The sequence below is a fragment of the Vipera berus genome, assembly GCF_964194415.1.
Source record: "Vipera berus genome assembly, chromosome: 16".
NCBI classification, from domain to species: Eukaryota; Metazoa; Chordata; class Lepidosauria; order Squamata; family Viperidae; genus Vipera; species Vipera berus.
Genome location: NC_138219.1, coordinates 9,589,704 through 9,809,190, shown reverse-complemented (window position 1 = coordinate 9,809,190; position 219,487 = coordinate 9,589,704). Strand labels below are relative to the sequence as shown.

The 219,487-nt window shown below is 51.2% G+C and overlaps 17 protein-coding genes and 2 long non-coding RNA genes across 42 annotated transcripts; 10 read left to right on the top strand and 9 right to left on the bottom strand.

Annotated features, from left to right (window-relative positions):
* Positions 1-7,932: 7,932 nt before the first annotated feature.
* Positions 7,933-41,687, top strand: SEMA6C (semaphorin 6C). Of its 3 annotated transcripts, XM_081340596.1 has the most exons (19): positions 7,933-8,141; positions 25,788-25,954; positions 26,228-26,342; positions 27,014-27,071; positions 27,538-27,594; positions 27,683-27,784; positions 27,937-28,027; positions 28,485-28,607; positions 28,756-28,844; positions 29,293-29,510; positions 29,718-29,849; positions 30,281-30,436; positions 30,530-30,703; positions 31,011-31,148; positions 31,496-31,573; positions 32,093-32,148; positions 32,495-32,548; positions 33,766-33,912; positions 38,874-41,687. In XM_081340596.1, the coding sequence occupies exons 2-19, from the start codon at positions 25,855-25,857 to the stop codon at positions 40,079-40,081; spliced, it is 3,096 nt and encodes a 1,031-aa protein (XP_081196722.1). In that variant the 5' UTR covers positions 7,933-8,141; positions 25,788-25,854; the 3' UTR covers positions 40,082-41,687. The 3 variants fall into 3 exon arrangements, with proteins under 3 accessions (XP_081196722.1, XP_081196724.1, XP_081196723.1); XM_081340598.1 differs by lacking the exon at positions 30,281-30,436; XM_081340597.1 differs by lacking the exon at positions 33,766-33,912.
* A 3,932-nt stretch (positions 41,688-45,619) lies between these two features.
* LOC308675435 (cortexin-3-like) lies at positions 45,620-46,046 on the top strand. The gene has a single exon (XM_081340778.1). It carries the CDS (start codon positions 45,737-45,739, stop codon positions 45,968-45,970), a length of 234 nt encoding a protein of 77 aa, XP_081196904.1. The 5' UTR covers positions 45,620-45,736; the 3' UTR covers positions 45,971-46,046.
* Positions 46,047-46,134: 88 nt separating this feature from the next.
* LOC308675440 lies at positions 46,135-48,728 on the bottom strand. The gene is made up of 3 exons (XR_014028120.1): positions 48,558-48,728; positions 47,712-47,819; positions 46,135-46,607 (listed from the first exon to the last, which is right to left on the bottom strand). It is a non-coding gene; the product is annotated as an uncharacterized lncRNA (long non-coding RNA).
* A 1,553-nt stretch (positions 48,729-50,281) lies between these two features.
* MLLT11 (MLLT11 transcription factor 7 cofactor) lies at positions 50,282-53,007 on the bottom strand. 2 transcript variants are annotated; one of them, XM_081340775.1, is made up of 3 exons: positions 52,915-52,957; positions 52,132-52,237; positions 50,282-50,736 (listed from the first exon to the last, which is right to left on the bottom strand). In XM_081340775.1, exons 2-3 carry the CDS (start codon positions 52,138-52,140, stop codon positions 50,452-50,454), a joined length of 294 nt encoding a protein of 97 aa, XP_081196901.1. In that variant the 5' UTR covers positions 52,141-52,237; positions 52,915-52,957; the 3' UTR covers positions 50,282-50,451. The 2 variants fall into 2 exon arrangements, with proteins under 2 accessions (XP_081196901.1, XP_081196902.1); XM_081340776.1 differs by lacking the exon at positions 52,132-52,237 and having other exon boundaries at positions 52,915-53,007.
* A 1,535-nt stretch (positions 53,008-54,542) lies between these two features.
* On the top strand, positions 54,543-64,221 carry CDC42SE1 (CDC42 small effector 1). Of its 5 annotated transcripts, none has more exons than XM_081340768.1 (5): positions 54,543-54,694; positions 61,395-61,607; positions 61,742-61,852; positions 63,397-63,501; positions 64,005-64,221. In XM_081340768.1, the coding sequence occupies exons 2-4, from the start codon at positions 61,554-61,556 to the stop codon at positions 63,466-63,468; spliced, it is 237 nt and encodes a 78-aa protein (XP_081196894.1). In that variant the 5' UTR covers positions 54,543-54,694; positions 61,395-61,553; the 3' UTR covers positions 63,469-63,501; positions 64,005-64,221. The 5 variants fall into 5 exon arrangements, 4 of the variants coding, with proteins under 4 accessions (XP_081196894.1, XP_081196893.1, XP_081196892.1 ...); XM_081340767.1 differs by having other exon boundaries at positions 61,739-61,852; XR_014028115.1 differs by lacking the exon at positions 54,543-54,694 and adding an exon at positions 60,980-61,134 and having other exon boundaries at positions 61,739-61,852; positions 63,397-63,612; positions 64,005-64,166.
* A 2,729-nt stretch (positions 64,222-66,950) lies between these two features.
* On the bottom strand, positions 66,951-69,847 carry LOC308675143 (protein MENT; the record flags this gene model as incomplete). The annotated part of the gene is given in 5 exon segments (XM_081340153.1): positions 66,951-67,191; positions 68,696-69,321; positions 69,324-69,371; positions 69,374-69,580; positions 69,745-69,847. Coding segments are annotated over 5 exon segments (1,017 nt in total). The 3' UTR covers positions 66,951-67,158.
* BNIPL (BCL2 interacting protein like) lies at positions 69,541-76,342 on the bottom strand. The gene is made up of 10 exons (XM_081340728.1): positions 76,205-76,342; positions 74,019-74,111; positions 73,443-73,504; positions 73,124-73,333; positions 72,816-72,995; positions 72,585-72,687; positions 71,784-71,915; positions 70,508-70,594; positions 70,277-70,375; positions 69,541-69,901 (listed from the first exon to the last, which is right to left on the bottom strand). Exons 1-10 carry the CDS (start codon positions 76,246-76,248, stop codon positions 69,874-69,876), a joined length of 1,038 nt encoding a protein of 345 aa, XP_081196854.1. The 5' UTR covers positions 76,249-76,342; the 3' UTR covers positions 69,541-69,873.
* Positions 76,343-77,399: 1,057 nt separating this feature from the next.
* On the bottom strand, positions 77,400-87,549 carry PRUNE1 (prune exopolyphosphatase 1). 4 transcript variants are annotated; one of them, XM_081340657.1, is made up of 8 exons: positions 87,414-87,549; positions 85,402-85,506; positions 84,733-84,938; positions 83,744-83,928; positions 83,476-83,634; positions 83,138-83,328; positions 82,693-82,851; positions 77,400-78,892 (listed from the first exon to the last, which is right to left on the bottom strand). In XM_081340657.1, exons 1-8 carry the CDS (start codon positions 87,450-87,452, stop codon positions 78,449-78,451), a joined length of 1,488 nt encoding a protein of 495 aa, XP_081196783.1. In that variant the 5' UTR covers positions 87,453-87,549; the 3' UTR covers positions 77,400-78,448. The 4 variants fall into 4 exon arrangements, with proteins under 4 accessions (XP_081196783.1, XP_081196784.1, XP_081196782.1 ...); XM_081340658.1 differs by having other exon boundaries at positions 83,138-83,232; XM_081340656.1 differs by having other exon boundaries at positions 83,138-83,232; positions 85,402-85,825; positions 87,414-87,500.
* Positions 87,550-87,758: 209 nt separating this feature from the next.
* On the top strand, positions 87,759-96,349 carry MINDY1 (MINDY lysine 48 deubiquitinase 1). Of its 2 annotated transcripts, none has more exons than XM_081340673.1 (10): positions 87,759-88,095; positions 90,224-91,713; positions 91,825-91,882; positions 92,158-92,222; positions 92,336-92,494; positions 93,146-93,248; positions 93,610-93,752; positions 94,713-94,892; positions 95,324-95,458; positions 95,547-96,349. In XM_081340673.1, the coding sequence occupies exons 2-10, from the start codon at positions 91,219-91,221 to the stop codon at positions 95,625-95,627; spliced, it is 1,419 nt and encodes a 472-aa protein (XP_081196799.1). In that variant the 5' UTR covers positions 87,759-88,095; positions 90,224-91,218; the 3' UTR covers positions 95,628-96,349. The 2 variants fall into 2 exon arrangements, with proteins under 2 accessions (XP_081196799.1, XP_081196798.1); XM_081340672.1 differs by lacking the exon at positions 87,759-88,095 and adding an exon at positions 88,644-88,746.
* A 39-nt stretch (positions 96,350-96,388) lies between these two features.
* On the bottom strand, positions 96,389-102,333 carry ANXA9 (annexin A9). The gene is made up of 13 exons (XM_081340779.1): positions 102,025-102,333; positions 101,568-101,728; positions 101,317-101,413; positions 100,815-101,008; positions 100,403-100,516; positions 100,180-100,264; positions 99,480-99,559; positions 99,152-99,211; positions 98,920-99,019; positions 98,583-98,678; positions 97,922-97,980; positions 97,567-97,689; positions 96,389-97,123 (listed from the first exon to the last, which is right to left on the bottom strand). Exons 2-13 carry the CDS (start codon positions 101,607-101,609, stop codon positions 97,061-97,063), a joined length of 1,113 nt encoding a protein of 370 aa, XP_081196905.1. The 5' UTR covers positions 101,610-101,728; positions 102,025-102,333; the 3' UTR covers positions 96,389-97,060.
* Positions 102,334-105,867: 3,534 nt separating this feature from the next.
* On the top strand, positions 105,868-121,685 carry CERS2 (ceramide synthase 2). 3 transcript variants are annotated; one of them, XM_081340700.1, is made up of 11 exons: positions 105,868-106,114; positions 115,697-115,870; positions 116,025-116,142; positions 116,326-116,444; positions 116,844-116,901; positions 117,023-117,073; positions 117,872-117,964; positions 118,280-118,408; positions 119,084-119,190; positions 119,741-119,894; positions 120,506-121,685. In XM_081340700.1, exons 2-11 carry the CDS (start codon positions 115,698-115,700, stop codon positions 120,662-120,664), a joined length of 1,161 nt encoding a protein of 386 aa, XP_081196826.1. In that variant the 5' UTR covers positions 105,868-106,114; position 115,697; the 3' UTR covers positions 120,665-121,685. The 3 variants fall into 3 exon arrangements, with proteins under 3 accessions (XP_081196826.1, XP_081196824.1, XP_081196825.1); XM_081340698.1 differs by lacking the exon at positions 105,868-106,114 and adding an exon at positions 106,527-106,684; XM_081340699.1 differs by lacking the exon at positions 105,868-106,114 and adding an exon at positions 111,769-115,418.
* On the bottom strand, positions 115,976-118,289 carry LOC308675439. Its single transcript, XR_014028119.1, has 4 exons — positions 118,047-118,289; positions 117,696-117,782; positions 117,327-117,448; positions 115,976-116,052 (listed from the first exon to the last, which is right to left on the bottom strand). It is a non-coding gene; the product is annotated as an uncharacterized lncRNA (long non-coding RNA).
* A 1,149-nt stretch (positions 121,686-122,834) lies between the features above and the next one.
* SETDB1 (SET domain bifurcated histone lysine methyltransferase 1) lies at positions 122,835-136,204 on the bottom strand. Of its 5 annotated transcripts, none has more exons than XM_081340591.1 (22): positions 136,093-136,204; positions 135,270-135,506; positions 134,279-134,439; positions 134,105-134,139; positions 133,560-133,659; positions 132,888-133,016; positions 131,687-131,888; positions 131,306-131,379; positions 130,952-131,142; positions 130,626-130,755; positions 130,357-130,498; positions 129,694-129,852; positions 128,492-129,100; positions 127,864-127,980; positions 127,366-127,535; positions 126,466-127,079; positions 126,090-126,115; positions 125,654-125,780; positions 125,257-125,419; positions 124,769-124,971; positions 124,520-124,608; positions 122,835-123,894 (listed from the first exon to the last, which is right to left on the bottom strand). In XM_081340591.1, exons 2-22 carry the CDS (start codon positions 135,482-135,484, stop codon positions 123,777-123,779), a joined length of 3,774 nt encoding a protein of 1,257 aa, XP_081196717.1. In that variant the 5' UTR covers positions 135,485-135,506; positions 136,093-136,204; the 3' UTR covers positions 122,835-123,776. The 5 variants fall into 5 exon arrangements, 4 of the variants coding, with proteins under 4 accessions (XP_081196717.1, XP_081196718.1, XP_081196720.1 ...); XM_081340592.1 differs by having other exon boundaries at positions 135,270-135,495; positions 136,093-136,108; XM_081340594.1 differs by having other exon boundaries at positions 128,492-129,097; positions 135,270-135,495; positions 136,093-136,107.
* A 2,642-nt stretch (positions 136,205-138,846) lies between these two features.
* ARNT (aryl hydrocarbon receptor nuclear translocator) lies at positions 138,847-152,096 on the top strand. Of its 2 annotated transcripts, XM_081340607.1 has the most exons (22): positions 138,847-138,984; positions 141,676-141,769; positions 141,900-141,944; positions 142,257-142,301; positions 143,210-143,254; positions 144,679-144,892; positions 145,345-145,558; positions 145,680-145,779; positions 146,157-146,222; positions 146,344-146,429; positions 146,620-146,696; positions 146,835-146,969; positions 147,147-147,221; positions 147,825-147,976; positions 148,615-148,725; positions 148,803-148,878; positions 148,970-149,093; positions 149,190-149,289; positions 149,440-149,599; positions 149,863-150,013; positions 150,307-150,440; positions 150,946-152,096. In XM_081340607.1, exons 1-22 carry the CDS (start codon positions 138,960-138,962, stop codon positions 151,033-151,035), a joined length of 2,319 nt encoding a protein of 772 aa, XP_081196733.1. In that variant the 5' UTR covers positions 138,847-138,959; the 3' UTR covers positions 151,036-152,096. The 2 variants fall into 2 exon arrangements, with proteins under 2 accessions (XP_081196733.1, XP_081196734.1); XM_081340608.1 differs by lacking the exon at positions 143,210-143,254.
* Positions 152,097-157,499: 5,403 nt separating this feature from the next.
* Positions 157,500-163,167, top strand: CTSK (cathepsin K). 2 transcript variants are annotated; one of them, XM_081340738.1, is made up of 8 exons: positions 157,500-157,672; positions 158,920-159,046; positions 159,676-159,798; positions 160,633-160,788; positions 161,364-161,582; positions 161,951-162,116; positions 162,451-162,556; positions 162,857-163,167. In XM_081340738.1, the coding sequence occupies exons 2-8, from the start codon at positions 158,921-158,923 to the stop codon at positions 162,954-162,956; spliced, it is 996 nt and encodes a 331-aa protein (XP_081196864.1). In that variant the 5' UTR covers positions 157,500-157,672; position 158,920; the 3' UTR covers positions 162,957-163,167. The 2 variants fall into 2 exon arrangements, with proteins under 2 accessions (XP_081196864.1, XP_081196863.1); XM_081340737.1 differs by having other exon boundaries at positions 157,501-157,667.
* A 2,255-nt stretch (positions 163,168-165,422) lies between these two features.
* Positions 165,423-171,654, top strand: CTSS (cathepsin S). 2 transcript variants are annotated; one of them, XM_081340729.1, is made up of 8 exons: positions 165,423-165,557; positions 166,712-166,844; positions 166,954-167,076; positions 168,180-168,332; positions 168,412-168,636; positions 169,594-169,759; positions 169,919-170,024; positions 170,694-171,654. In XM_081340729.1, the coding sequence occupies exons 1-8, from the start codon at positions 165,532-165,534 to the stop codon at positions 170,791-170,793; spliced, it is 1,032 nt and encodes a 343-aa protein (XP_081196855.1). In that variant the 5' UTR covers positions 165,423-165,531; the 3' UTR covers positions 170,794-171,654. The 2 variants fall into 2 exon arrangements, with proteins under 2 accessions (XP_081196855.1, XP_081196856.1); XM_081340730.1 differs by having other exon boundaries at positions 165,436-165,604.
* A 981-nt stretch (positions 171,655-172,635) lies between these two features.
* Positions 172,636-180,196, top strand: HORMAD1 (HORMA domain containing 1). The gene is made up of 14 exons (XM_081340697.1): positions 172,636-172,958; positions 173,051-173,195; positions 174,134-174,197; positions 174,442-174,478; positions 174,571-174,591; positions 174,684-174,710; positions 175,251-175,318; positions 176,228-176,373; positions 176,461-176,705; positions 176,839-176,905; positions 177,505-177,578; positions 177,835-177,918; positions 178,392-178,472; positions 180,035-180,196. Exons 1-14 carry the CDS (start codon positions 172,926-172,928, stop codon positions 180,113-180,115), a joined length of 1,173 nt encoding a protein of 390 aa, XP_081196823.1. The 5' UTR covers positions 172,636-172,925; the 3' UTR covers positions 180,116-180,196.
* A 1,443-nt stretch (positions 180,197-181,639) lies between these two features.
* Positions 181,640-192,931, top strand: GOLPH3L (golgi phosphoprotein 3 like). Of its 4 annotated transcripts, none has more exons than XM_081340747.1 (7): positions 181,640-181,807; positions 183,141-183,347; positions 186,075-186,206; positions 186,301-186,415; positions 187,179-187,377; positions 188,971-189,050; positions 192,815-192,931. In XM_081340747.1, the coding sequence occupies exons 2-7, from the start codon at positions 183,165-183,167 to the stop codon at positions 192,877-192,879; spliced, it is 774 nt and encodes a 257-aa protein (XP_081196873.1). In that variant the 5' UTR covers positions 181,640-181,807; positions 183,141-183,164; the 3' UTR covers positions 192,880-192,931. The 4 variants fall into 4 exon arrangements, with proteins under 4 accessions (XP_081196873.1, XP_081196870.1, XP_081196871.1 ...); XM_081340744.1 differs by having other exon boundaries at positions 187,179-187,485; XM_081340745.1 differs by lacking the exon at positions 192,815-192,931 and adding an exon at positions 190,814-191,074 and having other exon boundaries at positions 187,179-187,485.
* Positions 192,932-194,054: 1,123 nt separating this feature from the next.
* LOC308675389 (hepatocyte nuclear factor 6-like) lies at positions 194,055-203,111 on the bottom strand (the record flags this gene model as incomplete). The annotated part of the gene is made up of 2 exons (XM_081340687.1): positions 194,055-194,353; positions 202,154-203,111. The coding sequence occupies 2 exons, from the start codon at positions 203,109-203,111 to the stop codon at positions 194,055-194,057; spliced, it is 1,257 nt and encodes a 418-aa protein (XP_081196813.1).
* Positions 203,112-219,487: the final 16,376 nt, after the last annotated feature.

The following is a 219,487-nucleotide window of genomic DNA, read 5'->3' as shown; positions in this document are numbered from 1 at the left end:
TGTGGTGAAAATCTGTTTTTAGAGGAGGGGGCTTCCCCCCCACCTTCTTTCCCAGCTGCCACTGCATTCATCTGCCTCATTTCCACCCCAGCAGCTGGAAGAGGGAATTCTGTTGGGGACTGGATGTTTTTCTGACTGGTTGCCTTGATGGCTTGTGTGTGTGTGTGTGTGTGTGTGTGTGTGTGTGCACGCACACGCTTGTGTGCTTCTGGATCCCACCAAGAAAGGTAAAAATAACGCACCGCCCTTATTCTGGGGCTCGTGTGCAGTGAAAAAAACCTGGAGCCTCTTTACTAAACAGAGCGAAAGTTGAGTTAACTTGTCTTGGGGGAGCAAGCAAGATTTACCCACTTAGTTCAGGGGTCTCCAACCTTGGCCACTTTAAGACCTGTGGACGTCAGCTCCCAGAATTCCATGCATGGCTGGCTGGGGAATTCTGGGAGCTGAAGTCCACAGGTCTTAAAGTGGCCAAGGTTGGAGACCCCTGACTTTGTTCATTTTGGTCAAAGACCTTTGCCAATATTTCAATCAATCAATCAATCAATCAATCAATCAAGCTTGGAGATCTTCTAGTCCAGCTCCCTGTTCAAGCAGAAGACCCTACACCATTCAGTACAGGTGGCTGTCCAGTCTTTCCTTAAAAACCTCCAGTGATGAAGCACCCACAACTTTTGGAGGCAAGCTGTTCCACTGGCTAATTGCTAATTTCATCAGATCCCTCACATTTCTGGAGAAGCAAACTTTGCTTCAGGCCCTGAGCTGTGATTTACAACTGGTGTGGGACTGTTGTCCTTATTTCCAAATGCAATCAGAGCTTATAAAAATGGGCTGTCCGAATCATTGGTTCTCCCCGAATGTGCTGAACAGAGATTGGATCCAACTTGGTGTTGCTAAGATTATGGATTGGTGGGGCTGGATTCCCCCTCTTGTGGGTGCTTGCACTCTGCACATCCTCCGTTACTATTTACGTCTCACGGTGTTGGCCTTTTGTGTTGCCCCCTCCCAACTAAACTCTCTTTTCTCCCTCTTCCAGAGACGCCTACAGCTGGAAGCAGGAAAAGATCCGAAGGGAATTGTAGAAGAGGAAGATTCCTTGATTCCGAGGTGATAAAGTGGATTACTTTTGCTGCACCCTAAAAATAGATCTTAATCTTTGTTTAGGTGCCACGCCTGGGAAGGAGGCCATGGGCCTGCCAGGTGCCCCCTTTGCAGGCCAGCCCCACCCCGAGACCCTGGCAGCCCTGCTAATTGTCGCGGCCTCTAATTATGACCGTGATGGATGGGGAGAGGGACAGAAGGGTGTGGGTTGCAGTGTTGCTGGGTGTGCAGGAAGAACTGCTATTGTTCTGATACACACACACAAGGGGAAGGAAAGTGCCTCCTTCGGCAGCAGAAGGAACTCCGAAGAATTGCGTTGGGGGGGTGATTGTGCAGCCACACCACAACGTGTGTCTGGGGACATTGTTCCTTCCCTAAACCCTTTCCGTGCAATTCTTCTGAAGTTTCCTACAGCGCTGAATGCAGCAGGCTTCCATCTTTGCGGATTTCCACACAGATTTAACCCAAAGTGGAGTTGCTAGTCCTCAAGGCTCCGAGGAAACAAGTCAATGCTCTTACTTAGTATTAATAGCAGTAGCAACGGCAGCAGCTCAGACCTGGTTTGAACCCCACCAGCTATCAACAACAGATGCTCGGCTACGAGGAGTTGGTGACATTCATGAGACTGTAGGAGAACGTGGCTCTCTCTTGGAGCCCCCGCAGGCAGCAAAGATCATGGTTTACAGCTCAGCCCAGAGTGTAAACCTGACTCATTTGGAGCAGGGGGGGGGCAGTCTCTGGGCATCCTGGTCAAAGCAAGCCAGAGGAAGGATGTAAACCAGATTGACACCCACAGAACAAGCAGCTTGAAGCCATCATGGTTTGGAGATTGTGGTTCTGAACAACGGAGGGTGGGTGGGCAGCTGTTCTGCCTGCAGACAACCCACCACCCCCACCCCCACCCCCACTGCCCCTTTGCTTCTGAGTTATTAATTTAGGAGGGCTAATGCCTGCTAATCTTCAAACATGCCACCTTCCAGAAATGAAGGAAGATTATCTACGAACTCCTGCAAACCACCAACCCACCCCCGGCCCCCCCTTTCGCCCCCACTGATGACTCTTGCTATTTCTGATTCCCAAAAAGGGCTGCTGTCACTTTGGGGGCGATTAATTCCAGCAAGGAGATGGCCAACATTTTAATTATCTCCATCCAAGGGTCCCTGTGATAAATAAAGCGGGGCTGTGATCACCAGCTCCTGCCCAAGTCTGGGTTTTGCCCCTTCGTTTCTTCCTGCTTTCCTTTTTTCTTGAAACAGCCAAATATTTAGAGTTGAAAGGTTGGTTTTTTTTCCTTAAAAAAATAGTAGAACATCTATCTGGCTGCTGACTTTAAATGATGTTTTTCTTGCTCAGTGGCTTGTCAGTCCAAAAGGCAAAGAAATTCCTTGTGGCTGGGATAAAAATGAAAATATTACCCAAAATGGCACGGAGAGAGACTTCAAAAGCTGGCATTATTTTGCCAAGCAGAATTAGGTTTAAAAAGATGGCAAAGCTGGTTTTAAAAAAACCAAACAGGTGAATTTAATACTGGGGGGGGAGAAACTGCCCCCGAGCAACCCAGTTGGGTTAGCTCACCCCCTGCATTTTTCCAGGAGGAGGGGGGTGACCCCCTGCTCCTTGGCACAGCTATCGTGCCAGCCTTGGGCAACGCAGCAAAACCTCCCTGACTCACTTCCATTTGCACCCAGTGCAAAGGTGTGCCAGGGACGCTCACCTGTCCGGGGAAATGGAGCCCGGGGTGGCAACAGGTGCTTTTGTGACTTCCTTCTGAGTGGGCTGGAGCCAAACAAGGCGGCACTCTGCCTGTGTGACATGCCCGGGCAGGCTGAGAAGAGGCTGGCAGACACTATGGGGCAAGTTTGGGAGGCCAGATTAAGGAGACAAGGGTGGGGGGAGGAGGATCAGATACCTGCTGGGAAACCTGTTTGGTCTCCAGGGCTGGCTGCCCCCCCCCCCAATCCCTTGCTGGAATTCAACCACAGCCCTCAACCCTGCAATCCCCACACCTCTATTTTGGGGGAGGGGGGGACTTTCCAGAAAGACTCTTCCCAGCCCAATGACACCCCCCCCTCGCCTCACCCTGCCCAGGACCTCCTAAAAATGCGACAAAGCAGCAACCCTTCATGAGATCTGGAAACCTGGCTTGTGCCGCAAGAATCCCAAGCTGGGAGAAACCCTACAAATCATCTCAGAGGACTGTCGAGGGTGTCAAGCAACAGAACTGTTGTTGACTGCACAATTGTGGCTAATCTCGGGCAGGGGGGTGGGGGCAGGAGAGCTGCTCTGCCCCTGTTTTGCGGTGGGGGGGGCCCTCCAGAAGTAATTTATCCTGTCCTTTGCTTCCTGTGAGTTTCCTTTCTGCCCTGTTTCCTCCAGCAAAGGCTGCAGGAAAGAGGGGAGCCCCCTGGGCCTTTTGGAGGAAGCCTCCGACGAACCGGGCGAGGCTGCTCCCCCCGGGTGGGTGCCAAAACAAACCTGTGTAGTTTTCAAGAGGTCGCAACCCTCCTCCTGGGTTTTGCTGTGACAGCAAGAGAGGAGAGTTTGCTTCCCTTTCGGAAAGTACGAGAGCGGAGGGAAAAAAGGGAATGAACAATCAGCGCCCTGCCCTGGCCAAAGTCTGCCGTCCCCTTTGATCCTTCCCTGCGCCTTCTCCGCCCTGCCTTAAGCGGCCCTTTCCTCAATGCGAAGCCAGAGAAACAAAATCTGCTTTTCAAGCTAAAGTCTCCTGCCCCGCAGCCTCCCTTTCCTGCTGGGCCCTGAGCTGCAAACTGCAAGCGGAGCCTTGAGCCTTGGGGTCTGCAGGCCTCTCAGCCTCCCCTGGCCTGGAGTGGGAGGTGTGTGGGGGGGTGTTGCTCTGCTCTGCCAGATTTTGTTCCATTTTATCCCATGCTCCCCCCCCCTTGTTCCAGCGGAGGGGGCCTTCAGCCCAGGGCAACTGAAAGGCACTCATCTGGCATTGTCCAAAGGCCGGCTCTCTCTGCAAAAGATTGGAGTTGGGGGGCTGAGGGATTCATCTGGGATCTGGAAAGCCAGGGGTTGCTCTTCTGAATTCGGGGGGGGGGGGAGGGGAGTGCCAAAAAGCATCCCTGGGCCCCAGGAAGCTCCATAGTGGCCACAAGCCGAGAAGCAATTTCCTGGCGCTGATGGAATTGTGCAGGGCGAGGATTCGGATGGGGGGAAAAGACATTTTACACCCATCCTTTTACCCAGCAGAACTCTTTGCCTTCCCCGGGACGGTGGGTGGCTCCTTTCTGTCCCTTCCTTTGTGTAGAAGGCAGACAAAGCATTTCTCCAAAAATACAAAATACCCGAGACTTTTTTGTTCACGTCCTCCAAACCTCGACCTCCTTGCTGACATTTTTCGTGTGTGTGTGTGTGTGTGTGTGTGTGTGTGTGTGTGTGTGTGTGTGTGTGTGTCTTCCACAGGACCTTGTGTCTCTTTCCCACAACACAGCTCATACAAGGAGGGAAAGCAGAAGAAAATCAGGAGGAAAAAAAACAATTATTACTTTTACAGGAGGGGGGAGAAAATCCAAATTCTGTTTGTTGCACCTCAATCTGGGGAGCGGTGACCTCCCTTTCTGGGCGGAAAAATGCCCCCTTGGTGTGCTCAAAGATGCCCACCCACATCAGTGAGCGTGCAGATTTGCCACCCATTGCCCTTCATTGTTCCTCCCCCTTCCCTCCCCCCCCACAGCCCTGCTCCTTGCAGAGGAACAGCGACTTAGGCAGGCAGGCAGGCAATAAATAAATGGTGAGGCTTAATCCACTTTGCCACAGTTAAATTGATATTCGTGGCATGGCCCTGGATCTATACTTCCTGGGGGGGGGGAGGAAGGAGGAGGGGAAGGAGACCAAGGGGGGTGGGGAGGGGGAAAGTAGTTGTTGTCAACTGGTGCTTTGTGACCGCAACTACCACCTTTTAAAGTTAAGCAACAGTGGTCCTCAACCTTGACATCTTGAGGATGGGTGGACTCAAACTCCCAGAATTCCCCATGTCTAGCTGGGGAATTCTGGCAGTTGAAGTTCAGAGGTTCTGCCTGCAGAATTCTGGGAGTTTGAGTCCACCCATCTTCAAAACACGGGGTTCCTGTGTTGTGTGAACTCAGCCCCAGGGAGCAACTGCAGTTTCTGGGAGAGACATCCTGGTTCCAAGCACAAGGGTTTGGAGAGGAGGCAGCCTTGGGGAGGTGTCCAAATCTGAGCCAGATTTTTCATTGGGGGGGGTGTCCACCACAGGCAAAACCTGTTCCTCCTCTTGTACCTGAAACCCTCCTCCCAACAGCCCTGCTCCACACCTCTGTCATCCCCTGGCTGTTGAAACTGCGGGTGGAGGAGAGGAACTGGGGGTGGCCGAGACACCCCACAAACGGCAACCAGTCCAGGCTTGTCTGTTGATAAGCATTTCCTCTGATTATCATTCTTCTGCAAGTCACAACTTGGGCTTTGCCAGCTGTCAGAGAAGCTGAATAAAATGTCTAGGAAAATAAATCTCCACCTTTGGGGTGCAGAGAGACAGGCCAGGCTGGAAACCACGGGGAAACCCCCAATATCTCACCCCCCCAAAAAAAAACCCAAGGCCAAGAAGAGACCTCGGGGATGACCAAAGCTGATTTGCCTGAATCGTCTTGGTACTTTGGAAGTGACGGACTCCAGGCCCCAGAATTCCTAGCCAATCCCCCCTTCCCCCCCCAACATCAACTCCCAGCATGCCAGCTTGCAATCTTGGGAGTTGAAGTCCGACACATCTGCAAAGGTGCAGCATCTGGGCTTGGGGCCTTCGATGGCTATTGGGTATATTCTTGGAGCCCACCAACCCAGGTGCCTTGGCCGAGTGCAACAATGGACGGATTGCAGAATCCAGCCATTTTATGGCGTGTCCCCTCCTTTTATCAATCTCTCTTTTCTTTTGTTTTTTGAAATAAAATACTATCTTAGGCGGGGTGGGGGGGCTCCAACCGTCCCTGGGCCCCTTCCAGGCTATTATTTCAAGTCCCTGGAAGCTCTCACACTCTCACACTCTCTTCCTTGCAAAAATTGCCCTGGAAGACTTCTGGGGAGGGGGCTTAGCATTCAGTTCCCCCAGGAGGGGGGAGGAAGGCCCTTTTGGGGAAGGGGAGCCCAACATTCCCCATCCCAAACTGGAACCCCACAAGGATTAATATTGGCAGAGTGGAGTGAACAAAAGTTTGCACAAACCAGGATGGAAAAGTGGTCCTTCCCCCCCCTCCTTGCTAGCCACTGGGGGGGGGGGTCTTCTTTGCAGGCAGAGGGATGCTTGATGGTGCAAATGCCCCCCCCCCAGAGGCTCCCGGGCACTGGCCCCTCCCTGCAGGAAGCAGCTGCTCCCAGGCTCTTCCCGTTGCGCGCTCTTAATTACCCCTCTCGCTAATGGATCCGCTGGCAGCGGCTAATGAGCTCAGGCAAGGGAAGCGGGGGGGGGGAAGGGGCCCGCCCCGCGGGGAGCTTTCTCTCCCCCCCCCCCCGCGTCCTCTTCGCAATCCTGTCCGCTTAGGGACGGCCGGGCGGCGTTTCTGGGCCGCTCGCTTCTAATTTAGGGAAAAGGGGAATATATGGATGGGGTGCTTAAAAAAGAAAGACGTTGAAGGGACAAAACAACACACACAAAACACATACACAAACACGCGCGCGTGCACACACATAAACACACACAGAGACAAATCTTGGCGTTATCCTTCCAGAGACCAAAGTTTTCCTGACACGGAGGCGAATCCAGGGGCCGGGCCGGGCGCGTCCGGGGAAGGCAGATCCCGGGGCCGATTTTCCTGCCGACTGGATCGGGAAGAAGCGCGGACGTGTGTCCGTCACAGCCCAAAGTTTCCTGGGGAGACTTCAGACTTGGCTTGCGGTCTCCTCCTTTCGCGTCAGGCTCTTAGAAATCGCTTTGTGCCGCCGCGGTTCCCTGGGCAGGCCCCCAATTCAAGCCCCCCCCCAAGCCTTCCGGCTTCAGATGGCCCTGGGGAGGGCTCTGGAGCCGCCGCTCCCTTTCCCCGAAGCGCTTCCTTTGAAATAGCCCCGATCCGTCTAGGATCCGGAGCCCAAGGCCTGGGGGGGGAGGCGGGGATGATGGGGGCGGTGGGGCAAAGCAGCCAGCAGGTGACAGCTCCGGTTGAGCCCTCGGGCGTCTCTGCCGCTGTCAGCTGCTTCCGAGCCCCCCCCCGCCCGCATGTTGACCCCGTTTCTGGCCAGATGTTGAGCCACGGAGCCAGCCTCCCCCCTCCCGCTGCGGTCCAGCTGCAAGGCCGCCCCCCGTCCCCCGCCTTCCCATCGCCTCCTTGGACCCGGCAGGCCGAGGATGATGGACAGGGAGTCCCCAACCTCGCAAACAGATCAAGACCGGCAACAGTTCAGGCTCAGTCCTGGCACAGCCCCCTCCCCTCCTTTCGCCGCGACCCCCCGGCTGGCCATCTCTGCAGGGCCGTCCTCTGCCCGGTCTCTTTACGGGCAGCGGGGATGCTGCTCTTCAGAGGACGCCCCCACCCCGACGGCTCCCGAGGAAGACTCGGCTCCCCCCAGCCTGGCCTGGGGGGCGAACTTTCTTCCGCGCCCCCGCCTTCCTCGCCTGGGGGGGCGGGCAGAGCCTCCCCCGACTGGCCCTTCGCGCGCGGGGCGCCCGGGGGGGGGAGCACTCTGGAGGGGCGGCGGGGGGGGCGCGAGGGGAGGCGGGGCCGGCGGGGAGGGGGCGGAGCCGCGCGCCCCGATTGGAGCAGGGCTGCCGGGGCTCGGCGCTGAGTTGCGAGGCTCGGCGAGGCTCGGCTCGGCCGCCGCGGCTTTGTTCCGGAGCCTTTCCCCGCCGCGGGCGGGCTGGCTGGCTGGCCCCCTGCCCGCCCCTCCCTCCCTCCCGACCTGTCCGCAGCCCGCAGCCCCTTGCCCGGCGCCCTCCGGGAAGCCGGGCTGCTCCGACTGGGCAGGGGAGGCTCTCCTCGGAGCGGGGCTGGCGGCCGCTGCTGCCCCCTCCGGACCGGACAGCCCTGCAGGGGACGGGCGGGGTCTTCCTCCGCAGAGACGAGCCGAGCGCCCAGGTGAGCGATCGCGCCGGGCGTCGCGGCTGCGCTTTGTGTCTGGCGGGGGCGTCGGGCGCGGGGGGCGGACAGTGCTGGGGTGTGTGTGTGTGTGTGTGTGTGTGTTTGCCGTCCTCCCCCTCCCCTGCCCCCGGCGCCCAGCCCGGCTTCTCCGCATCCGTCGCCTGCCCCCCAGGGCGCCCCCATCGCCGCGGGCATTCTCTGCCAGGCTCTTCCGTGCCAGGCCCCCTCCGAAGCCCCTCTTTGCCCCCCCAGGTGGGCGAGCGCTTCCCGACCCCCTTGGAAGTTCGGCGCTGCCCCCGCGAAGCGAGCAACGAAGCCCCGTTGCGGGAAGCGAAAGACGCTCGCCTCCTTCCTCCTTCTCCAAGCGGGCGCCCTTCACAGACGCGGGGTTACACGCCCAGCATCCCCCGGGAAGCGCAGAGCTAGGTTAGCTGAGGGGCGATGGTTGTCGTCGTCCCCCCTTTGGGAAGCTGACCTCGCTCTTTCGCTCCTTCGCATTTTGCAAGGCGGGAGGGGGGTCTCCTCGCCGCAAAGAACGGCCTTTGGAAAGCATTTTCCCCTTTTCTTCCATCCCCCCACCCGTTGATCAAATTGTTCTGCGCTCATCCCCATAAAGTCGACTCCTATGTGGTTGAATCCTTTTCAAAAAAGAAAAAAAGTCTAAACTTTAAAAACCCTCAAGAACAGGAGGGGCGAAAAAAAACGTCTCTCCCCCAAACCAACAAAAGCAGAGTTGATGAATCCCCGCCAAGCCTTTTTTTTAAGGGGGGGGCTGTCAGTGTGTGGAAACACCAGGAGGCAGGGGGGGGGGCAGGGAGCCTCTCTGCTGCTTATGGGAATCTGCTGGGTGGGAAAGGGCCCCCCCTGGGAACGCTGACGTCCACCACCGCCGCCTTTTGCAGAATCATTAAAAAGAAAAAAGAGGAAATGTTCCCCAAACGTCTTTGACTTGGCTTGGCAAATATAATTAGGCACAGTCCTGACGCCAACAGCTGGAATATAGTAACCCAGCTTGGACTGGAGCTCAGCTGACTGCTTAGATTAGCCAAATCCTGTTAATATTCCTCTTTTGACTCCTGATCCACGTTGCAGAGAGAAAGCTGCATTAAAAGTGGGGGGAGGGGGGTTTCCCCTGGAGAAGATCTCTGTCCCGCTGGAGCTGGACAAGGATCTGGAGAGACCGGATCGCCGAATGCCTGTTTTCTCTCTCTCTTTCTCTCTCTCCTTCTCTTTAGCTCTCGCCTTCCCTGGAAATAAATGAAGAAATATTGAGATAGTTAGCAGGGCCCAACCTGGAATTAGGTTAATGCAGAGATTTGGATGAGGATCAAGAAAGCAGATCCCAGGCAGCAGTTAAAGCTTTGCAGAATAAGCCCAATTTAAACCAATCGGCTCAAGGCTGTGCGGAAGGGGTGTTTGGAGACCAGTTGTGTGTTTGCTTCACACCAGGGCTGTGACCTTTTCCTCCTACAATATCTGGGCCTTGGCCTGCCCAGGAGGAGTTATCCTTGGCTACGTTGTGTAGTTCTTGGAAAGTTTGAGGGTTTTTTTTATCAGTTAAGGCTGGGAGATTATGGAACCTCGTGGGGTCGCCGTTTCCAAGTTGTGCGGTCTTATAGGAGTGCTTCCTCTGAGCATGGACAGAGTGTGCTTCATCTCTGTTATTCGTTGCTAAATCTTTGGCTTAATTTTGCCTCTGGGAAATACTCTACTTACGACTGTCTGTTTAGTGACCGTTCAAAGCTACAGTGGCACTGAAAAATGGATTTAGGACTGTTTTTCCACACTTTCGGCCGTTGCAGCTTCCCCACGGTCAAGCGATCAAAATTTGGACGCTCGGCAACTGATTCGTATTTACGACGGTTGCGGTGTCCCGGCATCACGTGATCCCCTTTTGTGAACCTCTGACGAGCAAAGTCAGTGGGGGAAAGCCAGATTTGCTTAACAACCGTGGCAAAAAAAGTTCGTAAAATGGGGCAAAACTCAACACTGTCTTCCTCAGCGATGGAAATTTTGGGCTCCGTTACCATCGTAAGTCGAGGAAAGTCTGTATAGCTTTGCTTGGTCTCCTTATCACTTTGCACACAGAGCACGTTTTGCCCCGGGTGAGGTGCTCAAGGCAACTCCATCTTGGCCCCCTCCCCTGCTGGGGGTGCGGGGGGGGGGGGTGGGGAAGCCCGGCAAAGCTCCTGCTGACCGGAGCTGCTGCGACACCACAAACATTGTAGTCTTTGGCTCATTCTCTCCCTTCCCTGCTAAAAACAAAAGAGAGGAGAGTTTGTGAAAACACATCTGTCTCCTCTGCATGGAAAAACTGGCAGGGGAAGACTCTCCCCCCCCTTACTGGAGCTTGTGTCCCTCCAGAATCGCACACTCAGCAAACGTGGGGAGACCCAGCAGGGTTGAACTCTTTAAAAGGTTATTTGAGGAAGCTGCTCGAACCTTTAAAGGGGTCGGAAAAAGCCAGGGGGGGACCCCTTTGCTGTGTAGAGGGAGGGGGTCTTTCACACTCTCTCAGCAGTTTTCAAACAAGCACTGACGTTCAGCCATGACACACAATGACACAACCATGAGCTGCCCTAATTCCTATAGCTCAAACAGGGATGGGGTTCCAGTTCACATCCACTTATTTTTAAGAGGCATGGCGTCTTGCCTTGCTGGCATAGAAAAGCACTTTGAACATGCTCAGGGACCCTCCGTCCTTAAGTGTTGCAGGACAGAAGCTGGCCTTTGCGCTCAGAATCCTGGAATCTTTTCAGAATCCTGGATTTTTTTGTTGTGTTGACAAAAGAGTGGGTTGCTATTGCTGATAAGCCATCCTTTCTGCAGTAACTATCCTGGCTTAATTTTGGCTGGGCCGCTTACTAGCATTTGGAGGTGGTGAAATCGATCGGTGTCTTGGGAAACAGGCCAGGTTGTGCTCCTTGCAAAGGCAGTAGTAAACAAACCACACCAGGAATTCACGCCCAGGGGAGGATCGCCTTGGCACTAACCCAGATAACGCTTCCTTGCTCGGGTCTGAGCGTGCAGCGCGAAGCCGATTGTGAAGTTGCTGTCGCTGGTCGCACAGCCTTTTGCAATTTGTGTACCCCACAAAGTTTGTTTAAACAAACCATAGTGCCATCCAGATCACCGTCCTTTGTCCAGGACAGAAAACAAGCCATGGTTTAGCTTGATGTGCAGAAGCCTGTTTGTTCGGCAAGGCTGGTATTTTGCAATCTTTGTATTTTCCAGGTTGACAAAGCACAGATTCTCCTGCTCCTCTAAGAGGATCTTTGCACCCAGGGTGCCACTGGGGGTCTAGGTGGGGTCCCCCAGCCCTCCAGAGACATCCTGCAACCAGGTGGGAGTCTCACCTGGTAGCCAAGGAGAGGAAACCTGGTGGGGGTCTCTCCTGGCAGCCAAGGAAAGGGAAGTGGGTGGGGGTCTCAGGGGCAGAAGGTGACAAGCTGAGCCTTGCCAGCCCCTCCCTCCATTTGCAAATGGGGGGGGGATTTCTGCATTGTTGATTGCTAATCAAGCCAGATGCTTCTCCCACCAGGAAGCAGGGAGGGGGCTGGGAGGGGGCTCAGCTTTCTGCCGGCTTGAAGGGAGGGGCCTCTTCCCTTCTAGTCCCCCCAAAGGTGAATCCACCAATAATAAAAAAGGGGGACCCGTCTGGCTTTACTTTCGGTCTGGAATTCTATTTTGGGGGGTGGGGGTGGGGTGCAGAGACGAATGGCCACAGCCAGGCTCCTTCCAATTGTTTCTTGGAAATGATTTCTGATTATTTCCTTAATTCTCGTTTTTTTCCTCCAATTTTCTCCCAGCCACCCAGGGCTCTCTACGGACCAGCCCAAATAGCAAACATCTCATTAGGGAAAAGAGGCCATCAAGAGATTTGTCTGCCCTCCCCAGCGCTTCTCTTGAGCAAATGGCCTCCCAGAGGCTTCCTGGCTTTGAGGAAAATTTCCAGGCCTTCTTGTGCTGACTCAGCTCTGGACAAAAAACAATAACAAACAAAACCCAAACTTTTCTTTGCCCAGAAATCCAAACTGGGGAGGGGTCTCAGTCCCTCCATTCAGACGTGCATTTGGCCCTCATTGGGCCTGGCTGGGGGCAGTGGGGGAGAGCGGCCCAAGCATCTAGAGGAGAAAAATTTAGGGAAAGGAGGCTACCAGGTGATGATCAGGTGAGGAGATCAAGGAGTGACTTTCAATGTTGCTTTTTTTAAAAAAAATCCCATTTATATCCCGCCCTTCTCCGAAGACTCAGGGTGGCTTACAATTTAAAGCACAAATCGATGTGCTTAGCTTTTCCCTACAAAGGGCGCACACTATCTTTCCTACCTCTTTATCTTCACAAGAGCCTTGCGAGGTAGACCAGGCCAGCTGAATCAAGGGGGGTTGCACTCCAATCCCCTTAAATTTTGGGTGATATTGAGGACCCTCTAGAAGCCCCCCCAAATAAGAAACTCTGCCTCTGGTGAGCATTCGGAACAGACTCGGGGCCCTTTGCATTTCACCTACCCCCTCCCTGGGCTCTGCCCCGCCCCCCCATTCTGCTGCCTCTGTCCCCCACAGCTGGGAATTGGGGGTACATTGGGGAAAGGGGGCGCCTTCCAGCTGGGCGTCTCCAGTCCAGCAAGCGGCCCGAGGGAGCCCTGCCTTGCGTGCGAGTCCTCCAGATCCGCCGTTCCCACACTCGGAAGCTGCTGGCACGTCGGATGTCAAGCCTCGGGTGCGAAGCTTCCCAGAGAGACTGTCACAGGGACGGCAGTTCCCAGAACGGCCCTTTGCCTGCTCAGCCGAGGGAGGCCCGGGGTCAGCGCAGCTGTGGGTGGAAGGGTAGCCGGGCAGTCACTGACCGCCAAAATGCAGCTCTTCCCACGACTCCGGGGGCAGGTTGACCCCTGGGATTTGCATAGCTTTGCCAGCGGCCAAAGCTGGACGACCGGCTGCAATTCCCAAAAAAGAACCCTGGCTGAGGCCGGCCGGCCCTTTGCTCGAACCCAGGGGCTACGCAAACAAGCTGCATGGCGAGTCTGTATTATTATGATGTGAAAATAAAAAGGCGAGGTTCTATGTTGTTGTTGCACTGGGCTAAAAAGGAATCGGAAATCATTGCTTTCTCTTTTTCCCCCTCCGCTTTCCCCTTTCCTCCCCGGTTTTCCCGCTGCTTTTATTTTTCTCGATTTACAGCCGTAGCCGAGCCCAAAATTTATGTTGCTAAGCCAGACGTTTCTTCAGCGAGTTTTGCCCCATTTTACGACCTTTCTCGCACAGTTGTTAAGGGAATCCCTGCAGCTGATAACTTAGTAACGCGGTCGTTAAGCGAACCTGGCTTCCCACATTGACTTTTCTTGTCAGAAGGTCGCAAAAGGGGATCACGTGATCCCGAGACCCTGCGACCGGCATAAATACGAGTCAGTTGCCAAGCACCTGAATTCTGATCAGGCGACCCTTGGGAATGCTGCAACGGTCGTAAGTGTGAAAAACGGCCACTTTCTTCAGGGCTGTTGTAACATTGAATGGTCACTCGATGAACCGTTGTTAAGTCAAGGACAACCTGTGTGTCTGTATTATATATTTTTTAAATACTACTGAAAATATTTAAAGGCAAAAGCGTTGCAGAGGTTTTGGGCAACCGGGCCTGTACGATGCCCACCATTTGCAGCGGCAAACCAACATTCCTGGCTTTGTGGTTGAGTAAAACAGCCAAAGTAGCTGGTCCTGGAGCCAAACCAGCGGCCACCCTGTAGCTTAGCCAGGCAGTTGAAAAGCTGGTTTGTGGGGAGGAGGTTTAGGCCCCTCTCTCAGAGGTTGGGGAATGCTTGTGATTTTGGGGGGGCAACCCACAAAATCCAGTTCTTTCTTTTGGGTAATCTTGCAAAAGCGCACCCTCGGCCATCCTGCTAAGCTACTTGCCCTTGAAAGAAGAAGTCAAGGTTCTAGTTCTCATGATTTGCACTGAAGCCGCAATATGGGAAGCATCAAATCATTTCCCGCAGGGGGATCTAAACTGGAGCACTGCAGATGCGGAGAGAAACGGAGCTTTTTAGGGGAGCTGTGGGCTGTTCTCCCGAGTCCTTGATTTCACTTTTCATATTGTTTTGTTTATGTTGCCCTGGCTGGCCTTCCTGTCCCAAAGCGCTGCTTTGTCTCTCTTATCTGCTGTTTCTGCAAACAAAAAGGGAATCTGTTGCAGCAAAGGCTTCCTCCCTCTTCCGGGCTGGTCAGCAGGCACGAAAAGACGGGGCTTGCGAGGGGCTCGCAAGGGGAATTAAAAGGGATTAGCTGAGGTGCTAAAAATGGACACAGGCTGGACACCTGAGGCTGCTTTTCCAAAGAGGTCAGCTCTGGCGAAAACGTGGCCGTCTCTTCCCGCTTCGGGCTGGATTCAGATCACACACTCAGCCCAATTGTGGCTTGCTGGCTCCCGTGCGGCAAGAAAGCGAGTTTATTTGACAAACTGAGATTGAGGAGGTTGATGGTGCCAACACAGCATTAGGTCTGCCAAAAGTTCTTTCCAAAAATTTGGGATCAGAGGAGTTTTGCAAACTGCTTGGCTTCTGATGGATTTCCGTCTCCAAGGTTAAGCCTTCCCCAAAAATGATTGCTTTGCCATCAGTTCGTCTGGAACTTTAACTTTGGCAGAATAGCAGAATAACAGAGTCGGAAGGGACCTTGGAGGTCCTCTAGTCCAACCCCCTGCTCAAAGCAAAAAACCCTATCCCATTTCAGACAGAGGCTTATCCACTCTCTCTTCTTAAAAACCTCCCATGATGAGCAGCTTCTGGAGGCAGCCCGTTCCACTGATTAATTGTTCTCACTGTCGGGAAATTTCTCCTTATTTCTAGGTTGCTCCTCTCCTTGATTAGTTTCCATCCATTTGGGCATCTCTATTTTTTTTTAAAGAAAAGACTAATAATACATCTCCATCAGGCTGCTGTTAGGGAAAGGGTGAATTTGGAAAATGATTTTTTTTAAAAAAGTCAGAGTAAGAAGGCTGAGCAGGTGGATTCAAGGACGGCTTTCACAGAACGCAGAATCACAGCTTGGAAGAGACCTCGGAGGTCTTCTTGGAGATCCTTGGTTTGGACTCCAGTGCCCATAATCCTTAGCAAGACCTTTGCTGCAGGCAACCTCCTTTCCTCTCTTTCTCCCTCTCCCATTTTCTGCAGGGGATCTTTGTGGAGTTGCTGGTTGCCCTTGCTTTCCCTCAGCCTGGTCCGTAGAACCGAGGTCTCCTTGTGGTCTCCTTTCTGAGAGCTAGCAGCTGAAGATCTAGACGAGTCACGGCGGGGTGTGTGACTGGCTAGCTTTTGAAGAGAGAACTTTTCCTTCTGCTTCTGCGGAGAGCTGAGCTGTCTGCTTCGGAAAGGAGACCACAAGTGGATCCACAGGCAAAGCTGGACCTTTATGCACACCAGGACGGAGGACATAAAGACACACACACACACAGACACACAGAGACACACGCACAGCCCAAGCATTGCCAAAGGAGTTTATTGAACCGTAGCCCATATTCAAAGAGAATCGAATTAAAGTCTGGCGGCACATAAATCACCGTGGCTGCTTCCCAGCAACCCCCCCCCCCCCGACGCCATTTGCCAAGCGAACAGACAAATCGATGCCGGGCTTGGGGTGACGCAAGCCAGCCGGCCGCTGCACAGCTTAAGTGGTCAGGGGGCTTAAACTCCGGGGTGTCAGGCATCGCTGCACCTCCTTTCCTGCATTTGGACATGTAACCTCTCAAGGTGAGACCCCCCCCAGCTTTTTGGCAAATGTTTGGGGTCTGCAATTCCCAGGATGTGGGCACCACACGGCTGGGAATTTTAGCACACCTGGGAACGTGGAGATTTGGAGAGTTTCAGTATGAAGCCAGGAGCCAGGGGGAGGCCCGAATACGAGCAACAAACGCTGTGCTGCTCCTCGCCTGCTTTTTCATCACACGAAGAGGACTAGCAGCTTGAGTCTGTTTTTAAGGAAAGGCTCATCCCTGTGCATTGCAGAGGTTCTTGGGAGATGGGCATTGTAGTCCAACACAACTGGCGCCAAAGTAAGGGAGATCTTGAAACAGGGAAATCAAAAGGGCCTTTGTTTAATCTCCTCTGTGATGGTTTTCAAGATGGGGTTAACAAAATTCATTTAAGTTCAAAGAAAGGATTGGGGGCAGGTCTGTTAGGGGAAAATTTGAAAGTGGGTCTGGGAATTTGTGTTGTGGTGACTCGAAAACCTCGTCTCCAAACCAGGTCAAAGAGAAACCTGGATCAAACTGGGTTTTGGGGCCTCGGAACAAAGCAGCTCTTCTTTTGAAAACAGCCGTGTCTCTTCCGCTCCCGAGTCTTATTTTCATCAAAAGATCTGCAGGCGGAGAAGAGACGGGGCCGCCCACCCGTTGGAGGAACCGGGAGCCAGCGGGTGGCCTCGTGGTGTGTGGAAATGGACGGCAAGTGTTTAATCGTGTGATGCGCTGTTTTATCTTGTGATATTAGAGGGAGAGTCGGCGATTTTGTCGTCACCCCGGAGTGTTTCTGAGCAGCGGTTAGGAAGAGTGTGTTGAACACTGTTGGGGGTCTTCCCCCTGGGGCTCTGAGAGGCAGGAGGATTTAGATGAGATAGGAAGGAAGGGAGGGAGGGAGGGAGGGAGCAAAGGAGGGAAGGAAAAGGCAAAAAGGACTCATGGAAAAGTCTACGTCCTCAATAAAAGATTCCCCAGCCTTTTTGTGATCTGGCAGCTTCCTGATCCTTCCTAGTCAGGGGCTTCTGAGCAGATACAACGGCCTGTTTGTCTTCACCAGGGCCGTTTCTGTCTGTGTTTTCTTAACCTCTGGATTGTTCCACCCGGCTGCCTCCCATTTGGACGGTCGAGCTCCTAATGGGGGGATCACTTGCCAAAAACAGCCGAGCTTTCCTGGAGGAGCAGAGCGGAGTGCTCAATCCAGAGGCCCCCGTGAAGCCCCTCCACATCACCTGGGACATTTGCAAAACTAGCCCCGTGTCAGATAAATGGCAAAGTCTCCGCTGTCTTTGTCATCTGCTGGAGAGCAATTCCATCCAGCACTGGGCTCTCCAAACTTGGCAACTTTAAAACTCCCAGTTTGCTGGCTGGGGAATTCTGGGAGTTAAAGTCCACAAGTCTTAAACTTGCCAAGTTTGGAGACGGTCTTCTTTCTTCCTCTTTTGGACCCCTTTGGGGGCCTATTTTGGCTCCTGGAATCTCTCTTTATGCTTCCAATAATGGAAAATCCAGTTTTACTGGCCCCAGCCAAATGTTTTGACTGATGGAGCGATTTCCTTCTGCTGCGCCTCTTCCTGGCGTCCTTCAAAGCCAGCAGGCATGGGGAACTTGATTCCCAACTGGAGCCTGGCCTGTTTGTCACAGCTTTGTGGCATAATTGTCCGGCTCATTTGTCCTCTTCGTCTAGCAGGCTGCCTTGGCCCCGGGTGCCGCCTGGAGAGTTGACTCCAATTCCTTTGGGTGCCGCGTTTTCACGGGGCGAAGCATCTTTCAGTCGAATTGCTTCCGGACGGTTGAAGATGTGCACAGAAAGCCCTGGGAGGGAATGGGAGGAAAACAAAATAACAGGCATCCGCACTCGCTCCCAAAGGCGTGGCATAAGAGGAAGGAGGAGCAGGAGGGTAGAGGAAACAATAAAACTCGTGTCCCAAAGCACAGAAGGATAAAACAGGCAGCCAGCCACTCCCTGAACAGGCAAGGAAAGGGGTGAGAGAGGTAATTGCAAATTTCCTAGGAGAAAGCGCCCTTGGCACCCCCATCTGGGGGGGGGGTGTTCTCAGAGCCTGCCAAAATTTTTGCTTTCTCTGGTTTTTCATTCAGACAAGCTTTTGGCACGGAAACTGGTTTAACTTGTAGGGCAGGCGGATGGATTTTATAGAGGCAGAGTGACTGACGGCATTTATATCTGTGAAGTGGAACCCGAAGTCTTCAGATATGGTTATAAAGTGGACCGTTTGGGGCTGTGCAATCTCTCCAAGTCCCTACCCGCCCCCCCCCCCCCCGGTCTGGAATTTTACAGCTCTCCAAAAACCGGATGACCTTTTTCCCAAGGAGGCATAAAATTGTGGTTATCTATTCAGTGTAGTCCTTCAGTGTCCCCCCACCTTGTTCTTTTGGGGAGAAAGAGGCATGGACACTCGGTGACGGGGTGCACCAAGGCCTGCAGTTTCAAGCTACAAAGCAGGTCACACTTCTGTGGCTGAAGACTGTTTTCCACTTTCTAAATTGCATCTCTCCTCTTTTTATCAAATCAGCCGGCCAGCTTCGGAGGAGGAGGAGAAAAGCAAAATGCTTCCCAGGTTGCTATGCACAAAACGAGTAGGATTCGACTCAGGAGAGATTTTAATTATTTTTCTCTAATGTTCCTATCATTCAAAGCGGTGCCTGGGGTGAACTGCACCAAGGTGTGGGGGGAGGGCTCTGTTCCTGCTGAGCCTGCTAGAGAAGAGTGCCTCTGAGCATGCCTTGAGTGAAGAGGCTCCTTGCTTGCCGTTTTAAAACTTCACCATCTTCTAGCATTGGGGATTTTTTTTTAATTTTTAAGGCTTACCTTTCCCCCTCATTTGTTCCCATCTTCAGTAAGAGGAAAAATAAAAGCTCTGGGTCCTCTTTCCTTCTAACCCCCCCCAAAAAAACCCCTCCCGACACGCTTCTGCCCCCCCCCCCCCCGTCTCGGCTTGCTGCATGGATGACTCCTGCGGGACTCTGAATTTATAACGGCAACAGTCCCTGAATTATTAATAGTTTAATTTCCGACACTGGTGCCAAAGCACAGGAGATCTCAGAGGAGGGGGCGAGGGGGGGCCCTCACCAGCCACTCTTGCACACCCTGCTCTAAATCCCGCCCTTGATCCTTGCAGCCCTCCATTTGCCTGCCCAGAAGTTGGAGTGGGGGAGGGGTCCCAGCTTGCTGCCCTCCATATGATGTTAGTTTTACTTTCTGGATGTCGTCCTTGTGCACTGCATGCAGAAAGTTCTGTGCAATTTAAGGCGTTTCCCCAGTCCAGTTCACGAGGACTAGTGCCTTGATGAGGATTCCAAATGCCCTCCAAGCCTCCCTGGGTCCAGTTCACGAGGACTAGCGCCTTAATGAGGACCCCAAATGCTCTCCAAGCCTTAGCAGAAACTCCAGCGCTGGGTTGTGTTTTTTTTTTGTTTCTTCTTTTAATCGCTCAGATAAAACCCTCTGCCAGTATCTCAGCTGCCGCTTTGCAACTCAATTTTCTGAAATCCTTCCCCCCTTCTTTTCCCCCCCCTTCCCTCCTCTCCCCCTCCCTCCCCCACGCCCCCACCCCCGTTTCCCCCCCTTCTCTCTTTCTGGAGAAGCAGAAGGCAGCTGGAGCAGCTGCTAAAATTAGCCCGCTGCCGTGTGGATCGAACGGAGGAGGGCCTGGAATATAATGTGCAGTTGATGAGAAGTAATATATTAAATTTATATCGAGGTGGCCCCGGGTAAAGAAGGAGATGATGGGGAAGAAGCTGGCTTTGGATTTTAATTGGCATAATATTTCATTTAATTACACCGTCTATTTTTGGAGGGTCCCACGTGGCTGGCTCGGTGCTTCACATTAAGATGGGGTGCGGGGAGAAAATCCTTGTCCATCACTTCTTTGTGATCTCCGGGGAAGGGAGGCCAACTTTCACGTTAACTCCTTCGGCCAAATGCGCCAGGTGGGCATCTGGCATGGCTGACAGACCAAGCGCCGGCTTTGCCTCTTTATTTTGAAATGAAAATTGCCAGTTTTTCCACTTGTCCGGCAGCTTTGCAGTGCCAGGGATTAGCTGTCCAGCCTGTTTCCTCCCCCCCCCAGTGATTTCTGCAATCCGGCACCTTTGAAGCAGAGGACCCAGCCAAGCAGGGATTGGGGGGGGGCGCCTGGCATGTCCAGAGGCCTGGCATTCGACACCCAACTGATCCAGATATTTTTGGCTGTCAGAGGCAGCAGGCATATGGTGACCTTAGATAAGCTCTTGTTAGGCTTGATCCAAAACTCAGCCTGTTTTCTGACCGTTTGGGTCCAAACCTGATGGGCCAAGGTGCCAGCTCCAAACTCATGCACAAGCTTTAAGAGATGCCCAGGCCAAAGGGCACGTTTCCCTTGCAGACCTTCCTTTCAAGGTTCTCGCCAAGACCAGAGAAGGAGGCTTCAATGAAGGATGGATGCCCTTTTTCGCTTGTGGGCAGGTCCAGACCCGGGGTTTCCCATCCACTGCTTTGTTAATGGCTTCAGAGGCAGAATAACTTGGATTTTGTGAAAAAAAGGCCAAGACCCCGTGCCTGGTTGCTTGGCCAGCCTTCCCAGAGCCTTTTTGACAATGAACGTGGGCTCCTCGGTGCTCTCTGAGCTTGGCTGTTTTCTTGCAGACGTTTCATGACCCAACTAGGTGACAACATCAGTGCTTGAAGGAGCGTTTGCAGCAAACCTCACAAGCATTGATGATGTTACTTAGTTGGGCCATGAAACGTCTCCAAGAAAACAACCAAGCTCAGAGAGCACCAAGGACCCTCATTTAACCCCCAGCTACAAATACTCTCCTTCATTGGCAACTTTTAAAGTCACAGCAGGTGCAGCTTTTCAGAAACCATGCCAAAGCCCCCCCCCCCCATCAATTTGCTGCTTCTTAGCTCTGTTAAGGCTGTGGCGAAGCACTCTGAAACGCACCTCCAGCAGGCTGGCATGTAGCCGGGGCTGGGGGCCGGCTGGCTGGTGGGACAAAGACCCCCCCCAGGAAGTCATAAAGCATTTCTGCTGGGCCAGGCAGAGCTGCATCTGTGTTCCAGCCCCCTCCCCTCCTGCAGAAGGGAGCTTCCGGTTGGTCGTGGTGCAGATGGGAAAGGTGCCAGAGGAGGGAGGGGGAGAGACCGGTGTCCCCAGCAGGATCCAAGGCTTTGCAGAACGGCAGCTTGGAATATTCAGAATAAAAAGGAAGGGTCCTCTGTTTCTGCCTCCCCCTCGCCCCTCCCCAAATCCTGGCAGAAGGCCTGTTATTGCCACAGACCCTTGCAGCTGCCCAGGCAGCCATTTCGCTCCCTGTCGGAGTTGGGAAGAAATTCTCTCCGTTTTTCTGTTCTGGTCGGCTGGCAGCCATTGCTAAAGGCGGGAGGCTGTTGTTTTAATGAAGGGGAAGTGAGGGGATAGAAGGGCCGAGGGAGGCCTAGATCTGGCCGGACGGTGAGGACTAGAAACTGGCAAGTGTACAGTATTCTCCTCGGCTAAGTTGTTTGCTGTAAACATCAGCAAGCCGTTAACCTGATGGGCTTTGCCCCAAGGAGAAAAGGCAGATTCATCTAGAATTTTTTTTATTTATTATTCTATTGGCTAAGTAAGTCAGATAGAGACGAAGATACAATTGATTTTAGGCTCTTTGCTCTAAGAATACAAGACCTCCTTTAATTCAGCCTGACCTCTATTTATTAGGCCTTTCTAAATCTAATTAGAAAGTCAAAGAGGGGAGAGGGGGGAAGAAAACCCCGATTATTGTGCAAGATATCCATCCGGGGTAGCTGCCCTTCTCCTTCATGAGGACTAGAATGCTTCTCAGCTCCCAAACGCCCAGCATCAGCACCAGACGTTTTTTTCCTGAAACATCTCTAGTTCTCGGGCAGGTGGGGGCCGTTACCTTCATCTCTGGCGGTGGAAGAAAGCCAGCCGCCCCCCTTCCAAAGCCGGAGCAGGAAAGACGGATGGCTTTGGTCATAAGCAGACAGGAGTCCCTCAAAGACTCCAGTAATGAGATTTCGATACCCGGATTTGGCTAGGCGGATGGCGCTGATCCCTTCTCTGCTTGTGCATCCATCATCCTTTGGGGAGGACACCCAGACACCCCCCCATCCCCCAGTTTTCTCTCACCCCACCCCACCCCACCTGCAATTAGTGCAGGTTCGCATCCCACCAGGCTCAAGGTTGACTCAGCCTTCCATCCTTCCGAGGTAGGTAAAATGAGGACCCAGACTGTTGGGGGCAATAAGCTGACTTTGTAATAATGCCGCTTGCGGTGTGTGTGAAAGCCCTAATAAGCAGGCATATACATAGAATGAAGGCTACTGCTAAGTTTGTAAGCCGCCCTGAGTCTTCGGAGAAGGGCGGGATATAAATGGAATTAAAATAAAAAATAAATAAATAAATTTCAATAGGTCTGTGCTGCTTTTCCCTACCCCAGGTGAACATTTTCATTCTTTTTTTAGAAAATCCAATTCAGTGGAATGCATTTGTGATGGCTAGGAATGCTTTGATGTGAGTTCCCAGACCTCAGAATGGAACCTCCATGTCCAGGCAAAGTCTATCTGAGGGCAAAATAAAAAAATTAAGGAGCCTCCCCCTCTTTCTCTTCTCTCTCCCCACCCCAATGTAAGTGCTGAGTTTGGAGAGCTTCAAATCACTCCAGTCTTTCCTCTTCAGCCAATGACTTTTGGGGCACCCCTGTTTTGTAGCTTGGGAGACGTTTTAAAAATGCATGTCTGGAACTGACTGAGGTGGGCTTGGACTGTTATTAGAATTATTTTCCCCTTGGAGGTGTCGCTCTCCTTGCAAAGTGGGGGGGAGGAGACAATCCTGCAAAAAAAGTCACCGCCTTGATGCAATATTCTAGTGCCGGACGAGCCTGGATGAGTGTCCTTGGAAGGAAAGTTTAAGATGGGTGGAGTTCAACTCTCAGAGTTCCCCAGCCAGCAGGCATCACCAAACTGATTTTTTTTGCAACCTCCCCCTGCATTAAGGTGCTGAAAAGGTAATTTTACTGCAACATCTGCCCATGCATAAAGGCCACTGCAAATATCCAACAACATCCTCATTTTTCTCTCCCATTGGAAAAAAAATATATATCCGTATCATAAATTCAACGCCTGGGGATTCTCATTAAGTGAAGTGAAGTGATTCTGGCTCAGCCACTTAAAATGATGAGAAAGGCGAGATATTTTTCTGCTAGCCAGAAGGCAAGGTTTTTAAAAAAAGACAAGACAGACAGACAGACACATTTCCCTGCTGTGTGTGTTGTTTTTCACATGATTCAGCTATTTCCATCTCGGGGGGGGGGGGAAGAGGCCAGATTTGACCCTCGCACAAACTGGTTGCCATGAGGACTAGCCTCTTGGAGGGGGCGTCCTGCCTGCTACAAGCCTGGCAGCTCAGGGAGGATGGCTGGGAAGGGCAGACCTGGGGCTCCGATCCCCGGGGTGCGATCTGGCAGATCTCTCTCGAAATCTTCCCAGCAGTGGCTGTTGGCTGGTGCTGAGATGCCGGGATGAGCACCTGCGGCGGCGGCGTTGGAGTTGTATTTATAGTGGCAAAGTTGTGCCTGGCAGATGGTTCAGGGAAGTGCTGACACAGTGGCAGCTTCACGCTGTAACACGGGTCCCTCCTCCCTTTCGCGCAATTTCCGGATCTGGGCTTGACACGTATCTCTCTCTCCCCCGTCCCCTCCATCCCTGGTCTCGAATCACAAAAAAGTGACTGGAGTTTTTAAAAAGAGAACAAAAGCTGAGAGGGGGTCCCGCGGCCACCCCGCCTTTTCTTCCAGCTTCCCCAGGAAGAAAGCAGGTCCAGACCCCACTAGGACTGCCCCCCCCATCTGCTGCAAACCGCTCCCTCCCCTTGGCAGGCTTCCCCCCCCTGCACTTTCAAGAGGCTGGGTTGATTTTATGCCCTGGTTTCTAAGAACACCCCCATCCCCATTTGGGTGGGCTTTAACCCATCCCAAATGTTAGATGGAGGCACAGAGCAGGCCCTTCAACTCCCAGAATCCCCCAGTCAGTGTGCTTTAAGGGGATTGGACTTCAACTCCCAGAATGCTCTAACCGGCATGCTGATCATGGAATTCCGGGAGTTGGAAGTCCATGCCAGCCAAGGAATTCTGGGAGTAGAAGTCCACCCATCTTAAAGTTGCCGAGGTTGAAAAACACAGCTGTAGCGGGATGCCTGAGCCCTGCCCTCCTTGCAATCTAATCCCCAAGACCCACTCTGGAATGGAAAGTGGAAAAGCATCCATTTCTTCCAACGAAGGTGGGGGGGGAGAGACACACACAATGCTCCAGGCCAATACCAGCCCATTCCGCCCCCCCAGCCTTTTCCCGCAACTTCTGCAGATGAGATAAAAATATAAATATAAATATGGAATTATTATGAAAGCAATTCCCCCGCCCAGTTTTTGCTTCTAATTATACACCTGCTGGAAAGTTCAGCTTCACAAGTGTAAACAAATCCAGGCCTGGATTTTTTTCTCACCTTCTGGGCTCACTTGGGGAAGAAGAGTCTGAAGAGAAAGAGAAAGGGGGGGGGAGAGAGCAAGACCTATCAAAATGCTAGTCTACCCGTGCAGATGTGCGGGTGACATGCGGAAAGCAGATGGCGAGGAAGGCAGCCTGGCACTTGGGACTTGCTAAACCGCTTCTTTGCACAACCTGCAACTGTGCAGTTTGTGTGTGTGTGTGAATCTGGCTAGGAGAGATGACTTGCCAGCTTGAAAGCCGCTCCATCATGAGGACTAGAAACCCATCTGGATCTGGTTTTTGCTCAGCCTCATCTCTTCTTAGGGATTGGTTTGCCCTCTTCTTTCGGGAAAGCTCCTGGCAGCTCGGCTGGCCCTTTCCTGCACAACTTGAGTGTCCCTCCATAAATATCGCACCGTCTTCTCTCCTGTGGCCATCCGTGGCCAAAGCGGTGTCTCCTTTCCTGCTATTTATAGAGCCTGGCATGGCCTGCCCGCCCAGGCCCCAGTCAGGATACTACAAATCCTGTTTCACTTCCTTCCCGGCATCACATGCTGCCCCACCGGGGTTCCTCCTGGCACACCTGGCAGCTCATCTGGGGTTTCTCTCGCCCGCTGCTGCCCAAAGGACCCTGCACACGTCAAGAGTGCCCTGCCCTTCCTCCTTTGTGACGTTGGTGCCTCTGTCCCCCCCCCTTTGCCCACCCCGAGAAGGGAGGCTGGCTAATTGCAGGGCGGGGGGGGGGAGAAATCCTTGTGGGAAAAACTTCCCTTGGAGACGCACAGAGGCTCTTCTTGTAAAGCTCTCTCCTAGCAAGTGCGTTTTGGACACAGGGCTCTTTGCAGCCAATGGGGAGGGGGGCTGGAAGGAATGGAGACCCCAAGGAGAGTTTTCTGGAGGGTAGAAGTGGGAGGCCGAGGCCAGGAACTGGACTTGGCTGTCTTTGGCCTTCAGTTAATCCCTGCTTTGTCCGGAGAGCAGGTGGAAATGTGGTGCTACGTGGCTTTTCTGCAAAGCCTGGACTGAACCCTCCGGCCAGGCTGACTGTGGAGGATGGGAACTATAGTCCGAAGACTCTGGAGCAGGGGTAGGCAACCTTGGCTCTTTTAGGACTCACGGACTTCAACTCCTAGAATTCCTGAGCCAGCATAGCTGAAGTCTGTGAGTCCTAAAAGAGCCAAGGTTGCCTACCCCTGTTCTGGAGTGTCTAGGAGGGAGAAAGTTGCCTGTTGTTTCAGATGGGAGGTGTGGCTGTGGAGATCTAATTGAGCAGTTCTTGAGTGAAAAAAAAAGTTCCCATTTCGGGAGCCACCACCGAGAAGGCCCCGTGCCGAAGAAAGGACCCGGTGCAAGAGGTCATTTCTTGGCCAGCCTTTTTTTTTTTAATGCCAGCCTGGATGTTGAACTGCAGCCCTCCTCTGGGGTCTCTCTTCCAGGGCGGGAGCATGCTGGACTCCTAGGCTCCCACCGCCCCCCCGGATCCTCTCTGCCCCCCCGGAAAGGATGGTCCTGACCTCTGCCCTGCCTGCTCTGTTTCTCTTCCTGGCATCTGCAGCTTCCTTCCCCAAAGACCTGGCTCCTGTCCACGTGGTCAGCGAGGCAGGTGAGGACAGCCCCTCCCCCGCAAACCTTTGGGGTCTCTGGCAAAGAGCTCCCCCCTCCCGTCTCCCTTGGGTGCCCCTGGATAAAGGGCTTGCTTCCCTTCCTCATGCCCCCCTGGACTGTAAACCCCAAACCTGCTTGTTTACAATCCTTTCTTCCTTTTTTCATAAAAACCTGGGCTGGAGGAGACCTCAGGGGTCTTCTAGCCCACCCCCTGCCCAAGGCAGGAGTCCGTATCCCATCCGATGCTCTTTATTATGTTTCCCCCTGCCAGGAACCCACCTCTATCCCTCCTTCCGTGGCTTAGGGGGAGAGAATGACTCCGACGCTTTGGGCCTGGACTTCCAAAGCATGTTGCAAATTAACCAGACCCTCTTCGTGGCTGCCCGGTAAGCGAGGGACCGTGGGGGGGGGCGCGTTTGAGGGTCTGGCCCCGCCATCTGAATCTTCCTTCCCCGCAGCTCAGATCCCATTAGAAATAAGCATCCGAGAGCACTTTTTGGAGAGGAGAGCTGCCACCCGAGTTCGGCGCTCTATTTTCTATCCTTTCCCGTCGCCGATGCCAGAGACGTGCGCCATGTGCACTGGAGAAGAAAAAGTGGGGGGGGGAAGGAAAGCTTTATTTTCAAAGAACAACCCCTTTATTCAAGGAGGGCGGGCTGGCAACGGAGGGGTGGGTGTTGCACCCTGTTTCTGGGGTAGAAAGCTGTGCCAAAAGGTGAATTTGTCAGTTGCAAGTCCATAAATTCAGGCACGATTGAAAATTTTAGGACAAGCATGAATTCCCTGCCCAGGATGGGCAGAACCCACCACCCAAAAGGCTGAAGAGTTGGGCAAAGCTTTAGAAAATGGAAATTAGCACCCAGAGCTGGGGGGGTTCTCTCCTTTTCTTCTCCTCTCCCACCAAATTTGGATGCCGAGATTAAAAATTGGGGGCTCCTCCCGGCTCAAAAGCATAAGTCAAAACTGTCGCCTCCGGCCATTTTAAGATGTAAACCAAGACTTGTTTCTCTCTTTCTCTTCCTTCCCTCTTTCTCTCCTGCCCCTTCCTGGGTTTTAGGGACCACGTCTTCGCTTTTGACCTCGGACAGACCACAGGCAGCTTCTCTCTCAAGAGGGTGAGCTGGATGTCCTTGCTGGTGCCCAGATCCCAAGGCTGGCCCCCTTTCACTTCCTCCCAGCCTGTAAACGTTTTTCTTGAAAGTTTTATATTGTTTTTTTTTGTGGTTATTATTGTTTGACCTCCAGTGAGAAAGTTTGTTTCAAAGTCCACCGGGGGGAAAATTGGCCTGTCGGGGCGTGTTTTTTTTTTCTTTCCTGAGCACCATTTTCCTTCGCTTGTGCCCCCATATCAACTTTTTAGATATTTTTTTCCCACATTCCTTTCTTCGTTTGTGTTTTTTGGGGGGACGGTCGCTAAACGAACTGTCGCAAGTCAAGGACCTGCCTTCATTGGGGGCTGCTGGGATCCTTTATGGGGCAACCTAGAGATCCTTTGCATTAAATCTCTTCCCCAAACGGGTCCCTGCTGCTCTCTGCAATCTAAGCCCGGCTCCTTTGCCTCTTTCTGCCTTCCGTCCTCAGCATCTGACCTGGAAGACCCAAGACGTGGAGAACTGTGCCGTCCGCGGGAAGCTTCGGGTAAGAGCGGTCCGTTCGGCGAGCACCACCTCTGCACCCCCGCCACCCCTGCTGGGCACCGGGACTGACCTTTCTCTTCCCACCGCAGGACGAGTGTTACAACTACATCAAAGTTTTGGTGCCCAAGAACGACCGAAGTCTCTTGGCTTGTGGCACCAACGCCTTCCATCCGGTGTGCCGGACATACAAGGTAGAAGCGAGTGAGGCTGTCCTGGCAATGCCAGGGGGGATTTTGTGTCCCCATCAAGACTCTGGGGGGGGGTTTGCTCTGGGCATTAGAGGCGGGGCTTCCCCCCTGGAGGAGGAGCCTTCATTGACCCCAACCTTCCCCTTGGCCGCTAGATCAGCGACTTTCAACAGGAAGGCGAGGAGCTGAACGGGCAGGCGCGATGCCCGTTTGATACCAAGCAGACCAACGTGGCGATCTTTGCCGGTAGGTTTGCCTCTGGAACACCCCCCTCTCTGTTCCCCCCCTCCCAGGCTGTTTCATGCACCAGGGGAATTAAAGTCGCTTTTCCGTCCTCTTTAAAGCCTTCCTAAGCTCCCCTTCGCTTCAGATTGGTCCAGTGGTTTGAAGCCAGCGCCCCTGGGGCGAGACGGGCAGCCCCAAAAATAATTTAAATATCGAGTTAATTAGGCAGTGATCAATGAACAAGGAAAAGTGTCAGCAGGGTCTACATTTAGCTAAATTCCGGGGCAGGGACTCCAGAAACAATTAGTGGCCTTTGGAAAAGGTGCTGGGAAAAATGGGGAACCAGACCAAGGAAGGATTTGAAAGAGAGGGGGGCCTGCTTCTGTACCCCTGCTGATAAGGAAGTCAGTCCTGGATGCTGTGACCCCCAGACCGGCCAGCCCCACAGATTTCCCCCCCTTTCCCCCCCCCTTTCCAGACGGGAACCTTTATTCTGCCACCGTAGCCGACTTCCAAGCCAGCGACGCGGTTATCTACCGGAGTCTGGGCGAGCGCAACCCCGTTCTGCGGACGGTGAAATACGACTCCAAATGGTTACGAGGTGAGGAAGTCTCGGACGTTCCCGTAAGCTGCCTTCGCCCTCTCTGGCCTTCTGCACATGCTCAGAGACCATTGGGTCCTCCGCTTCCAAAAATGCTCATCCTTGCCCCAAATTTGTCGTGTTTTTCATTGCTGTTTTCTCCCTGCAGAACCTCATTTTATTCACGCTCTGGAATACAAGGAGTACGTATATTTCTTCTTCCGTGAGATCTCCGTGGAATACACCTCGCTGGGCCGGGTGAGCGCCCACCTTGCCCCGCTTCCGGAAGGGCCTGGAGAAGGACTGTGGGGTGGGGATCCCCCGTTTCCCTCTCTCTATTTTTTTTCCCCATTCTCTGGGGAAAAGACAGCTGGTAAATTGGATTCAAGGCACTTGTTCAAATTCACTTGGTCCTCACTCTCCAGAAAGTTCTCTGGTTTTATTTCCGGCATTAAGAGAGACTGCCTCTGTCTGTGGAGGCTCCACCTGGCCCGTGCGTCCTAACAGCCACCAATTGCCCTCTCTTCTTCGTGCCGGAGAGATTGGATTGGGACTCAAAGCACGCTGCTCCTGTACAAGGAGGCTTTGCTTTGTCCACGTTTTATTCTGTGCTAGGTCTGCCGTTGTGGGGTGTAAAGGTCTCCAGGGAAGAGATTCCGAGGGGTTTAACCTCCTGTCTTTGCCTCTCTTCCTCCGAAAATCCCAGGTGATCTTTTCCCGCGTGGGGAGGGTCTGTAAGAACGACATGGGGGGGTCCCCTCGGGTGCTGGAGAAGTACTGGACCTCGTTCCTGAAGGCCCGGCTCAACTGCTCGGTGCCCGGAGATGCCTTCTTCTACTTCGATGTCCTTCAGGCCGTCACCGAGATCACCCTGCTCAACGGCCGGCCGGCCATCTTCGGCATCTTTAGCACCCAGTTCAACAGGTAACCGGCTCGAGGCTTGGAGGTCTTCCCGAACACGGGAAGAATCGGAGCTGCCGGCTGCCCTCTCTGTCCAGGTCTGGAAGCTGGGCTGGGCAGGACCTGAGTGCGGGTCCTGCCGAGGGTTATTTCAGATCGGCTTTGCAGGACCTGAAAGGCAGAGGGCAGAGGTTAGGCTCTGAGGCTCTTTTGGGCTCCTTTTGAACCCAGCATCACCGGCTCAGCTGTCTGCGCCTTCTACATGGAGGAAGTGGAGAGGGTCTTCGGAGGGAGATTCAAAGAGCAGAAAAATGCGGATGCCGGCTGGACCCCCATATCTGAGGACAAAGTCCCCACACCCAGGTATTTTTTTTTCTTCCTTCCCCCAACCAGGCCTGTTTTGATCCAATTGCGTGTTCCCTCCCTACCCTCTCATCTCTCCGAACTAATTTTCCAATCAAGTTTCTAGCCCCTAAGAGAAATTTAAACCTCTTGGAGTTACTGGCTCTTGAAGAGAGGCTTTTAAAAGCCTGGGGGCCAAGTTTGAAAAAATGGAAAACAGAGATTTGGAAGAGGGGTGCAATCCCAAATGAAAATGCCCTGGTCTGGCTTACTTCATCCCCTTTGTGTCTTGTGGACATGGATCATCAGCCGCTTCTTCATAACCAGAACAAAAGTTTCTAGTCCTCAGCGTCTCGAGGCTACGTTTCGGAGCAGGCGGGAAATCTGCCTCTGACAGGCTCTCCCGCCCCCCCCTCCTGCCTCCTGTCACCTTTGGGGTCCCTCTTCTGCAGACCTGGCAGCTGCGCCGGGGTCGGCCAAGCCTCGGGGTACCGCACCTCCAACGACTTTCCCGACGCCACGCTGAGCTTCATCAAGTCCCACCCCCTCCTGGACGAAGCCGTGGCCTCCGTGGCCGAGCAGCCCTGGTTCACCAAGACCTCCAGCAGGTAGAAGACGGGGGTCTCCTAGCCAGCCTTCTTCCTCAGGGTCCCTGGTTATCATTTGGCCACTTATCGCTCACTCCCTCTCTTCCCACGCAGGTACCGCCTGACCCGCCTGGCCGTGGACGCCTCAGCCGGCCCCTCCCGGAACGGCATCGTCCTGTTCCTGGGCTCGGAAGAGGGCACGGTGCTGAAGGTCCTTTCCCGGCCCGCCGGGAACCACACGGTGCAGAGCCTCCTCCTGGAAGAGGTCGCCGTCTACCAGCCCTCCCGGTAGGAGCCCCCAGAGGGCCGCAGGGCCGAGGGAGACGAGGGCGCAGAACTGGGTCCGCCGAATGATTTTAAATTTATTTATCCCGCTTGGCCACTAAAACAAGAGACATAGAGATCGGCGGAGAAGCTCCGTCTTCACTCCCTGTCAGTTCTGCAGCCCCTGGGTGGGTGGATGGATGGATGGAGTTTTCCCACTGCCGTGTGCTGGGCTGATGCACACACACACACCACCATCACAGAACAAACAGTGCAGAGTGTGCCAAGGGCGAGAGGATTCACCCCGCCCTTCTCTGCCTTACCTGCACAGGTGCAGTGTGAAGCGTGAGGATCGGCAGGTCCTGGGGCTGCAGCTGGACAAGGCCAACCACGCCCTCTACGTGGCCTTCTCCGGCTGCGTGGTGCGGATGCCCCTCAGCCGCTGTGGGTCCCACGGCACCTGCCGCAGGTAGGAGAGTTGAGGGGCCCACCATCTCTCCCTGCTGTGGGTGGGAACCTGGGAACGGGGGCTGTTGGTGCTGGGGGGGGATTGTAGTCCAGGGGAGGGATCCGTGGGGGTGTTTCGAGGCTTTGGAGTTTGAAGAAAAAACTTGGTGCTCCAGGACAGACTGCCCCTCTCTCTGGAGGCTCTATTGTGATCGACCCTTCCCCCCCGCTCAGTTGTGCTTCTCCTTTGAGTAAACATGGGGGTTAGTGTGCACAACAACCCCGTGGAGCAGGCTTCTGCCACTCACCCCAGTTCCAAGGGGGGGGGTGTGAGCAAAATTTCCCCCTCCTCTCTTTCTCTCTTTGCAGAAGCTGCCTGGCGTCCGGGGATCCCTATTGCGTCTGGCTGCCCTCCGGGGCTTGTGCAAACTTCGGCAACGAAATCAGGTCATCCAAAGGCGTTGCGTGTATTATTTTTAAGCGTTGCCTATTCTGCTTTTATTATTCCCTTTGAATTTGTGCTGGAAAAAGAACTGGGGGTTTTTTTTTTGTTGTTCTTTTAAAAAAAACTGAAACAAAACAACTACTTCCGTTCCTTATTCTGCCTAAAATTTAGAAACCAAAACTTGAATTTGGGTTGGGGGAGGCTTCTTAGACCGGCTTTGTCCTTTACTTCCTTTCTAGCCATGAGGACTAGAAACGTGTTTTTCGGATAAAAATTGATTTAAAAAAAACAACCCCAGAGAGGTTAGGATTTTAGTATGCATGAAGAGACCTCTGTCTCTCTCCTAGGGCCCCCGTCCCCCCATCTTTGTCCTGTCTTCTCTCCATTTGCCAATCCTGAGAATGGGAGTCACTTCTGGGCCCTTCATGTGAACGTTGCTTGCCTTTCCCTCCTGGATGCCGCCCAACTGACTAATTTGCGGCCCCTAATTTAATGAGAGGTCTCTTCTCGCTTCCCCGCAGAAATGGATTTGAGCAGGATGCGGAGAACGCCGCCAAGCCCTCCGCCAGTTGCCAAGGTGGGTGATTTTTGGAGAAGCAGAAACCGGAGGAAGAACGGCTGACAAACAGCCGAGTTGCCGTGTTTGGCCCGGAGGGGTGACAATCTCAAGAAGAATTGTTTCAAGCATTGGGGGGGAAATTAAAAACGCCAGTTGTATTCCTGGCTAGCGTTGGCTCTTCAGACAAATGAGGGTGTGTTCTTGGGGCCGCAACGTGGTTGCATCCTTCATATAGTGGCTATAAAGGCTGGTGGCCAGCGTGGTGCAACCCGGGGGCTCTGCTCTCTGCTGCTGAGCTGTTCCCCCTTGGTTCAGCCAGATATTCTTGACCGCAGCCCTTCCTTTGCCCCCCTTTCCATTCCAGATGGTGTGACATCCACAGGGGGGGAGCACGAAGGCCTCAGCGACTCGGCGTATGGTCAGTAACCCCCCCCCGTCCTCTTTTCCAGATTTGTTTCTTCACCCTCCATCTCCTTCCTTCCATCTCCCCATTCCTAAATCAGTGTTGGTCAAATTTGGGAGCTTTAAGACGGGTGGATGGACGTCTCTTGGGAGCAAAAGAGGATGGGTGGCCTGTGAATATTTGGGGTGGGGGTGTGCGTGGAGATTCTCAGGGAGGGGGGAAAGAAGATGGGAGTCATTGCTTGCACCTCGAGGATGCCAAGGGACACCCACAGTTTCTTGCTTTTTGACTTTGGTGAACGATTAGCGCCCCACCCTTTGCTTTGCATACTCCCCCCACCAGCCAGGATCACTGGAGGGGTCTCTTCCCTTCCCCCTCCCCTCCCCTCCAGCTTCCTCCCAACTGGGCAACTGTGAAGTTAATCCCTTGGAAGGAAGGCAATTAAATCCCTAAGCAAGTCCATTAATTGCACAGCAGGGGAGCAAATTCTCTTGATTGAATTGTGGGGGGGGGGCTGGGAAGGAGGGAGAGGCTATTGTTATGGGGCTAAATGAAGAGGCTGAGAGTGGGGGCATCTTGGGGGAGGGAAGGAAGAGGAGGGTATTTCTTATCACCCCAAAATGCTCTTTCCGTCTCCATCCTGCGTTTTTTTTTCTTAGCATGAGGTGGATGGGATCTTTGGGCGCATTGGACCCACCCTGAGTTCCTCCTCCCCACAATCCTTGCAAACCTCCCTTGCTTTTTTTATGCACCCTGCAAGGAGATGCCAAAGTTGCTGGCTGGAAAGGATTCTGGGCAGGGGGTGGGCATGATGTTGGGGGGGGGGAACAGCTGGCATGTGGGGTTGCAAAGCTCAACAGAGAAAACAGGTTTAGGGCAGGCTTTGAACACAGAACAAGCCCCGGTTAAGCCTTTGGGTCCTGGATACCATCGTTCAGGCTGTGCCCCAAAAATGGACTTGTGTATCAGCCAAGTGGGTCTTCATTGACCCATTTGGAGTTCATCTGGACCCTTTATTTAGAAATGGCCTGGGCCCCTCCTCACAAATGATTCTCCCTTCCCAGACTGGGATGGAGCAAAGAGATGAGTTCAAATCTCCTTTAGACCAAGAAAATGTCTCTGCCCTGCAGGGTAATGGTTGAGGTTGTAGGCAGCTTTCTGTGCCATTGGCTCTTTGCTTGGGGATGGGGACAGACTAAATCCTGATGGTGTGTTTGTCACTGCTGACGCAGGAGATGTGCAGACCACCCCAGCATCCTCCGGGCTCTTCTCAGAGGCGCCCCCAGGGTCTCCCTCCACTAGCTTGGCTCCCGGCGCCCACCCAGCCCCTGGTGCGGGGGACCCCCGTTTCACCCTCCATGTGGCTGTGAGCACGCAGGGTAAGGAGGCCCTCCTCTTCTCCCCCCAAAATAACGCTTGCCTGCACGAGGTCACTAACGTGAAGCAGGCGGGTCTAACCTGCAACCTGGAACGTCGGCGCATGCGAGTGAGGCTGTGCACCATTGGACCTGCACACTGCATGTGAAGTGGGGTGGGGACTCCTAGAGTGCCTTCTGACCTCTCTGCAGGCACAAGGATTGGAGGGGGCGATTGTGAGATGCCTCTGCCTGCAAAGAAAGGACCCAGACTGACACTATTTCAGATACAGCTGAGTGGAGAAAACTTGCACGGCCAGACACAATCCAAGTCTTTTCCTCTCTTGGTGGGATTACAGACTCCACCATCCACGAGCAAGGCTAAGAATCAGGAGGGTTGTAATCCAAAGTCATCAGCATGTGGTGGTGGTTGGGCTGTTGTCCTTAGCCTAAGGCTTGAAATTCAAACGTGGGGCTGGAGCAGCTAAATTGTTCTCCTGCTGCAAACCAGCCAATATTGTGGGTTCCTGTTGAGATTGCTTATCGTCTACATTAGTTTCCCGTGGTGACTTCAGCATGGTCCCTATTTTGCTCTGGCCAGGATCTTCCGGTGATGGTTTCCAAAATTTCACTTGCTCAACCACGAAGTGAGGAAGTTTGGGTTGGCGGTGGGCGTACACCCCCCCTTCTACGTATTTGGGGTTATAGTTTCCCTCCTCCACTATTTAGTATGGTCACCTTCTCAGGGCAGGACTTGAAAACCACTTCATTTTCTAGATGGCGCTTGTAGATGTATTGTAGTTAAACTGTCTTCAGGTGTTGAAAAACCTGCAACCACATTCTCTCCAAAATGAGCCATTGCACAGTTTGTGCAGTGGAAATTTGCTGCTTTAGACTCTCTTGGAAAAAATAAAATTTCCCCAGAGTTTGCTTTGTCTAGAGGTGGGGGGGGGGGGGAAGCTGTGGCAGGCAAGATAAAACTGGTGTGTTTCTTTCTTTCCTTCCTGATCTGCACTTCACCCCCCCACCCCCCCCAACTCTGTGATTTCTTTCTGAAGCCCTTTTATTACCTTGGAAAGGAGGAGACAAAACATTCAGCATTCTGCAGAGTTGGGACAAAACTTGCAAGCTGCAAATTTTTTCTGGTCTGGAGCGTAAGAGAAAAGCCCCCACAAACAACACTGAGAATGGAAAATTCTCTTCCTCTCTTCCTTCACTACTACCAAAACACACACACACACACACACACACACACACACACACACACACACAAGCTGTCTTGAAAAAGCCTTGTGAAAAAGTTCTGGTGTAATGAAAATACATTTAACAGTTGACATTTTTAAAAAGCAAAACACTTCTCTTTGCCTTTTGTCGGATTCCAGATGTATAAATCAAACTTAACCCTTCGGTGGGTTGAGAACGGAGGCATGCGCAGATTGCTATCCATAACGGAAGTGTCCTGAAAGGCACAAACAAAACATTTCTGAAAATCTTGAAAAACAAAACACCCCCAGAAAGCCAGTTTCCAGACAGATTGTGGAAATGTTTGCCGTTTGCTGGAAATCTGAGTGGGTTCCAAGTCTTGGTTGCAAGTGGGGGAAGACAAAAACAAAACAGCAGGGCCCTTGTTAGGCTAGGAAAGCCGAGAAAGGCATAAATGACCCACAAAACACAGCTTTTTTCCAACTGTGTTTCCAATTCACAGTTGCTCAGAGGATGATGGATATTCCCCCCCCCCCCCGAGATCTCAAAGCATCCCTTTGGGTGCCAACCAGCCAGTCAAGGAACCTCCTGCGCAATGGGGCTGGTGGTGCTGGGCTTCACTTATGTGGTGTCACCTTTGCACACATGCACACAAAGAGGTCCAGCTGTTCTAGGTCCCAATCTTCCTCCTTTTCCTAGTGTTTTGGCTCGCTCCTTTGGCCGCCTCCTTCGCCCCTTCCTCTGTTTTCTTACTTGTCCTGGTCTCCCGTTCACTGTCTCGGCCCCCTCCCCAAACGCCGCCCCTTTTTATTCTTTTTCCACATTGACAAACCAGGCTTGGTGATGCCGAGAGGCAAAGCAGCCGAGCCTCTTTTAATTGAAAACACTTGCCCAAAATGTCATGCTTGCCAAGGCTTTTATGTGGCGTCTCTGGCACACTCCTTCTTGCACGTAAGCTGTCTGTGCAAGCTTCGGCGCTCCCTTTTGTACACGCTAGCTACGTTCACGTGACGCATTTAACTTGCTTTCTGAACTAACCCATTTTCTAGGTTAGTCCAGCAAGCAGGTTTTTGTTTTTTTTTTTTTAATTGAAAAGTTTTAAAATACAGTTTTCCATTAGAAAAAAAAAAAAAAACCCCTTCCCCCTCCCTCTACCCCCCTACCTCCCCCCAACGTCCCTCCCTCCCCTCCTCCCTCCCCCCCCCTCCCCCCCCCCGACTTCCCAGAGCTAAATACAAGGTATATGTATGTAAAAAAGCAATCATAAACTACCATATACTAAAGACTATAGATTCTAAAATCCATCACTCTCTAGCTTATATAGGATAAAACACACCTTAACCATAATAAATGTATATAAAAAAAACTAGCATAAAAGAAAGAAAAAGAAACGAAAGAAGACTCATTCGAATGCTACATAAAACTTCTTAACCCTATACTTGTTCTGGATAAACTCAATCCATTTTCTCCATTCCATAATATAACGTTCTTGCGAATGATCTTTCAAATAGGCCGAAATCTTCGCCATCTCTGCCAGGTCGGAAACCTTTAAAGTCCATTCTTCTATAGTCGGCAGTACCTCTTTCTTCCAATATTGACCTATCAAAAGTCTTGCTGCCGTAACTAAGTTCAACATCAACTTAGAGTCCACAACTGTAGCGTCAACAATTATTCCCAACAAAAAAAATTGCGGACAAAACTTTATCCTCCGTTTAAAAATCTTCTGCATATTCCACCAGACTTTTATCCAAAAAGCCTTAACCTTCTTACATGTCCACCATATATGAAAATATGTTGCATCTTCATCACCACATCTCCAACATTTAGGCTGGTATTTCGGATACATACTTGCAAGCTTTTTGGGATCTAAATGCCATCTATAAAACATTTTGTAAAAGTTCTCTCTTAAATTTTGAGCTTGAGTAAATTTTACATTCCTCACCCAAATCTTCTCCCAGGTGTCCATTGTAATAACTTCCTGAATGTTTTGGGCCCATTTTATCATGCAATCTTTAACAAGCTCCGTTTCTGAATCAATCTCCAGCAATGCAAGATATATCCGTTTAATATGTGCTGGTCCCTGGTTTCTAATTTGCTTTATCAAATTTTCATCAGTCATTATAAATCCATTTTTCTGGTCTTCTTTCCACCTGGCCCGTAACTGAATATATTGAAACCAAGTTTGGACAACCTTCTCTTCTCGCAACAGGCTATATGCTTTCAAGCACCAAATATTCCTTTCCAAACTTAAAATCTCCTTGTACATAGTCACATCATGTTTAAAGCCAGCATGTATATTTTCAGTCCAGCAAGCAGGTTAAATGTGTGATCCAACCATTTTCCGGGTTCAGTCCGTTTAGTCATCCAAAGGAGTTGGATTTTTGCCAGCACACCAAGCCACAAACACATAAGCTTAACTTTAGCCAGGTTTTGTGTGCTGTATGAATGCAATCGCTGCATCTTTACATTTAGCTGATCGTTCTGCAAATACGGCTGTGGGTTTTTATATATATTGCACCATTACTCTTTTTTTCAATCTGGGTGATTCAGAAAGCAGTTTAACAGGGAGAAAGAAGTTTGGTTGCTAGGCTTGTCCTTAAAGGCGCAGATGACAATTAATAGAACGCTGTGAGAGATTTGGGTCCAAGAAACGATGCACAAAAATATCTCACTTTTTTCCCCCCTTCTAAAATTCGATGTAATCAAATTAGTTGTGAAGGAATGACATCCGTGTTAAATCGGTAGATCTTTCCCTGTGAGGACAGGAGAGGGTTACGTCAGCCAGTTTAATTTCACACCCGGGCACAGAGAAAATAAGATTTTTTTTCCTAATGAAACAGGACTGTATTATTCTGGGTCATTAAAAGTGTGGCATAAATGATGGCTGTGTTGACCTGTTTGGCTGCCTTTAATTGAATCTTCTTATGTAATTGTACCATTTGAACGATTTAAAAGAAGCAGGCTCATTAAACTCGGTTGTGCTTTTAAAAGGGGGGGGGAAACACCTCTGTAAGGTATTTTTAATCAACAGCAGAGTTTTATCACCGTTCCACCTTCCCTAAAAACGTGCAGCCCATTTTTATCTTTCTTGGGTGAATTTCTCCTTGGTTCTGGGAACAGAGAACTCTCGATAAGTCGTCGGTCGCCGTTCCTCTTCACGAGTGACCCGGCTTTTAGGCTGAACCTCCCTCTACCTTGCACAGTGTACATACACACGTGTGTGAACACACACCCATTGCAACATTCCACTTTCTCCTCTGCTGCCTGTCCTTTGCAATTACAGATGGATCCAGCAATGTTTCTCCGCACGGTTAGGGTAATAGCCCAGACTTCTCCAGGAGTCGCATCCTTGCAAAGACTGTGCAAGCCAACGTTTGCTTGCTCTCTTCCCCTCGAGAAAGTTTTGGGGTGCAGCAATGGCCTGGGGGGGGACTAGGGGGTCTTCCTGCACCCTCCCAGTTGCCCGTTTCTCCTGCTGGATCTTGGGAGGCTCCTGCCTGCCTTTCCAAACCACCTCGCTTTCTACTAACATCTCCACCTCATCGCCATCCCTCTTCCTCCCTGTGGTCCTTCCGTGCGGGGTCCCCCTGGGCAGTGAAAAGCCGCTGCGCCCCAGCAGTGTCGGGGAGGGTCATCCCTGCATGACTTGGGAAGTTCTGGAGATCCTGGCTCAGCTGGAAGGGAGACCCGGTGGGGACTCGGGTGAGCCGTTCGGTCTTCATAGGAAGGGAACATCCCCCCCTGACCCTCTTTTCCTCTCTCCCCGCCGGCTGCGTCTTTAGGGGTCCGGCAGGAGCCGGAGGCGAAAGACGGCGCCAGGTCGGTCCACTTCACCTTCCTGATCGGCTGCGTCTTCGTGGCCTTCCTCTTGGGCGCCTTCCTCTCCGGCCTGCTGGTCTCCTGCTATTGCAGCCACAGCCTGCAGCGCCCCAAGCTCCCCGGCAAGGACCCCGAGAACGGCATCCAGCGCCCGCTCTCCCTCCGCAGCCTGGCCAAGATGAACACCCTGCTGGAGGGCGGCCAGGCCAAGGATGGGCTGATGGAGACGGCCGCCCCCCAGCTCTACACCACCCTGTTGCCCAGCGAGAAGGAGCTGCCCAGCGCACCGGCCAAGCCCGGGGTCCGTGAGCACCCCGAGCTCTCCGCCTTGCCCACCCCGGAGTCCACGCCAGAGCTGCCGGTCAAGAACATGAAGGCCATCCGGAACCAGTGGGAGAAAAACCAGAACTTCAACAACGCTAAGGATGCCCAGGGGAAGGCCTTGCCCTACCACGGCCCGGTGCCCAACACCTTCTCTTTCTCCGGCCCGGGAGGGGTCCCCGGACACCCACACGGCTACGACGCCCCCCTGGGGGGCTACCTGGACGAGAAGAAGATCCCCAACTCGGAGCGGGTGCTGGTGCGGCCCTCCCCCCTGCCCAAAGGCATGGAGGTCACCACCCTGGAAGACTTGCTCAAACACCTCCACGGGGCTGGGGCCTCCGTGCCCCCCGCCTTCCCGCCTTCGGCCGTGGCCTTTGCCAACCGGGTGCAGCCGAAGGTGCCCAACCTGGAGAGCGCCCCGTATTACAACGCCTCCACGTTGCCTCGGCGGCTGGACATTCCTCCGGACGCACCTTTGCCGGCGGGTCTGGAGAAAGGGAGCCGCTCCGCCGCCCACAGACATTCCCTCTGCGGCGCCCCAAAGCTGGTGAACGTGGGTGGGGGCGGTGGGGGGCTGCTGATGCGCCAGCACAGCCTGGGCCAGGCGGGGAGGCTGCCCCCGGCCCTCCTGACCCGCATGCACTCCACCGGGAGCTCCGTGCCCCACGAGGGCCACCACGCCATCTTCCTGGCCCGGCAACACAGCTACGGCGACCAGGGGCTGCTGCCCAGCCACGGGGGCGGCATCCGGCGGTCCGTCTCACTGATCAAGCCGGGCATGGCCCCCCAGCCTCTCTTCCAGCCTTCCTCTCCGCCCTCCCAGCCCTCCAGCCCTTTCAACTATTGAGCCAGGCGGAAGGAGAAGCGTGTGCGTCACTTGAACCCAGAGCCGGGCCACGTACACCCCCAGGGATTACAAATCCGAGCGTGCCTTGTGAAAAGGAAGGTCCCAGGCGGGTGGCGCAGGTGGGGCTCGGCTGGAGGGACCCTCGTTTCCTCCTCTCTTCCTGCTAGATGCTTCCAGAAGCTTCTTTGGCCTCCGGGGGCCCCAAGGGGCCCCAAAGTAGCAAAGCTGGCCGTTCCTCCCTACCTCACGGGTGAGGCCTTGAAGGCAGCCACCTCGGCAAAGTCCACCCTCACCCATTCCTTATGCAACAAATCTTCGCCCAGGATGCCCGCCCCGGCACACGCCCTGCCAACGGGCACCGAAGTTTGCTTCCAGAGGCTGGCGAAATGCTCGGGCACAGATCCTGCAGGACAGCACAGGCACATTCGAGCAACCGGCCAGGAATGGGGGTCCCAGGGGGCCCCTTTCTCCTCTCTGCCAGGGCCAACCTGAAAACAGTGGTGTTTGGATTGCCCGCCTGACCGAAAGACTCAAAGCTCAACGTTTCTGTTTGCAAAAAACTCGAATAGTCCAAGGAGGGAGTCCCCACTGTGGAGAAAAAGGGGGCAGGGGAGGGGTCCAAGGGCAGGTTTCGGGGTGGGCTCGTCCTTTTCAAACAGGGCGGCTTCCCAGAGTCCGGGCAGTGGGGGGGGGACATTCAGCTGCATTTCCGAAGACCAAGCAGGCTCTTCGAACGATCTGAACTCAGGTCAAGCTGGACCACCCGCCCCTTTCCTGGGGTTAGGGAACCGTGTTCGCTTAGTGGGGAGGGGGGGCTGGCAAGGATGGTCCCCCCAGCCCGTCTTTGTAGCACTTTTGGTATTTGTGCGTGTGTGTTTCTCCCAAGAGGGTAGAGAACAGCGGCACCTGTCGGTTGGGTGGCTTTCTGAGAAACGGAGCTTTTGCAGGACTTGAACTCGCAGCCATCTTCGGCGAGGAAAGGACCTGGTCAGTGTCCTGGCCGTGCCCCCAAACAACCCCTCGTGGCTGGCGTTCTTCCTTGCACCCAGTTTTGACCACTCTCTTTTTCTAAAGACCCTCTCCTTCCATTTGGGGGTGGAGAGAATCCGATGAAGGCCAAATTATCTCCGGGGGGGGGTGTTGTCCCAAAATTTCTTCTCTTCCCCCCCCCCCAATTGGGCAGAGTTTTCGCATGGGCCGGCTTGGTTCATCCTGCTCACCTACACCTCGATTCTTGGCTGGCTGAATTTGGAAGCCGCAGCTTTTCAAACCCAGCCCGTGCAGGGAGCTAGTCCACAAAGAGGTTTGTTTCGAAGATTGCCCCCCCCAGTCTGTCTTCATGAATAGTGAGAATGATGTATAGTTGTTTTCCCACAATGCTCCGAAATCGGAGAGTGGCTTTTGCACAACTGTGGCTTGCAAAACACAAGAAAAAAATGCCTCCTTAAAAAAACACCAGAAAAAGGGGGGGGGATTCTTTTTATGTTGTACTTGCAAGGGTCCCTAAATCTGCTCCTCTCCAAAATGGGGAGTGGGAGCAACCCAAGAGGAGGAGGAGAACCTGCAAACCGACCCATTTTTTTTTTTGCTAAGTGCCGTCCACAGAGAGAACCCACGGGGGGGGGGGCAGGGAGGGCGGGGGGGGGCTGCAAAGCCGTTTTGGTTTTTTTAATCACGTGGGCAGGATATTGGGAGGGGGGTTGGAGTGTGTGTGGAAAGTTCTTCCTTGCAGCACTTTTATTTTCTAAAAAAATGTACATAAAGTATTAATATATGTGTATATTTCATTGTTTTAACTTCGTATAAGAGAAGTAAAAGAAAAAAGAAAAAAACACGCCTAAATCGGTCGCAAAGGATTAATAGATGGTTTAAAATTCACCCCATTCAGAACGGAGACCCAGCACGGAAATTGGCAGCCTGAAAAAGGCGAACGCTGTTCGTGTGAAGCCAAGTCCAGCCGGAGGTATTTATCTGGACTACAGTTCCCATCCCACACGATCAGGCCAACGAGAGCTTGTCCAGAACAGCTGGAGGCTGATTTGCTTATCCCCAGCAGATTCCCTCTGACTAAGTTGCGTTACAACTCCGGGAAGGAGAGCCAGCTGGGGGTCTCCAGGTTGGGGGGGAGGGTCCCCCCAAAGGGTTTCTTTTCTGGAGGGGCCGAATTGGGCTCCGTTTGGCCAGGCTGCCCCTCCAGCTTTCCTGAACATCTGGCTGGTGGCTGCAGCCTTCAGGGCCTCTCTGCTCTTGGCCCTTCCTGTCTCTGCAGCACATCTGGCCATCTCTATCTCTCTCTCTCTCTCTTGGCTCACTTGGAGAATAAAAAGATCTGATTGCTGCAGCAGACTGTCCCCGTCTCTTCCTCCCTGCTTCATCTTGACAAGACACCCCCTCCCCAAATTGGGCAGGTGGCCAGGTAAGGAAAAACAGCCCCCCCCCCAAAAAAAGAAAAAGAAACCCTTGATCCGGGCCAGGGAAAAGCTCAGGTTTTTTTTTTTGAAGTTTCCACGTTGCGGTTAGAGCAAGCCAGGGCCGGGCTGGCGGATCGGCTTCCCCATCTTCCAAAGCTGAGGAAACTGGGGAGTCCATTCTGTGGCTTGGCTGCAACGGCCCTCTCCATCCCCTTCCTCAGCTTTGGGAATTGTAGTCCGGCAGTGCACTATGGGACCTGTCTTTCCAAGAAGCTGCCGAGACAGAGAAACGAGAGCTGGTCCTTAGCCAAGGCAGCTGTTTAAACCGTTTCGATTCGGGCGCCAGCGGCGCAGCACAGCTGGCCCAGCCATTGAGCGCCCCTGCGATGGAGGCAGAGATGGTTGTGTAGCGACTGCAAGCAGAGCCGACTCACAATTCCTGCGTCAAATGGAGGCCCATCAGCCATATCCCAATTTCCATCACCGTTGCAGCACCACCGTGACCAGGTCACCGAAATTGGCTAGTTTCCCACAAACTTTGGAGAAGTTCCCTCCGCGGGCCCCTGGAATGCAGCAGCCAGGACACCCAACGCCGAATCCTCAGCAGAATTCGCCCAAATTTGCAGAAAATTACCGGGATAATTTTTCTTTCCTGGGTGATTACTGTCCAGTGGGGACCATTAAATTGGTCTCTTCTTCTCCCCCCTCCGTGGTTGCAGAGCAAAAGGAAGTTTCGATTAATTTCCAAAGCCGAGACAAGGGGAAGCGGTGCTGTGGGAGGGGGGCCACTCCCCCCCCCGCAGCCTCTCTGCTGGCTGATGTTAAACATCAGCATTCGGCTTTTGGTCCTCTTCTGAATTAATGCAGCGCCGGCTTCTTGCAAAACTGGGAAGACAAGGCCAAGTTAGACCCTGTCTGTGTGTGCGAAGCTGCCAGATGTTTCCTCTCTTTTTATGCCAAGAGGCCTGCAGATGTGGTTGACAACCTGGGAGGTTGCCAGTTGGGGCTGGGCGGAGGAGAGCCTTTCCTAAGAACTTTAAAAACAGTTTCCTGCCTTTCTGCACCTATATTGGCAGCCAGTTGGGCGGTAAAGAGCAAAGAAGGAAAAAAAGCGGGATGCCGGATCAGAGAGGGCTCCAGCCTATCCAAAGATGGGAGAGCCTCCACGTCCAGAAGCAGTCTACCTTTGTGGGTGCAGCCAAAGGAAGCGGCAGGAGCTTTGGGGAGGTTCCCTAAGTCTTCCAGGCTGCTTCGTGGATTCCGGGGCCACCCTGGAAAAAGGTTCGGGGTGCCGAGCGTTTGGAGATGGTAAATGGCTTCTTGGCTTTTTACTGGTTTCTTGGGAGGGATGAAAAGCAGAGCCACCAAATAGCTCTCTTTAAAAAACTCCTGGAAAAGTGTCTGCAGGGAGGCCTTTGGCTGCCTTGGCATCTTGAGCGGCCAGTTTTTTTAAAAAGAAACAAGGATATAAGAGAGGCGCTTTTTGCTGATTTTTTTTTTAAATGAGAAAAACCGTCTCCCTCAACTGCTGAGAAATCCGGGCAGTCCAAATCGCCAAGCCTGGCCTGGCAGCGCCCCCTGGCGGCCCCTTGTGAGCCAGGCACTTCCCTGGCACCTGCAGGCTCCATGGGAGAGTCCAAAAGGGTCTGGGGTCTTCCAGCTGCTTGGCTCCGTCCTGGGGAACGGCCACAAAGGACGTAAACTCAGTGGAGGGGGGAATCGGCCACACAGGCTCCCGTATCCTCGTGACCGGCCTTCGATCGAAGATGCACCAACCTGGGTTGGTCATAGAAAACCAAACCAAACCTGGTTTGTTCTCTGTTCAATGGTTTCTTTCAACCTGCAGAGCGCTTCCTCCTCGTTTGGCTTTTTCGAGACTGGAAGCAGGATTCTCTCTCTCTCTGCAGAAGGAAAATGCCACACCGGAAACCTCCTCCCTGGAGACTTTGGGGAGCTTCTGGGCATTTGGGTGGCCCCACTCAAGTCTGCCAGATTTGGAGGCCAAATCCCACCAAACTATGTCCTCTTTTTTAGGGGTGGCGGCAGATTCCCAATCACATCTCCTTCTCTGGTCTGAATGCCTCCTCCTCTGCCAGGGTTGGCAAATTGTGTCGTGCGAACGCTGCAATTGTGGTTTCTTAATCCAGGGTTAGGATTTAGCCACCATTGGCTTCCTGGGGAGCCCCTCAGAGCAAGGCCGGCTGCTGCTCTTCGCTCGCCCCAAAAGTTTAGCCTCGGATAGGGAACTGAGCATCCAGTGTTTCCGGCACCCTACCTCCTGCCTGGTCCAGAGTTTGCTCGTCATCTCCATAGCAACCGGTTGCCCCTGGCAACAGCTATGAAGCATCTTGGGCGCTTCGGCCCGAGACGCGTGGGCACCAGAGGAAGCTGCCCCCACCGCCGGCAAAGAGGGGACCCCTGCCTTTCCCAGGACTCCCTCCCCAGTCCTGGTCCCACCCAGGGTGAATTCCACCGCTCCCCGCCTCCGTATGCTGCTGTCCATCAGTGAGGAAGATGCAGGAAAGCTCCGGCAACGGCTGCCGTGCTAATCCCACCCAGCCTTGATTTCCTGGAACAGCTGGGCGAAGAAGGGGGCCGCCTACCTGGCTGGCGGCGATGCGTTGCTAGAGAGCGGCTCCGCTTTTCTCCAGGTGAGACCTTCCCCCTTCCATTCCGGAGGGCCAAATCAGTGTGGCTGGCACTCGAACGGGGCAGGTCACAGGGTGGGACGGGAGCTTGGATGGGAAGGGTCCCACATCAGTGATAGTTGTGGGGCTCCCCCTCCCACGGGCATGCCCATCTGCCCCCCCTTCCCCCAGCCTTAAAAATGCCACACTGTTTGCAGTTCAGTGTTGCATTCTCAATACGCTCCTTCTTCAGCCCTTCTGGCAAGAGGATCTTAAAGTACTTTCCCCTGGAGAGGGAAGAAAGCAACGGACAGCCCTTCCCAAACTCTCCCCCTCCCGTTGGGCTGGGGAGCACCCAAGACAGGGGTCCAGCCGCTCGTCCAGCTTAGAGGGTTGCAGGGAAAAGGAGATTTTTTAAAAAGGCTGCCAGGCCAGGGAGAGACCCCACCCTGTGTTGATTTCTTAAAATTTGTTAAATTTAAATTTTGCCGCCTTTCTCGCCGTGGGCTACTCTTATTTCCTGGCGCAGAGACCACCCCCTGCTAACAGGGTCTCTGCCCCCCTTCCAGGTGGTGCTGCGGACAGCCGGCCACTTGCTCGCTGGGGCGCTGGTCCACATGGCCACCAGCCTGGGCAGCTCCTTGCCTGCCCTGGCCAGCGCCCTCCGGCCCGACCCCACCCTCTCCCTGGAGCAGAAGGCCACCTTCCTCTTCCTCTTCTTCCTCTTCGTCTTCCTGGCGGTGCTGATCGTCCGTTGCTTCCGCATCCTCCTGGACCCCTACCGGAGCATGCCCTCCTCCAGCTGGAGCGACTACGTGGAGAAAGACATGCTGGACTACCGCCTGGCCTGAGAGGGGGGAGGGGGAAGGCCGCAGTGGAGATGGCCAGCCCAAGCTGGCTTACGGAGGCCTTGGTGGAAGCTCCACGCACGGGGGCAGTCTGTTCTGAACCAGCCCTCTTCTCGCAACCCCTAATTAAAAGAAGAGTCTGGAAAGCGTCCAAGGCTAAAAGGCTTCTGCCAAGATTTAATTACGCAGTTAACAAAAACACAAGAGCTTGTCTTCTCAAGCGGAAAAGTTGCTTTCAGCAACCAGCCCCTCCCCAAACACTTCTTTTATAGAGAGCTCAGGGCGTGGTCTCCCTGTGCCTCCTCCCGAGGAGTCCCATAGTCTTTCTTTGTTTGTCCCTGCTCGTCTGCCTCCTGCGTCGGGCGTCCTTGAACAGGGCCAGCTGTGGGTCATCATCCTCCGCACTCTCGGGCTCACACAGCTGAGAAGAGGTCCCCGGCTGAGGACTCTGCAAAGCCTCCAAATCATCATCAGCCGGTTCGTTTCCCTCCTCCCCTACATCTGAGTCCTCCGATACATCGGACCCGGCTGTCGGACCCACAGGCTGGCCCTGAGTCACAACACAGTCTACCTGCTTGGGCCCAGCAGAGACGGGAGGTTCTGCCCATCCTGGTTTGAGCTCAGGGCAAAGATTCTGTAGCTTAGGGAGGAACGGAGGCAGGTAAGCGTCTGATTAACCAAGCATGAGTTCCCCCCCCAAAAAAAGCTGGGCGAGAGGAAAGAGAGGTGCGCTTATTCCAACACGAATATTTTAACCTCTAAAAGATCTTTGTGTTTCCTAAACAAACACACCTGTAAATAGACCTATTTGAAAAGCAGAATTTATTGGATGCCTGGGGAATATTTCACCACCATAAAAGAGGGGGAGAAACTTATGGCTGACAAGGGCGTTGTGGGGAAATGCACCCCGTGCGAATCCTGCCTTGTTAAGGACCAACAAGGCACAACTTTTCCTCTGGAGACCCCTGGGCAAAGGTGGACGGGGTCTCTTTGGAGGGTGTTGCGTGCTTCAATAAAACAGGGCGGGCTTTCCAGAGCAGCTGCCTTCTGCCTCTCTCCTTCCCCGCTGGCACGCTCACAATCGTGAATGGGCCGTCCTGGAAGGCTGCAAGGATCCCAGTCTGCATGTCAACTCCCACAATCCCCCAACCGACCACGATAAAATAGTTGCCAAATCCTGAGAAAGATGGAGGCGGACCCCTCCTCTCTGCGCCCCTCTACGCTGGGCTGGGTCTTCAGAGGTGGCTGAACTACAATGCCCAGCCCTCCTTGAGTTGGTCTACCTTGCTGGGGTCCGCAAACAAACGAGACCACAAACTCCGCAATTTGATAGCCAGCAAACAGGGTGTGTTGAGAACAGCGATCTGCCTGGCATAAATCTGGGTTAACGCCGCTCACGCCAGCAAACTGCCCACGAGGGCTTAAGCAGCGGGCAATTTGCACGCAATGTGACGAGGTTCTGCTTTTTTTAAAAAAAAGAAAAGTGTCTTGACCTCTTGGTGGAAATAAAGCACAAGCAATTTGCAAGAAATTTAAGGCCTTGTTTCTTCCCTCATTTACGAAGGTAAAAAGTTGTATTATTCTAAAGCTTATTTATTTAAAGCTTCTTCTTCGTTCTCTTCTTCCATAGAGGGAGCAATCAACTTGAGAGAACTTCTTTCCATCTTATCTCTAAAATGCACCGTCCTGCTGTCCCTGCCTTGCCTTCCTCCCCACTTCCTCAGCTTTTCCACCCTGGACTTACTCAGTCGGTGATGAAGGGGGCTCCGTTGGCCATCAGCAGCCTGATTTCGTCATCCTGGCCTCGGCAGGCTGCTTCTAGGAACTTCTTCCTCGGGTCTATCAGCGACATCTTTATACAAGAGAACAGATGGTTTCAAACATCTGGGGGCAGAGAAATCTCACTGGTTTGGACTGGGGGTCGGGGGAGGAGGTCAGTGCCCGGTCTCTGTGCCTCCTCTGCCTCCCCTACTCACAGGTGGAAAAAGGCATTTAGGCCTGGCATTGTCCTCTCTGCAAAATCTTAGCAAGAAAGACAAGGATGGCTTAAATCTTCGGAAGTGGTGGGTGCTCCATCACTGGAGTTTTTAAGGGGAGACCGGACAGCCATTGGTCTGGAGTGGGATGGGTATCGGACAGGGGTGTCCAGTCTTGGTCATTTTAAGACCTGTGGGCTTCAGCTCCCAGAATTCATTGGCCAGCCATGAATGGCTGCCTGGGGAATTCTGGGAATTGAAGCCCACAAGCCTTAAAGTGACTAAGCTTGGTCAACCCTGCAATAGGGGCTCCTGCTTGAGCAGGGGTTGGGATAGATGACCTCCAGGGCCCCTTCCGACTCTGTTATTCTTTTAATTTCAACCACTCAAAAAGGAGGCCTATCCGGCCCCGACAGAGGGGATGATGGGGGCCGCAGGATTTCTGGTACTGCTGGTCAATGGATGATGGGAAGTGCAGTAGTCCAGGCGTGGGGACGAAAAGCTCTGGAGCCCAGGAAGTGGGGAGGGTGGGCGTTGTAGTCCAACTTTAGCGGGGAAAGGTCCTTTTTTCCCCAGACCCCTTTAATTCTCCCCCCACCCAGGCCCGGACTCACCCTGGGAGGCGGCGGTGGGGGGGAGACCCTCCTCGTGGCCGGAGCAGCCTGTTTCGCGCTCAGGATGATGGGGCTGCGACAAGGGGGGCGTTTTCAAACCGACAAGCCGCTCCCCCAACCGAGAGAAAAACGGTAGACCCAGAAGTATCCCTGATGGGGGAACCTTTAAGGTGTAACACACGCTCTTCCGGCCGCGGAAAGGAAGTCGCTTTGGCTCGGGTGAGGACGCTCTGCCCCTCCTCTCTATGGCAGGGCGAGGCCGACCGCGTTCTAACGTTCCCTAAAAAAGGCGCTCCCTCCCTCGGCATCTCTATGGTCAAGCCAATAAAGCCTACAACTGGGCTTGTGTATGTGTGCATTGATTGTAAGGGGGGGGGAGCACAAAAAGCCTAAAAACCATCATCCTGGTTCCCTCCAAAGAAGCCCCCTTTGCCCCCAAAGCACTGGACTATGACTCCCATCATCCCCAGCCATGGGAACTGCAACCCTAGTTCAGAGACGCCCCACTGGAGGCGAGCCTTTTCAGAGCTGAGCCCTTTTCAAAGGGTTTGGACCACCGCCCCCATGCTCCCCAGCCGCCCCCACCCCACCCGGGAGTGCCCGACGCATCTCCATCTGGTCCTTCCTCCACCCCACCCCCCCCCCCGCCCCAAGCCACACGCTGAAGACGCCGAGCCTGGAGGACGCGAATGCACGGATGAGCCGCGGTGACACGCGTCTGCTTGAGACCCGAAGGACCCTCCTGGAGCCAGATGGTGGGTGTGACCCTGGGGCCTCTTTGCTCCCAGGGGAACCCTACTAACCCTTTGTGGCTGGATCGGCGGCCAGGAGCGTCGCCGTTGCCTCTTTCTGGTGCTCCTGACCCTGGTCTTAAAACGGGGCTCAATTTGCAGGAATGGGGTGCGTGTGAACCGTGTCCGTTTACGGTTCGACTTCCCCTCTCTGGAGAACGGAGCGAATAAAGCACCATGGGTCTCCAACTCAACCCTGCGCCCCGAGCTGGGGCCGCTTCTACAGCCTCTGGATACCTTCGAGCAATTGGACCCGATTGGTTTCACGCCCATCAGCACCTTTTTCATTTCCCCCTTTTGCGGAAGATGTAAAGGGTTCTCCCTTCCAAGACTCACCTTTCAGAAAAGGCCCTTTTCCTCTTGGCTATCCTTCAGATCCTTCTGAAAGGAAGACCAGACACCTCCCCTCTCCCTCCATCCCCCCCCCCACATGAAAAGCTTGCTTTTTTATTTTAATCGGATCTCTTTCTTTGCCCCATCACAGGGACAGCCCAGTTTTCTTCCATGCACTTCCCTCCAATGTTTAATTCCTCTTTTCTCTGCCGTTTCCTTCCTTTTCCAGGAAAAAATAGAGAAGGTTCTACAAAACTTACACCCGCTCGATTAAACAATTTGGGGTTATTTTAAATCAAAACGTATGCTTTTCCTGCTGGCAGGAGATGTCCAATCAAAGGAAAATAATAACTGAATGGGCCAAATCTTTCTTTGCAGGCCGGATTGGGGCACAAAGCGCCAGTTGCTAACCCCAGTGGCTGATCAGCCCTACGTGCACAGAAAGGAGGAATAATTTTTGTTTTTGTGTGTGTGTGTGGGAAATTCCTTCTCCTAGTCCTCCTGGACCTGGACCCTGGCAGATCAGGGAGTGGGGAGGAAACAAGAGGGGGGAGAGATACAGTCTTGGCAAACGCATTCAAACCAAGGTGAAGAGTCAGTTTTGTTTTATGGCAAATGGTTCAGAAACATCAGCTCGGGAAAGCGCAAACACGGCACACAGGAACCACACAGGAGTCTGGGGAGGGAGAAAACCCCACCGGAAACACTGCAGTGTGTGTGTGGGGGGGTATAATAAAAAAAATTAGTGGCTTCCGACCCTCGGCTGGGCTTCAGACGAGGTCAAAGTCCCCCGGGCTGATGCTGGCGATGGGGGCTCTCCAGAAGTTAAAGCTGCTGAAGGGGAGCAGGGCGCTCTCCGCCTCTTCCGGGGGCCCCAGACCGGGCCTGGGGGTCTTCTGCTCGGACACCAGGCTGCCGTAGCCCCGCTTGGGCTTGAAGAGGGCCAGGTCGGCCAGGCCCAGACACTCCAGTTCGGAGACGTCCAGCTCAGGAATGGGCATTCGCCAGTAAAGGAAGGAACCATACTGGGTGTTCACGGTGTCCCTCATTTCTTCCTGGGGGGAGGAAAAGCAGGAAGAAGGCGGCGTTATTGCTTTAAAGTGGGGTTTGGGTTTTTTTTTGAAATTTTAATGCTAATACAGGGAGTCCTCAGCTTAGGACCCCAACCCAGTGAAGGGATTTTTCCCCCTTTTGCGACCTTTCTTCCCACAGTGCTTAAGTGAATCATCGCAGATGTTAAGTCGGTCACATGGTTGTTCACTGAACCTGGTTCCCTCATTGACTTTGCTTGTCAGGAGGTCGCAAAAGGGGGACACTGTGCGACTGTCATAAGTACGGGTCAGTGGCTAAGCCTCTGAATTTCGATCACCTGACCCTGGGGGTGCTGCAATGGCTGTTAAATGTGAGGGTTAGGTCCCCCTGGGAGAAAAAATCACCAGGGAGAGCCAGGTCAGGCTCTCCCCTCAGTTTACTGGCCGAGTGGCCTACCTCGCAGGGTTGCTGTGGAGGCAAAACTATTATGCCCCCTTAGAGGAAAGTCAGGATTGAAATTTGCAGTAAATAAAGCAGTCTTTCTTTTGTTCTCACAGGATCTTAGTCCTTGGTGAGAAAAATATTAAAAAGGATGCTTCCCCCCCTTACAAAAATGGAGCAGCCCTGCCCTGGGTGTTCCTCCTTCCTCACTTTTCTCTTGCTCCCCCCCATCTTTTCCCCCCACCTTCCTCCTTGCATTCTTGTGTATGCAGAGAAAGGTCTCTCTTGTTTGCTGGGTGACACATTTTTCTGCAGTAATTATTTCTCTCTTCCCTTGCACATACATGCACGCACACACACACACACACACACACCCGATACAGGTCTCTTTCTTTGGCCCTCTGGCCCCCCTTTTTTGTGCCAATCCCCCAGGGGACCCCTCCCCACCGCCATCTCTGCCCGCTCCCTCTTCCCTTCCTCAGCAAAAGCCTTTTAAAACGCCCAGCCATCCTCTGGCCTTAAATGAAGCCTTTTCCAAGATGCTCTGAACCATCTGGGCGGGGCTTATTTCACCCAGGATGGTCAGGCTGTGGACGAGGAGCTCGGTGGCGCGTATGAAATTACCCAGACATCTGTCCTCTTTAAATATAGCATCTTTAGCCGCCTGTACAGAGGGGGATATATTTGCATTCCTCTTTTTGTGCGCTGGAAACATTTTTGGAGAATTATGTGACCCCTCCTGGCAGCTGAGAGATGGCTGGATGACTTGGCAATATTAAAAGGAAGACATATGCACCCACCCTGCCCAGTAAACAGGAAAGAGACGGGGAATGGTTAATGTTTTAAATCCCCTCTCCCTTGGGGGAAGGGGGGACGGAGTTCCCCCAACTGATTTGAGAGAGAGAAAAAACAAGACAAGGTGTATGCGAGGCACATGTTAAAAAGACTGAGATTTGGGGTTTTAAAAGGTGCATTACGGGGCTCATGTCTCCATCAGATTTATTTATGTTCCAGCCCTCTGAAATTGCTAAGATGGAAGAAGCTGGCTTTTCTTTTTTCTTTTTTCTACAAGGGCTTCAGCTGCTAAGAAATAGGAAAATGAAATGAAATTATATATTGCATTGTGTCAGGATTTTCTCGATCTATAGTAACTTATTTTTATTTTTATTTTATTTTAATCCCATTTATATCCCGCCCTTCTCCGAAGACTCAGGGCGGCTTACAATCTAAGCACAAATCACTTAGAAAGGAAGATGATGGATAGATAGATAGATAGATAGATAGATAGATAGATAGATAGATAGATAGATAGATAGATAGATATGGACAGACAGACAGATATAGATAGACAGAGACAGGGATGGATAGATAGATAAATGATAGATAGATAGATAGATAGATAGATAGATAGATAGATAGATAGATAGATAGATAGATAGATAGATAGCATCATGTACTGGTATAACAATACAATCTAATATTCAATATTATATCATATAAAATCACATTAGGCCACGGTTTGCTGGCTGGGAATAACCTAGAAATAAATTTAATACAGCATCGCTTGTTCATGTATAGAAATACTACATTACCTGGCAACAGAAATAAGTATAACACAGCATCATGTATCTACATGGTAGAATAAAACAGCTGAAGCCCGGGGCTTTTGAGCAACTCCACCCTTCTAAGGTGGAATAGATAAATGCCCCCCCCCAGCCTCTCATCCAAGCATTTGTGTGTGTGTTGCTCCCCAGTCTTACCTCCTTGTCAGCAGGATTTGGGGAAGAGCCCCAATGATGTTTGTCTGTCTCTGAGGTGCAGAAGATGCTGCCGGGAAGATGCCTCTGTCTGCCTTTGGCTGGGGGGCGGGAGGCGGGGCGGGATGCCAGGCGTGTCCGTCTCCCCTCCTTTCTTGCTGCAATGCAGCCCCTCCTGGAAAGAGATTTCACTGGTGGGTGGGTCCTTCCCCCCCCCCCCATCGGCTGCCGAGCCAATGGATTAGCTAGAAGGGCTATTTCCAGGGAATGGAGGAGGCAGCCAGGAGTCTGGAGGGTGGGCACGGGTGTGTGTGTGTGTGTGTGTGTGTGTGTGTCTTGGAGGGTGGGCACGTCTGAGCTGTGTGTTTTGCATGGGAGGGGCGGTGTGTGTGTGTGAGGTCTCTGGAGAAGGAGGCATTGATTGGTGTGGCTTCCAAGAACAGAGTGGGGGCAGGTTGGGGAAAGGATGGTGGGCAGCTGGTTTGCCCTCTCCCACGAGGGGAGGGGGTCACCTGCCAATCTGAGTGTGAGGCAGCTGAAGTCTGGTCGGTCCTGATTCTCCCAGTGAAAAATTAGCCTGTGGAACTCCCTGTTGTCCAGTTTGTGAGCTCAAAGGCTTTGGGGCAGGGGTGAGGGAAAAGCCTTGTCTAGTCTGAAAACATGGGACAGGTAGTCTGTTTAATAGCTGCAGGGATTCTCTTCACTCCTGTGGTGAGGAAGGTCGTAAAAGGGGGGCAAAACGTGCTTAAGGATCCTCTCACTTAGGGACAGAAATGGGGGGGCTCCGTTGTGGTCGTAAGTCAAGGGCCGCCCCTAGCGAAAGAGGGCAGAGGTGCACAAGGCGTATCTACCTGCACACACCTTGCGTCCATCTCCTCTTCCTTCGGCCTCTCCTGTTTCTTCTTTTTCCCCTTGGGGGTCCTCCCCTCCCCTCTTTCTAAGGGGAAGAGCCCTCAAAAGCCTCTTTTTTAATAGCCCCCCTCCCCAAAGACTCTGGGGATCCTCCGCCTGGCAGGGCCAATTCGGTTCCTAAAAATGTGTCCTGACGCACCAGCCAATCCTTTGGCCGTGGGGTCATCGCGGCTTTCAGGCTGGGCTGCATCAGAAGGATGGACAGACGGCCTCTCAGCTGCCCTCTCCCTTCCCAGGTCTCATCCGTCCACCTGGAATCCAGGTATTAATTTGGGGGACAGAGGGAGAAGAAAACGGGGAGCATCAAAAGCCTCCCCAATTTTGTGGGGTTCAACCCCTGGGTCGAAATTAAAAGAATTACAGAGTCGGAGGGGACCCTGGAGGTCCTCTACTCCAACCCCTTGCTCAAGCAAGAGAGACCAGTGTCTTCTTAAAAACCTCCACCTGGGGCTGGCAGCCGCAGTAGCCCAGCCCATCTGCCCCAAAGCCACCATACCCCCCCCCCCACACACACACACAGCAGCAAGGATGGGCACCCCCAGCCCCCCCCCCCAGCCGGCCACATCTGCGAGGCCTCCGGCCGTGCGGCTGCAATGCCCAGAGCCGGCCAGAGTTGGCAGCAGCCGCTCCGGCGAGTCCGGAGACGCGTGTGGGTTGAATCATCGCGGGGGGGGGGGGCGTTGTTCCTCGGTCTGCCTGTTGAAATCCTCCGGAGCGTTTCCTCCTCCTTCTAGCAGCGGCAGCAGGAGGGCGGAGGAGGCGATCGGAGCCTGGTTTCCCACGGAAAGAGAACTTTCCATGTGGGTTTGCTGTGGCGCTCGGAGGAGGAGGAGGAGGCACGGCCGAGGTCCCGGGACCCCCAGCAGGGCAGGTAAGGGGAGAAGGGCGCTCTGGGCCTGGGGACCGTCCGGGGGCCTGGTGGGGAGGGAGACCCTGGCTGGGTTTTCTAGCCTTCTCGGGGCTTCAAAGCTCTTCGCAACTTTGCGCAAAACTCTTCCGGACCCCCAAAGTTTTCTTTCTCTCTTTCTCTTTCTCTTTAGAAAGTTCAGGTGAGCCCCTCTTTCTTCTTCCGCACCTGAGGTTTCTCCGGACCCTCCTTCCCTTCCCCCCCCCGCCTCTTTGGGCAAACACGTTTTGCGAGAGAGGCGCGCGGGGGGTGGTGGGGGGGAGGCGATTTTAATTCCCTTTAGAAAAACAGTGTCCTTTTTGGCTTTGGAATGGCTTCTTTCTGCAGACTAGCACTTTGGAAGGAAGGAAAGAAAGAAAGGAAAGAAAGAAAGAAAGAAAGAAAGAAAGAAAGAAAGAAAGAAAGAAAGAAAGAAAGAAAGAAAGAAAGAAAGAAAGAAAGAAAGAAAAGAGAGTTCCATTGATTCAGGCCTTTAATTTCTTCTTTGCTTCCTCCAGTGGGGAAGAAAGGCCCTATTCATCTGGGACTCTGTTGCCTTGCAAAGATCTAGGTTTTTTTTTAAAAAAACTGACACCTTGGGGAGGGGAAAACCGGTTCCAATCTCCCAGCTGAAGAAATGGGGAGATAGGAAAAGGCCGGAAATGGGGCTGTTTCTCTCCCCCACAACTTTTTCAAAGCATGCTTGAATTTCCCTCTGGGTGTTGCCCACCAGCTGGGGCCACTGGCACTTTGGCCAAAGGAAAGCCAGCATGGTTTGAGAAATGCTTTCAAGGCCAAAAAAGCTTTCGGTTTCCCAGCCCACTGGCAATGTGAAAATCCAATTAATAGGTGAAAAAACTTATTCCCCCCCCCACACACACACACCAAGGTTAGCTTGTTGAGGGCTGATTTTGTGCCACAGGGAGAGGGATTTCCAAGAGGCTGGCTGAATGTAAAAATCTCATTTTCCCCTCCCTTATGGCTGGTTCTTAACGGCTGGAAAGCACAGGGAGGACTCGGGCCCAACGGGTGGGGAGATGGGCCCTGTGGTCCTTCAGGAGACCCCCACCTTGGGGAAGTCAAGCACCCACCTTGGTGCCCTGGTTTCTTTCTAGTTAGAAAAGTTTGCAGAGTGGCAGAGGTGCGAATGCAACTTCTTGACTGCAATTGCGATTTGTGCATTGCTGTTATTTTAGCAAGGACCTATATTGTATCAGGGGGGTGTATCCAGACCCCCCAGCCCCAGCCTGTCCCCCTCTCCTTCCCCCAAACATCTGTCTTTTCCCCCTCTTGGAAAGAGACTTGCAGAAGTCTCCTAAAGAAGTTTAATGCTTTGCTTAACCCTTATGTTCCCCCCTCCACCCCTCTGCATTTCCTCCCTGACTCGGAAGCAGCCCCATTCAGGTGGCTTCAAGAGAGGGAACTGCTGGGCTGGAGCTCTTCAGGGCCACACAGGCCTCCTTCGGCAGAACTCAACCCCCCACACCCCACACCCCCACCCCCCCCGTTGGCCCCTCAGCCCGGCTTCTCTCCAGCTGCAGCCTCCTTTTGAGGAAGGCTGGACACACCTGCAGAGAAATTAAACTTTGATTTTCGGAAGAATAGATTTTAAAAAGAAACTGTAATGTCTTGGCGCTGGAAAGGAAAACCTTCCTAGTGACAGGTTCAGAGTTGAAAAGGGGGTGATGTGATTTCCCCAAATGCTGTCATTGGAGTTGTGTGTGTGTGTGTGTTGAGGTCTTAATGGATATTTTGCAAGGAAATCTTCCCAAATTGTCCAACTGCCCTGCCTTTCTCTGCATCCAACCTCTGCATGGTCAAACCCACCTCACGCAGGCGTGGAAGTGTCCTCTTTTACATGTGTTTACATGTTTGCGCAAGGGTTCAGGGGTCTCCACTGCAAACTTCATCATATACTCTGCTGCAAGCCAGTCTCAGAGTCCTTCCTTCTTAGACAGGAAGTTTTTGTCCATTGTTGTGACTGGCACAGCTACTAATTTCTTATTTGTGTATTCGAAATTCACTTTGAGCTACAATTTGAAACAGAATTTTTAACAACGTATCCTTGGCATTTCCCAAATCTTGATGAAGTTTGTAAATAACTCAAGCTGGCCAACATATCTAATCCTCCTTCCTCCTCCAATTTGCTACCCCCAACAACAACCTTGACTTACAAACCATGAATTCTAAGCCAAAGTCAGATCTGGTTTGTGCTGGGATGGGGACTCCCAGCAAACCCAACCTTTAGCCAGAAAGCCTCTCGGAGAGCAAAGTGCTTCTCCAGAGCTGCTGAGAAAACATGGCTGCCCCCATGACATAACCAGGGGGCAAAGAGGACTTGGCCGGCCAGCCGCTGGGAGGGCCAGACAGCCGCCAATCCTTTCTTCTCTGCTCGGAGGAAATTCTCCCCCCTCCCCAGATGGGATTCAAGGCCCTTTTCCTTCTAGCCGCAATCTGCAACAAAGGGTCCTTTTATTCTGCACAATGAGGGAGGCTGGGCGCTTCCTGGCTGGAGGAGCTTGCTGGATGCCACCGGCCGGCATTAAAATCAGCCTTGTTTAAATCATTGCACAGAAAAGGGGGGGCATTGGATATGGGACAGTGGCACAGCTTGGTTCTCCACCTGGCAGGAAAGCCCTGGAGAGGAACGGGCCTGAGAGATTTTCCCAGCCGGGACAGAAAATTCCCCTCTTCGGGCCTTGGTTCCCTGCCAGCAAACGAAGAGGCAGAGGCTGGTATTTGCAGGTGGACTCTCTCCTGACATGGAGGTTCTCCGTTTGCACCTCTGTGTGGCGGGAGGCTTCCTGCCACCCTTTGCAGGCCTTGGAATTGGCCTCCGGCCCGTGGGAAAAAAACGGCCTTCGGAAGGGAGCTCGCTGCTCACAATGGGTCTGTGAAAAAAGCCTATAAATCTCAGAGAAACAATAACGCCAGCCAGCCGAGGGAAAAAATAACCCCAGACTTTGCTACCGGGGAAGGAAGCTGCCTCAGGAGCACCAGAAAACCCCCACACTGCCCGTGATATTTTTTTTTTCCGGAGCAAATCCAGAGAAACGTCACTCCGAGCCGTGGTGTTCTCCAGAGCATCTTCTCACGTCGCAAAGGGACTACGTCTCATCCGTCCTGGGCCAGGCTTTGGCGTCTGGCTGCCGCTGCCCATCCCGCAAGCCTGGGTGGCACTGCCAGGCTGAGAGTGGCAGCCCACCAAAGCGACGGCGGATTCGTGGCCTGGAGAAGACACAAAGCCTCACTTCTCGTCCCCGGCTTCCTCTGGCCATCCCGTTTTCTTGGCACCGTTGCTGGGAAGTTGCTTTGTGCCAGCATTCCTAGCGCACTCCAGTTCCCATCATCCCCATCGGTTGTTCGGGAGTACCAGCTTGGAGAAGCGGGGTGAAGGAGAGTCTGTTTTGCAAAACGCCTCTAAGAACCAGTTTTTGAAAAAGGGAAACGGATTTATCAACAGGACGGTTCGGTAGCAACAGCTTTCAAGGAAACGTAACGCACAAATTACGCAGAACGGCGACAGCTGTGGGGAAGAGAAAGTGTGGGGCTGGGTGCTCTGAGCTATCTGGGATGTGGGGGGCAATGATACCACCAAGCCAAAAAAAGACCTTCCTGGTGGAAAATATTCGATGTTTCGCTTAGCTGGGACAGGATTTCCCTTTGGTCTTTTATTACACAAATGCAGGAGAAATGGATTGACACAGGCCTTGTTGAATCGCAAGATTGCTCCAGGAGGAGAGGGTGGAACCTGAACGAGGATGGGAGACCACCAGGGGATGCCAGGGTTGTGGCGTAGACCTGGAAGCTGTAAAAACATCACAAAAGGCAGTTGTGGTCAACTTTTTCTAGGCTGATGTCAAGAATATTCTAAGAACTGGCTCTGGTGAATCACGGTGGTTAGGAAAAACAGGAATTCACCTGGCAGAAATTTTACATTTTCTGGATGTCTGATTGGTAAATAATTAACTCTGATTTTTCTGCCCCTTCAGTTTGGGCATAGTTGCAAGCTGAAAACAGTGGATCAAGAGTGGGGCATGTTATCCCAACGTGATGGGATAAATCATCCTTTCAAAGCGATTTGCAGGCGGCCACTGGTGCCCCAAAACCCCACCTCTTTTAATTTGCCCAGCCAAAAGTCCTTCACGTTTCTAGCCCTCGTGATGTGAAGAGGCCACAGACCCGACTAAAATCACAGCCTTCTCCAGCTGCACACAGGACCCCGTCACTTCCTTTCGAAACGGCGCGCAAATTTTTGCAAGGTTGGCTGGTCACGGCGGCTCCCTTCTCAAACCCGGCTGCTGGCAGGTGTGCACAGAGACACCCCGTGAGTTTGAACACATCCTGTGCTGGCACCTGATTGGCCGCCCTATGCAAAACACTGGGAAGATTTGGCTTGATGGCCTGAGAGCTATTTGGGGACGTGCAAAGTCTAGAGGTTAAATATAACAGGGAAGATGTTTTTATGGAAAAACAAAATTGGTGGGAGAAGATAAAGGCAAGGCTCTGGGGAGCTGCGTCCTGAAGACTTCACGAGTCGGAGCAAAGTTGTAGGTGGAAAGGATACCACCAGGAGAGGCTGGGGCAGGAAAGTAGACCAGGAAGTTGCAAAAACATCCCAGAAAATGAGGGCAAGTCACTTTTCTCACAAAGGCACGACCATCCCGGATCCTCTTCACATCTGGCCCTGCATGGGGAGGATGGGACCTGTAGTCTAAGCCCCCAGCTGCAGGGAGCCACCCTCTTCTTCCATGCTCATCCATTCATTGAAGCCCCCCCCCGTGCACTTTGGGGCCCCAGGTGCTCTTCCCCTCTCCGGCTGGAGGGTGGGAAAGTTCTGGGAATGTCCTCTCCGCTTTTTCCTGCTTTCTCGGCGGTTCTAGCTGGCCCAGGTGGGGGGGGGTGAGTCAGGGTGAGTCAAGCTGCATCGTTCCTCCACTGACGACGTCTGGGGCAGGCTGGGTCTTGCCCCAAATGCTCAGAACGGTTGTTTGGCTCCTGCTGCAACAGGCGGAGAAGAGAGGCTGCAAAGGCACACCAATTTACACAAGCGTGTGCAAGGCCTTCCCTGCCCATCCAGATCCCTTATTTGGCTGGTTTCTTCCAGGCTCCGTGCTTCTTTCTCTCTTACAGTCCTCGACTTACGGAATAGTTCATTTAGTCATCGTTCAAGGTTTAATCACTTTCTCGGTTGCGATTATTTGTTTGATTGACTTAGCCCAGGGCTCTGCCACCTTGACCATAGCTGGCTGAGGAATTCTGGGAGCTGAAGTCCACAAGTCTGAAAGTGGTCAAGGTTGCGGAGCCCTGAGTAGCCCTATGGCAACCCAGTGTCCCCATCGACCTTGTCTGCCAGAAGATGCCTGGGAAGGTCGAAATGACGTGAGAGTCTTTGCACAGCCCTCTTCTGCCCCTCCTCCACCCCAGCTGCCCAGCCCTCCGTCGGTTGCTGAGTCACCTTTTCTGGCCGGGCGGCTGTCTGGCCTGAATCCTTGTGCCCGTCATGCTTCTTGCCTCTGATGGGGGTCTCACCAGCTACTGGTGGGAGCTGGCAGCAGGCCAGCCCACATCAGGAAGATCCCACGTCTCTCCTCTCTTCTGAAAAACCAAATCCCCTTTTTTTTCCTTTTTTTAAAAAAAGATCCCCAAAGGCAGAAAAATCCCAGCATTTGCCCCCCTCCCTTTAGCTCTTGCTTCAAGGGTCTTCCCTTTGGCCCAGGGTGCAGGGCAGGAGGCCAATGTGCTTGGACCCCAAGAAGGATGGCAGCTACTCTTTGGGAAGACCAAGACGGGTTGGACGAGAGACCACCAGGAAACTCAGGGCTGGAAGGTTTTGGGAGAAGGTGTTGACCAGCCAGCTCGGTGTGGCTGCTAGGAAAAGGTGGACGTGTCTTGTATGGTCCCCAAAAGTTTGTTTCTCGAGCAGGGAGGGTCAGTCTTCATGCCCTCCAGGGGCCCCTCCAATCTTAGCAGCGGAAGCAGGCGGGGCCTGTCTTTCCAGATCTCTCGCAACTGAACTTCCCAAAGGGTTGTCGTCACTTTCACACACACGCACGGACACAAAAGTGTGAACAGGTGACCTCCACAAAGACTTTCCGGCAAGGTTAATTCACCAGGAGGAAGTGCAGGCTTTGTGCGTTTGTGTTTGTGCAATTTTTTTTTAAATGCCCCTAGTCTGCTTCTATGGAAACTCCTTGTGGTTTCCTGTTATCTGAAATGATTGTTTAAAAAACCTCCTCCTCTTGAGCCCCCCCCGCCTTGTGAGAGGAAACCGAGGCGCGTCTGCACCACGCAGGGTGACTCCTCAGCTGAGGCCGTCTTTCGAAAGAGAAAAGCTGGGGGGATCCATGGGGCACCTTCCCCGAAGTGGTTTGCAAACTTGGGCAGCAGCATCTCCGGCCTTTGCGGGCTGCGGAGGCCGAACGGTCAGTTCCTGGCTCCTCTGCTTGACCATCCCAGCCCCGCTGAGTCCAGGGGGCCTCGAAAAAAGATCTAGTTATTGATGTAATCATTTTCTTCTTACTCTCCCTCCTTCTTTCCTCCATTTTTTATTTCATGCTGTTTCTTCCTCCTCCTCCTCCTTCCTTCCTTTCCCCTAATTTTCAGTCTTGTCCTCATTATCTTTCCTTCCCCTCCCCCCGCACCCCCCCCCTCCGCTGAGCTTGTTTTTTTCCTTCTTCCGAAGGTGCTTTTCAAGCGTCGCCATCTGAAAGTCTCTTTGGGCTCACAACCCCGCAGGACGCCACAGGGCCGAGCGTCGTCTCCGGCTGGACAAGGGGGTGCTCATTGCCTGTCTGCAGGTCGTTGGCCCCCGCCGGGCAGAAAGCTGGGAGCGACTCTCACCATGAGTGACTTTTGGCACAAACTGGGCTGCTGTGTGGTGGAGAAGGCGCAGCCGGTGAGTTCTCCTTCGGGCCACCTTGGGTTAGGTTTCCCGGCCCAGGGATGGTGCCTGCCGGGCACGGAGGTCCTCGCTGGGGTTGGCGAGGTCTTCCCTTCCTCCCCTCACCACGGTTCCATGTTCCACAGCAGCAAAGGAGAAGACGGCGGATTGACCGCAGCATGATCGGCGAGCCCATGAATTTCGTCCACCTCACACACATCGGTTCCGGCGACATGGTGAACGAGGGCCTCCCCGCCGTGGTACGGCTTTCACCCATTTTTGATTCCGGGGAAGTTGCGGATTCTTCCAGAGCAAAGCTGGGCCAAACAGGGAGGGGGTCCCCTGCTCAATCCTGGGAGCCCACCCAGAGAGGCCATTAAAACAGGGCTCCCAAGCAAGGAAACTTGAGGATCCTTAGAAATCAGTCAGGGGATCGAGTCCTCGTGCTTTGTGGGGAAGGGTCTGAGGCTGAAGTGGTGGGTTGGGACCCCCAGGTTCGGTTATTTCAGCCTGAGTTGTTTAATCCTCAGCAGAGGGGACCGGAGAGTGGTGTGTGCTGGTTCTCCCTGTAAAGTAGAGGAGTCCAACCTTGGCAACTTTTAAGGCTGGTGGACTTCAACTCCCAGAATTCCCCATGGCTGGCTGGGGGATTCTGGGAAGTCCACAGGTCTAAAAGTCTAAAAATCTTCTTTCGGAAAGGATGGCCTCCACTCCAAAGATCCACGCACGATCCTAAACTTGGCATTTGCCCGTCTTGCCCCTGCGTGACGTGGCTGGCTCAAGTTCTCCTGCTTGCTGGGCTCCGTGCAGGATTTGACCCCCGCAGGGAAGTGCTGCCTTTTTAAAATTTAAGCCTTGGAGACTCTCCAGCGGCAGCGTCAACTGGAAAAGGACATGGTGGAGGAGAGGTTTTCCTTCCCTGCCCTGGAATCACCTCCCACACACCAAGAGGTTGCGCAAATTCTCCGTCAGGGCTCTGGAATCCCAGATTCTCAAGAGCCCTCCGCGGGGGAGGTGGAAAAAAGAAAGGGAGGGGGGAGGAATCTCTTTAGGCAGCGGGTTTGCTTATTAAACAGCCGGAAACTCTGGCAAGGGGCCGGAATATTTATAATCCCGGACTTCAGACCTGCTACGAGCTCCGTTTGCCAAGATGCCAGCTTTAATTCTGGCCTTGTGGAATGTACTTTCCAAAGTCCAACGAAGTCCGTTGGGTGGTCTAATCCGGTGGGTCTTTGTGGGGATGTATATCTGGGGGAGTACAGTACAGGTAGTCCTCGACTTACGGCCACAACGTACAGCCCCAAATTTCTGTGGCTAAGTGGGACGTGGGTGAAGTGAATTTTGCTCCCTTTTACGCTCCTCCTTGCCACCGTCGTTAAAAGAATCTCCCAGTTAAGTCAGCCACCCAGTTGTTAAGCGAACCCGGCTTCCGCATTGGCTTTGCTCGTTGGAAGGCCGCAAAAGGGATCGCTTGACCTCCGGGATGCTACGACCGTCGTACGTACGAGTCAGTTGCCAAGCGTCCCAATTTTGATCGCACGGCCACAGGGATGCTGCAAGTGTGAGAAGCAGCCATAAGTCGCTTCTTTCAGTGCGGTTGTAAGTTTGACTGGTCACTAAATGAACTACTGTAAGTCGAAGACAACCTATAATCAGAAATGCCCCGAAGGTAGAAAGCTAGCAGTTGAGACGAAAGTGCTTTTCCCTGACATGCTAGATTTCTAAGTGCAGGGAGCTTAAAGCTATGGTGGAAATTGAGGAAGGGTCTTCACCCTCTTCCTTTTCTCTTCCCCTCTTCCTGCAGTCAGGAGCCGTTCAGGAAATGAGGTCCAAATGTGGGCGAGAAAGACCTTGGAGCAATTCTCATATTTTATAACCTCGCGCGGGGCCTCCCCTCATCCGTTTCCGTGTAAGTGTGGAATGAATTGCAAAAGCCACTCCGAAACGCTCCTCCGTCGGGAACTGCTCAATGAGGACTAGCCACTTTATTTGCAACGATGCCGCAAAAGGTGGCGCCGAGGTTTGCATCCTCTGAAGAATTGGGAGGTTTTTTTTAAATACTGTAACATTTTAATCGGTGTAGTTTTAATGTGTTGATGGTTTAACTGTTTTTACCTGTTTTATAACTTGTACGCTGCCAGAATCACCTTGCGAGCGGTGGCATAAAAATGTAATAAATAAAATAACGAGTGAACATTGACTCACTGGCCCGTGGGGCAGAAAGTTAGATTTCCTGGATCCATTTTGGCTGCGTCCAGCAGGTCTTTTAAGTCCTCAGGACCATCGTGCTCGGGGCATCTCCCTCACAAGGCTTGTTCAATGTTGTTGTTTTCCCCTTTCTTAATTATACCTTATTGCCAACCTAAAGGGAGAAAATCTTTCATGTTTACCCTCCTCTTTTTTTTCTTACAGGCTACTTAATTACAAAAATAACCTTTAGAGATAAAGAAACGCATCTCGGCCTCACTTGAATTTCCTGTTGGGTCTTGTCAAAACGGGTTGCCAAACTCAAAACCGTTGGGTGAATTAGTCACCGCGTAACTTATCCTTTTAAAAAAATTTCGTCAGAAAGAGCAACAGCCCCAACATCCATCACTCTGCACATGCCCAGTTGACTGTTTCTTTCTGGTGTTGTTCGTTCAGCGGCACTCGCCCCCTGGGCGAGCGGAGCAAGGATCATTTTGCACAGACAACCTTGCAAAGAATTGAGGATTCCTTCTCCAGAATTGACCCACGACACCTCCGCGTGTTTCGGCTCCTTTATAAACCTAAGAAACCACCATACAGACTGAATTATTCCTGGTGTTTTTTCAGAAGTTTCTCCACTGGATTTTGTTCTTAAGGACGTATCCTGGCCTCAACGCAAGACATTCTGGATGCTATTAAGGTGTGGGGCCGCCATCTTGCAGAACGAACCCTCCTGATGCTGGCGTATCTCATTCTGGATTCCTTACAGCCCCCCCCCAAGGGCCGAGGCAGGGGGGGCTAAAACACCTTCCTGGTGCCAGCCAGCGACTGCTGATTCTTTCAAGGAAGCAGGATCAAAACCCAACAGCAATTCGGTGCTTGGGATCTTTGTTGTTATTATGATGGTTTCTCGCGTACTCAGCTAGATTGACTCAGGTTGGATTTGGCATTTTTTTTTGTCTACCTGTCAAATCTATTTGCTGCCTATCTCGCAGTTCCAAGTGACTCTGAGTGGCTTTTCTCCTTGCAGACTTTTCTGTCCTAAATCGAACCCCCCCCTCTGCTTTTTGCCCAAGCGGGGGATCCAGAAAAATCTACCCCCTGCAGCTCGCCAAAGACGTTGGGATCCAGAGATGATCCGAGGGGCTCCACTGCTCAAACTCCCACAGCCAGGAAGAATTCGCTCTCGGCCCCCCTTTCCTTCACGGATTGAAGCAAACACACACACCCCAATGCAGATGGAGAGCTGGGAGATGGGGGCAAAATTGCCACCAGGATAAAACCCACACCTCTGCAAGCTTGTAAAAGGCGGCTGGAGAAAGTATCCCACAGAAAGTGTTTTGTCCAGAAGAGGCTCAGTGCGGACCCTTATCCCAAAGTCCCATGACTGTTTGATTATGGCTCCTGTGTCTCTCTCTTCTCCAGCCAGACTTGTATAAGAAAATGCGGAGGCAATGTTGTGGAAATCTTGCCGTTCTGATAATACTTGTTTCCCAGGTTTGATTCTCCTGCGTCCTCATGCTTCCCTTCTCACTCAGGAGGGGCCTGGTTTTTCAAAAGGAGGGGAGAGCCAAAGCAGACTTTTAGAGGATCCAGCCTGGAGGAGAAAAAAATATGTTTCAAATTCCATGTTTTTCAGCATCCTGATATCTGAGGTTGTGGGAGATTTCTCTGTGGCATTTCTTTATTCTCTGTCTGAAACGAGTTGCAGAGTCCGCATGACGCCCCCCCTCCCCCGAGAATCCCGAGTTGATTCCCACTGCAACGAAACCCACACAATTTTCTCTTTGTGTCTCCAGCTCCATCCAGTCGCCCCAAATCTACTCAAATTAAGGGATTACAGGGTCGTAAAAAGGGAGGGTTTTCTATGTGTCTCTTCTGTTCCTTACAAGCAGGGCAATTCCGAAGAGGAAAGCTTTAGAAGCCAAAAAAGTTTGATTTTTTTCCACCTTTTTTTCTCCAGCGGGAAAAAAGCTAGATGTAAGATTAAAGATGTCCATTTTGTCTTCTTCGTGTCCTGTGCTGACCAAGCAAAGTGGAACAGCTGTTTGGCTACCAATTTTTAAAAATCCTTTGGGCTTCCAAAGCCAGAGAATTGCAATGCCCATTATGCCTAGCAAATGTTGGCAGTGGATGAGGGGATCTATAGTTTAACTTACCTGGAAAGCATCTTTTTTCACTCCAAAAATTTAGCTGATGGGTCAATGTTTAAAAAGAAACAACAAAAAAAGAACTTTTGCCATGTTTTATTTTTTTTTTACCCCAGCTGGTCTGGGGTTAAAAAGGATTGCTTTGGGAAAAAGAATAGCTGGGCTGTTCGACTATCTTTTATTAGCTAGAAAGTTATCTTTTTTTCTTTTTGCAAACAAGAAAATTACCATTTGTGTGTATGTGTGAAAGGAGGGAGAAAATATATTATTTGAATATAATGTTGCAATTGAGACACTGAAATCTGGGAGAAAGGGAGAGTTAATGCTGGTTTGGTCTTTTTTTTTAAAAAAAAATCTCTTCTAGGCTGAGTGGAACAGAAGAATTATGCAATCTTTTTCTTTCTCCCTCGTGTTGCACAGAGTGTAATGTATGCTTGGAAAAACAAAATTAAATGGCAAAGGAGAACCGTAATCTGATTTGTTTTTGTTGTTTTTTTTGAGAGGGCATTTTAACAGGAATTCAGACAGCCGGTCCTTCCTAAATTTGCTTCTTGGCCAGGAGAACGTGGGAATGCTAGTTTGTCTGTCTTTCCTGGGATGTGTTTGCAATTTATCAGGGACGGGAACTGCTTTTGAAAAGAAGCAGCCAAGTCGGAGTTGCTGTTCACTGGCTGTAATGCAATAAATCAGATTTGCATCCAAAGGAGATGAATACCAGACAAAGTAAAAAGGCTTCAGGATGAATGCATAGAATATATATAACAAGATAACATGTAGAATAGCAGTTATTCTTTGAAGCAAAAAAGGACATTTTCTGGGATTGGAGGAGAACCCATGATCCTCCACCTGGTGACCATGCAGGCAAGGACAATGGGAAGTGTAGTCCAACGGTATCAGATGCCTCTTTCAATCCAACAGAAGCAAACGCTGTAGGAATCAGAATTTTATTAAGTTTTTATAGCGGAAAATTCTTGCCTGATAAGCTAAAAATCCTTTTTTTTAAAGGGTCACTTGGGGGGGGCGGGGGAAGAGGGAAATGCTATGTGCTAAAAAGCAGCTTTCTTTGCCCAAACCAAGGGTCCTTCCAATTTCTTGCAAATAAACTCATTTGCTTTGTCAGAAGAGGGGGGAGGGGCGGATTCAGGCAGGTGTCTTGTGAACGGTAGGGACTGGTGACTGGCTGTTGCTGCCGCCGGGTTGTTCTGCTCTGGTGTCTTTCGAACATGTGGTCAGTGGCTGTTCTTCACTTGAATTGTTTTTGACTGAAAAGATAAGAAAAAGTATTAAGAAGCAATCAAATCCCACCAGCTTGGATAATGTGACCGAATAACAGAATAACAAGAGTTGGAAGGGACCTTAGAGGTCTTCTAGTCCACCCACCCCCACCCCCGCTCGGGCAGGAAATTGAGGCAGGCTAAGAGAGAAGGCTGAAAAAAATCTCCTTTCTCTTCCTCTGCCTTTTTACTCCAATACAGGCCTCGCTTGAAAGGCTATTCTGACCCAGGAAAAGCGCACGCCTAAAGTATTAAATGCCAATTAAGTGACTGACTTATTTTTCTGGAATGCTGGGGGGGGGAAAACACTTGCAAAGATTAGTGGGGAAAGAGCATTTATTCTGTTCTCAGAAGTCAGCAAGGTTGTTTAAAAATATATATTCAGGCTTTTTGGTCTGAGCAAAACCTCTTCGGTGAAGGAAAAACTCAACAAGTGAACAGGAAAAGCAGGTTGAATACGAAACGACGGGAGTTGACTCAGTGCTTTTTCTGCAGTTCTGCCATTTCTTTTTCATTTTCTTTTCCCTCGGAAAGGCAGAAGGGTATTCAGCATGGATTTCTTGCTCGTTCAGGTTAAACTGCATGTGTGAACGTGGCCGGTGCAATTTGCCATCTGTGATTCATAGCTTGGGTGTTAGGTGTGAACATTTAGGTGTGAACGTGGGCACGTTGACTGAGCCAGAAACCCAGACATAATAAAAGGTGATTTTGTGAAATGAAGGCAGGTCTGAGCTAAGGAGGAGAATGAATATTTTTCCCCTCTTTCACTCTGGAGGGGGTCAGAATTGGAGAAGGAAATGAAATTCTCAGAGTTTGGGGGGGGGGGGAGAAGACTGCGGGATGTTCCTTAAATTAGGAAAATTTGTCTTTTGATTGTAGAGCACTGAGGAAACCCACCAAAATACCACATTAGACTACAGTGTCCAATCTTGGCCACTTTAAGACCTGTGGACTTCAAATCCCAGGATTCCCCAGCCAGCCATGGATTCTTGGCTGGGGAATTCTGGGAGTTGAAATCCAGAAGTCTTTAAGTGGCCAAGATTGGACAGCCTTGCTGTTGTACACTGTTTTGACTGGTCGTTAAGCATAAAAGGGAATTTCAGGGCACCAAAGATTGTCACAATAGCACTTTGGGGTCTTATTTGACACCTCTGTATTTGACTCTCGGTTAGGTTAAACTTCGGTTTGCTTCTTCGTGGTTTCACTCCCTTGGCTTGATCACAATTCTGGCTATCGGAAGAGGTCTTGAGGATGGGCTTAATTCAGTGACCGAGCTATCTGCATTAAGGAAACATCATTTCTGGGTTACAAACCACCGGGGAAAAAATCACCTTGTGGTGGCCTGTCCCACATCAACAGGAAGTGTCTTTCCCCAGATTTTTAAGGCTACTTTTTGATCAGCTCCCCAGTCCAGGGTGGCCCTAGTAGCGGGAGGGGAGCCTGCCTCTGAGCACGTGCCAAGTGCCACCGAGACCGCCGGGGGGGGGCGCACCTTCTTGCCGCGGGGGAAGGCCTCCTTCAGGCTGCGCCAGAGCGCCTTCAGCCCGCCGTTGACCTTCGCCCAGAAGCGCCGCCGCTTCTCGTCCTGGTCGCGCTGGATGTCGCGCAGGGCGCAGAGGTGCGCCTGGCCCAGGTCGCAGCTCGGGGCCAGCAGGTCGCACTGCCGCTTGGGCCGGCTGCAGCCGCAGGCGGCGTAGCTGCAGACCACCCGCTCGAAGCGCAGCAGGTCGTACTGCGCGGGATCCAGGCGCGCGCCCGGCGAGGCGTAGGTGATGTCGCGCACGCGGGCCATGCTGCCGGCCGCGCAGTTGCAGTGCCAGGCGCTCCACTCCTGCCAGGCGTAGCGCGTGTCGCCCACGATCAGCACCGGCTGGCGGGCCGCCGAGGGCAGCGCGGGCAGCTCCTGGGTGGCCGCCGCCTCCGCCCTCTCCGCCTCGGAGGGGTCGAGGTAGCCGGCCGCCACCGTGGCCTTGGCGGCGGCGGGCAAGCGCTCCAGCAGCTCGGGGGGCGCCGAGACCAGCGCCCCCTCCTCGTCCGGCTCCTGCGCCCCGCCGGCCGCGCCCAGCCAGCAGCCCGCCAGCGTCAGCGCCAGCGCCAGCCCGAGGGCCATGGGGCTCCGGGACCCTCCGCCTCGCCCTGCGCTCGGGCTCTCGCTAGGCAACGCGCCGCCGGACAAAGGAGCGGCTGGAACGCGGGGGGGGGGCTTCGACGCCCACTCCTCGCGCTCCCCCCCGCACTGGCCGGGAGGGAGGGGGCTGCCGGGCGCAGGGGGGCTCCGGGCATCCTCGGAGGGGGCGTCCTTCCCAGGCGAGGGGCGGCCGGGGAGCCCCCTGCCCCCCCGCCTCCCTCTCCCCACCCGCCTCTGCCCCTCCGGCCGCTCAGCCTCCAGCCGAGGGGAGCCCTCAGCTCTCCGGGCGGGCCAAAGGGTCTCTCTGGCTTCCGATTAGCCCGGCAGGCCCCGGGGAGATGGGGGGGGGCGCTTTGCTCTGCATCCCGAGGTCCTAATTCCAGTATGGGAAGGATAGGGACGCGGCCCATAACTCTGGGGACGGCAGCGATGCGTGTTGGGTTGCTTTTCGTATCCGTTTAAAAAGAATAGCAAGACAGAGGGGAAGCGTTGAGTGGGAGGGTCTCCAGAGGCCATCCAGCCGGTCTGGTTCTTTGTGGGCCTCAGGAGGTGCTGCTGGGCTGATGTAGCCTGAGAGAGAAAAGGGGAAATGGAAGGAGAAGGTGGGCACTTCATACCCAGAGTCGCTTTATCCCTTATCCTGATAAAGCCTTCGGGGGGGGGGGGGAGGATGAAGGGGCTGGACTCCAGCCTCCATCATCCCCAACCCGGGTGGCTGGACCTGATTGACAGGCCTTTGTGCCTCCCCTTTGCCGTTCGAGTGGCCCCATGCATTGAGGGTTTCTCCCATAGCCGGGCTTTCTGCCCCCAAAGAGGGTATATTCGTAGTTTGCAAAGCTCCCCTGAGCACGTGAAGAGGGCACTCTGGCTGACTTTGCAAGGCAGGGAGTTTTGCACTCCAGGCGGGGGACAAACTGGACAGGCGAAAAACCAGACCGTACTCACTGCTGGACACAGGCCGGGATGTGGATCTGTTGCAGGGGCACGATCTGGGCCAGGTCATCCAGGCTCTCTACAAACCGCACTTTCTGGCTGAATTTGGAACTGGACAAAAAGGACAGCGAGGGTGTGTTTGTGTTGGCATTGCCATCTTTGTGGCTGCAACGAAACTCTTCAAATCAACCTTGGCACCCTTGTAGTGGTTATTGGATGGCAATCACCCCTTTTACAACCCACCTGATGAAAGGCTTAAACACCGTCATCAGGGCTTTGATGTACCATGTGGGATGAACGATGACCAAAGATTTCAAGTTCTTCCGAAGCCTGAAATTAAAAAAAAAGGAACGGTGGAACTCCATGCCACAGGATATCCTGCTTTGTTTCTCCTTTGTTTCTCGGCGGGGGGGGGGGGGAGAGAAGCTTATGTCACCGAGTAGAACTGGAGACAGCGTGCTTTCTAAGTTGCCTCCACAGTGTCTGGTTCTGGGACAGTCTGTTTACAGTATTTACTTATTAAAGTTATATGCCACCTGTCTCACTATGGGAGCAGAATATCAGAATATGGATAGTCCAGCCCCTTCCTCAAGCAGGAGATCCTAGCCTAGACCATTTCAGACAAAGGGCTGTCCAGTCTCCTCTCAAAAGTCTCCAGTGTTGGAGCACCCACAATTTCTGGAGGCAGGCAGTTCCACTGGTTAATTGTCCTCACTGTTAGGAAGTTTCTGCTTAGTTCCAGGTTGCTTCTCTCCTTGATTGTTTTCCATCCATTGTTTCTTCTCCTGCCTTCAGCTGCTTTGGAGAATAATTTGACCACCCCCTCTTCTCTGTGGCAGCCCCTCCAATATTGGAAGTCTGCTATCCTGTCACCCCTGGGTCCTTGGTCTAAAGCCCGCGTGGCCCTGAATCGCTCAGCCTACGTGCCTCACCGTGTTTGGGGCCCTGAATCCTTTGGAGAAAAGGCAGAGGGGGGAAAAACCATTTGAAAAACAGGAATAGTTTCTGCCTGTGTAAAGAAAGAATGCTCCCCCCCCATTTCTATCTTCAAACAGATTCCTTTTGTTGTTTGAGACGGGCGCTGGAGTGCCGTTCAGCGCCCTTGATGACAAAGCAGCTGAATCGGCGCCCACACCCCTTTTTGCAGGCCTCACCTTGAAGAATTCAGAATTAAAAGAGGGAAAAGTGCTGCTCTTTAAGGCCGCTGAGAGAGGCGGGCTCCTTTCAGCCAGGCAGACCTGCTTTGAAATGCTATTTATCCCCAAACCCAGCCCATGTTGCTCTCCACTCCCCATTTTGTGCCGCGCTAAAAAAACCTCCCTTTCTGCAAATGGCCATTAAAAGGCATAAAGCAGGGCTCATCTTTGAAAAGCAGCCTTTTAAAAAAAACCATGCATCTCAGATTGAAGCCAGGTCCGTAGGCAATTCTAGGAAAAAACGGAAATATGGGTGTGTGGGTGTGTCTGTGTGTTCTTCCAATTGCTTTAATTTGGAAGATGCTCACGGCTGGGCCTCTTACCGCCGGTCGATTGTCTGATAGCACTGCTTGATCCAGGCAAAAGATGGAAACCGACTCCGTGAAGTGGCGCCATTCAGACACACCAGCATGTAATTCTCGGCTACCATCAGCTCCAGAGTTCCTATTAGATACCTACAGGGAATGATAAAGTAGGCTGGAGTCCATTTCCTGCGTTTTACCTTGCAGAAAAGCCAAATTGATCCTCTCCCACAGCAACAGAACAATCAGAAGGGAAAGATAATAGCTGGAGACTGTAAAATCTTTCTCTTTCTTTCTTTCTTTCTTTCTTTCTTTCTTTCTTTCTTTCTTTCTTTCTTTCTTTCTTTCTTTCCTTCTTTTTCTTTCTTTCTCCCTCCCTCCCTGATTTATCTATCTATTTATCTTCCTCTCCTTTTTCTTCCCTTCCTTCCCTCCCTCCCTCCCCCCCCCTCTCTCTCTTACTTACTTACTTAATTTCATAAAACAACAGACAGCTCTACCCTAATTTCCTTTTCAAGGTTCAATTCACGGAGAGGAGAGACACACACATGGCAAACCTGTAGTAGCAGGCAGCTGACACACAAACACCCCCCCCCAAATGAGAAGTCTTCACCCTCTGTCGGAATCTCAGCATGATGCGACTTGCATTTTCAGCAGGAAAATCAGCCGTGTTTCCAGATAATCAGCCCGAAGGATTATTTTTACTTTACTTCGCACTAATCCAAGGCCTAGCTACCGCATTTAACACAATAACAACACGGTTTTCTTTTCCAGAGCGTCCCTCCAACTTTTTCCCCCCTCCCCAGCTCAGGTGGAGGTTACCTGAACAGGTTCTCCATGATGTAGGGATAGTTGGGGACGCTGCTTTCTGGTAGGTAGCAAGAAGCAAAAACGAGAACGGCATTCAGGCCTTCGCCGTAATAGCCTGGGAAAAGGAAGGAGGGCAGAGAGGAGATCACCAGGCAGGATCAGAGTCGCCCTTCCCGTTTAACAAACCAGGAATGGTGGTTCCAAAGGTAGGTCGCCGTCCTCTTGCCCAGAGGCTGAGATTACCTCCATGGGAGATCACCCTCGCATAGGGCTCAATGGCGCTCAGATCCACTTTGCGCTCATGTTCGTCTCCCAGGAATATCCGCCAGACCCGTCCGTCGGGATCCTTCGTGTCCACCACGCGGCCAGTGCCAAATTTCTCCAGCAAGTTGGCCTCCACCCGCCTGGCCCGCGGGAGGTCATCTGGGGGCGGGGAGAGGGCAGAAAGCGGGCATCAAGTCCCAGGTTTATTAACTCGGAAGGGACCAAATCTCTGCCAGCTAGGTTCTAACGGCAGGTCAACTCCTTAAGACTCGAACTCGGGACCTCACCTTCCCATTCAAATTCGTGCCCACCCTCTGGGCCCTCCTGAAACTCGCTTTCGGAAGGCGTCTCCAGGTCATCCAGGTTGATGTCCAAACTGCCGTCTGGGGTGCTTTCCGGGAGATCCCCGGATTTTACCGAACCCTCGCTGAGGTCCGGGGCCTGGAGACGCTTCCTCATGTGTCTCCGGCCGCAGAGTTCCAGGGTGTTGGAGGCGACTGCAGGGAAGGGAAGGATTGTAAGGTGGGGTGCTTGGGGTAGAGTGCCTTGAACGATGGAGGCTCTAGGGAAAAAATCTCAAAGGGCAGCATTTTTCCTGAATCTTACCCGGACTCAGTTCTGAACTGGACGGCTCCAGATCTTCCTCCGAGGTCTCCTCCGGCAAAGGGCTGTAAAATCAAAGATATTTTGAATTTTTGGAACGAAGCCCTGATCTCCAAACCCTTCGACTTGGGGGAGGGACCCAGATGTATAAAGAAAGCCTTCAGATTACGACGTTATAGAGCTGTGCAAAGCTATATGGCGAGAGCTATATAAATTCTCCAAATAAATACATATATGAAGCTAGAAAGGCAATTCAATCTACCGAGGGGATTAGAAGGACTTGAACCTTGGGCAGGGGGCTGGACTAGAAGACCTCTAAGGTCCCTTCCAGCCCTAGGATTCTAAGCAGGGCTCCCATGCAAAGGGAACCCGCTAACATTTTTCAGTATAGACGACAATTTGCAAGTAATTTGCTTCAATTTAAGCAATCTGGTTTTATTTATCAAGGACTGGGGGGCGGGGAAACAGCAGGAATTTGGGTGGGGGGAGTGAGATATCTGCCTGAATCCTAGCCAAGGGAACTTTTTTGACCACCGCTGTTCAAGGGTTGACTGCTCTTGAACATGGATTCCCCTTTACCGTGGGAATTCGTCATCCTGCCACTCTTCTCTGAGTTCCAGGTCCCGGATGTTCCCCGCCGGGTCTGACGCCTCCATGGCTTCTTTCTTCAGCCTGCAAAGGCAAGAGAGTGACCGGATTTCCCACCTGCCCTGTAGAATTGCAGGCTGCAATCTCACCGGTACAGAGGCAGTCCCCCATCACCACCCCAGTGTCCTAAAGCAGGCAGGTTGGTTTTCTGCTCGCTTTGAGGGCTGGCAAACTCAGCCTGCTGGGGGTTACGTCCTGGCTCATGCCTGGGGATTAAGACCAGCAGAAGGTGCTCTGAACGAATGCAGTCGGAGGGGTTCCTGAAGGTCATTTAGCCTGACCCTTGCTCAGTGGAAGGAAAGCGTCCCCTTTGTGCTGGCTGGGGAATTCTGGGAGTTGAAGTCGACACTTCTTAAAATGGCCAACTTTGGTGATCCCTGGTTTAGTGCACAGCCAGTCCTGTGGGGCTGCCCATTCGAATCCCGCCATTTGCCTCTGAGAAGCTGCCAAGCAGGACTCTGGGGTGTGGTCATCTCTCCCAGTCTTCTAGGCAGCTGGCACACAGGTAGGATGCCCTTAAACCTGGAGGTTCTATGGCTAGCTCGCTAGTGGCTGCTTATTCCAGGCAGCCAAAAGGTGATTAAACTTTGTTCAACAGCTTCCAGTGGACCAAAAATGTGTTGCCGGGCGCCGAAACCTGTAATTAAGGCGTGACGGAGGGAGCACGGATGTATGCATGTCTGTCCGAAGGGCGTTGCAGAGAAGAAACCACACCCAGAGGGCAATCCATTTGAAGGGAGAGAAACAACCTCAATTTGGGGTAGGCTTGAGGGAAGTGAAATAATAAAAAATGATAAATAAAAAAAGAGAGTCACTGTTTTTCCCCTCAAGAGGTGTAGAGCCTCCAGCTCCATCAGCAGCTGTCCTTCAAAGGCCAGCAAGGAAAGGGCCTTCCTTTCCAGACCTGGGGGCACTGAACAGCTGGAAATAGGTGCCCAGCTACAAAAGAGCCATCTCGAGAAAAATGAATATGGTGTGAATGTGAGCTGGACCACTGTAACGGAACCAAAATCTGGATTTTTCATCTTGTGCACGATGGCTGCATCCACACCATGCTAGTCAATTTGCCGGATGCAGCCCCCTTTCCAGAGAGGCCTCCAGTGTTGCCTGTAACTCAGGGAGAACCCCTTGTAAACAGGATGGCCAAAAGGCCAGAAGGGTTGAAATTAAAAACCCGGGATGATTTAAAGGTGCTTTGCCAGTGGGCAAACATGAATCCAAACGGTGTCAAGTTAATGAACCGGTTCAGAGAGTTTGTGATTGCAGCTCACGCCTGCAGAAGGAGAAGCAGAATTGGTGCCTGCCCCCCCGCCCCCCCGCCTCTTTGGGCCACAATTGGGCTGGACTGGGTGCAATGGCCCAGCAGGCGAAGCCTTCCAAATTTTCTGATCTTTAAACTGGGCGCAAGAATCTATGGCACGACTGGGCGAGATGGTTGCTACCTTTTGAAAATCAACACAAAGTTCTTGGCATTTGTTTTTACACAAAAAGCTTCGCAAAAGGGAGGCAAAGCCACAGCTGAATTGGGAAGGCGAAGAGGGGTGGGCAGGAGACCACCAGGAGATTTTGACTTTAGGGGGAAGGAAGGAAGGAAAGAAGGAAGGAAGGAAGATTCCTTCAAAGCAACAATGTCAACAACTGTTTTCGTGTTCAAGAAAAGTAGAGAAGTCCCTGGCTTGGCTGGAAGGAGATGTTTAATTTAGGCAGTACCCACAATGATAAAAAAACCAGCCTCTTTTTTAAAAATTAATGTTTGCAGAGAAGCTGGATAACTACCTGGGCGCAGGTAGATTTTTACCTTGTTTATTGAGGTAGTGCCTGTTTATATTTCAGGGAGGCTTAACCTTGATAGCGAATTTTTTGTTCTTGTGAAAGGGTGCCAGACGGGGAAACCTGGTTACCTTCCAGGTGCGGCTGAACTACAATTCCCATCAACATCTAAAGGGTCGGGGGGGGGGTCTCCTGGCCAGGCGCCAGCTTAGAGAGGAATTACAACCTTGTAGGGGGGTTGTGAATTCATTTGGCCCTGGGCTGGCCATGGAAAAGAACGAAAACCCTGGTTTATTGGAGATCAGGCCCTCATCCAGAATCCTCACCCTCCCTTTGAAGGGACTCACCTTTCCGAGGCAAGGCTCCTGCCGTCTCCCACGAAGGAACCCATGGAGGGGGGGGGGTTGTCCAGCCAGGTGCGGATCCAGCCTCCCCTACTCCTGACGGACACCCAAACTCGCACCGCAGCCCTGGAGGTGTGGACATGCCAGCGGAAGCAGGGAGATGCATCCCAAACTGGTTTTTCTGCTTGCAGAGCTTGGCAGAAGGGAAGCCGGGTCCTAACGCCGCCGAAGAAGAGCGCCAGGGAGAACGGCCACTGGCCGGCTGGGGATGATGGGAATTTTAGAAGAGTGGGATTTGGGCTCGGCCCCTCTTTGGATGCCATGCAGGGAGAAGGTGCCAACACTGGTAGCCAGGTTAGCTGAGGGGAGTTGAACAGGCGGGTCTAACCTTGGCCATTTTAAGACTTGTGGACTTTTAACTCCCGGAATTGTGGAAGTTAGAAGTCCACAAGTCTTAAAGCAGCCAAGGTTGCACACCCTGGTGCAGTTTGCTGCTTGTGCAAGTATTATTTTGATGGTCCCTAGGAAGTATTATGGGCTTTGTGATCTTAGTGCCATTGTTAGTGTTCATTTGCTAAGGTCGATTGAGGCCAGGCTGGGCCTTATGGGTGGGACCCCTGATTTTTTTCAGCAAATATGTAAACAGGAAGTCAAAATTCGGTGAATCGCATTTCCATCTGATCAGCTTTGTTTGTTGCAAACTTCGCCTAGGTTCGCACGACACACTCAACAAAAAAGGTGTGTCAGTTGGATGGGCCGACTGTGTGTGTGTGTGTGTGTGTGTCTCTCTTTCCTTTTGTGAGCTGCCACCTGGGATTAATGTGCATGCAGGTTGGAGAAAAGAATGCGGATAAATACATCACCAGGATCGACCTGTCGTAAAGGGCCGATGCAGATGTGAACACAGACTTTGCGCTTTACCAGTTGAATTAGGCCTGAGTAGTGGAGGTAGGGAAGGATCTTCCCTTTGAAACAGGAGAAAACCAGCTGTGATATCAGCTGGCGTCGCAAAGAGGAACACCCAGCTTCAGTGGCACTCTACCTTTTAGTGAACACGAGCAAGGCTTTGACTTTTAGGGTGGCAGAAAGAGGGCAAAACAACCACAATTTGCACTGTTTCTAGAAATGATCCAGGATTCCTACACAATGCCAGTTTGTTCCCAGCTGCCAGGAATTCACTCTTTCACTAGTTTGCGTGTCTAAAAGTTCACTTTATTTGAATTTTCTCCATTTTGGGGTCCACACAGCCAAGACGAACGTTTCCACCTGCCTATCCCAGGTGCTGCCGGGGGGGGCAAAATTAAGGCTGGAGTACAGAGGGAAGTGCATGGGTGCTCCAAGAGCCCCTGATTAGGGACCCCCTTAGAAGGTACCTTAATAAAACGCCATATTTGTGCAGCACCTGGACTGCAAAATGCTGTAAAATCTGCACAGGTATAAAAAAGCAGGACCGTTTGCAGCTTTGTAGGAAAATGTTTGAAGGAACAGAAGATGAGGGTTTTTATTCGCTAGTGAGGAATTAGCCCAGGCCTCTCCAAGCTGGGCCACTGTAAGACGGGTGGACTTCAACTCCCAGAATTCCCCAGCCAGCCGTGGGAGTTGGTCCACCCTTCTTAAAGGGGCCCAGTTTGGAGACCCCTATTCGACGGGATTCAACCGAGCAGAAAACGCACAACATGCCTAAGTATTGCCGCAAGAGAATGCAACGTTTTACATTTCATGCACGCACACGGGCGCTAAGTGAGATTTTTGCACTCTCCACTTTTTCTTTTTGCAAAAAAAAAAATTTAAAAATGCAGCTCTGGAACATTTTGAGATGGGCGTCATCTCCCCGTCCCCAGCGTCTGAACTATGTTTCCCCTTCCCCTTCAACAAGCAGCCAGGAAAACATTTCAGAAGAATCTTAATATCCTGTCCGCGCAAATCCATTTTGAAACAATTTGGAAGGGCGTGCTTGGAAAAAAAAAGGATTTGGGGTGCTGGAAAGCCCCGCCCTCCCCATTCACCCCTCCCCCCCAGAATCAGAATTCTGCAATTTTGCAGCAGGCAGCCAGTTTAATCTCCCCCCTCCCTTAGTGGCACCGAATGTTGAGTTCAGCAGCCCCCACCCCTCTTTTCTACTCATTGCAGTGGGGATTAATCACAGATCACGTCCTACAATTAATTAAAGAAACGGCATTCCCGGCACCCAGCGGCGCCCACCTCCCGCTCGCCGGGAGTCTCCCCGGAATTTGCCGGTACCCAGAGTCACTTCTTTTCCGGGCTGCGGCTGCCCGAGGAGCGGTCGGTGGCTATGCGGTTGACCCTCTCAAAGATGGCTTCGGGCGAGACTTCGGGCAGACCCTGGTGCAGGGGACAGTCGTCCACCAGGCTGTTCATGGGGGTGGGGGGCAGCAAGGTGTCTTCATCCGCTGCCTCCTCGCCCAGGCGGAGTGGCTTCGGGGGGTCCTTGGCGGCCCCGCTGGGATCGCGGCTACCGGTGCCCTGGGCATCCACCCTGGTCGGCTGCATGCTGGGTCCGGCAGGGCTGGGTCCGGCCCACTGGGACAGAAATTCTCGGACGATGGGAAGGACCTTCTTGCGGGAGGCGCCGCTGTTGGCCTGCTGGTAGGCGCGGATGGCGGTGCAGGGGCTCTCCAGCCGGGAGAGGCCGAGGGACGGGTTGCTAGAGCGCTCCAAGGCTTGGCACACCTGGAAAAGACGGAAGCTCTCCAAAGGTGGGTGTGATCCACCTTCCCCGCCCTCCCCAAGACCCTGTGGGGATCGGGGAAGCTTTCAGCACAGCTTGGAAACCAGGGTGCTGATGACGTGGCCTAGTTTGGTCGTGAAACGTCTGAAGGAAACAGCCAAGGATCCCACAGACCTCCTCTTCCTTCTCTCCCGTTCTGCAAGCCCCCCTTCGCCCTTCTAGCCCAGATGATGTTACCTGGTTGGGTCCGCAAGAAAGCCACCAAGTTCAGAGACCGCCAAGGACTCCCCATGTCAACATTCTCATCTATTGAAACCAAAGCTTGCTAGTTATCCTCAACCGCCAGGCCAAAGGTAGAGTGACCCTGAACATGGAAGCTCCACTCTGAGAGAGAAGAGCTCCAGAGGACTCGGTCTCAACTAGCCAAACCGGGTCCTCTGTAAATAATCCACAAGTCAACCATGAAAGAACGCCTTCTCTTGTGCCCAGAAAAATCGGTCTGAAGGCGCAAACCTAAAGATGGAGGTTCCATTGTGCTGGAGAGGCTGCTTATTTCCTGCTCCAGAATAAATAAATAAATACTGACCTCCCCTGCAGAGGATTGAAATGTCAGAGCGAATTCTGCCCAAACCTTCACCCCCTGTTCCGTTTTTACCAAACCCTCCATGACCCTTCCATTTAGCAAGCCAGAGGCAGGAGGCTCTCCCCTGCCCCTCTGCCCCCTACCCAACCCCAGCACCCACCTGGGCCAGAGAGCCTGCCGGATGCGATGGCCACAAAGTGAGGCAGGCAGAGGCTGTTGTCAACCACACCGCCCTGAGCTCCAGAGAGTGTTTTCAGCTTTGGCATAAAGGGGGAAGTTGGATGACTCAGGACGGCATCGGGGAGCTGCCGAATCCTGGAGGACTGGGGGGGGGCGGGGGGGGGAGAAGGAGGCTGTTGGGGGCAGAGATGCCGAAAAGGAAGAAAAACGGGCTGAGCCTGCCCAGCCGACTCCCATACCAGCGGGCGATCACCCTGTGCCAGGCTGCACCTCCCCTGCTCCAGAAAGGAAAGTTTTTGGAATGGGGAACACTGAAATCTTTTATACCACGCCTGTTTTGTTTTTTTCTTTTTTTCCTTTACTCCAAGCTGGGCATTCTGCCATTCTACCGTTTTTCATTAAAACCACCCTCCTGCCTTTCTAAAGGCCTGGGACCATTCCAAGTCAGATAGAAAGCTTGCAGAGAAGTTCCAGTTTGAACCTGAAGCTAGAAGTTTGTCCCTGCTGCTTGAAACGAGGCATTGTTGGGGTGATCTCATAAACACACACACACACACACACACACACACACCCCGCCTGATTGATCAACTCGACTCCTTTTTGATAAAGCAAAAAGCGACCCCACCTGAAACCCTCTCCTTTGTCTTGACAAGGCTGAGCCAAACCAACAGACCTTAAAATCACCCTAAAATCAACTTATTGGGGACGGTGGCAACAGGGGGTCTCAGATTCCTGCATCTGATATATTAGAAAACCACTCAGGCGTGCAAAGTGCAAGCTGGCACCACAGATTCACCAATTCATGTTTAGGGAGTCCCACAATCTCTCCAGTCTTTTTGTAAGAGAACACCCGTGGGGCTTAAAATAAATGTTCTTTTTAAGCATCATGACTTTTGAGTCACCCTCATCGGCCAACTCACCGAGAAACTTGCATTAGCTAATATTATGTCAAGCAGGGTGGTGTCCAATTATTTGTCTGCTTGGCAACATGGGTTAAAATGTAAATAAGTGAAGAGGGGGGGAAAAGAGCTGGTTTTGAACAAAAGGGCAAAAAAAACCTGAAGCAGAAGTCTTTGGAGAGTGGTTAGTTTCATTCTTGGAAAAACAATAGCAAATCCAAGATTGGTGTTAGCGAGGTCGGTAGGAAAATAATTCCAAAGTAAACCCAGAGGTTTGGAACAGGGAGACAGTTTGCCTGTCAGCTGAGCAAATAATCCTTCCTGGATGCACTTGGTGTGAAAGTGTTGCAAATTTTGCATTAAAAGGGATTTATTTTTTAATCAGGACAGAACAAGAGAAGCTTGCTTAAAAAGAGAAAAAGAAAAATAAGGAGTTTGGAAACGGGACATTTAACCTTTGACCAAACCCAGATTGGGAGTTTCACTACTGACCATAATTCCAACCGGAACATTTTTTAATTTAGTTTTGCCCTTCACATTGCTGGTGGCAAAGCCTCCGGCACTCGAGGGGCCATTAAAAAGCGACAAAGGCATTGCGTGCTCACACAAGGGCCCCCGTTCCACCTTCCGAGCTTTGCTCCTTCCCATGACAAGGCTGGATTGTTCAAAGAAATCGGCAAACGACTAAGAGGAGGATTAAAATGGATTCCCTCCATCTCTCCACTCCTGAAATCCTTCGCCTTCTGCAAAACCCAGCACTTCTATTGACTGGGGTCCATTCGAGATGGGAAGGGGGGGTGTGACAAAAGGGGGGAGGGTGGGTGTGGCGGTGGGGATACAAAAGACCCCCACCCACCAAATCCTCTGCTTACCTCCCAGCTGCTGCAGCTGCTGCTGTCTAGGGAGGACGATCATGCCTGAGCTCTCCGGGCAGCCCCCCTCCCCTCCACTGCCTCCGCTGCTCCCCCTCCCCACCGGCCCGCTCGGCCAGCCGGCAATCGCAGGGACCTTTGGCTGCGGTTAATGAGTGGCAGAGGCAGCACGAGGCGCCTGCGTGAACATCCCTCCCGCTCTGCCACCTGCCAAACAGGCTCCTTTCCAACAGGGGATGTTGCCCGGTTGCCTCGCACCGGCTGGCGCCAGCGAGGGCAGAATCCGGGCAGGGGAGCAGGGGCTGCCCGCCTGGGACACAAAGCAAGAGCCCAGGCTTAATGGCAGAAGATCGGCTGGAAAATGAAGAAAAAAAATGAAAGCTCAGGTGCAACTTCCTAAAATCACACCGTAAATTGAGATTGGGCAACGGAGGACACTTCCCAGTGGCAGGATCCAATTCCTCCCCCCCACCCATTTTTTACTGGGGCATGTAAACCTCCCTAAGAAGTGTCTTAATTGCACCTCAGCTGTTCATTCCTCCTTTGTGCAACCCGGAAGGACACCCCGATTTTGGTGTCACGAGAGACTGACATGGAAACTGGCTAGAAGGGCCCCTTGACTTACGACGACAATAGCCAAAATTTCTCTTGCTAAGCGAGACATTTGTTGAGTGAATTTTGCCCTGTTTTGCCAACTTCCTTGCCACATTTGTTAAGCGAACCACTGCAATTAAGTTAGCAACATGGTCGTTAAGCGAATCTCATTCCCCCTTTGGCTTGTCAGTAGGTCACAAAAGCGGAGCGCCTGACCCCGGGACACTGCGATTGTCATAAATACGAATCTGCTGCCAAGCACCCTAATGTTGACCATGGGGATGCTACAACGGTCCTACGTGTGAAAAACTATAAGTCGCTTTTCCCAATGCTGTTGTACCTTTGAACGGTCACTAAACTGACTGCTGTAAGTTGAGCATTTCCTGTATTTGCACCAGCCAAGCTTGACTTCCTTAAGCCAAGATAGACATAGATGGTTTTCTTCCTTCCCTCAAACCAGGATTAATTTAGGAAAATCAAATCACCCTGGCACCGTTTCAGCCAAACTAGAAAATCGGAACGATTGAGTTTGGGGAAGGCCAGGCAGGTTAGGGAAGAAAAAACAGTTAAGGTTTAGCGATAATATTGGGGATTTAGCAGTGAAGTCCCCCCCGCTGCCGTAATCCCCAGGTTTGGCTGCCAATTTCAGGGATTCGGGCTGAGATTCCACTCACCGCATCTTGGAGTCCGCCCTGCTGACTGTACACTGCGAGCTGCCGAAATGGCTTCTTCTGGTCCCTGAAGGAGATGGTCATGGCAATGAGCAGGTTGAAGCCTCTTTGGTGACAGAAGGCGGCCAGATCCTGCTCGAGCCCAGGCCGGTGCAAGAAATCCTGAAAAAAAAGGGAGATTTAAAACACAGGTACACCCAACCATGCCAACTTGAAGACTTGTGGACTTCAACTTTCAGAATTCCCCAGCCAGCTATGCTGGCTGGAGAATTCTAGGAATTGAAGTCCACAGGTCATCAAGCTGCCAACTTTGGCCAACCCTGGTATAAAGGAAGCAAACGACAAACAAGGTTGGGGTTCACTTAACAGCTGTGGCAAGACAAATCGCAAAAATGGGGTAAAACTCACTTAAGCCTCGTCTGTCGAGGATTACAGGCTTCACACTCACCTGAAGAGCCACGTAGACGGCGCTAATAGCCACTGTTGCTTTTTTGCTGGCCAGGCTTTTGAGGTCCTTCCGCAGCATCTGCTCGGTGGTGAGGCCTGTGGGAGGGACAGTCCGAATTTTGGGTGTGTGTGTGTGTGTGTGACCTGGCATTCCTCCAAAGGTCCCCTTGGCATTCCTTTTGCTCATCAACTCTAAGGGAAATAGACGGCCTGTCCTTCTTCTGCCTCCTAGCGGATTCCCAAACAGCCCACACCCTGCAACCTTGGCTTGCAGATGACCCTGGCTGGGGGTCTTAAACGGAATGCCCCTTCTGGACCCACCCAGGGATGCCTGCACACCTGAGACGTCAAACTTTGCTTTCTGCAGAGCGTCAAAGACCTGGTTTCTCGGCTGCAGCTCGGGGAACATGGATTCCAACCGAAAAACGCAACGGGCGTCCTTCGGGGTTACTTTGCCGGCTTCGACGGCCATGTTCACACAATCCAGCAAGATGGTTCCTGGCAGGGGAAAAAAACCAAAAAACCTGGGTCCGGTCTTCGCTGCAAATTTCCTGATGGCAAACAGGCAAGATTTGGGGTGAACCCGCGCAAACCGCCTGGCCCTCACCGTGCAGCAGAGCAGCAATTTGGCTGTCCAACGTTGGCGCCCCAACTCGCAGGAGCCTCTCGGCCACCAGGGTGGCACAGGAGCCGACCAGCTCGGCCGTCACTCTGCAGGGAGGGGGCCTCTCCCACTCCAGGGGCCGGTGGTCCAGCACCTCCACCACGGCTGCCTCCAGCCCTGCATCTTTGCTGGGGAAAGAGACAAAGAGGTGGGGGTAAGCACTCCCCATCCCATCAGCCACAGCCAAGAAGGGCTCGCCTGAAGCTGGCAGTCGTTGGAAGATGGAGCACAGCCGCGGGACTTTGGGTATAGGTAGTCCTTGACCTACGACCACAATTTAGCTCAAAGTTTCTGTCGCTAAGCGACACATTTGTTAACTGAGTTTTGGCCCATTTCGCAACCTTTCGGGACTGCAGCCGTTAAGCTAGTCACATGGTTGTTAAGTGAATTTGCTTGTCAGAAGATCGCAAAAGGGGATAATAATAATAATAATAACAATAATAATAATAACAATAACAATAATAATAATAATTTTATTTATATACCGCCCTTCTCCCGAAGGACTCAGGGCGGTGAACAGGGCAATAAATACTAAAATACTAAAATACTAAAATCCTGATCCCAGGATCCTGCAGCTGTCCTAAATATGATCCAGTTACCGAGCATCCAATTTTGATCACGTGACCCTGGGGATGCTGCAATGGTCGTACGTGTGAAAAACGGCCATAACTCACTTTTTCACTGCTGTTGTTAACTCTGAACGGCCACTAAACAAACGGTTGTAAGTCAAGGACGAGGTGTGTTTTGTTTACACTGGTCCCAATGGCCTCTGAAACGGCTTACGAGACCCAAAAACTCAGGAACCGAGTGGGAATCTCGAGGGATCCACCAGCCCAGCTCCCCAGACCTTCAAACACAGGAGGCGGAGGCGCAGTGGATGGGCTGAGGGCCCCCCCGCTTTGCACAGGGGGGCTGCTCCTGCCTCTGCCCACCTGGGCAGGATGTGGTGGTCCACCAGCGTCATGGACAGCAGCCTGGCCTTGTTCAGGCCCGCCAGGTCGATCTCATCCCGAAAAACGAGGACTTTCTCGGGGATACGTTGCTGATGGAGAAGGAAGCTGCTCTCGGTGCGCAGAGGGAAGTCGACCCGAGGGATGTTGAGGACTGGAACGAAGGCCGCTTCAGAGTCCGGAGAGGTCTGGGGGGGGGGGAAACAAAAGGATGGTGGGAATTTGCACTGGGGGGGGACAGCAAGGAACATGCAGAGCATCAAACAAGGTGGAAGTGGGACCTCGGAATTCCCGGTTCTTAATAAGACCAAGACAGGACATTGTGGAGGAGAAGGACACATCCATGAGGTGGCAGCCAAATAAATTGTTTTAAAAACACCCAAAATGCCCAGGGTGCACCTGGAAGGGGGGGAGGGCAGAAATCTCTGTATCCTCCTTGGACCCTTCCCCAGGTCTGAATCCTGCAGACAGACGCAAATCGCCGCCCGGCACCCAGTTTTAATTCTGCGACATGGAACTCAGAGAGGAGAGCGTGCCGTGGTGGCAGGAGGGACCCGGGAGATGCATAAGCAAATTGTGGGAGGGGTCCCGGGCTAGGCCCAAGGCGTCCTAGCGAGTTTAGAACCCGGAGCAGCACATCGAAAGGCTGACCTTTGCCAAAAAGTAGGCGAGGACCAAGGCGGACACCATGGAGTCGAGATCACACGCCTCGTTGCCCAGCACCACGTGAACGGCCCTTTTGCTCTGAACGCGATCCTGCCAGGGGACAAGCAAGGAGATGAAGCCAGGATGGAACAGGGAGTTTCCAGAGACAGGGCGTGTCTGGGGTGGGCACAGCAAAGGAGAACGTTCTTGATGATCGAAAATAAAAGGAAGGGCTGCAAAGTGCACGAGGGCTGGACCGCAGGGCCTGAATTCGAGGGGAAAATTAGCACTCAAGCCCGCTCCCCCTTGTTCAGCCATGGGCAGCGTCTGTAAAGAGGGCGCGATGCCAACTTTCAGAGGGGGATAGATAGGGAAGCAGGGCACCTATTTCTAGGCTCATTCTCCTACTTCGATTCCTTTGCCAACCAAGCTGAAAGAAAGAGAAGAGGATAAATGAAGAAAAATTCAAGTGAAAATGTCTGTAGTTGGCTCACAAGACGGCCAATTTTTCTGAATTAACTCAGTTGACATTAGAACCGCAAATGGACGTGGTTTACTTACTTATTTATTCTTGTTTAAATTAAGAAGGGGTAAAAGGGTTGCTGAGAAGTAGGTGGCACCCCTTTTAAATCCATTTTGCCAGCCATTAGGGGATCCTGAAAAACTTCCCTCCTCCCTCTCTGCAAACAAACCTTGGTTTCCCAGCACCGGCAGAACGTCGGAAGACGTCAGCCGACAAACCACCTCCAGATCACCTGAGGCTGGAAAGGTGGGACGCGGCCAGGGCGGAGGTTTAGCGGCAGAGCAGATGGCTGTGGGGCAGACTGGAAATTAAAATGGGAGGGGGATTAAGAAGCTAAAGAGGCCCGGCGTTCTCACAGAGAGGCCCTCAAGGGTCCAACGGAAAGGGCTGCCTGCGTACAAGCCATCTGGACAAGCCAACTTAATAATGGTGCTGCTTAATGATGAATTTTCCGGTCTGTTGTGGTCGTAACGAGGACGTTGGTACAAAACGTATGTCTAGAGCAGGGGTGTCCAAGCTTGGCCACTTTTTAACACTGGTGGACTTCAACTCCCAGAATCCCCCAGGCAGCCAGGGAATTCTGGGAGTTGAAGTCCACCAGTGTTAAAAAGTGGCCGAAGTGGACACTCCTGGTCCAGAGGGACAACGGGAAGCGCTGTCCAAGGGGGCCTGGAGGGCCAGGGGATCGGAGCCTCTGCCCACCCAGCCACGGGGCCTCTGTGCAGGGAGGCTGCCGGGCAGACGGGCAGCCTGAGTCACCACCTCCAGGCGACACAAGACTGTGAATCACCCACAGACGGGGGTCGAAACAAGGCCGGGAAAAGCTCCCTCCCCAGCCAGGATTCGAATCCTGCCCATGGCCCCAACCTCCGCCATCCCTGAAGGCGGCAGGGTTGGGGGCTGCTCAAGAGAGGGGAAATGCACATTGCAGCCTCTACCTCCTTAGTGGTGGGAGGGGATGATGGGAAGTGGTCTGGTGGCCCCAGGAAGGAGACGGGCTTACATTCCATCAGCAAGTAAAACAAAACTAAATAAGGGAAATGATGGGAGTCGGAGTCGTCTAGCCTTGGCAGGAGTGGTGGGTGGGGATGATGGGTGTCCAATCCTGCCGCTATTGGAGGGGTGGGCGGGGATGATGGGGGTCAGCATCATTTGAACCAAGTGGAGCTGCCAGCAGTGGCTGGGGACGATGGGAGCTAGGATCCAGCATTCTCAAGAAGGGATAGATGGGATGATGGGAGTCAGAATGGTCTCGAGCAGGTGGACGTGCCGAGAGTAGCTGGGGAGGATGGGAGCTGGAGTGGTGGGCGGGGATGATGGGAGTCAGATCCATTGGAGAGTGGGGATGATGGGAGTCGGACTGGCTCAGCCTAGGACAGGGGTGGGCAACCTCGGCCCTTTTATGACTCGTGGACTTCAACTCCCAGAATCCCTTAGCCGGCCGTGGAGGACAGGAGCGGCCGATGGGGCCGGGAGTCCTCCCGGGGGGGGATACCTGAAGGGCGGCCCTGCAGCCTTCCAGGAAGCTCTCCATGGCTCCGCACGTGTGAACGGAGGGCGCGCGGACACGTGTCGAGACTTCCTCCACCTCAGCCGCTTCAGGGCGGCCATCGGGCTCCGCGCCGGCGGGAGGGGCGGGAACAGCCGCGCCTGATTGGCCGGCCCGGAGACGGAAGGGCGCGGTTTCACCCGCCGCACTGCGCAGGCGCGGGCAGCGCCGCCTCCCTCTCCCAGCTGGCGTGAAAAAGGGCGTGGCCGAAGCACGCGCTCTCCCGGTGACGTCACCGCGGCCAGGTTTGGCGGCTTTGCCTACCTTGCAGGGCGGGCGGTAACCGGGGGGGGGGGCGGGAGCCTCTTCCCGGGATCCGGGCGCGTGAAACGAGCCGGCCGTCTGAACGCGGGTTTCTCACGGTGGCTTTTGCAGCGGTTGCACTTTGCTCCGCTTTTGCAAGTTTTTGCCCAGAAATGCCAGCTGGAGCCCCGAAGCAGTGAAGGGCGGGAGGGGCCTCTGAGCCCCCGGGACCCCCCCTCGCTTGGCTTCCTGGCGATCTCGGACTTGTAGAGAGTCCGTTGCCCTCCCGAATCCCTCCTTCGCCCTCTCTCCTGCGCCCGGTTTGCCCAGCAGCTGCTGGGGGGAAGCACCGCCGGCACCCCGACCGCCACCCGAAGCTCAACAGGTAAAGCCTTGCACACACACACACACACACACACACCCCGGGAACCGCGTGGCAGGTTGCAATGCAGCTGCCCGCCTTTGCAACGCGGCCAGGCTGGATCCGGCCCCCGACAAGCTCCGGGCAAGTGGAGCCAGCTTCATTTTCTCCCCTCCCAGGCCGGAACCCCCAACGCGCCTCCCCGCCTCGATCCAGAAAGATTTGCGCGTTTCCCGAACCCCGAATCGGTCCCTTCAAGCGAGTTGCCGAGACTCCCCTCCCTCCTCCTTCCCTGTGTTTAAATTTGCTTTTTCTTGGGTGGCTACAGAGTTTCCTTCCTTCCTTCCTTTGTTTTCTTTCCTTCCTATCCCTCTTTACACCCCCCCCCCGCCTTCCCTACAACGCCCTTGCGCTGCGGTGTATCCTCCTCTCCCATAGATGTCCCTGCAGAAGGGCGAGAGGCAGGGCAGAATAAAGCCCAGCTAGTTTTTTTTAAGAGTTTTTTTTCTCTCTCTGCCAGGCTGGGATCCCCTCCTCCCAGGGTTTGCCTAACGCAGGGGGGGCGGGAGGGTGGGGGGTGGCAGGAGGGAAGGGAGGCAAAGAGCAGGTTGGCTGGCACAAAAATCAGGATTTGTGCGGAGGAGGATCTGAGCGGGGAAATCCTTGTCTAAACAGGTATGGCGCATTTGAGTCCCCCTTCAATCCCTGCCGTGCTGCTGGAGTGGAAGAGGGGGATTCGAATCCAGACCCGAAGCTTTGGTGCCTCCTTTGTGCCTCGGTTTTCCCTCGGCTACCTGGCACCCCTCTTCCCCGATTCTCCTCCTTGGCACCGGCTGGTTTGCTTGGTCTTAAAGAGAGCACCCCTCCGGGAAGGGATTGCAGCGGCTGAGCCTGCCCAGGGACGGAGGGGGTGGGGGGGGAAATGAGGTGCTCTTTCCCACCTCCCCAAAAACAGACCAGGAAACGGTGGAGCTGACCTCTTTGTTTTGCAATCCCGCAAAGCTGTCGACACCTCTGGTGTGCAACAGTTTCCTTCAAAAACAAAGTTTGTAGCAGAACGGGAAGGGGGGGCTGCAAACCTCCACCAGCGGAAGGGAGGAGGGGAAATTTTTTGGAAGGGGGGGTGCCACTTAAGGGAGAGATTTTTGCCTGGGCAGACGGAGAGGGATAAAATTTATGATCCAAGAATGAATTTAATTCTTGATGTTGGTAGTTACGTTTCTTCTCTGGTGAGGAAACCTGGGGCGTATGGGGTTTGAAGTCTCTTATCTGAGGAGTCTCCCCACTCTTAGCGTGTTGCAGACAAGCCATATTTCGGGAGTGGAGGGGGCCCGGCCCTGAGGATGCAGCTCTATGGGGGGGGAAAGCATCCTTGCCTTCTTCTCCCCTTCCCCCCCCACGAGAAGCTTCCAGCTGTTGCTTAAAAGCAGTAAGATGTTTTTGTCAAAACACTGGTTGGGCGGCTTCTGTCTTGCAAAACAAGCCTCTTTGTCAGCAGGTGAGTCCTTGCATGCACGCAGGCACTCACAGTGCAGGCACGTCTGCCGTGGCTTATTTGCTTCCTGGGCGCAGTCGGTTCCTTCCAGATGTTGAAGCACCTCTGCAGCATTTCCTGCTGTGGACCTTGCTGGATGCAGTTGGCCCAGGAACAGCTGGATGACCCCTGGTCAATCCAGGCCTGTCTTTGGGTGCCTCTTTTTGGCTACAGAAGGAAACATCTGGAGATCGTTGCACCCAGATCTCCAGGGCAGGTGTCCAGATGTCCAGGCAGGTCTGCAGGGGTCCCGTACAACTTCAAAATCAGAAGTGTGATCACCCCTTGCAACCTGCCCAGCCAGCTTCTGACAAGAAAAGTCAGTGAGGGAAGCCGAGTCCACTTAATGACTACAGTGACTTGGTGCTTAACAACCGTGGCCAAAAAAAGTTGTAAAATTGGGTGCATGTGACTCACTCAACAGTCGCCTTGCTTAGCAATGGAAATTCACGTGGTCATAAGCCTAGGCCTAACTTTTGCAAAACCCAGACAAAGAGAGAGAGAGATTGCAAGGCAGGGAAGGATTGAAAAAAAACCTGGTTTTCTAACCTTTGTTTCACTGACCCATTTGCTAGGCTCCGGGCTGGATGGAGGTTAAAACCCCTGCATTTTCCACAGATACAAAGAGCGCACTCACCTTTGGGCCATGAAGCTGGAGTGGAGTAGATTTCTGAGACGTCTGTTTGCAGAAGAGAAGATCCAAAGCTGACGAAAACAACGCAGGAGTCGCCTGGACACTCTTTGCTGAGCTTCAAGGACAAAAACAAAAAAACACATAAAGATTTAAGGTCAACGAAACACTGAATTTTCCTTCTACCAACCCCTTAAAAATTGATGCCCTGAAAAAGACACTGGAATTTTGGTGTGTGTGCATGTTTTGCTTTAAAATATCACCCATAGGGAAGACTCATTGCATTTTTAGCGCTTTTTTAAAAAATTCAGGAGCATAAGTTTCTTTTATTGTAAGGATAGCGTCAATATCTTTTTTTCTTTAAAAAAACGTTTTTTGTATTCCTTTTTTCTGGGATAAGAAAGAGATTCCCTTTAAAAAAAAAGGTTTTTGTCTGTTGATCCTTATCCAGATCCGGTGTAGATCAAAGCTTGCAAGCGAAGGTAATGTGAGAGACCCCTGTGTTTTAAATAATTGAGTGTAAAATCGGGGAGAAAAATGGCAGAATTGAAATTTCAATGACTCTCCTAGGAACTGGCAAGTGAGAAAAACCAAATCAGTTAAGGGACAATTTGCATCCAGTGTTCATCAGTGCCTAACCAAAGGAAAAAAGACTCAGGGCCAATAACACCTGGGGCCATTTTTATGAAACGGGGGGGGGGGGGGGTCTCCTTATAGCGAAGATCAGAGGAATCTGTTAAGGGCGAACTCAGACCCAGCTTAAATTTTCTGCAAAGTTTCCCCATTTTTGGCTGCTGGAAAGGAAAAGTTCAATCTTAACGTTCCCACTGTTGATTAAAGAGACTTGTATTTTTTTTTAAGTTGGTGAAGAGATTTTTGGGGGTCGCCCTCCAAAAATACACAACTTAAGCCCTTTTGGAAAAACCTTGAATCTGATTTGAGAAAAGGTCTAATTTAAGAAGCCAAAGGACGATTCTTCTCGATGGAGACCGACGTGCCGGCTGCAGAGGAAGCTCGGCAGGAGACGGAGCCCATCGAATCTGGGGGCCCTGAGCCCGCGGAGGCTGGAGGGTGTGGTGAGGAGGGGGCTGCTGCTGCTCTCCCTGCGGAGGCTGAAGAGAAGACCCCAGCCCGCCTCACCCACGACGGTGCCCAAAGCGTCACGCAGAAAGACAATGGGAGGCTCTCCCCTGTAGAAGCAGCCAAAGGGGGGCAAACGGAGGGACCCCCATCCCCAAAGGAGGAGGCTCCCCCTCTGCCAGCCTCCCAGAGCGCCCCTCCGGTGCCCGCCAGCTGCAGTGCCCCCGAGGATGCCCCCAAGCCGCGCTCGTCTCCAGCCAGCCAGCCCAATCCGCCAGACTTCTACTGCGTGAAATGGATCAGCTGGAAGGGCGAGCGGACGCCGGTCATCATGCAGAGCGAGAACGGCCCCTGCCCGCTGCTGGCCATCATGAACATCCTCTTTCTGCAGTGGAAGGTGAAAGCGGGCACTGGGAAGGGACGGGGGGGGGCACGGGAGGGGTCCACCGCCGGGATGCCCTGGAAGGGGGCTGGGAAACCGTGGCCCTCAATTCTTGCCTTCCCCCAGGTGAAACTGCCTGCCCAGAAGGAAGTGGTCACTTCGGACGAGCTGATGGCTTACCTCGGTAAGGAGCCTCATCGGGGTTGGCACCTTTCCTGTCCCGGGCAGGGCGGCTTCCAGCATTGGCAAGCCTCTCCTGCCATCCCTCCCTTTTCCCCCCCCTCTGCACAACAACCCAGTGAGGTAGGCCAGCTTTCCATCTCCGCCTCCCTAGCGGAAGGTGCTTCCAAACGGACTCCATCAATTGATTCCCTGTCCCCCTCCCCCATGAAGACCCCTGCCCCAAGGCTGCCTACTGAAAAGTCTCTCCCCCCCCCCCCCGCCCTTCTGCCCTTGCAGGGGATTGCATCTTGTCCATCAAGCCGCAGGACCAAGCTGAGGCCGTCCAGCTCAACTTCCAGCAGGTGAGTGGACGTTGCTTGGGCAGCAGGCCTCAAAAGTGGCCTACTGAGGGCCCTTTGGGGCCAATTTTCCTCTTTGCCTCTTTGAGAAAATTCCGGTTTTTCTTCTTGGGCAGAACGTCAATGACGCCATGATGGTCCTTCCCAAGCTCTCCACGGGGCTGGACGTCAACGTGAGATTCACCGGGGTCTCCGACTTTGAATACACGCCCGAGTGCCTCGTGTTTGACCTCCTGAATGTCCCCCTTTATCACGGCTGGCTGGTGGATCCCCAGGTGGGTGGCCTTGCTCCCCAGGCACTGGAGGGGGGGGCGAGCGGCGCGGAGCGGCCAGGTGGAATTGCACCCAGGCGTCTGCACAGCCAGAGATGTTGGTATAAATTAGATTGTCTCGATCTTGGCAACTTTAAGAAGTCTGGGACTTCAACTCCCAGAATTCCCCAGCCAGCAATTCTGGGAGTTGAAGTCCAGACCCGCTGGCTGGGGCATTCTGGGAGTTGAAGTCCAGACCTCTTAAAAGTTGCCAAACATGAGAAAAGTGGCATCTGCTGCTTCAAAAGTGGTCTAGCCGGCTGGGAAGACACACTACCCTCCCCTGATGGATAGACGGGAGGCTTCACTTCAGGCAAGAAAAAGAAATCAAGCTACTAGTCCTCATGGGGAGGAGCAAACATTTGGCACTCTGGATCTTTGGAAGGTTGACCAAAACCAGAAGAGGGAACTGTAAACAACCTGTTTTTAAGGCATTATGTTCCATTCTCTCAAAGCTGTCCTGTAGGCAGTTCCGCTCCCTCCCTCCCTCCCTGTTTGATACCAACGACACCCCTGCAAAGCGGTACTGCAACACAGAAATGTCAACCCAGTTCTTGCCCTGTCCCCTTCTGCCTGCGCCCCAGTTTTAGGGTGGGTATTTCTCCTCCTCCCCAGACTCCTGAGGTGGCCCAAGCCGTCGGCAAGCTGAGCTACAACCAGCTGGTGGAAAAAATTATCACTTGTAAACACTCCAGCGACCCAAACCTGGTGACGGAAGGTAATACAGGGGGCTAGGTCCAAACCACCTTTTCCAAATGGGGAGGGGTCTTTTGGGGAGCATTGCTGGTGGCTGGCAGGCCTGGGAAGATGCCTTAGAAGCCTCTAACGCAGGGGGGGTGGGTTCCAATCTGGCCGACATTAAGACTTCTGTGGACTTGAACTTCCACTCCACAGAAGTCCACAAGTCTTAAAGCTGGCTGGGGAATTCTGGGAGTTGAAGTCCACAAGTCTTAAACCTGGCTGGGGAATTCTGGGAGTTGATGTCCACCAAAGTCTTAACGTTGCCCAGATTGGACACCCCTGATACAACGGGATGAATTGTCTTGTTTCTCTTTCTTCCTCCATCCCCTCCCGTCCAGGCCTGATTGCGGAACAATTTTTGGAGTCCACGGCCTCGCAGCTCAGCTACCACGGGCTGTGTGAGCTGACCTCCACGGTCAAAGAAGGCGAGCTGAGCGTCTTCTTCCGGAACAACCACTTCAGTGCCATGATCAAGCACAAGGTATTTTTCCCTTTTTCCTGGAGAGATTAGCGAGTGGGGAGCGTGTATCGTTCCGGACGAATAAACCCAATTAGGACCCAGCCGAGTTTGTCCTTCTTTGCAGTTTGTGCTTGTAAACAGGAGTCTCCTCTCTCCCTTCGGCTGAAGAAGCTTCGGATCTAGCAGGCTTTTCATATTTTAATTGTTTTATAGGGTCGTTTATGTCGCTTGAGTCGCTTGAAGGCAGGATGGGCGGCATGTAGATTCAGTCAATAAACTCAATTTCTATTTTAAATCTTTTACTCATAGCTCGTATTTGGCAGTCATTTTAATGCGGTGTATGGGTATATGTGTTTGTGTTTGTGTGTGTGTGTGTGTGTGTGTGTGTTTATATATGTTTATATTTTTATTTTAAAGTTGTAAGCAGCCCAGAAGTTCTCCTTAGGGAGAAGGGCGGCATATAAATTTAATAAAATAAATAAATAAATCACCTTGTGGTGAGATGGACAGCAAATAGGTTTACAAATAAAATAAATAAATACAATTAGTCCTCAATTTATGACCACAATTGAGCCCAACATTTCTGTTACTAAATGAGACAGTTATTAAGTGAATTTTGCCCCATGTTGTGATCTCTCTTGCCACAGTTGTTAAGTGAATCACTGCTATTCTTAGTAACATGGCTATTAAGTGAAGCATGCCAGAAGGTTGCAAAAGGGGATAATTGCAACTGTCATAAGTATGAGTCGGTTACCAAGCGTCTGAATTTTGACCATAGGGCCTGCCTTCCTTCTTTCCTTCCTTCCTTCCTTCCTTCCTTCCTTCCTTCCTTCCTTCCTTCCTTCCTTCCTTCCTTCCTTCCTTCCTTCCTTCCTTCTTTCTTTCTTTCTTTCTTTCTTTCTTTCTTTCTTTCTTTCTTTCTTTCTTTCTTTCTTTCTTTCTTTCTTTCTTTCTTTCTTTTTCTTTCCTGCTGGGCTTCAGAGCCACCTCTACCTGCTGGTGACCGACCAGGGTTTCTTGAACGAGGATCAGGTGACCTGGGAGAGCCTGCACAACGTGGATGGCGACAGCTGCTTCTGTGACGCTGAGTTCCGCCTGAGCCACACGCTGGGCAAGGAGGCGGCGGGGGGCTCCCCAGTCGACCAGAGGCAAGTGGATCAGGTATGCCAGGGATGGAGGGGGGGGACTCGTGGCAGAGGGGCCCAGCGGGGAGGCCAGTGGTGCATCCCTTCCCCTGGTGGGATCGCTCCAAGGATGGGACCCCAAGGGGACATTGGTGGCTCTGGTAAAGCAAGCAAGTTTTTTCAACCTGGCTGAGAATTTGCAAGTTAGGAAAAATTCCGCCCCAGTTCCTGGGAACTGGAGTTATGCTGGGGACTTAAAGCCAGCAACTTTAAGACTTACGGATTTCAATTCCCAGAATTCTGGGAGTTGAAGCCCTCAAGTCTTAAATTTGGCTGGGGAATTCTGGGAATTGAAGTCCACAAGGCTTAAAGTTGCCAGGGTTGGAGATCCCTGGTCTGAGGTGTGGATAAGAAACAGAGGCAGCCCTTCTGACCCCCCCTCCCTGTTTTTCTCCTCCCCCTCCCAAGGACTACATGATTGCGCTGTCTCTCCAGCGCCAGCAAGGGGGTCCTGCCCTGAGCGATCTGGAGCTGGCGCAGCAGCTGCAGCAGGAGGAGTATCAGCAGCCCCCACCGCCCGCCCCCTTGCCCTCCCCGGCACAGGTACAGAGAGCCACCTGGCCCCGCTTTGAAGGGAATTCCACCCCCTCCCCAAGTAACCCCCTCCTTGCCTTTGCCGTCCTGCCTTTAGGGGAGAAGCCCACCGGCCCACCGCCCTGCTGGAGAGCGCAGACAAAGGCAGAAGGTGGACACGGACTGCACCGTCCTCTGAGGTCAACCTGTGGGCATCCCATGAGCCCCCCCCTTCCAGGGCCTGCAGCTGAGAAGGACCCCCCCCCTCTGTTACAGGGGCTCTCCTGCAACACCCAAAAATGCTTCAGAAGGGGGGGGTGGATTTGCTTCTCCCACTCGGAGGGGTGAACGTGGGAAGGGGGACAGAGAAGCGAAGAGGGGGGCTCAGCCTGGGCCGATCTCCCCACGGAGGCTGGGCCAATTTGTGGGGGTCTCCCGTGGGAGTTTCCCATCTCTCGGGGGGGGTGTGTGGTGGCAGAAGGCTGCTTCCGTTGGAGGAACTGAGTCCCGAGCCTTCGGGGTGAGGGGGTCACTCCTCGCCGGCGCCCCGGATTGGGCCGTCGCCAAGGCAGAGCCCTCGGGGGCCACCCGTGCACGGAGGAAGGACCGCCTGCAAAGTTAGAACCGGTGCAGTTTCCACCCTACGGAAAAGTGGATTTCTTTGCCAAAAACAGCCTGGCACCCTTTGGGGGGGCTTTAAAACTCTCGTTTTTTCCGCCTTCTCAAAGGCAGCCAAAACCAGGCAGAAACGTCTCCGGTGGTGGATTCCAAACATGGTGTCTGTCTGTCTGTCTCTTTTCCCCCTGGTTTTTGAGGGCTAAGGCCTGGACTAAATTCTAAATCGCTTAGGCCTCCGTTTTGAGTCCATTAATCAATTAAACCTGCCTCTGTTTACATTGGAATAAAGCAAGTCCTTCTGAAGGAGCCTTTTTTTAACCCGTTAATCCACCGAGAGAGATCCCAGAGAGGTTATGGGTTTTATCTGGTTTATTTCTACAAGCAACATTTAACTCCCGGGGAAGTGGAGGACCAGGGTTTTTTGGAGGGGTGGGAAAGAGGAAGGATGTGTGGGTTGTACAGGCATATGGGGTGGGGCTGTGGCTGATGGGTTGGGATCCCTTGCAGCAGGAGAGGGGAGGGAATGGGGCCGGAGGGGTGGGATATACAATTAAGCCTTTTCCCAGAAATCTAACCCCCCTCAAATGCCATCAGACCGAAGCTGTATCTATTCCGAGGGTCCTCTTTCCCAAAACTGGCCAATGAGAAAAGCCTGTTGGCATTTCCCGGCACAGCTAGATTGCTGTTGATGCTGGAGGTTCTATAGGTCTTTGCTACTTCTTATTATCCCCTACTTTTAAACTTTGACCAAAGTTTTGTTGTAAATACCTGATAAATCTCCTTCCACCCCCCACCCCAACTCAGGCCCCTGGAAAGCATCCGAAGAATTTGGGCTGGGAGAGAGGCGGACACCCGTCCAACTGGTCAGGCTGAATTCCGCAGCTGCCTTTTGGGGGGGGGGGGGCTCCTTTGCAACTTCGAGAGGCAGCTCTGCTGGAAGGAAGTGCTGGGGGAGGGTGGTCTCCTAAGGTAGACTGCCTCTGGACGGAGAGGATCCTCGGCCGGGAGCAGGTCTCACAGATCTTCTGCTTTGCACAAGCCGAGCAAAGCCGCCTGGCATTCACCGTGCGTTTCCATCTGGGGGGGAGGGGCAAGGAGGAGAGTTTTGGGGAAGCCCATCTGGAAATAAAGGGGGCGCTCCAGAAAAGATGGGGTGCTTAATTCCTGGGAGGGGGGGAGAAGAGGAAGTTTACTTCCTGCCTGTGTCTTCTAGATACTTTTCAGTAAAGAGCAGGTTGTCCTTCCTGTCTTCTGCTGGCCCCCAAACTCTAACATGCAGATAGACTGCTCCTACAGAAGGAGGTTCTGTTCCCGGTGAGCAGGGGGGGGTGTCAAATAGGCTGCATAAAATTGGGCTGCTTGGCCAAGAAGCCTACCTCGTAAGAGCGTCGTGAGAATAAATTAGAGGGGGCCCTGGCTGGGCGGGAGGGTCCTTCCCACGGTTCCTGGGGGGTCTGCAGGTTCCCCCTGGGGTCTGTAACATGCCTTTGCGCCCCCCCCAATACTACCCGGGGCTTCACCTCAATGAAGGAGTAGAGCGAGACCCCGTAGCGCCTCTTGAACTCGGTGCGGATGCTCAGAAGGTCCGTCTCGCTGCGGGAGACCATGATTCGGACCGCCGTCTGGGGACTCTGCCCTGCTTCCTGGGGGGGGGGGAGAATGACAATCGCCTTGGGAAAGTTGTAAGCCACCCACAGTGGCTTGGAAACGAGACAGGGGGCAAATAAATTTAATAACCCTCACACACCGTCCGGAGCAGCTCAGCCGGCCTCCCGTGCGAATCACGACCCGGAAGCAGAATGTGGCCGCCCGGATAGGGGAAAGGAGGGTAATGGGATTTGGGAAGAGGTGGGCACCAGAAGGGGAGACCCTCACCTTAATGGCTGAGTGGAGCCTGGTGGCAAAATATAGTGGTGTGTTTCTCAGGAGGGAAACTGCAAGAAATTTAGTTTTACAAAATAATTACAATTGTATTTTTGGTCATTCTCCTCATTTCTGGGCTGAAAGTCCTGCAGTGAAGAGAGCTGCGCAAGCTGGATTTCTGCCTGACGAAGCACCCACAGCTGGAGCGGGGAAGGAGAGCCAGTCAGGCAGAACAAAGCTGGTTTGAAACTGGCTAATCCACTTGCAAAGTTCCCAGTTCCTGAGCTTAATTTATGCTAATTGTGCCTTGCTTAGCCAGTCTGGGGAGAAAGAGGAGGAAAAAGGCTGATTTAAGTGGCCTTGCAACTCTTACCTTAACTTAGAGATAAGGTTCCCTAAGGATTGTGCTAAAATAGGACCAAGAGGACTAGCGACCTGCATTTTTAAAAGCAGTGACAAGAAGGAAGAAGATTCTCAGATCTTCTTCCGGGTGTCCTCAGCCCAGGCTGTGCTAAACAAGACACAACTCAGGCGGACAGCGCTTCTGAGCACGTGCAGAAAGCACTGCTGGAACTAGTTTTTTTCCCCCTCCTCAATTTAATCCAGACTAAAACTCGGATCCAGGGTCTCCCTCGGGAGGTCTCTCGTCCTGCGTCTGGGGGGGGGCACCTACCCAGCGCTAAACCCGCTTCCCGGAAGTCTCCCTGGAAGTGTTTCTCCATAGTTCCCTCAACTGAGATTCCTGTCAGCTCTTGGTACCGGCTGAACACTGGAAAAAAAGGCAAGGAAAAAAGGTGGGTTTTTTTTAAATTATTGGAAGAAGGCACACACCCCCTTTTGTGCCCTGAAAGCACCAGTTTTTCTTTAGCTTTTGAACAGGGACTCCATCAGGGTTGCAGCGGGAAGCCTCCCTAGCCCAATCTGGCCTGACAAACGAGCACGTTTGGGGATGCCAGCATGGCGAAACACAACCGCACGGTGTCCTGCCTGAAGCATGGGGCTGGCCTTGCCTCTCCTCAAATGCTCGGGGCTGCGTTGAGCCAGGATCCAGACCCACTCGCTCTGCTCCGGGCATCCAGCATCCCCACCAGTGGCCGCGTCGGCGAGGGCCTGGGGGGGGGAAAGTCCAGGGTTTGGGGGGGGGGATGTTGGAAATGGGCCCTGAGAGGGATCCAAGCCGCTGACCCCATCTGGGCATAGAGGGGACCCCGAAGCGAGGCGCACCCCACATTCCCGTCTCACCTCTGAATCTTGCCGTATCAAGACGTAATCGATCGTCCCCGAGTAGCGTTCCCGCTCACCCTGCGGGGAAGGAAGGGGTGAACAAGTCAGCTGTGAGACTTTGCTGCAAAATAATATACATTATTTTCCTAATAATGGCTGAGTGGGCCCAACATTTTGGACTTAAAAAGGATGAGATGCAGAGCGCTTTGAATTTTAGGAAAGCAAACACCCACCCACCCCATCTCTGGGGTTCTTACAAAGGGGCGTTGCCTTGTCTTGCATTTTTTTTATTTTTTAAAATATTTTTATTTTTATTTATTTTACTTTACCTTAATTTTATTTTTACCTTGATCAAGGCAAGAAGCAGTTCTTGAAAGCCACCGGTGGTGCCACAGGCGATATCCGTTTCCAAGTCTGATTTGAAATCTACGTCAGCGGAAGAAGCGGGGGGGGGGGGAGTTTTGGCCACCTTTACATCAGGAAGGAGAGGAGCATGTCCTTGTTTCCCTTCCTGAGAAAACGGTCGGAGGTAGACTACTCTTGCACAAGGGGGCTCTGCAGTAAGCTCAGGAAAGAGGCGTTCTTAAGCGTCTCAAATAATGTGCTTGATTAACAGAGCTATCCTTTCTGACATTCTAAGGCAGGCATTTTTTTCTGGTAGCCAAATAATACTCTGAGTTTTTCTTAGTCTACATCAGGAGTGTTCAACCTTTGCAACTTTAAGATCTTGGGACTTCCACTCCCAGAATTCCCCACCAGCCATGCCTGGAATTCTGGGATTTGAAGTCCACAGGTCTTAAGCTTGCAAAGGCTGGACCCTCCTCTGGTCTATAGGAATGCTCAACGAAGTAAAATATCACCGCTTTAAAGGTCAAAGCTCACGGTCGCATCATGTTTCAGGGAGTTCCGCAGGCATGAAAAGGAGGGCGGGCCCGTCTTCCCTTGGTTTTTCATGTTTATCAGGCAACTTTCTCTCCCCAGCAACTCCCCTCTCTTATTTCTCTGCTTTTTAAGAAGAAGCAGGTATGTTTAATATTTTTTTTTACCTTGTTTATAATAAGCCAAGGTTTCCTGAAGCTGTTTTGCCCTTCGAGTGGAGACAATTTCAATCAGGCTTTCCACCTCCAGACTCTGCAAAGAAAATGTGGCCCAGGTTAGGAAGCGACAGTTGTCAACTTTGCAGGGTGCGTGTGTTTGTGTGTGTTAAGGACGGGAGGGTCATGGGGCTTCCTTGGCAGAAACGGGGTGCCAGTCTTTGGAAGGGGGTACCTGCAATCCCGCCTGGATCTCGTGGGCATCGTTCTGAGCCGCCGGACGGAGCAGAGCCCTGATGATGGTCTCAAAGTGGCTGGGCACCACCGCCTCCAGGGTTTTCAGCAGGCTCTAAAAGGAGAGAAAGACTAAGAGAAATTTGGGGAGACCCCCACCCCCCCAATGGAGCAGGACCCTCAGCCAGACACATCATGGCCGGGAAAAAGATTGAGATACGTGGCTTTTTAGTGGAACCCACAGTTTTGGTGGCACTGTCCTAAACAAACAAACAAAAAAAAATCAGAACGGTCTCCAAGGGCTGCCCCTACACTGGCACATTGCAGTAGTCCAAGCCAGAGTGACCGCTTTGCTCATTTTTCCTTCCCAGGAAGGGCCACTAATTCCCCCCCCAATGTCTTCCTGGCCCAACCTGTTGGGTGAAGTCAAGGAAGGCTTCAGCAATCTGCTGGCGATGCTCACTGCTCCGGCTGGTCAGCAGGTCAATGACGACTCCGCAATTGACCCCTTTAGGGGGACCCAGTTTCAGCCGAGGCCTCCAAACCAGGAGTTTGCAAACTCTGCTCCTGCCCCTCGAGTTGGACGTACTCCAGGAAGAGTCGAAATCTGCATATGCAAATCACCTACATCAAAAGCCTCATTAGCATAATTATTTTCTCGCGCCTCTGCTGGGGTTAAATTTAGGCCTCCCATCAGCGTATTTCTCTGGACAGATGACCTAAACCCAGCCACCCATCCATCCCTTATCCGGATTTTCCAACTGTACCCTATTGGTTGGATCCGATGGGCATCTGAGTTGTGTCCTGGATTCGAAAGCCTGTTCTGAGTCCAACTTCCCGTCTCTCTGCAGAGCCCACCTCGCAGGGTGGCTGTACGGATGCAGATGAGAGGGAAGGGAAGGGGCAGCGCGTTACCTTCGCCACTGATGGCCTCGAAGAAAATCTGGGCATCTTTTGCTGCATCAAAATTCAGGTGAGGCCGGATGGTCCCCAGGGTGCCCCACACGGCCATCTAGGGCAGAAAGTTGCAAAGAGCCAAATCTGGATGGCCGGCTGAGCCGAGCCTCCACTGGCCCCCACAGTCTACCTGGGCGACCTTTCCATCCATTCCCTCCTCCTTAGGGGGCAGCAGGTAGCGAAGGAAAGAAGATTCGGTGGCCCCTCACCTTTTCGGCCATCGGCAACTGCTCCAAAATTTCGTAGGCCATGGATCCCTGTTCCAGCCGATTCCTTGCACGCTTGCCAAGTCGTGGGGAGGGGGAGGGGGAAGAGCCCCCCCTTAAGCAGCCCTCAAGCAAGCCAGCCCAGCTGCTGCGAAGAAGAGAGCCTGCAAGGGCAGAAACCCCAGGAGGGAGGGGGTTCCAATTGCAGGCAGCTTCCAATTCAAGCTAAAACAATGGGGGGGGGGGAGAAGCAATACAGGCAAGGAGTTAATCTAGATAGTGGCCCCTCCCGCGGGGCAGCAGCAGGAGGGGCTCCGCATTTGAGGAAGTGGGGGCAGAGGGGCGTTCAGGAGGAATTGGAAAGGAGGGGGGGGGAGAAAACAACTCCCCAGTTTTAGGCAGAAAGACCCGACTGAATTTCTAAAAAGCAGAAACTGGAAAGGGATTTGGAGAAACGCACCTTGAGGTCTTCCGAGTCTCAGTGTTGCTTGAAATCGCCCCCCCAGAAGACTCTTCTGACCCCTGGCCTGACCCCCCCCTTTCCCTCCTCCCCAGGAGCAGGAGAGCCCCAAAGCCCCTCTCCAAAAAGGGGGATCTGGCTAGCCGGGCGCTCCAGCGAAGCCGCGCGCAAAGTCGGCTGCTGCTGCTGCTTCCTCCTCCTCCTCGACGGGCCCCGCGTGGTCCCCAAAGGCGGAGGGGCGGGGGCGTCAGCGGCTCCCCCCAGGGCGGCTCCGCAGCCAACCAGCGCCGAGATCTTCGGAAAAACCAGTCCGGGCTGTCGTTCTCCAGCCCGACTGCGAATTGTCGCCGGCTCGGCGGGTCCTTCGCCTGGCGGAGCGCACCTGCCGCCGTGGGGCGTCCGGGAAAACCCGGGCGGCCACTCGGGGACGCCGCCGCCCAGGGCAGAAGCCTCCCCAGGTCGCAAGGGAAAGCCCCGCGGCGCCGGGGGGGGCCCTCTGCACGCAGGGACCCCCGACTCAGGCTGGGTGGTCGTCAGAAGGGAAATTCGCCCGAAGACCCGTGCAGGACGCTTCGCTTTTTCGGGACGTTGACAGGAGCTTCCCTGAAATCGCGTCGCCTTGTCTCGGAACACGTTGCTTCTCTTCCGAGCCTCTTTTGCGGGACTGGAACTCAGCACCTTTGCTCATATGAACTCCTCTGGAAAGGGGGTCTTTTCAGTTCCGAGGGAGGGGGACCAGCTGGGAGAAGGGAAGATGGGCACCCGCCGAATGGGGGACTTGCAGACCTGATTTCCCTGAGAAAGCCTGAATGGTTTCTGGAAGTCTTTCCCACGTGTTCGCTCACAGCCCAGCCTCCCGAGCGCCGTCAGAACGCGAGACAGCGCTGGTTCCAGCCTGCGGCGGGTTAGGGTCTTCAAATTCTCCGGGGCCTCCGGGTACAAAGTTGGAACTCAGACACGCAACTTTGGAGAGTTCTCGCTGCCCGGAGCCTGCGACACTCCCTCGGATGCTCTTTGTAGCTTTCTTTCTTGACGGGTCGTGCTTGCAATCTTTTCCTTCCTTTGGAGGGCTTGGGAGAAATCATGGGAGGACAAATCTCGCTTCTAAAATCTCCTTTTGCAGCGGAGTTCCTAACAATTTAGACTGTTTTGCTCTGGACACTTTTACAAAAAAAAAAGGCGCGGCGGGGGGGGGGAGGCGAGGAAGCCATACCGTTACGACGTTTTCCACCGGGGGCGCTGTGAACTTCCCTTCTGAGGGTGCCATGGCTGGCTGAGCCAACAGAGGGCAGCACCTCCCTGCCTTTCATCCAGGTACCGATAGCGTTCCTGCACTTTGAGCACGCTTCCTACGTGGGAAAGTGTAGAATCCATTCAGGTTTTTCTTTAAAAAGTGTTTTTAATGAAACCAACGTTCGGTGTGTGTGTGTGTAAATCAGCAACTCTCTAAAGCAGAGCCTCCTGTCCAGGAGCAGTCTTCCTCAGATGACTAACCTAGCAAGAACAACAGCCCTGCCCATGGGCCAGCTTGGCAGGAAGATCCCGTTCTCCTCCAGGAAAATGAATGTGAGAGTCAATTGGAGGAAGATCTTGACTGGCCTCTGAGCTCGCCCAGTGGCATTTCTGCCTGGAATTCCTGGACAGAAAATGGAAGAATTCCTACCTGCCACCAGCAAAAATTGGGACTGGCAATTGAGATGTCCCGCAAAAGAGAAGGTGGGTGCTTCTTGCACATCTCAGCCTGTTCCGCATTTTATTTCTGTGCTGCAAATCCCTCCGGACAGAAAATTATGCTCAGAGGACTTCCGTGAGGAAGCAAAACAGCTGCGGTTGCTAGATTTTTTTCCACTGGAATAATTGAAATCTCCCCCTTCCTCCATGGACTCTCCGTCTTCTTTCTTCTCTGCTGCAAGAATTCTGCACATTTTTCCATTAGGGAATTCCTGGGATTTACCATGAAGGATTATTAAGGATTGATCAATTGGAAAAGTGCAGTGTGTGGCATAAATTGGTCAGCTCCTGCGTGTCTTTGTCAGTGTTTCCAAACACAGCCAAATTCATTTTTAATTAATGCAGACGACTAAATAAGTCTGGAGAGAGAACACGATACATTGCTGGGATGGCATCGCTAGGACTGGGATTAAACTTGTTTGTAATCTAGATTGGTTTTGCGGGATCCAATTTCTGACAGAGCTGGAATAAAATTGTTCATCCCAGTTTAACAAGCCATAAAATTATGCCCAGATTCCAGCCTTTCTCTGTTTTCCTCAGCATCTTGATAATTATTGTGCTTTATTTTATGAAGAAGGGACGCGGTGGCTCAGTGGGTTAGGACGCTGAGCTTGTCGATCAGAAGGTTGGCAGTTTGGCGGGTCAAATCCCGAGTGCCGCGTAGCAGAGTGAGCGCCTGTTACTCGTCCCAGCTTCTGCCAACCTAGCAGTTCGAAAGCACGTAAAAAACGCAAGTAGAAAAATAGGGACCGCTCCAGTGGGAAGGTAACAGCGTTCCGTGCGCCTTTGGCGTCTAGTCATGCCAGCCACATGACCACGGAGACGTCCTCGGACAAGCGCTGGCTCTTCGGCTTTGAAACGGAGATGAGCACCGGCCCCTAGAGCCGGAAACGACTAGCACGCATGTGCGGGGGAACCTTTACCTTTACCTTTACCTTTTATTTTATGAAGACACTGCCCTTCTAGATTGACCTATAAAAGAACAAGTAAGACTTTAAAAAAATCCCATTAAAAATAAACTCAAAAAATACAAGTGGGTTTATTTTATTTATAAAGTGTGTTCACTTTATAAATTCAGACTTCAAGTGTGGAAAATGTTCAGATTTCAAGCAGAACCAGCAGGGAGCGAACTGGGCCTATTTTTCCAACAAGAGAGTTTCAAAAACACTGGGAAAACAGGAAAGAAAAAGCAGTGGTTTTTTTTTTAGTTTTTCAGTGGAAAAATAAGCCAATCCCCACCCGAAAGCTCACAAAAGCAACACCCCTCCCTTTGTAAATAGGACAAAAGCTTGCAGGAGCCTGAATGGATACTAGCAGGAGAAAACCGAAATGTCTTTTAAAAAAACTCTGGCTGCAATGTCCACTTATTTCTCCACCCAAACATTTGCACGGATGTTTCTGCTGAAATTTCTTCCCGATTTTATTTGAAACATAGATTTGGGGAACAGAGTAGGGGGTCTGGCGCATTTTGAGGGGTCTCTCCACTTGGCTAAAAGATGCAGCTTCTTCCTGCTTCCCAGATGGATACCCCCCCCTTTTCTGTAGTTTTCAAGGATGGGGTCCAGCGATGGATGCTCAGAGAGGCGGGGGGGGGGGGGGAGTCGGGTCTAATCCCCTCTCCTCTTTCAAAAGGAGACAGGGCTGAAATGGGAGACCCCCACCTGTCAGGTTTTTCCCCAACTCCTGGCCAATTCCAGTTAACTTATTTATAAACAGTAATAAAAGCAGGAGAAGAGTCCCATAAATAAGGAAGTTTTCCCCCTGGCCTCTTTTGCGCACCTTCCTTATTTCCCGCGGGGGGGGGGAATGGAGGCACCCCAATTTCTACCTTGCCCCAAAGCCGCTTTTTGGACGTCTTAGGAAGCATCTCTTTTTCCCGCCCCCTCCCCAAGCCGAAGGCTAAAGAGAGGAGGGGGCTTTCCGCTCCCCTCCCGCCGCCCGGCTCCCCCTTGGCCCCCCTTCTTGGCCCGTTGGCGAGAAGGCACGTCAGAAGGGACGACTAAGGCGGGAGGGGGCGGCCAGCCGCGAGCCCTCCCTTTCGCCCCCCCCCCGGCCGCCGCTCCCTCCGCGCCCTCCCCAGCCGGGCGGCGCTCCCTCCGCGCTCCGCGGTCGATTGCTAAGGCTGGGCCGGGAAGCCGAGGGGGGGCGTCGGAGAAATGGCTCTTTTGGCCCGGGTGGGGCCGCTGCGCCCTTTGCCCCTCTTTTTGCAATTTTAAGAAAGTGGCCCCCGGTCTCTCTCGGCCCCATTCTTTCATCGCGCCGACCCCAACTCTGCAAAAGGGAAGAGGGGCGCGGAGAGCGGCGGCCCCGCCAGGCGAAGGAGGCGAAGCGGCCAAGCCGGGCGCTGCGAGGCCGCCAGGTGAGCGCCAGCCCGGGGAGCGAGGCGGGCCGGCCGCCCTTTCGGGGAGGGGGCGCCCCTCTTTCGGGGCGGGCTGCGCGGCTTCCCCCCTGGCCGTCGGGGGCGGAGGAAGCGGAGGGCGGAGGTCGCTTCGCTCCGGGCAACTTGGCGGCTCTTCCTCGCCGAAGCAGCGCCCCCCCCAGGCTGGCCCGGCGGAGGGTGGGCGGGTGGGCGAGGCGCCCCCGGCGCGGCCGGGAAAGCGGGGGGGTCCCCGGCCCAGAAGGCTGCAGAGGCGCCGTCCGGCCTCCCCCACGAAGCCCCCTCCCCTCCCGGTCTTGGCGGGACCTGCCCCAGCCCCCCCCTCCGTGAGGAGCCCCCGGCGCCCCCCCAGGCCCGGCAGGACCCCCTTTTCCGGGCCGGGCTGCGGGCGCGCGAGGGAGGCGGGCTGACCCCCGGGAGGGGGCGGGGCCTGAGGCCGCCTCCGGCCTGCCCCCGCCCGCAGTGACTAATTTTCACGTGGGGGGCTGCGCTGCTCCGCCCCCCCGCTCCTCCTTCCGCTTCCGAACCTTCCCCGGATCCGCCGCCGACCAGGTAAAAACCCGCCGGGCAGCAGCGGCGCCCCCCCCGCGGCTTTCTGGAGGGGGGGGCTCCTCTTCCCCCCTCCCTCCGAAGCCCCCCCGCCGGGAGCGGAGGGGAGCGCCCGAGGGAAAAGGGACTTCGCGGGGGGGGGGACGGGGAGGCGCTTTCCGGCCCGATGCGGGAGGGCGGCGGCCCTCCCCCCCTCGCCAGGCTGGGATCCCGGGGAGGGGATCTGTTGGGGATCGGAGGGGATCTCACACCCTCCGCCCCCCCCCCCGCCCCTTTGCACGGGCATCGCTGGGCGGCCGCGTCGCCGGGCCGGAATAAAGGAAGTTGGCCGCTCCCCCGTCGGTCCCGGCCGGGCTCCGAGCTTGGGAAACGGGCCGGGCCGGAGGCCGATTGCCGGGGTTCTGGCGGGGGGGCGGTTTAATTTCGGGGGGGGCAGCAAAAGCTTCCCAGCGGCTGCTTTTCTCCTGGACAGAAGGAAAACTCTCCGAAATGGAATCTTTCTTTCTCTTTCTTTCTTTCTTTCTTTCTTTCTTTCTTTCTTTCTTTCTTTCTTTCTTTCTTTCTTTCTTTCTTTCTTCTTTCTTTCTCTTTCTTTCTTCTTTCTTTCTTTCTCTTTCTTTCTTTCTTTCTTTCTTTCTTTCTTTCTTTCTTTCTTTCTTTCTTTCTTTCTTCTTTCTTTCTTTCTCTTTCTTTCTTTCTTTCTTTCTTTCTTTCTTTCTTTCTTTCTTTCTTTCTTTCTTTCTTTCTTTCTCCCTCTGTCTTTTTCTTACTTCCTCCCTTCTTTCCTCCCTCCTTTTCTCTCTCTCTCTCTCTCTCTTTCTCTTGTTTATCGCCTCTCCAGCCAGCCTTGCCCCCCCACCCCTCACCCTGCTGTGCTGGGTGAAATTCCCCTGCCCACAATGGCTGGTTGTTCTCTCCGGTCTGCTGCTCCACCGGGCGAGCAAGTCCCCAGCCTCTGGCCTGAAATACACTGGGGTGAAGGGGGAGAAGAGGAGAGAAATGGAGCCCCCCCTCTGCTCGGAAAGTCACCTTTTACGCCCTCCCTTTCCTGTGTGATCCTCCAGCCCCCTCCCCAACACACACAGCTCTCTCTCCGATCCAGGAAGTGCCCAGCTTTCCCAGCACCCACTTCTGCAAAAGGCTTGTTTTGTTTTGGGCAGAGGCCGTAGGTAGGGAAAATGCTTATTTGGCTGCTAATTACCCGGCTGTCCCTCCCTTCTCTCCCCTTGCGAGGAAGGCAGGCGCTGGGGGGGGCGCTGGAAGCCTCTCCCTCCCTCTCTGCTACCGGTGGAAAACAAACATCCAGAGAGTCAGTTCAGACAACGCAGGGCTCCCCTCCTTCGCCAGGGTCTTCAAGCCTGGCATTGCAAGATTGCATGGGCAGGAACAAACCACCCTCCCGGATTTGGACACACACCCCCACCTCAAATCAGCTCTTGCAGCTCAGGACTGACTGAGTTGTGTGAACCTATCAAACAAAAGTCCTGGGAAACTGGTTAGTTGCGGTGAAGTTTCACGGAGGCTGGAGAGGGCTTTGCTGGGATCTCCTGCTTGAGATAAAAACTTTCCAAGGGGGGTTGGGGCTTGGGAAGAGAGACAGGCTGTGACATCCTCTAATCCTGCATCCAGAAAGAGCCAACACACCCAGCAAGAAGCATGAGAATCACCCTTCAGTGCTTTAGCCTGGATTTTCTGTGGCAAATTGTAGGATAATCTCTTGGTGGGAATCGGGCAGAGGTCCATAAAAGAGGATTGGGAGGCTGTAATTTGTTTTCCAAGCTAGGCTGCCTCTGACGGTGAAGGCGCTGTTGAGTGGTGAAGGCGCTATTGAGTTATCACGATTAACTTCTGCTTAGCAAATTGCCCAGGGCGAAGGCTGTCTCTCACCTGGCACACCAATTTCTAAAACTGTGACTTATCATCCAAATTCTTAGCCATCCATTCCTTCATCTAGTCGTCTCTCTTTCGAAATTTCCACAAAAGTTTATACATTTTAGCAGTTCATCCTAACTGTTCGATTGTACTTTGCGTCCTGTCTGTCCCTCACTCTGGCTGGCCTTTTACTCCATTTTGACCCTTTTTTGATAACTGTAAATCGACAGCTGTCTCCTCCTGTTATTAATGGCTCCTTTGATTGGATTTTAAATTCACCCTGATGGTTTCCCAATAATTCTGGGTGCATCAACCGTTCGGCTTTGCCTGCTCTTTCCCTTCTCTGATCTGCTTCTTGAGCCAGGAGCCATGAAGATATTTCTGGGCATAACCTGAGTTTATATTTCTATTCCAGATTCTCAATTTGGCAGGCCTAATTAAAATGATTTTTAAAGTCCACCTTAATTTCATCGGACCATAAAAATCTGGGCCACCAAAATAGACCTTCAAGCTTTTTTTTTTTTTAAACTGGTGGTGATTCTAAGAATCGAACGCCTTGACGTACCTTTGATTTGACTCTTCCTTCGCTACCTCTTTTTTGGGGATTAAAACCCACACCCTGGTTAGAGAGGGGCCACAGTTTGAGAACTCTGTATGCTCCAAAATCCTGGAGCCGGTAAATATAACCAGGCCTTTATCTCAGGCCCTTTAGTCCTGTTCCCAAATACCTAAAAATAGTTGGAACAAAGTACAGGGAAGAGCTGTTAGCGATGCCTTTGTTGCGAACCACAAATGCAAAAATTCAATGGCAGCACTATAACTTTGTAGACTATAACTGCTTCACTTGGTGTGCATCTCATGATTGATGTTGATTGCTTTGATCACTGAGTGTTCTTTCACGGTTTAGGATGGTTGTACTTAATGGTTATGACAACAATTTATGATTTTTGCTTTTATGTACATGGAGAGCTCATGCACAGGCGACAAATTCCTTGTGTAGAATTCCATTAAAGAACGAGACTGGAAAAGCCATTTGACGGGGATGGTATAAGGCGGGGGTCTGCAACCTTGACCACTTTAAGCATAGCTGTCTGAGGAATTCTGGGAGCTGAAGTCCACAACTCTTAACGTGGTCAAGGTTGCAGACCCCTGGTGCAAGGTCTCCTGCCTTGACAATGACAATTCTCCACACAGCCAGCTCGCCACGGCCGACAACTCATTGTTATTACACTAATCACAAAAGAACGGTGGGATAGAATCATTAAAGAAAGGATGCAAAAGAAGGACGGAATTGAAATGTGACCGACAAAAAATTAACAATAGAATTGTTAAATTGTTCTGCAGTGAGTTGTCCCAGGGTGAGTTGGCTGTGGCATCCGATTCCCTATAGCGGGGGGTTGGACTAGAAGACCTCCGAGGTCCCTTCCAGTCCTGGGATTCTACGTTGAGAGGGTTCTCCTCCGTGGGCAGAGAGAGGCTTGTTTGTGGAAGTGACACCCGGATTCTTAGAGGCTGTGCCCTTTGCAAGGTGATCTGCAGGTCTTGTGAACTCCTGGCGTTTTGCAATCCTCCTTGGGAAAGAGGCTTTTTGTGCAACAAGGAGGACGCTGTGTCCCTTGTAAGGCCTGGTTATTTGCAACCGCCCGCCCCAACCAGGTGTCGGCTGAAGGGTTAGGTTACAATTCCCACATTTCTGTGGTTTCGCCTGGTTTGGGAAAGGCCAACCCACCCTGCATCGCTGCGGCCTTCGCGCAGCCCACGAAGGTGGGCCATGGATCGCTTGTGTGCTGGCCTTGCGGAGGGTTGAGCAAATCTTGTGCAAATGGGGAAAGCGACAGATGTGATTGGGCCGGACAAGCTGTGTCGTGCCCGGGTCTTGTACGCAAGCTGTGTCGTGCCCGGGTCTTGAACGCAGTCAAGGGGAAGTTGAAAGTCCTGGAAGGGAAGTAAAACAAGGAAAGTTGGCTTGTTTCCTGATGGGCCCGAGAGAGGACCAGAATCAGAGGAGCCTCTTGACCCATGGATCTCTCCCTTGGGCATCCGGTCTTTAAACCTTGCCACTGGGCCTCCTCTTCCGATCTTCCCCTCGGGTTGCTTTTCATGTGGCAGGGAGTTCTGTAGTTCAGACTTACACCATGTGAGATTCTCTGTTTTGGGGGAGGGGGCCTGTTGTGAATCCCCCGTCCTTCAGGCTCGCTGGACGGGGCTGAGCTTAGACCAAGGGAAAACAAAACGATTTCTTCGGATCAGTGACCTGCCGCCATCTTCCTGCCCTTCTCCTTCCTGCTCTGGAGTAAGCGCCTATTTGATGCCATGGCTCTGTCCACTGCCAGAGAGGCTCCCTGTTGTGCCTCTGGGTGAGTCCCTGTTCTGGGAGAGAGGGTCTGTTCCGGCCCCCTGATCCAGAGGATTGACCGGCGGTGTCTGTTAAATAACTAACTGCCTTTCTTCTCCTGGACGCAATTCCAGCGTCTGGTTTTCACCTATCCTGAACTTGGACAATTGCCTAGAAATTTAAGACGTTGGGGGCAGAGACTCCCTTCTGGTTGCCTTCAGTGGGGTTTGCAAAGAGCCAGGACTGTCCTGGCTTAACTCACCTCTGCAGACTCTCTCCTCTGGATGGTGGTTCCAGCCGAGCTCCTTTCAACCCTGCCCAGCTCGCTGGAAACCTCACAAGCGGAGCGGCCTGCTCCCGGCAATTGCTCAAGCCTTGCCCAAGCCACAGAGGGGGTGGCTGGGGTGGGAAGCCTCTGCCCTCCTCTTACTTGGAGGGAGTGTGCGATTGAATCAGGCAGCCGTTTGTTGTGATGCTCGCAGCAGAGGCCGGAGTCCGGGGGCGCTCCCTTGGTGGAGCCCCGACCAGCTGACTTGTAAGCAGGGCGAGGATCCTGACGCCCACAGCCTGTCGGGTGCTGGGACAGCCGGTATTCAAGTCAGCGTCTAGGCGCAGCAGGGCTGCCCTGCGTGCTGCGTTTCCTGGCCGGATCCAGGCGTGGAGCAAAATTCAGATCGAGGTGAGAAAGGCTTGAGAAGGGAAAACAAGGGGATGTTTTTCCTCTTGTTTCCGCCCCCAGTTGGCATGTAGCCCCATTTAACCAGGCCAGGCTGCGGGGAGGGGTCCCAGCTTGGAGCTCTGCACTCCCCCAATAGAGAAACTGCGTTGAGCAGGGGGCTGGACTGGAAGACCTCTGAGGTCCCTTCCACCGCTGGGATTCCGTGTTTGCTCCTCCGCCGGGATTGTCTCGCTGCTGGATCTCTTTGCGCAGAGACCCGGGGTTGGCCACCCCTGGAACTCAGATGCTTGATCTGCTCCGGGGAACCCGAAAAACCTGGCCTGCCACTGCCAAGGATTGGGAACGATGATGGTTTTGGAATCCGGTGGAAAAGGAAGCCCGTTTCCTCTAGGGGGCGCTCTGCTGCACTCTCCTTTCAACGAAGAGAGGAAACCTTTTTAAAACAACAATCAGTGCAAAGGTTTGTTTGTTTGTTTTGGAATATATAATTTTATTGAAATCGTCCACAACTACATCATAACAATACATCGCAGTGCTTATTAAAATTCTTTTTAAAAAATACAAAACATAATAATAAATATAGTGCAAAGCTTTGTTTGGAAGATGGGTCTTTCTTGCTTTTTAATGATAGTTTTTGCAGTCTTAACGCTCCTGAAGTGCGCTAAGAGTGAGAGAAGAGAGTTTGAAAAAAGGGGTTTTCCTCTCTCTTCCAGGAGGCCGGAGTGGATTGGCGAACGATGTTGGTGTCTGTTCCTGTTTTTTTGTTCCTTCCTGACCTGCTCCAAGGACGCGGAAGGACGCTTGTGGTTTTGGGCTGGGTTGTTTAAGTGGGGCCGACCCCCCTCACCTGCCCCAACGTTTGGGAAGAAAAAGCCGACAGAGTTTTGCCTTCCTCTGTGCCTCCCACATAATTTTCTAAACAAGTTTGTTTTTCTTTTGGCTCCGGGATAGTTGAAAATGGGTTGTTATGTTGTAAGTTTGTTTCCAGCGCACAGGAGTGGTCTGGACAAAAAGGCATTGTTTGCACCCTGGTGCCTGAAAGATTTTGCAAGGAACAGAACCTTCCATGAATTTTTATGTTCGTTGCCTTTTTTTTTTTGTGCTTCCCTTCCTCTCCTTTTATTTGCAAACTCGCTGGTTTCTTGGTGACAGTTTCAAGCGCCGGGACTCTTAAAGCAGGGCCAAGACTGTTTTATGTGTGTTCAAGAAGCTGCAGGCAGGTTTTTCCAGTAGCAGAAAGTCCCAAAGGCAAGGAGTCACACCTAGCTGGCTAAGGCTTCAGCGATCAATTTTGAGTTGATGAATATTTTCACATCGGTTAATTTTCAGGATGTGACTGCTGGGGGATAAAATCATCTTTGGGAGGTCTAGCCAAAGAAAGGTCTTGCGGAGTGGAATGTATCCCCATCGGATGACGGTTTTAAAGGTTGCCAAAATGAAAGGTTAGCAAGTTTGAATAGTAGCAGCCAAAATTTTTTACAAAAATTTAAAACTGTCTGACCAGTTTCTTAAAAAAAATGAAAGAGTTTCTTTTTTTCATTATCTTTGGTCCCTTAGTTTCCACCAGTTTGGCCTTTCCTTATCTGTCCACATAAGGACTAGGAACTTATCTCTTACTGCCAAAATGCTCAGGAGCGTTTTGACACGTCTTCCGTTAAACCGCAGTTTGCTTGTCCCTTTTTTATGGAATGTTTCTGTAAGCTGTGAGTCACTCTGGAATCAGCCAGCACAAAATGGAAAATATATGTATATGTACAAATAAATAAATATTGTGGAGCCCTTGGTGTCTCTGGGCTGGGCTGTTTGCAGATGTTTCATTACCCAGCAGGATCCGCATCCATGTCAGAATTGGAATAAATATTCTTCAGCAAGACCATGGCTCTTGGTTTTAGGCCTGCTTTGAGAATATGACGACAGTAATATATATAGCTTGCCTCTTATCAAAAACCAGATTGACCTGGAACAGCTCTGGAATTTCATCTCCAGAGTTTGCATTGCAGCTTATAAGTTGGGAGATCCTGGTTTGGTGGTGGTTAGTGGGGAGGCAACCCACAAGCACACGCTGCTTTCAGAACACACTCTCAGCCTGGCAGGTTGCCAAAAAGGAGGAAAGCGAATGAAGGTTGAAAACCAAACGTCTTTATTGTTTCTTTCCTTAAGAGTTCCTAAACCAAGATTCCCGCTTAAGAATACGAGTTCCTTTAAGCTCTGTGTGTGTGTCTGTGTGTGTCCGTCCAAACACCTCACTCCCATCGGCTGTGGCAAGTGGCATCCGAACAATAGCCCATGAATAAAAGGATTGTGTTGTTGGCACAATCACACATTGTACGGATTGTTATTCATGCAGGCCACGCTGCTCACCCAGAGCGGAGATTGTGATGCTGTTTGAGGTGCCCAAATCCCGCAATTTATGTTTACGCCCCCATCAGTCAATTTTGCTTTTCCTTCTTTCCATCCATTGAGCTCCCAATTGGGTGGATAATCCATTTTTTTTATTTCCTGTCTTTCAAGTGACTTGAAACTGTCTTTCCTTTGACAGTAAGGAAAGGGGGGGACTTTGCACCTCAAGGGCCCCAAATGCCAGCTGAAACAGACCTTTAAATTCCTTTTTCAGCTTTGCACATCTTCGGTTTGATTTTAAAAGCTTACCAATGCAACCACTTTGCTGGAATAGGCCGTGAGTCTATTTGCCTGATTTCCCCTCGTAATACGGAGATCAGGCAGTGCCTCTGTACTTAGGAAAGGCTCTGGAATGATGGATGGATGGGTGCTTGTTCTTCCATTTTCGGTTTTCCAGTTTCAAACACCTGCCTCCTTTTTCACAAATGTGCCTTTTTCTGTTTGTTTTTTATTTTCTTTTAGTTTTTTTTTTACTGCCTCCTGTGTGGTTTTATGGCTTTAACCCGAGCTCTTTCTCTCTCCCCACTAAACAGACTGGGGTGAAAATAAAATAATTTTTAAAAAGGCTTTGTCCCCTTTCAGCCTACAGCAGTCGGCAGGTGTGCAAATGCTGCTTTGAGTGCTGGGTTGGATTTGCCGGCTGAAAGGTTTTTATTGACGTATTCTGATGCAAGGTGGCAATGCAAAATTTGCAATGAGCTAATTTTTTTTTTACAAAAGGTTGAGGTTGGTGCCGGCCCTCTGCTCTCCGGGGGGGGGGAACTCAGCCAGGCGGTCATCTTCCTCCACCTGCATCCGGCTGGAGCAGAGTCCATCTCCCAAACCTTTGTCCCTCACGTGGAAGGAAGGCTGCGTTTGGCAATCGTGTCTGGATAAAGCTGCCAGGACAAGCCTGTCATCTGCTCCCTTCCCCAGCCACCCAGAGGGCGCTCTGCATCTCCTGGTGGTCCCCTTTCCAGGACAAACTAGCCTCGGAGAGTCTCCTGCCAGGAAACGCTGCCTAGGCAAAGGGGGAAGCTGGATTTGGAGCAGAATTTGGCGGCTTCTGTTTGAAGAGGAACCCCCCCCCCCCGGCTCACTGCACTCTCTTAGTGGTCTCCTGTCTGGGCACCCGTCAGACCGATGGGATTTTAACTTATTTTGGCAGTCTTTGGATTTGGTTTTGAAGAAAGGAGATAAAATTAAGCCAACTGAGTGCTTATGGAAGAGCCGAAAGGGGAAATTGTTGAAAAAGAAGGTGGTCGGAAGACAGCTATATTTTGACTCGCTTTGTAGTGGAATAACAGGATAGACACCTAATAGAAACTTGGTTTGTTTTTTTTCTTCCCTGGCTTTGATACATTTTGAAAAGCGTGTTCAGCTGTGGGACCTTTGTTAACATGCCAGGAGATGCAACATGTAGCTGGAAAGCATCAATAAACGGATGAAACGTAGTATCCAGGACAGCCGAGGTGAGAGGGTGGCTGGGGCCTGCGTGCCCCTCCATTTTAGAGGCTAATTTGGATTTTAATGGAAGGTGAAACGACTGCATTGTGAAAAGAATTGGAGGCCGTCTCAAACTTGGCGCGAGTCAGGAGAGTGCGTGGAGGCAGCGGTGAATTGCCCAGGCCTTAATTCTGAACCGGGGGTGGGGGGGATATATTGGTGGTCTCCCATCTGGGAATTGGCAAGGGGATTGAAGGGTTCTCTCCCTCCCTCCCCTTCCCCACGGCTTCTCTCCCATCTGCAGGATGTTTCAGACCTTGTACAACTACTTCTGGTGGGACCGGCTTTGGTTGCCGGCCAACCTGACCTGGGATGACGTCCAGGGCCTGGATGACCAAGTCTACAGCAAAGCTGCTCATCTCTACTACACCATTCCTCTGAGCTTCATCTTCCTCATCGTCAGGCACTTCTTCGAAATGTGAGTAGCCCTGGACCACGCAGGAGAAAGATGGCAAATTTCTTTTCCTTCCTTCATCTCTCTTTCTTTTTTCTTTCCTTCTTTCCTTCCTTTTCTCTCTCTCTCCTTCCTTCCTTGTATTTTTTTTTTCAGTCTCTTTTCCTTTCTCCTTCAGCTACATCGCCACTCCCCTGGCTGGGCTCCTGAACATCAAAGAAAAAACCCGATTAAAAGCTACTCCAAATCCGGTGCTAGAGAAGTTCTACTCCACGTCCTGCAAACATCCCAAACAGGTGAGGGGGGGGGCAAGCGAGCTCTGGCAGGGAAGCACTCCCAGCTGCAGAAATGGGGCCTGAAGGAGGGGCAGAAAGCAGGAGACCCACTTCCAGGGCGTGAAGGGGGAGTTGCCAGAATTGTCGCCTGCCTGCACAACCTCCCACGCAACTGACTTCTCAGAGTCTTCTTTCTCCCGGCAGGCGGCTGTTGAGGCGCTGTCTAAAAAAAGTGGCTACACCCCGCGGCAGGTGGAGCGCTGGTTCCGGCGACGACGAAACCAGGATCGTCCCAGTTTGCTCAAGAAATTCCGGGAGGCCAGGTAGCCCCTGTGCCCCCAACAGCCCTTAGCCCTCTCCCCTTAATTTCCTTGTGAGTTACACCATGAGCATAGAGCAGTTCTGTTCTAAAGCCTCTGGGTGGGGTCGGCTACTGCGGCCTGTGGGCCAAACCTTCACGCATCCGACCTGATTTTATGACTTTTTTTGTGGCAGTCGCTAAGTGAACACCAGGGGTGTTAAGCAAATCAGTTGTTTGCTATGAGTGGATTAAATGCCATTTTTTTGGCAAAGATGTCATCAATCAGTCAGGTCCCCTACTGGCACTCTGCACATGGCCTGGGGCAGTCTTGACGCACTTGGTGCATTTTTAAACACAGAATCTGCTCAGAGAGAAAAACGACAGCCCAACCATAACCCCGCTTTCTGCTTCCTTCTTTCAGTTGGAGATTCACGTTTTACTTCATTGCTTTCGTGGCTGGCATGGCCGTCATAGTGGATGTGAGTACGGAGTCCGACAGGCTTAAAACATCTTCCTTGATTTATCACTCTTCATAATTCCCTGGTTCCTTCCTTCTAATGGGCTTGTCTCTTTGTGTGTCTCTCTGTGTGTGTGTTGCAGAAACCTTGGTTTTACAACCTCGAAGAAGTTTGGGACGGGTACCCCAATCAGGTGAGGACGTTTTTCAGCAAGAATTTCCTCTGAAAACATCACGTGCATTTTTAAGGATAAAAGCATAAACCCAAGTCGGGGAAAATCGACATTGCAAAGAAAGGAAGAGCTAAATTCTTCTTCCCGTATTTGTAGCCCTGTCAAAATCTGGAGGATTTTGCACCCGGGACCAAAAAGAGGGACATTCTTATGGAGCATATTATTTTGGGATATTTTTCCCCCCTTTGGAGTTACGAAGAAGAACAAAACTCACGTCTTTCTGGCAGACGCAATAGTTATATAAATGCAGATGCAGGTCATCCTCAGCGATTCAAATAAATGCAGCGAGTCCTTGATTTCACAACCATTTAGAGACCGTTCAAAGTTGCAAAGGCACTGAAAAAGCGAGTTAGGACCGTTTCTCACACCTACGACCGTCACGGCATCCCCAGGGGTCACGTGACGCTGGGCAACTGGCTCGTATTTATGACGGTTGCAGCGTCCCGGGGTGTGTGTGTCACGTGATCCCCTTTTGCGACCTTCTGCCCAACCAAGTCAATGGGGAAAGCCGGATTCACTTAACAATTGTGTTACTAACTGGACAACAGTAGCAAAAAGGTCATAAAAGGAGGTAAAAACTCACTTAACAACTGTCTCGCTTAGCAACGTAAATGTTGGGCTCAGTTGTGATCATAAGTTGAGGACTTCCTGAATGCATGCCAGGTCCCAGCTTGATTTAAAAGAAAAGGAAAAAAACCAGGGCTTGTAAATGCAGTTTCTGGCTGGGCTCACTGTTTTAATCTGCCTTTTCTGCCCCAGCCCTTGCTTCCTTCCCAGTACTGGTACTACATGACCGAGCTGTCGTTTTACTTGTCGCTCTTGTTCAGTGTCGCCTCAGACGTGAAGCGGAAGGTGAGCTGGCCAGGGGGGGACGGGGGGGGGAGCCTTGCAGGGTGGAAAAACGGGCTTTAGGGGTCAAAAAGAGAGATTTTACCTCCGGAAGTCTCGTTAACAGGGGTGGTGGTGGAAGTGCAGGTTGGGATCCTGAGTTCGGGTTGAGCCCCCGCTGATGCCTTCTGAGCAGAAGAGATGGTTTCCTAGAGGGGAGGAAGAGGGGATTCTCCCCCTCCCCCCCCAAAGAACCTCTTCCCAGTTTCCCCCCCCCCGATTGGGTTGGGGGTCTCCCCTTCCTTTTCCATCTCCTCCTTTCCTTCCGTTTGGGGACAGGATTTCAAGGAGCAGGTGATCCATCACGTCGCCACCATCGTCTTGCTGAGCTTCTCCTGGTTCACCAACTATATCCGGGCCGGGACCCTCATCATGGCCCTGCACGACGCCTCCGACTACCTGCTGGAGGTGAGAGAGGAAGCCAGGAGGGTATCCCCGGAGCCCACCTTCTCCTCCCCTTCCTTCCTCCCTTCTCTCCCTCCGTCCCTCTCCTTTTCTTTCTTTTCCTTTCTCTCCCTCCCTCCCTCCCTCCCTCCCTCTTTCATCTTCTTCCCTCACGCCTTCCATTTCCTTCCTTATCTTCCTTCCCTCCCTCCCCATTTTGGTTGGAACCACAAGGACCCCCTTATATCTCTTTGTTTACAACAGGAGTAAAAAGGTAAAGGTAAAGGTTCCCCCGCACATGCGTGCTAGTCGTTTCCGACTCTAGGGGCCGGTGCTCATCTCCGTTTCCAAGCCGAAGAGCCAGCGCTTGTCCGAGGACGTCTCCCTGGTCATGTGGCCGGCATGACTAGACGGCAAAGGCGCACGGAACGCTGTTACCTTCCCACCGTAGTGGTCCCTATTTTTCTACTTGCGTTTTTTACGTGCTTTCGAACTGCTAGGTTGGCAGAAGCTGGGACGAGTAACAGGCGCTCATTCTGTTAACGCGGCACTCGGGATTTGACCCGCCAAACTGCCGACCGTCTGATCGACAAGCTCAGCGTCCTAACCCACTGAGCCACCGCGTCCCTACAACAGGAGTAGAACCGCATAAAAGAAATTAAAAGCGCCAATCTGTCCCTTTTTTCCCCTGCTTTGCAGTCAGCCAAGATGTTCAACTACGCCCGCTGGAAGAACACCTGCAACAATATCTTCATCGTCTTTGCGGTCATCTTCATCATCACCCGTTTGATCATTCTTCCTTTCTGGTGAGCTTTTCATGGGGCCCTTCGGGGGAGGGGGGGACGAAAGGGCACTGATTAAAAAATAAAGGAAAACTTTACGGATTGACAGATAAGGCGTTGAAATTAAAATGATATATAGAAAATTGAATATAGGATCTTTTATTTTTGGTAAAACATGATCCGTTTTGGAATTCACTTTCTCGATAAATGTGTTTTATCCCATTTGGAAATATTTCATCTGTTAGGTTAGATTAGTAAATAGTATGGTTCCCTTTTTTAATAAGTCTTATTAAAAATTACAGAGGTAAAGCTGTACTGATTACAAACTGCGTTAAGCCGCAAACAAATCCAGTTTGGGCATTGAGTTACATGTGAAACTCATCCTACTTTTAAAATTTTTAATTCTCCCTCTGAAACTGGGGTGGCCTTTATCAAAAGTTGCCTTTGCAGAAGTTGGGAGAGTTTCACTCGTTAAAACTCCCTGTGCATCCTCTTTGCAGAGATTAAAGAAAGGGGAGACGCTTTAAAATATGAATATTTAAAATATTAATCCTTTCTCTGGTTCCTCCCCAAGGATTCTGCACTGCACCATGATCTCTCCTTTAAAGATTTACGCTCCCTTCTTCGGCTACTACTTCTTCAACGGCATGATGGTGATCCTCCAATGCCTCCACATATTTTGGGCCTACCTTATCATTCGCATGGCTCAGCGATTCATAACTGGAAAGGTGAGAAGGAATTTTCTTAAATTTACCTAAAGCTCTGAAAAGCTTGGAGGCGGAAAGAGGGCAAACCTGGTGCAAAATTTGGAAAGGGATTCCCCCCCCTCCCGCAAAAAAAAAAAAAGAAACCACACGGAAGGAGAGGACTTTGGTGCTAAAAAGGAACGGCAAATGTCTTTAAGAGCAATCGGATCCTTAATCTCGAACATGTCGTTCATGAGGACTAGAAATTTGATTCTCGTCCTCGAATCTATCAATCGGTCATATTTGACGTTTCATTCTTAAAATGTGGTTTGTTGGCAAGCTTGATCACCTTGGGCTTCTCTGGTTTTATAAGAGCTTTGAACGCTACATTTTTTTAAGAAAATAAAAAATAAAGTCAGCAGAAAATGCCTGGGGCCACCTCAGCTTTTGAGGAGAGCGGGCTGCCCTCTACGGTGGCCCCAAATTAGAAAGCATCTTTGGTGACTATCAAATGTTATTAAAAGCCTCACGAGAGGCTGAAACGGGAGGCAGAAATGTGCTATTTCTCGAGCGGGGAAGGCTGGCCATCCATTCCCAACATCGATTATTAAAACGCGTAAGACTCTCGTCTTTCCTTTCGCTTCTCCCCGCAGATTGTGGAGGACGAACGAAGCGACCGAGACGAAACAGATTACTCCGTGGAGGAGGAAGAAAAAGCTGTTGCTGTGGGCGCCGTGCCCGGCATGGGAACCAAAAACGGCCCTCTCTCCAACGGGCACATCTTGAACAATAACCGCCAGAAAGTAGAGTAATTCCCCACCGGCTACGTTTTTTCCCACAGCCCCCCCCTCTCTCTGGCCCCAGCTCATCCCGAGTCCGAGACTTGGAGGGTGTTTCGTTTCGTGGCCAAGCCAAAAATTGGAGGAAAGACGGCTTAAATTCCGGCACGAGGGTCCTCGGCCTACGATGATCCGGAACAATTCACCCCATTTTTCCCTGTCACTTTTGGGGGCATGGCGTGCTCCTACCACCTGCTAATCTGATTCAGAAGGAATCGTTTCCCCTCGGAAGTCGTCCCCCACGAGACCCCCCCCCCTTTCTCCTCCTGTTTGCTGCCCCAAACTTCACCAAACTGCCTTAAAAATCACATCGGGGAAGCCAAGATGAACGTCAGTCCTTCCCTCTCGTATATTCCCCCCTTTTCCTCCCCACTTCTGGAACCCCCAAATACAAACAAACCCCTAAAGAAGGGCAGGAAGGGGGGGGAAGGCGGCCTCGCTCGCCATCACGGTGATGCCCGCAGCTGCCAGATTTGCACCCATCAAGATGCACCCGAAGTGGAAAGACACCCCCTTCCAAAGTGGAAAGTTTGTCGAAGTTGCCAGTCCTGATGGAGAATTATTCCCTGTGCCAAAAAGGCCAGTGGGTCAGAAAAAGGGGTATTTTTTGATATATATTTGCCTCTCCTGGAGCGAAGCGACATCGGCTGAGAATCTGTGCTGTGCCCATCTGGTTTCTCAGGAGGAGCCTGGATATTTTTTTGGAGGGGGTGGGTGGAAAATGGGCGCTCGGCTACTTTTCCTGCCCTTGTGCACCTTGTCCTGATTGGATTTATTCTGTCCCTTGGATGCTGCAAAATTTGGGGAGGTGGGTTTGGTGTCTCGAGCCAAAATAGGAATTCATGTTTTGGTCTCGCACACGTGGGGTGAGAAGGGAAGACCCCCCCCCCCGCCTGCCTTAATTTTCTTTCTCTGCCAACGTCTTTCGCTTTACATCCTATAAGCCATGTTTCCCCCTTTGGGGGGTGGGGTTTGAGGGTGGGTGGGGGAGAATCTAGCTTTGTCAGCTGCACCAAACCTAAACTGGGGCCAGTTCCTGTCCCCATGATCACTCTTGCACATGGTTTTTGTAGTTGCCAGGAGCAGAAGTGTTGGAGAAGCTACTGCCTTAAACGTGGGGAAGGGGTGGGTTGGGAAGGGGTCTGAAGAGCTGGATAGAGAGGTGGACAGCAGGTACACCTTTTTTGGGGGGGGGGTGGCTAAATTCAACAGCCTTGGGTGTTGCCAGTGCGGGTTTTTGTTTCTGCAAAATGTTAAGTTCTTCTCCCTGCGTCCACAATGTCCCCCCCCCCTCTTGGTCCTCCTGGGATGGGAATCCCACCTCCCCTCTTCCCTTCTTTTCCCCACCCTGACTTTTCAAAGCAAAAAGGTACCGTGAACTCCAGAGATCTTAATTAATGTTTAATTTATTAGGTAGGTTTTTCAACTATAGCCCAGTGGAAAAATGCAAAAGGAAATTATGACGTGGGTTTCAGGCTGGTCTCAGAATGGAGGAAAGGGATTCTGGCCCAGTTGATCAGCTGAAATGGCAGTATTTTTTTTGGGGGGGGGGTGTTAATTTGGGGTGTGGGAGGGACACAAAAGGACAACTCATTATCTTCAGACCAAAATACGTGGTTCTTTTTTAAAAAAAGAAAGTTTAATTATATTAAAACTTCAATTAAACTAATAAACTTTAAAAAAAAATAACCTTGACGTTTATATTGTTATTCCTGGAGGAGGTTGAAAAATAAGTGGGATTATTGTTTTATTTGTTAATTAAATTTATAGGCCACCTGTCTCAGGATCAAGCGATTGTTTTTCCATCGGCTTCAAGGTGCTTCCCCCCCCCTTTATTTTTCCCTCTCTCTCTCCCTCTTTCTTAAATGTGTTTTGCCTTCTAAGGCCCTGGGGATAACGTCTGTGCTTGTTTTGGAAAATAAGGACTCTGCTTTGGAAAATGTTTAAGGCGTTTGCTAGAAGAGGACCGTGCACAGCGTCAGCTTGTTTGATGCTGGTTTGCGGTTGACATAGAGGAGTTTTGCCTTGGGGGGGGAATAATGTGGTCAAAGACGTCCCCCGTTAAATTTCACAAGTTATTGTAAAATCGGGTCAATTCAAAGCAACTGTTAACCGCCTTCACTTTTGCACCGGCAAGAAAAGCTCCCCAATTGCTTCATTTATTGTGGGGATGAGACAGCATACAGGGCGGAGGTACAAAAACTATCCATACGGTGTAGTAACAACAACTTGCACCTAAACATTGGCAAGAGGAAAGAGATGGTGTTAGACTTCCGGAGAAAAAAGGAGGAACCTGCCCCACTTTACATCGGGGAGGACTGTGTGGAGCCCTCGTTTGAACACTGAGCTTCAAATATTCTCCTTTAATTTTGCCCTCCCCTCCCTATCTTGGTATCGAAAATCCGTGCCCAAAGTTTTCCAAGTAAATTCTCCAAAAACATGTGTTGCTAAATGAACTTTTGTTAGGTGAGAGGCGTAACTTTTACAACTTTTCTTGCCACAACTGTGAAGTGAATCTCTGAGGTTGTTAAGTTAGTAAACACGGCCGTTAAGCGAATCCGGCTTCCCCACGGGCACTTTGCTTGTGAGGAGGTCGCAAAAGGGGATCACGTGACCCCGGGACACTGCGACCGTCGTAAACACGAGTCGGTCGCCAAGCGTCCAAATTTTGATCATGCCGAGGCTGCAAGTCCTAAATTTGCAAAGCGGTCACAAGTCCCTTTTTCTAATGCCGTTGTAGCTTTGAGCATTCACTAAATGAACCGTCGTAACTTGAGGACTATATATATATATATATATATATATATAGTGGAATTATGAAAAACGTGTTATTTTAATAAAGACTGGGTTTTCTTTATTGCTTTACAACATCCAACTGGGGGGTGGGGACAAAAAAACAGACGTCAACACGGGGAACACCCCCCCCCAGCCGTGCTCAATGGGACCCACACGTGAAGAGACGTGGACCACGGAAAGATGGGGGTGGGAAGAGTGCTGGCAGGGCAAGTCCCACTTTCACCAGTGGGATGGGGGTGGGTTTGGAAAAGAGAGGTCTCTTTCCCCAGTGGGGAAGAAAACAAACTTTTTACAACAAGCGGCCTCGGCATTCGATGGCACCACAACAACACAACAGTTTTTTGCCTTCGACACTTCCCACTTCGTAGTTGTAATCCCAGGTGAGTTCCGTCCCCGCCCGGATTCTCCTACGAGAAGAAACCGGCAGATTATTATATTTTTAAGCAATGTTTTTGTAGGGATTTTTTTTTAAAAAAATTTGGGGCCGGTAAAAGCCAGACTGAGCAAGGAGACTAAAAAAGGGCGTGCAGGAAAAGGGTGCCCGAGGTTTTCGGAAGGAGGCCGTTGGGATTGCAGGTCTTCCAAAAACGGGGCCTCCGTTCTCCGGCCTGCGAAATGGGTGCAGGAGCCCCTCAAGCTGTGTGCTGACGGAGAAAGAAGCCCTACGCCCCGCTAAGCCATGGACTGGTTAAAGGTGGCCCACATTTCATGCCAGAATCTGATGCTTCGGGCTGTTTTCCTCCTCCCCCTCCCTCCCCTGCCTTTTCCCCTCTGCAGCCAGCCCTCCAAGGGGGCAGGGAATTTACAAACACTCGGCAGAAACCGAGAAATCGCTTGGGGGCAGCTGATTTCCCCCCCCCCATGGAAGGCTCAGAAGTGCCTCTTTTTTTAAGAGAGTTTGGGGAATTTCCTGGGGGGAAGCAGCCTTTGGACAAGCTTCTTAAGCCCCCACCTGGAAAGGAGGGGAACCCCACTTTTGTGTGTGTGTGTGTGTGTGTGTGTGTGTGTGTGTGTGTGTGTGAACTGGCTTACTTGCTGGCGAAGAAGGCCACCCAGGGGAAGCGGAGGTCGTGCGTGTCCACAAAGACGTTCTGGACGAAGAGGTTGGGGCTGCAGCTATGCTGGGGGAGACGGACGGGAAGGAGAAAGGTCAAAGTCTTGGCCGAGAAGCGCTGGGCGATGTCTCCCAGGGACGAACCAGGAGGGATCCGGGGAGGGGAGGGGGAGCCAATCTGGGCCAAGCCCAGGGAGGGGGCACCCCCGGATCTCTCTCTCTCTCACGTTGAGGTAGCGTCCCAGGTTGCCCTCCAGCTTGGCGTCGATGATGTAGCAGGACTCTTCTCCGTCGTAGAACTGGCGCGTGTTCCGGCAGAGGGCCGCGCTCTCCCCGGAGGCCAAGTTGGTGGACTTGATGGCGATGCCGTGCGTGGATTTCAAGGCGAAGCCACGGGTGGACTTCACGGCCACCTGCTTCTTTACCGGCCCTGCAAGAGAAGGGGGGGGGGGCGTCCCGTGAAAACCTCCTGCTCAAGCAGCGGGTTGGGCTAGATGACCTCCAGGATTCCCTTCCACCAGAGGTAGCCGTGGGAAGTCAGGATCCGGCGGCATCTGACAGAGCATACGCAGTCCTCGGCTTACAGCCGCTGGTTTAGTGACCGTTTGAAGCTGGAAATAAGGCCTCTTGTCACGTGAGCAAAACTGCTCGGCAACCGGCTTGGACCAAGGCTAGCCTAAGGGGAACCTCCGCAGCCAGGAGCAGTCTATCTCACCCAGCCGGGAAGACAGGCTCCTCTTCCCCTCAGGGGCGTCCTCCGAGCCGGACGAGATGGTCTGGATGTCGTCGCTGTCGTTGGCGTTGACCTGGATGGGCCCCGGGGTCACACGGGCGTTGTCACCATCGCTGTCGGTGCTGCTGGACAGCATCAGCACGTCCTACCGAGGGGAGAAGAGCCCTTCCCGGTGGTCTCCCTTCCACGGGGGACCCACTTAACCCTGCCTAGGAACCGCCAGCCCCCCTCTTTTTCCTGCCCGTCCCTCAACCTTTGAGCAGCCGAGCTGGGCCCCCTCTTTTTCCTGCCTGTCCCTCAACCTTTGAGCAGCCGAGCTGGGCCCCCCTCCTCCTACGTTCTGGCAAGTCGAGGCTTGCAGGAGAAGCCCCCCACTCACGTCAGGATTCTGCCCCTCGGAGTGCCTCCGGCTCTGATGCGAGGCGGTCTTGCTGGGGGGCCGCCGGGCCCCTTCGGGGATGGGCGGGTTGGGATTGTAGCCGTAGACCCGGCTGGCGTGGCTGGGCCTGAGCAAGAGGGCAGGGAGAAGCGGGGCTGAGCTCCAGAGCCCCGGGGGACCCCTTCCCTGCGGGGGGGGGGGGGTTTGCCAAGAGGCAGGTCTTTGGCAAAGGTTTCCGGAGCCCTTCCCCAAATTACAGAAAAGCGAGGGGGGTTGGGGGGGAAAGGGGCAATTAATTGAAGCCTGAGAGACGCCAAGGGGCAGCGTTTCGAAGGCAAAATAGGTTTATGGGGTGCTTCCAGGAAACGAAACCCCCCCCAGCAGAGACCCCACCCCCACCCCCCAAAGCTGGGCAGAGAATGCCCAAACGTCTTACGTGGGTTTGGCTGCATCGTCCGGTTCCTACAGAAAGAGAGGAGAGAGAAATTCCCTGTTTCCTTTCTTTCCCTCCCCTCCCCTCCCCTCCCCTCCTCCCTCCCTCCCTTCCGCCCATCTCCCCTACAAGCTGATGCTGGGCTGCTTTTCAGCCCCAGATTGTCCCCTTCGGACGCTCTGCCCAATTGCAGGGGGTGTGTGGGGGGGTGCTTTCCCTTCCTGGCCCAGCCGGTGGACATTGGGGAAAAAAAGCCCCCCCCTTGCAGGACCGTGAAAGCAGGAGAGGAATCTGATCACCTGGGCTGCTCCAGGGGGTGGGGACCCTCCGTGTTCCCCCCCACCCCTGCCCCGCTTCTGAGCAGAGACAACCCCCCCACCTCTTTCTTCTTGACCTTCGGCTCCCCCTCCGGGCCCGGCTCGTCCTTGCTGGGGGGGCCCCCGGCCTTCTCGCCCTGGCCAGGTTCCACCCTGGGGGGCTTCGCCTCGGCCGCCTCCTGCGTGCGGAAGGAGGAGCGGCTGTCGCTGTCCTGGTCGGCCAGGGTGTTGGAGCTGAGCCAAGAGGCCACCTTGTTCTTGGGGGTCTCCTCCGAGACGGGGGGCTTGCAGCAGGGCGGGGGGGCCTCCTCGTGACCGGCCGGCCGGCCGGGGCCGGAGTCCTTGGAGGCCGTCTCGCTGAGGCCGTTCTCCCGCTGGCCCCGCGTCTGCCGGCGGGTGGCGTAGCTGCGCCAGACCGAGCTGGTGCTGAAGTCCTCGTCTTTGCAGAAGTTGTCGTCCGAGCTCTCCTCGTTGGACTCCTCGGCTTCCTCCGAGCCGGAGTGGCCGTCCTCGTCGTTCTTCAGGTTGACGCCGCTGCTGTCCGAGGAGCACTTGGCCTCGCTCTCGTAGCCCTCCTTCGAGTTCTCCACGCTCTCGATGTGGTCCAGGTTGGCGAAATACTCGTCCCCCATCTCCAGGCCCTCCTTGTCCGCAAAGTCGTCCGTCAGGATCTTCCCTGCCGGCAAAAAGGGGAGGGGGGCGGCTGAGCGCCAGGACTAGGAACTTGCTCTTCGCAGAGACAGACGGTTGTTTCACAGCAGAGGTGGGGAACCGTGGCCCTTGAAAGACTTGTGGACTTCAACTCCCAAAATTCCTGAGGCAGCACGGCTGGCTGAGGAATTCTGGGAGTTGAAGTCCACAAGCCTTAGAGGTTGCCCAGTTTCACACTTACGATACGTTGCTGAGCACCCTCCCCCCAGCTGCACGGTCCGAGAGCTTCCCCTGTGGAAGCGCAGCCTTACCGGCGTAGATGCAGACGAAGGAGCCCTTGGCGATGTCGTCCAGGCACCGGATGCCCCAGCCTTTGTTCTGCGTCTTGAAGAGCTGCAGCCGGACTTGCAGGCCGTGCTGTACCAGCCGGTTGGTGCACATGTTCAAATTGCACTTGCAGCACTTGTTGCACTCGTACACCCTGGGGGGAGGACACGGGGGGAGGGGAGATGCATTTTTTGAGGTCAGTCGTTAAACGGTCTGTGGTCACGAAGCGAAACAATTGTTTCCTGTGGGTCATTTTTGCCAAAAAGCAGAAATAAACACCGGGGGGGAGGGAAGTCCTGGCCGTTTGAAAATCAGAACGGGATCATGAGTGCCTTTTGGGGGAAAACTTTGGTCACTAAGGGTCCGGTCGCACGTTGAGGACTTTCCGTAATGGAAATCCAGCAGGAGCCAGGCTAAGGGTTGGGGTTGATCCTGGCTCAGGCTCATCTCGGGGGTCCCCTCCCCCCGAAATCCCCACTCACCCCGTGGGAAGACACTCGTCCAGGCGCTTGTGCTGGTAGCCAGAGTTGTGGTTGATCTGCCCGCCGGGGGTGCAAGCCGTGGCCTGGACCGTCAGCTGGTGACAGGCGCATTTCGATCTGGGGAGGGGGGAGACAAACGGGGGATGCTGTGGTAGCTTCCTGGCAGATAAAACCAGATCCCGGGGCTGGATCTGGCTTAAACTCCAAACCGGGATTTGGACCCCTTTGGAGGTGACCAGGCCGAGCCCGAGGAAGGAAGGGAGGGAGGGAGAGGTCAAGCGCGTCACCAGTCTCGACTTCCTTCATGCCCACAAGTGATGTCTAAGTTCGGGCAGGGGGGCAGTGTGATGGATAGATAGATGGATAGATAGGGATGGGGAGAGGTCCTTCAAAGGTCAGAGTGGGGGGGGACTAAATTGATGAATACATAAATAGAAAACTGGGGATAGAAGTGGGGTCCTTCGGAGGAGAGGGCCGGGGGGGGCAATACATGTCATCAATCAATCAATCAATCAAATAGAAGACCAGGGACGGGGGGGGGGGGGTTAGTGTCCTCTGGAGGAGGAAGACTGGGGATGGAGGGGGAGGGTGTCCTTGGGGGGCCGAGATGGGGAGGGGGGGCGCTCACTTGTCCCTGCAGCCGTCCTCGCAGTCGCAGCCCACCAGGAACTCCCGGCCGGTGTTGATGAAGACGCCCTTCCCGGGGAGGCGCTCCTTGCTGTAGGCCACCTGGGGCGGGGGGGTGCTGTCGATCTCATTGACGCAGGAGAGGGGCACGTCCTCCCGGCCTTTGGTGATGTCTGCGATGTAGTAGAAGGGCTTGTAGGGCTGGAAGCGGCGGTCCACCAGCACGTAAGGGTCCAGGCAGAACATCTCCAGGAAGAGGAAGTCGCACTCCGTCTCGAAGAGGTAGCGCTCGATCTCCCCCATGCCGCGCAGGCACAGCCCGCAGGGCGTCTTGTACACCACGTGGAAGCCCGTCTTGCGGTTGATGCGCCGCCGCGCCGTCATGCGCCGGAAGTCGTGCAGCAGCGGGATCAGCAGCGGGTTGCGGCTGCGGTGCAGGTCCGGCCGGGCGGGACGCACTCGGCTCAGGCACCGGAAGCTGCAGACGTGGGGCAGGTAGAAGAGCTTCTCCACGGGCGCCCGGTAGGAGGGCTCGCTGGGCACCCGTTCCAGCATGCTGTGGAAGGAGGGCGCCGTGCCCGCCAGGGGAGCCTGCGCCCCGGAGAACCTGCTGGGTGGAAGGAGAGGAGCGTCGGCGAAAGAGGGACCTTGGAGGTCTTCTAGTCCAACCCCCTGCTCATGGAGGAGACCCTATGCCATTCCAGACAAATGGCTGTCCACTCATAAAAACCTCCAGCGATGGAGCACCCACGGCTTCTGGTGGCAAGCTGTTCCACTGGTTAACTGTCCCCAATGTCGGGAAGTTTCTCCTTAATTCCAGGAATTGCTTCTCTCCCTGGATGAGTTTCTGTCCGTTGCCTTCTGGTGCTTTGGAGAATAGGCTGAGCCCCTCTCTTTATGGCGGCCCCCCAAATACTGGAAGACTGCTATCAGGTCCCCCCCGGGCCTTCCTGTCGCCAGTCTGGCCTCACCCAAACCCTGCAACCGTCCTTCGTTCTGTTTTATCCTCCAGCCCCGTAGTCGTCGTTCTTCGGGGGAGACGTTCCAAGATGGGGCCAACCCCTCTGCCACCCTTTGGGGCAGCCCTTGGGGGCTGGGCCCACTCCCAAATCTTGGCAACACAGTCAAGGGCCTCTCCAGAGTCCCTGAAAAATTGTGACCCTCCTTCCCCCCAGCCTCTTCCAGGCCCCGGCCCCAGCTCACCTGAACTGCTGGGTCACTCCTGTGCGGCCGACGGGCGGCGTTTCGCTGAGGACGGGAGAGGCTGGGGGGGACAGGCCTGATCCGGCCGAGCCGGGCCGTAAGAACGAGGTGCTTTTCTTCGCCACTTGTTTTTTCGCCTGAGCAAGCTGGCTCTCCGAGCTGCAGGAGGTAAAAAAAAAAAAAAAAGGTTTTATAGGCAGTCCTCGGCTTACAGAGGTTCATTTAGTGACCGAAGTGACGGCCCTGAAAAAAGGGACTTAGGGCCGTTTTTCACACCGATGGCCACTGCAGCCTCTTCAAGGTCACGAGGTCGACGGGCAGATGCTAGTCAACCGGCTCGTACTTATGACGGTCGCGGTCGTCCCCTTCTGCGGGACCCGCGTAACTAGCTGAGCAGCTGCAGGGACCGCCTTAACAACCGTGGCAAGAAAGGTCGCAACGTGGGGCAAAGCTCACTTAACGAGTGCCTCACTTAGCAACAATTGTGGTCATAAATAGAGGACTGCCTGCATTTTGCTCCCAAATCGGCCACCGGTTCATATGCAAGTGCGGAAGGAGCTGTGGGTCAAGTAAAAAGGTGAGAGGAAGCTGCTTTACGGGCGGCTTCGCAAGAGCCCCCCCCCCGGAAGCGGGGACTTTGCCCTCCCCCCCCCCGCAGCTTACTCTGTTTCCCCAAAGAAGGCGGGCAGCGGCTGGGCAGTGGTGATGGGAAGCAGGGGCTCTGCGGGCTGGAGCTGCTGCTGAGGGCTGGTTCCAGTCAGGTCGTGGGTGTACTGCACCACCGGGCCCTTGGTCCGCACGGCCCCTGGAGGGGAGGGGCAGGTCAGGGATTTCGCCCCGGTCCCCGCCCAACACTGCGAGTCGGGGGCTGCCTGTCTTTATTCTCCCCTCTGGCTTTCCCTCCCCAGCCCTGTGCTGGCAGAGCGACATACCCACGTTGGGCCTCGTCCTCATTTGCCCGGCCTGCTTCTTGTCGTGGGTGGAAGCTGTGGCCGTCTTCATGCTGAACATGGGCTCCAGGCGGGTGGAACCGCGGTAGATCCACTCGCAACGTTTGTCATCCTGGCCAAGAAAGGGATGAAAAGAGAGAGGCAGAGAGACTAAGAGAAAGGGACAGAGAGAGAAGGGAAAAGAGAGAGAACAGAGAGAAAAAGAGAGGGAGGGAGGGGGAGCGAGGGGACGTTGGGCCATGCTGGAAAGAGAGATCAGCAGGGGAAAGGGAGCAGAGAATCGGGTGGGGGCCCTGAGCCCCGCCTACCAGGAAGAGGATTTTGACCAGGCTTCCGTCCACCTCCTCCACGCGCGATTTCCACCAAGTCCCCTCCCACTCGGTCTTAATCTGCTGCCCGCTCTTGAGCAGCACCATGGGCCGGTTCGGGTAGGCGGTGACGTACTCCTCGATGAAATCCCGGCAGGAAACATCCTCAATGTCCTCCCAGGCCTTTTTCACTGCGCGAAGGAGACGCCGCGCCAGTTACTTCTACAGGGGAGGCTCGACTTGCCAAAGCTCGTTTAGTGACTGAAGAGTAACAAAACACCCCCCCCCACACACCCACACCCAAGCCCAGCTCATCTGCCCAAAGCAGAATCCAGGAGGCAAAGTCCAACTCACGTGATCTGCAGACAAGATAAAGCTCGTGCTGAATGACGTAGGAGGCGTAACCATCGTCGAAGAAGATCAGGAACCTAGAAGAGGCACAGAGAGGAATGGTGAGTTCCGGTTTGCAGCGCATCAAGGAGAATCAATGGGTTGGCGGGGGGAAATAGCAATTTCCCCCACTTCAGAAACAAGCTGAATACAGGCAGGAGCCCTAGTCAGAATACCAGGCAAAAATTAATTTTGCCATTAATTTTTCTTTCCTTGTGACTTTTCCCTGGGTTGATCTCCCGGCTTTACTTAAGGAATCCTAAATAAATACTCATCCTTCCTGATATTTCCCCCCCCCCCCCGCACTCCTTCTGTTTTTGAAACCCAAGAGCGGCTTGCCCTGACCTCATCTTATTCTTGACGTTGGGCATCTCGGCTACGATTCCTGCGTAGAGCCAGACCTGGTTGCCATCTTTGTATTTGGCCACAACCCGGCTGCCAACATTCAGCCTCTCGGGCACCGGGTGGCTGTCGTAAGCAATATGGTTGCCCGACAGCAAACTCTTCCCTTTATTGTCGAATTTTACCTTGTATTTCTTCCCAGGACCTAGGAGAGGAGAGAGAAAGGTTTCGTTTTAATTTAAAGCAAGGCTCTAGTCCTCATGATGATCAGAGACAGCTGGTCAAGAGAAAGAAGTATAACTTGCTGGAGAGAAGGCTGTTCAAAATATACTTTTTTTTTTCACAGAGGCACGGCGATTACATGGGCCGGAGAAAGGATATAATTGTAGATCTCCAGATGTTATAAAATGAAGAGGGTTAAATAAACATACAATACTGATCGAAAAGGGGAAAAAATTACAATTGGTTAATACTAAACTGACTCAAATGTTGTTTCTTTTCTTTTTCTTCTTTCTCTTTATGTCTTTCTTTTCCTTCCTTCCTTCCTTCCTCTCTTTGTAGTTTTTCTTGTCAATGAGTTTCAAGAGGCAGCTTTTTGCATACTTGCCAAATTTAGCAAGCCATCTGGGCGCAAATCTTGCGAAGGCGTTGTCAGGACCCACCCCAATCCACGTCTTAGGAAAACAAAAACTCTTGGAGTCAGTTCCAGTCCAAAAGGAATTTTTACTAGGACATGCTTGGTTGTGGAAATACAAGACAGGACTTAGTATTGTTTTACAAATTGAAACTCTATAAAGGGATCCCGATTCAACCCCCCTTCCCTCAATCCCATTTGGTCAGCCCCCATCCTCCTACTTCGTGTCATCCCTTTCATGGGAAAAAGGGAACTTTGAATCTTTATGGTTATTGCCTTCTTCCTTTACAGATTCAAATGGAGACACAGGCCAGATGCCTTCTTCCCTAACCCTCCCTTTTGTTCCCCCAGTTCAAAAGGTTTCCCTTGGCCTTTGAAATAACCTAAGGCAGGCTGAATCCACATGCGCTCCTCCTTCCTCGGGAGATGGCAGAATCCATGGGGGGGGGGATAAAGTTTTAAACATACATTTATGAATGTGATATAAATGGATGCTGACAGGCGTTTTCACACTGCGCAAGGCTTGGCCAGGCCTGCTAGGATCCCAGGGGCAATTTGAGGGGTCCTTACCCACTGTCTGGATGGCAATCAAGGTGCCCTTATGCCAGGTCTTTGTCCGTTTCTTGCCCAGGACACGGTCCCCAACCGTGAGGTCGCCATCTTGGGTGAGTTCACAGCCAGGGCTGGCTTGCTGTAATCCTGTTGGGAAAAATAAAGGGGGGTTTTGGGCAATATTTCAGAAGTGGCTTGCCACTGCTTGCTTCCCAAGGCTGAAAGAGAATGACTCACCCAACTCGCTCTGTGCCTAAGGAGGACTAGAACTCACGACCGCCTGGTCCCTAGCCTGCCACCTTTATTGCTACGCCTAACTGGCTCTCGCGGATGAGTATCAGATTAAAAAAAAATACAAAGCAATCAACTGCCACATAAGCAGGTAGTGCCACAACAGCCGGCTCAAATTTACATTTTCGTCTCTTTTCTCCACAAAATGAAAGCTAGCTGCTCGTCCTCATGATTTCAAAAATACGTTAGAAAGAAGCGGAGGAGGAAGAGGAGGCAACGCCTGCATTTCAGAATTAGGATTTCCCAGGATGGGGCCTCATCCTGCTGCAGAGTTCACTACGCTTTACCCTACGTCATGTCCATTTATTCTCGGGCTCCATTTTAGACGGCATTCTTTCCCAAGGATATCCGGGTATCGAAGAGACCCCGAAAGACCGCAACTGTCTACAGCGCACACACCTCTCTGGGAATCCAGGCTGCCCGACTTCTTGTTAACCGCGTCCATGAACTTCTGAACGTCTTGAGCCGATTTCCTCATAGCAGCCATGGCTTCTCGGAGCTGCGGGGGCGGGGAGGGGGGGGAAGCAAAGCGCCTGTTTGATTTCCTCATGGAAACAGACAAAAGCCGGGAGGAATTCAGGTAGGGACGGACAGCATCTTAGAAAAAGGAAGACGTTTGGCTCGATGCCGTTTGTGGGTGCCAAGTTAAATCTTTTCGGCAGGGAGAAGATGAGACCGGTGAGCAACCATTGGCCCACCTTGCAAACAAAAGCTGGTTCAAAGCAGGATTTCAGCTTAACAGGCCTCACCTGGTGGCATCCACAGGACCAAAGCAGAGTAATCTAACTTTCCCCCCCCCCCAAAAGGAAGAGCTATTTCATGGCTTCAGTTTACCTGTTGAAAATGCCCACCCACCCACCCTTGGTTTCTAACAAGGTTATTTTTTTTCCTAACTAGGTTAGTGAATTAAGCTGTCGTTTCCCCTTCCAGCCCCACCAACCTACCAGGGTCTGGTCCTTTGCAATTTTGTTACTTGGATCTGGAAAGGAAATAGAAATGAAATGCAGCATTTTCCAGACAAAAAGGATCGAAGCACAATTTTAAACCATCCTGGCTAGGTAACAACAGATGGATATAAAGCTTGAGCAAACGTGGGCGGATCCCACCGGCTCACCAACCTGAGTCTACGCTCATGACGTCGTCGTCATCTTCGTCGGGGATTTCAATCACTTCCATGGGTTTGCTGGAGCTGTTCTCCGAGTCAGAGTCCGTCTCTCGATATTCCATCCCCAGGTTGACGTAAATGTCTTTGACCAGCACCTCGCATTTATCCACCGCCCTGGGAAGGAACCAGAAGTTGATACCGATTGAGGCGGAACCAGCAAATCAGAGCTCCTGGGAGCTTTCGAGGAAATGGGATCAAACACTCAATATACAGGTTTGTTTAGAGCAGCGCTGAAAAAAGGACCATTTTTTCACACAACCGCTGCAGCACCTGACTCGTATTTATGACAGCTGCAGTGTCCTGGGGTAGGAGGGGGGGGGGGTCAGGGGATCCCCTTTTTGTGACTTTCTGACCAGCAAAGTCAGTGGGAGAAGCCTGATCCACTTAACAACCGTGTTACTAACTTAACTGCGGCGATTCCCTTAACGAATTTTGCAAGAAAAGTCGCAAAACGGGGCAAAGCTCCCTTAACATCTGTCTCACTTAGTAACAGAAATTCCGGGCTCCGTTGAGATCGGTAAGTGGAGGACAACCCGCACTTTTGACAGGCCTTGAAATGTTCATCGCATTCCGTGTTATTTCTTGACCATCCCAGCTGTGGTGAAACAGCCCGATTGCTAAATACTCCCCTCTGGCGAGCTAAGGGCTTAGGCAACTAAGGGAAGCAATGCAGATATTTCCTCTCCCTCGGTGTGTTTAGTCCTTGATTTATGACTAGTCACTTAGCAAACCTCTCAAAGTTATGACAGACCTCCCTCGGGTTACTTATGACCCAGTTTTGAAGTTTCAACGGTTGGGCCATTTTACGATTGTCACAACTTAGACCCCCCTACAGGTAGAGTCTCCATGACGGTTATATCCTGAAGACTACCTGTATTTATACTGTGAGCCTCTAGCTTTTCCCAAATGTACAGGTGTGCCAGAGGCCAAGCTGTTTTGCTTACTTCACGGCGTTTTCAAGGAGCTGGTCCACATGGGCCACTTCAGCCTCCTTCTGCTTCACACACTCCTCCAGGCGTTCCAGCTCCTCCTTCCGCTGCTTGACATACTCGGATTTCTCCAGCTCCTCTTCAATCAGCTGCTTCAGCTCTTCCAGGGAGATGCCCATCTCTTCCACCACCTCTCGCTGAAGCTCCAGGATGTCCTCGGACTCCGCCATGGCGGCTGAACCTGAAACAGTTCTGAATAAGAGCAAATGACACCTGGGGGCCAAAAGGCTCTTGTCTCCCAGCTGGGCTGGGTTTCACCCCCCCCCCCCTATTTTCTTCCGGTCTCCGACACGGTACCAATCTCGCCAACGTCTGCGAAGAATATATACGTGCCACAAAAGCTAACAAGTGAAGTCTGTGAGGCGCAGAAATTTAGGAACAGGAAAGTTCAAACTTGGAACTTAACTGCAATATTTCTTTAGCTGGATGCTGTTAGGAAGAAAAATGATGGATAGGGAGAGACTCCATCTTGAGCCCCTACCTTTTGGACTCTAAATACGTCCACCTCTCCCTTGGCTTGGCAGACCCAAACCCACAGCTCGCCTTTAACCCAGACTAAAGGGAACCAGGGTTAGTTATAGGACTGGGATGGCTGTGTCCAGGCAGGCTGAGCCTAATGGACACTGTAGTCCAGGACCAGAGAAACAGGGCCGGGTGGGGCACACCTGAGTCTACTCGCTCCTCCCTGCTCCCCATTCTGCCCCCCCTCCCCGGGGGGCTCCCCTGCGACCCCTCCCCTTCCAGAGCAGCCCCCCAACTCAGCCCCTCCCCAACTCACCTTCTCCCCCCGGGGGGCGGGAGGGGGGGCTTATTTTGCCTGGAACCCAATTAGGCTCCGCTGGGGGGACTGAGGGGGGGCCGTTTAGGCAGGACAGGAAATCCATTCAACGTGCTTCCGGGGGCGGGGCGTCGCTCGTACCCCGGCGAGGGCGGGTGAAGTTGTACGCATGCGCCCTTGGGAGAGCGGGCTGCGCGACGTCGCGGGAGAAACATCGCGCATGTGCCTCGGGGGAGGAGGAGGGTTGGGCCGCGCGCGGCGCGCAGGCGCGCCGAGGAGTCCTTCGTTGAGAAAGAACGAAGAGGGCCCCGCCCTTTACTCAGAGGAAGCAGTGCGCATGCTCCGTCCTCTTGTTTTGTTCATTTTTTAAAAAAAATAACAGCCGCCTGGCTTTTCAGTGAAGGAAAACTTTACATTTTGAGGCCTGCAGAGTAGTTTGGCTTCCCTGGCTAGCTTTGGGGGTTATAGGAGGCCCAAATAGAAGGGAAAGAAAGTCCAGAGGGAGATTCAGTGAATGCTTTTATATGCAGAGCTAATAAATTACAAATAAAATTCCATTTATCAATGAAAAGGGTGTTCAAATAGGAAAAAAGGCAGCTGATGCTGCAGAGGCCGCTTCTCAGAATGAAAGAAGAAATAGAACGCTGGAGAAAAACTAGTTTATTATTTTGCTTTTACATCTTGCAAGCAGAAGTGGTTCTCTCTCCACCCTAAACTTGGACACGTGCAGAGAAAAGATGCCTCGTCTTTGAACCTTTCGCTCCCTGGTGGGTTTTCCCGCCCTACAATTCCCTGCTAATCATCTGCCCCCTTTTGCTCAATCTCCAGCAGCCCCCGGAAAATGGTCAAGACGGTTGAAGCCCTGCTCCCTCCAGTGCTCCTTCCGTGCGGCTCTGAGCAAAGGAAAGAAGGTCGTGCTATTAAATTATGCTGCCCTTGCAAAAGATTACCAAGAGCCTTCTGAGGAGCAAGAAGACCCAGCCAAGCTGTCCTGGACTAAATCATGGCCGAGAAGACAATCAGCAAGCAGAAACTCGTGTACTTTGGGCCTGGGATACAAGCAGATGATGGAGCACAAATGTCTGCCTCCCTTGAGGAAGTCGAAGACAGAAGCGAAAGCAGAATTCTTGGGCAACTCTGGATTATCACAGACAATCCCCACTTCAGTCTTTCAGACGACCAACCTTCCCCATTGGAAAAGGGAGTTGTATGTGAAACACATTCCCCAATCTATAAATTTGGCCCTGCATTTCCTGCAGGCCACGTGGAGCAATGACAAACAAAATAACAGAGTTGGAAGGGACCTTGGAGGTCTTCTAGTCCAACCCCAAAGCCAAGAGAGATTAGGGATGGCAGTTGCTTTTTTGGATGCCACAATTCCTTTCCGTCGCTGTCAGGAGATCAGTCCAGGGGTTCCTCCTCCCAAGTGGAGGTGGGGATGGCCGTGTAGGGGTCCACGATCAGCTTGGCACACCTCACCATCATGACCAGCAGGAAGAGACACATCAGGGAGAGGAAGGCCAGGCAGATGCCTTTGTCCACATCCACAAAGGGCTCCGTCGTGGGACTTTCCATAGCCCGGATACCTTGGTCTGCTTGACACCAACCTGATCAAAAGGTTTCCAGCAGACGGAGGAGAAATCTCAGGATTCAGGGAAGTGCTGCAAGAAACGAGAATGTTCTTGCAAGGAAAAGGAGGGTGCTCCTTGGAAAGAGCAGGGGTCCCCTCTGGTCCACAGGGACTCCACGCCGGGCACCCGAAGGCCGTTCCTTGCCCTTCCGGAAAGCTGGGGGGCTGCTGGCCTCGGCTCCAGGCCACGCTGGTCTGCGCTGCTGAGCTGCTCCGGCTCCTCCGAGCTGCCCCTGGAAATATCATGAATACTTCAGAAGGTGGGGCAGCAATGCAGTATCGCGTTTCCTGCCATCCCAGCGGAAGAGAGAGAAGGAGCCGGAGATTGATGGTCCGTCTGGGGGTGGGAATCTGATTTTTTTTCCCACTGGTGTCCAAGGGAGGACCTGGGCAGCTCTGGTGGGATGAGAAGTTTCAGCTGTGCTCCTGAGCATGTGCAAAAGGCCTTCTGGCAGCGATCCCCTCCACTGTGTCTGGGGGTCTTTTTGGGTCTTGCCATTCGTTTGCTGGTGCAGCTGGACAGGAGGCGAAGGAGGGAGGGCCATCCTGCAGTGCCTTCCGATGCAGCATTTGGCAGCGGCAGCCACAGTCTGAGGACTGGACGAGGTAAAGGTGGAGAGAGGTTTGGGCTGGACTACACCTCCCATCATTCCCAAAGGATCCCTGTCCTTCGGGTTGCACAGGGCTTTTCCTTCCTGTGGGGGCAGCACAGGGAGGTTGCCCCCAAACCTTTCCAAATAAGGAAGCACCAGGTCTATTGGCCCAGGATGATGGGGATTGTGGTCCAAGGGAACAGGAGGGGGATGCATGGTGGTCTTGCGGGACACCAAAGCAAACTGCATTTGAACAGGTCAAGCCAGCCAGTTAGGCTGGGCGGACGGGCTCTGTAGTGATGCGCGTGACGGGCTGGGGACGATGGGAGCTGCCCTTGAAGGACAGCGGCGTGACGCCGGACCTTTAAAGCGACGTCACCAGCTGGCCCGTGACGTCACCTTCGCCCCGCCCCCTTCCCGGCGCTCAAGCCTCCCGCGGCGTCACTTTTCCCCTACTTTTGGGCTACGCCTCCTTCCGCAGCGACGCCGCCGCGGGCCACGCCCACTTGGCGGGACGAGCCAATGGGAGCGGCCGCTGCCTCCAGCAGCCCGCCCCGTCAGGGATCGCCCGCCGCCGCCATCTTGGACCCGGAGCGACCGAGGGGCCGCGAAGTCGGGGCGGGGGGGCGCCCGCCTGTGTAGCCATGGCAACCGCCGCCGCGGGGCAGGGTGAGTGAGGGTCGCTCGGGGGAAAAGGGGGGGTGGTCTCAGGAGGGGGTCGGGGGGTCTTGGCCCTCATTGCCTGCTGGGACTCCCTTTCCCATCTTCCGCAGCCAGCGCCTCCCTGACTCCCCCAGACCCTCCTTCCCATCCTCCCCAGCCCCACCCGGGGAGACCTCCAGCTCCGTCATCCATCCCCTCCAGAAAAGCTGCGGGGGGGGCGCCCAGCTGCTCTGGAAGACAACTCCCATAGTCCCCAGCCGCCGTGTCCAGGCTGGCCGAGCCCCATGGGCCCGGCCAGGCCTTGGCAGGACAGCAGGAGCGGCCACCCGCTGCCCAGGGCCAGAAATAGCCGCCCATTGGGCTAGACTGCCGCCGGGCAGCGCTTGTGGGGCGGCCCTTGGAGACGATGCCAAGGAAGCAGGCCGGGCCTGGAGCCTCTCCTGCCGGGGGCTCCTTCCAGCCGGGGGCCCTGCCTGACGGGGAGCGGCTCTGGCTCTCCGCTGCTCCGGACAGGGGCTGAGGGCCGCAACCCCCCCCCCGGGACCCTCAAGACGAGGCCCCGAGGAGGCCGCTTGGAGCAGGGCGGTCATCCCGCTGCCCTTCCGGATCCAGTTTATCTCTGCACCCCTGGGCAGGATCCCAAGTCCCATCGCTCCCAGCCAAAGCAGCAGTGGCCTCCTGGACTTTCTGGCCTGCCTGCCAGGGAGGGCGGTGCTCGATTAAATCTCTGCTCTCCTCTCAAAGTCTGATTGCAAAATCTGATCTCCCCCCCCCCCCCACACACACACTGTTGGGTTCCAGTTGCAAAATCGTATCCTGCTTTTAGTTCAGGATACGGTGGATAATAACAGAAAGTGTCTTTTAAGAGTTGCGTAGGCAAAGCTGAGTTCGTTTTGGCCCAGAGTTAGAGAAACGAAAGAGCGAGTTGCATCTGGCCTGTACAGGGGGTCCTCGACCACGACTGAACCCAAACTTTCTGCTGCTAAGTGAAACATTGAGTTTTGCCCCCTTTTATGACCCTTCTTGCCACAATTGTTAAGTTAGCAACACGGTTGTTAAGTGAATCTGCCCCCCCCATTTACTTTGCTTATCAGAAGGTCACAAAAGGGGACACTGTGACCGTCATAAATATGAGTCAGTTGCCAGGCATCTGAAATTTGATCACAAGCGCCTGAATTTTGATTACAAGTGTCTGAATTTTGATCACGGAGATAGATGCTGCAACGGTCGTGTGAAAAATGGTCACAAGTCACTTTTTTCAGGTGACTAAACAAACTGTTGTAAGTCAGGAACATATCTGCAAAGGAATCATCCACCCTTTCTGCTTCTCTAATCAGCCTTTTTGTTATCCTGAAAAACGTTTGTGAGAAACTCAAATGGAAGCATAATTCATTGGTACACACACACACACACACACACACACACACACACAGCATGCTCAGCAAAACTTTTATTGGACTTAAATAATTCTTAGTTCTCAGAGTTACCGGAACTCAAGTGTGGCTTTTAAGATAGTGTCAGGTTTGATGCACTTTTTTGTGATGCAGACTTCCTAGAAAGCCCTGTCAGATAACACACACACACACACACACACACACACACACACACACACACACACACACCAGCTGCCTTTGTATACAGAATTATTTTGGAAATTCTTTGGAGGAATACGTCAGTGCTTGGCCAGCCTCAGATGTTTTGTTTCTGGGTTTTGAGACGGACCCCAGGCTCTTTTGCAGAGACACTTTATTCTGGAAAAGAAGCCGGAGCTTCGGATGTTGTCGGCTGTGTATTTAAAGCCCCAGGTTTGACCCAGCATCTGTGGTTTAAAAAATGTCTTTGGGCTTGGTGTAGAGGCTGGAGAGATTGCAGCTGGGAGGACGATAACTACCGTGTTTCATGTTGAAAGGGTTGTGACATCAGGGACTTCTTGTTATTGCAAAATTGCTACTCTAAATGTTTCTGTTTTCATATTCCAATTCAGTTTTGAAACCAAAAGGCCAGTGGAGTCTGCCTGTAAATATTTATTTGTTGTAGGTGTAGCAAGATAGATTTTTTTTTACCAGTTTGGTGTGGTCTGTGCAATTGAGGTATTTTCTTTCAAAAGTCCAAATCTTGAAAAAAAAAATTCTGCCAGGAAATCAACAGTTAAAATTCTTTTCTGGGAAGAAATTGTGTTTTTTTTCTCCTGTTTATACACATTCTAGGAAAATCTAGTGTGTTCTTCTGATTCCAGATAGTTTTTTCATCTTTTTAGCTGCTTTAAAAAAAGGGGGGGGGACTTTTAAGAATGCTTTAGGTGGTTCCTAATTTGTTTCTTTGCTTCTGCAACCTTTGCTACTTAATTCAGTTGGGCCTTCTTTTGCATGGGGGGTCTTTGGGGTATTTTCTGGCCAGCAAAGCCATCTCCAACATGCTCCGTTTGAATTGCGCTGCTATTGAAGTAAAAACTTTGCTTATCAGAAGGGGTGCTGCAGCGGTCATAAATGAGAAAAATGGCCCTAAGTCGCTTTTTTTCAGTGCCACTGTAACTTCAAGCAGTCCCTAAGTGAACTGTTGCAAGCTGAGGACTTAATGTTAGGATTAATGTCTTTGTAAGCTGCCCAGAGTCTTTCCGTGACGATTTGAGTGGTAAATAACTTGGATTAATAAACGCCCAGCCCCTCCAGAAACCGTCCCGTTTCTCCGCCTCTCCAGAAATGGCCGCGGATGTCCCTTCCTTGGGAGCCGCCTCGGGCACGGCGGGAGCAGCAGGGAGCCTCAGCCAGAGGAGCAGCAAGCGGAGGACGGGGTACGTTAGGCTAGGTGGGGTTTGGCCCGACAAGTGGGGGGGGCAGAAGAAGAGGTGTGACCTTCTCTCCGCTCAAGGGGGGGGGCTGACCTGGAAGGACTTCGCCCGCAATCCCCTGTTTGCATTTTAGGCTCGATTTTGATGAAGACGGTGACGGGAACAGCAAATTTCTGAGGTGAGCTTCTTTTCCATCGGGGGGGGGGGGGGATAGAGGCAGAACAGGATAAGGGAGTTGGGTGGGGCCTCGGAGGACTTCTAGTCCCTTGAGCCATTCCAGACGAGTGGCTGTCCAGTCTCTTCTTCCAAACCTCCGGGGGCAGGGGAGAAAGAGAACGTGCTCTTGAAGGCAGCTTGGTTCAGAGAGGTTTCCAAGAACTTTACCCCGGGAAACGGGGATGTTTCACCTGTGAAAGGGAGCTTCCCCTTTTCATTCACCCCACTGGCCCTCTCAAGCCCTTTCATGACATCCTCCTCCTTGTTTTTCTAGATGTGAGGATGACCAGCTCTCCACCGACAAAGAGCGGTTTGCCAGGTAAGAATTTTTGCCCGGCCAGGAGGAGAATCGATCCCTTGAGCCCGTCCTGCGAAGCGAGAAGTGGCGTTTCCCATGTTTGAACACAAGCAGACTTCTTCCCTGATTCTTTGCAAAATCCGTGGCTTTTTGGAGGCCAACCTGGCCTCGTTCTGGCCTTGAAATTAAGCTGAGTTAACTAAAGCAACGCAGGAGGCTTTAACATCGATATGTTTTGCTATCCTTCAATATTACGCATCAAGGCTCCTTGCTTTTCCAGTCGCAAAGTGGTTGGCTGGAAAAAGAGAACGGCCTCTGGAACCCAGGTGTGTTTTTGTAATTTATGATTTGCTAGCACCTTGACCTCTTTATTTGTCAGTTTTAGGAAATGGCTTGGGGTTATGAGAACCGTGAGGTTGCTGGCTGGGGAATTCTGGGAGTGGAAGTCCTCAGAAACCTTGGATTAGAGGCATAATAAAATCAACTCTGCTGAGAGTGGCGCTCAAAAGTCTGAGGCTGGGTCTCGTCCAGTAATTTTCTGTTTTACCCTGGAAGAATTCTTGCTTTTTCTTACGTTTTTCTGCACTGAGGGGCTTGCAGTTTGTTGGGGCGGGGGGCAGAGTTTGCCTCCCTGGTTCAGACCCCAACTCCTGAAATGAGATCCCCTCGGCTCCCTCATTGCTCCATCCATCCCTCCATCCATCCCTCCATCCGCCCTTCCCTCCCTCTATCTCTTCTTTCTCACCCTCTCTCTTTTTTCTGCACCGTGTGGCTTGTCGGGTCACGCCAACCCCCTCCTCATACTTTGGACTTCCTCCGGTGAGAACCAGGCCCGTCGGCTGGGCTCCCCCTTCTCTTTCTTGGCCTGGGAGGAGAAACCCACCCACCCCCTCCGGAGTTTTAGCTTAGCTCCCCCGTTTTATTTCTAGGTCTGATGACGAGCAGAGCTCAGCGGATAAGGAAAGATTGGCCAGGTAGGAAGACAGAGGCTTTGGATTCTCCACGCATGACAAGCCACAGTTTGTTCACTCCCCCCCCCCCCGGTTGTCTTCTGCTTCCCACCCACCACCTTTGCAGCCTCCTGCCCCCCCTCCCCCTTTTTCTTCCTTAATCGAGGGCTCGAAAGCTGATACAGAGTTTTGGGAACCAGCCTCTCGGTTGGAAGCCGTGAAAAACCAGCCAGAAAGGGTAGCAGGCCGGGCCTCAAGTGGGGCTGAGAGTAGCTGGGGTTTCGTGGACTCATTGAAGTCTCCGGGTCTCCCTTGGAGGGAGGCGTTGCCTTTGTCGGTGACGCCGTTGTTTTTAAAATGCTGCTGTCTGATACCGGCAGTCCTTGGCCGACGGCCGCAACGGAGGCGAACGTTTCTGTTGCTAAGTGGATTTTGCTCCATTTTACAAGCATTCTTGCTGCCGTTGTTAAGCGAGTCACTGCAGTTGTTAGCCCCAGGGTTGTTAATTGGATCTGGCTTCCCCATTGACTTTGCTTGTCAGGAGGTTGAGAAAGGGGATCATGGGAGACTGCAGCCGTCGTAAATACGAGTCAGTTGCCAAGGTTGGAGAGACCGGCCGTAAAGCACCCCAGGACGGCTCCGTTTGTCTCTCCTGCGTCGTCCTCTTCACACACCCCCCAGCAGAGATTTCCTCCCTCCAGTGACTAGCAAGGATTGAGCCATTTAAAACTTCATTTTTTCCCCTATTAAACCCGCCTAAAGCCTTTTCTTTCTTCACTACGTCATCCACCCAGATCCATCTTCCATTCCATGCTTCCAGGTGCTGCTGGTTTCCTTATTAATTAGTTTCTCTCTCCCCCCCCCCCCGTCCTCTCACTCCCACCACCACACAGATAGGCTGTCTCTGTTCATGGAGGCTCCATTCACAGTCCCCATCGGACCCTGACCTCCAAGCCCTTTCTAAGAGCTTCCCAAAGTTCATTGTTGATCGAGTAATTGGATTTTAATGATTGGTTTTAACTTATTTATGTTGGGTGGAGATAGATAGATTGATAGATAGATTGATTGATAGATAGATAGATAGATAGATAGATAGATAGATAGATAGATAGATAGATGGATGATGGAGAGATATGGATAGACAGATTTTTATGATTGTAAACCACCAAGAGTTACCCTGTGGCAAGATGGGCAGTCCACCATTTTTGCAAATAAATATGCTTCTCTGTCCCTCAATTATTTCCAGTGCAGCCCCCCTGGAGGTCTTTTCTGCTCTCCTCCGTCTGCATGCCCGGCACGCCTCCCCTTTCCAGGCCTTAACACCCCCTGGCCCTCCTTCCGCCCTCCTTCCGCCCCTCCCCACCTGCCCACCCTCCCTCCTCTTGGCAAGCCCGGCCCTTCCTCCAGAGCCACCGCCTCCCTTTCTCTGCTCCGCTCTCCTTCCCCAGGGAGAACCACAGCGAGATCGAGCGCCGGCGCCGGAACAAGATGACCGCCTACATCACGGAGCTCTCCGACATGGTGCCCACCTGCAGCGCCCTGGCCCGCAAGCCGGACAAGCTGACCATCCTGCGCATGGCCGTCTCCCACATGAAGTCGCTGCGGGGCACCGGGAACACCTCCACGGATGGCAGCTACAAACCCTCCTTCCTCACCGACCAGGTCTCTCTCCCCCCCCCCCCCCGCCTCTGCGTTTCTGGGTGGAGGAGGGGGCCGGAGGGTTGTGAGTTTTTAGTCTCCTAGGGATCTCGGGTGGGGGTGGGGTCTGCCACTCTGGCCGAGTTTGAATTTCAATTAATCAGGGGAACGGCTTCTCTCCAGAAGTTGTGGGTGCTCCAAGACTGGAGGTTTTTAAGAAGAGACTGGACAGCCGTTTGTCTGGAATGGTAGAGAATCTCCTGCTCGAGCAGGGGGTTGGACTAGATGACCTCCAGGGTCCCTTCCAACTCTGTGATTCTGCTCTCCTTTGCAGAGCTCCCTAGTTCTGCTTGGCACCCTTTGTGGTGCGGCCAGTGTGCAGGAGAGTTGGCAGCCTTGCGTGTCCGCATCAGAGGGGGCTCCTTGGTCCTAGGCCCTGCGCCCCATTTCACTTGCTCTTCCTCCCCCCCCCTCAGGAGCTGAAACACCTGATCCTGGAGGCGGCCGATGGCTTCCTCTTCATCGTCTCCTGCGAGACGGGCCGGGTGGTCTACGTCTCCGACTCGGTGACGCCCGTCCTGAACCAGCCCCAGTCGGAGTGGTTCGGGAGCACCCTGTACGACCAGGTGCACCCCGACGACGTGGAGAAGCTGCGGGAACAGCTGTCCACCTCGGAGAACGCCCTGAGTGGTAGGTTTTCCCCGCCGGCTCGGCTGGGTTTGGGACGCGGAGAGACTGTTCTCCTCCTCCTCCTCCTCCGCTGCCGGAAGCAGCCCGGTCCTCATTTTGTGGCTTGGCTCGGCTTCCTCAGGCCGCATCCTGGATCTGAAGACGGGGACAGTCAAGAAGGAGGGTCAGCAGTCCATGAGGATGTGCATGGGGTCCCGGAGGTCCTTCATCTGTCGGATGAGGTACGTTGGGATCCAGCTGTTGTGCTGAAGGGGGCAGCGTGCTTCACTTACGTCAGGGGTGTCCAACCGCGGCCACTTTAAGACATGTGGACTTGAACTCCCAGAATCCCCCAGCCTGACTTAAGCACGGTTTCTTTTAGCCACTAATCCTTGCCTGGCCACAAGAAGCCAGGATTGTGCTGCTTCGGGGCCAAGGACAGGCAGTTGGGTCAGCAGGGGGAGGGGCTCGTGTAACACTGGCCACGACACCTGGTGGGGGTGGGGCTGTCAGCCCCTGCCAGTTTAGCAGATCGGTGCAGTGGGGGCCTCTGCATCAGCCTCTCTCTGTCCTGGCAGAAAGCTGAAATTCAGATTTTTTTTAATCCCTCGTGCTGCAGATGTGGGAATGCGACGGTCGATCCCGTCTCCATGAACCGGCTCAGCTACATGAGGAATCGGTGCAGGTAAGGGCTGTCTGTGGAAACTGGAGCAAGACAGCCCGCGTGTGGGACTTCTGGAGGAGGAGACGTTGGTTTAGTTGGTTTGAGGGCCTACAAACCCTTGCCAAATCTCTTCACTTTCCAGGAATGGGCTGGGTGCCATCAAAGAGGGGGAGCCCCATTTTGTGGTCGTCCACTGCACGGGCTACATCAAAGCCTGGCCCCCAGCAGGTAACTCACCTGGCAATCCTGCCGTGTCCAGCAGAGCTTCAGCTGCCTGGGTTCTCCTCCCCCCCCCCTTCCGACAGTCTGCAGCCGTTAAAAACAACAACAACTGGGGGGGGTGTAGAGAAGCCCCAAACCGTTGCCTGTGGAAGCCGTTTGGCTTGAAGTGGTTCTGAATTCGAATCCTCCTTCCCAGGAGTTTCCCTGCCCGACGACGACCCGGATGCTGGACAGGGCAGCAAATTCTGCCTGGTGGCCATTGGCAGGTTGCAGGTAGGCCGAAGCTGTGTGCGGTTGTGCGGGGATCATTCCCCTAAGCTCCCCCAAGCTCCTCGGGGGACAATCGATCTCCCGGAGGGTAGAGCCCACCCACCCCCAGCACTCACTGGGGTTTTCTCCCATCCTTCCTAGGTCACCAGCTCCCCCGGCTGCACCGACATGAACACGGTATGTCAGCCCAGCGAGTTCATCTCCCGGCACAACACGGACGGGCTGTTCACCTTCGTGGACCACCGCTGCATGGCCACGGTGGGCTACAAGCCCCAGGTAGGGTCCCGGAGCTTTTCTCTCTTTGGAGAGATTTTCAGGGCCATCTCTCTGTGGCCCAAGCAAACTCGGGAGAAAAAGGAGCCAGGTGTGGCTACGCAGGGCTTCCTCTTCCGTGGCCCCGGAGGAGGGAGGGGAAGGGGCTGCTTTGCCAACGGCGTCTCCCCTCCTTGCTAGGAACTCCTGGGGAAGGACATTGTCGAGTTCTGCCATCCTGAAGACCAGCAGCTGTTGAGGGACAGCTTCCAGCAGGTAACCCCACCGCAGGGCAGCTCGGCTTTGGCCATCGGCAGAGCCAGGCCTGGATGCTGGAGCCGGGATCGCCTAAGACGTGTCCAGGCTTAGCGCAGAAGGCGTGGAGACAGAAAAAGAGAGAGAGAGGGGGCAGAGAGAGAGAGAGAAGGGGGTGTGTGTGCAAAGGGTCCATCACACAGCATTCCACCCCATAACCATCATCACCCACTTCGGCCCTCCAGGCCCCTGTTGAAAGGTGGGCCTAGGAGCCACCAGGTCTCCCAAACCTGGCCACTTTAAGGCCGGTGGAGTTCAACTCTCAGAATAGCTGGCTGAGAAATTCTGGGAGTTGAACTCCGCAAGACTTAAAAGTGGCCAGGTTTGGGGGCCCCCTGCTTTAGGAGAGGGAGCGCTCTGCCTGGTGGGTCCCAGAGACTCCATAGTCTCTTGGGGCCCCTCGTTTTAGAGCAAGATGGTGGGGCACATTCTCCCTCCCCCCCCCAAGCCAGCAGAAGGGCGCATTGGCCCTCCCGAAGGCGGGGGGGGGAACCCTCGGGAGTCTTTGCGGGTCAAGCCCTGGACTCCTGGCGGCGCCTGACGGGGTGCACCCCCTTTTTCCAGGTGGTGAAGTTAAAGGGCCAGGTGCTGTCCGTCATGTTCCGTTTCCGATCCAAGAACCGCGAATGGCTCTGGATGCGGACTAGCTCCTTCACTTTCCAGAACCCTTACTCGGACGAGATCGAGTACATCATCTGCACCAACACCAACGTGAAGTATGTACTCGGGACGCCCCCCCCCAGCACGGACTGCACCCAGCTCGCCCTCGAGGTGGGGGGGCTTCGCCATCGGCAGAATGGCCCCAGAGCAGCCACCGGATCCAACATGGGGTGGGGGGAAAACTTGAGCTGCCTGCTCGTTCCGCGGAGGCTCAGCCTGCCTTCCTTGCGATTGGTCGCCCTGCTATGATGTCAGGGCAAGTGGGCGGGACTTTCTCACGGGGAGGAGGCCGGCCAGCAGGAGGAGCCCCTCGGCTTCGTTTCACGGCGATGTGGGTTAACGGTCACGGTCTCCAGAAAACCAACCCATCTCCATCCCCATCTCCATTGTTTAGCTTCAGGGGCGGGGAAAGGTTGGGGGTCTGCAGGCCAGCTGGGGGTGGCCACTTTGCCTTGGGAGCCCCCCAAGGCTGGGGCCACTGGAGGGTCTTCCTGGAAAGCCAGAAGCAGCTTGGAGGGCACAGCGGGGGCTGTTTGGGGATGGCCTGGCCTTGACGGCCTGGCCTGGTTTGCACAGCTGGGAAAGCTTCCTGGGTCGACGGAGGATTTTAACTCCTGGGTGCAAAGCCTCCTCCGCGGCCCCCTCTGTCCCCGAAGGGGCGGCCTGCCTGCCTGACGGTTCTCCTTCCCTGCAGGAACGCCGGCCAGGACACCCGCCCGCCCGGCGCCAATGCAATGCAGCGACCTCAGCTAGGCCCCAACGTCAGCCTGCCTGCGGAGATGGGCCCGGGGCACCTGGCCGCCAGGTAAGGGCCCTGGAGTGGTTTCGAGGGCTCCCGGCTCCCCGCTGCTCCCTGTGCCCACCGGAGTCTCTGCCTTTCAGGCCCCAGCCAGCCCAGCCGGCAGAGCTCGACGTGGTTCCCGGCAGAGAGAGTTTAGCCACTTACGAGCACCCGCAGGTAAGGGGGGGGGGCGAGGGCGCCAGGCGCCAGGAAGCGCAGAGGGCGGATAAGTACTTGGCGCTCTCTCTTTTTCTTCCTCTCTCTCCAGGCTGCCCTTCAGGCCGTGAGCGCCTCTGGCCCCGAGCACAGCAAGCCTCTGGAGAAGCCCGGGGTCCTCTTCGGCCAGGAGCCGGACCCCCGCTTAAGTGAGCTCTACAGCGGCATCAGCCCAGGTACAGGGCGGGGGGGCCAGGCCTCGTCCCCCCGCGGCCTCCCTTCCGTGGGGCGCTTTCTAAAGTAGGCCCGCCTTTGGGGTCTCTCTCCTGCAGAGCAGAGGAAGCCCGTTCCAGCCAACTCGGTGCCCACCAGCCAGCCCCTCTTCGCCCCGGGGAACAGCTTCGGGGCTTCCCGCCCCGCTGAGAGCTTCCGGTAAGGTTTCTTCCATGCGGCTCTGCTCTTTACCACGGAGCAGCCGAATCTGGGGGTGGGCGAGGGAGGGGTGTCCTGGGGGCTTCCCCCTCAGCAGCCGTGTCTGAGAGCGTCTCCTTTCCCTTCCGTTCTGCTCTTCCCCTCCGGCAGCAGTGGCACCCTGGCGCCTCCGGTGAACGTCCTGCCCCCCGGCCGGGCACACTCGACCGCGGCCGGACCCATCCTGGCCCACCTCTCTCGCCACGCCAGCCCCGGCCAGGTCTCCGGAAGTGGCTGGGCTTCAGGGTCGCGCCCGCCTTTCACGGCCCAAGTAATTTTTCTTCCTTCCCCCCAGAAGTGTCACTTGGGGTCGAGGGTGAGAACTCCAAGGGCCACCCCTTTGCCTGCTGACCAGCGGCCTCTCTCGTTGGGGGGTAGTCCTAAAGCTTCCCTGAGGGCCCCCAGCACCGCCCCCTTCCCGCCCTGGGGCTCTTCCCCACGGCCTGGGCTTCTCTTAGAAAAGCCGAAAAGGAAATCGCTCCGGAGGAAGTTTGGAAAATTTATCGCTTCCTTTCTGCTCTTTGCCTTCTCCAGCCAGCGGCCTCCCAGCCGGTGAAGACTCGCCCCCCCTCTTTTGCCATGGGCAGCTTCCAGGCCACGCCGTCCTCTTTCGGCCCCATGCCAAATCCCGGTTCCGCGGCCTCGCCAGCCGGGGGTCCCTACCCCGGTCGGAACGCCCCTTTCGGTAAGTCCCTCGGCTGCCCACAGGCTTGGTCTCCTGGTCGCCGTGGTGCCTTTGCAGTCAGTGGGTGTTAAATGAGCTGCTCTGGGCAGCTGGGAAGGACCCCAGAGGCCATTTAGCTGTGTCTTTCCAACCCAGAGCCGGTTGCTGAAAAGGGGACCGAAAGGCCTTTGTCTCTTGTGGGTTCTCCTTCCTTCCCGTCGGCCTGTCCAGGAAGTCCAGACGGGAAACAGACCCTACTTTAGACTAAGGCTACGTTAACCCAAGGTCTCTCTTTCTCACTTATCTTTCCTCAGCTGCTGGAGAGAGCGGGCAGAATCCGGCCCCGTTCCAGGCACGGACAGCAGAAGGAGTCGGCGTTTGGCCACAGTGGCAGAGCTCAGGCGAGCCCCATGTCCAGCAGCAGTCTACCCAGCCAGAGGTCTTCCCGGTGAGTCATTTACCAGCGATAAGAAGCAACCAAGGGGGAGCGGAAGGATTGTACAAGAAGTCCTCAACTTACGACCGTTTGTTTAGCAACGGTTCGAAATCAAGATGGCCTCGGAAAAGCGACAACGGTCACAACTGTCGCGCCACCCCTGCAGTCACAACTCGGTCCCTTTGACAACCGGTTCACATTTAGGAAGGTTGCGGCGTCTTGCCGTTGTCTGATTTGCTTAACAACCGTAGTAAAAAGGGTCGCAAAACTGGGTCCGATGAGTTGCTTAGAGGCCTCATCGCTTAGCGACCAAAGTTCCGGTCCCGGTTGAGGCCGTAAGTCAAGGAATGAGCGCGAAGGGGAAAAACGCAGGTCGGTTTTACGGCTCGTGGGTCTCCTCCTCCTCCCCCCCTCCTCCCTCGAGCCCTGCGTGCTTCCAGAAGCGAACCCGGTTTAACCGCAGGGGTTGCTTCATTCCGGGTTATAACAGTTCCGGCTCTTCTCTCTGGCTTTCCAGGATATGCTGTCCATGCTGGGGGAACAAGGACCCAACTACAGCAGCGAAGAATTTCCCGAGCTGAACATTTTTCCGCCCTTTTCGGAGTAAGCCAGGGAGGCCACCATCCACCGCGATGGGACATTATTCTGTGTAGCAGCGTGGAGGGGGGGGGTCTCTTCCTCACTCCCCCCCCCGACCCTTTGCAAAGAGCCCCCAAGTCTTCCTGGGGGGGGACAAAAGCCACCAAGGGGGGTCACGAACACAGGTGGGCTGAGGCTCAACCTTCCCGCCAAATCTCGGGGGGCTGCCCAGGAAGACCCCCCCCTCCCTGCCAGCCCGGGAGGGGCGGTACTTGGAGACCCTCCGGGAGGCATCCAGGCGACCTTGGAAGGAACCGACGGGGTATCTTATTTTTATTCCCCCTCCGACATCCAACACGGGAAAAGATGCTCGGGAAGGAAAGAGCTCAGCAGGTGGTTGTTGTTATTATTATTATTATTTTGGTCTTGTTTTGTTTTTAATTCTACGTCATAATCTTTTATACCTACCTTATATTCTTGTTTATACACGTCGAGGGAGCTCCTGCTTCTTTGACGGTTTTGTGACTTGTGAACCGGGCAGAAATCCCGGCCCCGTGTTTCTTCCCTCGCACGCTTGCACACGCGTGTCTCTTGTCTCTCTCACAAGCAGTATTAATGAAATGCTGGGGGGGGCTGACGTGCCCCTCCCTCCTCGTCTGGTCCCTTTGTCTTTCCACACCTCTTTCGGGCCACGCTGGGTTCTGGGCTCGGAGACTGTGCTGGCACAATCTTCTTTGTGAAAATCCCCCTTTTTGGGGATGGGGCGGTTGACAATCATGGCGGACGGCAAGGAAGCCGGGAGAAAAAAACGGTCCCTGTTTTAAAATTATGTTTATGGCCCTCATTCGGGGAGGGGCTGCCCCCCTGTCTTGGAAAGTAGGAAAACGATGCTGGTTCAACCCTGGAGGTGATCAAGGGAAGCCGGTTGGCCAACCCGGGCGATTGGTGTGGGTCAGGGTGCCTTCTGGCACCCCCTCCCCTCCCTCCCTCCCTCCCTCCCCAATCTCTGTGAAGCCCTTTTCCTCTTTATTTGTACACGCTTTACCACGGGGACACCGAAAAGCCATAAAAATTGCACAAATGTCACAAGGCGTTTTGTCTTCCTTGAGATTGCTAAACTCGCACAGCGTCCTTGGCTTCACCGTCGGAAGTGAAAGGCACAGATTGTCCCTAGAGCAGGTTTTCCAGCCGTTGTTGTTTACTGTTTACTCTTTCACTCCAAAGAAAAGAGTATTTTTCTTCTCCCTTCAATGAAAGCTTGTCAATTTTTCTCTCCCCCCCCAAACACGTGGGGGGGGACACGTTCTTGAAACCCACGCAAGGAGGAGCCGGATGTCCCTTTTCAGGGTGGACGTGGGCTGTAATCCTGAAGTTGACCACTCAGGCGTGAGTGTGGATCTGGATTTAAAAAGAGAAAAAAACAGGTTCCTAGTCCTTATGTCAGCTCAAAGTTCCAGATTTTACGTTCTCCTCTTGGAGTTGTAAAAGTTGAAAGAAAGCCAGGTTTTTATTTCCCTTGTGTTCTTATATACGTAGGGGTGTGTGTCTGTGTGTGTGCGTGTGCGTGCGCACACCTATTAACTGTGTTTCGTTCATAGAGCAGTGCTTGCCAGTCTTTTAAGTAGGTGGGACCCACATACTGGCTGGGGAATTCTGGGAGTTGAAGTCCACACCTCTTAAAGAGATTGAGGTTGAGAAACACCCGTTTCACCCGCATCTGAGCCTGGCTACAGAAGCTAATGGAGGAAATATCCATTGCCAGCTAGCGCAGGACTAAACTGCTTCCTCGTGTTTGGAACAAGATAGAGTGCTGCTGGATAGAGAGGTTTGACCAGCCTAGCAGAACTAGCCTCGTTTTTCCAGCTGGGGGCACCTTCTCCAGCTGCAGCTCCATCATAGCTTTGGGGCAACTTATCTTTTTAAGCTCTGCTGCAGGCGGGAGCTTTCCTTCTGCCCCAGGTAACGTCCCCCACCCTGTGCAACGGTCTCTTCCCGATGGAAAGATTCGGCAAGCTGACGGCCATTGCCACACTTTGAGTCCTTGAAGGGCCCCCCATGCGGCTCCCGTTTTGTAGGAGGCCCGTCTTGGCATCAGGAGAGCTGTGCAGAGTCTGAAGCGTACGGCTGCTCTGGGTCTCTCTGCAAAGGTTTATCAGCACGGTTCGCAAAAAGGCATCTTACTTTTCATCAGCCGGGAAAGAAGAATCAAGTTCTGGGAAAGTTGCACCGTTTGCATTTCCAGAATATCCAGAAAAGGGGGGGGGAATAGTCATGTGATGAACTGTTTAGGATTAAATTCTCCATCTGGTGGTTGCCATTGCCTTCCTAACTGGGTTCCTTGCCTCAAAAGTGGCTTGGATTCAGAAATCAGTCTGGAGACAGGCCTTCTTAGAAGAAGCAATCCCAGTTTTCTGGGAATGGCTTGGGTGAACTAAATCTTGGTCCCAAAGAAGTCAGAACCGCATGACTCAGTCACATGTTTTCACTTAGTTGTTTTTTTCTTCTTGTCATGGTTTTTTCCTGTTTTAAAAATTCTCAGCTGCCTTAGTCACGGTAGGAAAAACAGCTCAGGATCCCGGGTCACCTTGAAAGCCAACAAGACTTGAGAGCAGTTAAATTTTTAAATTTACCGACAAAAGAATTTAACACACAAATAGTCTGTCGAAGAAGCGACTTCCGCTGAAGTCTCCTAGATTGGGGATGAAAGGCGAAAGCGGAAGCAGCCGAGTCCGTCCCAGTATTTTGGGCAGACCAGGTTGCCCTGATAGACCGCTCTCACCGGTGTCGATTTTGCGCCTTTACGCTCCACGTTGCTCCATACAGGAGGGCGAATCTGTAAGTTGCTTTTTCCTGCCAAATGATTCACGTGGCTGCTTGTAGGTTGAAAGTGTCCAAGAGTGGCTAAAAGTGTCCCAGATTTCTTTCTGCGATTGGAGAGGTTTCCATTTCAGATCTTGTTTGTAAATGGGAGTGAGGAGGAGGCTTAGGGCAAAAACATGCCGACGTTTGACTGGGGCAAAATGACTTTTGCATCGGAGTTACAGATATCCGGAAGAAGGGAAACCTTGCTATAGACCTGAATGTCTCTTTAATCCACAAACCAGAGTGTCAAGTCAGGTTTCCCTACCATAAGCTGGCAGTTGGAAGCCAAGAACGTTGTTGAACGTCGTAGAGAACATTATTCCTTAACACCTAGACCCAAAATTCTGATCAAGACAGGTAAGACAAACAGCCGTGCAGGAAAAGGCCAGTAAACCACGTCATCCCTTGTGTCAAAAGCACTGACAATATTGTCTAAATTGGTAACAACTGTGCTTGGCATCTGCCTTGTGGTTTGCAGGTTTATTTCAAGATGCTACGGGCAAATAAAAGCTGGGCCTGTGCCCCTGAATCGCTTCTGCATTTTGTCCTGCACCTGGCGTGTCATGGCCCTAATTTGTGCTCGCCCCATCAGATGAGTTCCTAAAACAGCACAAGGGAACAAATCGCAACGAGCTTTCATCTCGGCCTAGCGAGAAACGAAATCACTTTCGGTCCCGAGGATGGATGGTGGCGGGAGCTGTGAATCCCCTTCTGTTTTATTTTCCCAAAGATAAATACGAGAAATACGCTTTTCTGCAAGCTCAGGGTGTGAGATTGCTAGATAAATCTACTCTGATCCAATACCAAAAAAACAAGCCATTTCTGGACTTAATAAATAAAAATCTGTGCTGCAAACAAGAGAAAATCTTGTTATTTATTTATTTATTTTTATTTTATTTCTATACCGCCCTTCTCCCGAAGGACTCAGGGCGGTGTACAGGGCAATAAAAATACAATATACAAAAGTTAAAAATAAGATTAAATAGAACTAGCCCATTACAATAAATAATTAAAAATTACTAAATAAAATACCCCAAACCCATTAGACCAGACCGGCTTGTTCAAATAGGTAAGTTTTCAGATCACAGCGGAAAGAGCGAAGGTCAGGAGCCATCCGGAGCTCAACCGGTAATTGATTCCAAAGGTCTGGCGCGCCCACAGAGAATGCCCTCCCCCTGGGGGCCACCAGCCGGCACTCTGACCAGCGGCACCCTGAGGAGGCCCTCTGTGGGAGCGCACAGGACGAAGGGAAGTTGACGCCGGCAAGAGGTGCTCCCGTAAGTAGTCCGGACCCATGCCATGTAGGGCTTTATAGGTCATCACCAGCACCTTGAATCTCACCCGGAGGGCAACTGGGAGCCAATGCAGCTCGCGGAGTAGAGGTGTTACATGGGAGTATCGGGAGACCCCCATCACAACTCGCGCGGCCGCATTCTGCACCAGTTGAAGCCTCCGAGTGGTCCTCAAGGGCAGCCCCATGTACAGGGCATTGCAGTAGTCTATACGTGTTCACGAGCACATGAGTGACTGTACGCAGGGCATCCCGGTCCAGATAGGGTCGCAACTGGCGCACCAGGTGAACCTGGGCAAAAGCCCCCCTGGTCACAGCTCCTATATGATCTTCCAGATTGAGCTGTGAATCCAGGAGGACACCCAAGTTGCGAGCCCTATCTACGGGGGGTAATAACTCACCCCCCATGGTTAAAGATGGAATAGCCTGAATTTCCCGAGATGCCGGCACGCACAACCACTCAGTCTTGTCGGGATTAAGCCGAAGCCTGTTCCTCCCCATCCAGACCCGAACCGCCACCAGGCAACGGGACATCACGTCGAGGGCATCACTGAGTTGGTTCGGGGTGGAAAGAAAAAGTTGGGTATCATCAGCGTACTGATGATACCCCACCCCGAAACCACAAATGATCTCACCCAGCGGCTTCATATAGATGTTGAACAGGAGAGGCGAGAGGACCGACCCCTGAGGAACTCCACAAACGAGAGGCCTCGAGGCCGACCTCTGCCCTCCTGCCAGCACCGACTGCTAACGTCCCAGGAGGTAGGAGGAGAACCACTGGAGAACAGTGCCCCCACTCCCAACCCCCTGAGACGCCGCAGTAGGATATCATGGTCGATGGTATCGAAAGCCGCTGAGAGGTCTAATAGGACTAGGACAGAGGAACAACCCCTGTCCCGAGCCCGCCAGAGATCATTCACCAGCGTGACCAATGCCGTCTCTGTGCTGTACCTGGGCCTAAAGTCTGATTGGTACGGGTCCAGATAATCAGTTTCCTCCAGGAGCAGAGGAAGCTGATGCGCCACCACGCTCTCAACAACCTTCGCAAGAAAGTGAAGGTTGGAGACTGGACGATAGTTATTTAAAACAGCCGGGTCCAGGGCAGGCTTCTTGAGGAGGGGCCTCACCACCGCCTTCTTCAAGGCAGCAGGAAAGCTACCCTCACTCAAAGAAGCAGTTATCACTGCCTGGAGCCAGCCTCGTGTCCCCTCCCGAGCCGCATAAACCAGCCAGGAGGGGCACGGGTCCAATAAACACGTGGTGGAGCTCAGCCTCCCCATGATCTTGTCCACATCTTCCGGAGTCACAGGATCGAACTCTTCCCAGATAACATCACCAAGACCGCTCGCGTCACCTCCGTCAGACTCTGCCCAGTCGGAGTCCCGAATCCGAGCGATTTTGTGCGCCAGATGTTGGCTAAACTCCTCGGCACGACCCTGCAAGGGCTCCTCCCTCACCTCCTGATTGAGGAGGGAGCGGGTCACCCTGAACAGGGTAGCCGGGCGATTATCTGCGGACACGATAAGGGTAGCAAAGTAGTTAGACCTTGCCGCCCTGAAGAAGGTCATTGATGAGATCAGCTCACCGACTGAAAGGGGAAAGGGCATTTTCATGACAACCTGCCAGTCAAGAAGGAAATAACGGATCCTCTCGTGTAATAAGGAGGGAAATATTGAGATTGGATCAGGACGGCCTTGAAGCATCTTGCAGAGCGTGGGAAGAGACGTTCAAAAGCACAGAGAGTTTCGCAAGAGAAAGGAAAGGAAAGTCCTTCTGATCTGGTGTGAATTGGCCCACTTTCTCTGTTCCCCCCTCCTTACTCCAGGCTACCTCAGAAACTGTGCCTAAATCAGGACCTGTTAGCTTTGTGGGTGCATAACGCAGCTGAGCCATAAAAGCTGTAAATCGGGCCTGATTCAAAAGTTCTGCAACTTTGCAAGAAGAACGAAGCTCTTGTAAGTTTGAGAAAAGGATTTTCCCCCCCCACCTTGCAATGCCTTCATTCTTGGTTTGTTCAAAACCCTCTTTCCATGTTCTTCCTAACGGTCGCAGGGAACAGAAACTTTTGGGGCTTCGTTGGGAGAACGGTGCGCCAAAAGCTGAGTCTGCTTTGTAATAGGGAAGCATCCAGCCAACTCCCCAAGGGGAGGGAGGCTTGCCGGTTCCCCTCCGCACATCAGACCCCCCCAGGGGAACATGTGGGGCAGCAGCTGAGCCTTCCTTCCCCAAAGCCCCTCTGAGCGGCCCTTCTGGTTCCCGCACAGGATGTCTGTCTCACTCACCGCCTTGCTCACCCGGCCGCTTGGAGCATAAGTCGCACGAGATCAGTGCTGCAGATTTTCCATTGTCGGCTAGACTTCCCCCCCCCACCCCAGCTCACCATAAAAACAAACCGGGCAGCTGAGATTCCTCCTATTCTGAGTGGCTGCAGCAGGGAGAGCCTCTCCTGGACCAGAGCTGGCCTTTGACTCTCATTTCTGCCGAGGAAAGAGCGATTTCTGGGAGAGGTAAGGTGAGGAGAGCAGGGGTTCCTGTTATGGGTGTTTTTTTTACCGAGGGTGGGGAGTGGGCAAACTTCTTGCAACCCTTCCAGTGCAAGCCAGATCTTCCTCAAGGGAGCTGGGAAGAGGGATCCAGTGCTCTCTCAGCCTGATGGGAACCCGCGTTGGATCCTCAAGTCCATTTTGGGACACGGGTTCAAGCACAAAATCACCCACTTTCCCCCCCACCCCACCCCAAGCCAGCCTCTGCCTTCTGTGTGGCCAGTGTCACGTCCAGCTGGCAAAGTTGCGGTATTTTTAATAGATGGGAAAAACAGGCATAAATCAAAGGTTGCATCTTTTGTGCGATGTCCCTGAACGATAGTTTTGTTCCGCAGTTCTTGGGCTTTCCTCAGATTGCATCCAGAGGCCTTCCTGTTTTCATGCTTTCAGGGCAAAAAAGGAGATAACTTTCACGGGAGGCTGGAAAACAATTTCCCACCCTGGAAGGAAGGGTGAGGCGGGAGGGGCTATTTAATGTTTAAGTCAGAAAGCCAGCCTTCTCGTCCTCTGTCTCTACACCAGATAAACGAGGAGGAAACGGCTTCATTTTTGCTTCTAATTTGGGGTTTTAAGTTTCTCTTCTGCTGCCTGGGCAGAAAATGGGAAGTTTTCCCCCTAACAGGAACCAGCTGTGTGTCTCCTTTTGGCAGAGAGGATGGAGAGGGGGGAGGAAAGACGGTGGGCGTAAGATCTTTTGAAGGGTTTAGGAAAGTTGTTGTAACTGAAAGGTTTCAACTAAATCACGGGTTTGGCTTTGGGGCAAGGTGATCGCTTACTTTTCCCCAAGGTTTTTTTTCTTTTCATGTTTAGCCTTTATGGGAGGGGTTGCTGTGAATCACCGGGTTTGGGGAAACAATGCCCGCTCACAAAAGGCTCTGCTGTTGGAACCAAAGAGTGAGAAAACCTTCCCAGCAGCGTCTTCTTGTGCGTTGCAAAGGAAAAAAGGAAGCTTTGCCAGCTGAAAAAACCAGGAATGGCCCCAAGTCAAGCAGGAAAGCCTGCGTCCTATTCTTGGTGCTCTAATCAGGGCTTGAGTCCATGTGGTTTGTTTAGATTTCACGGGTGGCTCACGCCCCACAGAATCGTAGAACCGTAGGGCTGGAAGGGACCTTGGAGGTCCTCTAGTCCAACCCCCTCTCTTTAGGGCTTGTCCGATAAACCACCTTTGGCACAATCTCTGAACTTTTCCGTGGTGTCTCCTGTTTGATCCTCCCAGAATGCGGTCACTCGTCCTTCTGTTAGCCACAGTGCTCCCCGTGGCAAACGTGGTGGCCATGGACAAAATGCTGGACTCTCAGTGGGAGCTTTGGAAGAAAATTCACCGGAAGGATTACAATGCCAAGGTAAGTAGTGCCAGAAGCTGCCAGGCTCCCGGCTGGGTATGAAACCCGGTTGCACCAAATCCAGTCCTGCAGTGCCACACTCGCCAGCCTAAAGGTCCCAGCTGATGGCAGCCTTGAGAGCTGAGCTATAAACAGCCCAGTAGGCAAACTTAGATTTATAATCCAGGCCTGATGTTTTATAACCCAAGACTAGATTCTTGGTTCCCTTTTAGACCAAAGGCTGTAATGGAGCAGTGTAGCTGCACTGCTGGCCAAAAATCCAGGTAAAACCTGAGTGTCCTCTTCCTGGGGGATCCTCTGTGGGTAGGAAACCTGATTTAGAGGCTTGACAGGTGAAGGAATACAGAACACTTCTGCAAACTCTTACCCAATTGGTGCCATAGATCAGATTTGTTCCCAGGCTTGTATTTCTGCCTCTAAAAAGCGTTGCGAAAACTCTTGTGTAAGCGAAAGAAAACTTGGGGGGGGGGGGGGGCGGCCCTGTCCTTGTTTTGCGCAAGGGATCAGCACTTTGGGGCATAGAAATGCTCCCTGTGTAACTTTCAGGAATCCATCCGAAAAAGACCCATTTTGCCATGTGGATGTTGCCTGTGTCTTTGAACCTGACTATTGCCTGGTTATCTTAACAGATGGAAGAAGTTTCCCGGAGGGTCATATGGGAGAAAAACCTGAAATACATCAACACCCATAATTTGGAATTCTCCCTGGGAAGACACACTTTTGAGTTGGCCATGAACCATCTGGGAGACATGGTAAGATGGGACAATTCCTCTGTTCAGGAATCAAAATGTCGTTTGCTTCAGTGATACGATGCTGTAGAATTAAAATTATGCCCTTGCGCTAGTTGAAAAAAAACAATGTGTGGCATTTCCCCCCCCTGCTAGCTGCACGCTAAATAAACCAGGTTGAGAGATGTACCGAAATGTCCCCATCTTATCTGGGCGAGTAACCTCTTCGCTCAAACCCCAAAGTGAGAATTGCTGTGTAATTCAATTTGTTGATGTGGAAAATCCACAGAATTTCCCTCTTTGCTGGTTGCGATGCCTTATCTTTTTTCCAACACGCATTTGTTCTAATTTGACATCGATGCCCAGCTCTGACTCACATGACACGCTAAAACTATGTTTTGCCATTGGGCCTTGGTGCACATAATTATACACTCTTACAGGTTTTGGCCTCTTCATTTGCATTTTCTGTTTCTGTCTCAGGAAGGTGGGAGGTGCCTGGCACATCTCCCTCATCTTTCCACCTAGAAAAACATCAACAGAATAACAAAGTTGCAAGGGACCTTGAAGATCTTCTAGTCCAACCCCTAGTCCATTAAAGAGACAGTCACAAATCTAGACCGTGGGTCTTCAGGACAGTTAAGACCCCTTTGCATCGTTTTAGGAATTCAGGTGTGGGTGGAATGGTCGCTGGGGATGATGGGATCTATGGAGGCCTAGGGAACAATTCTGAGAAAGGTTGCTTTGTGGTCTCAGGCGTAAAAGCCATCATGAACTGGACCCCAACTTTATCAAAGGAGATCAATCGTCCCACGTTCGGCTTAGCCATCTTCACTTTGCTCCCTCTTTTCCCATCTGCAGACCAGTGAGGAGGTCGTTCAGAAGATGATGGGGCTTAAAGTCCCACCGTCGCGTACCCAAAATAATGAGACCCTTTACATTCCTGACTGGGAGAAAAGAGTTCCAGATTCTGTTGATTACCGGAAAAAGGGCTACGTAACCCCAGTCAAAAACCAGGTAAAACCCCTTGGGCCCTTTCCAAGGGCAGTTGTTTGTCTGACGGAGGTCCAGTGGCGTCTTGTGTTTCATCCTTTTGGGCTGCTGGACCGTTACAGCTTCCTTCGTGGACCTTCCCTGTCTGCTCTCGCCAAAGTTGGCTTCCTGAGGAGTTAAAACCAGAATCAGATTCCCTTTTGGCAACCAAGGGATCTATTAGACCTTCCCCTGGTCCTCACAGGCGATCAGCAATGAGAGGGAGGAAAAGGGCCCAATGGAAGACAGAACTGGAGCGTCAAATAGAACTGAAGTTAAACAAAAATAAACTTCTAAGAAGCAGCTTAGACAAGGAGAGTGAAAGTGAGACGGTGTGCCCATTCTGGCTTATTTCAAATTATTTATTCCCAGAGGCAGAAAGAATAAAAAATCACCAGCCTCTCAAAGGGATTCCCTGCTTCACTTTCTCAGATGCAGAGCAATAATTCATGGTGCTCATGGGGGAAAAAAACCCCCTAAAACTATCTCTCACACACCTGTGTAAAGAACTTGCAGGCTTTGTGGCCCCCAGTTTGGCAGCTGTGCTTCTCCCTTGGCAGGGCCAGTGTGGATCTTGCTGGGCGTTCAGCTCGGCGGGCGCTCTGGAGGGGCAGCTGAAGAAGAAGACGGGCAAGGTGCTGAACCTCAGCCCCCAAAACCTGGTCGACTGCGTCACCAGCAACAGCGGCTGTGGTGGGGGCTACATGACCAACGCCTTTGAGTACGTGAAGGAGAACCGGGGAATCGATTCCGACGACTCTTATCCCTACATTGGCCAGGTAGGGTGGCCCTGTCTCCTGTTTCAACCAGTGTCCCTCTTGGCTCGTTGGCCTTCTGGATAGCGGAGACCCCCAATAAAATACCCTAAATAATTTTGTGCAACTGAAATGGACCAAACACAGTGTCAGAACCCATTTTAACTCACTAAAATGCTGGTGGCACATTGGGAAAAACAACGGGGTTGTTTTGATTGAGACCTTCCACAGGCCAGCAGTCATGGAGGATGGAGGGATCGGACAGAATTGGGAGGGCAGGGAGAGGGAAGCTGCCAATGGCGGGAGACCTAAAGAGATGGAGTCAGCCTTGAAGGGACTTGTTTATAAAGGAAAGGAGCGGATGTACAAATCTGCCGTTTTCTTCTCTGCAGGATGAAAATTGCATGTATAACCCCACGGGCAAGGCTGCCAAGTGCCGTGGTTACAGAGAGATCCCGGAAGGCAACGAGCGGGCTCTGAAAAGGGCCGTGGCCCGGATCGGCCCCGTTTCGGTGGGCATCGATGCCAGTTTGTCTTCCTTCCAGTTCTACAGCCGAGGTGAGTCAGGAAAGATCTCAGTTGCCAAGAGTGGGGTGAAGCGGGGAAACCACCCTCCTGTCCCCCTGGGCCGCCAGAAGTCACCCCCCTTCTCCTGAATCAGTGGGGGTGTCTTCCATAGATTGCATTCGGCTTAATTTGACCCCCAAACCTTCCCCATCCCTCTGTGGATTTTAATTCATTGCTGTTAGAGAGATGTACCTGTTCACTCATCCTGAGATGCCAAGAGAAGCCTCGTCTATCTCCCCACACCCCAAGGAGGATCGCAATCTGGCTGTAAAAGGGAAGTTGACTTCTCCAGAGCTGAAGACTCTTCTCTTTCTCATTTTCTCAGGGGTATATTACGATGAAAACTGCAACCCCGGCAACATCAATCATGCCGTACTGGCAGTGGGTTATGGGACCCAAAAGGGTACCAAGCACTGGATCGTGAAAAACAGGTACGGCTTCATTGACCTCCCATTTTATGCCACAAATAACCTTCTGGGGCACCAAATCCTGTATTTTGCTGTGGGTAACCACCGACAAACCATAATGCAACAGGCTGTATGTAAAAAAAAAAGTAATTAACCTGCCTCAAATTAAGAAAGAAAAATGTACTGAGAAAGCCAGCTCTGGTCAGAAATAAAAACTTCATAATCCAGAGGTCACTTATCACCCTGAAGCCGGACAACCAAATGGAGAAGCTGGTGGAGATTTAAAATTTTAATCTTTTTTTCCTCTCTCTTTCTTTTCCACAGCTGGGGGGAAGAGTGGGGTGACAAAGGCTACGTCCTCATGGCCAGGAATATGGACAACGCTTGTGGAATTGCAAATTTAGCCAGTTTCCCAAAGATGTGAGCAACGGTGGCCAAACCTGATGGCAGATCCTGGTCCTTCGTTGGCCGATGGCTGGATTCCAGAGCCGACAAAAGGGGCCACTGATACAGGAAGGACCCATTTGGCTTCTTAAGCAGCGTTGAGAGCGTATTAAAAAGATTTAATCTTACAGTTTTTTAAAATAAATTGTTGCTGCATTTTTTTTTCTTTGCAAAAGAGGCATAACTTTCAAATAGAAAAACCTTAGTCCTGATCTATTTTCTTGGCTTCCGAAATAAGAACTGCTAAAAAAAATTAAAAATAGTCATCATTTTTGTAAGCTCCGCAGAGTCACTGAGAGTGAGGGGGTGGCCTAGATATTTTCTAAATAAATAAAACAGAGGCAGATGTGAGGGAGATCTTTAAGTGTATTGCTGCTCTTTTAATCAAGAATTTGAGGAGGGTCAACCTTGGCAGCTTTAAGACTTGTGGACTTCAACTTCCCAGAATTCCCCAGCCAGCATGGTTGGATGGGGAATTCTGGGAGTTGAAGTCCACAAGTCTTGAAGTCATCAAGGCTGGACAGCCCTGCCTTAAGCTGAGGTTGTGTTCTTTCACTTCCTCACTATTTCTCATAAATTTATTGCTGCAAATTGGATTGACTGTACAGAGACCAAGCCTCTTGCTGGAACTGGGTTAGGGGCTGCGGAATTGGGGTATCCGATGCCATTAATTTCTAAATCCCTACTAGAGGCTGGGGGTCTCCGCAGAGAAAACCAGTTTTGGGGCCGCACTCCTATTAGCAAGGAAAGAGAGAGCATATTTCCCAGACAACCTTTGGAAGTTGTGACAGGGAGAAAGGAAAATTGGTGCCTAAGAAACGAGGGAACGGGTTTTACACACCCGCCTCCAGTTGTGCAAACCAGGAAGCTTTGCTCTGAATAAGTGCATTGTTTTTGCAAGCATCCAAATGAGGAAACGGATAAAATAATTCCTCCCCGCCCCCCCCTTGCAGGAAAAATGAAAAACTACCCAGGTGCAAAACAAGAACATTTATGTGTGATGGTTCACTAAAATAAGTTATTTTTGATTACGCCTGGCTTTCTTTTTCCCAAACACACCTGCTCCCAGGAGGATCTTCCTCAATGGTGCCTTTGCCCACCCTGACCAGCTGCTGTCCGGAGGAGAGTGAGCTTCCCCCTTGATTGGGGTTTTGCAGCTGAAGGGAGGATCCGGTTGCAAATTCTCTTCCCCCTTTCTCTTCCTTTTGGTACTTACCAGCTGCATCTCTTTGAGCAAAGGGAGGTTTGTGCATTTTCACTCACAACCCCTTGTGCAGAAAGGCCTGGGGTAAATTGTGATCTTCTTGCCTGAGCTAGCCATGAGTTTCTTTGGCCCAAGAGTGCCCTGAAAGTTGTAGCTTTGTAGCTCCTGCTTCAGTTGTGCTGAAAGCAAGATGTGCTTGACAAAACATTCTCCTGAGCTCACAACAGCAGTTGGCTTCCAGCCTCTTACTCTGAAGTGTGCTGCACAGTCACATCCCAGCAACTAAGGCTCAGTTGCATATGGACTCCTGTCCTGCGTGAACTCTTCAGGGCAGTTGACCAATAAATCATGATTGGTTAGGTTCACCCCCACACCCAGGAGTAAGCGGTGGCTTACAAACACAGGATCCGAGTCCAGAAAGTAATCAAAAAAAGAATGTCTAGAATAATAGACTTGGAAGAGACCTTGGAGGTCTTCTAGTCCAACCCCTGCTCAAGCAGGATGCACCATACCATTTCAGACAAATAGTTGCCAGTCTTTTCTTTAAAACCTCCATGTTGGAGCACCCACAACTTCCAGAAGCAAGCTAGAAGTGATCGATTGTTCTTAACTGCCAGGAAATTTCTCCTTAATTTTAGGTTGCTTCTCTCCTTGATGAGTTTCCATCTGTTGCTTCTTGTCCTGCCTTCCGGGGGCTTTGGAGAAGAGGACGGCCCCCTCTTCTTTGTGGCAGCCCCTCAAATATTGGAAGGCTGCTATCCTGTCACCCCTAGTCCTTTTCATTAAATCAGACATACCCAATTTCTGCAACTGTTCTTCATATGTTTTAACCTCCAGTCCCCTAGCTTTAGGGCTAGCCGGGATGGGCCTATTCTAAGATGAAGCCCACACATCTCACCAAGGTCACACTCCTCACACAGTGAGGAGACCCAGAGATGGGTGGATTGTGTGTGTTAATGCTCGCCCATGAGTAACCAGGCTTTTCAACATGAAATCAACCCCTCTGTGCAAGCCGATCACCCTGGTCTTTCTGGGCAAAAGCTCAGGTTAACCTGACATTCTTCTCAAGCTTAAACGGTGAGCGAAAAGCTTGGTAAAACCCAGCAAGTGAAAACGGAGAATATTCAGATCATTTTTTGTTTGACTGAAACTGAAAATCACAACCCGTTTCCTTGTGGGGCAGGCTCATGTGACAAGGGTAATAAATTGATTGTCTCCCGTTGGCAACAGCATTGGGCGGCTGCTTCGGCGATGAGCGACAGTGTTCAGCTACGGAGTTAGCAAACAGTTGGCAGAATAGAGAAAATTATTCTCTGAGGGCAGTCAGAGATTGGAAGACTACAATTTAGAAATGTCAGCCAGCTGTAAGATGTTCAGGTAGGAAGAAGGCCATGTTCTTCTTTGCAACACCATCTTTGAGCCGGGTGAGAAAGTTTATTTTTCCATCAAAGGGGATTTGCAAGAATGTTAACTTTTAGGTTGGAATCTCTGGATAATACTGGATATCTTTTCATCAGGGGTTCATACCTAACAAGGGGGGAAACAAGGAATTTGCTACCAAACCTGGATTCTGGCAGGAACTTCCAGCCAAGACACTTTCACTGATTAATTACTTTCATGGTGAACAAATTTTCCTGTTGTTATTGAGTCCTATTCTGAGAATATATGTTTTTGCAAAAATTAAATATGAGCCGGGTCTTAATTCGTAAAGATGCATTAGGTTTAAGAAACTGGAGATACAAATGAGATCTATCTCCTTGATTCTTTGCATATTTTCCAAGCAATTTCCTAATTCAAAGTCGATAGTCTCCAATTTAACACCAGAGTTGACAGAAATGTGGCGGATAAGAAACTTTTCACATCATTAAAATATTTATTTGGGATACAGCCTCTCCATCTTCCAGTGAGTGTTCAACTTATTGCTTGCTTTGCTTTTCGAAGCTGCCTGGAATCGCCCTGAGTGAGTTGGGAGGCCATATAAATTTTCTTATCAAATAAATGAAATAGTGCTTTATCTTCCTTGCTTTGTGAGCAAACTCAGTGGTATGATTAAAAATGTGGCAATATTTTGCCTGGCGGACTGCACTGATTTCTTTGTAAGAAGTAAAGCAAGATTCCTTTGTTAAAGTATCTAATCTAGAGAGTAGATTTATCAGAGTGGTGTTGGGAGAATTGCATGATGTCTCCAATAATTTGACTCCAACAGACATTAGGTCTTGTGGCTTCAAGATTGTACAAACGTCTGACTGAACACCATTGTTGCATTGTGCAAAGAATGTTCTTAGGAGCATAAATATTCAGCACTTCAACTATATACCTAAATGGACTTTTCCTTCTTGACTTGCTAGTAATTGGCAGAGTTAAACAATCATTCCTCTGGCGTGCCCTGACTTGAAGAAATGCAGGGTGATCAGACTGTGATGGATCGTTATGATTCATATAAGTCATGGACACCCGTGGTGGTTGCCAGTCAATGTCCTCTCAAGCTTATGTTGTCATTTCAAATTTGAGTGTTTCCTACATCTCAACAGGATGGAGATACACGTCTGGCTATTGGCCTTTTGTGTTATTGTCGCATCTGAACTACAGTGGCAAAGGGACCCCAAGCTGAACAAGTGCTGGGAATTATGGAAGAAAAAATATGGCAAAGATTACCAAAATAAGGTAAGAGTGCTCAGTGGTAGCTCCTGCAGATAAAAATAAGAAGTACACAATTCTTTTTATAAGCAAGATCGTCTTGTTGGCTAATTATGACTTCTGCTTTAATTCTTAGAATCAGGAAGAGCAGCGCCGAATGAATTGGGAAAAGAACGCACAATTTATCGCACTACACAATTTCGAATTTTCATTTGGCTTGTATTCTTACGAACTTGGCATGAATAACCTAGGAGATATGGTTAGTAATCTTGATTTATTTAATGGATATTTAAGTGGGCTTGGTAACTACACGTAATAGATGCCAGGAAGGACTAAATGATACTAAATGTGAATTGTGAGGGTTTATTTTTTATTTATTTTTATTTTATTCCCATTTATATCCCGCCCTTCTCCGAAGACTCAGGGCGGCTTACAATCTAAGAAGCACAAATCAATGTGCTTAGCAATAGCCTTCCTTCTATGTATATGCCTGCTTTATTAGGGCTTTCGGGGGGGGGGGAAGCGGCATTTTTTACAAAGTCAGCTTAATTGCCCCCAACAATCTGGGCCCTCATTTTACCTACCTCGGAAGGATGGAAGGCTGAGTCAACTTTGAGCCTGGTGGGACTTGAACCTGCACTAATTGCAGGCAGCTGGTGTTACTCAAGGAGGCATTAAGGAAGGTTAAAGAGTACAGCAGCTTGAATTTTTTTAGGGAGGATAAAAAAATATTCAGGTGTATTTCGTGGTGATGGGAACTTCTGCAATCAGGTGAATAAATGCAAGACTTGCTGATTTCATTTGAAAAATGTAAGTTAAATTTAAGTAGTTAGCATTCCTCATTTCTCCTTTAAAGAAAATCTCTAATACTTCCTGTGCAAACAAGGAGGGGTGTCTCTTTTCTTAAATTCAAAAAAGTAAAAAAAACTGTTTTTACTGAATGCATGGAGCAGTTGAAGAATCTGCACAGTGATCACCTTGACAGACCCTTTCACACAACTGGAAACTTAAGTGCAAAGGAACAAAGTCCCTTTACTGATCTTCCAGTCTGCGGATGGATGAACTGTCAGAACACAACAGTCCTGTTTTGAAGGATTGAGTGAAAGGATGAAGAGAACACGCTTTTTAAGAAAAGCTGTTAATTGGTGGAATGGCTTGCCTCCAGAGCTGGTGGGTGCTCCATCTCTGGAGGTTTTTAAGAAGAGACTGGACAGCCATTTGTTCGGAATGGTGTAGGGTCTCCTGCCTGAGCAGGGGGCTGGACTAGAAGACCTCTGAGGTCCCTTCCAGCTCTATTATTCTGCTATTCTGTTATTCCTTCTTTTGGCTAAATTAATACATGCATTTCTGATCTTTCTACAGACCAATGAAGAAGTCTCGTTGCTCATGACCGGCTTGAAAATCCCGTCCTGGTGGAACCGAAATTCCACGTCACACAAATCCATCGTAGGCGTTGGTCTTCCTGACTCCATAGACTGGAGGGCCAAGGGATTTGTCACGAGCGTTAAAGACCAGGTGAGAAGGACTTTTAAACATCCACTGGTCTCTTCAGGACATTGTTGCGCAACTGATTTTGACCATCTCTACCTTTCAGTACTCGTGTGGCGCTTGCTGGGCCTTCAGTGCTGTTGGTGCCCTGGAAGGTCAATTAAAACGCAGGACTGGGAAATTGGTGTCGCTTAGCCCGCAGAATCTCGTTGATTGCTCCAGCTTGTATGGGAACCATGGCTGTAACGGAGGTTATATGCCTGCTGCTTTCCAGTATATCATAGATAATAAAGGCATCAACTCCGAGGCTTCCTATCCATATAAGGCCAAGGTTGGTATGGTTATTGTTGCAGAGACTGCTTGCAAAAGTGTTCTAAATAGGGGTGGGCAAACATGGCAACTTTAAGATTTGTGGACTTCAATTCCCAGAATTGAAGGAGGATTCTGGGAGTTGAAGTCCACGGATTTTAAAGTTACCAAGTTTGGACAATCCTGGTCTAAACTTGGTCTCTCTTTGGTCTCCTTTCCTGATATTTGCAAAGAGTGGGGAATGTCGTAATTAAAGCTGGCCCATTTAATCATTTCCCTGAGGTCCTCAATCCTACGCACAGCAGCATAAGTAAGCCCTTGCTACTTGTTCCAAACTTAATTTATAGGATTGTGCCATAAGTTCCATTTGGGCTTCTGCGTAATCTTCCAACTTTAAGGGGGGGAAACCCCACAGAATAATTCAGAATGTGTGGCTGCTCCATCTTAAAAGAGATATTTCTTGTTTCGCTCACATCAAATGGAGCATTTGAAGTGAAGAAGCAAAGAAAGATGTGACTATGTCGTAGAATCAAATTATAAACAAATGAATTAACCATCAGTTACAAGAAGTGGTATTTTAACAGGTTTTCTCAATCCTTATCACCACTATAAAAATTGCATGCTTTATCCCTCATCATGCTTTTGCTGACCAAAGTGAAGTGGAGAAATGCTTATCGTGATTCCAGACCCATTTATTCTGCTTTAATTAAAATTTTGTTTTTTGCAAGACACCCAATGCAACATACATTTATGTTTTACAGTCACCGAGGTTGGCCTGAGTCCCAGCAATAAATTTTAGCACCTCCCAAAGGTGTTAGCCTCACCTACCACCTGAAGAAAGCTGGGATTTTACCAGCCAACGAAACGACAATTATTTAAGAAATAAACCAGAGGGAAAAGCAGTGGGATTGAGTGGGGCACAAATCTGTGGGTTTACTCAGGAGGAAAACCAGTTTGAACTTTTTCCTGCTTCCTGCAGGATGGGCTCTGTCGCTATAATCCCTCTGCACGAGCTGCTACCTGTTCTAAATATATCTTGCTTCCATCTGGAAATGAGACTTATCTACAGGATGCTGTAGCCAAAATTGGACCAGTGGCAGTGGCCATCAATGCAAATCAGCCGACGTTCTTTCTGTATAAGCAGGGTGAGTTCTTAACATTCACACATACACGGAGAGCCCCAGAAGGAAACCTGTCCACATTTATGTTGATCTGTTAAATGAACAAGATTCAGTTTTGTGAGTTTGGGATCCTGGGTTCCCAATAAACATTTAGAAGTGATTCCAACTTTTTTTCCCAAACAGGAGTTTATAATGATCCCAGATGTACGAGTCAGCATTTGAATCATGGTGTCCTCGTGGTTGGATACGGAAAGGAGAAGGGCGTGGATTATTGGCTTGTGAAGAACAGGTATGCAAGTCCTTGGGCAGTTTCAGGGGCTAAACCAGAATTAATGACTGGGCATAGTTGTTTTAAGATGCTTTGGTCTTAAATATAAATGTAGCATTCTTTCCTGCAAACAAGCATCCTAACTAGGAAGAATTAATTTAGGGACAGTTGAAGATTTAGTAGCTTTTGTCTGCTTGTAAGGGTGCCGGAGGGAGATTATGCACGATCTCTGATCCGCTTTTGTGCAAGGGAAAAATGGATTGAAGTGATGTATATTTTTGGCAAATCTTTTGATTTATAAGCCATATTAAGGACTTCTCAAGCAGAAAAGCAGAGACCCAAATTATTTTCAACACATCCTTGCTCTACAGACTGTAGTCAAACATTGCATTATATCAAAATGCTTCTCCTCCTCCTCCTCCTCCTCCTCCTCCTCTCTTAATATGGTGTGAAGATGCAGCTTGCAAGAAGCCACCACTCCTTTATAGATTGCATTGGCATCTTGACTGTTTTTGCCCCTTGTCAATCAAAGCATCCAACTGTCCAAAGATGCCAGAGAAATTCTATATAATTTGAGGAATATCAGTGGCATTCTCAACCCACAACACTGCATCCTCATTTGGACACCTCACTTAAGAAAGCTCATTCCTAAAGCATTTACTCATTATTTTCCTCTTTGTATTCCAACAGTTGGGGAATCAATTTTGGCCAAGAAGGCTATATTAAAATTGCAAGAAATCAAGGGAATCGCTGTGGCATCGCCAGCTACTGCTCCTATCCGCTAATTTAAATGGTGTCTTCAGTTTCCAGTTTCTTCGCTTGAGGAACCCTATTAGGCAGCTAATCTTAGCCTTTAAATATATATATATATATAAAAATCTAACTGCTGCATTTGGGAAGAGCGATTGATCTTCATTCGGCTCCACCTGGTAGATCTGAAACAAGCAGCCCATATGAGGGTTTATCTGGGTTTAGTTTAGAATTTGCTAATGATCTCAGGGGCACCGCCAGGCTTAATCAGTTAATCAGGTAATGTCTGCCAATCTGCTTTGAACAACCAAAGAGCAATGGGTAATTGTCAGGGATTTCCATTCAGGCCACCTGAAAATGGCATGGAGTAAAAAATAGCGTCCAGAATCTGCATTCCAGAATGTAAAGCAAAGTCTTCTTTAAGGTTCAGCCATTTGCAAGACGGTTTCTCGTCTGAAAAGAGTCAAATGCATACAAGTTGAACTTTGGATTCATTTAACATGAGGAAGAAAAGAACATTTTCACTGCTCGGAGCCATTGCATGGAATGCAACATTAGAAACATGGAACCCTAGAGCTGGAAGGGACCTTAGAGGTCATTTAGTCTAACCCTCTGCCCAAGACAGAAGACTTTATTATACCATCCCAGACAAATGGCTGTCCAATCTTCTTTTGAAAATCACCGGCAATGGAGATTTGGTTCTTCTTGCAACATATGCTGGATCCTTTCTGAACCTGGTTGAAATTTAATTTGACAGCCCAGATTTAACCTTGGCCTGTATTAAACATTATTAAAGGCAATTCATGTTCAAGAAAAGGTGGCTTGGTGTGATGCGAAAACCTGGTTGCTGTGCTTTGTTTATTATAAATAAATAAACAATCTTTATAAATAATAAATAATTTTAAACACATGCTTTAAAAATCATCACCAGAATATTAGTTCTCTTTCATCCCCAAATATACCTAATATATCTATTTATATATCTTCTCTCTCTCTCTCTCTCTCTCTCTCTCTCTCTCTCTCTCTCTCTCTCTCTCTGTCACTACGCACACACACACACACACACACACACACACACAATCATAAGGACATGATGTCATCCCACATGACGTCATTGGGCAGGGCTCCAATCAGCAGCCACGCCTTGTTTGAAAAAAGGCAGGAAAAGCCAAGGGTGGGGGAGGGGGCAACTGTTGGGCTACCTGAGGGGAAAAGGCGGGAAAGGTGAAACCGCACCTTGTGTTTGAGGGAGGGAGCAGCCTAAGGTGGCCATTTCCCCCCCTCGTGGTGTGCCTTCTCTCCCCTTTCCCAATGTCATTTTTTTTAGAAAACACACAATAATAGGTGTTATCTTATTTTAGTTCCTCACTGAGCTATGTTTCTAGACTATGTGGGTTCCAGATCCCTCCAACCAGGCAGTCTAATTTCTCCTCTCCTGCATCAGCCATGATGGCTGGGTATAAGGAGAATGGCCAGTTCTGCCCCCCCCCCCGCCTTTGCATCCACTGGCTCTTGGTTGCCATCTTGAACCTTTATGATGAACAAGATGGCAAAGACTAACCCTGGTTCCCCCTCGGGGGCCAGGTTTTCTCTTTCCCTTAAGAATGGAAGGACAGCAAAAATGGCGGATAGCCAGGAGGGTCTGGTAGATCCACTTAGCATCCATCATCAGCTGGCTTTTCACAACAGGGCAGCCACTTTGGGTTCCTAAGGGGGAAAAAGATGGTGGACTATGCAATTCTCCAGAGCCATACTTTGGGAAACTGTGGCATCTCCACAACAATAGATCCTGACACATTTATTCCAGGAACACATAATTGTTCCTATCAAAACTGGTTCTCCTTGAAGGCCACCTTCCCCAACCTGTTTAGCCATCCTGGTTTGGCAACTAGAATGATGGCTTAGGGTAGAGGTGTCCAAAATGGCAATTTTCAGACCTGGGGACTTCAAGTCCCAGAATTCCCATGCTGGCTGGGGAATTCTGGGAGTTGAAGTCCCCAAGCTTTAAAGTTGTCAAGCTTGGACATCCCTGGCTTAGGGAATTGTGGGAACACAGCCATAAACATCCCCAGGTTGGACCATTTTTCCTAATTCGTCCTCTCAACAATCCAGGACTAACCAATCCTTTTATTTTTATCAACAGAGGATTGCAACATCCTTTTGGAAAAGGGTATGGCAACTTTGCAAAAGCAAAGGAATTCTCTGGTAGGCATGAGGTGCCTCAAGGCAGATCTCCCTAGGATCAAAATCTAGGATTGTTTAGCCTGGAAGATCAAGGATTTCTTTTTTCTTTCCAGACTGCTGCCATATTCCCCACCAAAATTGCGACCGAACAGCAATCCCTCATGTTGGTGAAGCGGCTGCTGGCCATCTCCGTCTCCTGCATCACCTATCTAAGGGGCATTTTGCCCGAAACTGCCTATGGGACGAGATATTTGGATGGTAATGCCCTTTCCACTTATTTGGGGCAAAAAGAAGGAGAAATCCTGCTGGGAAACGGTTTTGGAAGGATGTGGAGAAGCTTGAAGAACATGGAGGTTCCAGAAGAGAAGATGGACCTTTCAGAAGAAGCCCTTCTCCACCTTTGATGGTCCAAGAGACTCTTTGGAGAATCCTTTCTCAGAAAAAAATGCATTAAAATGCATGCAAGAAAATAAATCAAATAGGGGTGTCAGAGCTTGGCAACTTTAAGGCCTGTGGACTTCAATTCCCAGAATTCCCTAGCCACCCATGCATGTGGATTTCTGGACCAATTCCCAGAATTCCCTAGCCATGCCTGCCTGGCTGGGGAATTCTGGGAGTTGAAGTCCATAGGTCTTAAAGTTGCCAAGCTTGGACACACCCCTGATATAAAGGGATAGGTTGGCTTACAAAGGAATCAATCATACTCAAGTAATGACACTGAGGTGTTTTTTTTAAAAAATCATATTGCATATGAAAGGGAAAAAGTTACTTTGAAATTTTCTAAACTAGTACGAACTTTTTGCTAGGCTGGCCAACAGCAGGAAGTTAATTAAAATAACTGAAACCTTTCTTGGGGGAGGGAAGGGTGGTTTCGTTTCTTATGGAGCAGTTTTTAAAAAACACTTCCCTTTTCAAGACTATGGGGTGTAGGGCTATCGGCATATTTTGCATGGAAAGATTTGGGTCTCTGCATCTCCTAATTAGGGAGTTTTTGCAGATGCATGATGACATCATACAGATGATGTCATTTCTCTGCACGATGACATCATGAGGGTGATGTCCTTGGCTTCCCCCGACAGCCATCCAACGAGGCAACTGGGTCTAGAACTCAGATTTTATAGAAGCAAAATATTTTAGATTAGCCAGTCAAAAATTTAATTGTAATTAATGCAGGTGATTTGTTTGTGTCTTTCAAGATCTCTGTGTGAAGATCCTAAAAGAGGATAAAAATTGTCCCGGGTCCAGCCAGCTCGTGAAATGGTATGTCTTCTACCATACGCAACTTCCAGTGGCTTTGTGTCCTCTGACAGGCTGGCCAGCAGAAAATGAATGACACTTTTACTGGAGAAAGACCAGTAAACAGTCATGAGTATTATATGGAAAGAGTTGCATAGTCTGGCACCACAGCATATTTTTTGTTTCAATTAATACACTTAAAATGTATTTTCAGTTCATGCATGCAAAAGCTAAACTTAAAGCCTCAATCTTATTTGATGTTTTGCAGGATGCTAGGATGTTATGATGCCCTGCAGAAAAAATATGTAAGTTGGCATTTTATCTCTAACGGGCCCAAGTTTTACAAGCATGAAAACCCTTCTAATATCAATTTCTTTCTTTCTTGTCTTTTAAACAGCTCAGATTAATCGTCTTAGCGGTAAGTTTGGCAAAGATATATTCCATATAGGAAAAGAAAGCTTTCCTTTTTCTTTGCTTCATTTTCATTTTGCTGTTTATCATTGAATATAGGTCTACACCAACCAGGAGGATCCCCAGGTATGTCTTCCATGTCATTTCTTTCAAACTTTGTGTTTGGATGCTTTGATTTGGATCAAAACATCTATTAAAATTCTTATAAAGATATTTATTGCAAAGAACATTATGATAAAGATGGATACTTAGAGCTCTGCATGGAATCTAACATCAAGATAAAAGGAACCATCAGTACTGGATAAGGAAATGTGTGCTCTTTTATTCTTGGGGAACAAAATAATTCTTTTTTCCTTATCAAAAATACTTTCCTTGGCACAGAAAATAACAATGCCAGAAACCCACTAGGTGTCACCCTACTTCTGTATTATATCATAGTAAACATACTGAAGCCTGAGGTTTTTTCATCCTTATAGTTTTAGTTGGATCATTGAGAAACCACCTACTTTTTGATTTTTTTTGTGCAAAATGCTACTCCCAAAATTAATCTTATGCACAAGGCTTTAAAATTTATTTCTTGGCATTGCAAAATAGATTTGATTCTGTCATTTCACTCACAGTTCTCCCTCTGAGCGCTCGATAAATAACTGCTGCATTTTCTATTAGACGGTTACAGAATGTTACCAGTTTAAGTTCAAATACACAGACAAAGGACCTTCAATGGATTTCAGAAGGTACGCCTTTATGTTTCCCTCTTCATCAAAGAACTCCAGCAAAATATGTTTCTAGCTATTTGTCCCAGTAAACTGTGGAGAAATATATGCTTTGATTTTGGAAACTGAAGTTAACCCGGGTGTGTTTGTTGACAAGGAAAATGCACATTTGTTTCATAACAATTGCTCACTAACAGTTGGCTTGTTACAAAGTCTAAACAGGATTGTTGCAACAAATACTATCAAAATAGTGATCTTTAATCACCTCCCAAATTCTGCAGAAATACAAAAATTGCAAACACAGACTTGCCTTCTAGAATTAAGAAGACCCCTAACTCGTCGTGCAAGAATGAATAAAGCCCAGCATTTTGTTTCCAGAGGCTGTCAGAAAGGCAGCCTTGCCCCCTCATCCTACTCCCCACAATTGGTATTCATGCCCATATGCCCTTTGACCTTTTAGGTCCAATCCAGCCTTCCTGGTTTGTCCTCCCTGATAGATTTATCTTCCGTGATGAATCTGACTAATTCCCTTTTAAAGCTACTTAAGCGAGTGGAAAGAACAACACTACATCCTATGGAGCAATTGTCATAAATCAGATCGTGGCATTCTGCGAAAGCATCCTGCCTTTGGTGTGTGATGCTGAATCAGGTTGTGTTGCACAATGCCACATTCAAAAGAGAGACACAATTCTATGTGACATCTCCACATCTTGCATACTTTTATAAATGCCTCTGTTTGTGTAAAATTTCCCTAGACCTCCTTGCCAAGAACTGTTTTGCTGCCCTTCCTGTGCCTTGTCTGCAGACACAGCTAGGCACAAGGGAACAACTTTGGGAAGAAAGCTAAAACTTCAGGATCCTCCTTTTTTTAGGGGAGGTGATAAAATTATTTGGCCCTGTAACACAACTCTGGCTACTTTGTGCTTTTAGTCAGGAGAGTCAATCGAGCATCACGTGCGCGGACACTAAGAAAGCAAGTATCCTGCTCATCCGCAAGATTTACATCCTGATGCAAAACCTGGGCCCGCTGCCGGATAACGTCTGCTTGACGATGAAGTTGTTCTATTATGATGAAGGTGACTTTAAAACCTTAATATTGTCTAACGAGGGGGATAGGTCAAAGTAACTGTCTCACGGCAGAACCTGGATTATCTTCTTTCCAGTTACACCACCTGACTATCAGCCCCCCGGATTCAAAGAGGGCGACTGCGAAGGGATGGCCTTTGAAGGGGAGCCGATGTACCTCAATGTCGGGGAGGTTCCCACCCCTTTTCATATGCTGAAGGTGAAAGTGACCACCGAGAAGGACCGCATGGAGCGCGTGGACAAAGCCATCCTAAAGGAGGACTCCTCCCTTACTTCCGTGCAAGGCTGGCATCTTCAGGAAGGCCAGAACCAAAAAATGGATGTAAGAGCGTTGGGATTTATTTGTATGCTTGAAGGAATCTGTGTTATGTTATGTAGTAGGTCACAATAACATCACTTCAAAATCATCAGATCAGTTCCGTTTGAAGACATTCTTGTTTGTGTACTTTACACAGGAAGATTTTGTGCTGGAAAATAAAACGGGAGGGCAGAAGAACGCAAGCAGGAAGCTGTTCCCTGAAGGTACACATGGCATAGGGTTTTTTTTCTCTGTATCAGAATAACTAGGTAGCCATCTCGGTGGCCTTGCTTTGTGTGTGTGTGTGTGTGTGTGTGCATCGGATGAAGTTGTGAACTCCGTGCTTTTGATGAGCGTCTGAATCATGTATGTTTGAAAGATAAGGATGAGATTTAAAAAGAAGACAGTGGAACAAATACTCAAACACTTCTTTTCACCTCCAGAAAGATGATATAAATATTATGGGTTAGATTCTGCCCCCATGAAAAGTCCTCCTCTCTGGAAAGCATTTTGCTTACGTTTCACTATAATTTGTTTGTTTTATTACATTTATATCGTTGTCTGTCTCGTGCATGTGACTCTGGTTGATGCAAATTAAGTTGGGACTGTTTTTTTCAGACTATACACGTGGATAAGGTAATATTCAGCTACCCCAGAGACTTTGCTGGCCTTGGGAAATGGAGGGAGAGGAACAAATGTTACGCACCACAGCTTCTCGGCCCCGTGTGACTCCTTCTGCCTAATTTTGAAAATGTATTAAGGCAGTTCAAAAGTTTAATTATTGTTTATCTGTTTTTCTGAAGAATTGCATAATCCTTTACAGAACAAAACCTAATCTGCACAGAGGAAGAGAAAATCACAGAAGAACATCAGAACTGCCCCATCAGTAACTCTAAGGTACAAAACTCACTTTTCTTTTTCAACATCTCTGCTTTCTCCACGGGATAAAATAAGAAAACTGGTCCAGCTACTCGAAGCTGAGGAGTGTATTACAAAGGTGAGAGGAAGCAAGCCTATTTACGGACAAAAAAACATCTGTGACACACCTGTTCCTAAATAGGTTGTGGTACGCGACTCTTAAGCCTGAAAAAAAGCAGAAATGTGGTCTGTTAAAGTTTAGCCAGTAACCATTTGGTAGTTTAACTCTTTTTAGGTGGATCATTTAATAAGCAAGACATCAGAACTTGAAGTCACCGAGGGCAGAACCCGAAGTGGGAAAAAATTTCAGCAAAACACAGTAAGCGTTTTATTCTTAAACATGCATGTGGGGTGGGCTTTATAAAAACTCCCACCCCAAATTCCCAGTTTCCAGCAGAACGTGTTCCAGAAAGAGCCTTTAGGTCAGTTTGAATCTTTGCAAGTCCTCTCATCCATCATACAAAGTGCTACTAAAAAAAAAACCCCTCTTTGCACCAGCCAAATGCCTGATTGATATAAAATTGTCCACCTACAAGCATTGTGGGAAAGATTCTGCCAGAATCAGCAACTTAAGAAGTGCCCTTTAGCATGTACGGCAGGGGAAGTAAATCACATGTCATCAGGACCAAGCTACGGCTTGCCCTCACTGTCGCCACTAGTAGAGAGCTCCTCATTAATTTTTTAGCACGAGCTGAGGAAGAGTAACAGCCTGCAGATGCCTTGCGAGCTTCTTAATAGCCGTCTGCAGGCTTTCCTTCTAGAGTAACAGTTCCTCTGTCTCTGTCTGTCCAGGGTGCCGTGGAGAACACAAAGCAGAGACCATCAAAGGGTGCCGAAGCCCAGAAGAGGAGGAGCTCAGGACTGGAGAAGCCCGTAAGTGCTTCTGTGGTGCACTTAGACCACCCACCTTTCCTCCAGGCAGGGTTTTTGCGGAATAAATAGAAAGTTTGACCTCTGGAAAGATTAGTTTTCTAAAGTGGGGTGGCTTGTGGGACAATAGAGGTTCGCCGCTGCCCATTCGTTTAATGTCTCCGCACATTTGCCTTGCAGTGCTTGACTCACGCTTGCTCCCAGGTAACTGTGTCAGAAACACACACTGCAAAATAAGCGAGCCAAGTTGGCGCTGCTGAAATGAATCCAGGCAGGGATGTGGCAAGCTCAAAGCCATGGCAATGAGCACAGCTCTGGCTCTGGCTTGAAGTTCTGGAGCCACCTCAGAATAGTTGTTCTGGAGGTGAACAGCCACATATTTGGGCATGTAACAGGTGTGACACCAAAGGTAGCCAGGCCTTCTTAGGAGCCTCCAAGTGTCTCTTTTTTGGCCGTGTAAAGTTTGGGACTTTACAAGGATTCTCTGACAATTCCCTCTCCTACAACCACTTGTTTTTTTAATAGAATAATCTGTATTTTTGCATAATAATAAATTTCCCCACCCTTCTCACTTCCCCACTGATGGAAGATCAACCTATTTTGGATAGCGGTATCCACCTTATTGCTTATATTCCAAGCCACTTCCCGCAACGTTAGCAAGGCTTAATTCTCAATCAAATCCACATACGTTCATTGAAACGATACCCTAAATCTTAAACAGGTTGGCTGGAGACGGCCAATCTTGCATTTTTCGGCCGAATCCTCCATTTAATCTCCATCGATGTTTTTATTGACGTTATGCCACATTCTTCATGTTTACCGAAGAATAAGTCCTCTAAAGTTCAGCCGTGCTTGCATGATGTGAAACGCAGGCCGGATTGCAGCCAAATACACCTTTTTTTCCACCTTTTTTTTTTTTTGCAGCAGTGGCTGAGAATTTACAGACCTTTTCTCATCACCTCCAGCCTAAGTAAAGAATTACATGTTCTGGCAGTTCCCTTGTATAAATGAGTGGCTGTTAATGCTCATGGCGCTTTCAGGTCTAATGGCAAACAGAGGACCAAATAGAACATACTGGCTGGAATATATTAGCTCCAAAGGGAAGCTGAGTTGCGATGGCAGTTGTGATTGTGTATTAAATGGGCAAACATTTCCCCGGCTGTTTGGGCGCCCCGTCCTCTGCAAAGAGAAGCAGGGTTTAAAATGTGTATTTGATTTCACTTCATTAAGCCTCAGAGAGAGAAAGGTTTGCCTGTTAGTAGCATCAAGACCTCCCCTTAAAAAGAGGAAGAGGTATTAAGTAGGTTTGCCGCCTTGATTTATTTATCAAAATAATAAAGGTGGGATCTAAAGAAATGAGTAAGAATAAATAAAAACCATTCACAGACCCCCTGGCTTTAAAACTCCTCCGCTCAGCAATTCAGCCAAGACCAAATAGTTTATCTGCAATCAATGGAAGCGAAAACAATAAAAGGGGGGAGGAGAAGGGAGAGGGAATTCTCGTGAAACCATTCATATTCTGCAGCAGATACGTCTGTTTTTGGCTTCCCCCCCCCACACTCCAGGTTCATCCTCTGGATTTCTCTTCTAGCCAAGACCTCAGTCCCAAGCGGAGAAAGATCAGCCAGCCCCAGGAAGAGTTCTAGACCGCTGCTTTTCGTTTTCCTCCCGGCTGCTGCTCTTCGGAGGTTTTAAAGGAGGCGTTTTAAAAAGATTAAAGCCACCGACATTTATGGGGCTCCTGTTTTTATTTTGTTTTGAGACACGCGCCTTTCATGGGGAGAGATTTCCCACCAGGCTGGGGGAAAAAGGGGGGTGGCGGGTGGTCCTCGAGTTACAGCCACAACAGAGCCCAACGTTTTTGCTGCTAAGCGAGACAGTGGCTAAGTGATTATTGCCCCATTTTATGACCTTTCCTGCCGCAGTGGTTAAGGGAGCCACTGCAGCCGTTAACTTGGGAACGCGGTTGTTAAGTGAATCGGGCTTCCTCCCTGGACTTGGTCAGAAGACAAGTCAGTTGCCAAGGGTCCGAGCTTTGATCCGGCGATCACAGGGATGCCGGGACGGCCCTAGGGGTGAAAAACGGTCCCCTTTTTTCAGTCCGGTTGTAACTGCGGACGGTCCCTAAACGAACGGCTGTAAGTCGAGGACTGAGCTGCATTGTCCCGAGGATGCCTGGGCCGGGCCTGGGACCCCTCCCTGCCACCAGGGCCCCCTTTGGCCCCTCAGAGCCAGGCCGGGGGGGGGACAAAGGCGGGGCGGGGAGGAAAAAAAATCTTTGGGCCCCCAAGGTGGTGGGCAGGGTGGGGACCCCCCCAAGTGCGCCAGGGAGGGGCTCTGGGCCCCCCCTCTGTGGGGGGAGGGAGAGCGGGGCGCCCCTCCCAGAGCTTCTTCCGGAGGCCCTGGTGGCCCCTCCCCTCCCCCACCCCTGGGCCGCCTTTCCCGCCTTTTTCGCCTCTTCTGGCCAAGCCCAGGTGGAATCAGCGCCTCCAGAGACCCTGCTGGACAAGCCAGGATTGAACCAGGGTCTGTTCGGCGCAAAGGCCCCGCTGGAGCCACCCGCTAGGCCTCCCTGGGGCTCGTGGAGGCCTGGAAGCCCGCAGCGAGGGAGACTGCCTCTGCGGCCGGAGGCTCCCGGGGCCCTCAGGGAGCGGCCTTTCCTGGGCCGGGGTCTCCCTCCCAGGCGGGTCTGCGGGGGGAGGGGGCGAAGGGGGCCTCCTCAGCCCCTCTGGGCCTTTGGGTGGGAAGGGGGAAAAGTCTCCTTCAGAAACAGATGAGATTTGTTTGTTTGCGTTTATTTTATTTATTTACATTTATTCGTTTGTTTATTGTACGTTTTAAACCGCCGCCTTCCCCTCACGGCGGGGCACTCTGCCGCCCCCCCCCTTTGCAAGCCCCCCCCCTTGATTTCCCCTCAGCTCTGCCTGCCCGGCCACTCTCCGCGGCCCCATTGGCTGCCGCGCCCGTCCATCAGGAGGGCTGGTCCCACCCCACCCCCCTTCCCGGACCATCCATCCTTCCCTCTTGGCAAGTTTGCGAGTGGCCCGCGGGGGGGGGGAGAAGGGAGTGAGTGAGAGGGAAGCCCCGCCTCCCCCGGCAGCCTATTGGCGCATTCTGCGGCTGCCGCTGCTCCTATTGGCCCTCGGCGCGGCTACCGCGATACGTTTCCCGGGGACACCAGGAAGCGATGGGGGAGAAGCCTTCGGGGCTTTTCTTCTCGGCTCCTTCCTCCCCGTAGGCGAGCCAGGAAGCCGGCTCCGGGCCTGCCGCTGCCCCAGGCGGAGAAGGGCGAGGAGGGAGGCTGAGCAGCGGCTGGGAAGGCAGAGACAGGAGTGCGGGTAAGGGGGGGGGGGGCAAAGGAGCCGTAGCGTGGGGAGGGGGGACAGTGGCAGGTGCAGTTGGAAGGGGGGGGCGGGCTTCTCTTCTGCGCCTCCCAAATGGGGAGCCAGCCCCGCCTGTGGCTTGCAAGCGAGGAGGGGGTTGTGCAAAAGGGGCTGGAGGTAGGCCGTGCAGCCCCCTCGGTCTTTGTCGTGCAGGGAAAACCCAGGTCTCCCTTTGGGGAGAGAGGAAAAAAAACACCAACCCACGTGTATTCGAGCCCTTTTCCCCTGGAAGCTCTGTTTCTTGTGAAAGCGGAGTTGGGATGGCTTGTTCCTCCCTCCCGCCTCCACCTCTCCAGGGGTCACCTTTTAAACTGACATTTGCCGTGATTTATTTCCACAGGAGAGGCTCAGGAATACAGCCAAGCCACCTTTTCAAACCCTTTTCTTTTCCGCCCCGTGGCTGCCACATATACAGTTCCTCTTTCATCACATGCAAGGGGGTGTTCTCACCTGACGCAGCCGGGTTCCTGTTTGCTCAGGCTTGGGCCCTCTTTCGTGGACTAAGTACTCCCTGAATGAGCCTTGGATGCTGCTGCCTATCTTGCCTATTTTGTGGACTTATAATAGCTTAAAAAAGACATTTTCTACCTTTGCTCTCAAAACCTGGTTGGGAAAAAAGTGAGAGGCTTTATATCAGGTCCAAAATGGTTACTCAATAAGGATTATCATCCCGTAGTTCTTCCGGACTTATTGCCTCTATAAGATGGATGAAATGTTATCCTTTCTATGGATTGCGTTTAGAAAAAGGAGATGGGGAGAATAGCTTTTGGATTATATCGGTACTACAGATCCCTGAATTCTCACTGAGGTAGGAATTCTGGGAACTCTGGTCCAACACATCTGGATCCCAAGGAAACCAAGTTTAGAACTTGCTTGCAATCCACCCTTGCTAAGCTAATAAGCAAAACTTGTGTGTTGCTTTATAAAATGGTTAGCCTGTTGTTTGCAAGTCCCTGTGGTCGTTATTCGATACTTCAGTTACTTGTGGTTGATTCATTAAATCATGATTGAGCAAACTGTGGCTTAGCATAATAGAGGAGCTGTTTTTTGAAGGCTGTGGAGTTCACTCAGCCTGTCTTCTGAGCGCGGATCTGTTCCTCACTTCCCCACAGAGAATGCATTCTAGGTTGTGGGGATTGGGCCAAGTGTGGGGCAGGGCCCATAGCTTGTTAGGGGAGTTGCTTTGGGGAGGTTGCCTGGGATTTGCTGTGGTTTCTTCCCTCAGAGAGTGGTAGGTGAGCTCAGATGGCACAGTTGGCAGCTGCTGACACAATTACGTTTCCGTTAGGCTTACAGACCCAGCAGAGAAGCCATGACAACTTTGATCCACCGAGGAAAACGTGTGGAAGTTGGGAGGAACGCAGACAAGCGGGTGGAGGCTGAAGAACATGCCGTGGTCAACCAGATTGTGGGCGAAGAGGACCCCGGAGACTCCAAAGACATCCGCCTCACCCTCATGGAGGAGATCTTGCTTTTGGGTCTGAAGGACAAAGAGGTAGGATCCGACGGGACCTCTGGCCTTTGGGGTCCTTTCCACTTACAGTGATTCCGGCAGTTATCGATCCGTGTCATCTCTTTTTCCCAAGAAGGCTTCTGGCAACGTACAAAATTTAGATTTGTAAACAGCAAAATGTACTCAGAAATAACCTCAAGAGTGATACAATATGGTAACAACTGGGCACAACTAAAACAACTTTCCTAAACAAGCCAGGTTTCAACAGCAGTGTTAAGAAAAACAACGGAGCAGCTTTGCAGCGTTACGTGAAGGAGCAGAGAAAAGTCAGAAAGTTCAAATTCAGGGTCGGGTTCTGCTTCCTCTGACCAAGATCACTGGAGATTCAGCTGGGATTTTAGCAGTGCTTTACGAAGGAGAGGAGTTCATTATGATGGGTGGTTTGCATTTTAAACCAGCAGTAAACTGATCCCTGTGATGTTTTTTTTAAAAACCAGCAAACCAGTTTGCCAAGGTTTTTTTTGCCAACACCAAGGCTCATAACTTTATCCTAGTTAGAAAAGTTTGATGGGACTAAGGAGGAGTGTGGGAGAAACAAAACTTCCCAAGGATTTCCTTGGGCATTGCCGATCCAGTTATCAGTACTAATGTATTCCTGGCTTGATAAGTCAACAGTGTCAGGCTAAGTCCTGAAATTTAATTTAATTTAATGCCATTGGCAGGAGAAGAGGAGCTTTCTCTTGATCCAGTTCTCCACAAACAGAACTTGATTTAATGAAAAACCAGGAAACAGCAGTACGTGCCAGCTTGGCTGTCTTCCTTCAGGGCTGAACGAGGGAAAATTGCTTACCTATTTTTGCTACTCAAGTAGATATGCAGAAACTGCCGTAATATGGGGCATCACAGATGGAAAATGCTTCTCTCTAAGAAGCCGGAAGTTGCATTTGGAGACTGTTCATAATAAAATGGCATTTAACCTTGGAGTGTTGTGTATGTAACTCCTTGCCCTTTGGGGACACCGTTTAAATTGCAGCGTCCTAATTCCAGCTGCACCTGTTCTGCGACTTTCTCTCAGGAGCTTCATTTCCTTCTCTTCCACGGGGATGCTGGACACACATGGCAGTTTGCTCGGGGGAGAAACTGGTCCTGGCTTTCCATGATTGGCATATGGGTCCCTACTAACAGTAGCCAGATGTAGCTTCCATCCCGGATTTCCTAACCCCGCAGACCTGGAAGCTAATTGTAATAGATTGAATGGGGGAAAAGCAACAACAAAACTTTGCTGCAGGATTGTAGAAGAATGCCTTGGTCTTTACTTATTTTTATTTTTTTTAGCAGTAGGGGATACCGGATTAAATCACTAAATAAAAGGGTGGGATAAACTTTTTTTTTAACTGTACTTTAAGGACGGGATTGCCAAGACCTGTAGCTGGGATTTGCTTCTCTCGGTTGTAAAAAGGTGCAGCAAAATCCTTTGTATTGTGTTGTTTTGACTGACAGAAATCACACAGGACAGAAGGGAAGTAAAATTGTGTTCGGCTTGAAATGGGAGTCCAAAGGAATTAAATTCCAATTTAATTCAAAGACAAGCTAGAACCACTTTGCATCAGAATAGAAGCTGGAAGGGACCCTGGAGGTCTTCTAGTCCAACCCCCTGCTCAAGTAGGAGGCCCTATGTAGTACCTACCAGTCGCTTTGTTGCAAGGGTGATAGAAAAGTCCATTTCCTTTCCTTTTTATTATGATTTGTTATCAACCCTTTAGGAGAAAGAAGGGATGCGAAATGAGAGAAGGAAGAAAAAGTAGGAAGACTAAAATGCCAAGAGATTTATAACCATCATAAAACTGAACGAATCGAGTGCAGTTTTTCAAAGGAACACGGAGTTCTACATATTCAAATATTTTGCCTCATTTAAAAACTACAGATGGTTGTTAAAATCCCATTTTTCCTCCACTACTTTCACGAAATATGTAATGTTTTCACTGGATGTTGAGAAGGAAAGGGAAGTTGGTGTTTTAGGAGTATTTGCATATTTGAGAGATTTGGGGTTGATGGTAATTTGTATGTGTGTTCCGGACATACAGGAACCGTGAAATCTCTGTTTGCTTTTCTGCTTGAGTTGACATTTCAGCCAAATGTTCTCTGCCAGAATTGCTTCCTGTATGACCTTCCTATCTGCTGTCAAACTTGGCAGTGTAATCTAAGGAAATATATTATTAATCTAGCTGAGGTTTTTTTTTTAAAAAAGCAGTTAATCGTGGCTAGCATGCCAGGTTGTTAGGCACAGTTACCAATTTGTAGTCCTTATCCTAATTGACTTACAACTATATAACCTTGGGATCACCAGACTGATTATTTCCCCCCCCACACACACTTGCCTGATGCAAGAATGCAGGTGGTAAAATATGACACTGAATTCAGCTTATCTAAATGCCAAGGTTTAACATCTTGAATTTCAACTCTGCACTTATGGATACTGTCTTCCCACTTGATGCACATTTTCTGAAAACCTGAATTTAATGCAAGTTTTGCTGCCACTTGCATACCCTTTTATGGGGACTTTCCCTCACATTATTAAAGCAACGAGTAAGAGAGGAGCTGCGGCTGAGGTTTTGTGTACCAGGATGTAGAACAATTTTGCTACCGATGCTGTGGAGTTAGTCTGGGGGGAAGTCTGGCGGGACCAGGGGGGTTTGCGGGAGACCTGTGGACGCTCTTTTGGTAGGGCTGAGCTCCCTCGGTTGACTTCTGCTTTGCTGGTCCTCTCAGGGCTACACCTCCTTCTGGAATGACTGCATTTCCTCTGGACTGCGCGGGGCAATCCTCATTGAGCTCGCCATGCGAGGGAGGATACAGCTGGAGGCCCAGTCCATGAGGAAAAAACGGCTGTTGGATCGAAAGGTAGGACGTTGCCTTCCCGGTATGGCCGGGCTCTGCAGGACTGCTGGGTCTCCACCTCTTCAGCGCCTGGACCCCGTTTTTTCCTCCCGCTCAGGTCCTCGTGAAGTCAGATGCCCCGACCGGAGACGTCCTCCTGGACGAGACGCTCCGCCACCTGAAGGCCACCGAGCCGGCCGAGACGGTGCAGACTTGGATTGAGCTGCTCACAGGTAAGAGAGCTTGGACGGCTGCCTTGCCTGGCTGCCCTCCTGGCCTCTCTGGGGGCAGCCCCTGGCCCCGTGCAGAGCGCTTGCCTGGTCCTGCCGCTGCTTCTGAAAGAGCCGTGCGGGCCACGTCCTTCACTGGGCCTGCTGGTTTCTGCGGCCGGGGTCACGCGTTGCAGTGAGGCTGGGTTTTGTGGGAACAGTTGAAATCGGCTGATTGTAACTCGTGGCTTCAAGCTCCCACAGCCCAAAGTGGGTTTTTTAAAAAAAAAACCACCAGAGAATCAAATGACTGCTGTGCTTTGTGGCTCGGCACAAGGCGTAGATTTTGATAGAAGGAAAATGAATGAATTGTTAAATTGATGAAGAAACCAGCATTAGAGACACATTCAGCTATCATCCGTTGTCCAGGAATGGCAGTGATCATCAACCCCGAAGGAAGAAACCAAATTAGGTTTTTCCAAGAGTCGGGATTCTGTCCATGGTCTCATTTTCATGAGCATTGAGTTCGCTTTTTTCACTCTGTCCAAAGGGTTGCCTGTAACGTTACCCAGAGGTAAATAGGGAATGCGTTTTTGGTCACCCCGGAATATAAATCCATATATTTTGGAGGCCGTCTTCAAAACCTAGGATTGAAGAGAATAAAGGGGAGAGAGAGGTTTCAGGCTGGCCTGCCCAAAAGCTGTTGGGGGCTTCCTTCGTAATTTGCCCACAGAGGGAACTTTTGGATCCTGACAATCCTGACTCCAAACGGTTCCCTCCCTCGCAGGTGAAACCTGGAACCCCTTCAAGCTGCAGTACCAGTTGCGCAACGTCCGTGAGCGGATTGCCAAGAACCTGGTGGAGAAGGGCATCTTGACCACCGAGAAGCAGAACTTCCTCCTCTTCGACATGACCACCCACCCGGTCACCAACACCACGGAGAAGCAGCGGCTGGTGAAACGGCTGCAGGAGAGCGTGCTGGACAGGTGGGTCAACGACCCCCACCGCATGGACAGGAGGACTTTGGCGCTGCTGGTCCTGGCCCACGCCTCGGACGTCCTGGAGAACGTCTTCACCACCCTGGTGGATGAGAAGTACGATGTGGCTATGAATAGGTCCAAGGATCTGATGGATAGGGACCCTGAGGTGGAGGCCGCCAAGGCAGCGGGCGCCGAGATGATCTGGGCTGTGTTGGCGGCCTTCAATAAATCCTAAACCCTCCTGGCGAGTGAAGTGGTTCCAAGCGGCTTCGGCCCTTTTGTCCTCCAGGAGGGAAGCCCCTGGCTTGGTGGCGTCCTCCCACCTTCCTGGGCAGAAGCTTTTGGCGACCGCGGCTAGCCAGGCCCACCATCGGCCTCTGAAGCTGGGCCTGGGGAGCTCATTCTGTTACAGCCCTGCCTTCACCGCCAGCCCCACCGCCACACCTTCTTCAAGCGATCTGGGGATCCGCCAAGGCGTTTGTGCATTGCTCTTCCTCCCTAACCCTAACCCTGGTTCATTTTTTCTGAGACCTCAGATTAAGACGGAGGAGTGGCTGTGTCTGGGACAAAAAGACAGTTTTTTCCTCTCTGCTCCCCTCCTGTTTTCTCTCACTCCAAATCCTCTTTTTTTTTGCCGTATTGAGGAAGGGGATTCATTTTGGCGGATGTGCTTGTCCCCCTTCCCCTTTCTTAACCTCACGATCCCAACCTCCCTTTTTGTCTGGCCAGGTTTTTTTCTTCTTCTTCTTTAATCCAAGTTCCTTTGCTTCCCCCCCCCCCCCATCCCCTTGTGCTGTTCTTGCATTTGTTGAATTACAGCACAAGTTTCTATGCAATCTCGGCCGTGTTTGGTTTCTGCTTTTTGAGCCTGAAGGTTGTGTGGAGAGTCCTGGCAAGGAGCAGTGACGCCCCCGGTTGTCTCCTCCTGGTATAGCTGTTCAGATGCACCCCGGTTAGATTGAAGTGCATCTAATTTAAGAGTTCAACCCTGACAGCAACCGAAGCCAGAATACATTGTACAAAGCTGGTTAGACTTGCATAATCCCCAACAAGGTTTTTCCTGGAAGGGGCCGGGATAAAACCCATTCTATTTTATTCGACTATCTTGTGAGACTTTTAAGAGGCCCGTTGGCCTCGGGGCTGTGCTTTAGAGCCTCTTTTCAGAACCATGAGATCTAGAAGCCTGACGCTGAATTCCAGACCTAAGCAAAATTGTACCTTAATGCTTGTGGTTCTGCTCGCAACTCAATGTCCTTTAGTTCAGTGCCTTACCATGAGTTCACAGTTGAGGTGTATTTGGGCTGCCCGAGCCGCTAGTTAGAGCTGACCCTTTGAGCCCAGTCGAGGCCTTGACTTCCTCCACGTTCAGGGCCGAGCCTGCAGGTGTTTCAGGATCTTGAGAAGCATGGTGACTGTGGGTTTGTAGTCTCTAGAGGCCACTGCCTTGTGATTAAACTCTTTCCTTTGAAAGTCGTCATTGTGTTCCCTTGCAATTTTTTATTTATTTTTTATTTTTGGTTAAGTTAGAAAATTGTGGGAGGTTTAAGGCCATTTAAAGTAGATTTTAAAGCCCGCTGAACGTTTCCTCCGATGTCGTAGATGGAGGAAGAAATTTGGATTGGAAAGTTCAGAAGAATCTTCAGGCTGGATGGGAAGAGTAAAAGCGTGCAGAAGTCTTGGTAAGTTGGTCGAGAATCCCTACTAATGCGTAGAATTGGTTACTAATTTGGTTTCCTTGACACCCTTCCCAGGTACCCTTGACCTCGGACTTTGCTTTAAAAAAACAGAAAAGTCACCCCACTTCCACATAACCTCCCCCCCGCCCCCCCATCCCTGCCCGTAAAGCAGAGAGCTCCATTGTGCTTCAGTTCAAGGACGTTTACTTTCTCTGAATAACATTTCACCACAAACAGCTACTACAGGATGAGGTATTCAAGAAGAAAAAAACTTTGGTATAAAATGTACAGCTTTTGTTCAACTTTTTTTTTTGGTCTTTTCATTTTCTTGTTTACAGGCAAAAAAAAGAAAGACTTTGGTTTTTCTTTTTAAGTTAGCACGGTCGACAAACAAAGGAGAAACATTCAATTCATTAACAGATAGCAATGCACTGCTTTGATTTAAAAAACATGAGCACACCGCTCAGCTTACACTGGCCAGGGAGTGAAGAGAAAGGGGGAATAGATCCACTTTTGAATGACAGGGTAGTCTCTTTTTAAAATGATCTTTCATTCGTGCGGTTCTCAACGTCTTCTTTGCCACGGACCCCCTTTAGATACCCTTTGTAGCCATGGACACCCCCCAAGACATAAGATTTAAATCATAACATTTCTTCAAGCCTTCGTGGACCCCCCCCCAGGGGTCCGCCGACCACAGGTTGAGAACCACTGTTTTATTCTATAGAAAAGTTTGCCTATTTATCTCTGCCCGTCAAGCTGTACATAAAGCACAGGAAGAACCGTATGTTTTCCAAGTTAGCAACCTGATCTTTCAGGAATGGGGAAAGCCACGGAACGTATATTTGAGCTGCTGTTACTATTGAGGGTCTGAATTTGGTAGTATAGTGGGTTTCCAGGGTTAAAACATTTAAACAAGGTGGAACATCAGGATTGACAGAAAAACACCCAACCCAAGGCAGCGTCTCTTAATGGCGTGAGCTCAAAACGTCATCAGGGCTTGGTCTGAGCCCAGGTGTTGTGCCTGTGACGTTACAGAGCACAGATTGTGTAACAAGCAAACAAATTGCGATAAGGCAGCCTCTTCACAGTCGGGAATCAGAGCTGAATTGTACGTACATAGTGTATTGGTGGTTGGTATCCGATGGATTCCTTGCAGAACCAGATTCATCGGACTTTGGAACTAAAATCCTGGAGTTTAGCAAACTATTCTGTTTAAACCCATCTGTTATCCTCCTTTGCCACACCTTATTCTTGTTAGAGGTCACCAACTAGGATGTGTGTTTGAGGCAGGTAAAAAATAAATACACAATTTCCCAAGGGCTTAACCGGTTTGGCAAAAAAGGCCAGCCCAGAAATTGGTTTATAAACTCTTAAGATTTTAGAAGCAGCCCATGTTTAAAACACATTTTAAATGCCGGGGTAAGAAATACACCTATTTTAGGCCTTCCTCTTTCGATTTGATAGTTGAGACCATATTGACGCATGTTATTTTATTTTTTTTCTGTTTTGTTCGGACATAGCTGATTTTTTTTAAGAGTGAATGAGTCATATTGTGCTAAAAGCGAATGCTAAGCTAAGATTTATGTTCGTGGTTTATTACACAAGCCTCAGTTGCCTGGTTTGCATAGAGATTTAAGTCGTCATGGATGTGTTCACACAGCCCCAAAGAAACAATATTAGGGTTTATAAACCCAGGTGAAGTGAGGCAAGAGCTGTCTTGCTTTTCCTACAGTCAGATTGATATCCTGTACATTTTGGTTTATCAGAATTTCACGAGTGGTGGAGATATTGGAGTTGTGAGGAGATAGTTTTTTTTAAAAAATGAGATTGTTCAAGATGGCAGCACTTCTACGGCAATCTTACCCTAACAACTTTGAAAAATGAGCGGGCTCCAATCAAAGATAAGTACTAACCTTAGCTATTCATTTAGAAAATGCATTAATTAGAAGCCGGATGATTCGTCCTGGTAGGGACTTCTCACACCTCACTTCTAATTTTTGGCCTGCTTTACTCTGAACGGTATTTCCTTCTTTGATAAAACTGTGTAAACATAACACAGTTTGCTGATTGCTGCTCAGACAACCTCTAAACGTGGGGAGGGGGGGGATCTTGGAAGAATTGAGTTTTTGAGACCTGGTTAATTGGCCAGAGCGTTTTAAAAAAAAGAAACCAGGCTATTTTAAAAACAGTGTCAGCGGTGAAAAAGGAGCAGAGAAGGGGAAGCTGTTAGCCTCTAAGAAGGCAGGAGTGTAATGTATAACTTTTTTTCCTCCCATTCCATAAATTTCTGTTTGGAATTGGCAAACAATGCACCCCCCCCTCCTTTTTTTAAAAATAAAAATAAAAATCCTGTTTGTTCATTTTGTGGCTCAGGGCACATTCAGAAGGGACCTCCCAACTCCTGTCCCGGCAGCTCGGTCCCTAAAGTGCATTGTCTCGGCTTCCCCCGGGAACGGGGTGGTCGGAGAACGGGCTGGGGTGGGGGGGGGAGGCAGGTTGGGAGAAATCGGGGTTCAGATTTCTCCCCCCCTAAAAGAGAAAGGCCGGTGCCCCCCTCTCTGTCCAGAGCAAGCTGAGCGTCTTGAGGCAAACCAAGTCCTTGGAGAAGCCATGCAAGAAGGAAAGGAAAATAAGAACTATCGTAGTACGACGCACGCACCCATCCACCCCTGCTCCGACACCGACACACTCGCCCCGACACACACACACACACACACACGCACAAAAGACTTTGCAAAAGGAAAACAAAACCATCTTTGGTATCTTTTGGTGCAAGAGACAAAGTGAGGTAGAATTTTTTTTCTTTTTTTCCCCCCCCCCCAGTAATTTTGAGAACCTTTGGGACCAGGGGAACACCCAATAGGCCTGGAAGGGGAGGAGGAGGAGGAGGAGGAGGAAGAAGCAGTGGTGGGGAGAGGAACCCAAAGGGTGGGGGGAGTAGCCAAGGTTGTTCTGGTGCCCTCTGCGTTGATCGTGACTTTGACCACCGATCAGATGAAGCAAAAGGCAGATTTCCAAGATGCGCAGAGAATAATTGCGTTTGTCCAGCCCTTGGCGAGAGGCTTCTTCAATTCAGCAGGAAGAGGCCTCCTGCTAGCTCCTTAAGCCGGCTTTTCCATGCTCTCTGCACCCGCATTTCCAAAAAGGCAAGCCCCCAATGCCTCCCTCTGACTCTTAGCCCCTCACGCCTCCCCTCTCCCCCAAGAGATGCCTTGTAAAATTTAAAACGGCTTTGCTGCGAAGGCATTTGGCCAAGAATTACTGCCTGGGTGACAAACCTCTCTCTCTTTAAGCAACAAAAAAGGCAAAATAGTCCCGGAAGGGAGTTTACAAGCCCAGCCCAGGAGCTTTGGCTAGTTTGACTAAAACAATGCGGGTCCTGACGGATCCTGGTTATTTTCTTTTGGAAAAATTCGGGAGAGACCCTCAACAGCCTGGATACCTGTGGCAAGGCAGCCCCCTCCCTAACAAAGGGACCAAGCCGAAATAGAAAAGGTGGTTGGGAATCAGAGTACCCTAACGTAGAATCTAGAAGTGAGTTGCCATTTGCAAAAGTTTGTAGACGGGCGTATCTTTGCTTAAGAGGCCAGATTTTGGGCAGTGGGCAAGTTCCCCACGCAATGGGGTCTTACTCTCTGCCCCAAAGCTTGGAAAGAAGCAAGCAGAGAAATCAAACCGGAGGGGGGTCCCTCCAGAAGTGCTCTGAGCACCTTCCTTGGCTTAGATCAGATTTTTTTAAAAAAAAAATGTGTTTTTTTCCCTCAAAGCTGCGTTTGGGAAGGAGAGTGGCTGGCAAGGCCACGGGAAGAAGGGGGCGAGTGGGGCGAGATGACCTGGGTGACCAGCGAAGACCTTAAGGGCTTGATGGAGAAAGGAACCAGCGGGGGAAAAGAGCCGAACTTGGACGGCACTTTAAATAAACGTCAAGTAGAACCGTACGGTGCTTGAGTGCTTCTGCGGGCGTTAAGAGGCTTGTTTGCCACACCGTGAAAGAACTGCCCCTGCTTTCCCCCCCCCCAGTTAAGTGCAGCTCGAAGCCTGCCAGATTTTTTGGGGGTGTGTACGTGTGTGTGTGTGTGTGTGTGTGTGTGTGTGTCTTTTTCCTGGTCAGTCTCCATCATGAATATTCTGACCCAAGAGGGCCACTTCGCTTCCTGACCCCTTTCAAGCAAGCTCCGGGAGGGGAGTCCTGAAATGAGTGGGCAGCCGGAAGAGGCTGGAGAAGGGAGGGGAGGTCAAGGAGGGGCAGCGGGGGGGGGGGGATGTTCCAGATGCAAAATCAGCTGTGGGTGGACCTCTGCATGGGGACGAGGGGGGGGGAAGAGATTTGTGCTCATCTCGGATTGCTGCCTGTCCTGCAGTGGCTTAGACATAGATGGCGGAGGAAGAGGAGGAATTGTGGTTTAAAACTGGCTCCGCTTTGTCTAACTCAGAAACTGGCTTGGAACCTTGAGAGAGTGAGGGGGGGGGTCTCTGTCATTACGCTTCATGCATCAAATTGGCCGGGGGGGGGATTGGGCCGAGCCCACCTGTGTCAGGGGTGTGTGTGTAATTTAGTGCCAAGGCTTTTAGAAGGAAATGACTTTCTTTGGGATATCTGCTCCCAAGGGTAGGGGTCTTCCCCTTCCTCCGCGGTGGAAGGTAACCCCGTTCTGGTCCTTCGGCCCCCTCCCCACGTTCCCCTGCTTTGAACCACTAGATGGCGTCGCTTCCTCGGGGACCCACACAGGAGGGTTTGCAGAATGAAACAAAGGATCCACGGCTTCTGGAGGAGGCAGCCTTGACCCTCCTCCTCAAGGTCCTTCAGAGAGTCCGGTCGAAGAAGGGGCTCACCCTCGCCTAGACACCCCTCCCCGGGCAAAAATTACAGGAGGGTGGTGACTCCTCCAGAGCAGGATCCAGACACGGCGTCCCTTCTCCTCCTCTGGCCATTTTAGCGCCTGCCTGGCTGAAGTGCTCGTCTTCCATCTTTGGTGCAAAAAAGGGGACCGTCCGGCACCTCGGCGGTCACGCTTTGGTGCAAGTGACCGCCGAGGACGGGGTAGAGCCGGCGGAGGGGGACCTCCCTTCCTCCATCCACTTGTCCAGGCTCCTCCGCCGGGCGTTCATGAAGAAGTTGCTAACGGTGGACAGCTCCAGGCCCAGCTGTTGGGCGATGGTGATCTGAAGGTCCTTGGAAGGCCTTTGGTTCTCGTGGAAAATGGCGTGGAGGGTCCGGCGCTGGATGTCCGTGAAGACCAGCCGGTGGCGCTTGGGGACGTGGTTGCGGTCAACTTTGCTTTGATCTTGCTCTTTTCTTTTGCAGGCTGGGGGGGAGGGGGAGACGGGCAGGTTGAAAGGACAAGAGGCCGTTAGTTACGCACCACGTAAAACCAAAAAAATTAATACCGATTGCTGTTCACCTTGGCAGCGGATCAGCTCTGCTCCACGCTCTGTTGCTATTATTATCCTTGGCTCTATCACCGCCGGCAGTCTGATAGACTGCCCCTCTCCAGTGAGGTTTCGTGGAGCAAAAGAGGCATCCAGAGATCATCTTCCCTCCCAGCTTTCACCCTGTCTCCTTTGTAGCTAAACTGACTTACGATCGAGGGCAGGGCTTCCACCTGGGCTAAAGTACTGGCGTGAAATTATAACCTGGTGTGGCCAGAGAGAACATTTCTGCGTTGTGTGTGTGTGTGTGGGGGGGGGTTTAACGTGACTGGGGAGCGATTAATGTTTGCAGCAGAATGTGGAGCAGCTGAGTTTGGGGTCCGATGATGCAAAGATGATGCCACTTCGTTGGTATAGCATATAAGAACTTTTTTTACTTTATTTTTTTAAAACTTGGGAAGCTTTGCCCTTTAGGCAGATTTTAGGACACCCCAAATTTCCTAGGCTGTTCAGTTGTAATTGCCGGAACAAAATATTGGGGCTAATTCCCAGCCTCGTGGGCTCTTTGGGGAGATGGAGAGTCAGAGAAAGGAGAGACGGTCATTCTGTCTCGCAAGCCCTTGGATTTAGGCTGCGAAAAAGCGTATAATTTATAATTTTATAGGCTGGGATGTGGCGAGAACAGCCCTTGAATCAATCGCAGCTTAGCATAGGGGCTTAACCAGACTAAGGTTGCAAGTTGTGTTTGTGTGTGTGTGTGTGTGTGTGTTTTGTTGCTGTTTTGCTTCCCTCCCTTGGAATCAAAAATAAAAGTTTGCTCTTTAGCCCGAGGATGACCTTAAAGCACACGACTGCACCTCTCTCTGCTTTTATGCCTTCATTTAATGGCAGGGAGGGAGGGAGGAGAAAGAGAGGAGCTGGAAATTTAATGCTAAATCAATAGCTCTGGTGACTGAAATCTTCTGCCTCCTTCCTTGCCTCCCCAGCCCTCCGGCTCCTCGCAGTTGTTTTCCCCAGCAAGGAACCCTTGAGGACATCTAGAGGCAGCCCGGCTGCCCAGTCCTCCACACAAGAGCCCCAAACTCGGCTTAGGGAGAAATAAACTTTTTTAACCCATCCACAACTCTCTCTCTTGCATAGGAAGATGGAGGAACAGACCCTTGTGACATGCCGGCCAGCCCGAAGGTTGCTCCCCCTGTCTAATCCTGGGTGCCATTTTTAACCTTATTCACCCCAGTTTGGCCAGCTGGCGTGCGACCCTTTCCCTGCAACGGGGGTGCCTTTTAGAAACCTGCTTGACGGGTTGGTAAAAACATCAGAATAGCAGCTTTCCTGAGGGAAACATTGGATTAGCCGACTGGCTACCTTCTCAGAGCTTTTTCGGGAGGAAAAGCAGATTTTCTCCAACCAACAAATGCTGTGCTTAATTGGATAAATAGCCTAGAGATGGAGATTCTCCGTCATCCAGGTCACGGTCGTCCCAAAGGTGCTTTTTCAGCAGGCAACTGGACTTCCTTGTTTTCCCCTTGAAGAGGTCTCGCTTCCTGTAGCCACGGAGCTTCCTCAGGTTCTGGCTGAATGGCGGAGGATGGATTTATGTTCCTTGCAGTCATCTGGTTGTCGACACTCTCTCTGAGAGTCGTTGAGGCCGCTTGGAGGTTTTTCTGTGCCCTCGGGGTCACCTGAATCCTGTAGCCTGGATTTAGGTGACCTCCCAGTGGCCTCAATGACTCTCAGAGTGTCAGTGACCAGATGGCTGCAAGGAATACATATCCTTCCTTCCTCCACCATTCAGTCAGAACGTGAAGAAGCTTCCCGGATGAGAAGTGGAACGTCTTCCAAGAAAAGACAAGTCTAGTTGCCTCTCGGAAAAAGCATCTTTGGGACTCTAGAACACTTATTCTATTCTTACGAATCAACGTATTTTAACATGTATAATTTCTTGAATTCCCCAAACCTTCCAACGTTGACTACATATTTCTATAATACAGGCGCTATAGTATTACATGCTCCTATATAGTTCCAAAAAGACATCTACTTAATGGCTGTTTTAATTGCCTTAATTGTGGGCAGAGGAAACCTGTCCGAGGATAGCCTAGAAGGAAGCGGATGCCCATAATCCACAGCAGAAAGGGACAGGAAAATACAGATTTTTTACAAGTAAGAGCCACAAACACACTGCAATGGGGTATTTCCCACCCACCCCCAGTCCTGATCTCTGCTCCTGTCTTGTGGCCATGAAACGTGACAAGCTTGTTTTGCTCTTCAGCTCTTCCCAAGCAGACCCCCCCAACACACACACACACACACACACACACACACACACACACACTCCCTGCCTTTGCTACGCTGCTCTGGCTGCACGCTGATAGAAAATATTGATCAGATCCCAACTATATGGCTGCAAAGAACAGCCAGTTTCGCGTTAACCCTTGCAAGCCGGGATTGATGTCGGGCTGGTGTTCAGGAGAAGAGAGGGGAGAGGAGAATCAGGAAGGGGGAGACTCCCTTTGGCTGCAGAAATTGGGGTGCAACACCCCAAAATCCCTGGGCTGGCTCTCTTTTAATGTGTCATTGGTGTCTTTCCTATTCTGAAATCATCTGATTGAGTTTCTCTCTCTCTCTCTCTCTCTGCATGGGCAGCGACCGAATAGATGATAGCAGAAAAGATATAAATATTAGCTAGGGATCCTGTACTACAGAGCTTACCTAAAATCTGGTAAATTATGTATTAGGATTTATTTATTTTTTTAGCAGCCATAAGCCAAAAGGTGCTGCTAGGAAATTCTTCAACTTTCATTTAGCGATTGCTTGGACCAGTCTCTGGCCGTGCATCTTTACACTCCTGGAGATAAAAATCTAAAAATCAAGGTATCTTCCATTTATTATCGGTTTAGATTCATCCCTCAGGCTCCTGGCTCAGTTTTAAGCTGTGTCTGGACCAGGTTTGGCTCCTCTAATTCAGTAGATGCTTTGCCCTTCTTTGTGGAATGGAAACGGAGCTGGATTCTGAGTTAAAGAACAGGGGGGAAAATTCACCTGCAAATCAAGGCTCTTCACTCATCCCCAGCTCAGTTATTTGGGAATTTAAGATTCTTGGTTGCTTTTTTCCCCCTTTGTGTGTGTGGGGGCAAGCAGGGTTAAAACCTGGAAGGGGCACTTTGGGGCCAATTGAAGCCTCATCTCTCCCCCCCCCTCCCAACTCACCCCCCCCAATGTTCTGTTTGAAACGGAAAGACCAAGAGCAGAAGAAGTCGGAGGAGGTGTCCGCTGGGTAGCTGGTGGCTGGTTGTGCCTGAGAAAAATCAATGAAGATCTTTCAGGAGAAGATCCTCTATAGGTTGAGGGACGTCTAGAAGAAAAGGGGGGGGGATTCTTCCCTTCCTTCCACTTTCTCTCCCCCCCCCCCCTGCACGTTGCCAGGGAGAGGGGAACAAAAGAAATCCCTCGGAAGGGAGGAGATGGTTATCTCGAGCAGGGCAATTTCCATCCTCCGATTCCAAGTTGGCTTCTGCTAACCTGGCCGACCCTTGGCTGTTTGCACATTTGCAGCCTGGTCGAGAAGGTCGCCCTTGGGCCTGGATGGGCGGGGGGGGGGGGGTCTGAAGCAAAGTGTTTCCCTCCCTCCCTCCCTCCCACCCCCCAATTAATTTCATTAATGACGCTCTTAGCCTCTTCTGAACCCTTCCTGCCCTTCGGTTACGACCCCACCTCTTTATCCCTGGAAATTTTAAACCACTCCTTCGTAGAATTGGGACTGCATAAATTAAACTCTGATCGTCCCCAACTCGTTAGCCCAAATGCAAGGCCGTTTTCCCAGAAAACAAGCCCAGTCAAAATCACCACGGCAAATTGTTCGTAGCATTCACAGGTTTGAATTTCAGGAGATGATTTTAGCCATTTTGATGCCTGCAAGGTGACCTTCTGAGGCTCTGCTTTTCACCCCAGAGGCTGTCTTTGGGGCGTAGGGGTTAGCAATAATTAAAAATGGAAGCAAGGGCCACTCTGGAGGCCCATGAAATTTACATTTTACGCTCAGTCCAGTGGACTGGTTTGGAAGTGGTCCCTGAGCTAACAATGCTCAGGTTTTATTGCAACGTTTTTGTGGATGCATCACAAGTGTGGGTTGGTTTTTTTCCTCCTCCCAGATTCAGGGTTTTGGGAGCAGAAAATCAGTCACGCTTGTTAGTTTACGCTGTCCATTTCTAGAGTAAATCAAGTCCAAAGTGCTTCCCTTCCCCTCTTTCATATCGGGGACGCTGAACCCCAAAATAACCTTAGCCAAACTTGAGGATGCTTCTCTCTGAAGGAAAACAATTGAACGTAACTGCACAACTCCCTGGATCATGGTGTGAGCTGGACCCGAGTCAGAAGCATTGTCTTCCGGGCTTCCATTTGACATGCACCAGATGGTGGATCCTTCAGGGATCCTTTCAAAGCTTGAAATGAATTGCTCCTGGTCGTTCCCAGCGTTGGAGGAGGCAAAAAGGAGAATCAAAAGGGGGAAACGTACATTTTACATAAAAAGCAAATGTTACTTGTTGGGGGAAAAAGAGGCTCAAATACATCTACAATTCCTGGCGTTTTAAAACCCCAAGAGAAGTTTTGCAGAGCGGGCGAGAGAGCTGGGCACTTTTTCAAGCAATTCCTTTGGCTTAAAAACAGAAAAGGTTGCCTCGGTTTGCTGCCAGTTAGCCAAAGGATGCCATTACCTTAATGCAAATTTGGAAATAGATGCTACAGAAGTGAATTTGGGGGGCCGGGGGGAGGAAAGAAAAAAAGAGAAAACGCACAAATATTTTCAGAAGTATCTCAGGGCATTTCTTTTTCGGGAAAAGCCAGAACGGCTAAGATTTAAACTTTCCTTATCGGAAGCCAGCTCAACTGGATTCAGTGGCTCTCCTTCCAAGTCAGCCTGCTAGGAGATTTCCCCCCAACCCCCACCCACCCTTGGGATCGATCGCTGCCGGGTCACACAGCCGCACCTCTTGGATTTCAGTGGTGTGTTTTCATTGCTTTTTCTAGCCATCGAAAGGAAATCTCTTCCCAGAGGAACCTTGGAACTCCCTGCTGCATGAAAGTGGGTGGGATTGTGATCTAGTGGAACCTCCTGCCTGAATAGACCGGGGTGCAGGTGGATCCTCTTTCTAACTTTTTGCAAGGGGGTGATTCCAAGGCATGCGACGTGATCTCTGGAGAGAGACCACTTGGCGTGGGCTAACCTCAGGGAAACTAACAGGGAGGATCATGGGGAAGAGGACAAACGGGGTTGGACTAGAAGACCTCCAAGGTCCCTTCCAACTCGTGTTATTCTATTATTTTTCAGATCAGCTTTCTCTACCTTGGCCGCTTTTAAGATGGATGGACTTCAATTTCCAGAATTCCCCAGCCAGCATGCTTGGACTTCAGTTCCCAGAGTTCCCTATTCAGCACGGAATTCTGGGAATTCAGTTCAAATGTGCTCTTGGCTGTAAGGCTAACACGAACTAACTTGGCTCCTTCTGCTGGCCGTAAAACAATATTCCTTTTTTTTTTCCTTCAAAAAAAGGGTTTGTTTTTTTTTAAAAAAAATTCCATTTCCCCCTTTTGCAGGAACATATTAGGGACCTCTGTTTTTGTAATCCTTCGTCGGAGAAGAGTTGGTCCTTCCTCAGTCACGTTAACATCTCTTTGCCTGTTTTAGAAAGTTAAGGTACCTGACCCAAATCGTAGCCTAATTTATGACCAAAAACATCCGAATAATATTTCACTGCCTTAACTTTTCCCTTCTTATATCACAGTTAAATATTGTCCTTTGGAAATCCTGGGAGAAGCCGAGACCCAACGGCCTCTCCATCATTAGGAACATAAAAGGAAAAAAATCGTACATATTGCTATGGGACCAAATATCTTTGCAACACACACAGATTAAAAAAAAAACAGAAAAAGAAATGCCGAAGAAACATTCGGATGGGGTGCAAAAGGATAAGTTTAACAGAGGATATTTTGGTCAGCAAAATAGATTGTGGAACAAGGCAAGGAAAACCCGAACAGACACGTCTATAAATAACTCCCAGAAAAATGCTTTTCGCAGGCTGCATTAGGAGATACTTCTCTATTTCAGAAACCCCAATCAATCGAGATTCATATAACTGGAGCATAATGCACCCAAGGAAAGGATTCCACCAGATTTAACCATTTCAAGAAATTATCTTGAAGCCTCCTTCCCTTTAGGCTTTTTTTTAAAAAAAATTCAATTCTCAAATGTAAAAAAACAAACAAACCCCAAACACGCTCTTGTTTTCCCATGAAGGACCCACAGAGATGCTGGAATTGTGGCAGGGTGAGGGGAGCACAATTATTATTATTACTTTTGGGGGCCAGCTTGCCAAAAAAAAAGGCATTGCACACACCCCTGGGAACTGGGTTAAGCTGAATGTGAGCTTGATGGCCAGCAGACCAGAGTCTTCCCTGGCCGTGAAGATGCTGGGGAAGCAGGGAAGGGTCCTCCAGGGGACACGAAGAGACTGCACTTGTGAATGCTGAAGCATTGAAAGGCAGGCTAGCAGCCCATACACCTCCAAGCTCAAAAGCACAATTGGAGAATCCCTCCAGCCCAGAAGGGGCCCTCCTTGGTGCTACACAAAGGGACCTTTTGACCTGGGACGGTCCAAGGGGTGGACCTGCAAGGTGTTGTTGTGTTTCTGGCTGTGCAGGATGTGTTTTCCCTGACCTTGGCCGAAGGTGGCTGGACCGGACAGGGTGTGTGTGTGTGTGTGGACTGCGGGAGGTTGATGTGAGCCGGCCGTGTGTGCAGAAGGGATTCACAGGAGGGGAGGGCGGGTCAGAGATCTGCCCACCCCATTATTGACTTCTGCGGGGAGCTTGTCCCTGACCCAGAAGGTTGTGGAAAGGACGAAACTGGGTTAGGCCTTGGAGGGGATATTGGCCTAGATTTTAGCCCAGTTGCACTAATGCTGGTTGACTAACGTTGACTATTGATCAGAGGCTGGAGGGAAACCAGATGTGGGCTTGTGTAAACCCCTGAGAACTTCGACTGGGGGGACTTAAGAAATTCTCTCCTGGGCCCCGAATCCTTTGCATACCCCTCAGTTAGAAGCACGCCTAGTCCTCAACGTACAGCAGTTCATTTAGCGGCCGTTCGAAGTTACAGCGGCACTAAAAAAAGTGACTTTTTTCATACTTAATGACCGTTGAAGCGTCCACCGTGGTCATGGGATCGAAATTCAGACGCTTTTGCAACTGACTCGTATTTACGATGGTCGCAGCATCCCGTGTGTGTGTGTGTGTGTCACATGGTTCCCCTTTTGCGACCTTCTGAACAGCCAAGTCAACAGGAAAGAAAGATTTCCTTAGCGACCAGGTTACTAACTTAACAACTGCAGCGAATCACTTAAGGGTGGCAAGAAAGGTCGTAAAACCGGGCCAAACACGCTGAGCGGATGTCTCACTTAGCAACGGGCTCAGTTCTGGTCGTAACTCGAGGAGTGCCTGTATTGGAGAGCAGAGCATCGCCTATTGGCTGTCGATGGCCAATGTGAGCAGAGCGCGAGGCTCCGTCGGTCTACTCAGAAGCCAGCCTTGGTGCCTGCAGTGGGCCTTACTCCTAGAGAAGCGGGTCTGGGTCCCAGGCCTCCACATTTGAAGGTCCTCAGATACCCTCCTCGGCCCCTGACCTTCCTTGTCTTGTTCCTGCCCCCCCCCCCCGGGTCTCGGCTACGGAAATAGTATCTTACCTTCTAACCTTAAAGCTGCCATCCTCTGGAACTCGGGCTCTTGAAGCCACCGCCACATCCTCTTGAAGGTCTCCCTCCCGGACTTGAGTTTGCTCCAAGGCTTGGGGTTCCTCAGGAGGTCGGAGAGGGTCCCCTGGGAGCGGCAGAGGACCCTCTCGGCAAAGATGGCCTGCGGGATGCTGTAGCGCTTGAGCTCGGCGATGATGCGCTGGGCCACCTCCTTGGTGTTGATCTCCTCCAGCTGGCTGGAGAGGACCGTGGTCTGGGTGGCGATGGGCGGGTTGGGCCGAGCGTTCATCTCCGGCCGGGGGTGGCCGTAGCCGGTTTGGCCCATGGGGTTGGGAGAGGCCATGGTGGAGTTTTGGGTGGGAGACATCTCTCTTTGGAAGTGCTGGTCCATGCGGCCAAACATGGTGGCGGAGTGGCCTTCGAAGCCGTTGCCGAGCACCATCTTCTCGTTGGCCAGGGGAGTGACCGAGTGTCCCGCGTAGTTGTGCATGGGGACCAGTTGCGGGCTGGGCAGGGAGGTCAAGCCCTGGCCCATGCCCAGATCTTTGTGGTGGTAGGGGCTGTAGAAATGCCCGCCGGCGCCCAGCCCTCGGTCTTCCCTCATGAGGGTGAAGCTCCCGATGACGTTGCCCATCGGCAGGCATTGGTGGTGGTGGTGGTGGTGATGGTTCTGGTGGTGGAACTTCTCGTGAAGGGGCTGCAGGGGAGTCAGGGTGGTGTAGCTGTTCCCCGCGCCGGAGGTGGGCGAGTCCCCGCCGAAGCCAAGTCCGGGGTGCAGGGTGGTGGCCAAGGTGTGCTCTGCCCGGTGGCATTCGCCGCCTTCCAGCACCGAGGCCACCAGAGAAGACCTCTGCAGTGCTGAGTGCAGAGGACGCGCGTCGCCCGGCATGAAGTCCTGCTCTGGAACGGCCATCTCCCCACCATTCTCCAAGCTCAGCTGGACGTTCATGGTTCCACCTCCTAGGCTGTCATCTTCTCGGTGGGGCAGCCCAGCCTGAATCGCGGTTAGATGTTGGGTGGGTGGAGGAAGAGGCCGAGAGGGAGACGCCGGCTCCGGTTGGGAAGCTAATCCGCCTTGAGTTCCTTGGGGAGACTTTGGGGACAAAGGGAGAGAGATGAGAAAGAGAAAAAGACACCCAATCTTCCTCCTCCTCCTCCTTCCTCTTCCTCGTCGTCTTTTCATGCATTGAAATTTCATCCGGCCAAATTAAACCTCCAAACTTCCATGTGTGCAAATGCCCTCATCAAACAGGGAAACCTCTAAAATAGGCCCCCTCCCTCCCCAAGACCGGTGGGCTCCAAAGACTCCTTGACCCTGCCCCTCAACCCCGGGGTGGGGGTGGGGGGGTCTCCCTCCCCAGCAGAGGAGAGGAACCCTGAATGAAAGAGGCAAGGAATTTTGCCCTTTTCCCAGCCAAAGTCCAAACAGTTTCCCCTAGGCTCACAACACTCCCCCCCCCACACACACACACCAAATTCCCCATCCCTGGAAAAAAGAAGGCAGCTTACCTATTGTTGGATGTTAAACCTTCGAGAGGCAGGTAGGACTGTTGGATGAGAGAGGGAGGGAGAGAGAGAGAAAGAAGGAAGGAAAGAAAGAGAGAGAAGAAATATTATTTTGGCTCTCCGGCACCCCAGCAGCCGTAGCCGCCGTCTCTTCCACCTGCCTCGCCGGCAGCGGCTCGAAGGGGTGGCTTTGAGAAAGGGACGGAGGAGAGCGACCCCAGCTCCCTCCCTGGGGGCCAGCGCAAAGCGCAAAGAAGCTTCTCCCCCCCTCCCAGCCCCCAAAGAGTCCCACTTTGGAGACCTTCCCACCCCAAGCAGCAGCAGCATCTGGGGGGGGGAGAAGCATCAATTCACTGCCTCTCCCTCCCAGCTGCTGCTGCTGTCCATTTAATTTGGATTTCTGGAAGTCCGTCCAGCTTGAACTAACCTCCTCCTCTTTGTGTGTGTGTGTGTGTGTGCGCGCGTGCCAGTGGGTCAGTCTCAGCCCTCTCCTTCCCCCCCCCAGTGGGTCTCCTCTCCAGTCCAGCCTCCCCCCACCCCACTTCCCAACCTTGCTTCTTCCAAGCCCTAAAGGCACTGGTATTGATTCCACCAGCCTAAACCTTTTGCTCGCCTGCCTTTTTCCACGTCACCAGCCTAAAAAATATGCCGGATTGCAATCAGGAGCCAATTGGATTTAACCCAGTCGGCCCTGGAGCCAGGGGGTGGGAAAGGCATCAGGGGGCTGGGGCGGGGGCGGGGGGTGGGAAGAGAGAGCAAGCAGGCTGCGGTGTGTGCGAAGAAAGGGTAACAGACCTTTTCAGATATGCCATTAGGGATCTATCATCTCTCTGGATTCGCCTTGGAAGCTTCCTCTGCGGGTCCGAAACAGCACACTGATGTTAAAAAGCCCCCAAAGGTTTTTAATTGAGTGGGGGGTCCTTGTAGCAGACAAGGCAGAGATTGACTGGATTTTTATTAGCTATTTCGATCCATCTATCCAGAATTGCTTGGCCATCGGCGTCTTTTAAAATGTCTTCTTGCTAAGCTACACCGGTGGGATCACCTAGTGGTCTCCCATCCAAGGAGTCACCAGTTTTAGGGAAGCAGCTTCATTTTTTTTCATCATGTCTGGCCTGGGGGTGTTGCCTTCCTAATCCCAGTTTCAATGTTAGGTTGTCCTGATCCATCGTTGCTTTTGGAATTGGCTGCAGAGACTAACCGTCATTCTGTTAGTTATACCTGATTAACTGCTGCACTTTTTAAATTCTGAATTTCATTTATTCTGAGACTTGCACCAGCAGAGAAGACAAGACAGATTTCTCCATAGTCTCCTTCACAGCAGGGAACAATGGGCGCTGAATAATTTTTGGAAAAAAGAGAAAAAAAGTGGGGGGGGGGGAAATCAAAGACTTTTTTTTTAAAAAAAAGGAACAACTAATATTGATTTTGTTTCCCAAGATTCTGTAGTAATTTATTTTCCTTCCACGATTTTTATTTATTTCTGGGCCATTCGCCTGCATCCCAGCCTGGGTTTTGTTTGTACGTAAAGAGGAGCTTGAGCGGAAAACATATTTAAATTTGAAAGTTTGCCTTGTTTGATTTGGATGAAGATGGTCTGCGGGAATGATGCATCAAGAGTCAAAGAATTCAAGAAAAAACAGGCCAGTGAGAGAAATGAAGAAAAAAGGAAAAGCTGACATCTTGTACTTGAACTCCTACTTAAAATCACTACTTAGGAATTTCGTGAGGATGTTTGCAAGGGATAAAAAAGACCTTTTTCTGAGGTCGTCTTTGCCGTGACCCTCCACAAAACCCTTGCAAATACCTTAGCAAATATTATGGCCCATTAATGTCACCACAACTTTGTTGGACACCGGACCATTTCCCATAAACAAGATTGGCACCTACAGCCCACGAGTTCTTTCCTTCCCATAGCCCAAATTTTCTTGGCCCAATAATGATTCTGGCATCTAAAGCTGTTTGGGACTCCCTTCTTGGTCAATTGCTAAATTTCTAGATCCCCCCCCCCAAGGCATAGGGGTTGCGTAAGCAATGGGGGGGCGTCACCACCACCTTCCCTGTTGATAATCCCATATGGATAATTTAAGATCTGATGAACAGAAGCAGCATCTGAGAAGCCCATGGCTTCCTTCCAATTTTTGCAAGCAACAGATCCCCCCAAAAAGTGGATTTCAGACCTGGCTCCCCCCCCCCAAAAAAAGCCTCCCTCTCTCCAACTGCTGGAGGACTGCTGAGGCCTCCATGGACCCCTAGAGAGTCCAAGGCTGGTCTTCCCTTGGTCATTTTAAGGTGCCTGCTGCACTTCTCTTAGTTTTGGGACACAGTTCAAAGGCCTGGATGTTCGCAGTTAGAGAAAACAGCAGCCTCTGGAGTGTCATCCTTACAAGTTCCTTGTGGCCTGCAGGCGCCCGTGGTCACACAGGTAGGCACAGGTGAGCTTGCTCACAAGTCTTCTTGCACCTTCTTAATTGCACAAAACTGGAAAAAGGGGTGCCACTAGAGGGGAAAGGACAGCTAGGTAGTCTTTGTGAAACAAGGAGTTGGTGAGAAGCCCCAGCTTTTGAGAACAAAACCATCAGGAGAACGTAGCCGCTTTCTTCTCGAGTTGCAGTCTTCAGCGTTACACAGAACAACTAGACAGTGTGAATTCCCCATCTCTTTTGCAAAGCTGCAGCTGTCTGTGTGAATTTCAAAACTTTTATCACGATAGCCAATGAATAATCACTAATTTTGTCAGCTTTCCTCTTATACGCCCCCTCCTTAAGAACACACACACACACACACACACAAAATAAATAGCCAAACAATGGGAGGTTGGCAACCTCCTGGTTATACAAAGCTCTTGGTGAGATATATTATTATTATTATTATTATTATTATTATTATTATTATTATTATTAATAATAATAATAATAATAATAATAATAATAATAATAATAATAATAATAATAATAATAATAATAATTTTATTTGTATACCGCCCTTCTCCCGAAGGACTCAGGGCGGTGAACAGGGCAATACATGTTAAAAAGACAAAATACAAAAATTAAAAAAGATTAAACAAAATGCCCACAACTCTTACAATAGGTTAAAACACATTTAAAAGTAATAAAAACCCAACCCCATCCCATCAGGCCAGGCCAGCTTATATATATATTCTTATATATATATTCTCTGCTCCAGATTTGAGCAAAGATGATCTCCAAAAACCTTTGTGCAGAAATACCTCTTAAGAGGAGGTGGTTGGTTGGGGGGGGTGGGCAGTTAATATTTTGTGTGATTTCATGAGGGTGTTTCGTTAAGGTCCAAGTTAATGGTTAATGATGGTTTCCAAATTAATTACGTATTTTGAGGTGGCTTAGACATGAAAGAAGGTCCTTATTGTGTAGCCTCTCCCTCTGAAACCCAAGTACTATCTTTGCCTTGCAAAAAAGCAGTGATTTGAGAAGGTTGGTTAAATTCTGCTCATTTTATATATTTTCAGAATTTATATGCTGCCCTCTTAAGGTGGCTCCAGCTGTAGGAATGGAGTGAGTTTATGGCAGCCTAGCAGCAAAAAAATACAGAAAACCACAGAAACGTAATAGCTAAATCAAAGTGGAAAAACAAGCACAAAGTCTTTAAATATTCATCATGTGAATTTCTGAGCCATTAAATCCTAAAAGCAGATGGTTAAAAAAGTCGCTTTTGGACGAGATGGGCCAAATAAAAATAATGCACAGATACCTTATCAATTAAATTCAAATGCATTATAAAGAGAGAAATGGAGGTTTGGAGGCATTTGGAATTGCGCCAGGATGTGGTAGCGTCAACATTTTTTGATGGTTAAACTGAGGACTAGCTGCTTAACAAATCAACACCCAGTCTAAACATGACTATTTTTGTAACCGGCTTCCTGAGGCTTCCCCTTTGCAACCGTCCTTAGTTATATAGAAAAGCTTGTGACTAAGAGGCATTAAATGTTAAGAGCCCTCAGCTTTGAGGCTTGTTTAGGCCCAAATCACTAAGACGCTGCGAACTCTACATTAAAATATTGGCCAACATTCAAAGCTTGATGTACCATCACCTCACTGCCTGCTTAATTATTGTTAGGTCAACTTAGCAAGATCCTATTTGTTGAGTTAAAAGACTCTGCATATTAAACATGAATTTATTTTCTTCTAAGCTGATTCCATAGGTGGTAAAGGGTGCTGCTTCTGTGCATGTGCACGTAGGGGTTTAACTTCGTTTTTTTTTTTTAAAAAAAGAATCTTAAGAAAGAGCATTTTACGTCAGTAACCCAAATGTTGGCTCCCGATTCAGAGACAAAAGGACATCATCCCCTTGCTTTTCCTCCATTGCCTTCTGCATCTTTTAATTAATTTGTAAACGTCTTGGCAGAAGAACTGCACAAACGGAGTCTTATTCTGGCTAGAAAGGATCAAAATCTACCGAGGATCAAAAATGAGCTCTGGCTGTTGCAATATTCATTAAATATATAAAACCCTCTGCGAGGAAGGAAACTGCTGGAGCTTTTACGGAAATCTGATCAGAAGCGGAGACACACACACACACACCCCTTTGTAAAAACAATAATAGTGATAAAAGGGACGATCAGTCTGAAGTGGAAATGAAGTTGGAGGTAGAAAGTCCATTCAATTCTAAATTAACTGAGATTTTTAGAAAGAAAGGACTTTCAGGTGTGAGCAATAACTAAACACACAAGTTGGCTTTCTTTTAGAGCTCTTTTGACCACAAACAGCTCTCAACAGCCTCCTCCATGCCAATTAATCAATATTTCGCAGAAATCTGCTAGAAATTCAAGGAGAGAAGAAGAAGAAAAAGGACGTCAGAAAATTTTTTTTCAAGTGCTGTAAAAAAAACATCGGGTTCCCCCCCCTTTCCCCCCCGAAGGAGCTGTCCGGGCATTAGGTGCTGAAATGGCTCCGTTTGATCGCCTCTTAAAACATGTAGAATTTAACAGAAAAAATAATAATAATAATAGAAGTCATCTCTTTCTCTGCTATATTGTCAGAACCTGAAATAGGCAGATTTAAAACAAATAACAGCATATTAGAGAATATTTTTTTGCACTTTCCTAGTACGCAAACCCTAACCAAACTGACTTTTTCTGCTGGAATGGAAGCAAATCGTTAATTCTCCAGGGTTAAACGTCATTCAGACAAACCTTGCTTTTCCCAAAACATTCTCCACTGTTCCCTTTAACCCAAGTAGGAACTAAACGTTTTTCTTGAATATACTGCCTTCTTTCAGACCAAAATAAGATTCAGTTCTACCGCTGATCACTTGCAGGAAATTCACGCAGAAAACAACAACACACAAAAACACCCCTCTTTTCTTTCCACTCTTAATAAACTGCATCTCCGAAGGAAGAAGACATTGAAAAAAATTAAAAACCCTTCCCATCTAAAAATATTAAGAGTTAGGAGTTTTTAAAAATCCAGATTTTTTTTAAAAAAAAGTTTTTGGCAGATGCCAAGAGTATCCGCTTATTGTGAAAATCTGTGTGGGTTTTAGTCTTGTCTGTGTAGTTTTAGCTAGCAACCCTAAGGATTCCCCCTTGTTTATTTTCGGCTGCTGCAAACTTTACACACAATGTTGTTAAACAACTTGTGAATAATGTTGTTATACTCCCTATTCTGCTTTAACAATTATGGAAAAGCTTTTGATTTGGAACTGTAATGCCTTCTTTTTCCCCTACATAAGTCTCTCAACACACTTGTCACATCAATAAGCTATTTTATCTACATACACCCACAGAAAAACACACACACATCCCCCCTTGGAAGGAGTTTAAAACACCATTTGGTTGATTAATTGTCTTTTTATTGATCAATTTCCTATTTGGCAGAAACCGTGGACCTTTGGCTGCATAGATTTCAATATGTTTCCTAACCTTAAAAGGCAAATATATATATATATATATACTCTTGATTTTAAAAAAAACATACACAGGCACGGGAGCTGGATTTGTTTCCATTCTAGAAAGTGGGCTAAGAAATATGGATTTTCCCCCCATGCCCATCTTTCATAGTGAGGAAATAAAGACACCTTTAATGCAATACTGGAGGATGGGCCCTTTTTAACAACATGGAAATTACATTATATAAATTTAATCTTTTTTCTCTTTAGGGAAGAAAAGTGAAGGGACTTGCTAATGAAACACCAGCCAGGCAACCTTCAAACTTACCTTATTTCATTGCTGCGGTTCCTTTGAGGGTGGAGGGCGGCGGGGGGGGGGGGAAATTGATTTATTATTTATTAAAATTTATTAAGACGGGGTAGTCATCTCTCTCTTTCCCCTCCACCTTCTCAGGGATGGAGGAGTTTTGGCAAGCCCGGAGATGAAAACGAACGTGTAGAGAGAAGGAGATTAAACGTCCCAATTCTTGCAAGCCTTTCTTCAGCTTAAGGTTAGGAGGAAACTGGAAAAATTATTTTTATGGTTATTAATATTATCTTCCTGTTTAGGAGCCTTGCCACTTCTCACCTCACTTGAGTTGCCCCCCCCCAAAGAAACAAACCCCTTCAGGGCAACCTCAAATTTCCAGAATATCCAGAGAAAAGGCTTTAAAAATTAAGGGCTTCTCCCCCCCCCCCCTCCACACGCCTGGTTGTAACTGTTGAGGAGCTTGTTTTGCAACATATTTATGAAGTTGTGCAAATGGTATCTCTCCTCTCCCCCGGCCCCCCTCCCCCCCCCCCCGCCGCCCCATTACTCAAAAGCTGCTCTGGCCAGACCTCTTTTTGAAAAGGAGACCTGGTTTGTAAAAATAATAATAATAATAATAATAATAATAATAATAATAATAATAATAATAATAATAATAATAATAATAATAATAATAATAAAGTGAGATATAAATAAATATATAGAATAAACACAGGAAGGGGGAAGTATCTTCTCTGGGGCTTACTTCGAAGTAGACGGCGGGGTTGTCTCCGTTTGCGGGTCCTGGCCGGTGGGTGATTTTGGAGCAATGCAAAGACGTGGGGAAAGGTTCAATCTGCGTGGAAAAATCTCTTGTGTGCATATATGCTTTATTTCATTCCATTTACGCAGCCGTCTCTCTCGCGGAGGGGAGCCTAAGTGGCATACAAAGATTTTGTCTCTCTCCGTGCGTGTGAGACTCACGCACACACGTATAAATACATATATACACCACCCACAAATCCAGGAAGAAGCTACATAGCTCCAGTTGTGTCGATCCTCATTGTAAATTCCGAATTCATATATTTGGGAGGGTGAAGGAGAGAGGGCCCCCCCTCCTTATGGAGCTGAGTTCAGGCAGGCAAAGCGAGGCGTATCGGCCCGGCTCTGGGTTCGTCTGAATTCCTTCTCGCTCGCGATCCCGGGTTTTGCCACCCGCGGTCGAAAGTCTTACGCCTAGCTTGGATTGTAGGGGGAAAGCGCGCGCGGGGGGGGGCAGGTTAGCGGAGGGAAGGGCGGAATTCGGGGAGATTCCGGGAGCGCCCCGAGAGGGAAACGGGGCGCCCTTTGGCCCGACCTCTGCCGCGCCCCCCGGGGAGCGAGAACAAATTGGAGCGGGGGAGGCTGGACCTTTGGCCAGCCGGGGTGCTGGAGGGGGGGCGGGGGCGGAGGGGGAGGGTGGAAACCGGGCAGGGGCTGTTTGGAAAAACTCCCGTTTTTCAAACTTTTTCCCCGTGCGGGAAAGGCGAGGGCGGTCACAGGAAACCAACAGGTGTGCAGCTTCCTCCTGCTGCTGCGGCTGAAGGATGCCTGCAAGGGTGGGGTGGGGTGGGGGGGTCTCCGGGTTTATCCCTCCAGACACCTGGGGGAGCCTTGAACCCCGGAGCAGTCCGTGCGCTTTGGAAAAGGCCGCGCCACCCCCACCCCCCCACCCCGCCTTGCAGGCCACGGGGAAGGGAAGGCGACTCGGGCGGGGGAGAAAGAGGACGGGGGGGACGAGGAGCGTTGGAATTAATTTGGGCAGCGCCTCTTGGAGGAGGAGGAGGAGCAGGAGCAAGTGGAGAAGAAGAGGAGGAAGTGGAGAGGGGAGGGAGGCGAAGAGGAGGAGGATGAGGAGGAAGAGGAGAAGGAGGAAGAGGAGAGGAGAGGGAGGAAGAGGAGGGGGGGGAACCGGACAAATCTCTGCCCCGCTGAGATGCCAAGAAGGCGCGCGGGAGCCGGCTGCTCCAACCGGGCCGGCGTGTCAAGCACGGAAATTGACGGAAATTTGGGAGCCGATCTCGGGGTGCAGGGATCAAAGGGGGCGAATTGGGCTCCCCAGAGGCTCCCCTTTCACTAGAATAATCGGATGTCTCTTTCTTTCTTTCTTTCTTTCTTTCTTTCTTTCTTTCTTTCTTTCTTTCTTTCTTTCTTTCTTTCTTTCTTTCTTTCTTTCTTTCTTTCTTTTCTCCCTCCCTCCCTCCCTCCCTCCCTCCCGCTCATGCCCCTTCCTTCCTTCCTTCCTTCCTTCCTTCCTTCCTTCCTTCCTTCCTTCTCTCAAAACGGGGGGGATTTGGATGTCACAGAGCTGCCCCCCCTGCCTTCAATCCAACCCCGATTTTTGCCCCGAGGCTGCCTTCTCCAAAGTTGTAGCTTCCTTTTACTTTCCCCTAACTCCCCCGCCTGCCCAGCTCCATTGCATTAGGAAAATGAAAAGCAAATCACGGGCGCGGGCAGGAGGGATTTTTCACGAACCCCCCCCCCATTAACCTTTGGAAAACTATAAAGAGGGCTGTAAAACACACGCGCAACGCACCCGCCCGCAGCAGCCGCAACCCGGGTGGGCTAAGGGGAGAGAGAGAGAGAGAGAGAATTTTTTTAACTTGATTAACGTTATTTAAAGTATTCCCAGGAGGCCGCCCCCAATGGAGTTTACTTTACAGATAAAGGGAAGCGGAAGAGAGTGAAATTGAATTAAATTCCTGTATTTGCCTTTGCTTGACAGGTGGAAACGAGAGGGGGGGGATTGGGAAGAGAACAGTGAGAAAAAGAGAAATCTAGAGGAATCTGGGAATTATTCTGCATTTAGATATACCTGGATAAATAATTTGCACCTCTGCATCTTTAGGGTTTTGTGTTGTTTTGTTTTTGCTGTCTGCACAAAAAACGTTTTTTTTTGTCCTGCAGCTTTAGCTGAAAGTGAGATATTTAGGCTCAATCTCAGGAATTATTTTTCCCTTATTTTTCCCTTCCTATTTCTAGCCTTCCCCAAACACCCCAAGATTTTTGTGGTGCCATCATCTTTTAGCGAAGCCATAAATTTTGTGGACTTGTCACTATGGACCTATAAAAATTCCATTCCCCTTTTTTTTTTACCTTTTCTTTCTCAGTTGACATTGCAAGCACTGGTTTATTATTATGTATGGTAGCAAGAAGTGTCTGTTTGTGTGTATGTGTAAGAGTGTGTGTGTGTGTATTTGTGTGCACATGAGAGACCAGGCCTTATAAAATCCAAAGCCAGGTTAAATTTATTCTAGTGCATTCAGGTTTTTTTTTAAAAAAAACCAACAACAAACACACGCCTGTACTCAAATATCTAGCAGACTCTATACGTTCAATTTATTTTATTTTATTTGTAAAGATCAGGGCTCAGAGGAGGAAACCAAATTATAATCTTAAACCCAGAGCTGGAGAATGAAGACTCCTTGAATTTATAAAATTTATTTCAGAGTAAGTATGTATAATGCATGAACAGGCAGCGGTCAAAACATCTGAGTATTATTATGAATAATTTTTCTAATTGATATGCGGAAAGGAGGAGTCAGATGGGCTTTTTAATGCAACTTGCTTTAAAATAAAATAAAAAATTCTTTGATTAACTGGCAAGTAAGGAAGTCTTTCCACCTCCCTTCAACCCCCAATAGCTTCTGTTTTCCTTTATTGATCAGTCTTTCTCTTTATTGATCGCTATATAAAAAGAACCCTAATCCTTGTCCACAAGAATCCATATTCCAGGGATTGCTAAACACGTCTGATGCCTTTGCCTTTCTTTTCACCATCGCACTGGAAACACCCCTGTATTTTTTTTTCCTTGATTGGGCTCAGAAACATGGGTATTATTGTGTGTACAAGAAGAGGCCCTCTATTTATTTAACAAACCAGACGAGAAGCAATATATTAGCATTTGAGGCTTGTTTACAAACATAAATCTCTCTGGATGCATTATTCTCTTCTTTTAATTCTCCTTAGACCAGCAGTTAAAATTTTCCTAGGGTGGCTGCAATCTTTATCAAGGAACAAAGCATCAAACAAACCCAACATGATGCAAATATTAAAACACACTTCCAAAGCAAAGAAGAAGCTAATAAGATCACACAAGATTCCAAACAGAGCATAGTTACCTATCTGCATGCAACACTGTTTCTCCCCACACACACACTTGCAAACACCAAATTCAAAAGTGGGTATCAGAACAAAGAAAGAGTAGATGTTTCAACTTGCAATAGCTGAAGACCAGTTTCCTGCAATCTCCCACCCTCAATCATTAAACAACCTGCTTTTATTTTAAAAAAAACAATATCAAGATTCTCGCCCCTCCTGATTCCACCTGAGCTACAGGCATGAACAATAAAAATATTACCCTGATCCTGGCTTTGAGGGGAAAAAAATTGAGGATGAAGAAGAAAGTTTAAAACAGGTTGGATGCATGGAAAGAAATTATCTTTATTCTGATACTAAAATTTATTTTTGTGTTCGTGTTTTGTTCTAGGCACAAGGTTCCATGCTCGTAAGAAAAATCCTGAAAAAAAGACATTTCGTATCTTCGGGGGTTACATTTTCTCCGCTTTTTGAGAAATCAAAGAGGTAATTTTAAATGCCGAGCAAGAGATACTTTTAATATTAGGAAGCTGGCTCTTCATTTCTGAAGTCTGCTTGATGGAGAGGCTTCTGCAAAGGTTTATTATTGTTGCAGGGAAAAAGGAGACCTCTCTTTCTGCCTTTCAAAAGAGATTAAAGCCTCAGTATATCGACGGGCTGGATGCAGAATGCAGCAATTATTCTCTAATTTTAGATTTGAGCTGCCTGAGAAATGGGAGGCAGAAAGAAAATCTTCCCAAATCAAAATCAGCTCCCAAATCAGTCATGGCTGTTTCCTTGCCCCCCCCTCCCCTACCAATTGACTCTCAATCTGAAGGGATTGCAAACGCCAGGAAATTAAGGAAATTACGTGTAGAATACCTTGTGTCTTTGGTTAGGGAAGGCCAACACTCTCCAGCTTGGCTGTCGAAACAGAGCATCAAAGGAAATCAATGCGATGCATTTCCCATATTTTATGAGCCCTGGATGAGGGTTTTGGAGACTTCATTGTCTGAAGGCCTCTCCACCCTTCCTTGGCTGGAGAAGTTGGAAAGCCAAGAGAGGCTAAAGTTGCCAAATTGAGCTTATATGAATGGCTCAAAAACTCAACATTTTCAAGTGTATCATGAGAAATTGCATGTTGAGTCAAGGTGGAAATAAATCCATTTTCAGGGCCTGCAGCACCCAGTTGCTGCTGGAAACGGACATTTCTGCTGGACCCCATCTAGCCTTGACCTCTGCATTGGAAATTCATGGGGTTTGCACCCCCAGCCTCAAGGATGGAGATGCTTTGAAGCCAGTTTCCTGAGTTAGAGCCTCTTTTAACGGCAGGTCACTTCATCACTGTCCGCTAAAAGTTGATAAGTTGGAAAGAAACTTGGTGGGGAAGGTATTATGAGAACAATGCGGGTGTGTGTGTGTGGGAAATCTTGAAACCCTTCCTGTTTGCCCTACCCTCATTTCCTGCCTGTGCCCCCTAAGAAGCTTCCCCAAGATAAGCCTTTGCAGACTAACAAGCCACCTTTAACTCCAAAGGGTTCAACCATGGGGTGTCAATGGAAACGGACTCATGGCAGGGCTGCAAAGTTGGAAATTAGAACAAAAAAAAATTTCACCAGCTCAGAGACCTGTGTGTTTGTGTGTGTGTGTGTGTGTGCCTCCCATGGCTGCGCATTCCCCCCCCACCCCGTGGCCTCTTTCATCCACCCTCTTCCCATCATCCCCAGCTAGCCAAGACGGGATGCTGCGGGCATGGAAGACTTTAGCCCTGAAGCTCTTTTCTTTCTAAACGTTACCTGTATACTTAACCCTCGGCTTAACAACCACTGTCAGGACCAGAATGTCTGTGACTAAACAAGGCAGTTGTTAAGTGAATCACAGCCGCCATTAAAGCGAATCATGCAGGCCCCTCCCCCTTGAATTTTCTTCTCGGAGCTGAGAAGATTGCAAAAAAGACGATAAGACGAAGGCAGAATTGTCAAAAATAGATGCTGGTTGCCAGGTGCCCGAATTCTATTCATGAGGGATGCTGCGACGGTCACCGGTGCGAGGACCCGCCCTCACTTTCTTTCAGTGCCTTCGAACGGTAAACGGATACTTGTAAGAAGAGGACCACCAGCACACAGCCCTTCCCTAGAGTTATGTTTCAAGCCACTATGTTTTTAAAAAAGGGGTTGATTTCTCCTAATTTCTCCCCGGGTTAGCTGAGGGGGTGACCGGGAGGGGGCGGCCCCGCGGGCTCCATGCACTCACAGCCTCCAGCCCCACCCCCACCCCCGTGGCCCAGTCCGCGCGAGGCTCCTAGCCGGCCTATTAATGGGAAGCTGCCTAATTAATAGATTCAGTCAAGAGAGGCAGGCAAAAAGGATCTGCTCGTCTGCCGGTCTCTTCCTGGGAAAGCAGCCTTGTTTCCCTCCCTTCGCCCGATGATCGGCTAATGAAAACAAATCCCCCGGATCAGTTAATCTGACAATGCAATTTAATTATTCCCTAAACCAGATATGAGCATTTCCAGAGTGGAAACTGAGGGAGATTCATCGCGTCTGCCTCTTTCTCTCTCTCTTTTTTTCCTTCTCCTGAAATTCAACCGCCGAGGGACCCTTGAATTTCAGTCCGTTTCCTTCCCCTTTAGGGACATGTTTGCAGAGCCCCCCAGAGGAGGGGGTGGCCCTCTTCAGCCCCGCTCTGACGCTGACACACAAACAGGCCTATTCGTTTGTGCTGCTTTTCACTGAACAGATTTTCATATTGGTTGTCCTGTGGTTGATGAATGAAGTTGCCTCCAGAAGGTGTAGGGGATCCATCACTGGAGGCTTTTAAGAAGAGACTGGACAGCCACTTGTCTGAAATCGTATAGGGTCTCCTGCTTGAATGGGGTGGGGGGTGGGGGGTGGGGGGGTGGACTAGATGATTCCTAAGGTCCCTTCCAGATTCTCTTCTCTTCTCTTCTCTTCTCTTCTATTCTGTTCTATTCCATTCCATATTTATTCTATTCTAATTATTCTATTCTATTCTATTCCATATTTATTCTCTCTTCTATTCCATTCCATTCCATATTTATTCTATTCTATTCTATTCTATTTGAACTGTCACTAAATGAACTGTTGTAAATTGAGGACTAGCTGTAACATTCTGCCCTCCCTTCTACGGCCGGCCATTCTGCCTTCTTTTTCTCAGCACCGCTACCTTCCGAGGGACTAGGAACTTGAAAACCTCTCCAGGCACTCAACTTCTGCTGATGACTTTGGTTGCAAAACGCGTTTTATTCAAAGCTGTCTCTGCCTCTTGGGGAGAAGCCGTTTTGAGGGGGGCCCTCCGGCTTCCCACCGGGGAAGAGGGGAAAGGAAAGCAGGGGGGAGGTTTAATTTTGCAATGCGGGGCAAAGCCGGGCCCGGCTCCATCCTTGCCAGCTGCAGCATCCCCAAAGTTGGGATTTTTTGCCAGCCTCACCGGCCTTCTGGGGGGGGCCCTCCTCCCACCCACCCGCCTCTCCTTCCCCCCCCAAAATCCCCGCTGGGGCGACCTCTCTTCCTTTTTCTTCCTCCCACCTGCCGCCCAACCAGCTGGCCTGCAATGCTGCGGTATCCAAGGCAACCACACCTGACCCTGGCCGGCTCCGAGGACCGGCCCTATCGATTGCAAAGATAATAAATGGACAGCCGTGGCCACGGGCCCATTTCCATATCAAGCCGGGGGGGGGGGAACTGAGTTCAGGTCCTCCCAGAGGGAAGGGAGAAGGGCTAGGCCCCGTGGAGCCAGCCAGAGATCAGGAGAGGGGGGTGGTGAGGAAGTTTTGCTGCACAGGCGCACCGGAGGCCATCCAGACGGGCCCACAGCCAGGCTCTCGTCTGTGCCACAACTGCCTTGCGGAGTGGGCCGGTGATTGCAGTTGTTTTGAAGACAGCTGTCTCTGTGGACCAGGCGGAGACGGAGATTTGGGCCATAAGGGGTGAAATGTCATTTCTCCTCTTTTACAACCCTCTCTTGGGCCACGTCAACAGGGCCACGGGTGGCCAGCAGGCTCACCACTCAAACCTGGAGCCTCTGCAGACCTTTCCGGTGTCTTTCTATCTGCTCTGGGGTTCTGCTAAGCCTTCTCCTTGCTGAGTTTCCCCTCCCCCCTCGCTCGCTCTCAAAGCTGCCTAGAGATCTTTGCCATCCAGTGAAACAGTCAAGAGGCTAGTGCCTGCTGCACCGGCTCTACTCCGCAGGGCCGGCCACGTAGTAGAGAATCTGCATGGCAGCCCAGCACGGAGCATTTCTTGAGCTTTGGCCTGGCGTAAGATGTGACTTGTATCCCGCAACGCACGGCACTATGTTGGTTTAATGCAAACCACAATCGCTTACGGGAGGCTGTGGCTTAGTCTGCTGGCGGGGAATGGGGCAGGACAATCTGCCTCCCCAGATTTATTTCGAGTTTGAAGAGGGGAAGGCGAAGGCGAGACTGTCCGAGGCTGCAGGGCAGGCCCTCCCTGGCGCAGTTCTTGGGGATCTTTTGAAAAATGCTGCACCTTGAAGTCTGTGGCTGAGATCGATGCCTCTGCCAGCGCCTCTCCCGTCAGCCTCCATCTTCTCCCTCTCTGGCGGCCAGGAAGATGGGGAGGGGGGACGCAGGCAGGCCAGCCGCTTCCTGCAGACCCCCCAAAGCGCCTTTTGTCCTCCAACTCAGACCCTCATTCCAGAAGCTGCCTTTGCAAACCTCCTGCTGGTTTGTGAGGGGGGGGGGCTCACAAGGCATCTTCCACCCCACCCCACCCCATTCTTTTTTTTTTAAATTGCCCTGTTGTTTACTTCTGGGTCAAAGTGGCTGGGATGAGCCAGCGGTGGCAGTTTGGGGCTTCCTGATCTTTGGGGGAGCCCCAGGGTGAATTTGTGGGCGGGAGGGGAACCGGGTGATGGGAACAGCTGGAAGGATTTTCTCAAGGGGGGGGAGAAACGAAGAGAAAAGGGGGAAGAAAACTTCTCCTGATTTTTTAATCCTAACTTCCTCCAGGTTTTTCCATCCCAGGGTTTAACCGAGCGAGCGGGTTGGAGATTTGCAGGGGGCAAATAATGTCGGAGCCCAGTTTCTGCGGTCAAGGAAACTGGACACCCCCACCAAAAAAAGAGTCTTGTTCGGGGTATTTTGTTTCTGCATTAAACCGCCCCCCCCGACCTCCCCACTGTGCCTTTAAGGCGCGGATCGATCCGCAGAGTGACCTCCGGGGCTGTCCGAGGGGTGAAAGGTCAGCGGTTCCCATCCAGGCCTCAGGGACTGGCCGAGGGGCTAATCAGAGTCCAGCCAGAAGAGGGTCAGGGAGGCAGGGCAGCCCATCTGTGCCCAGCCACCTTTGGGGGGTCCTTGCACCCCAAAGGCCCTCCGGAGGGAAACAGTTCTCCCTCCTGACCCGAGACCTTCGCTCAAGGGGCCGAGGGTGGTCCTGAATTACGAACACAATGGAGCCCAATGTCGTACGTTGTTAAGCGAGACCTTTGCTCAATTGGCTTTGCCCCATTTCGCCACCTTTCTTGCCACTGTCGCTAAGCAGATCGCTGCGGCTGATAAGTTA

What these genes read in the sequence shown, in the direction of transcription:
- SEMA6C (XM_081340596.1), top strand. Translation starts at nt 25,855, where the DNA reads ATGGTCCTGACCTCTGCCCTGCCTGCTCTGTTTCTCTTCCTGGCATCT. An exon ending in CCACGTGGTCAGCGAGGCAG is followed by an intron (nt 25,955 to 26,227) that starts GTGAGGACAGCC and finishes TCCCCCTGCCAG; the next exon opens with GAACCCACCTCTATCCCTCC. An exon ending in CCGTCCGCGGGAAGCTTCGG is followed by an intron (nt 27,595 to 27,682) that starts GTAAGAGCGGTC and finishes TTCCCACCGCAG; the next exon opens with GACGAGTGTTACAACTACAT.
- BNIPL (XM_081340728.1), bottom strand. Translation starts at nt 76,248, where the DNA reads ATGGGTTCCTTCGTGGGAGACGGCAGGAGCCTTGCCTCGGAAAG. An exon ending in CAGTTCAGAACTGAGTCCGG is followed by an intron (nt 73,334 to 73,442) that starts GTAAGATTCAGG and finishes CCTTCCCTGCAG; the next exon opens with TCGCCTCCAACACCCTGGAA. An exon ending in GCACGAATTTGAATGGGAAG is followed by an intron (nt 72,996 to 73,123) that starts GTGAGGTCCCGA and finishes CCCCGCCCCCAG; the next exon opens with ATGACCTCCCGCGGGCCAGG.
- GOLPH3L (XM_081340744.1), top strand. Translation starts at nt 183,165, where the DNA reads ATGACAACTTTGATCCACCGAGGAAAACGTGTGGAAGTTGGGAGGAAC. An exon ending in TGGGTCTGAAGGACAAAGAG is followed by an intron (nt 183,348 to 186,074) that starts GTAGGATCCGAC and finishes TGGTCCTCTCAG; the next exon opens with GGCTACACCTCCTTCTGGAA. An exon ending in TTGGATTGAGCTGCTCACAG is followed by an intron (nt 186,416 to 187,178) that starts GTAAGAGAGCTT and finishes CCTCCCTCGCAG; the next exon opens with GTGAAACCTGGAACCCCTTC.
- CTSS (XM_081340729.1), top strand. Translation starts at nt 165,532, where the DNA reads ATGTCAGCCAGCTGTAAGATGTTCAG. An exon ending in GCAAAGATTACCAAAATAAG is followed by an intron (nt 166,845 to 166,953) that starts GTAAGAGTGCTC and finishes TTTAATTCTTAG; the next exon opens with AATCAGGAAGAGCAGCGCCG. An exon ending in TGAATAACCTAGGAGATATG is followed by an intron (nt 167,077 to 168,179) that starts GTTAGTAATCTT and finishes ATCTTTCTACAG; the next exon opens with ACCAATGAAGAAGTCTCGTT.
- PRUNE1 (XM_081340656.1), bottom strand. Translation starts at nt 85,713, where the DNA reads ATGGCTGAACAAGGGGGAGCGGGCTTGAGTGCTAATTTTCCCCTCGAA. An exon ending in TCGCCTACTTTTTGGCAAAG is followed by an intron (nt 84,939 to 85,401) that starts GTCAGCCTTTCG and finishes CCCCCCCCCCAG; the next exon opens with ACCTCTCCGGACTCTGAAGC. An exon ending in GACCACCACATCCTGCCCAG is followed by an intron (nt 83,929 to 84,732) that starts GTGGGCAGAGGC and finishes CTCTTTCCCCAG; the next exon opens with CAAAGATGCAGGGCTGGAGG.
- LOC308675435 (XM_081340778.1), top strand. Translation starts at nt 45,737, where the DNA reads ATGGCCACCAGCCTGGGCAGCTCCTTGCCTGCCCTGGCCAGCGCCCTC.
- MINDY1 (XM_081340673.1), top strand. Translation starts at nt 91,219, where the DNA reads ATGGAGACCGACGTGCCGGCTGCAGAGGAAGCTCGGCAGGAGACGGAG. An exon ending in CCCAAACCTGGTGACGGAAG is followed by an intron (nt 93,249 to 93,609) that starts GTAATACAGGGG and finishes CCTCCCGTCCAG; the next exon opens with GCCTGATTGCGGAACAATTT. An exon ending in GTGCCATGATCAAGCACAAG is followed by an intron (nt 93,753 to 94,712) that starts GTATTTTTCCCT and finishes GCTGGGCTTCAG; the next exon opens with AGCCACCTCTACCTGCTGGT.
- CDC42SE1 (XM_081340765.1), top strand. Translation starts at nt 61,057, where the DNA reads ATGGGGCACCTTCCCCGAAGTGGTTTGCAAACTTGGGCAGCAGCATCT. An exon ending in CGGGCTGCGGAGGCCGAACG is followed by an intron (nt 61,135 to 61,394) that starts GTCAGTTCCTGG and finishes CTTCTTCCGAAG; the next exon opens with GTGCTTTTCAAGCGTCGCCA. An exon ending in TGGTGGAGAAGGCGCAGCCG is followed by an intron (nt 61,608 to 61,738) that starts GTGAGTTCTCCT and finishes CATGTTCCACAG; the next exon opens with CAGCAAAGGAGAAGACGGCG.
- CERS2 (XM_081340700.1), top strand. Translation starts at nt 115,698, where the DNA reads ATGTTTCAGACCTTGTACAACTACTTCTGGTGGGACCGGCTTTGGTTG. An exon ending in GCATGGCCGTCATAGTGGAT is followed by an intron (nt 116,902 to 117,022) that starts GTGAGTACGGAG and finishes TGTGTGTTGCAG; the next exon opens with AAACCTTGGTTTTACAACCT. An exon ending in CCTCCGACTACCTGCTGGAG is followed by an intron (nt 118,409 to 119,083) that starts GTGAGAGAGGAA and finishes CCTGCTTTGCAG; the next exon opens with TCAGCCAAGATGTTCAACTA.
- ARNT (XM_081340607.1), top strand. Translation starts at nt 138,960, where the DNA reads ATGGCAACCGCCGCCGCGGGGCAGG. An exon ending in AACCGCCGCCGCGGGGCAGG is followed by an intron (nt 138,985 to 141,675) that starts GTGAGTGAGGGT and finishes CCGCCTCTCCAG; the next exon opens with AAATGGCCGCGGATGTCCCT. An exon ending in TACATGAGGAATCGGTGCAG is followed by an intron (nt 146,223 to 146,343) that starts GTAAGGGCTGTC and finishes TTCACTTTCCAG; the next exon opens with GAATGGGCTGGGTGCCATCA.
- SETDB1 (XM_081340591.1), bottom strand. Translation starts at nt 135,484, where the DNA reads ATGGCGGAGTCCGAGGACATCCTGGAGCTTCAGCGAGAGGTGGTGGAA. An exon ending in TGGTCAAAATCCTCTTCCTG is followed by an intron (nt 130,756 to 130,951) that starts GTAGGCGGGGCT and finishes TTTCTTGGCCAG; the next exon opens with GATGACAAACGTTGCGAGTG. An exon ending in GACGAGTGTCTTCCCACGGG is followed by an intron (nt 127,536 to 127,863) that starts GTGAGTGGGGAT and finishes TCCTCCCCCCAG; the next exon opens with GGTGTACGAGTGCAACAAGT.
- ANXA9 (XM_081340779.1), bottom strand. Translation starts at nt 101,609, where the DNA reads ATGGCCTACGAAATTTTGGAGCAGTTGCCGATGGCCGAAAAG. An exon ending in CTTGGCTTATTATAAACAAG is followed by an intron (nt 99,560 to 100,179) that starts GTAAAAAAAAAT and finishes CCGCTGACGTAG; the next exon opens with ATTTCAAATCAGACTTGGAA. An exon ending in CGCTCTACTCCTTCATTGAG is followed by an intron (nt 97,124 to 97,566) that starts GTGAAGCCCCGG and finishes CCTCCCCCCCAG; the next exon opens with ATGGAAACGCACGGTGAATG.
- CTSK (XM_081340738.1), top strand. Translation starts at nt 158,921, where the DNA reads ATGCGGTCACTCGTCCTTCTGTTAGCCACAGTGCTCCCCGTGGCAAAC. An exon ending in TAACCCCAGTCAAAAACCAG is followed by an intron (nt 160,789 to 161,363) that starts GTAAAACCCCTT and finishes CTCCCTTGGCAG; the next exon opens with GGCCAGTGTGGATCTTGCTG. An exon ending in CTTCCAGTTCTACAGCCGAG is followed by an intron (nt 162,117 to 162,450) that starts GTGAGTCAGGAA and finishes TCATTTTCTCAG; the next exon opens with GGGTATATTACGATGAAAAC.
- HORMAD1 (XM_081340697.1), top strand. Translation starts at nt 172,926, where the DNA reads ATGGCAACTTTGCAAAAGCAAAGGAATTCTCTG. An exon ending in ATGCCCTGCAGAAAAAATAT is followed by an intron (nt 174,479 to 174,570) that starts GTAAGTTGGCAT and finishes TCTTTTAAACAG; the next exon opens with CTCAGATTAATCGTCTTAGC. An exon ending in CCTTCAATGGATTTCAGAAG is followed by an intron (nt 175,319 to 176,227) that starts GTACGCCTTTAT and finishes TTGTGCTTTTAG; the next exon opens with TCAGGAGAGTCAATCGAGCA.